Source organism: Epinephelus fuscoguttatus, linkage group LG6 (assembly GCF_011397635.1).
Source record: "Epinephelus fuscoguttatus linkage group LG6, E.fuscoguttatus.final_Chr_v1".
Classification (NCBI taxonomy): domain Eukaryota; kingdom Metazoa; phylum Chordata; class Actinopteri; order Perciformes; family Serranidae; genus Epinephelus; species Epinephelus fuscoguttatus.
In genome coordinates, this window is record NC_064757.1 from 29,234,088 (window position 1) to 29,497,305 (window position 263,218).

Consider the following 263,218-nt stretch of genomic DNA (forward strand, 5'->3'; position numbering starts at 1 on the left):
TGACTATAAGTTTATATGGCAGCTAGTTTAGGTGCATAACTAGTAACTGGTGTGCCTTAGGGCCTGTCATGATAGCGTTCACTGGGGCCCATTTGAACTACCGTTTGCCCCTGTGTGAAGGCATTAAAAATATATCCAGTACAGATGGTCATCTGCTCGTCAAGCTATATAAACTTTTATAAGAAGAGATTTTGTGCTGCAAGTCTGGAGATTGCTTTGATTTTTAATGGTCAGTTAATGCCTGTGTTTGAGTCTGCTGCTGTCTTTTGATACTCATATATGAACTGTATCACACTTTTTTATTTTTTGGGAAGCGAGGCCTTGCTTATTAACTCATTTAAGGCTTTTTAGAGTGGTCCAGTAATTGTGGATTTCTTTGCTACAGTTTGAGATATTAGTGCATCATTCATAGGTGTGCACCCTCTCAACCAGAAGTTAAATGACCCTGTTTTGAGGCGTTCAAGGGCAGCAGTAAACCACTTGCCTTTGAAAGTTTTTGCGAGAGTTCCCCACTCTCTCGTGGTAAACATTCATCTCGATCGCTGTGGAGCTGTTATGAGTGCAAAGCCATCCCGCAAGACCTTCAACACCAAAAATAGAGCCGATCTAATACAACAAACAAAACAGAACAAAACAATAGCACACGGCACAGCACCTCTGCCAGCGGGGTGACAGGGCACGGGCTCCGATGATTGATGATGAGAGAGAGGAGTATCCCCTCTCCACTGTGATAAGAGGCTATAAGAGCGAAGAGAGGTGAATATAAGGAATAAATGAAGCCATGAAGGTGCAGCAGCATAGCCACCATCTGAGATAGACAATGTTTTATTTACACCTTAGACACGACTCATTAAACATAAAGCACATCTCCTCCACCTCTGCTACAGCACGAGGGAGCGAAAGCATATGTTAGCATATTTGAATATGTCTGGGGTGCGCTGAGCACACAGAGATTGTATAACTATATATTTACATTACTGCAAAGTTCTTACACAGCATTATCTTTGAATTTTATTTGACACCTTTGTCAAGTAAAATTCAGTGAACTTGGTTTGAGAACTGAAACATTAATTAAAAGTGAGTACAAGGGATTGATAGTCAAGTCATCTCCTGTGATTTAAATAACAGGTGAAAAATGTTGACACGCAAAACTTTTATTGTGTAGGTTAAATATCATTTACAAAGAAAACAATGCAAACAGCAGAATTGTCATTGGTTAACAACCCAATTTCCAGTGTAAATGTTGGCAATGTACATTTCTGCAAACCACAGATATGTGACATTTGCACATTTCATATATTAGTAAGAGTCATATGTAGTAGAAGTTGTCCGATTCGCTTTGCCTGGTTAATCAGCACTAATAGGACTTTATATAAACTATCGCTAATGGTAGAATGAGACTCAAGCCCATTTTACACTGCCAGACTTTCTGCAAATGTTGGGCTGTTTTGCCGGCAAGCTGCGAGCGTTTATACACACAGAGGCGGATTGACGAGTTGATCCAAGGCGCTCAACTTTCCGCCTCGTAGGGTAGTCATATTGGCGTAATTCTTTTAGTTTAAACAGACCGAGGCGGCCTTCCGCAATGGGAGGGGCTGTTGAAGACATGTGGGAGGAGCTGTTGATGACGCCGCATGTGCGAACCACTGGCGGTGGATAAACAGGAAACAGCTGATAGCAGGAATTAGCGAGCAGCTAGTAGCAAGAGGGAAACGCAAACCTGACAGACGCTGTAAAGATGAGCAACTGGGGAGACAAGGAATTGTGCAGCCTGCTTGCCCTCACAAAGGGGACGGTGAAGAACGGGCCGATTTACGAGAGAATCGCCGCCTGACTAGCCGCGGCTTCCCTCCCATGTCACTGTTTACATCACACGCTGAGCTACACGTTTTGTTACTTGCTCACAACCCCCATTGCCCCGAAAAAGGTGCATTCTGTATAAACAAAAGTAGGTAGGTGGCATTTTGCCGCACTCCCCGATTTTGCTTTTATTCTGCCAATGCTGAAAAAAGACTGATTGAGCTTTCCTGCAAATTTGCACAACTCCTATCTACAAAGGGCTTCAGATAGTGGCTGACGGCTGTAACCTCCACTGGTCACGTAGGTGCGGCCATAAGGCTTTTGCACGGAGTACCTCACATGCAAAGTCAAGGTAATTATGTGCTTAAGATAATTTGTATGATTTAAATGAAAGTTAACTAATGTAGGACAGCTTTACTTCTTAATCAAAGGCATAATAAGGTGCTGGTTATAGAAAAGCATTATGTGCTTTCTCTGTTTTGCTAGCAGGCATGGTTGGTATAACGTCACTAGAATTAAGTAGCAAGCAAATGGTCTGATAATCTAAACGACTATTAACTCATTACATAAGCAATTACTTTGAGACCGGGAGGGGGTGGCACTCATTGTGCTCCAGCCATGAATGCACAACAAACTTTCAATCTAATTTTCCACCGTACATCAGGTATAATTTTCTCAGAAAGCAACATTTTTCTGGTGAAGATGTGACTTTGTCCTGGGAACAGCTGATTTTACCACGAGGCTGTTAAGAGGCTTTCTTGTCATAACAGACCTGTTATTAGTCAGTTTTCCCCACAGTAGTTGTCTCTTGAAGCTGTTCTGTGATTATCTGCTCGATTTTTACAATTTTAATGCTTACACTGTTCAAGTGCAGTCAGGGAATTAAGTCCCACATGAAAATGATTTTATCCTGTGTCCTGTTTATATGAGTAGGCCACATTTAAGCTCTTTCTCAGCCTACACAATTCAAGGATAAAAAATTTCAGTGTTATTCACCAATTTGGCATCAGCCTACTCTCTCTCAAATAATCCAGCCATGTAATTATCCACTGATTAAATTCAATCGCACATTTTGATCCTTCTAAAGCTCCTCCAAAAACCAGCTCAGTGCCAGAGGTGCCTGCTCCAATTGTTATTATATCGGCCATTAAAAATCCACTATTGGTCGACCTCTAAATATGTAGCGCACTTGTTGAAACTCCATTACTTGAGGCTACACTTCAGTTTTCAAGTTTTATGTTGTGAAAGTTCTGTGGTTAAACTGTGGTACCACTTTGTTAGAAGGTCATCTGTAGCCCCTTTTACGCTGCCAGACTTTCCGCGAATGTTGGGTCGTTTTGCCGGCAAGTTGCGAGTGTTTAGACACACAGAGCCGGATTGGCGAGTTGATCTGAGGTGCCCAATTTTCCGCCTCGTAGGGTAGTCATATTGGCGGAACCCTTTTAGTTTAAACAGACCGATGCGGCCTTCCGCAACGGGAGAGGCTGATGATGACTTGTGGGAAGAGCAGTTGATGACGCCGCACATGCGAGCCACTGGCAGTGGATAAACGTGGGAACAGCTGATAGCAGGAATTAGCGAGCAGCTAGTAGCAAGAGGGAAACGCAAACCTGACAGACCCTGTCAAGATGAGCAACTGGGGAGACAAGGAATTGTGCGCCCTCCTTGCCCTCGCAAACGAAGAGGCCATTAACCGTCAAGTGACAGGATCGGTGAGGAATGGGTCGACTTATGAGAGAATTGCCAAAGGACTGACTAGTCGCGGCTTCCCTCCCACGTCACTGTTTACGTCACACGCTGAGCTACACGTTTTGTTACTTGCTCACGCCCCCCATTGCCCCGAAAAAGCCACATTCTGTATAAACAAAAGTAGGCAGGCGGCATTTTGCTGCACTCCCCGATTTTGTTTTTAAACTGCCAATGCTGAAAGAAGACTGATTGGGCTTTCCTGCAAATTGTGTGGCTTGTGTTTTTTCTTTATATACCCGGTTTGGATGCTACAAACACTGTGGAAATGTGTCTAAAAGATACCCAGTTTTGTCTCAAGAAACATGACTGGAAATGTCCTGATGTGTTGTTAAAATATGTGTTGTTTTTTTGGTCTTGAACAGTGGTCTGCCACTGTCTGATGCTTGGCAGTTGTCTCACTGAAGTGCACTATCTACCATCTATCCATCATTCGCCCCTCCTCCTGATGAGAAACTCAGCTCATCTACATTTAATATGAGCTGCGTCAATTTAGATATGTTGCTACAATTCATGCCGCCACATTTAATCACTGTGCCTATACCCATACCAATATTAAAGCTGATGCCAGAGTATATGTGAGTATGTTTGTGTGCAAGAAATAGGCAAGAGAACGACCAGGCAGTGCCACAAGTTGATTAGTATTTCCCCTTACCTCCTGTCTCAGGAGTGTCCTGCTCTGCTTTTGCCCGTCTTTCACTATACGTGTGATAATTATCATAGACTCTGTGGATATTTCTTTCCATTATATTAAACCCCATCACTAAGCTTGGCCATTTTACTCTGTTTGTTACTGCTGTTTTGTCAAATTAGATTAATTTCCCCCCTCAGCGTTTACCACTAATTATAAACACCAGAACAGATGGGGAGTAATTCTTTCACGGAAATTTTGCAGCCTGGCCAAAGTGCTGTGGCCACGTCTTGTTCCATGGTTGATGTTCACAGCTCTGAGTCCACCGGTGAGGTAGAAGAAGTTTCATCACTGGCTCGGTCTGGTGGAATACAACTTTGTTTTAGTCAGATGTTAGAATGATAGTGTGCTGAAACACTGTCACATCATCGTGCAATTCTCAGATAGGTATGTTTTTTAAATTTCAGTAAAGCAACAACGTCCTTGTATCTCTGCTTCATGACATTGAACTGGAACGAGGAAGCTATGAGTGGGATTTTCCTCTTCCAAATCTCGATCCCAACAGTCTTTGAAGCAAAAATACGTTTTCTCCACAGTGATTTGACTCAATAAACAGACCCGTCAGTTATCTCACAAACAACACATGTTCATCGCAAACAACGGCTTGATTGAAGATTTGATTCCTCTCAATGATAAGACTCAGGCAAAGTTTAACACAGTGTATGTTTCTCTTGTTTTCCTCCCAGCTTTCAGATTTGTTCAAGATGCTTTTTCTCACTCCCCCCCCCCCGTGCACGATTGCCACGTCTTCCTCCCATGTTTTATGTTCATACACAGTGTTTGTGCATTTCATCAGTTATGGCACAAAAGCATATAGTATCAGTGTGATCAGCTTTTTGACAGATGGCATGTCCTCACTTCTAAACTGGCTGATATTGGCTGGTGGCTGCGGCTGGACAGTCATCGTAAACTCGCCATATGTTGCAATATGCCGCACAGATTGAGGCAGGGGGCAAGTGTTTTTAAGGGCATAGAGTGGCAAGATGAAACATTCATAAAGGGACTGAGCATATGTTCATATCATATCATCTTCAACCTAACCCCAACCTTTATTTCAGGAGCTCAGAAGAGCTTAGATGAAGCTGCCACAGACAAAACAGTTGTGTTCACGAGCAGCGTAAAAGTTAGTCATATGAGAGAGATTCAATATTTAGACACTTTCATCACTCACCACTTAATAGTAAAAACATAATTTGATAATAGCTTGTATTTACTTCTCAATGTGTAGGCTCCAGTCTGAGTCATAGCTGATTCCTAGTTTTGAAAGGCAATTGTTGACCATTTCTCACAAGGGCAAAGTGTAACCAGGACAGGATCTTCTCTCCAGACCTGCAAATGGTCTGCAAAATTCCTTTCCTCACTGTGAATGAATTTTTCTCTGTGGCTTGACAGGTGAGGCAGCAGAGGAGAGCAAGCGATAGAGAGACAGGGGGGGAACAGAGGAGGAGAGAGGGAGAGAGAGGGGGAAAGTGGCTGCAGGTGTCAAACCTCTTGAAATTGGTTACCTTCTCTCCTGAAGTGTGTGTGTGTGAGTGTGCGTGCCCATGGAGGCACACATTTGCCCGAGCTTTCGCACGGGTGCATGTGACTGACTAGGGGCAGTGGTGTAATGATTCGTCTTTGGCATCCCTTAAGTGAATACAGCCTCTCACCCACCTAACCACAGGAATAACACATTAAAGGAAATAGGTGAATGAGATTCGAATGGGAGATGGAGGGAGAATAGCCTTTGTGACACCACACTGTATGAAACTCTCAGCTGTAGCCTGGGGACAAAGCTAGTCCTGCAGTGACAAGTGCTCGCGGAAAGTTAAAGTGACATTTCAGTTTGGTGGTTTGACGTTGAACCCAGTGCCAGGGCAAGGATGGATCAGTGCCTCCCACCAGGGCAGATGGACAATCCTTCAAAGGAAGGTAGAAAATAGAGGAAAGGCTGGTTATTCCATCCACTACAAGACCTCCATGTGCAAAAAGTATAATAAATCAACTGCAGCTCCTGCAGTGAACTAATACTGTTAGTGTTTTATGCGAACAGGACACAGTTTTTGCCCAGACAGCCAGTCGAGAACAATAAATGTCATTCAGTCACTCTGTGTCTCTCCCTGAGTTGAAACGCCACTCAAGAATGAGTGCTAGGGGCAACACTGAGTGCCTATCACTCAAATTCTGTTTGACCAGTGATCCATAGCCTTGTTGCTGTTAGACAAGTGTAGCACTAAATTGTGACATATTGTATATCCTGAGTTATGTCACAAGACATTTGGAAGTAGGTCCCCAAATTCCTTTGGAGGAGCTCAGCTGTTAATTGTACTGACCAAGTAAATGTGATATGTCATCGTTATTGAGGCTGCAACAATTAGTTTACTAATAGATGACTAATCACCAACTATTTTGATATGTCCATTAATCGTTTCAGTCCAAATGTCAAACATTTGCTGGTTCCAGCTTCTTAAATGTGAGAATTTGCTGCTTTCTTTGTCATTAAAGACAGTACACAAAAATGGGTTTGGGTTGTGGACTGTTGATGGGACAAAAGAAGGAATTTGAAGAAGTCGCTGCGGGAACTTGGGATTGCGGGTTTGTATTTTTCACAATTTCTTTGACATTTTATAAACTAAACAATTAGTTGATTAACACCGAAGATGATGGACAGATGAATTCAATTTCAGTTTTATTTGTAAAGCCCAATATCACACATCACAGTTTGCCTTAGAGGGCTTTACAGCAAACAACATCTCTCTGTCCTTGGACCCTCACAGCGGATAAGGGAAAAACTCCCCCCAAAAAACCTTGCAATGGGAAGATCAGCTGAGGAGGGATCCCTCCTCCAGGACAGACAGATGTTGAAGATGTCGTACAGAACAGAACAACATAATACAGGGCAGACAGTAATGACAGAAGCTACAATAACACTGATTTTAATAATACTATCAAAATGATAATAAGAGTATTTTGGTAGCATGTATGTTATAAGTATATTGATATCAGTATATGTATGAGACAATAATAATCATATGTGTATAATAACAGTGGAAGCATGACTAATAAAAACAGCAGTAGTAGGAGGCATCATCACAACGCACTATCCAGGCGTAGCCACAGTGTGAGGGAGCCTGCGAGACACTGGAGCACAAAGGCTCCGGAGGACAAGCTGAGTTAGTGACATGCAGTACTAGGACGTCAGTGTTAGCAAATAAAGAAGAACTAACTGAGAAGGAGAGAAGGGGCCCAGTGTATCGTAGGAAGTCCCTTTGCACACTCGGTCTAACTAGAGCTGGTCCAAGGCAAGCCTGAACCAGCCCTCACTATAAACTTTATCAAAAATGAAAGTCTTAAGTCTAGTCTTAAATGTGGAGATGGTGTCTGCCTCCTGGAGTAATGAAATAATGGATAATGAAAATAAGAGTTCATTCAGCCCTGCTATTCATCATCCAAAATTTAGGTACAGCCAAAGCTAGACTATAACTATAGATCATGTACAATGACAAACTTCTGTTTTATTAGTGATTAATCTACTGATGTTTTCTCTGTTACTTGAATAATTAAACAGGCTAAAAGGCAAATAAATAAATAAATAAATCTTCATGATGGAAATTCCAGAAGAGTAAAATGTTTGGCATTTTTTTTATTGAAAAAGATATGTTAAAAAGGGATGCATCGATTTTTAAACTTGTTGCTGATATTCTTTGGTGATTAAGGAATCAGTTAATCTCTAATAATGCCAGCACTAAAAGATAGCAGGGCAGAAAGCATCAGCAGAAAAAGCTGGCAAACTATGAAAGAGTAAAAGTTTGCCCTGTTGGTTTTTACAAATCAAGGTTGGCAGGAAGAGGTCCAAACTTTAAATGTGTTGTAGCTGACTACCTGCTACACTTTGCATTGAACAGCTGTCCACCTCTTGCTCACAGACTGTGTACTTCCCTGTCTGAATACATGCTGTGTTGCAAAGGCAATCCAAGTCCCTCCAGTGTAAAGTAGGCTGAATGATATAGCCTCTTTGGTTGATAGCCAAAATCTGAGTAAATAAATGATGATGGTTTATCTTACTCAATCGCCCACAAAATCTGTTTGGGGCTATGAGAACAACTCATATGTAAATCTTTTCCCCCCCAGAGAAAAAGTTTGAAAACCACAGCAGCAAGTATTGCTTCTATTGACCCAGGCCGGCCCTCCGAGTTCCTGGCCACGTGCCACGCATTACTGCTTCTCCATCACCGAACAGAGCACTGCTGGGAGGTACTTGTTGTTCACCCACCCTGGCAACCAATTAAAAAACAGCTGGAGTTTTTCAGAGCCATTGAAGATAAGGGCCATTCTCCAGGGTGCAGCATTCGCACAACTGCACCGCATTATCCTCGAGGGATAATCAGCCAGCACAACAGCAATACCATGCAAATCAGAGTGAAAGGAAGAGCTCTCCTCAAACTGGTATATGCTTTCAAAGATCAAGCTGTGCTGCAGCCCGGCCTTTATTTTTGTCGTGGTAGACCCTATTAATAGGCACAGTGCTGCATCCTATTTGCATTGCATTACACTATCCCAAAATCACGAAAATATGTACACATCACATTTGATTCTGGTAAAACAAACAGGTTCAGTGCACTTTGATGATCTGAACAAAGCAAACTGCACCACCTACAGAGAAGGTAAGCCAGAGCCATAAAAATGTCCCAGTATACTTGTTCTGCGAGGACCCAACTTTAACAGGCTCACAATCCATTTGGGCCTTGACTGATGGTTAAAGAGACCCTGCTAGACAAGCCATCAGGAAAACTATCATACTGTACAACCGGCAGCTGGCTCAGCAGTATGCACTGGTGATTTAATTAGAACAACCACATTAATGATGATTGCGTCTCTCATGGGTCCGTGGTGTTTGCATTACATCTGTAGAGCTTTGTGTGCACAGCCACCTCATAGGTCTTATAACAAGACCATACATTGGAGGAAATAGGGTAGTTTTAATGTTTTATGTCTGCAGCTGTAATGGCATGCTTCAGTTCAGGCTAGTTAGGTTTAGCTCAGCTCACACATTTAGGGATTGCTGATTCTGTCAGGATTGTGTTATTTAAGGAAAACAGTGTTTAGTCTGTCTGTGTTTCAAGATTAATTGCTTGATTCTCTGATTTGATTTTTAAATGTTAGTTTCATCTTTCATGTGGCCTTACCCGCAGTGGTTTCCCTCATTTTTATAAAACACGAGCCTTTATGGAAGCAAACTTTTGCCTCATATACATAAATCATTTTTCTATATCTGTCTGACGTGTACAGAGACTGTTTACATATTAATCAAATGACTGATAATGTTTCCCCAATGTTCGGTGGGATTGGATTGATGCTAGGATGTTTACATGTTCATCTAATGACTATAATTTTTCCTCTCTATTTACTTGGATTTTGGATGCTAGAATAAATCTGAATTACGGGGCCAAAAGTTGATCTCACTTTTGTGTCCAGGAAAATGTCTGCTCACAAGGTCAGACGATCCAGTTTCATATGGCAGTACATTATCTATAGGGCTAACCTGTAGCATTCTGTTTCTCAGTGTACATAGGAAACAGGTGTATGAATTATGAAGTTGTTCGCTGGCTTTATCTCCTTTTTGACGTCTTTCCTCCAGCCAGAGACAGATTGGAATCATTTCAGGTCAGGCCGCCAGGAGTTCACAACGCAGAGAGGACCGCTGCTCAGACAGAATCTCTGATCCCCGATAACATCTCTCCACTCTCTGCTCTGGCGTTCCCTTCATCTTTCCCTTTCTGTTTTCCTTCTCTTCTTCTCCTCCGGCTCCACCCAAGCCTTTTGCAGCCTTACATTTCAGATAAATAAGAATTTCTGGGGCGCACAGGTGGCGAGGGGGCAAAACGGTCGCCGGCTACCGCAGAGAGATGGGTTCATTCCCAGGTAGTGGTGCTTCCAGCTTGGTTGTGCATTCCAGCAAAGCTGGTGGGAAGCCAGTGAGGGATCATGTCCTTGTTGCTGGACCAGTGATTCTCGTGATTGGTCAGGGTGGTTGCACAGGACCTCTGGGTAATGATCATAATTCTGAAGCTTGATTGATTTGGAATTGAGTATAATTTGCCACAGACATGAATATGCCTAAATACCAGTGTGTGTGTGTGTGTGTGTGTTTGTATGATTTTGTGAATGAATGTGTTTGTGTGTGTTTTTGTGAGGACACACTGTGCCTTTAGGCACGGGTTCATGCATTTTTGTGTGAGCGTGTGCGCGTGCAGCAGTCTAATAGTGTCTCCCTCTAATCCTGGGTTTATCTGCTGGTCACTGAGGTGGGAACGGCACCAAGATGTCAGTCATCTGGCTGGCCAACCAAAACCTCTTTATTTCCACTGTCACTGGAACCCATTTGGAGGGGTGGAGATTTATTTGGGCTCTCTTATCTCTGCAGTCCAGTCAGGAATCACATAGCTGAACTCGTGTATCTTTTCCGCCCTCTGGATAGAGTGAGGGTAAAAGAGCCCTAAAAGCTAAAAGTCCCTCATGAATATGTTCCGCGAATCTGCAGCTATGTCTGATAACATTAAGAGAATCCACTGCACTCCAGACCCAAAATGCATGCAATAAATAACACATTTCTGTCTGGCAAAATATGCTGCAGACTTCTCTAAATATACTGTATCAGCATACTGTATATATTTTCAATGTAGTGGTTGAAATCACAACTGCACAGCAGAGGCATTGATCATTTCATTAGCTCCTTCCTGATAGGGCTCTGATTATACCCAGAATAAATGCATTTGTTGAGGTATGATGTCTTTATCTGTGCTGACTTAGTAATTTCACATAGCTGCTTATTTCCCTTACCACCCTCTCCCATCGGTGCTCAACTGGACTGTGAGCTGGGGACTATATGGTGAACATCTGAATAAACTGAAATCATTATCATGCCCACAGACTTATTGTGCTGAAAAGGAGTATGTGCTGTGGATGAGAAGAGATCCTGTTGTTTTTCCCCGACCTCTGTTTAGGACGTGGCAGCTGACCGGACTTTATTTGTCTGTTGCAAATTTCTTTGTAAACACTAGACAATACACAGTCGTTGTGAAAATCCAAGGAGGGGGAAATTTCTTATGCATCAGCAGCCACACTGTGTTCAGCCATGTCTACGCCAGGGTTTTGTGAAACATTATTTCCTGACTGTACAGTATTTCTCATTTTGAACACTTTGCATAAACCCTGGTAAAATTCTGACCAACTACACCCAATCTGCACAATATGCTCAAAGAAAGAATTAAAGCTGTGACTTTTAAAATATAATCCTATTGAGGGAGAAGTCAGCACTTAGACATCAACTCCAAAAAGTTTAGTTTCTATAATATTATGTTTGCAACATGCACATTCAAATGTAAGTGTACAAATTTGTCAAAAGCAGATGTTGAAAAAATACATGCACAAATGATAACAAACATGGCCACTTGAAAGTTGAATTAATGCCTTAAATTTGACTCAATTGCCCCTATTTGGTCTAAAATTTCAGTGAGAAATGGTCCGGAGGGAAGGAACTGGAGAGAGGGGGGACCAGAGGAAAAAAGCAAAACGGTAAAACAGCATGTTTCCATTTTAGCCGGGCAGCTAGAGTGGGTTTGCCACAAGCATGCATCAGGCCAGTTAAGAGGTTAGGCCTGGCAAGTCATTACTGTCAGAGCTAATGTAGAGAGATGAGGAGAGGGACCAGGGAGGTAAGCGCTCACTAATGAATGAACACACTGCTAAGTTCAACAATTACACGGCCATGTAAATGTAAGGATAACACACCAACACAAGCAGACGGCTGCTGAACTCCCCAAACCTAGCTGAAGCCGAGAACAAAGGAAAAGCCTATCCGGACACTTCAGACTCGGACTATTTTTGCAGGCAATGAATGAAAGATTATGCTTCCAATTTCTAGGCTGAGAGAAGTATCAAGTGTCTTTCAAGGCAGAAATGAGGCTAGATTTTAGGGAAATGCCTCCTAACGTACATTTCCTTAAGTTTAACAACGTAGAGGTTGGAAAAATCAACCTTGGGCCTGTTAAGCCTTGCGCAGTTCAATAGACAATATGCTACATGGTTATATTTAGTTTTCCTTAGAATGAATGCACACTGCCGGGCTGTATACAGTGCACTGTCTCTTCCAGTAATAATTTGTTTGAACATAAGCAATGGCTTTGTTCAGTTCCATGCATCATCCCCGTATTAGGAATCTTGTTTTCTGTAAAAGATTCACCTTCATTTGTCGTCTTGACATGTGGGATCCATTATGTATTGTCTTCCACTTTCCTTTAAACAGAAAGGTGAACCATCCCATTAAATCAAATCAACAACAGCTGCTTAATATATTGTTTAACCTGAAAAACAGTGGCCGTAAAATCCACTTTTTTTATTTTATCGCACCCTTTTTCTCTTGACCTAACAGCCACATGTGGTAATACGTTACATAAGGGAATATTTTTGCCCATATGTGCTATTCTTGTACTATCACTGGCTAAGGAGCTGGCCCTGTTTCTCTGTTTTACATCCCTGCAAATGTAATATCTTTGGGTTTTGGACAGTTGGCTGGACTAAACAAGCAACTTCAAGGCATTTTCGTGGCCTCTGGTAATTGCAGTTGATATTTTTCAGCAATTTTCTAATATTTAAAAGGCTTAAAGATCATTCAGTGAATCAAAAAATAATTGACAGAGTAACAGAATATGAAATGAATTATACGTTGCAGCTCTTTGTGTTTCATTGTGAGCCAATGATTAATTTGGGCCTGTGTTGCTGCTTGGACTAGCCTAAAGATGGGGACTGCTCATTATTCTGACGGTCCATAATTCTGAAGCTCCAATAATACAAAAACTGTCCCATTGGACCGAGAGCACATTCGTACAAAAGCCTGTTATCCCGAAAACAAACTCATTGTTTTGAAGGGCCGTGTCTCAGAAAACCTCTTTCCCAAACTGAAGCACACGTCTTTGTATCATGCAGAGAGATGTTGTTGGACCTTCCGACTATGGCAAAGACATGACCCGCCCTACCTCTAATTGGCTAGTATTTGTTGCCTTTGTCAATGTTAGGATGAGAACATTAGGGTAAGCCAATAAGAGGCAAAGTAGGGCGGGTTATGCCTTCACCATAGTAGGATGGCCCTTTGGAACAATGGGCGTTTGTTATCGGGATAAAGGGCTGTCTGCGAATTGGCTTTCAGTCCAGTGGGACATTTTTTGGACTATTGAGGCTTTGGAATCATTGGCCGTTGCTGTCCACACTCACACAGCTCCTTTGATGGCTATATGTTTTAGATATATGTATGCAAAGCCATCCATTTAACAGTATACAGATACAGTAAATATGCATGTATGCTGTATACAAGTGTATGTACATGGTCTCGCAGTGCCTCATCCCTTTACCGCTCTGTACAGTATGTAACACCTCCCCTGGCTTTCTTCCAGCACACTAAGCTGCTGCAGGATAAGCTTGTGAAAATGACAACGCAATTATTCTTTACTGAATTGCAAAAGGCTGAAAGCCCGGCTTAAAGAATCCCTTCAAATGTGCTAATGTTGTGTGCTGACACACGCACAAACATGCGCGCACACACACATCACAAACCCAAATTGAAAAAAACATAAACCCAGCGACACACACCCCAATGTGTGGTTCATTTTGCAAACCAAACATCGCTTCGACCATATATTTATGATACATATCCGAGACAAGGTTGTCGTGTAAAAAGGATTTGGGATGTGAGTTGCCTCTGTTCAAACAAACACAACAAGCCCAAATGCTCTAATCAGTCCCAGCAGTCTAACACATGCTTGTTCAACCTCAGCAGAGAGTGAAACTGTGCTTATTCGTCTCAGTCGCTGTTGGGCAGGACTCTAGCGAGGGCCCGTGGACCACCAACACCGACACCCACTCTCTTGGCAGTCTCAGCTGTCCACCAATCAAGGGTGTTTACCGCCGCCTGCCTCATGATGTCATTCCCGCTCCCAATGCCAAACTAATAACCACCATACACCCTGGAATGTGCATTTGTGTCTATGTGGATGTGTGTGAAGAATTCCACATGTCAGGGTAAACGGTTGTTCCTAATGAGTCCTGAGTTGGAATGAGGGATAATAAAGCGTGCAGCTTGAGCAGCAAAAGGTCACAGCCGTAAACGACTCTGATGGGTTTCATTTTTTCCTTTATTCTGTGGTTTTTTTCTTCCTCTTTAAACTCAGCAGTCACTTATCAAAGCTTAGACAATAATCAGGTTGCTGGAGGAATGCAGGGAGGCGTGGAGGATCTGTCCATGAAGTCTGCGGAGAACGCCGGATTGACAGTGAGCAGGCAGACTGAGATAAAAGTAAAACAAAGGAGCAGTGTCACCAAAACTCTTTTTTCCTTATTACTGCATATCTCATCTTTCAAAGAAAATGTTCATGATTATATTTCTACTGGGACGTAATTTTTGAACCTGCTTGAAGAGATAAGCCTTCTTTAAATATGGCATGTTAATCGAATGCCAGCAGTACAGAAGTAATGTAGCTTTAGTTGCACGCGGTAAAGAATAAAGACCGCTTTGCAGCTGGAGTTCATATACAGAGTCTTTATAATAGGCCTCTGGGGGAAATTGCATTCATCATAACACCTTTTTAACTTACTTTGCTTTGCACTTCCTCTAGCAACATTATCATCTCTTCTTGATCATGCTGTAGGCTGTATTCTTTATATTTGCAAACACTCAGCTGTTCACTTGAATTTTCAAATGCACTGTATTAGATAACATCATCAACATACTGTATATACGCACTGTTTTAGATGTTTACTTCCTCTGTACATCTGTACGTGGATTGTTGTAGCTCTCTTTAGAAAGACCTCTCAGTCTGAGAATTTGAATTTTCTTTCATTAGTTACACAGTTATTGATCATTAATTATCAGTGACAGGATTTAAACTTCAGGACAGGTTCAAAGCGGAATTCAATAAGTTCATTGTGCAGCATGAGGTGCTGTGTGTAATGAAACAGAACGGAAGATCCCTCAGTAGAAAATGAGGAGGGCCCATTACTATTATTGGGCTCTATTTAAACGATCTATAGCTCATGGAATAAAGGGCATAGCACAAGTGCATTTAGGGCGACTCCACTTTTGTTAGTTTAACGTTAGGTGCATGGGGCTAAGGGGTTGTGTTAAGTTAATTCATTCCTTTTTCAACCGCTTTTCTGAAGCCGGGAGGCGGGGACAGCATGCTGAGCAAAGTATTCCAGACTTCCCTCTCCCCAGCTACGCTTTCCAGCTCCTCCTGGGGGACCCCAAGGTGTTCCCAGGCCAGACTAGATATGTAATCCCTCCAGCGTGTTCTGGGTCTGCCCCGGGGCCTCCTACCGGTGGGACGTGCCTGAAACACCTCTAACAGGAGGCGCCCAGAATCAAATGTGATCATCCTGGTCAGATGCCTGTACCACCTCAACTGGCCCCTTTCGACGCGAAGGAGCAGCGGCTCTACTCCGAGCTCCCTCCATATGTCCAAGCTCCTTACCCTATCTCTAAGGCTGAGCCCAGCCACCCTTCTGAGGAAACTCATTTCGGCTGCTTGTGCCCGCTGTGTTTAGTTTCAATTAATCATGGGTGTGTTTTGGGCACAACATGAATTCAAACAATTAGAACAGATGTGGCGCTCTGCTATAAATTGTGGTTTCGGCACATTGGAGAAGTGAGTCGTTTTCTGCTTAGGCAACGGGTCCTCTTGTGTGAAGTGGAAGCGCGTGAGCAGACCATCTACGGGAGCAGCAGAAATCCATTGGAGCTCCCAGAGGTGAAGCTGGCATGGAAGGAGGTAGCAGTGAGCGGGTCCTCATCTTCTGACATCACCAGAACAGTCTGACAATGCGAAAGTGATGTAATGATATCAAGAGACAGGAAAAACAAAAGCTTGCAGCTCACCAAAACATCAAGATGTGTACGCACATTGTGAACTCCACTCTATAGGCACATCTTACTATCTTAATAATGCGCTCTTAAAATAGCAGGAAAACACTCTGCAGTTGACTTTAGACCAGGTTTTTGTTAGTCAGTGGCACAATCACGTTTTGCTGCCTCAAAACAGCAATGTGCCAACAATAAGCCTGACCACACTTCATTTTAAGACCTATACAACCATTGTTGCACAGGTGGGTGCAATTACATTTGCTGCTTACACAACATAGGCGCTGGCTGTGAAGATGACAACTGGATCAGTCTGTAACGAGCAATGACAGTTGAGCTGTGTCTGGCTTTGTGCTGTGTATGATAGGGCCCTTTTTGTCAACTGATTTTTCGTCCATAGAAGCAACAGAAGGGGACAGCCAACTTAATTGGAGAGGAGGAGAGACAGATACAGAGTGCAGCTGAAAGAGAGAAACAAGATGGCAAACAATTGGTCAATAAAGATGCTTCAGTCTATAGAAGAGAGAGAGGGGGAGAGAGAAAATAGATACAATGCCAAAGTGGAAAGTTAAATGACAGTCAATAGGAGGAAATAGTCCAAATATAAATCATTTGCTCATATCTGGATGAAGCAGAGAGAGCGAGGAAAGAGAGGAGAGAGATAGCCCAGTTGGTGCTCCATCCATCATCTGTTTGGATCGGATGCCAGCTTGATACTGGGAACATTCGCTGATTAATATTCAGTACAGGGTGGAGGGTGCAGAGTGATGTTGGATGAATTAGCCAGCTTTCCTCTGAGATTCTCAGATTTACTACCCTCTCCAAACAGCCAAATGATTCCGGTGGAAGTGTTTTAAGAACCAAAACCTGGATGGTTCAGCAGAGGTTTATTTCAGAGCGTTGCTATAACAGCCTGGATGTGTTTTGTTCCAGCATGCTGGCTAAAACTTACATGATGAGGTTAATGACTCGTGCCTTGAGCGCTGGAGATGTGGGTCTTGAATTTTACACAGAAACCTGCAAAAACTGAGGTGTCAGCACAGTGTTGGTTAGATTGACCATCGGGGTCAGCATTTCTGTCACATGTGCGTCACCAGTGACTGCCATGGGTGACCACAGCTCAGCAGAAATGTCACACTGCCCCTGAAAATGGCACAGCAGACTGCCTCGCTTTCAACCCGCAATCTCTCGCACACATTTCTCATATTCTCTGTGTTTCTGTCTTTCTCCCTCCCTCTCACTCAAACATACGCTTGCACAAAAAACTACACAGACATTTGCACCGTGTCAGGCTTTGGGGTAAAATTCTTAGATGTACTGTAGAGCAGCAGCAGCAGCCGCAGCAACAGTGATGGAAGACCTTGGGTGTCAGCCTTGGCGTCGGCAGGCTAGATTTGTTTGCCTTGTGTTGTCATTATTTGGCTTTGCTGTTAGCCAGTAATGTCTGTGCAGTGAGGAACATGAACTCGCGATATTGTGTGTGACACTTGTGTGCTCACGGCAGGGCAAAATATGTCATGCATTTCACAACTAAGTAAACACACTTTTCCAGAAGATTTTTAGACACCTGTGCCGAGTTGTTCAGTAATCATTTTGAGTGGTTGACCTTTTGTGCTCAAATGGAGCGGAAAAATAAACCAAGAATATTTGAGACAAATGTATCGTGTGTGTGTGTGTGTGCGCAGAGAGTGAGCACGGATATGACATGGCTCTTGCAAATAATTATCACTTAAACATGTTTTCTGTTTTGTTTATCACTAATGAGCAATTATAAAACTGAGAGAGGCTGGAGGGTGTTGATGAAGATGAAGACAAGACCTTTCCTGCAAGACATTAGAGGATATTTAAAGGGTCAGTTCATCCAAATTACAAACATTCTCTCAGTTTAACCCACTGGTATCCAGCTAGGCTGGGACGGTATCTACCTTTTCATACTTTCTTACCTTCCTGAAATTTCACCAGGGTATACGGTAAATGATGGTATTTGTATGTGGTGCTAACATCCCCACCCCCCACAACTGATGACTTTGCCACATCCCGCAACCTCTCTTAGCTTTTTCAGTCTGATGAATAATAAACTGAACATTAAAAATGTTTAAACAAGTAATATTCTTAGACCTACTTATCTTATTAAACAGAGAAATACAACTGTACTGTTAATTTAAGTCAGTAAACTAGTTTGTTTGCCTTGTCAGCTTATTGTAAAACACGCTTCATTCAAACAAAATAATACTCCCCAAAACCATCTTGATTAGTCTTGATAGTTGTCTAGTTAGTTATTTACTCCACTGTTTCAATAATCACCAACTTTTGTTTGGCCAAAATGAACTCTTAACTCACAGATGTAAGTGGGAAAATGTGCTAATTTTGGCTGCTGTGTCTCTCTGCCGCTGCAGGCCGGCTCTTTACAGTCCTGTAACATTACTAGCATGATATCTGCACTGGCTCTGGTCATGTTTGCAAGCTCAGCTGCCAGACTGACCTCTGGTGGTGCGTGCTGTGCACTACATCCTTGTTACAGACTGCAGTATGAGCTTAATAGAGAGATGAGTGTCTGTATTTTTGACAGCACTGAAAATAATACTATCAGGATTTGTAAATACCCTGGTATACTGTGATACCATGATACCACTCAAGCCTATTTTTAGCTAGGGCCTGGACAATATATCACTAAGATATCGATATTGTGGTCTAAGAGTAGACATGGTCTTAAATTTTGTATATCGTACTAAAAAAAGTCTTGTCTGTCTCAGTTTTTAAAGGCTGTATTAAACTTAATTCTCTAAACTGTTCTAGACTGTTCTGGCTGTTCTGTTATTTGCTTTTACCCACTTAGTCACATATTACTGATGGTGTGAATATTTTGTGAAAGCACCAATATTCAGCCTTATAATATTGCCTCATTGTCGACATTGATTATTTGATATTCTCGCAGCCATGCAGTCACTGGTAGTTTTGGTTTAATTTGCCCTGGTTTTGAGATATATTTGTCTGAGATTTCTGCCTCCAAACACAACAATGGAAATGAAAGAACTATTGTTTATTGTGTCACAGAATTTAAAAAATGTAATTAAAAAAAAATTAAGAGCAGCGTGTCTCTGAACATGTTGTCATCCTTTTCACTGGGACTGTTTATTCACAGTAAAGTCTGTGGGAAGAGATGTTGCTCATTAATGTTTTAAATGTCATTTTCAATGCTGTAAGCACCGCTGAAGAAATTTCCTACACCTTTTGTTACATTGAAACCATGGCAAATACTTCAGAGACAGATATCTCAAACCTGGAGAAATTAAAACAATGTCTGCTTGTGATTCTGTTTTCTGTGTGACAGTCTGGTTGAGTCACTCTCACTTCATCCAACTTCACAGTCATGAGCGTGGCCATGTTTTATGCCCCGCAGTCACTAATCAAATGCAACAGGTAACGTCAACAAGGATCCAGGTGTTGTGCCAAAAAAAGTGAAAAAAAAAGTGAAGTGTATGTTTATTTGCATTAGAACTTTTTCCACCCCATCACAGATGAAAACCTTACAGCATGAGCATCAGGTAATGAATCAACCTGCTGACTGTGCCAGACATTCAGTGAGACAGGAGGCGCACTGTTTGACTCGGTATATGGTGGATAGAGGAGACAAATTGGCACGCTAACAGGGGCAAAGCTGGGGGAGTGGGGGGTACTGGCTCTGCCTTCCTCTGCCATACTTCTAAATGCATACAGCTGGCCTATCTCAGTTTTCAATTCCCATTCGAGGTAAATACAGAGCAAAGCAGATGGAGATATGACTGGCTAAATTGGACTAGGCTGTCCAAATATTACATGACCTCACACAAGCTTTTAGGGGTCATTCGAACTTACGCTAACTGTTGTTGTAAGCGACTTTGCACCCATTTCCCACATACAGCCAGACGCATGCATGCTACACACAAGGACACACGCCGGAAAACACACAGACATGTGCTCACACATTGTACTCACACTCCCATAAGCTCTCCCAATCTCTATTTTATCTCTGTGATACATGCAGTACTCTTTAGCTGCAGAGAAATAGTTTTCAGCTTCATATTTCTGTTCCTCTCTGATGTGTGGATAGTATATACTGCCTACTTTAAGCAAAGGTCAGGAGTGTTGGATATCATTGCACAGCATCTTGGGCCAACAAATTGCTGCTCACCAAAGTCTGGTTACATTGTGGAAGACATTCTACTGTACACAGATATAATATGTCCTACTTCTACACCTCATACTTTTTTATGTGTACAGACGGACATACAACCTGAAAACATGCTGTTTTCTTAATGCATTAAACCCCCCCGCATGTTTTCATGTTATGCGTCTGTCGATTACTTCCCATTCTTGTGAACACTGTATCTCAACAACACCTTGAAGGAATTTCTTCAAATCTGGCACAAAGGTCCACTTGACCTTTGAACACCAAAATGGTATCAGTTCAAGGTCACTATGACCTGTGTCCTTCTCATGATTGAGATATCTCAGGGGGGCCTTGAGGGAATTTCTTCAAATTTGGCAGCAGTGTTGGGCTCTTCACTCTAAAAATGTGGCATATTACTCATTACTAGTTACTCTTTTCAAAACTACTAATATCACTTTACTTATTACTCCCTGCAAACAGTAATTTGTTACACTGCTCGATATGTTGCTTTTCCGTTATACCCCATAAAATTGGTGGTTGTGTATCTCCCCAAAATTCTGAGGTGTGCCTCTGTGTGAATGTCAGGGTAATTGCCGTTATGTGTAGCTAAGGCTGGATAGCTTCTTTTTTATCTGGGGGTTTCCTGTTGCCTGTGACTGGTATTTTCCCAAGGCTCTGCCCGAAAGATGGAGAGTCACTCATGGAGTAATATTTCATCCACCACATATCCAGCCACAAGCTTCATCATGTCTTTGTAGCTGCAGCTGTCCATGATTAAAATACAGTTTTGGTTGTTTAGCCAGTGTAGAGCTACAGCCGACCTCCACTGCCGCGTACAGCTCACCTTTGGTGGGGTGTATTTCCTGGAGCTTTACGTTGTTATGTTGTCAGTCGTAGTAGCTGAGGTGTTTCAGACCGGAGGATTGAGGATGTGTTTTTGCAGTGGAAAGACTTGAAATCTTACTATCTGCAGCAACAGTGTTCTTGTCATCTTTCGTCCCGATAAAATCAAAGTGATGGGAATATTTCCAGTTGCTAAGGTCAGTGTTTCCAACTAGCCTGCTGCTTTGTGACTAACCTAAAATGAGTCAGCTGATACGATGTTGCATTTCAAGTCAGTAGTGACATAATAACCAAAGTAACATTGGCAAGGGCAAGGCAAGTTTATTTGTAGAGCACAATTCGTACACAAAGTAATTCAAAGTGCTTTACAGAACAAGAAAATGCATTAAAATCACAATACAAAATAAAAACATAAATAATCATTATAAAATGAACTTTAAAAGAGAAGAGTGCAGATAAGATAAGATCCTTTCAGTCATATGCACAGTGAAATAGAGCTGTTTTGAGCCTAGATTTGAACATTGTCAGAGTAGAGGCCTGTCTCACATCTTCAGAAAGACTGTTCCAGATTTTAGCTGCATGAAACTGGAATCCTGATTCCCCATGTTTAGTCCTGACTCTGGGCACCAGCAAGAGGCCGGTCCCTGAGGTCCTCAGAGTCCGAGATGGTTCATATGGCACTAATATGTCAGAGATGTAATTTGGTGCTAGGCCGTGGAGACACAAGCAGAGCTGCTTTAAAGTCTATTCTCTGAGCCACAGGAAGCCAGTGTAGAAACCTGAGCATAGGACTAATGTGCTCGTACTTCCTGGTTCTGGTCAGGACCCAAGCAGCAGCATTCTGGATGTACTGCAGCTGTCTTACGGCCCGTTTGGAGAAGCCAGTGAGCAGGCCGTTACAGTAGTCTAACCTACTAGAGACAAATGCATGGATAAGTCTCTCCAAGTCAGGTTTAGACACTATACCTTTGGTTTTGGCAATGTTTTTTAGATGGTAAAAAACTGCTGATGTTATTGATTTGATGTGGCTGTTAAAGTTCAAGTCTGAGTCCATTATTACCCCGAGATTTCTAACCTGATTTGTAGGTTTTAGAGAGAGAGACTGGAGGTGACTGCTGACACTTTCTCTTTGTTTCTGTGGACCAAATACAATGACTTCAGTCTTGTCTGAATTTAGCTGGAGAAAGTTGTTTTGCATCCACACACTGACCTGTTGGATGCAGTGACAGAGTGAATCCACTGGTCCATATTCACCTGCTGTCAGTGAGACATAGATCTGAGTGTCGTTGCAACAAGTTCTTTGATTTTGGAGTAACTGTAATATTATTACTGAAACTTTATTAGTAATTAGTTACACTACTCGTTCCTGGAAAAAGTATAATTATTACTGTAACTGCCCAACACTGTTTGGCACACACGTCCACTTGGACTCAACAGTGAACTGATTAGAATTTGGTGGACAAAGGTCAAGGTCACTGTGACATCAGAAAAACAGCAACATGTTTAAGGTCATACCTCATGATTTCATTCTCTAATTATGACAAAATTTCACACCAATGAAAGGATATAATAATGAAGTGATGAAAATTTATATAAAAACTGTCAAAGGTCAGCTTTATTGTGACATAATGTTCTGCAAAACACTACTATAGCCATTATTTGATGCCATAACTCAGGAACAGAAGGGGAGACACTGATCAGATATTGAAGTGGTGACACCAATTTTGGGTTTCCATCTTAAAACTGTGGTGATTGTATAGATGGTCTGTGCAGCCAGGGTTTAAGATGGATTTTAAGCATCCATGTTTAAGAATAGTCTTTCCAGAAACATCCATATTTGAGAAAATTGTCAGCAGTCTGGACAGACATGATGTAAACTGTAACTGCAACTTGACTGTTTGGCTGAGGCACACAGCCACGAGGTGGTAATTCTAGTTTTTTACCGAAAGTTGAGCTAGTGTTTTTTCAGAGGTCAGGGGTTGAAATTTTGGAACCACCAGGGAGAACTCTTTGATTGAGGAAAACGAGCACTGTCATTTTTTCTCCACAGCAGCCCCTGAGCAAGGCATTTAACCTTCCAACCGCAGTAGCGGAGAGATGTTCCGTTGCTGCTAGCTGTTAGGTTGTTAGTGTGCCAGGTAGTGCCCAGTGTGAAAGTGTGCAACTGCATGACTGTGTAGCACGGTGAGGCTTCAAAAGAACAAGCATGCTGAGCTGGCTTTCTTGGACAGATAAAAGCAGACCGTTTCAATAAAGGAAGATTTGAGCTGCACGGGATCAGCGAAAGGACCATCTTTGGAAAACAGGAAGACAGATGTTGATAAAGACGAGGCAATATATTTTTTCTTTAATAAAGCCAGAGAAAAACAGGCCATTATCACTGACTTATTACTACACGATGTAAGACCTTTATCATAAAGATGTGGAGGAGGGCGTCTCCCCCTATGGTTATTTGTTCCAGAAGCTTTAAATGCAGGGAGAAGGAATGGCAGCTCTCGCTGTTTGGGATGCGTCGAGGAAGTGAGCATATCTTATTATGAAGTCGGGACTGAAACATTGCTTCTCTCTCCATGTTTGTCTGTAACCCCCACAGCTGTTTGTCTTCCTTATTGTCTCTCCACCTGCTGGCGCTGTGCACATTCTGCCTGCCTGTTGCTTTCTTCCCATCTCTGACTTTTACCCCTTTTTTTCCTTGTTCGAAAAAATGGTGGACATGGCCATAAATAAAGTACAATTTAAGGGAGGGAAAATCAATAGCAGGACATTAGGCCTTTCATTTGGAGTCTTACAAGGCCATCCTCTCTGTAATGTGCTGAGAAATTAGACATACTGCTGATTCATGGAGTGCCATACTCTCTGTATGTGTGTGTGCGTGTCTCTGTGTTTGTGTGTAAATGCAGTGCTTAATAAGGTACAGTGTATGTCACACGTCAAAGCGTAAAGCAAGAAGAAACAGTCCAACTTGCGTCAGAGCATCATCAACCCTATTTGTGCATACACACACACACACACACACACACACACACACACACACACAAACAGAGTAGCAGCTTGTAAGGCTGAGGCAGAGTTATTATATCAAAGACATCCAATTTAAGTGCAGGCTTTGACCTGCATTCATTAAACCAATTTAATGGCTACAGAATGCGAGGACACAATGTTTCTGGTGAGACCATCTCATTTTCTTGCTTCCCTAATTTAGAGATTTTTTTTTTTTTTTTACGACTGCACAATGCATGCACATTCACGTGCACATGGATACACACATGCACATAAGCATACCCGCACCACCCAGACTTGGTCAAGCTCTTGGCAAGTGTTTCTCTCTGTGCTGTTGATAACACACAGCTGCAGGCCTCAGGCTGGAGAAATCTGCCAACACAGTTAAGCACTAGGTTGGCTTTATTTATAGATACTAAATTAGCCTTTAATTACCACAAATAAAATCACCTGGGTAGCGAGGGTTTCTCTCCCATTGGCTACTGGGAATGGCTAAAAAGTTGACCTCCGGGACAATTCAGAATAAATGGTTTTCCATGTGTAAGTCCACTTGGCTCATAAGCAGCCTGATTACCATTTTTATTCCTCATTGTTTGCAGTTTTAGTGAGCTTGTTGTGATTTGTCCTCAGTTAAATGTGATCCATTGTAAGGCTGTTATAAGGTCAAAACCACAAGCCGTCATCACTCCCTGATTCATTGGACCATCATCCAGTCATCCCATTTTTGATCCATAAATAATTTTGCCGGTATGATATCCAGTAATAGCCCCAAATCATTTGCAGACATTTTCTGTAATGCAAGAACGAGATTCGTTATTGTCTTCACGGGACAATCGACTTGCCTCGTAAGGGGGTAATTTATAAGCGCAGATTCAAAAGTCACACCCAAAAATGTCCGTCTTTAGACATGGAACATCGGTTGTGCTTTCCATTCTGTCAAGGGCATTACGGAAGGATGCAATCACACAGGCAGGAAATTCTGTTTGAAATGAGTTATAACCTGCAGAGCACTATAAATCATACCCTCTAAACTCCACACTCCCTCTGTTTCCCACACACACTGCCGCAGCCATAAGTGCACGAGCAGGCACACAGGGTGGGCATGTGCGTGCTCACACAAACACGGCCGCATTCAGACATGTACACACACTCGGCCCCGATTGCACGTTTAGTGTGCTAGAGCAAGGAAAGAGCGAAGACTACAGCCAAATCATCCTCAGAATAAAGTAATTACTAACATACAGTAACTGGTGTAATTGACTCGGTTTCCCGTTACCGTTTGCACACCATTTAAAACTGTGGAGAGAAAGTCAATTTCAGAGAAACCACTAAAAGACTGATCAGTGATTAGAGTCAATAACACATCTGCATGGCCACTCATTTGAAGTGCTTATTGAACGGCTTGTTGGGAAAAGTTGGCAAACAGTACTTTCATTTAAAAAAGTAGCTTGTGCCGTACCTCCTCTTGTCTCCAGCTCCCCTCCTCTCTGCTGACTGCCGGCTGTATGGTGAGTGTTTTGTGGTTTCTCTTTGTAATGATAGAGATTTTTGCAATTACTATTTATGGTAGCGGTGACTGTAATTGCTTTCCTCAGCTCATATCGTGATCATTATCATCACTCCTCTGTCATTCATACCAGCTATGAATATATATTAGACTCCTCTACTCTATGGGCCTAATTGGAAAAGCATCTATGTAGGCAGGACTGAAGAAACAAGGCAGACAGAGGGTGAATGTGGGGGGGAGTAATGGCAGTGGTTTTGCTCTGGTCCTCTATTTCTATTCAGTGTTTATTATTTTTCACGCAACAGTGAAATGCAAGCCCATTTAGGTAGTGCAATAAAAGCAAATTAGCAGAACATGTGGATATTTCATCATGTGGTAGGGGGCCATCGGGGCACAGGTGCCCTTTTTTTTAACATTCAGCCCCTCAACAAGCTGCAGACTGGCTGGATGTGTTTGAGCTAAGACAACACATACACCACATGTTGGTCTCATTTAATATATGCAGAATGTTCTGTGAGATAAATAATTTTTGGTTACTTTGTTCTCGTTCCCTTTTTTTTTTTTTTAAATCTAATTTGCTTGGATCAGTGAGAATGTAAATTTTTCCTCACCATAATACTATGTTTACTGTCACAATAATTACAATGAATATTCGGCTAATGCTGCAACGTAATCTGGTTAGATATGCTTTATAAGATAATTTCTTGCTCTCTCTAATTGTCTGTAATTAGCTCTAATGGATTCTTTTAAACTTGATGACAGAAGATTAATGAAGTGATTTGCTTCCATGAATACTATATGTGGTACAAATTTAAACCACTGTGTGATGCAGTTCTTAAAATGGTGTGTGAGGTGCACTTCTTGTAAAACGTTTAATGGGCTCAATCAGTGTTTTTAAATGTTGTGGCCCATTTACAGATTGCAAACATTACATCATTGCTGGTTTTCCAAACTGCACCATAGTGTGCTTGACCGTAAAATTTCACATTACAAACCCCCTTACCAAGGTAATACATCTCTATAAACATCATATTTATGTCTGTGATCTAAAACAGTAGGTATGCTTTGAACAGATGTTGGCAATAGTGTTTAAATATGAGTAATTTGCAGTGAATTGGCAAACACACACAAAACCATTAGTGTGCTCTTTAAATTTCACGAGATATTAGACTAGATATAGAAGTAATGCTGTAACATAGCTAGAATTTGAACAGAGTTTCCAACTCGACCCCCAAGACGCTCGTGTACTACAGCTTCAATTAGGCCTCCTGCTGGGGGCTTAATATGAAGCCGTAATTGAAACTGGATGTCGTCTGTCAGTGGTTAGACAGTGGCTTTTAAAACGTGCATTGTTGTTGAAGGTTGGTTCAATGAGGTCCTTTGCTTTGAAAGGGAAAAAAACTCTGAAAAAAATAGACTTAATAAATTTTACAAGTACATGCAAGGGCACACACACACACACACACACACACACACACACACACACACTGGTGTGTCTGTACAGATATATGTGCTCAAAGAGGGCACAACACGTTCACAGTGTGTTATCAGCAAAACACACAATGCACATAATCAGCAATAACAGCGTACCGCTTACATATAAATCCCTAATCACATGCAGTACTCTGTTTTATGAGTCATACCCAGATCCAGAGCACTGTGCAACGAGCACCTTTATTTTTCCAAGAACAAAATAATCTGGCTTTTATTTGGACTTTAACAAGGCACGACAACAAATTAGGTTTATTACAGAAACTGAGCCGAGACAACTTTGGAAAACTCAGCCTATAGGGAGCCCTTTGTTTTGCCAGCGGGCACTGGGCGCAGGATGGATCTGGTGATCACACATGCTGTTAAACCAAGAAAGCTAATTACTGATAGTCATGGTCCTCAACTCACTGGGCTTAACAGACTCAATGAAGAAGATGGGAGCTGTGACAGAAGCACTGAGGCTCCCTGGTGGACCTGCAGCATATGTGTAATTAATACATATGTATACTCCTTATTTTAAGTTATCTTTTAGAGTGTTAATTCCTTAAAAAGACTGAGATATGTTTGTCTTTAGCTGAAAACTGAATCATACTGTTGTCAATCAGTTTTGCCTTCATCTGCATATTTCATTTGTTAAATATCTGGTGAAATAAACAAGATTGTTGACCATTTCATTCGCAGAGAAATATTAATTTTGACATTACTGTGCTGCTGGCAGAGCTGTTGCACATGATGGCTGTGCTGATGAAAAGAGCATCGATTGTCATTATCCTGCCCGTGGGACTCTTCGATGGTACAGACGACCATTTCAGAGCAGCACTGAGGAGACCTAAGAGAAAAGGCTGCCACTAACATCCTGCTAATAGTCTTTTCTTTTTTTTTTTAACCAAAACCCTTGCTGTGAAAAACTGACATTGTTGAAAAGAGCAGATGTAAATCATCGGGGAGTCATCTTGGGAATGTAGGAAGGGCCTCCAACACAGGAAGGGCCTCGGCAGACCTAAGTAGGTAAAATTTATGTCTGATGTTTGCCCAACACTGACATAAAATTTGATGTTATCTTCTCCAATGTAATGGCCGCAATAAAAAAAATTATTCATTGTAATGTTTGGGGACATATATAAGATGAAGAGAAAAACACAAATACTACATTCTTCTATTTAAAGTCTCTGTCTCATAGCTCATACATCACCAAACCGTGACATGTCAGACATCAGAGGCTGTTTTTCCCCTGATGGAAACTTGTGGAGGAAGTGAGCAACTTTGGTGGCTTGGCAGTAACACACCAAGCAATAGAGTCTGGTCACGTCCTCATCCAAAAGTCCATGCAAAAGCCCTGATCTCTCTTCCAGATGTAGAGCCATAATGCAGGCCCAACACCAGATAAGGTTCAAAGGGGGGGCGGGGGGCGGGGGCTGTCATCGATCAATTTCAGACTAGAAGTGACTGCCGGGGTCAGGGGAGCATCTCGTTATCTGCAATGCAAAACAGCTGAAGACCCACCACCTCTTCACCTGCATGACCAACATGGCAGATGACTTCTTAACATAGTTAGCGGTAACAAGATGTTCAAGATGATGATAATATATAATCTACTTACATCTTTCTTTTATTCATTTGTAAAAAATAAAGCCTAAATATTTGAGATCTCTCTTCTTGATTATCTTCAGTGGTGTTGCAGTACTCAAGCTCTGAGACAATTTGACTTAAGATATACTTTTGATACTTTGTTAATTTTGTACTGCATAGTGCAAATTTCACACCATTAAATAATGTAACAAATATACTTTTAAGTAAACTTAACTAGGGCTGAAATTATTGTCAGTCTGCTTCAGTTTGAACCAGTGACGCCTCAAGAGGGGTGGCCAGATGGGGCCACTAACTGTACTAACCACTCCAGTTATCAGTGGTTAGTACAGTTAAAACAGTCCTGTTTTAATGTGTTATGTGTCAGTACATGTGTTAGGTGATTCATTGTCCTTCAAAAAGGCTGGTTGTTCTTTTCCATCAAAAGTGAAATACCCCAAAACTTCAATTGAAAGCCCAGTCCCTTTTACTAGCTCCAGGGGGGCAAGGAGAGGGCCAGCAATTGTATTAGGGGGGGCATGGCCCCCCTCTGGTTCCCCCTTGGAGGCACCACTGGTTTGAACAATCAATTAATTCTTTAAGTCTTTAATCAAGCAAAAATGAAATGTCAAAACAACAACAACAACAACAACAAAAAACTAAGATCACTTGCACCAGCTTTACTGCTTTTCAGAATAGAATAGAAATTAAAAACTTTATTGTCATTACGTATTAAATATAATGATATTACAGGTGCCACTCCATTAGTGCTTTTCAAAACAGATAAAACAAGACAATCAGCTAAACCATGACATGTACACAGTTATATAATGGCTATAATAGCAGATGATACAATAAATAAATTAACATTCACTTTATATAACTGTAAATTGCATGTCTATAGGTTTTTAATTTGAAGTGATAAATTGCTCCATCTGAAAAAAAATCTACAAATTAATTCATAATTAAAATAAACAATAATTGCAGTCCTTAGCTGAATCATTTAAACTGCAAATACTCTTTTTATGAAATTAAAAATAGCATTCACTTACACAAATGCACATTTAATTACATCCAAATTTGCACAATACGCACCAGGTTTTCAGTCTGGCTTACTGTTTTCAATCAGGCTCTTAAAAGTATTCTGTAGTGGTCAATCACAGCCATCTATTATTTCATTAAGGACCATTAACTATGGTGCACCGCGCAGAAAAGTTCAAAGCTTTTAGCATTCGGAGCGTTATTAAATGTGTTCTACATGCCAGTTTACCAGTAATCGTTATAATGCATCCTTGACATCCATCAGCAGAGTATAGAGTTACATTCCTTCGATATCAATCAGACCCTGCAGGATCCATTTGGGCGTTATTCCTTGTGGCTTATACAAACATATCGTGTCTGATGTCAAACCTGTAACCTGCTTTCTGAGGCGATCAAGTTAAGTAGTATCAAATTAATTTGGAAAGTTTTTCTTTTAGTGGGAGTCCCCTCAGTGGAATATCAGAGGTATGTGACCTTCCATCAGGAGCGGGGCGGCAGTGGGCTCTGCGTGTTTGTTCAACCCTCTCTTATCTTCTGTCCAAAATGAAAAATAAAAAAGAAGCAGTTCTAAGATCCAAAGTAATCTTGTGGCCTGTCCTCTCTGATACTTATCAGTGGTAGAAACATGTTTCCAGTTAATTCAGACCAGGAAAAGGTGGACACGAGGAAGGAGGGGGCACAGTTCCCACGCATAAATACCAAAGAGAAACATGATCTAAATGCTTATTAATTTCTGCGAGGGAATAACATGCGGGACCAAACATTCAGCCCTGTGTTCATTTAACCGTGAAAGTATAGGAAGAGGATACTCATCTCTTTGCAGCTTAATAAAAGCCATCTTACTGTAGCTTAAGAGATGTTATCCCCCATTCTCTTATTTTCAATTTATCATTGACTAAAAAGCTTAGGTCATGGGGAGTCATTGACTGTGGAGATATGTCTATTCAGAAATTTCATGGCATTACTGTAGCGTGAAAAAGCAGACAAGGCATAAATCATAACCATATGGATTGAATTTAAAAGAAACTATGACTGGTGCATATTTGGAAATCATCTGTGGGATGTGCTGTGAAATAAACATATATTGTACAATTAAATTAACCTTACAGCTCAGGCCTATAAAGCCAAATAGACCATGTTCTGAAAACCTCGTACAAGAAAGGATGTACTTCAAACACAGGAAAGGTCGTCAGCACCACATGTGGCGTCTGTTTTGGTTTCGAGATGTGGAATGAAACGGAGGGGAGCAGAGAAGAGGAAGACGCGCAGAGGGAGGTCCAGAGAGTGTAAACCAGAGCAGGTTATTCTCCTGCCTCTTGGGGGAGACAAAACGTGGTGTAACTTCATCACCTCCTCCCTTCCTTCAGTATGCAAGCAGCAGCAAAATTCAACTATAATTCACTTCCCCTGCACCCGCCCACCATCTTAGATAGATTCTGATGTCAGAAACAGGCGTGACTCCTAACTCAATCCGTCGTCCGCGGGAGAATGCGGGATCTGTGAGAGGTCAGTGCCACAGGCTGCCATCCTTGCACCTCAAATGACAATGGATGACGCTAATAGCGGGAGGAACCATAAAGCCTTATCAGATTAGAGGCACAATGAAACTATGACATATTACTGCTGGCTAAACACCAGAATGGGAAAAGTCAGTGATGGTGTTTTGCAAGAGTTTTACTGCTGTTTTATTCCTTGCTCTTGTTTATATTTCACAGGCTCTCTCTGGGCTTCAGCACAGCACTCCCTATGCTGTGTTTATCCCTTTCCTTCCCTGTAGGTTCCTTTTGTTTGTATGATTACTTCGAAAATGAACATGCTTACGTGCTCCTCTGTTGGTTTGCATTTTTCTGCCTGTGCGCGAGTTGCCATCCTGGGAAACATAAATGGCATCTCCCCCAACGTTCATGTGTGTTTGATAAAAATCTTCCTGGTCTCTCTCCATTTGTCGGCAGCCGCTAACCAGCTCCAGCTCTGCCTTCAGCTGCCTCCCATTTTATCATGCAGGCTCTAATCAAAGCCAGCTCTGCCATGGACACACACTCTCACATGCACTGTGCTGTATGTGCGCACATGCAGACATGCAAACGAGAGCGCACACGCTTGCATATCTCTCACGCCCTCTAATATGGTTTCAATTGTCTATTTGAGCCTCAGAAATGGTAACAGTATTCCATTGTGACCAATAAAATGTGTTGCCCACAGGGACATTTATTTATGTATGTGGAACTGGGTGAACAACATGATTTTATCCTTTACCAACCGAGCCAAAATGGTGATTGCAGCATTCTTTAACATTTCTGTAAAAGCTGCCCACAGGAAAACAGTTACAGTGAGCAGCTCGTCCCGTGTGCATTACAAGATTATTTACAACAAACCCGCCTGGGGTGTCTATGTAATTTTCAGGCCGTATAGTAGGTCATATATTACAATATAAATTCAAAATTACTGCTGTATGTGCAGGGGGGTCAAAAGTGTGTGTGTGTGTCGGGGGGGGGGGAGGGGGAATGTGTTTTCGATTTGCAGTAATTGATGTGAGGCATTTTACTACATTAACATCTAGCCGCTTGTGATTAGACATGAGCTAAATGAACATATCAAGCTTTGACTTGTCTCGTGTTTACAAAGGTTTATGATGTGTAAATTTAAATAAGAAAAACCCCAGCACTCTCTGCGCCACATGTGGCTTTCTGTCTCCATATGTCTCTCGCTCTGTGTAGGAAGTTGCAGCCATTAAACACGGGCCAGGACACAGGTTGCTGGGGTCAACCTCTCTCCTGTTGGCAGATTCGGAGGCCCGACTAGAGAACAGGCAGGCAACAGATTTTTATCTTTCCTTCTGGAGAGCACCTGGAGTATTCATATCCCTTCACACACACACACACACGAACACACACACCACTCTGCATTGGAGTGAATGACAAGCCAATTCAGACCTTTGACCCTCCCAAAGGAAGACTGAGTGGGAGAGCGTGTGTTGTTAGTGTGCGTGTGCATACTAGGCTGGGAGCGTATAATCGCGTGTAGGTGCACATGTGCATAGTTTGATATTAAAAAAAAAAAAAAGAGGGCGTGAGAAGGGGCATATAATTTCTCATCCTTCTTTGCTACGTTCCACTTAAATTGGCAACATTTAATTTGGCAACACCCTATTTTGCAGGTTTGCCAGTAAAGCATAATTGAATGAAACTGAATAGAGTGCGAGTGATTATAGAGAGAACAGTAAAAGTAGTTCTCACATTTACTGTGGACATAATTTCCCACAGACAGGTCATTTACAGCTCTCTATTCAGTTCAGCCCACGGGAGCTCGGCGGGCTCATTTAGACGCTGTTTTAAATTCTTGTCCATTTGATTCAAATTAAAGGAGAATACCATTAAATTTAAGAACGGTGTTACGGATTTAAGGCACGACACACTCCCGTCTCTTTTATATTGTTCGCTATCTGACGTGGTTGTGAATGTTTTTCTAATACAGCAACTACTTGAAAATCTTTCCGGGCACTAGAATCCCATGTTTCGATATTGAAATTCACAGATATTCCACCTTAAATATTTATGACTGCATAAACTCTTGTAGCCCGAGATGTTTTTTTTTTTTTTTTTTAATGGATTTTAGGGCTTGTGTTTATGTTCGGCAGCAACCTCTGGGGACACTCAGACATATTGTCCCTGAGTGTCCAAACATATTCAGACATATCAGAGTGAAGACTGTGTAGAAACAAAATATAAATCAGTAAATGTAAAAGCAAATATGTACATATATTAATAAATACTTAACCAGGACTATGCACTTAAATTTGACATGTTTGGAATCCCACAGAGATATGCAGAATCCACATGCTCTTAAACTTTTGTCCCAAACATAACCTTTAAATCATATTTTACCATTCTCTGTCACAATCTACAGTGTATACATATATTTTTCATTACTCGGCATTGTGTTTAAGACTTGCTGTATTACAGAACAAATTGAAGATGTGATAACAACATGGATTTGCAACACAACAAAAAATAATGAATGTATTTTGAGGAGTTTTTGAAGTAAATATAGCGCAGTTAATCACAAGATTTTATGACGCTTTTACTTTTTGCCCTGTAATTTACTTTCACTCATGGATTGTTTCATTTGTTCAGTGCCTATCAACTAATTCTGTGATAAAGAGCAAAGAAGAAAAATGCCTCTTGGCTGCAGGGAGGAAAGTGTTGTTTGAATAATAATAACAAGTATTTAAGAGGAGGAACTGGCACTGGGGATATCTCACTTTGAAAGCCATTAAAAAGACATTAATGTTTATTTATTGGGAGATGTAACTAGTGAATCTTTCATTAATGATACAGAGCCAGCTCTATGCTTTAATATACACATGTTTATGCGGTATAGTGCGACCGTAGAGCACATGTACATGCATATGTTTGTGTTTCTGTGCATGGGTGTATGTGTTTGAATAGTAACTCCACATAGACACTCCTGACCTCCCTGCACACACACACCACCACCACCACCACCACACACACTTACATTGTGAGACCATAGATCTGGGCCAGGGGTGAGAGAGCTTTAGCTGTTTGCTTAAGCCTTGACTTTATTGGGTGGCAGGAGTTGCCTCCCCTTTTCACACCATTAATCTTTTGGAAGGTTTCTTCCTTCTGAGATCCTGTTCTCACAATTCTGATCTAAATTTATTCTTAGGAACATTTTTTGTGGCCGTGATTTGGCAAACAGCAAGGTGTATTGGGAGCTTTCAGAGAAAAATGCTCTCACCTCTTTTTTCTAAACTAAGTAAACAAGGCGATGAACTATTATGCCCTATAATGAGTCATATCATATGCTTGAATAGTTTCCACAGGACCCAGGTCTCATATGCACAGGGATTTCAAGTAATAATTATGAAAAAAACTGTCTATTTTGCTACTCTAAATCAAGAATCCTCAGACACATGGGAAGTGATGCATTTTACATTACTGGCAAAGGAAGCGGTGATTTGGTTGGATAAACAGGAGAAGAACTGTATACTTACATATGCAGCGATTTACCAGGACTGACGATGACTGAACAGACAAAGACCCCCTCCTGTAGGAGACTTAAGTACATAAAAATCAGACACTTTAAAACGTTCTCACTCAGGTTGGATCAAGGTTAGAAGTTCATTGTGAGGTGCAGCAAAGGAAAGGAATTTTTAGTGTGGTCTAAAAGCTTATGAATGGACCATGGCCTATATAAAAGGAATGGACATAGCCACCATGCATGACGCCCATTCTTTCATTTTGAAGCCTCAGCTTTTGCATGTTGGTTGTCACCATTTTGGATATTGGGAACCAGAAGTGACCATATTTCTAAGAGGGTGCAGCTGTGGGTAGGGTAGGTGACACCTCACAGATGGCCATGGACAGTCAAAGCAGCCATGATCTTAATTAAATATAACTTTGAGTCTTAATAAAATGTATATGAAATTACGTAAGAGTTATATAAAATGTTACCCCTTCATACAGATTTCATGAAGGGGAAAATTAGCAAAAAAGACCAAAACTGTTTTTTGCACCACGCTGTAACCATATTTACTTCTGCTGTTAAGTTGCATGAGGTTCCATGGTGTTTTGGAGCCAGTCTCATGTGGCCATTCAATGAACTGCATTTCTTGGCACTTCTGTGATCCTCTTTTTTTTCAGCCCCAGAAGCTGCCACTTGGAATGGACCAACACGACTAAATTGCCAACCAAAATTGAAATTCTTTCTTGACTGTACCCCTAGGACAGGTACGTAACCCGAACAGACATGTGCTTAAATCCTAGATCTCACCATACAGAGTACACTTAAGGTAGGTAGGGTTGTTACTGGATAGCAATAGGCGTGTCAATGATCGTTATTTTCAGAACAAAAAAAGAACAGGCTGGAGTGTTAAGAGTCTCTGACACATCAGTGAGATTTATAAAAATTACAGGTTACTGCATTGAGTCCTTGTAGAGCAAGAGTGAAGACTCTTGATCAATCAATGGACTGCAGTGTATCTAGTGCCACCTTTAAGTATCAGATCATGCTAGTTACCTCAACAGAGGGGTAACGGAAAAATGGGACAGGGTGAACTTTTCTATTGATACCATCTACAACATTTGACAATGGAAATGCACAAATAAGCCTTCTATGTGTAACGAACTGAACTGAACTAAACCGGTCTGCTTGGTGGAAACGAGGCTTGAGAATCTACAGCCATGGTAGCGGCTTTGTGACGCTGTAGTAACATGCTCATTATCCAGTGTTAACATGCTAATATTCAGCATTTTTAGTGGTTATCATCCACGCCGTGATGGTGCCAGATAAAAAGTCAGAGGATCGCCAAAGTTATTACACTTCATCCTGAGGAGGACAAGAAAATGTGTACCAACTTAAACGGCAATCCATCCAAGAGTTTTCTCTAGAGAGACCAACCTTGGCTTCCTCAGAGCTTGGCTGCCGGCATGGTTACAAACTGTAAAAGTGTTACTATCCCAGAAAGATTCTAGTCAGCATGTTGGCTGTGAAGGCACAGTACATGTATTCAGTGCACAGTGGGTGCACTTGGGACCCTGAGAGCTACAGTATTGGTCAAAGTTTGAGTAAATGCTGGGAGCTGCAACATAAAAACATTATAGAACCTAAAGAAAAACACAACCCATTTAAATGACTGTGACAGATGTCCATTTATATGAGGTTAAACATGAAATCATGACTTTTTAATGGAAAAGCATCAAGTACTGCTCTTGAACCGTACTATACACTTATCAGTGAAAACATCAATGTGTATAAGCATGAGTTAAGTTTGACAGATGGGTTGCACTCGGCCAAATGTATGCCTCTTGTGCATCTCTTAGCATTCAGCATATTCATTACACGAGTGCCTCATCTGCAGCAAAAACAATGACCCCATTGTTTACCTTCACCTCCAATGCAAGTCGGGGAAGTTTCTGGCTGACCGGCTTGTGTGTGTACGTGTGTGAAAGTGTCCCTGCAGTATGTGTGTTTGTGTGTTGTACAATGCTATTAGCATATATTATAGCAATATTAGCATACAGAAGAACACTTTAAAAAATCCAGTATACATAAATTGAGGTCTGTTTTGAATAATTTTATTATTCTTGGCATACTGAGTTCCTTAACAGATGCACTCTTGTAAGTATGAAGTCATAAAAGATGATTTTTCTCAACTGTGATGGTGCTTATGAAAATTTAGGACGGCCGAAATGTATATTGACCACAAAAGTAGCAGAGTAGTGGCGCAGCGTGAGTGTGAGAGAGGATATGAACAGTCTGGCACTGACTGTGCTCGAGGCATCACGCCGAGCTGTCTGTTTGATAACAAATCAGATCTGGACCTGAAAAATAGAATTTGACAAAAAAAAAAAAAAGCTCAGCAAGCATTGCTGGCTATACAGCGCTGGGGAAAGAAATGTGTAAGGACAAAAGGAGGAGAAATCATACAAGTCGAAATGTGGAGCAATACTGATCTCAATCAGTGTTTTAGTCAATGAAATTCCCCTTTCATTACAAGCGTTATTTAAAAGAGGCCAGATGATGGCAGTTTGAAGCCAGCTGTTTATTATTGTGTTCTAGAGGACATAACAGATGAAGAGGGCCACAAAATATGCAGATATAACCTGTGGATCTGTGGTGCATATTACAGCTTATTGTCTGTTCTCTGTATTGCCATGTGTTTTATGATATGTCAACTTGTGTTTATTCCACTTCCTTGCTTTCTAAACATAAAATTTTATCAGCTGTAAACAGAATCACCCCTTGTTTGGGCTTCAAGAGAGCATGATGTTTGTATATGCAAAGGATTTTATTTAGTCTGGCTTGTGTTACAGGTAGTCTTGATTAAAACGCAATGGGATCATTATTATGACCTCATATTTTTTTGCTGATAAACTTATTTCACGGATTGAAATTTCCCTAACAACCTTGTCTTGGTTATTAACAATCTGTAGCCGCAGGATGAAAACGCAGGTGCATCAGTCCAAGTGCAGCATGGGAAAGCAAAGAATTGTGGCAGTCTCAACCCGAGCTAGAGAAGTCTTGTAAATTAAACACTGTCCGTCACATGCTTGATCTTCCCCAGTAGTAATTCCCCATGAAGGTGTTGATAGCTTTTAACTACTAGTTTAACATTATTATTCTTGGTGTACCATGAGTAATATCATCATCAGAGTGTAACAAATACAGACAGTACGTGCAGGGCTTTTTCCGTCCATGGGGCTCCTGAGAAACCAAGCTACAGAATCTGTTCGGAAAATATTATTGGAAACAGTTTTCCTCTCTGGAAATAAATTATACTTTATTGCACTTAGTAGAATTTTCAATGTACCCATGCCCCTAATTTCCAGTAATATTCCATCTGTGCTGTTGTTGCTTTTGGTCCTTGCCTCTCACAGGCTTGCACTTGAGTACACTGACGGCCACAGGCTGAAACATCTGTACCTGTCTAAGCTCCTCATTGAATTGATGAAATGTCTTTGGCAGAGATGGTCATTTTTGGAGTGCAAAGCTGACACTATTTATAGTTTAAGAGGCTGATCAAAGTGGGGGCAGCCTCTTAAATTGTGATTGCACCATCCACTTTGTGACCAGCTCACCTCATTCCTGCCCACACATCAGTGAAGGTGGGGTACAGTGTGAGCTTTGTAGACAACCATGGCCAACCATATTAATAGCTTCTCAGGATTATCAGTGCTGACCTTTTAACCTGTTGGTTTTGCCCCCCATGGTGAAAATAATTGGAGGCTGACATTACTGTTTTTAAGAGGCTGTGGTGCACTCGATTTTAAAGCTAGTGCAAAGGTAGTGGTGTCTTGTAAACTAGACAGTCCAAGGCATCTATAGGTACCAAGCACGTCAGCATAGCATGACAGGGAGGGGGCTCAATAACGCACCAAATTTAGGCTAAATTTAAGCAAGGCAGAAACTTGCATGGCCATTTTGAAAATGGTTCCTTGAACTCTCACCTTAAGATATGTGGGGCCGTATTCACAAAGCTTCCTAGTACAAAGAGTTGCTCCTAGTGACGAAATTCTAAGAAAAGTGACGTTTGCTTAGAACTTCCCCTTGGAGTTAAGACTAGGTTCTTGTAAAGATAACAGTTATTCACAGAGCATCTTAGACCCCAAAAGAGCTCCAAAGGTGAAAACTGTTAGGAGCAGGGAGGAGGACTTTAGGAAGCTTAAGAGTTTCTTAAGCAGAGGCGAAAATGGTGGAAACGCAAAGACGTTGAAAAAGTATTTGCCAAATGTTGGATGACAATGAGTAAATTAAATGCTACAGATTAGATCATGTAGGGATAATATGTGTGGTTGATGTCATTACTGATACGCACACATTTCCAACCTAACGCTATAACACCAGAAATAAAATGATCACAAAACTAAGATATTTGGAAAACTTGAAAAATACAACAGTGCTGCAGTGATGACTTGGGTCTATCTAAACGTTCCGTCAGCAGAGTGGTCACACTAACAATGACAACACTTTCACAGTCAGCAGTTTATTTAATTTCCACTGGGTGTCCACACCTTGCAGGGTCACTAAAGGGTGTGTTTGACAACCAATCACATCTCTTAAAAGAATGCATCATACCTAAACTTCACTTATGGCTTTTGGTTTGGGTTTGCCACCCCAAGATATTCAGTGGCCCCATGTAGCCTCCCTATAAAACATGTATGGGAGGGCCACTGGGCGTGGAACATGCAGGTCATTTAGCTGGTTGGCAGTTGTATATTAGGTGAGCTTTATGATCTGTGCAACATACGGTACCTTCTATCTTCAGACTCTCAAATTGGATAAGAAAGGTGCAAAAATTTTACAGAAGACATTACATACCAGCCACTCTTTGTCAGCGCTAGTTTTGAGGTTAGCTTGGTGCCCTGAGTTTGTGCAATTCTGATTAACTTTTGGCCACCACCCACACTGCTACATCTTCAGTTTGTCCCACTTTCAGAGTAAGTTTGTGACAGTGAATGAAGGTCATAATGCTACCATTGCATTCTCTGGCGCTGCAGTTTATACAGACACTATGGGTGGGTAGGGGAAGGCGAGACTTGTTGTCATATCCTAAGTAGAAGGCTGTATTTACTGGAAGCAGAACGCACCACTGCAGATGTACTGAGCTCAAAAAGTAATCAGTAGCAAAGCATTGTTGGTTCATTTTTGCCCAGCACAAGCCCTTTTGACTTAAAGTGCTGTCTTAGGCCCTCAGGCGGTGCTCTCTTGGCAGTCTTCAGTCTAGGTTAAAGACAAAAAATGATCAGGCTCTTACTGTCAGGCTGCCTTGTGCGAGGAGTTCAAACTGCCAAAATCAGCTTTGTCCTTCAAATCAAACAAAACCCACAGGAGTCTTTCCATAACTTGCCTCATAGTGTGTAGAGTAAGTAATTGTCTAAATGTAAATGTGTGTATGCCCCTTGCCCTTCCTCTTACTACACACACATGCACACAAACTTGCCTCATATAGCAAAACCCTCTGTGTAACTTAATGGTCTCTCCAGCTACAAGCAAAGACTTAAATTAATTACCCCTAATTACATTTAACTCCATCACATTAACTTATTTCATTAACACGTTTTATTACTTATTTTACAAATTCAGGAGCAGGATATTCCATTACATTCTGACACCATCCATCAGTTATTAAATTAACAGTAGCTGCAGCCCATTAATATTCTAAGTAGCAGTTTTATTAACAGTTATCTGATCACAGGTGGTATCTGCTTGTGACTGGTTCGTCGACTGTTTTATACTGTGACCTTTGAAGAATCAGGAGGCTCTTCTTCGTTTATGGAATCCATGAAATAAAATATATGCAGCCAGTCTGCCTTCATGATACCATACATGATTACAGTTTACTGTTCAACAGGATGTCTGGTAGAGTAGAGAACCAACCCAATTTGAATTGTACGTTTTTAAAAACCATGGATATATAAAATATGTGAATATGTAGTGGATATGTTGAAACTTTATGTTCTTTTAGGGTAAGGTACTGAACTTGGTGCTTCTAAGAGTACTAACTTTATTATGTTGGTAATGCCGAGTACTGATTCACATTGAATTCATCGGTGCCAAATTTCAATACCGTAGAGTACATCTGGTTGAGAACACCAGGTTCAGGCGAGAGGCAGAAGTGCCGTGCAGCACCCACAGCCTTGAAGCTGGCCTTGAAGCTGGCCAAGGAGCTCCACAGAGCGGCTGGGTTCAACTTTAGACAGGAGGAAGAAGCACCCTGAAACCAGGAAACTGGCCATGATGCTCCCCTGCCACTCCATCGACTTCCAATTGAGCCAGAACTATTGATGCAGCGCCGATCTGCCAAGAAGGTTTCAGCATCTGGTCAATTTTCTTCTCTATATTATTTTAGTAATAGCCTAGTATCACTGCTAGACGAGCAGACAAACACACACACACACACAAGGAGACAGAAGATGAGTTCTATGAGTGATTAGGAAAAAAGCAAAGGAGCATATGTGACCCCTGAAGCTTTTTTCAATAATGACATTTTTGTGACTACAGAGACAATAAAATACAGAAAAAAAGGTACAGTTGGGTACCTGTACGGAATTCAAGGTGCCAGAACTGGCACTGGTATTGGTTAAAGTGTGAAAGGTACCAATCCTGGTTTCTTTATATTTCAGCAACACTGTGGTTAACATGTGGTTATGTTTATCACAGCAAACATTTAGTCATGATCAGGAAAAGATCATGTTTTGACCTAAAATACCCACTGCCGATGTTGTGCCATAAAACACCTGGTTTTGGTGACCCAGCCACGGCTGGGAATCCTGCCACTGTCTCACTATGAAACAACTGGCTTTGTTGTTTCTTGGTCTTGAACAGTGGTCTGCAGCTTGGCAGCCGTCTCTGTGTCACGCCATCCACCATCCCTTCAACCTCACGATGATTAAGTCAGCTCATATACATGTAATCAAAGCTGCATCACTTTAGAAATATTAATATAATTCGTGTGAAACATACAAATGTAACGTATTCATGGTTTCCAGAAATGTACAATGCCAATATTTTCTTCTGCCCACTAGGCTGAGAGCACACCACCCCGCTGGTTTGTCCATGTGAGCTACACAATGGACCCCACGTCATTAACTTTGACCCACCAAATTTCCTAATGCAACTACCAGGGGATTCAAACCTTCTGGTCTCAAGATCACATCCTAATATAACCATAAGGCTCATGCTGTCTAGAGTCATTCCCCTGGCACACCCCTGATAGACACCATGCTTACGCAGTCTGTTGGGCAATTAGAAACACTTAATCTTAATGGGTTTGTTTAAAATCACCAAGAAAGTGTTAATTTCTTTAATCACGACAGAGTTACAGTCTTAATTCGAATGAACCACATGCTACGAGCTTTTTTCACAAACTGAGTTATGCACATATTTATAAACCGTTTTTGAGGCATATTTTTCAAATACCTATCTGTGCATATAGTTTTGCTGGATGCTTGAACTCCTTCATGCTTGCTCTGTCAGAGCTGTATTTTACCTTGATAGAAACCTGAAATTGAAAAATACTAAACTGCCAGACTGTTAAAACACAAGAATGTAAAGCCTCAAGGACATGCACTAGTCTTGTGCAAACACCAGCACACCTCTTTGGTATGGATCGAGCCTACGCTGAGGATCTCCAATCTGTGCACTGGTCTATTAGTATTGACCCTGAGAGTGGAAAACAAGACCCCTCATACAGAATATTGATGCCAGTGAGGCAGTGTACAGGATGATTTGTGCTACACATGCTTCCTCATTGATTGTTTATTACAGCTGCACACTATGAAAAAAGGCTTCATCCATCACCCACCAGTAATGAGTTTTTACATGCAGACTCAATTCGGGGTCTAGGCATCTCAAATGGGCTGTCTCTGAAAAAGACAAAGATTGAGCAGCAATCATAGCTTATTATGTGACTGCAGCTCAGGACTGGAGAGAAAGCGAGGTGGGATAGCAGATGGGAGAAGGAGGGAGGTGGGTGGAGGGGTGACCTGTAGTTGGTGCAGCTAAGGACCTTTGCTTCAAGCTACCGGTCCAGCCTTCCTCAACTTACGGGGCAAGTGCTGGATCAATGATAGGGCTTTATCACATGGAGGCGAAGACTAATGTGCTCCCGTTAAAATGCAGACAGCAATCCTGGTGTGAGCTATGCATGTGCACTAATGAGCTGTGCTGCCGCATGTTGTCGCGGTGATTACCATCTCTTCTGGACATTGATCCCAGCAGGGTTAAAACAGGAAGGAAAGAGGAGGGCGACCAACAACGGCAGCGGCAGAACAGCACGGCACTCTACCCTGGCATCACACCAGGAAGTTCAAGGTCTTTTCAGAGATGTTCTCTCAAGCCGCGGAGCCTCCTGTGGACCCTAATTTGAATTACATCAACATTTTTATTCCGTTGGATGAATGTAAATCCCAGCATGGAAATGGGAATTATTCACAGCTGTTTTTGCTCTGGAAGTTTTGGCTCCTGCCTCTTAGCGGGAAGCCAAAGATGGGCTGTGTCCTGACAGCTAATGATAACAAAGCAGAGTGCCCCTTGCCCCCTCAGGACCCACTCTACGGCCAGATGTGTTATGACTGAGCTAATGAAAATTTGTCAGGTAAATCTGATATGTTGGACTTGACGGCTAGACCAGTAGTAGTGCGGGTCTGAATCCATAGCGGCTCCATTAAAGTGGATACACTGCCTGCGCTGATCAATATGCTAACACAAATGAGAAACAGCATCATTTTTATTGATGAGGAGCTGCTTGGACTTTATAGGAAAGCTCTCAATAGACACTTGGAGGGAGGTTTGTCTTTATCACATTGTGTGTACTTGTGGTTTGATGTGCCATTGCTTAAATACACAAGCATGACTTCAAGGGATTAAAAGGTTCCCAAATGATATCTGATGCAATTATGGAGGAGCTTTCAAGATAAAATAGGAAAAGATAAAACTTTAATCATCTCTGTGGGGAGATGGTTGTTGGAGCAACAATGAGCACTAGGATACATTAGTGGAATAATAGTATATGAAGAGGAAAATAGAATATCACAGAAACAGAGTGAGTGTGGGGCTGTGCGAAAACACCATAGCCATGCTATAAATTTTCATTTACAGTGTATAAAAAAAGGTTTGCGCAAAATAGGTTTTTCTATAAAATAAATTGCCTTGCCTTCTATTAGCATAAGACATTTACATGCAGGAAGTTCCTGTTTGTCTGTATTATTTCCTTTCTGTCTCAGAATTTAAACTGTAAACCAAGACAGCAACAAAACTGGATTTTTTTCTTCTGGTGTGTATTGTGTACATTGACAGTAACATGGATAGTAGGAAGGCAGAGCCGCTGAATCAAATGAGCTTTGCATGTTTTGCTGCGGAGACACAACAGGCCTGTTGTACACAGTCTGTCATTTGCAATCTGGTCGATCTGCAATGAATAGCCTGTTCCGCAGGGCTGCCTCCAGAGAATGGAAGCTCATACAGCTCTGAAGCCTAAAACAACAGAGAAGAATCTCTCATATTGTATCTCTGGGTATAAATTTACATTTCTAATTTCTCTCTGGCGTTTAGCAGGCAGCCCCACAGGCCAATACAGATGTCTCTGGCAATGACCTAACTCTTCATTAATATGTATGCTGACAACCAACCAAAAAGAATAATAAAATTGCTCCTCTCTAGTTACAGTTTCTCTGGGCTCCCAGCGTACCAGCGAGAGCGAAGAGCTGTCCAAGTGCGCATCATGAATTCCCCGCTCCTCTCAACTCCTTTGCTTCTTCTCCCTGATCCATCTGGACCAAGTGGGGTGGTCGGCTCTTATTAAGAGACATTTAAAGAGGATCCTTTACCCGCTTCTCCTTTAATGTAATTGTTTAAGTATCAGAGCTCACATCATACCATGTCAGAGAGGGAAACCTCTTTTGTTGGAAAGGAGGAAACAGTGATGTGATTGTTCAGTGTTTTTCTTTTTTCTTCGGTCACATCTTAGACAAGTTAACCTCTTTAATTAAGAGTACTTAGCTGTGTGGGCCCGGATGGGGCAGGAAGCGATTGTTGAGACCCTGCCAAGCTGGATCGGGTTTCTCGGCGGCCCATGCCTCCAGCCAAGGCTGAATGGGAGGCTGGCTTGTCAGCAGATGCTGTGCTCAGGGATCAGTGTCTCTCTGTTGGGTTACAAGAGCCCTTTTCCTCAAGACAAGAGAGGGGGGAAAAAAAACAGAGGACGAGTAAAGGGTGTAGTGGCGAAACAAGGATGAGGGGAAACTTGTATTGTGAGATATGTGCTCTGATGTTAGAAACTGAATACTTGGCATAGTCTGTCAGTTTGTTTCTGGCCCAGTGAGCATGTCAGCACAGCATTGTCCTCTGTTGGGATACCATCAGTAGCAGTGCAGTATATCAAAATTGTCTTAAGAGCATGACACAAGCCAGTCACTTAGCATGAGAGCGGGAATTTGCTCTAAACGCTGCAGTGTTGCACAGCAGCAGCAGCAGAACACAGTTTAAACATGTACTATGGGATAAAATCAAAGAAAAACAAACTCTGGTTGAGAAATTAGATGTTTTGCTTTAACACTGCGGCGCACTGTGGTTAATGTGAGATGATCGCACTTACATGGCTGTCAAAAATAAATATGAATGCTCTGCATCCATAAAAGATGTGCGGAGCTGCTCTGAATTCTTCATCTCACATATAAGTCTCATATAATGATTCACGGTTCTAAGTCTTCAGTTCCGGCAATAATAAGATCCAGCCTGCTGTGTTCGCATGGTAGTTTCATCCAGCGTCTAACCCTAAATGAATACATACGTCATGTGGTTTATATACTGTATCTGTATTAGTTTCCTCGGAGCTCAGAGAAAGACGCCTCTAATTTCAGTTTTTGATATCCTAAGTATGCTTTATGCTTGTGGTGACATGGAATGTTCTAAGGGGACAACCCCATAATCTCCATGTTTATTGGTCTGTTTGCCAGACACAAGAGTGAGACGACTGCACTCAGAAACTTTCCAGTGTAGAGAGAGACACGGCATAACATGGGTACAACCAAAGAAGCCAGAAAACATATTTAATGTTGTGTAAAAGCATTATTTATTTAACTTTATCAGCTGGTGACTTCTCTGTAGTTCAACATATTTGAATGATTTGTTGTAAGGGAGTCAGGATACTTCATTTTTGTTAATAATTGTATAGTTTGTCTGGTTTATAATTTATACTAACATAGGTTATTGGTGATATAGATAAAATCGTCTATCACTCTGTGTGTGTGTGTGTGTGTGTGTGTGTGTGTGTGTGTGTGTGTATATATATATATATATATATATATATATATATATATATATATATATATATATATATATATATATATGTGTGTGTGTGTATATATGTGTGTGTATATATATATATATATATATATATATATATATATATAATATAAGAAGTAAGTAAGAAAAAGACATGCTGACATGAGACCTTGAACACCAACATTTATTTTTGTATTTTATAAAATGTATAACATATTTTATTTTTTTTAACTTTCATTTATTTATTTAAATATATAAAATATTTTATATTTATTATTTATTATTGGGCTATGTCTTTCTTTACATTTTGTAAATGATTGTATTGTTTATTTTATTTATAATATATACGAACAGTGATTTTTTTTTGTCATATCTATATAATATGTTTGGGGGGGTTTTCAATTGAAAAACTTTTAATTGGTAAAATTAATAAATGGGAATGTCTGGTTTTTATTTTTTTTTTTAAATTAAATACATCACAGATTAAGTTACCTTAACATCATGCCGGAGGACTACAGTTGAAAATTAGCCTTTGGCTAACACTGGCACATTTACAGCAATGTTAATTAAGGTGCATTGTCCTCTAAATAAATTTAAAAAAAAAAAAAAAAAAAATTACCATACGGAAAATTATATGAAAATGTTTATTTTAAAAAATCCAATCTTACCATTAAGTACTCCTGCCCATTGTCTTGCTGCATTTCTAAAAGTCTAATACACACAGAAATATTAAAAAGATTGCTACCTCTAAATAAACAGAATGTTATGTAATGACAAATTTGATATTATTCATGGTATGTATTTTCATATTTTCCAGCCTTATATTATTCACTCTTCTTAATCTGTATGTGTTTTAACATTTTTTGTGCCAGTAATGTGTTCATGGTAATTTATTTCTAAAATGTTTAACATTACTTGATTCACATGAATGCATGAGTGTGTATGTGCAGCATGTGTCTGTGTGGTGCTGCTGACTCCCAGGTGCCCTGGACTGACAATGTGCCCTGTCCATTATCTCCTTAATGGTGACTTCTTCTTTACCTAAGCACGCTGTGAACTGAACCTGGCCACCCTCTTAGTGTATCAGTGTACTGAAACACACCCATATAGAGTTTCCCTGTCATGAACTAACATATACACACTGGGGTCTACAAGAGTTCAAAGTTCTTGGGTGTCCTAGGGGACAAACCAGAGTGAAAGGATAGACTTATTTTGGTCTAAATTACTTCAAATGACTTTAAAATTACACCCTCCAAAGTCTAGACTCTTTGAAAACGCACTATATGGTAATAACTTCCATTAAAACGAGGCGTGCGGCTCCAGTGAAATCTCAGCTCGGGCCGTATCTTTACCTGTTTAAGGGAAAAAAAAGTGTGGAAGGTAACATTTAAAATTTGCACCTGCAGATGTCACCTAAGTGTTTCCTGTACAACATTTTTTAGTGATCTGAGGGAGATTACAAATGAAATGGATGACTGTGTCTAATTGGCTATTCCCTTTGATCTGCGATCAATCTTTACCATATGAGCTGTGGTTTTGGTTGAAGGGAAAATTGAGAGGGATGGCAACCTCATTTCCCAAGTTTACCACAAGGTTCAAGCGTCTATAGCCTGTGGTCAGTGCCTTCTTGTATGCTCTGGTTATGTCTGTCTGCTACCCTCTCTTCCTCCTCCTCCTCCTCCTCCTCCTCCTCCTCCGCTCGTTTCTCGGGGCTCTCTCAGGAATATAGTGACCCTGCAGGGCCATTGAAGTATTCACCTTTAAGACCTTTTGAAGCTAAAGGTGGCGGCCTCGCTCATATCTCACAGATTAACAACTAACCACATCCAACATGACGCACATGTCCGCACTCTGCAGTGGGCCCACTCCTGTATTCTGTGCCTGTGCTTGATTTGTATTCATTCAAAACAATGTGACCTCGGGGTAATGAGCATAGATAAAATAAAAAGCATGAGGCTTTTTCTCTTAAGTTCTCTGCACCTACAACAGACCCTCCATTGTTACAGCGTCCCGCTATCCAACATGCACAGAGATATTTTTGCATCTTGAGATGTTTAATGGCAATGTCAACAGCAGCAGCAGCAGCTCAATTGAAATGGAAAAGTACTCTGAAATCAGAAAGGGGCTCTAGCTTGCTGCCTGCGAAAGCACTCAGGCTCATCTGGAGCTGTGGGCCGCAGCGCAGGGGAATTCAAACCCCACCTGTAACTCATTATACCCGGGCCCAGCACTATGCACCATCCACATTTTGATCTTTCTCCATTTCATCTGAAATAAGTTCCATGAAAAAGAGCAGCGCATTCAGGGCGTCAGTGTGTTAGGCTCAGCGGCCGACACAGCTGCCTACACCGACTTCCTCTCCCCCTAGCTGGCCCCTGACTGTGGAAGATTAGAGACAGATTGCAGCTTGGGACTCTGGCCGTGCTGTGTTGAGAAAATGACAAGGAACATTCACCATCACTAGTCTGCAGATTTTGTACTGATTTAGTGTTTATTTTACAGTTAAAGCAAAGGATTGAAAGCATGAAACAGCAGCAGGTTGGTATTTGATGTTCTTTCTTTTTGCATTGTTCACAAGGATGGGAGAGTTGCACTTGGCTGCAGATGCTTGTAATGAAATTGTGACAGTTTAAAACAAACATCTCGTACCTCTGCGGTGCTGCTTTTGCAATGAAACTATGCAGACGTTTCTGTTTTGCATAGTGCACGCATAAAAGTGTAGCGCATTGTCTGGAATATATTAAGTTACATTCTAATGAGATCATTTAAACAGACGAATTATAAAAGCTTCTCATCAGTCACTGCTGTGTGTTAATAACAATGCAGTGTTTTAATTCAGTATTTGATTAAAGTAAGCAACTAAGAAGCAAACTCAAAGATCAAGTATCCTCTTTAATTATCATTTCATATTTTTTTCAACAGGCTCACTAAATGTCTGTGGAATGGTTGCATTTTACGAACGTATAGAACCCCCAGGGCAGGGGTTTCAGGTTTGGCTTTCCCTGTCTGACAGCTATAATGCTAAAAACTTGGCATCGCTGCTGTCTGGGCTGCATTCCAGAAAGCCCAAAAATGCTCCAAAATTTTCAATGTCGATCCCTCATTCTCTAGTTTAGACACAACATTAACAAGCGCGCTGCCTGCCGCAGAGTCAGATGGATTGAGTTAAATAAAATGAGCCGTACTAATATGATTATTATATAAAGCATTTAATGGGGGTTGCTGATAGTGTTCTGCTGAATATACACGCTATATGGGATTCTGGTCGACTCAGGTATGTTTAGCATTCAGCATATTCCTTACTGTAAGGCAAATTGCCTTTTGTGTCTTTTATGGAAAATATGTTCTCTGCAACAACTGGCTGACAAAGTAGCAATTTGCCAGTGAAATGCTGCTTGTTGGGTATTTTTGTTTCCCTCATCAGCACAATTAGGCCCATTTATTTCTTCCATCTTCTGCTAACCAGCCGTTTTCCTTTGGAGAGCCAATTCCATCTCGGTATGAGTATGCTGTTTAGTCAGGTTTAATAAATACGCAGAGCACAAACCAATTTGATAATAAATTTCTTTTGCTGGGAGGGTCACTACGAAACAACTGGGGAAACAGTGCTCTGCTATACTGGGGTACAAACATTTATATTTTGCATTAGTAAATGTATAACCACTGAAAACATAATGTATTTGATCAAAGCTATTGAGATTGTTTAATTAATTTTCCAAACAGCAGCAAGAAACAAACACACAGAGTCTATAAGCTTTATCACACTCCTCCAGAGAACTCCTTAAACACTCGAAATAATGGCAAAGCACTTTTCACAGTAGCTAACAGTTGCACTGTATGGACAGTGATGATGGCAGGTGTTTGGTTACTTACAGGAAGGTTTTCATGTGTCTTTCTGACCTTGGGCTCATTTCCCTGTTGGCACACCCCTGCAGCATACAGGAGCCCTCTGTGAGATGACTCATGCTTGACCCAAACACGTGCACGCATGGGTAGAGGAACATCCTTGCAGTCTGCATGCATTAATACAACATGTAATTGTCTGTGCATTTTTGTCTTGTTTGTAAAGTTTGTGGAGCAATTTAAGTGAAATCATCGGGGAGCTTTTAGAGGACTGTTTCTGATGTTCATTATCAAACTTATGCAAAAAAAAAAAAAAAAAAAAGACCGTGTGGGTTAGATTTATGCTTCTTTTGTGTTTTTATCAGCAACATATTTTATTTTTATGGATAACATTGCACTGCAGCTGATATAAAAACATCTATGAGAGGAGAACATTGAGCCAGTGTGTGTGCATCTTTCTGTCCATTTCATTATCTCCTCATTTGTATTAAGCACCTGGCCAGTACTTTGAATGTACCTGACACTCTCTCGCCGCTGAAAATCAAAATGAAACAAACATGCCAGTGTTCCCCCCCAGACACCTTGTGCGAGTGTCTTTCCGAGGCAGGACGGAGTCTGAATGAACTCCCTGTGGAGTTGCCAGAAGGAGAGTCCGGCTCAGCAAGGCCAGGTGATCTTACCTGCCGACAGATGATAGCTGCATTGTTCTCTCTGACTCCTCTGTTTGAAAAGTCCTCTGGATTCAATCGTGAATGCCCCCGCTGCTTTGATACAGTTGCCTGGATACCAAGTCCACCTGGACTAGCATATGGTCACAGCATGCCGCTCTTCATGTGAGACAACCGCTCAGCCAAAACAGTCTTTTCCTTCCTCCCTCGCTCCCTTCTTCCTTCCCTCTGCGTCTCTCTGCCTTTCTGTTGATATCTTACTTTTTTTTTGTCCCACTGAAAATTATTTTTTCATGTGATATAATGGTGTGAATAACTTATGCAAAAATAACAAGATTATACAGCAACAACATAGCTGCAACGGGAGAGGAAACAAATGGGAAAAAAATGAAACGCCCCCAGCTTGGAGCTGATACACCTCAAAGTGTCTCAGAGGTCTTAATTCTGTCACTGATGAGGTTGGCCTGCATGTCTCCAGCTCTAATCACTTCTGCAGATAGTCTGAGAATAGACATGCATGGGGCTCGCCCTTCTTCCGAACACAGCTTGCAAAAGTTACAGTGACAGGCAGAGAGGTAGCTGTACAGAGTAATTATACACCAGATGATGGATGGGTCATAGCCAGTGACTGACAGGAGGGATATGGGGTAAGGTTACACTGCGCAGCCCCTTAGAGACTGGCTTAAAGACGTAAAGAACCAGGCAACTGAGATGAAAATCATTAGATGTTGTACTGACTGTCGAGGATGATGCGGAGCAGACAGAGACTGCGTGGGCCCCGCGGGGAGTTTCATCGTAGAACAATAAGCAGCGAGTCACAGAAGAATGCATATCAATTCATCTGACTGACCCGCTGATGGAGATAACAGCTTGTGTCTGTATATGACTAAGTGCTTTGTGCAACTATAAAAAGGCTTTTTATGGACTCTGGACAAGTTGTATCATAATATATGTCTTTGCAGGGTTGAAAGTTACGATTTTTAGGCAGTTTAGATTTCAACATAAAAAGAGTGAATCAGACAATTAAAGGCTTTTATGTGTTGTCACCATCAGACTTAACTCTATGAGACAGTGTTAATCATGACCGTGCATAATCATCAAATATGAATGGAAACAAAAACCGTATTTAGACACCAGCATTTTATCAAAGCTCATGTATGCAAGTTCAAACACAGTGTAAATGAATGAACGGGTGCGTTTCCTACTGAACGACTCGCACAAGTGACTGTGATACAACATGTATGGCTATTGTGACTTCAAAGACATCTTCATACGCTGACATTTTTCTCTTTGAACTGTCTCATTGCATTTACTGTCGCAGTTTGTTGTTCGTTTTTGTATGTATAAGGCTGTTCCGTGTGTCTGCTTTGGTCAAAAGAAAATGTGACAAAATTATAATGAAGACACAGAAATGATTACCTCCGCCAAGGAGGTTATGTTTTCGGTGCAATTTGTTTGTCAGCAGGATTATGGAAAAAAACTGCAAGTCCAATTTTCATGACACTTGGTGGAAGGGTGTAATGCGCGCCAAAGAGGAAGCCATTAAATTTCGGAGCTGATGTGAATCATGGGGCAGATGCACAAAGTAGTTTTCATTTTTTTTTAACATTGCCAGATAGGGTATTTGGCCTTGGCGAAATAAATGCCACACATGTTGAAATCCAGTCGATGGTAGTGAAGTTCAATAGCAACAAAATGTAGCCAATTGTAGAAATACGACAACTCCATGTCACAAACCAAGTCCACAGGCACCAGTAATCTTCCGGGGTAGCCTACACATGTAACTGCTCAAACTTTAAACAGACAGCGGCCATTACGGAGCACTCGGTGACAGACCAGTACACCTGTAACACCACTATATTTTTTGTCAAAGTTAAGATACATTTGTATGGAGTCAAACAGCCAGTGGATGGCGAATCTGGTATCATTTCAGTGGACTAGAGCAGGACAGTAAAATTAAGTGAGGCTGGCAGAGAATACCAGCACGGTAGCAGATGTCTAGCTGTAGATGCACTGCCATCTAAAGTTAAAATATTTGAACTTGTTGCCACCTCTGCGACAGAATTTCCAACAAGATGTTACGTAGCACCTTCACACAGTAAGAAAACATGGACAGTTACTGCAAATAATGGACACAAGATTATTTTATTTTATAAATAAATCCATCTGCTGTCTGTCTGCCTAAATTCCATGTGAACGCAGCAAAAGGTGTGGCTATGAAAACTTAAATACACACATACAAAGCAACTAACTATAATCTTACTCGCATCTAAATGTGAATTGTCTGCAATAAACTCCACTCACATATATTAAAGAAATATATCAGACAAATTGGTTGGGCTTACAGATTAACATATCATAGAAGACTGGACTATTGGCCTCGCCGGATGTCTGCGCTCTCCGTTTGCCCTTCTTGTTTATAAAGAATTTGCCTTTTCTTTTGAACTCGCCTTTTATGAGATTTCTGCACATGAACACACGCATTCGCAAACTCAACACCCTAGTTTAGTGAGTGTTGCTGCGGGGAGTGATGAGAGATGAGATCAGAGGTCAGCAGTACATGTGGTGAACTCTGCGGATGGCGCAGGTTAGACAACAGATGCAAACACCTGCAGCTGCAACACACTCACCTCTGTCAGACTGATGTTGGCACAACCACTTACTGATTACATTAGCATCTGTGGGGAAAAAAACAATGTGAAGCTTTTAGACTGGAAGATTATTAAACATTGTGTGGCTTTATATGCAGGTATAAAGAAATACTGGCTGATGTTGTTGACAGCAGCAGTCAAAACTGTGAAGTGAATGAAACGTTTGTTGGACTGTCTTTTTTGGGGGGGATTTTTGAGCCATAAAGTTAGACTGGATCACCTTTGGTTTTGTACATTTTGTTTTATTCCCATATACTACAGTGTCCAGAGAGCCCCTCTGTGGATTTTGTGTCAGCTGAACTGTGTACTGTAAGACATGCCTGAAGCTGTATGCATTAGTTTACTTTAAAGGTAACTGATTGTATTTATGAGCACATTTAGTCCAGTTAATTCCACTTATACAATGGCCATTACCTCATTGTTGCATGGCTTAGATGATTTATAATGTATGAACGTTTACATGCTTCCTGTTTTAAGTTACACCTGGTGTACAGTATAACATGTAAACCCTCAGACTGTCTGACTCTGGTAGATGGTAGATTACTAAATAAATAAACAGTGAAAAATATTTCCTACACTTTGTAAATCATTATTAAAAAATGTTGAATTTCAAATATGCACTACAATTTACTGAACCCAATCTGAAATACCTTATCAGTCATCTATAATGGATTATGTTCTGAAGGTAATTTTCAATTGTGCATGCAAAGTCAGCATTCCTCTAAACATCTGTTAGGACCAAAAAAAATCTGTATTGGTAGCATACCTTTCTCTGGCTGTGCTCAAGTGTCTGCATAACAAGTGATGCTACTAGCATTTTTTTCTATCTTTTTAATATTTCCTTGTCGCTTGAATACACACACAGATTAGTCTAAGGGAAGGTTTTTCTGGGCTCACCTTTGTCAAAATGGACAATTATAGGGAGAAGTAGTCCAAAAACTGTTAAATAATTCAGTGGTGACAATGACAATCTATTCTAAATTCCTACTATTATTACTTTACTTTAAACTGTAGTTTTATCTCAGTGTTTCTATAAAAACCTCCCAACATTTGTCTTTGGGTGGTTGCAGCTCATGAAGCGGCCGGATGAATAAAACATGACTCGGGTGCATCGTTTAGCGGATTCTGCATCAAATCTGGTCTGTGCTCAGCTTGAATAATGTAGATGGGTCCCATCGAAAAGGTCATTGGATATTACCTTTCATTTTGAGCTTTAATGTATTTTCTCCAAACAGGTGGTATCTATTGCAAACAATGTAAAGTCAGCAGGCTTCTCCAGAGCCACCCAAGCAGATCTGAGTTGGTGGAATCTCAATGCACAGTGGCTGGTGCACTGTAAAATGTTTGACTGGAAGTTTGCAGGGAAAAAATACTGGCTACTAGTTGCTATTCTTTCACCGTGGTATTACTGTATTGAACTGTGATTTTACAGTACTGTACCCCTCAGATTACTGTAATGTCTAGGGCTGCCCCTGACAAAGAGTTTTCCTAGTCGACCAATAGTCGTCATTTAGGGCCATTAGTCGACTAGTCGCCCACATGTTTATGATATTAACTTAATTATTAAATGATATATTTTGGGCGGGGCAACACAATGGTTTGAGTTGAAGGAGTGAGAAAGAATAGCATCAGTAACATTGTTAACACTGTGCTACATTACAGAGAAATACAAAACCGTACTAATGAACCTTCATTAATATAGGCCTATATTTTATCTACAAGTGCACGTCACACACTGAGTGAGCCGTCTGTTAATGACGCTGTCGGCAAAGCAGTAATGATTGTGCTAAGTGGCTAATGGGCATGTAGCTACTTCCATGTGTCAGATGACACGTCATGTTTGTAGTCGACCAATGAAGATGAGTTTACATATCACCCTGGGTTCGTCCTTCACCTTCTCAAAATGATCCCACCCTTTGGATTTCCTGCCCGACATGTTATTAACTAGCCTGTGGAATAACCGCAGGTACCAGCCCTGGAAATTAGGGGTCATAGATATGCAACTTTAACAAGCATCATATAGACTATTTACCTGGAATAAGGCCTATCGTACGTGGGACAGATGTAAAGCTCTGGGTAGCCCTGCAGTAACATGATCAACTTTTCTGTATTTATCAGACTGAATATTTACAGAAGAAGGGAAATATATCTGTCGGCTGTGATTGGTTTGTAACATGACTCCTGTCTGACTGCTGAGCGTGGCCACTTCCTGTGTCTGTCCTTTCAAATTAAATCCCCACATGATCCAGTCATATAGGTTTTGATTTATTCTGACAAGGTGCAGCTCCGAACAGAAGTTCATGTTTTTGGTTTTTTGTTCTGCGACTAAGTGACCAATGAAATCTTGGCCGACTAATGACCTTTCGACTAAGTTTTGGTCTATTAGAGGGCAGCCCAAAGTATCACTGTATTTAATTGTGATTTTACATTACTATACCCCTCAGATTATGGTAAAGTCACAGTAAGCTGTTGTAGCACTACAATAAAAAAGTAATGCAACTCTGTAGCCATTAATTAACTGTAAATTTACACTTTAAACAATGGTGTAAAATAATGTAAACCCATCACAACTCTAAAACATTGATAAAAGAATCCTGTGTAATATTCACACCTGCACTGATTTTACAATAGAATTATGAATATGGTATTATATTGTGAAATGTCACAGTTAAAGCCTGTACATTTATTGTGAAATATCATACTGTGTGTTGTCTTTACGTGTAGCAGAAAAACATAGATGGGAAAGGGATATGATGTGAAAGCTAAATGTTCAAAGTTCAAACTCAGTGTTCTCTTACTAAAACTCTTTGTTTTAATAAATCATACTTTTCTGCTGAACTGCTCTGAGCAGCAGACCTCATCTGTGATAACAGCTGCTGATAGTGTCCTAAAAGGATTACATAACAGTTGTGTCTAAATAATTTTTGTCACTCTTACTTATGTCATATAATGGGTCCCCGCATGCCCCGTCATCTTCATGAACTTCTGCCACAGGTGCCAATGACACCACTCTCATCACACTAAATTAAACAATCATTTCTAAAATCATAACGGGCTGCAATTAGTTAATTACACAAGCAAGAGCAATTAGGAGGTGAGGCAAACAATGCGTCGTGACTGGTAACAGCCAAGGGAGTTCTCTACTTGTCAACACTGATTAATTCAACTGAACGCTAAACTTATTTGTCCCACAGAGAGCAGTGCCTATGACAGCTCACGTGTCACTTACAATTCGTGTCACATCCAATGAGAGATGATATGTTATGATATTGACAGATTCTCCGGGTGGTGAAAACAGGCAGGGGGTCATTAAGAAGCGATTTCTGGTCAAACGGAAATGCCCCTCCTCGTCTCCTTTACCAGCTGTTTTTTTCGGTAAGAGGAGACTCTCAACATCTTCACCAGCAGGTGTTTGACAGGTAATTTGCTGCTAATTTATTTGCAGCTTTAAATCATGTGACAGTTTTGGGCAAGCCCAGATCCCGGGTCATAGTTCAACCTGGACATCCTGTAAAAGTGTCACCGAAGCAGATTGGCTCGACGGTCTCCACTGAGAGGCTGAATAGCTGGAGGGGAATGAGACCGAGAGAGAGGGAGAGGAGCTGATGTAGTCAAAGGGACAGAAAGAGAGACAGATAAGAGCGCCAGAGCGAAGAGCGAAGAGATCGCCCATGGGCAAATTCACGCCACCCTGAGGCTTCCAGACAAAGCGTCAAAGCACGGTGGAAACGTATAAAAAAGTGCATTTGTAGCCATAGTTGGAGTGGACTGGAGTTTAACTGACAGCAGTTTCTCACAGCTATAGCAGACAACAGACACAGCACCTCGAAACAGCCACACAGCTGCCGCAGAAATACCTTAAATGAGGCATTTCTGGCAAGGAGGCGTGAGAGGGAACGAGACACGTCCAGGTTTAGTGCTGTTCAGTTAACATATGTCTAATTATGAGGATTGATATTGTACTAATATAAGCTTCACTTCTTTACACCCTCTTATTATTCTAGCCATTTTGTCTTGATGTACACACACACACTCACACACACAAAGTTTTAATTAGATTCTACATATTAATTTCTCGTTTTTTTCCAAAAGCCAATAGAAGTCCACACAGTATTAATTTGTTTCAGGTAATTGAAAAGGATGTGATTAAACCGGCGGAATATCAGAGTCTGGGCCTCGGAAAGGAAGTTTGCATCTCCAGCCACTTAACATTCTTTCTATTGATCGTTTTTTTGACTAATGCTGATCGATCTTACCTCTGGGTCCATACCACTCTCTCTGCTCAGATGGCTGGAGTCTTGTCAGTTGTCTGTTTCCCCTCCATTGGGTTGTCCTGTCAGCTTTTAGCCAACCTCCATCACCAGCATTATCTTTGCCTCTCCCCTTCAATATTCATCTCTTCCTTTCACACCCCGTAATACCGGACAGGATGGCCCCTCAGCCGAACGGCCAATACAGTGGCTGTCTCAACCAATTAGAGTTCAATAAAAGTCCTGTTAGAGCGAGGAGAGTAGTCCATTTGTCAAATTGTAGATATCGTTTGGAGCAGCGTATTGGTTCATAATGAGCAAGTGCCAGTGTAAATTTGGGCTATGCACCTGCAAGTAGCCTACAGTGTCTCTGAGACATATAACATTGTGCATATTTAAATTAAAATTACTTATAAATTGACACCTGGCTTGGAGGTTTACACAAGTTTTGAATATCACAAGTCTGTATAGGAGTTTGTAAAATATTGAGGATAGTTAAAAATACTTTTTTTTTTTTTTTTTTTTTTACAGTGATGTAGTATTATCCCGACCAAATCACCTTTCATTTCCTGGTAGACAACTGACAATTGATTTAAATTACAGCAAAGTTGTTTTTTTCTGTTGTCATTTTTAGCCATAATTGTAACGTTTAAGGATATTAAGTTAAACTTGGTGTTCTGACCTGTCTGATGTTTTATCTGTGCTTATTTTATACACTTTGTTGCTCTGTTAGTGCCTTTGATAAACCAAATCTCCAAACACAGAAGCTTGAACAATGCTTTGCCTTGCACACTAACAAACTCCCTTGTTCTTAAAGTCCTGTTTTGGTCAAGGGAATCTAGAGGCTTTGAGATAACAGCTTCAGTTCCCCATCAGAAAGGGCTCTCTAACAGCAAGGTAAAGCAGTAAAATATGCTAAATATAGTATACACTTGAAGTGATATTGATTTTTTTAGGTGGACCTTTTCTTGGGTGGCTAAAAAACGAATCAATGCAGGCAGCTTTAGCTCAGTGCCACATCATATTATATATGTGAGGCTCGGATTTCTACCCAGAAGTAAACAAACATTGTGATTTGCTCTATGTAATTTGTTAATTAAGTACAGAATAATGTATCTGCTGTACAGTTATGACATAAAGAAATGACACAAATCACTACCTTTAAGTTTATGTACTGCAGGGAGGTCCTTACCTCAGCATTGAGCATAAGATTGTGTGCAGCTATATGCTTGGATTGTTCTTACTTTGATATGGTAAATATAGGAGTCAAAGGACCTGTGTGAATTATACAGATTATCCCATTTTGCATTTCACCTCTGACAACCAATATGTAAGCTGTAAGGCTCAGGAGGAGACCCTCAGCATTAAAGGAAAGCTGTTCATCCGCTGTGAGATCCTTGAACTCTGAGTAGCTGCTCCATATAATAACTCTCTCATACACTCTCATACACACAAACACACGCACACAGATGTGTACTCAAACACTTGTGAGGACCATCACTGAAATACGGCATCTTCTAGCCTTTAACCCTAACCTTTGCCTTTACAAATATCTGTCTAACCGTAGTTATCGTAACCTCAACCTGTCCTCTCCAAGAAAAATGAAACATCAATCGTTGCAGTAAATACCTCAAAATGAGATTTGTTCACGCACCAGTGACAAAGCCCTCTACTAGCCATAGTAATTATGACTTTTGTTGGTCGGGAGCAAAGAAGGAAGTCGGGGTGGTGTTGTCATAGAGCCACAAAGTCTGCATAGGCAGAAAATCGGGTGGATGGGTGGGTCAACAAACGGCCACGGGAATTTCCTATTTTCCTTTTCCAACCGATTATTAACCAACCATTATATTCCCTAATCTCATCCAAATGGTTATTTTTGTTTGCATGACGATGAAGGGCCCGTAACCTTAACGAGGCAGTAATTTTAACCCAAACCACAGTGTTTCCCCAACCTTAACCAAGTCGTGTTTGTGCCGAAACCTAAACCTAAACGAACCTTAACCATAGACTCCTCAAAAGAGACTTATTTCTGCTACATAGATTTATAATATTTTTGGAAGGCACAGACAAATAATGTCATCTGTCTAAAAGAGGTGTCAGATCAGAAAAAGCTTATATTTGCTGTTCTGGTTGGCAGTTTGAAACAATGTCTTTTGTCATTTAATTTATTGGAATTCTGACTCCTGTGCACTGGGAGGAAAAAAAGGAAATAGTCTGACACTGTTACAGAACCACAGAGCCCACAAAGGGAGGAGGTCAAGGGGTTCATGGGTCAGCAGAACTTTGGACTTCTATTTCCTAACAACACTCATTATATTTCTCTAACACTACTTACATTTTTTGTGAGTCTACACCAAAACAAACCTTTATCTCATCAGCATCAGATTAGATTTTTGTAATTGTGATTTGTTACTGTTTTGGAAGGCACTAATTAATGAAAATAATGAGTGAAGTTGTTCTGCAAATATGGGCGTCCAATCATAAAATGTCCTGTAGTGTTATTTTATTTGGAGGACCATCTGCTTTCAGTTAGTTTTAGTTTTTTATTATATTTGTTTCACATGTGTAATCACAAAACAAAAAGAAACAGAAATATAAAAGAAGTGCATGTGAGGGTGCGGTAGAAACCTGTACAGGCTCATATGAAAACCATACCCAGAAGACAGAAGTGGTAAAATACATGTCAATACATTTTAAATACTAGAATTCAGAAAGTTTCACCATATAAATATACAGTTAAACTTTAAATATGAAGTAATTGCTATACTAACAGCATGAGCAACAGTTCCCAAGAGTGATCAGTGTTGTTGTAAATAAAATAAAATAAAGTGAGGACTGGTCAACATGTTCTTGCTTGACACAATGTCCTCACTCTTATGGTCCAAAAGTTCAAAAGATAAACGTACAAGAGACCACATACATACTGTACATTTTTATCTCCCTCGTCCCTATCTCTCTCATACATGTTTTAGACATTGTAAGGACTGCACTAGTCCTAACCTCGGTGCACTGAGAAGTAATCAGTTTTTTATTTGTGCCATGGCCAGTTTGGCCTTGTATACACGATACTGTTAATATGTTTTATTTCTTCTTATATATTTCTGCAATATCAATCACTTGTGCATAAGCATAGAAAAATATAAATAAACGCACATCCATGTTGACGCACAATGCCAAGCAAGCCCACACATTCAAATGTGAACAAATACGCCCATGCAGTCACGTGCACACTCACACAAATCTGGGAGGTGAATAACCATCTGGCTTCTGTTTCCCTGCACTGTGTGATTTACACACTGAGGCAGAAGTCTGAAACTTTAGCTTGACGTTGCACAGTGTGCTGCTCCAATCAGGGCCTCCATCTTCTGTTTATGGATCGCAGCTACCAGCTGTTAAGCACTTCCACTTGAACTACAGTCATTTCCTGGCAGAGACCGAAGGAGGCCAGCTAGTCAAGGGTTCACTCTAACCCAAGAGGAAGAAGGAATGCTTGATTCAAAGTTCATAGCTGAGAGAAGTTTCTTTTAGGTAGATTCAAGCAATGAAGTCAGGGGATTATAGTCCATCTATATGTATAATGAGGTTGGACCAGTGTATACATTTTCAAACTGGTTTGATATTAAGCCAGAGACTGGACTGGTATACCGAAATTTACCACTAGGCGTTGCACTTGACTTAGCAGCCGCTCCCAAGTGGAACATATTGATACAGAACCCATGAATGAGAGTGTAACAGCTCCAGTCCACTAGTTGGTGGTAATGCACCTGTAAGCTGGTTGGCCAACTGCTTATAAACACTAAAGATGAGACGAAGCAGAAAGTGAAGTAACCCTCAAATGAGACTAGAGGAGAAAATAGATCTGGCGCCAGAACTATTGCTGTGGAGCTCCGTGCTGCTGCGTGTCCCGTCTGAGCAGCACACTCAGTTAACACAGGTGCGGAAAAGAACCGGGCAGTGCTTCCCGGCGCTTCCACCTTCTGTCTACAGTACATCTGCCCTGTTCTGCCATGTCTTGTCTCGTCACCCTGAAAAACAAATGAACTTTCTAATGTACAAACACAATGTGCACTAAGCACATCTTAACCCCTCCCAACTCCACGAAAATTTGATCTTCATGTTGCTGTCTTGGGCTTGGTATTAAATTGTGCACAGCTTGTTTGACACCAGTTCTTTCCTTAGATCAAATCCGTTTATGAACAAAAAAAATACTGCGTTGATCAAAATCATGGTCGTGTATGTTTGCGCCTATGTGTATCAGTCAGTCCACAGCTCATCTCACATACTACTGGACCAATCAGCCTAATATTTTCTGTGCACATATGTGCCTATATGTTCAAGGACCTCTCATGGCTGTGGTGATTCACAATTGTTGAAAAACCTGTTGTATTGATTGTTTTATAGGGTCATTAAATGCTTACTCCTCACTCCTCTAAACCAGTGGTTCCCAACTAGTGGGTCGTGGTCCAAAAGTGGGTCGCACGTCCATTCTGAATGGACCACAAGTGATTGGAAATGTGAAAAGTTTGTGAAAACCATACTTTATTTTTGAAGTACAGTGAATTTCCAGCACATGCTTTTAATTTGAAGTGCCGTTTCCTGTTGAAGAGTGAAGGACTAAATGACAGCTACTTAACAGAGACAGCAAACTAGCTCGATGACATGGCCAAATGCATGTATGACACTAAATATATTAAACTTTGTGGACCTTGAACTAATGACTAAGGAGAAATCTGGACACCGTGGCTGGACCAGTTGGGAACCACTGCTCTTACCCAGCTGTTAAGGGCCACAAGTAATCAAAAAAATCACATAGCAAAAGCATAGAGCAAAGGTATTTCTTGCAATTGACTTGGCTATGAAAAACAGAACCTGCCTAGTCTGTTGCAGGCTGGTTTCATTTTGAACTGGAACATATGCAGATTAATTCCAAACCCAGAATGTTAGGATCCACCAAAGTTAGGCATGATACAACATGAAGCCCTGTTTTTTTCACCCTTGCCACCATTTTGACTGTAAGGGAGCCAGGAGGGACAATTCCATGGGTGCACATAGGCTGCTTGCATTGTCTAGAGTGACCATGATCAGCTCTGGGAGCAGCGTCATGGCCAGAACACAGCTGCATGGATCTGCTTTCCACTGAGTACACTTTCCTAGTTTTAACTTGTGATTATGCTTATGTAGTTTTGCTTCATATTTTAAAGTATTTTAAAAACACAGTAATTCAAACTTTGTTTTAAATGTACCAAATTGAAAAACAGAAATCTCATCTTTATGCTGTTTGCTCATCTCTGAAGTTACTCATCACATTTCCTCCCATTGAAACCTAATTAAAGCTCTTCAATGAAGATTAGCGTATTATTTTTGATTCTGGTTCAGCATTAATGTTGTTATTTTTTTGCAGTGTGAATGTTATTTTAATTAACTTGCAGAGGCATCATTTTAGAAATTACAATACCATGGTAAGCTCTCCCCTCGGTTTCCATCTATTTGCATATACATTAGAAGAGAGGGAAGGAATCTTCATCTGCATGAAGGCAATACAGCAAAAATGAATACATGACAATGATCCAACTCTGTCTCCCAGAATTATGTTTATATGGCACTAAATTGTTTCCCCAATAGTTGTGGTTAGAAAAGTAATGGCTGCCTAGATTATGTTTAGAGCCACACCGGATTCACAGGAAGGTGGGTGTGCAAAGTACAGGACTTTGACTCCAGAGACCGAGATTCACATCCTGATTCCTGTCTGTGGTTACGATTAGGCAACAAAAGCACTCAAGTTTTATGTTGGGGAAAGATCCTGAGTTGGGTTAAATGTTTCAAGCCTCTGCAGACTTTTTATTTATGGCGTCAACCATGATCTTTCCCTAACATTGTAAATTTTGATAATACTGCAGCCACTGAAAGTGAATTACTTATTTTTGCGTAAAACAAATTCAATATGTTGTCAGTTAAAATTTTATTATCATGTTCAGTTTTGCAACTTGCCATACATGTTAAATAACAACGTTTCCCTATTATGTTGATACAGCAGAAACTGAATCTGGTCTGCTTTACTTCAAACTAATCTGACATTGCAAAGTGGTTCATAAATGTAGTTTCATGGAGACAGAGCTTGATAATTATGCTGATAATCACATGAGAATAGGGCTTAGCATTGTTTAAACAATCAATACTAGCTCATACCTAAGTTTTAGGACTAATACCAAAATAATGCTTTCTTTGATACCTTACTTAAGAAATCTAAACATGCTTTTCCATGAAACCCTTTCTTCATTCAACAAAATTAAGCAAACGTCTCAAATGTTACATTTTGTCTAAACACAAGCAGCTGTGCGACGACTTTGCCAAAAATAAAGTGCAGTCTAAAGTTATGATTTAAAACAGTAAATATCCAATTAAAGAATAAGTAAACAAGATTACAAAGCTGGTCAAGTGTGCCAAAAAGATGAACATATGCAACTGCAAGCAATCTCACAATATGTCCTGTTTATCGACACACTCTTTCAGGAATAGTATGTGCATGTTTTATACAACTATACATTGTATAAAGGCACAGTTACAGTCTGAGAGGTTCAGCAAGACATGAATCTGGAATTGAGTTTTCTTCATCCTGTCATGTTATGGCAACCTGGAGCCACAAAATGATCTCCAAAAGTCATGTTGGTCATTGGTTGCTAAGTAACCGGTCACTGCGTTTGTGTTGTATCAGTTCTACTTGAGACCAGTTAGAGCTCTGGTTGGCTGCGTAAATAGCACTTCCACTTACATCCAGACAGAATGTGCATGATATTTCTGTTTCCCAAATAATTGCCTCTGAAAAGAAGCAGATACACGGAGGGAAAGTGAAAGCCAGTGAGTGACAGATCCACAAAAGAAATCGAAAAAAGAAACAGGATTATAAGAATCTGAGCTCACATCCACATGCAGTACATGAATGACGCAATGCGCTGTAATGAATATTTTGTTTAAAATTCTTACATGTGCAATTCCCCTGAATGATCCTGATTAGACGGATGTGAGATTAATAACATAAAGACACATCACGATTTGGAATGCATTGTGTAGTGTCTGGCTCCTGGTCAGGTTTATATGCCACAGGCGATCCTTAGGAGCTGAGCCAGTTTTCTCCCCTGGATAAACCTCCAGCATTATGATTCTGCACGCACTGTCAAATCAATGGCAACTCCTAACCTAACCCAGCCACTGATCTTAAATTACAATTTGCGCTATTCATTTATGAGAGTTCTGTGTGTTTGCTGTGACAGCAGGAGCGCTTGCAAGTGTTTCAGGGTTTATGCTGAGGTATTGTGTGCACAAGGTCAACAACATATTTATTTACACTGAATTCCTATCCAGAACTCAACACAAACTGAATGGTGGCTTTTTCTTCTCCACACAGAAGGACATAGTGCTTTAACCTGGGATGTGCACATACAAATCAGTTGCAGAACCATCATGCTTTTGATGCTGATTAGCATGTAAATGCCCTCAAGTGGTACCAGAGCAGCTAAACACTCTGAAATGAAAACCTTGTGTTATGCTGCAAGGATTGAAGTCTTGTGTTTCAAACAGCAATGCCATAATTGCTATAGTCTAGCATAACTACAGTCAAGCATGCAGCTGCGCACATTCTAAGCTCACACAGTCTTCTTGCATTAATTCAATTTAAGATGTGTATCCCTCTGGGAGTTAAAATAGGGATCCTGTCTGTGATGGATTTGTAAACTAATCAGATTGAAACATCAGAAAAACTCAAGGGGACTCATCAAGGTGTCCATGACATGCACATGGCAGGACTTCGGTTGGCTTTCACCGGCAAACATGAAATACAAAAACATGATGAATAAAAATGAGTGGAACAGGAAAACGAATGGGATGCATGAGGCGGTCAACATAACACAGAGGGAGGATGCAAGAGAGGGAAAGAGAAAGAGGCAGAGAATGAGAAAGCAATGACGGTGTAAATCTCCCTGTGAGCATGTAGTCTCCTCCATAATGGAAATGGGAAAATGCATTTTCATGATTCATGGTGGGCATTTCCACTTATGGTCTGCAAATCATTAGAGCAACAGACGTCATATTTCTGTGGCCTAAATGGCAGCTGAAATGCTCAGATGCTGGAGAAGAAAGAAGCACAGGGAGAGAAAGAGTCAGATAAAGGATGTAAGTGGAAATAGGTTGGGATGGATGGATGACGCAGTGCTGGCTTTGCCCACTGGCTCCTGTCTGGTAACTAGTAAATACAGCATTGTACCACATAACCACTGGCAACCACAAGCTTTAGTGGCTTCCAAACACACATATAGGTATATTTAAAGCTGAGGGTGTGTTTTGGTCCGGTTTAGTGTATCAGGAACAGGCTTTACAACAAGCACCCTGGTGAGAGCATGGATTTACTGTAGTGAGAGTAATATTCAACACCAACATCATTTCTGAGCTTCTTTTCATGTCGTAGACTGAACCTCTGCTGTGGTTACCTCCTGTGAGCCTGTCTCCCCAAGCTGCCACATCAGCACAGTATTTTATCCAAAATGCCTGGCAAAGTCTTAGTAACATTAGGAAACACACAAGTCATAACCACAAACATATGGATGCGCACTAAAACACAGACGATCACATATATACTTAATTCCAACAGATGGGCACACACACAGGAGAGGAAGGGAGGAGGAGAGAGAATCATAGTAAAAGGGAAAGTAACATTTCAGTTGGTATTACAGCGGGTAACATGAGGGATCCATGGATTTCAGTTCCAAGAGAAATTTAATCTGTCCAATCTGTTGCGAAATAGTAGTTTTAAGGAACGTTAGTTTGCAAGTAGGTGTAGAAAAATAAGCTTAAAGAAAATGAGTACAAGGAGAAAATGTGTTTTTTCTTTTAGTGAGATTTTCAAAATGTTATGTTTTATTTATTTAATTCTGATTATTAAAAATAGTGGTGGGACCAGGTTTTTCTTTTGCAAGTCAAAAGTAAGTCTCACTTTTTGCACTCAAGTCTTAGGTCAAGACTGACAAGTCTTAAGTCACATTGAGAGTCTCTAACTTTGAGTTTCGAGTCCTTAACAAGTCATGATGCACTCTTCACCTAATTTAATTCCATTTTAACAACAGAGTAATAATATACTTTTCTTAAAACATGTTTGACTGAGCTTAATCTGAAAAGACAGTAATGGTGACACATACTCTCAGGGCATAATAGCATCAATAACTGGTACCACAACAGAATGAATTCGTATGTTTCTGTCCTGTCATCTCGTTTTGGAAAACTGTCTAACGTTCTCCTCCCAAACTGGCTTGGTGGAAGGTATCAAGGATTTTCAAGTCAAACAGCTGAAGTCCAAGAGAAGTCACGAGTCATTGGTGTTAAAGTCCAAGGCTGTCGCTCAGACCAAAGTCCAAGGTAGAACGGGTCGTCTATCAATAGGAACATTGGCGGTTTGATCCCAGGCTCCTCCAGCCCGCCTGTCGAAGTATTCTTGGGAAAGAAACTGAACCCCAAATTGCTCCTGATGGCTGTTCCATTGGTGTGTGAGTGAGTGCGAATGGTTACTGAGTGGCAAGTGGCACCATGTATGGGAGCATTAGCCACCAGTGTGTGAATGGATGAATTTGCTTTGAGTTGTTGGAAGACTAGAAAAGCGCTATACAAGTGCAGGTCCATTAACCATTCCATTGCCAAGTCAAGGTGCAAGTCCTTTTTGATTTTGTCAAGTGAGTCTAAAGTCATCGAATTTGTGACTGGAGTCTGACTCGAGTCCAAGTCGTGTGGTATCAAGGTCCTAGGGTATACCGAGGTATTTAGAAATCCTGAAGGTGTGATTTTCAATATTGTCAAAAATGCAGATGCTCTTCTTTCTGTTAAACTGATATGGAGATGCTGTATTGAGGCAATGTAGTGCACAACATGCACCACCAGAGGTCGGTCTCTGCTGGTGTATGAGGCAGCTGAGCTGAAAAAGATGGCAACTGTGGTAACAGTGATAAAGGTGATTATAATGTTACGGGACACATTAAAAGAAAAATACCTCTGCCCCTGTTTGAGAGAATATAACTTTATCTTGAGATAACTTCTGCCAACTGCAGAAGCAGTTAATTAGCCACATCATATCTGTTCAGCCCGCTAATGTGTTGGTATCCACTGTAGCAACAGGTGTCATCGGCTTCTCCAGTGAAAAGGGCACTTATTTCCGTTCTGTTCCGTTCCTTCGTTGTTAAGTATTTGAATCTAGCAGGACTTGTGTAAGAAGGCTAAATGCATATTTGAAACACAGCATTGTAGAGAATGACATACACGCGACGATGACTTCTGTCACCAGTAGCTCGGCTTTTACATTTTTTGTTTTATATATGTATATTTTTAGCACATGTACTTTAATACATTGTATAGTCTGGTGAAATGTCAAGAGGGTGTGAAGGTATGAAAAAATACATACCGCCCAAGCTCTGCTAATTGAAACAATGGAAAGTTGTGCTTGCAGACGGAGAGCTATTCCTAAATGCCAGACCTTAGCTTATTTGAAAATAAAGGCTGTACCTATTCATCCGAACCTTATAGGAAAGTATATATTGTTCTACATGCATGAGAAGAACTCCTAATATTCATATATTGTTGAGTTCATTCATAAAATGGACCATTTGTTTGGATCCTAAGGTCCTACAGGCCTGAGCAACTGTGAAATTGTAGTGATCAAAAACATTCCACTATAATGGACCGTGGAAATTTAATCTTTCCGCAGGATTCACGTATGCACACATATTTTATTTCTTTTTGTTTAATCTTTTAAAATATTTTTGTTTAGTGTGGACAGCATATTCAATCATAGTGGGACTTTACTGACAGCCTTGTAAAAACAGCTCTTCATTTACAAGAGTTCTCTGACAGGAACAAGTCAATGATCCTTAAAGGTCTTAATACCTCTCTCTCACACACACACGCGCATACATGCACATACACACACACTTAGGGGAAATCTTACTTTGTTAGCCTCCAAACATTTTGACATATTAGGGTTAATTATAGTGCAACATCATCAGGTTTATAATAGGAATTTGCATATTTCATTAAAGCCATTTGGTTGTATACTGCAACTTACATGACACCTTCAAAACGCTGCCTATTAAACTGACAGCCTCCATTGGTCGCTGGCTATTTGGGACAATTTGTATCTGCATGGCTGGGGTTTAATTGAGCTGCGATTGCTCCCACAGAGTACAGAGGAAGGCAAGGTCAGAATGCTAATATGTACGCTCATTCTAGCACACAAAGGGGAACATAAATCATATTTTCTTAAGAAAAAAACGCTTGAACTTGCAGTTAAGATGTGAATAGAGCTGAGCAGACACTTTGAATTGATGCATCCGGCTCTAATTTTTTTTTTTTATAAATCGTAGCCTTTCTGTCTCCACTTTTGTGTCTTCCTTCTTTGAACTTGTCCGTCTCTAGAACTGAACGATGTCTTTCTCTCATTTGTCCATTCATCACCATTTACTGTATTTCCCCTAGTACTGACCCCATGCACTTTCTCAGCCCTGATTGGTGGAGAGCTCGGCGCGGTCTGACATCACACTCTGATCTCTAGCTGAAGACAGTTTCTACTCCCTCGTCTTGAGGATGACAATTAATTGCCCTGACATCTCTCGTGTAAAATCAAAGCCCAAGACAGAAGCAGAGAAGATAAAAGGAGCAAAGAATCGTGTTGCCACATAATTGACAGAGAAAAAAAAATACACATCAATATACTGAAATGTTATCAAAGACAGAAAGTGGGACACATTGTGCCTGTACAGTCTCATAATATTCCTTTGTCGGGCCTAAAGAAAAAAAAGTCTACACAAAAAACATCAGACAAAGAAAAAAATTCAAGAGGCCTTTATTATCTCATAGGCTTCTGGAGCATTTCCTTGCTTGCCTTTACTGGGTGTTAACTTCTTGGACCTGTACTGTTAAGCAATGTTTAAAATCCCACTTGTGCGACTGCCTCGTCTACGCTGTACAATCTCATATCCCCTCTCATCTTCCCGTCTAAACTGCTGTGTTAGAGCAGAGTCACAACCCCGGCGCTCCTCGCTCACTGTTGAGGTCTGGCTCACAGTTTGTCAGCCGCCACTCCTATATATAAAAACACAGGTCTACTCTTCTGCACCTCTTGTCTCGAGAGGCCCTTCTCTCTGCGTCTCCGCTGCTTGTTCTCTGTGATTGTGATCTTCGTGCCTTTGGTGGTGCCCTCCGCATCCCGTGCTCCCCTGTTTCGGAGGAAGCTTTATCACCCGCCGCACACCCTGCATCCCTGGACTAATATTCAGGTGGCTGTTACTGTTTCCCTCAGGGGGGGCGTCTATCAGATGGAGATAGACAACACAGAGAAACACACTTACAGGAGAAGACACACGCTCACATGTAGATGTGAATTTGTGTGTTCTCAAAATAAAGGCATTGTTGGTTGTTATCAGTCTGTCTCTGTCACATTGCAACCAGCTGAGACGCAGATAAATCTAAACAAGTCATTCATAGCTGAATAACCACAGAGAGGAGCTTGTTTAATTCCCTCTTTAATATCTGTCTCAGCTTTCATGAGCACATCTCAAAAACATCTACGGAGACACAGCTCCGCTGATCGCCGTATGAGAAGGCAGAGAATGGAAGTTACAGCATCCCAGAGCAGCATTATACAGCACTCCTGCTAGAGGCCTGCTCAGCATGGGGTGCAGAAATGACTGCAGCAGAAACAACATCATACTTGGAAAAGGAATCCCTGCAAAATGGAGGAAGTTAATTGCTCAGAGAGGAAGAGGAAGGCTTGCCAAAATTACAGACACTCTCTGAGAGGCCTTCACAAATTCTCCTCAGAGCAGGTTGGGTTTAGATGTAAGTTTGAGGTGGTTGCCTCTTGGTGGTGTTCTATTGTTAGGTACTGCAGGTCTGTTTGCTTTGTGACGGTGCAGTGTACAAAAAAAAAGTGGTGGGATTCACTCACACAGGTTGGCAGCGATGGTTAGCATCCTGCTAGGAGAACAGATCTAATATCCAACAGCCTGGGAAACACGCACATGAACACAAACAGAACCAGGCAGCTGTAGACTTACTAAGATCTATGCCAGCTTGTCCTCCAGAGACCAGCTAGGGATAGCTGTAACACAGCTAAATCTGCTCCTGCATTATGGCTTTATTCAGGCCCTGTTTACATGTGTACAGATATTTTTGATTTGGATATTTTTATCCTCTTTTTAAAAAATAATTCTTCCACACATCATTCATTTTACAAAAAAAAATTCATCCACACTGGAGCACAAAAATGACCCCAATCACTCGCCGGCATTTGCTGTCTTCAGCAGCCTCCCCTCCTCACAAAAATAGTGAAGTGTAGCTACAAGGTCACTCGATTCCCGTCCAATATGAGAAACATATGAGGAACAAACATGCTAGTGATGCTCTGGACATGGTAATGTTTTCCTTCCACTCCTCACTCACAACAATAGCACAATGGAAAGTGTCCCACCATCTGCTGATTCAACTGTTCTTGATATAAAGCCGTTGCTTCTGCTGGACTTTAAACCGCCAACGCTGAGGTGGGGCAAAAACTCTAGGTGCTGCAATTGCTTCCATTCGTCTGTGAAGTGGTGCAGAAAAGTGTAAAATAGTCATTAGTCCAAACAGGGCTAACAAAAAATCAGCAAGCTGGTAGTCTGCCATTGTTGTTGTTCTTTCAAGCAGATGCTCATTACACAAATCAACAATGTCCATTGCACAAGACATTGCTTATTGCAATTTAAGGTGTTCCACAGAGCCCACATGTCTAAGATTAAGCTGTCTAGCATCTACCCTGATACAACCGCTACCTGTGACGAATGCCAAAACAATGATGCCACCCTGATCCATATGTACCAGCTGTGCCCTCACTTTTGGCATTGCTGATGAAAACAACCCCAACCTGACATCTGCAGAGCACTGTATGGTGACTTTTGCCCTGCTCTTGGCCAGACGTGCCATCTTGCTCAAATGAAAGGAGGCTGCCCCGCCCACATGTGGCCAGTGGCTTCGAGACGTAATGTCCTGCCTAAAATTAGAGATGCTGCACTTTTCTGCCAGTGGCTCAGAGGAAAAAATTTATAAGACCTGGGGACCCTTTTTGTCTCAGTTTAGCCCCATTTCCACCGAGCAGTATGGTACAGTTCAGTTTGGTATACTTTTTTTCTGTTTCCCCTGTGAAAAGTTGTGGATGGTACCACACCGTTTCCATTTTTGTTCCCCCCTCTGCTGGGGTACCTAGCACACAGATCTGGTACTAAAAGGTGGAGCTGTGAACACTGCAGTTCATTGATTGGTCAGTAGCAGATGGTCACTCTGCTCAGGGCTGAGCTGTGGCTGGTTTTGAGGCTCATGTAACCACTGTTCATACCGTGGAGAGTTTTATTAGTGAACTGTAACTATAAAATGAAAGGATGTTTTGCTGTCTCTTGCAGCAGCTGGAGTCTGAGAAAAAATAACTTAATTCACTGGGCTGACTGTCTGCGACTTTTAAGGTGGAACTTAAATATTCCATATGACAGTTGTGACCATTACTTTAGATTTTGTATGACATACACTCAGGATTTCCTCTACATGTAATTGATCGTGGTGCACCGCCACGGCAAAATAAGTGTGTGTGTGTGTGTGTGTGTGTGTATGTATATGTATGTATGTGTGTGTGTGTGTGTGTGTGTGTGTGTATTTATATATATATATATATATATATATATATATATATAAAGTTTGATTCATCTTTTGTTCAAGCCTGTGAAAATGACCCTAATGTTAACGTTCCCGCTGTCTCTTCCTGTCACTTTAATCACGCTGTCATCATCTGAGCAAACGGCACTGAACTTTTCTGTGCTCTCATAGCTCCTTAGCTTTGTTTAAAACTCGGTGAAACTTAACTTCTCATCACTTTGTGTAATATGGATGGAAAATGGCTTAAATGAGTCCGGCAGGCCCGCCCCGTCCCTCTAACTGTAATTACGAGCCCGAGCCTGGTTTAAACCCAACATTTTTTTTTTTAAGGATACGAACGTGGACATTGAAGGCTGACTCTCGTCTTTCTTTGCATGGCAAGCCTTCGTCATGTGCCTCTGAAGTGTCGAGGTCCCCGTCTTTTTGCTGTCATATACCAGCATCGTGCTGCACTTGGTACACTCGACGAAGCCGATACACACGTTGTCACCATCAACAAAACACGTGTGCAGCCAGTGGCACTGTCAAGGGGGGGCCATTTATTAATTTGCGACACCGGCTACCTGTTTACCACGCCCCCCCTCCAGGCAACCTTGTCAGTGTAAGAGCACGTTCAAGATCAACAGTATTCAACACACTTTTAATTGTTTTTATGTGTAGGTGAGGAGAGACCTGAGGAACAGGCAGCATCAATGGGCCACCTCATACAGCAGAGCCTTTGAGCTCTTTTTCAAAAAATCAAGAAAAATAAAGTGCTCTCAACCAGGCTGCAAACTGTGCCATTAGATTAGGCTACAGTTGTGTATATAGCTGTGTAGTGAACAAATAGTGTATTTATAAAAACATTCAGTTTTAAGTTGTCATAATTTCACATCAATACCCCCCGTCCCCACCCGTCATTGCCGGAGCCCTCCCCCACAGTTTCAAAAAATCCTGGAGGAAACCCTGTACACTTTTAGTAATGAGCGGATCTTCAACCGTTAATATGTATTAATTGCGGCCAGGTTATGTGACAGAATATATTCTAATCCTCCCCTCCATACCCCTCCCTAAAGAGTGTGTGTCAGCATTATCTAAAGGTCTAAGTTATGCTCCAACACATGATACAAATGAATTTCAAACAAAAATAGACCTTTTCAAATTCTACAGAAGCTTGCATCTTAAAGTCTGGTATAATCAAAATTCTCAACAAAATCAAGGGGAGCACAGACAAATAACATCATTCAAACCAAAATCGACTTTTTTCCCCCACAGCAACAATGTCTGTCTTAATGCCTTCACTAAAACTGTGTCAAGAGAGACTTTTCCAGAATGATAAACAACTAACAAGATCAAATCTCACTAAAGGAGAGTCACAGGCCATTAATTGGCTAAGGAACAATCATGATGTCATCATAAAGAGTGCCGACAAAGGAGGGGGTGTGGTCATTTGGGGAAGAACTCAGTATGTCCAAGAAGCACACAGACAACTAAATGACACACAGTACTATTCCCCCAATGACACAAATCCTTTGGAGGATCTGCAACGCCAACTGATGGAAATGTTGAATAAGGCAAAAGCAGAACACTGGATCACAGAGAATGAACATGCTTTCCTACTAGAAAAAAATCCAAGACTGCCTTGTTTTTACATGTTGCCAAAGATTCATAAAAATTTACTAAATCCACCTGGCAGACCTATCATTAGCGGAAATGGCTCAATTTTGGAGCCAATTTCAAAATTTATTGATCACCACATCAAACCTTTTATTTTAACTTTACAGTCTTACATTCAGGACACTACTCAAGTGTTAAATAAAATTGATGAAACAAAAAACATTGGAGATGCATATATGATCACAATGGATGTGGAATCATTATACACGAATATTGATCATAAAGAAGGTTTAGAAGCCATTCAACACTTCCTACAAATGAGAGATGAGCCATTTCCTCCAACAGATTTTATTGTTGAACTCACAAGATGGACATTGGAGAATAATACATTTCTCTTTCAGGAACAGCTTTACAGACAGACACGGGGCACAGCAATGGGCGTAACCTATGCCCCATCGTATGCCAACCTGTTTCTAGGCGTGTGGGAAGATAAATTAATTTGGAGCTCTGTCAATCCCTATCTGGATAAAATAAAATGGTTTGGACGATACATAGATGATTTGATATTCTTTATGCAATGTGAAGAACACGAAGTACTTGATTTTCATAAATATTTGAACAATAACAACAAGAGTTTGAAACTATCTCTGGAATACAGCAAGAAGGACATCAATTTCCTAGATTTAAGAATCATGAAAACAGATGATGGTGATCTACACACAACCATTTACAGAAAAGTCACAGATCGGAATACGATCTTAAGGGCTAACAGTTTCCATCCCAAGACCCTTATAGATAACATTCCATTTGGTCAGTTCCAGCGACTAAGACGTATCTGTGACACAGAGGAAGAATTTGATGACAAGGCTATAGATATGGCAAACCGTTTCACTGAGCGAGGATACAAAAAGAATACAGTGGAAAAATCTCTTCAAAGAGCAAAGTCCTTAAATAGAAAACAGTTGCTCCAAACGAAAAAGAAAACACCTCAGTCATCGAAAATATATTTTGTTACACAATACAGTAAACAAGCATTTCAAATAAGGAATATCATTAAACGCAACTGGAATATTCTTCAGAGTGACACATCTCTCCAACCACTGTTCAAAGAACAACCAATGTTCTCATTCAGACGTGCACCAACTCTGAGAGACAGAGTAGTACGGAGCTACCTTCCTCCTCCCCCACGAACGACCTGGCTACAAAGGCCACGAGGAACTTTCCGATGTGGTAGTTGTAATCATTGTGAAAATGTGGTAAAAATCAATCATTTTCAAGATGACAGTACATATCGCATATACCATATGAGACATTTTGCAAACTGTAACACCACATATGTTATTTACAAACTGGAATGTCCATGTGGTTGTTTTTACATTGGACGAACAAAAAGAAGGTTGAAAGACAGAGTTGCAGAACATAAGAATGCCATTCGCACAAAGAATCTTGATTATGCCATGGCATTACATTATGTGGAAGCTGGACATGACAACCCAAATACACTGAAGGTCATAGTGTTGGAAGTGGTTGAAAAGGACATCAGAGGAGGTGATCGCTTAAAAAGGCTCCTTCAGCGTGAAACCTTTTGGATCGTGCAACTAAAAGCAATGAAATACCCTGGCCTCAATGATGACATTGATTTTTCTCCCTTTTTGTAAAAATGTTAATGAAATGAATTATGTACAAGTGTTGACATATGTAGAATGTGGAACTGTTGATAGCTATGGTTGATAGGTAATTAGCAGGAATTTACCATGTGTACAAAAAGAAGTGATCAGGTCCATCCTGAATTGATAGCCACATTACATTTATTCCCTTTTCTCACTTTTCTACTTCTTTTCATTCCCCTTCCTCCCTAGTTTTGTTTTCCTTCTCCTCTCTCTTTTTTTTTCTTTTTTTTATTTTTATTTTATTTATTTATTTTTTTTGCGTTTCTCTTCTTTTCTTCTTTGTGTTTTTTTTGTTCCCCACCCTCATTTTTTCACTTGGATACACTTGGTGTCTGGCCAGTGGGTGTGTGCCTTAACAGGGAACTTCCCGCCTACTCAACTCATTAGTGTAACGCCAGGGCCACACTGCCCGCGGAAGCGCAGCGCACCGAAATTCTCTCGCGCACCGGAGCACCTCCGTTCACATCAGACGCGCATTTCTCAACACCGTCGACAAGCGATTCTGCTCCCAGCTCTTGTTTTTCACTGCCTGGCTTGTCAGATTCGCTCGCGGCTCGCGCAGAAAATAGACCAGACGCCGAACTGATCGCTGCAAATCGTGAGCCTGCCGTGGAGCTTCCCGGCGCGGCGCGGCCAGTGTGGACGACACAGTCGGTTAACATAGGCGCCGAAAGGAAACTGCCTTCTCTGCTCTGCGCTTCGAGGCTATTCGCGGCGCTTCCGCGGGTGGTGTGGCCCTAGCGTAACACAGCATAGGTGTGCAAGTTACTCCTGTCTGACCCTGATGAAGACCTATGTTGGTCGATACGCGTTGGTCATTTTTTAACTCTTTTTGATTCATTTTGCCATGTAAAATAAAGGCATTTTAACTTTACAGACTTTATAGTGTGCCGTGGTGTGTTTTTGAAGGAGCCTTGCATTTTTTGATTTTTACTGAGACTGTTTGACCCATGCAATGAGCCCTTCACCTGAGGAATAATATTCTAATCCTCACTCAGAGAAAACAAAAAAGTGTTACGGAGCATCGTCTTTGTGGTTTTTGGCAATACTAAACCCCTGAGCTTGCCTTTGAAGGACTAAATGCACAAACCCACTATTTTTAAATATCCCATGGAGAGAGACTCTCACTGCAGCCTGTTTTATTTTGCTCTGAAAATGTCGGCGTGCAGCCTCGTTCTGTGGACGATAAACGAGGTGCAGACTTCGATTTCCTAAGGTACTATACGGAAAGTGTTTGGTGGAAACAGGGCTTTTCATAACACCCAAACAACATCAGCTCTCAATGCATTTCAGTGCAGCCCTTGACATTAAAATATAATAAAATAAAAAGTAAAACCCGACTTCATGGATGTTGGTACTCTGCATATTAAATTGTAGACATTGTGCCTTAGAAATAGGAAGGACAAAACTGAGCTGTAATCGCCTCAGGGTCATGTCTACTTTTGTTTGTTCTGCACATTGATGTATACTGTGTGGTGCTGTGGAGTGTGTGTGCCTAACCCTGGTGTTTTTGAAAACCTTAATAAAAATATTGTGAAATTTAAAAAAAAAAAAAATCAACAGTGGGCATGCGCAAATTGAGGAGATGATGTCATAATTTCCCAAGCAGTAACCATAGATCTGAAAAATCTGCACCTTTAAAAGGTGTTGAAAAAAATATCTCTTTCAGTGACCTAAAATTCTGTCTGCATGTGGACGAGATGCCAAAACATAGAGGAAGATATCCATTTTCAAAAATATCTCTGTGCCTCAGTGTGCACTGTTAGATGGCTTTCCTTTTCTTTTTGCAAGCAAACTGCAAATCAGTGGACAGTGGAGCAGAGTGGGACAGCATCAAATGACCAATGACCAGTGACTGGGATCATTCATCCAAACAGTGGTCATCTGTTCCATTTGTTTTAGTGGAACACCTACACTTAAATTCAAATATGTCCACTAATGCAGCACTATAACTACCAACAGGCCATTTCACTCATCCTGACAGCGGTGCGAGGGAGGGGATCAACAGTGACTCCCTCTGACTTCCACTGATAACATACAGCCATTGGTTTTATTGCAGTAAATACAGTGGAAGATAATGTGGGAGTCCGCCCACTAATGGATCTGTCCCAAAGTGTTACTGGATTTTCCAAAAAGATCCTTCTGGGAGTTTAGGAGCAGTGTAACAGAGAGTGATGTATGAGGTGGTACTTGTACGATAGCTGTGTGTCAGTGTTAACCACACCGCTGCTAGAGCACGGTGTTTGTGCAGCTGTGCAACGCTCGAAGCCTGCAGTTATCATGATATATCAACTGCCTGTTTCACAATCAGCAGTCGAAGCTGGTATAGCAAATCACTCACTTAGGCTCATCAGAAAATGTTATCATCTCATTTGTTGTGGTTTTTAGCCCAAATTAGTTAAGGGATTCTGGGATTAGATGAGAATGGGGATTATACCAGCTTCAACATGGGGATGCAGGAGTGTATGTATGTGTGTGTGTGTGTGTGTGTGTGTGTGTGTGTGTGTGTGTGTGCTGTGACTCAGAGAACGAGAGTGTTTTCATCTGCTTGTAAGCTTGTGTGTGTTTGTGACACAGAGAAAAAAAAGATGAGTGTCTGGGTATATGTTAGCGTTTGTGAGTTTGCATATATATTCAGGCGTGTGCGTGTGTTTGAGTGCGTGCGATTGATCCATAACCACACAGCACTCTCCATCACAGATGGTGCAAATACGGATGCCAGCGTGATGATTCTTCCAACCCCACTGGGGGCCAGAATGATTGTCTGAGATCTTGGAAGAGCCTGAAGACAGAATGAGGCACAAATTAGACTTGTTAACGAAGGACAATGAGTCTGACATGCAGCTGTCCAATCTCATATCTTTTGAAGCATGCAGAGAACATTCAGAGGAGAGCTGCCTCTCAGATAGAGGCCAATAACATGTTCTGTCTGTAGCAAAAGGCACTTGCTGAGCCATATTCCGTCTGAGGATCTGGCGTGACACGTCGGATATTACACAACGGGGAAAAGCACTTTATTCATTCACTCATTTCTCCGCGTTCAGATCATAAATCAGTCACTGTGTTACTGCGTCCGGTCTCAACGGTTTCACTGGTTTGACTGTGGTTGGAAGCACATTCAGATCCCACTAAGAAATCAGTGCTGATGCCTTGGAAATGTCGCTGGATTAAGAGACACCATATTTATTGCTGCTAGCAAGCAAGAGCAAAATGTGAGGTTACGGTGCTAAATCAGAGTGTCTGTGCTGGTAAAGAGCGTCTAACAACAGTGTTTGTGTGCGTTTTATCTGCTCCACTGACACACTCACATGTAGTTACTGCTGCTGCTGCTGCTGGATGACTTGGCCAATCTATGATAGCTGCCTGCCAAGAATTGGCCACCATCACTTAGCATTTATAGCTCGGATATAAACTCTGAAAGATATAACAATATCTCATACCAAACCAGAAATGAAGAAGAACAACCGGCAGTCATTTTCCATAAGTCTCTTTTTTGGGTCTCTTTTCTTTCCCTGTTGTATTCTCACACTTTCTATCACCCCTAAACTGGGTTCAGAGACATATGAAGTCATGTGAAGGGTCAGTTAATAATTATGGTGCAGCACTCATACATTAATGTGAAAATCATACATTGTATTTAGATAAAAACCAAAATGATCGCTGCTGATGTTACAAGATATTCGACACAAGATGTAACATTTATCATACACATCATATTAAAGCTATCTCATAAAGTTAGCGAATCCAGAATTGGAGTGTGGGATTTGGATTTCACCACACACTTCTTGGCCTCATATTTACTTTTTTTGGCATGAGAGGAAGCCGAACTTTGAACCCACTACAGTCTCCAGAGTTTTCAAAGCGTTCACAGACCAATCACAGGAGGCGTGGATGTGAGATGTTAGAATTTCAGCACAGCGCTCATAGCCAAAAGCACTTAATGTTATTTCTTCCCCTCTGTCAGGGATTACAAGGAGACAAGTTTAAGAGTTATAATGTTCTCTTACATGACCTTACAAGACCAAGCTGAATGATTTTAATGTGGCTGTTCATATGAGTTATGTTCTTCTTCTCCTCCCTTACACGGAGATTCATCCCCTCTGCCACTTCATAGCTGTTGTGGTTGAGGCCAGTGGTTAGACGGGCCTTGTCAACAACTATGGGACCATGACTTTAATATCTCTTCATCTGAAAATGGAGCAAAAATCACCACAAAGTATAAATTGTATGAACTGTAATAATGAATGGGGGGCATAATAAGACGCAACAAATTGCCTTTCATTGTGTTCTCCCCTGTGGATCATTAGGCGTAGTCCCACATGACACAGCAGATCAGGAAACTACATGTAACCGTTGGAATACCAGTCAAGCACATTTTAGGGCTCATTTGTGCAGCATGTGAGGAATGTGGCGCTAAGAGCTTGCAAGTCTGGTGATTAACGCCTGGCTCCATTTTATACTTCATGAAAATGGATTACTTCAAAATAATCCCATTTATGGGATCATAAATATCTTAACTCTGAATTCATTTGTCTTGGAGCCTTTGGATGTTTGTGGCAGGCAAATGTTGCTCTATTTCACATCTGGAATTACTTCTTCTTTTTTTTTCCGAAAAAGATGCACATGTAGGCATGTGTGCACATACACACACACATCATGTTGATATTGCTCAAACAATAGCCATTGTTTTAGCATTTGAATAAGAAACTGGGACATTGTCTCAACTAGCCAGGTCTTTTTAAAAATGTGCAAATGGAAGCGGCAGCAGTGTGAGCTTGGGTCCCAGGCTTTTCCTTTACACTGGGCTGGGTATCAGAGTTGACCCTACAGTCCCCAATCACATTTAATTACCACTATGACTCAGCGAGCGGGAGAGCCAGCCAGTCAGTTCGCCCGCCTGCCCAGTCCAACCCGGAGCCACAGCAGAACAGAGCAGACTAAGAGACCAAAGCTTTGACATTTTGAGAGATAGCAGCCGCACGGCAGTCTGGGGTTTGCACCAACTGTCTTTCTTGGCCCTGAGTAGTGGGGCCCGTAATATTCAGCACATTTCCTACACGGCTAATATCTTCTGGACAGTGTCGGAGCCAGTAAAAATACACTCATTTCCAGGCCTTGAAGCTGGTTTGCATCCAGGTCTCCTTGACAATTTATGGAAAAATATGAGAGGAGGAAGGGAGGAGGAGGGGGGGGGGAAGGCAAGTTTCGTTTCTTGCATATAGGGTGATGTTATTTGACTGCCACAAAGAAAAACAGTAGCATCCAGTATTTAGTATAATAAATCATGAGGTAAAGGAGAAGGAAGGGACCACTTTAAAATATGATCTTCTCACTGTGTATGCATAAAAATGGATGAGAGTCATGAAAAGAACAATTAAAGGTCCAGTGTGAAGGATTTAGTGGCATCTAGCGGTGAGGTTGCAGAACTCAGACTTCGCCTGTGTTGTAGGAGAACTACTGTGGCAGACGCAAAAAAACAAATGGCCCTCTCTAGAGCCAGATTTGTCCCTTCTGGGCAACTGTAGAACAACATGGGAGACTCCACTGAAGAGGATCCACTTCTTTTGTAGATATAAACAGCTCATTCTAAGGTAATAAAAACACAATGATTCTTATATACACAATGATTCTTATATTTGGGTGCTTATAAACTAATGAAAACATTGTGATGAATATTATTTATCATTTCTGCCAATAGATGACGCTAAATCCTACACACTGGACCTTCAACATAGCAAGAGAAAATATTTTCAAAAGAGATTATAACTATAAGAAAATTGCATTGCACTGTGTGATGTTAGAATTGTACTAGAGGGCCAAATACAGGTAGTATATCCTCCTGAGACCCCAAATTTTGTTTGGTATGCATTTTTAATTACTCTGAGCTATTTGGGATCAGTAGGACCCGATAAGTATAAAAACTTAATCATAAATAAACACGTTTCAACCTTAAAATTTGATCAGGCTTTGGACCTTTTCCTCTTTTTTGTCGGGATCGGCTGCAGATTGACTTGGTAGAGATGACTGCCATCTTGTTTTTATATGGCTTAGTGTATTGTGCTCTTACTACCACTAGGTGGCACAAAAAAGTGTCCACGAACAAGGACAACAGGTCTAAGATAAGTAGAATTAAGCATAAGGTCAAGTGAAGAGATGAGATGCTATGTGCTGTAAGTACGTATTTAAAAAAACTTAACATTGACTTTAACATAAACACTGACTGGGTCAAAGTCCTGTGTTTGTTTGACCCGTCATCCATCCCAACCACCTCCATGAACAGACTTTGTTGATCTTTATACTACATCAACTTCCTACTTTGCTCCCATCATATAAGGGAGGACAGGTTCCTGGTTTCTTGGATTTTATCAACATCTCATTGTATAAATATTTTGTGAGAACACCAACAGTCAATCCTACGACATCCTCACATTATTGATACCAAGACATTTGGTCAAAAACATTGATTTTCTCCACATCTCCCAGCCCTAAGAACAGCCTTTTAATGTCTGACTGTAGGCTCAGCCAGATTTGCAGATGTGCAGATCCACATTTATACACACACTCAAGCAGACACACAAAATCCAAGCAATATGTTGGAAATACAATTTCAGCGGTTCTCATTGAAAGATGTTTGCTGTTACTAATCTGCTGGATTGAACCAATGTGAACTCGTCCCAGCCTGTTTCCCAGCTTTCAGCCAAACTTGGCTCCAGCTCAAGCTGCTGTGGTTTGCATTCTTGTGGGACATATTGGACATGATGGTGGACAGTTAGAGTTGTACCAACATTCTCTGTATATTTCCCCAAATCTATTGGTCATCAGAAAACACTTAGGCTGAATCTGTTCAGTTGTTTTTGGACACACTCGGGCATCCCACATGAAACGGGCAAAGTTTCAATGATCAATATCTCCACGTCTGCCTGTCAGCATGCGATAATCAATTTTGTCTGCTGAAATATCAGTTTATGGATTCAAAGGCAGTCATTGGTGGTGTTCCTGTTACGCGCGTTATGATGTTTTGACATTAGAGCGCTGTTAAAGGAAACCAATCTCTTGCCTGCCTCAGGTCAAGATGGATGTGTTGAGAGCCACAGCCCAGACCAGATTCCCCATGGTCGTTGAGCAACTGGCCCATTTTGGGCTCCCCTCTTCCTGCCTTTTCCTTCCCCTCATCTATCCCCTCCGCTTCGCTTCCCAGGGACTATTCCACCTCGAGCAGCTGGAAATCCCCCTGTCTGTTGAAAGGCATCCTTCAGTGGCACTCAGCAGCCATTTCAGACAGACATGTGATTTGGCCCAGAATGAATACAACAAGCATCTCAATCTTTCAGACGCTGCGAAATGACTACTGACTGGTTTAGGGGAAGGAAATACTTTGACAGGAAAAATGTTTATGCCCTGACGACTCAAGACATGTAAGCGTGGATTAGGGGCAATATTTCAGGGGTCGAGCAGTCAAAGTGAACAGGATCATGTTTGTCTATCTTGACAAACTGGACAAGGGTTAAACAGCATGTTTTCTATCCAAATAACTATCATGTTTAGCCACTGAGCAACTATATTGTTTTAGGGACAAAGAACAATGTACTGTAGTGCTGCAGTAAAGTAAATGGTACAACAGCCAAGGACCAATTACGCTCTGGGAAATCCGCTGCCAAATAAGTGGCAATGAGTGTTTTGCACATTTTTACTATATAATAAACTGAGCTAATGGTGGTGCAGGGTACATTTGGAATAATTAAGACAGCTTTGCCTTGGAAATACACCAAATAGTGCTAAGGCATTTAATTTGTTGTAAAAGAAGTTGGTTTTCTGTGTACTTGATTCTAAAGTGGAACTGGCTTGAGGTCTGAAAATATGACTATATTATATAATGTTATTTAAAATCCAGCCTCCCTCTGTTTTACTAGGTCCAGTGTTATATGGCTCGAGATGCCTGTCTCCAGACTCAGGTTTATGATTCTAGCTGTTGTACCCCAGAGGTATGTTTTGTCTCAGCATCTATCCCCATTTCACTTTTTAACACTCCTTGTCAGAAAGGGGATATGTCATTTCCCTCTGTAAATCTGAGTGGAACGTTAGCTTCCCCTGGAAACACATCTTTTACCTTTACAGACCTGATGAAGGTTATAGCCTCTCAGTCATCGTAATATCACACTCTGACACACGAGAATGCAATTTCACATGCACAAGCTCTCACACAGAGACGCACGCTCACACGTTTACACACACTCACAAGACGCACAACAAGCCTTCTGCTCGGCAAGAGTGATATCATGTGACAGTGCTACAGGCCTTCGATGGCGCCCCATAGTGAAACTGTGAAATGTTATTATTTAGTTCCTTGCCAGTGGTCTGTGACGCTATGAAGGACGGCAGGGCATACAGAGGAGGGGCTCTGGGTTAAACACATGGTGCTAAGCACTGCAAAGCTCCAGCTTCACACACACACACACACACACACACACACACACACACACACACACACACACACACAGTCCAACTTATTTCAACTACTACACTGCATTTCAACTATGAACCATAGCTACATGTTTTTATTCCTCTGCTTGAAACTGCAATAAATTACATTACACACTCAGTCAGGTCTGATATACATCTGATGAGTTTCTTTTTAGCTGCGAAATAATGAAATTAACAAGTTTTTGTTTTTTTTCCCAACTCACTTTCCCATTATCATTTTCACAGTGACCTCTGTGGTAATTGCTCGAATAATTTCCCATTAGCCACAAGTGTTTGCTTGAGTTCAATGGCCTTGACTAACTGTATCTCAAGGTGGAATTTGAGTTTGAGGACAGACTTTGGATGGATAATGTCTGTGGGAGAGTACGCTGACACAATTACTTTAACCATTAAGGTTGGTATAGGCTTACACTAGACCAGTGATTAAATTAATGCTTAGAAGAGGAGGGGCGGATGGCCTAACAGCCAATTACACCAACCCTGAACCACTGGACCGCATTATCTAATGAGCACTTACTCACACGTAGCACAACAAAGGAGGAGGTGACAGGAAGGCGTGTACTGTAAGAAACTTTAACCCCCTGCTGTTACAATTTGTGTGAAAGTGGGAGATTTTCTGCAACTTTGAATGGATTTCACATCCTGGCCACCACTCACAAGCATGATTGCTTCCTGTGGCGTATGAGGCAACTTCCCCCCCTACCTTTCTACTTCTTAAACACACACACACATAGGGGGATGTCTAATTGATAAAATATGGCATTCATTAAACCTAATGGGCCCTCTTTTCAACTGCACACATGATATGGAGAGGCAAAATGGCTTCACCTGTGCCCCGCTCCACACAGGCACACATCTCAGGGTTCACCATAATGGAAGCAGGGCGCTAGTTACAGGAGACATTTTAAGTGCACAATTTCAAGGTCTGTAACCGGATACAGTTCAAGGAAACACTCAGCGCTCTTCCAAAGAGCACAGGGAACTGCAGTTTTGAGAAACTTTTTACATAAGCAAATCAACAAAACCCCCTGTTTCCTCTGTAAATCCATTTGGATAGATTTGTGTGAGGGAGATTAGATTGTCTACATGAGCATTCTCGCAAAATTCAATTCAGAAATCACTGCATGGAAGCACTGAAGATTTTGTTTTATTCTAATTATATTTTCTGTATTTTATACTAGTATGTGTCTGTTTATCTATGAATCAGTTTCTCTGTCTCTGTGTGTGAATATATTTTAAACTTAAAGGCACACATGCATTATAACTATAAACATATTATCCAAGGAAGAGATGAAATAAAAAATAAAAACATTTTAACCCTCTTAGATCACATTTTGAACACCTATTTAATATATACAGAAAAAAAATCTATTTCTTTGTATTCTTATATAAAAGTTTTCTTCCTGTAAAATAAAATATGACGTGTGCTTCTGTAGGCTAGTATGTAGTATGTAGCCATGACATCTACCTATCTATTAATCCGCAACTTGTAGCTACATAGAGCTAATAAGCTAGCCAGCAAATGCATGCTAAATCACCATGTCTTTGTTTCCCCAAAATATAGTGCATATGGGCCATGGACTAGAATTTATTTACTTGAGTAAAGTGGTATGGGTGACAGCTCCAGATCATGCGCAAGGCATTTCACTAACGTCACAGGGAGCCTACCAAGTGGCTCATCTTCTCTCCCTGATGGATTTTACTAATGTACTACCGTCACCGTTACACTGTCAGGGCCTTGCTGTTATGACGTGCCCACTTCTCTATGATCAAACCTTTGTTTTCATTCCCAAAACAATATAGCTGAAGTCTAAGTAGCCTGCTGTGGCTCAGCTAAACTCCAAACACCTTGCATGCGATCTGGAGCTGTAACTCCTTCATATCTACACACGCTCCCGTACTCTTAGATCATCTTCTGCAGTCCAACTCACATCACCATCTGCCTGCTTGACTACCATGGGTTCTAGAGCCTTCAGCCATTCTGCCCTCGCCTCTGGAACTGTCTCCCCCACGACATTCGCAATATTGACTTCCTTTGCACTTTCAAATCCTGTCTGAAAACACACCTTTTCAAGCTGGAATATTTGTACTGATTTAATAGTGACATACAGTACAGGCCAAAAGTTTGGACACACCTTCTCATTCAATGCGTTTTCTTTATTTTCATGACTATTTACATTGTAGATTCTCACTGAAGGCATCAAAACTATGAATGAACACATGTGGAGTTATGTACTTAACAAAAAAAGGTGAAATAACTGAAAACATGTTTTATATTCTAGTTTTTTCAAAATAGCCACCCTTTGCTCTGATTACTGCTTTGCACACTCTTGGCATTCTCTCCATGAGCTTCAAGAGGTAGTCACCTGAAATGGTTTCCACTTCACAGGTGTGCCTTATCAGGGTTAATTAGTGGAATTTCTTGCTTTATCAATGGGGTTGGGACCATCAGTTGTGTTGTGCAGAAGTCAGGTTAATACACAGCCGACAGCCCTATTGGACAACTGTTAAAATTCATATTATGGCAAGAACCAATCAGCTAACTAAAGAAAAACGAGTGGCCATCATTACTTTAAGAAATGAAGGTCAGTCAGTCCAGAAAATTGCAAAAACTTTAAATGTGTCCCCAAGTGGAGTCGCAAAAACCATCAAGCGCTACAACGAAACTGGCACACATGAGGACCGACCCAGGAAAGGAAGACCAAGAGTCACCTCTGCTTCTGAGGATAAGTTCATCCGAGTCACCAGCCTCAGAAATCGCAAGTTAAGAGCAGCTCAGATCAGAGACCAGATGAATGCCACACAGAGTTCTAGCAGCAGACCCATCTCTAGAACAACTGTTAAGAGGAGACTGCGCGAATCAGGCCTTCATGGTCAAATAGCTGCTAGGAAACCACTGCTAAGGAGAGGCAACAAGCAGAAGAGATTTGTTTGGGCCAAGAAACACAAGGAATGGACATTAGACCAGTGGAAATCTGTGCTTTGGTCTGATGAGTCCAAATTTGAGATCTTTGGTTCCAACCGCGCCGTGTCTTTGTGAGGCAGAAAAGGTGAACGGATGGATTCCACATGCCTGGTTCCCACTGTGAAGCATGGAGGAGGAGGTGTGATGGTGTGGGGGTGTTTTGCTGGTGACACTGTTGGAGATTTATTCAAAATTGAAGGCACACTGAACCAGCATGGCTACCACAGCATCCTGCAGCGACATGCCATCCCATCCGGTTTGCGTTTAGTTGGACGATCATTTATTTTTCAACAGGACAATGACCCCAAACACACCTCCAGGCTGTGTAAGGGCTATTTGACCAAGAAGAAGAGTGATGGAGTGCTGCGGCAGATGACCTGGCCTCCACAGTCACCGGACCTGAACCCAATGGAGATGGTTTGGGGTGAGCTGGACCGCAGAGTGAAGGCAAAGGGGCCAACAAGTGCTAAACACCTCTGGGAACTCCTTCAAGACTGTTGGAAAACCATTTCAGGTGACTACCTCTTGAAGCTCATGGAGAGAATGCCAAGAGTGTGCAAAGCAGTAATCAGAGCAAAGGGTGGCTATTTTGAAGAAACTAGAATATAAAACATGTTTTCAGTTATTTCACCTTTTTTTGTGAAGTACATAACTCCACATGTGTTCATTCATAGTTTTGATGCCTTCAGTGAGAATCTACAATGTAAATAGTCATGAAAATAAAGAAAACGCATTGAATGAGAAGGTGTGTCCAAACTTTTGGCCTGTACTGTACATATTGAGACCTGCACCAATAGTAATTTTATAATGATGATTTTACACCTAATATTTATATTATGATTTTTTTGTCTGGTCATTTTATTAACTTTTTATTGTGATTTTATGATCTATGGATAAAGAATTCGATTTAAATCCCCCTTGTAACTGTACACCAATCAAATATTCCATTTTACTGGAAAATGCATCACAGTATACAGAAGCTAAAGAAACTCTAACGTCTGTTTCACCGGAACTTTAACAATGAATGAATATAAACATCCTCAGTTTGACTTTTCCTCTTCTAGGTTGAAGCTGAACAGAGTTAGCAGAGCACCGCGTCTCTTGTTATAGTTGGCAGGACAGACAATAAGTGATCATTGAGGTAATGATGTGCAAACCAGCTCCTCTCCCTGTTAGTCTGCTAGCCTGACCTGGCTCAGGGCACTGCAGCTGTGGTAAGAAACTGTGCCAGAAACACCAATGCTAAGGTTGGTGGGGGGAAAAAAGAGGGTTGTGGGGACATAAAATGATACAGAATTAATGCTATGTCCTAATATGTGACAGTAGTGCTTTTTTCTTGTAGTCTTTTGTAATAATCCTTCTGTGGCTATGTGATTATCACACAGGGATGTGCAATTTTCAAGTTTTATATTACAAAATGATTTCTGAAATACACTTCTCAGCCTCAATTTAACAGTAAATGCAGCAACACCTTTGATGAATGATCTTATTTAGACATACAAGCAGTAGTAAAGTAAGTTTGTGTACAGCTTACTGGGTGTGTATATTGTTATGTATGCAACCCAAGTAAGAACAGTGCAACTCTACCACACCAAGGCTAATACACCACATACAGCGACTGATTTGTTTCACGCAGCGCCTCATAGATGTATGATGAATGGAGTTAATTTATTTCTAATCTGTTACAGATCTAGCTGGAGAGGAATAATGAAAAGTGATCATGCAAACTAATCCAGCCAACCACATCAGTTAACACCGAGGTCGGCAGCCTTTGTATCGCCGACAAGAACGTATAATACCTCGTTGGGTTTGCGGTTCACAATGCTATTGCACGGGCAAACGGAGAAATACGCTTGCACATGATCAATTTTAAGATTTGGAGAAGTCTGTCAAAGGAAGACTGATAAGGAAAAGGGAAAAAAAAAATCTGTGATCAATCATGTGCAACTGCAGTGATGATAACTTCTCTGTGTCATTTGGAGCATTAGAAATCAGGATGTGAAACACCAATTTTACCATGATTGAAGTGTGTATGTGAGGGCGAATGTGTTAGTGCTCAGAGTAATGTGTGTGCTGTTATCTATTACCCTACAGCACAATTAATGATTTTCCAACCACAAGACAGGGATTATACATCAGTGAGCAGACACACCACGATACCCACCTTATCTTGCACGGACCATACAGTAAATGTACTGTCAATAAATTATATTGGCATATTTTCATTGATCAGGTGAAGACCCGCTATCCCAATAACAAAAAGAAAAAAGTCTGAGGGGGTGAGAAAAATCTATACATGATGGCGCTGTACCTCTACACAAATTACAGAGTCAAGATGAGAAAAAAACAAGAAGTTGCAACTCATAAATTAGGACATCTACTGTGAGGAAAAAAGGATCAAGAAGAAACTCTTTTCCCCTGCTTGGTAGTGCTCTCATTTTGTGGTGATGTATTCAGCACAGTGATGTGATTGCAAAATCCCATCTCGTTCCTCCAGACCCTATAAAAAGCGAGTATGACGGCGGCAATACTGATGTGTGACTGTATGGCCCTGAGCACACCACCAGGTGAATGTCCCAGAAAAGCCAGAAAACACAATTTTGCTCTGAACTGGGGATTCTGTGGCCTCTTTCCGAGAAAGGAAGAGAAAACCTACAATTTCATTCATGTCTGTGGAATTCCAGACATATTTTCTTTTGGTTTTAAAGAAAGAGGGATGAATCAGTTGGCATTGTGCGTTGCAAATTAAGGGTAATGTGTGATATTGACCTATCTAGGTATTTTTTTGTGAAATGAAAGCTTCCTTTCCCTGCGTTTTTTTACTGTGTCTTAGTATGGAATACACTGGATTTGTTTTTAAAGGAGAGGCGAGGTGAAGGGAAAGAGGCAGCATGACAATACTGGGAGTGAATCCACAACTAAAGCAACACTCTGTGACCTTGAGATGAGCTGCTGGCACTGTGCATAGCAGGGCCACAGGAGAATGAGGGCAAGATCATAACAATAAAAGAAAATAAAGCCATGAAATGTCCAGGAGAGAGCGAGAGCGGGGGTTCAAATGTGGATGCATTCGTGTTTGTGTGCCTGTGTGGAGTAGGGGCTGTAAGAGAGTTGAGGGTCTTGAGTGGTCCCCCCTTATGAAGAAAAAAAATCTACACACCTCAATTAGTGGTGCTTAACAGGGCTCTAAGAGAACCAGCCTGAAAGCAGTTGAAGTGGTTCAAGCGAGGAGGAACTGGAGGAAATCAAAGACATTTCTAAGCAGAAGGAGGCCGTATGCTTTTATAGCCAGGCCTAGGTTTTTTAGTTAGTGGGAGGGCTGTGTGATGCTTGGAGTAAAGCTTGATACAGGCTCTGAAAGCTTTTTACGATGATACGGAAAGTAGATTCTAGCATCCGAGTGTGTTCTAATAGGACCCACATTACTGCCATGGCAACAGAGACACCAAATATAAAGTCACAAAACAATACGAGAGGAATATAATTGAGATCAGGAGAAGGAAAAAAGCGTTCCCTGGATGAAGTGTATCATCTGAAGTAAAAGACTAGTTTGTGGTCTACAGTGGGAGAGAGTTCTCCCCCAAAGGAGCTTATTATCCACATATAGACACATCACTTTCCTTCTGAATGACATAGAAGATTGGGGCTAGCTACAGTAGATCTCACACAGATGCATGCATGGACACACACACACACACACACACACACACACACACACACACACACACACACGCTGAGCCTGGTTTTAAAACAGACATACTACTGAGAGAGTTTCCACCATGTTTGACCACCCTGCTAATCTAAGATGATGAAGTGTCGGTTGCTCTCTGCTGTGGGAAACACATGTGCCGGAGTATATGTGTATATTTCTGGGTGTGTTTATACGGCGACATATGCGTGTGTGTGAGCGTCTTAATCTATTTGAATCGTGCTTGTTTCCTCACTGTAAATAATTGCTTGCCAAGAGAGGTTGGTTTTGGGGTGTTTTCCTTCTCTTTCTTTTTTGTAGATTTAGTGACAGGGTTTAAATGGGCCTCAAAAAGCTTCCGCTGGAATGTTGGATCTAGAGTTTTATTGCATCTACGGGAAACGCTGTTTGGATGAATGACCTCAAATATAACCTCTTGTGCTGGGGATCAACAGGTACTTTCCCAGTGTGTCACCGGCCAAAGGAGATTTGTGTGCAGGGAAAGATCTGTGCTTGACCCAACAATCCAAGTAGGGTGGTTTGAAGTTGATTCAGTTCACACAGGTCAGCTAGATGCCATGGCTTAGTCGAAGACTGACTGGGTTACTGTTGCATGGAAAAATCAGTTCAATTTTGGTTTTGTACGTGGTGCAAACTCAAATTCACACGGGGTTATTGAAACATTTTGATTTCAACAAAAACAAAGCCATGATGGATGAGATTATGTGGATCAATACTGAGATTATTATTCTTTCCTCGTTTATGTAAGTAGCAGTACTTAGGTTTTAGCAACAAAATTACGTGGTTAGGGTTAGGAACCAATGACTCACGTGACAAAATAACTTAACGCTGACTTTTAGTGTAACACAGGAAAGGAATACCAGTCTCCAGGGTTAAAGTCCCGTGTTTGATTGACCCATCAACCTCCTGTCCAGCCACCCTAAGCAGACTTTTATACTCCTTATACTACGTCTGTTGCAATGAGCGTCTAATAATGACATGCATTGGGTGACAATGGAGCTGGTTGGAAGCCTGGTGCATCTTTTACAGACACTAAAGGGTGCTCAAGAGGAGTGTGGGAAAAATTGATACAGCGTAGTATCGCAATATTTTTGTGTGGCAATATCGTATCATCACACAGTGCCAACTCAAGTATAGAATTTTTTAATTATAAATCATTAATATTACAAATACAACTTAAACTTTAGATAGTCCACTAGAATAATGTAATCAATTACTTTCCCAGTCCACTAGATACGGCACTAGGGGAGGCAGTAGCTCAGTCCATAGGGACTTGGGTTGGGAACTGGAGGGTCGCGTGTTCGAGTCCCCATCTGGACCAAAATATGGAGCGTGGACTGGTGGCTGGAGAGGTGCCAGTTCACCTCCTGGGCACTGCCGAGGTGCCCTTGAGCAAGGCACCGAACCCCCCAACCACTCGGGGCGCCTGACCAAAAGGCAGCCCCCTCACTCTGAGATCTCTCCACTTTGTGCATGTATAGGTCCTGTTTGTGCATGTGTTTGTCTTTCGGACCTGTGTGTAATTGACAAGCAAGAGTGAAAACATTGAATTTCCCCTCAGGGGGATTAATAAAGTGAATAAACTTAACTTAAACTTAATAAAAAGTGGCTGAAGTAAGACGAACAGACTTATCTTAAATATTAAAACAGATGTTGACAGTTTTCCTCTGGGGGCATAATTTACACTTGAAAAAAGCTCATATATTTTATTCCAATACTCAGCATATGACATCATATTTAAAGTCGCAATAACAGTGTATCCTGACAATATCGCAATACTGCTCAAGCTGTGTATCTTGTCGCTGTAGCAGAGAGACAAGGCTGATGATTAATTCTGTGGACAGGAATATTCTTTTTAATGGTTTACTCATGGCAACTGGGATAACATTAGAGATTGGCAGGTTATTAAAAGCTGTGTATGAGATTTAATTCAGACTACACCTTAACTAGATTATAACTAATTGCTGAGTTACTCTGTACGTGTAAGCATAACCATGAAGTCAGTCACAACCTCCTGAACTGAAACCTCCCTGCAGTGGAGCAAGCATGCTTCTTAGGAAATTAAATCTGAAGGGAGGAATATCATTATTTTCATTAAATCAAAAGGCTTATCAAAGCAACATGCTGTAAACGTAGCTTTCACATCGCCATTTAATCATCTAAAGCGAAGGAAATCTGATTTGTGTTTCAAATCTGATATTTCAAGCTTATTTTCCACACTTTTGTTCAAGTGAGCAAAATTACTGTGACACAGTGGAGCAGTTCTTTCTGGCTGCATCTACATTGGTTATTATAGGCATTTTACAGGCATGCATCCTTCGACGGAAGAGATTTTAATCTCACTCTCTGAGTCAGCGGCCTTGTTTTGGATTTGTTGGACCTTGAGTTTAGCAATTTGTTATTTCCACGCAGTTTTGTGTGCAGTGTTTTGGCCAGAAGGTGTTGGAGGAGGTTGATTCTCACCTGCATTGTTTGGTGCACGATGGTTAAACTATGTTGCCATATTTAGTTGTTTTCCCCTCACAGTTTATGACTAAGCATCACTAAAAATATTTTGGAGACTTCTATTACATCTGCAGCCACATTTAAAAATGGGTCATACAGTTTGAAATGACTGGATTTCTGATGTGACATAACTGTAGGTAAAGAGTCTCCCATGGAATTTAAATATGTTACTTTGGGGCAGCAAGGTGGCTAAATGGTTAACACTGTCGCCTCACAGCAAGAATGTCCCATGTCCAAATCTCAGAGTGCAATTTCCATGTTCTCCCCGTCTTCACATGGATTTCTTCCAGTTGCTGGACTGACAATCTGTTCATGATATTTCCCAGCCTTTAGCCTAGTGCATGCTGGATCTGCTCCATGCCACCTGTGAACCTCAGTAAGTGGGTGTAGAAAATGCATGAATGAACAGTTAATTTCTGTGCACACCACCTGATTAACCGCCTCCTTTGGTGAATACAGTTTGAAAATGGATGATTTCTTAGTATTCTTAAAAGACAATTCACTGCATCCCCTTTTGTCTTTAGATGTCTCTCATCTGCTCACTTTAGTTGGGCCATCAATCTCCATCAGGAGACTCTCCACTTGTTTCATTGGAAATGCTGCATAGTTAATGGACATTATTTGAAGACTAAAGGGTTACATTGCTCTAAGTGGGCAAGATAGAAATAAATGAAGTGAAAACACCATTATCTGGAGGAAGAGATTAAAATGCTTATAGGCTGTTAGGCCCAAAATAAAGCAGGAAAAAAAAAACACTTTATGTGACTATTTCTTTCTGTATGCATTTAGTAATGGTGCACATAAACTGATTATTTCTCTAATCCTTTCAGGATTAGGGCTCTTTTAAGACTTGACTGTTTGTGATTATACCCCACGCAGTCAGCTCTGCCTGGCTCAGCCCAGAACATGTGTTTAAACACTTCATTGAGAGTTTCCATGGTCGCTCCGGCTTCCAAGATGAACTGCGATTCTGGCTTTTTTAAATGTCCTCCAATAAAAATTCACAGTAGTCCATTTATCTCAAATGCTGGTGTGTGTGTGATGTGTGCCACAACGCTGTGGTGAGTTCCAGGGAGGTTTTTTTTGTCATCACAATGATTTCAATCCTTCCCACGTGCCCTACAACTTAACATTTCGCCTCATGCACACCAAGAGAAGGCACCGTTATGTTTGCGGCCACACACACAGTTCTCTCCATTTAATTTTTTACTGTCTTCTTCTGCCCACGTTCCTCTCATCAACATATTCATGCTCATCGATTTGCTAATATTAACATGATGTCTGTAATAGAAAAAAAAATCAAAGCTATATAATAAAACTGGTGCAGTGATGTAAGTCTGATCAATACTGTCGAGACAGTGGGATCACAGACAGCCCTAAAACTAAACAGCTTTAATGGTGTTTTGGGAGAAATAACATCTAAGGGCACTTTGCCTTCGACATATGGGTATTATTCATAGTTATTACGCTGTGTCATCACAGACATCGCAAATCATTTTTATCCACTGAATAAACTTTTAGACACACAACACATTACAAATGAGCACATGGAGCCTTTTCTGTTATGCATCAGTACATCACAAATGTGTATATAGCTTCTCCTCTGTTACAGGCAAAGTTACCAAGAAGCTAGCACTTTGTTATGCAATTAAAGCAACACCAAATATATATATGTGTTTTATCGCATCTGAGATAAATAATAGGGTAAATGAGCATTCCAGTGCAGGGGGTGAAATAGGGAAAAATCAATAGCCCTATTATAATTCAGGGAATGAGCATTATTAAGAGGAAGAAATGGATATAAGTCATCTACCCTCGGGGACCAATGCCAGATGATATCATTGAGAGCCTGTTGACGTCAAGCATCAGCCACAGTAATATAAAAGCAGAGTAAGTAGCGTGAACTGCCAGAGTTCATTTGTATAGTGTATTTCTGTTTACATTATGCAAATAAGGGAGTGGACCTGACGGCAAGGAATTTAGTGTTCCCCTTTGCTACAAATCATTGCTTTGTTTTATACATTTTGACATGTAACTATTATTATTATTATTACTGTCATGACACCTATTCACTGCTGAATACATTTCATTACTGAGTTTTTGCCTTCAGAGGCACTGAGATCACCTCAGCATGGAGCCAGGTCAAGTTGACGGCAGCCAAGCAATGATGTTTAGTCTTTCACATAATCCACATTACGCAGCTCTCGTACAATGACAATAAGCTTGTTCAGTTTTACCGAACATGGAGGGTCAAACTGACTCAATTTAACAACAGTGCTGCCATCTGAGGGGGCAGAAATGCATCAGAGTGGTTATTGAATTGTTTGGTATCTGGTTTCAGCGATAGACGTGAGTGATAAATTATTGTGTGAAACGGGCCTTGACATTGGTGCCATGATTTTGATGAATAGTCTTTTCATATATTACTCCTATGTGATTCGATGTAGGCCAGAAAGTGATGTAAAAAACAGCTACTTCTGTTACGGTATGATTTAAAAAACTCATGACGCACAGTTGCCCTGCACAGCTGTAAAGCAGTGATATGAATTCTGTAATAAATGCTGTAGGGCAGAGAGGACAGAGGGGAAACCTGTGAGTACACTCGGAGCATAAGCTCTATTTCTGGAGGTAATTTACTCCCTCGTCCTTCATTCATGCACAGTATTATAGAAACCACCGCCTGACTTTTAACTCATCTTACCGCTTTGTAGCACTTAATTTAACTGGTCTGTCACTGCCTAAGAATTTCCCTGAAAAGCATAATTTAATTTGGTACTAATTGTGTGTAAAAATGGAGACAGTGTTTAATTGGTACACTTTCAATTAATTAATTCCAGTTAATTACTAAAGTAACCTATAAAGTCTTGTAGTCAGCGCACAGCAGGTCAGCTGAATATGAATATATGTAAAAATGTTAAATTTGTCTACAGGAAAGCATATACCACTAACAAACCAGTGATGAATGGGCTTGAATAAAGTAGTTATTCCTCTGGAAATGAACATCTGCTCAGCAAGTAAATTCTAACTGTATCAAAAGTTTCTCTATTTCTCCTACATTAAGTAACAAATTGCATAGTTCTTCTTAGAAAATGTGAGTCAGTCCAAGACAGATATTAAAATTACAGGTACAGTTGTGCATGCTGTTGATGCCTATTGGTCCATCATTTTTAGGTTCATAACATTCGTTTATGGATTTTTTTTTTTCGTAACCACTTACCTGTTAGGGGTCACAGGGGGTGCTGCAGCCTATCCCAGCTGACATTGGGCGAAAGGTAGGGTACACCCTGGACAGGTCACCAGACTATCACAGGGCTGACACATAGAGACAGACAACCATTCACACTCACATTCACAGCTACAGCCAATTTAGAGACACTTCTAGAGATTGTATATCATAAGGCATATTTCTAAAAACAATGCACATCACATGTCAGTCTGTCTCTCTGACTTTTTATTTATAAGTAGCATCATATGGTGAATAGAAAATTTGTAAATAAAATGTACATGGACCATAAAATAAATTAAAAAAATAGATAGTTTTCCAAGGAAGCTTACATTGCTTCATTTAGCTATCAAGCTAGTGCAGTGCTTCCCATACATTAATGAATGTGTAGCAGCTGCCATGGTATCAACACTGACTGCCACATATTGATTTTTCTTTTCATTTTTCTTTTTTTTTCTAGTTAAAATAGGTAAAATATCACTCTATGTAGCTGCATGCAGCACATCTATTTGTTTAGCCTGTCCTTGTCTCGCTCTTGTGCTCTCCTTTTAGACACATTACTCACCACAAATGACATAAGTGTTGACTAGCTAGTACCCCTGCGGTCCCTCCCCCTCTATCCCTGCCACTAGGAGACTACTTTGGTGGAAGAGGAGTAGTCCATGGCTCACTTAGGCTGTGGCAACTTAAATTTAGCCAGTGCTGGGGGTGGGGGGGTGGGGTGTCATAGTGACCTGGGTCTAACCTGTGTAATGGCAGCAACAGAAAGTTTGCTGATCAGGCGGGAAATCAGTGCGGTATGAGATTTGATCCTGGTGCTGAGGTTTGGGCTGGCTGAATTTAAGTTGCCACAGCCACTAACTAAAGACTCATGTCTTCGGATCATCCACCAAGTCCTGTTGTCTTGCTTCGGCTTTGTTTTTCTTGAAATAGATATGATGTCACATTAAAAAAAATTAAAAAAATTGCAGTCCATAATTAAATAATTTTCTTTTCAGAATTCAGAGAAAAAATACTACTGAAATGTTCTTGTCTGTCAAGTCTTAAGTTTCTGTCCAGAGTCTTTGGGGATTTATCCTCGATATATCATGTCTCTGATCTTCGCATACTGTACTACACCCTCAGATCTTGGCATGGGTTTGTGGTTTTAGCCTCACATTACCACAGTTCACTGTGCTTTTATCTGGAATTAGTAGCTAAGCCTACCTAAGAGGTGCCCACCTGCCTGCTTAAAGCATATTACACTGCACACCTTTGCTCTGTCATCATCCACCTACCCCAACAAACCCACAACCATCCCAACACATACTCAACCACTCACTCAAAAGCTTAAACATACACAGGCTTCAAGTGCACAAAATCTAATACACACACAAGCATGCACACACACTTCACTCAACAGCTACATTCCAGGTGGGTTACCTAATTTAATTTTCTGCATCTAGTGGCTTGGGTCTCCTTTGTCCTTGACCCCGTTGCCGCTGGTCACCACCCCCCTGCCAAGGGGCCTGCCTGACTGGCATATTTATAACTAGGCAGGACAGAGACAACAACACTCACACCAAGTGCTAAAAAAACACAGACCTCAAACCTGGGCATCTGCCAGTCATTGTTCCATTTTCAATAATTACACAAAATCGACACATACAGGCAAAGATAGCCACTCTGTTGACAGGCTAATAGAGGAGGAGTGCTGCAGGTTAAACAGAATAAAATGCAGCTCCAGCTGGAAGGAGAGTTTTGTGATGTTGTTGACACATCTAAACATATCAACTCTCCATGAGTTTAGTCACATGAGTCACGTCCGTACATGAAAAGCTGAAAGCGTGAGTGTTATTACATAGAGCCCCTCATACACAGAGAATGTGTTTCTAAATGTAAAAATATAACAGAGAATACAACACGTCCTCTCACTGAGTTTTTATTGTTTTTACTCTGAAAACCAGGTCAGTCCAAGTTGTTCAGTATTCCGCGCCCTTGTCGTTGTGATCATATTACATCAACAATGTGAAACACCGACATGACTAATCCTCCTACACCCCATCCCAAACTTTTGTATCTGACCATAAGGTTATAGTCATGACAGGTACTGAAGTGCACAGCATTAGCTCTCACAGTGTATGCAAAATCCCTGTCATAGCGGCTGCCCACACACCAAGCGGGGCCTACTGCACCTGTCAGATAACATCTGTTCATCTGTCCTCTGTCTTTCTGTGCGCACTCTCTCTCCCTTGCACTCTCACTTACTCTCATAAGTATTTCTGGGTTTGATTTTTATCTCTGCAACTGAAAAACTCTCTAACTTCCGCACTGCTTTTTATACAATCATAAAAAAATGTGATGCAGGCAATTAAAATATTTGTGACACACCCCCTGTTTGCTTTTCCCCGCACACACGCTACTCGACATGAGTAGGTCTTCCAGTAAACTAAATAATGCAGTGTGATATAATATGATAATTGCTCTGTTTCAACAACCTGCGTGGAGGCTTGCGAGAGTGTCCATACGTAAAATGCTGATAATTAAGTCCCTGCAACAGCAGGACAGGACCCGGTGAAAACAACATTTGCCTCACAAGAGTCTTCACTGCAATTGCTCCCTTAGTTATTTCATGCCGCGTGCAGAGCTACATTATTTTTCCTCATTAGGTGCATTGCATATTTTAGTTATAAGTGTTCCTCCAAAGCACCTTTTTAGAAATACGTTAAGGCTTTCAACTATGTGAAGTCTCTGTTCTGTGGTACCCGAAGGATGTTAATACTGTAGCCTTGCCATTGGTTTCATCAGCCTTACCTTCCCAGTGTAGAAAGAGATTTTCTACACTTCATGAGAAATGGGCAGCAGTACATTTAGATGGCTTAAAATATTGCGCTAGCCCATGTGTCCTTGATCTATCTTGCACAACACTCTGGGAGATAATACACATCCAGCATTCAGTAATAAAAAAATATATATGTATGTATTCAGGTTTTATACTACATGTATCGGCTGCATTGAAAGGGACTCACTCACTAATATAAAAGCATATCAATGTCTATAACTCGATCAATGGAAAAGTTTGCATATTTACTGTTCCCTATTATGTTCATACTTAGTATCTTGACTGCTGCTGAGTGAGTTTAATAATTCAGTAGACATTCCTTTAGTATACTGATAAGAGATCACACATAAATACCATATATCTGTATCTGTGTATACTGTATGTCTACACCCCATGCATGGTAATATCACCTGGCACCACATCAGCTTTAGGCTACATAGGTGGACGCTTAGGGCACCATCTAGGTGGGTTTTTCATTAAAGTAAGAGAAATGGAAAGGCAAAAACCATCCAGGGTGCAGCACCAAAGAAAAATCAAATATGCACACACTGTATTCTTTTATTGTTTCATAATAAATACAATACAATGAATATAAATGATAAGGTTGGAGTTGGGGTTGGGGGTGGGGGAGCTTGGCTGTCAACTGGGACAACTCATGTAGGTCTATTTTCCTTTGGCAGTTAATGTACATGCAAGCACTGACGGCCATATTTAAATGCTGACCTTTTGGCCCCTGACATTTAGGATTGACCCCTCAGGGGTAACACTGGAGCGCTCTGCAACCAGACTTAAAAGTCAGGGGTCAGGGAAGGCGGCAGACATGTACAGATGTGACTTCAATGAAGACTTGCAGTCGTGGGTGCCGACAAAGCTGAAGAAGGCAGTTTAATATATATTATATTATATATTATACTACGACCGTAGGATATGATGTTGTGTCATGCTGATTAATAACACAAACAACCCTCTTAACCTGCATATTTGTTAATTTGCGTGTGTATATTTCATGTGATATCATGTAAGTATGATGTGAAATGGAAGTTCTTGCCAACCGCTCTGATAAAAAAATCATTAAATACAAGTGAGAGGCTAATATAAGAGAATTTATCTCAATCTAATGTGTGTGTGTGTGTACTATATATATATGTGTGTGTGTGTGTGTGTGTGTGTGTGCGTGCGTATGTGTGTAAAAAAGCAGGAGCGAGGACAGCAGGGAGACACACAGTGAGAGGCAGAAGTTAGAAAGGTCGTTTGCATGATCTTTGGAAATACTGCCATCGCCTCAGGCTTTCACTAAGAATACTGAGCTTACAGAAAACTGAGTTATTTTCCATACTGTGTGTCCACTCTGACAGTTCGAGATTAATAAATGCACTGCCATGGTGCATTAAAGCAACCATATAAGGCAGAACTTTCACGATTAGCTCTGCCTTTTCCCCTTAATTAATGTTATTCAGTAACTCTTCAGGATAATGACATTTAATAAGATCCACTAAGAATATGATTCCAGATGCATAATTTGGATGGTATTACCATAACAGATTCATTTGAATTCTTTATTACAGACCTGCATTACCTTCTTTGGGACTTATTTAATTCTCAGTGTTGCAAATGGTGTATAAATTACAAGACAATTATATAAAAAGTAATATTTAGTATGAAATATTGTTTGTCTGAATCCACCATAGAAAAGTTTAAATAGGCTATTAATTAAAGGCAGTAATGTATATTTTATCTTAAGAATATAAGAAGGGATAAAACTGCAGTGACAGTCTGAATGGCATCATGCGTAGTGTAAGAAACTGTGTGTTTGTACAACAGCAGAAGCAAAAATATACAAATAATTTTGTCAAATGATATCTAAGACCAGATGGTTGATGCAAATCAAAGAATACAGCAGGGCCAGTTCATCCATGACATGTAAAAATGTAAGTAAGGCTGGTAAATATTCTTTATTCTAATTTACCAATTACCAGTTATTCAAGTTTTATGAGTTAAAGCTACTTTTATGAAAATTATTTTTGTCATATTTGCTCAAACTGTCACTATATTCTGAGGCAGATGATCCGTCTCTCCTCCTCTTTCTACTGCTTCTAATAACATCTCCCTAGAATCTACTGTGGCACACTGAAAACAACCAATCAGAGCAGAGGAGTCTCTAACGCAGCTGCCAATCATGTCAATCCCTTGTCAAACTGTCAAACTAGGCAGCGCTGATTAAATATAAATCGAGATTCTGTTAATGCATGGCCTGTTTCTCTCCTCACATGTTTCCAGAAACATGATTTTAGTGTACTGTTTAGCTGTAAAATTAGATTTTTCAGCTGTGTTTTCTTTGGGCTCTAACTGTTTTCAACATGGCGACCAGGTCACAAACTGTGTTCCTGAAAGCATTTGAGGCAAAAATAGGCAACGCAGCAACAGAAACTTGATTTATATTTAATCAGCGCTGCCTAGTTTGACAGTTTGACTGCAGTTTATTGAGTGATTGACATGATTGACAGCTGCGTGAGAGACTTCTCGGCTCTGATTGGTTGTTTTTGTTCATGTACGGCAATGCCATTACAGTAGAAGCTCTACAAGACGTAGAGTAGGCAGAGGAAGATTATTTTTGTCACTGATTATCTGTCACATGTACTACAGTGTGAATGTAGAGACAGTTTCAGAAAGTATGACAAAAGTTATTTTTTATAAAAGTTTCCAATGACGGCTTTAAAGGAGTGAAAGAGCTTCATCCTAAAATGGCTGAAGGTCATCCGTTAGTTATAAAACTTAATGAGTTTGTAGGTTTTTATGCCATAAAATGTAGGAATATTGCTTCAGCTGCAGACCAAAATATTCTGTATTTCCAAACAGGCAATTATAATGTGTTAGTGTCAGCTTTCTTTTTGTTGTCTTGATGTCTTGTTACAGACTGAACCTTCAATATTTATTTCTGGATTAATGAAAAGACTGAACACTAACTTGAGCTCTCTGCTAATCTAATCCCGCCATTCTGCATTCTTATTTGAAATACAATACGATGCCATCAAGCACAGGAGTGATTATCCACCTGAAGACACATTCGCAGCAGCGACGGCTTCCGAGAAATTGCGAAAGAGTGACGTGAAATATTGTCAGAGGAGGAAAGTCTTGAATTAAGAATCAGATTAAAGTTATGGCGAGCCTCATGAATAATGCAGCCGACGTTTATTTCCCAGGAAGTCAACTGTAAGACACAGTCCTCTGGCCAAGTCCCCCTGCTCTCAGTGCTCTCTCTACATTTCATCCACACCAGTAATGATGGATGACATTTTAAAGTAAACTAATTAAGCCAGAAAAAGAAAATGAATTGTGACGATATTTCATCGCATCAACATCATAATGGCGGGAGTGTCAGACTATTTCTTGCCATCAAAAAATTAAAAGCATAAATCAAAGGTTATGGAGGCAAAAAAAAAAATAAGACTGGGTTTGAAAGTTATTGTTTAAACAGGATGACAAAATCATTAGAATGTAATTTATGACCCCAGGGCAAAGACTTTCCCATGATCTACTGTTGGCATGTCAGTGTAATATCCCTGTCATCGCTTTTGCCTCATTCATTCAATGGGCACTGGCAGGAAATACTTTCATTTCAATGGCACACTTACTCTGAGTGGAACGAGCTGCTCAGAAGATGACCAAGGCTCTCTCCCCCCTGGCAAAGCTGGCAAACTGGTGTGCTCAAACTCCACAGCAGAGCGCCACAAATATAACTCATCCACTCTGTGAGGGAGGAAGCAGATAGATGTGCAGGATACAGTTCTGACTCTGGTATCAGATTTTGGCGTTGCAAAATCATCCGCGATAATTAGATTCTGTTACTGTAAAAAATGAACTGGACTCAGTGCCGTTTTTATGAGTCCACACCCTTGAAGTTTATTTAACAATGCTTTGAAACGCCAGAACTAACTGATTACCAGCTTCATCAGCGGAAAAAGCAACTCTCTGATCAACACTTTAAAGAAATGTTATTGAAAATCAACCCTTTCTGACAGTGGAAAATACGCTGTGTAAATTTCATTGCAACCTTGTGACACTTGACAGACTAATTTTATTGCATCCAGTTTTGTGTGTTGGCTTGTTACAAAGCAAACAAGCCACCCACTGTTCGTGCTCCAACCAGAGTTCTGTTGGTTTCGCGGTGAAACTTTTGGGTCACATCTTCCTGTGAAATTAGCTGTCACTTCAAATGAGGAAATCTTCGTATCTGCATGTGTGAATACTTACTGTAACACATCAGACGTGGTGTGAAACACTGTGTGAAAACCTGCTGTTTTCATAGCTCCTCATAGCATCTGACTGCCTACGCACAGCACTGAAAACAATCCATTCTACTGTAGCTCTCATCTCACTGGGATGTTTTTTTTTTTTTTTCGCTTTTAGTGAAAATCTGAAAATGAGACTACTGTACACTATCAGACACATAAGCTCGAGTCATAAAGCATACAGACACGGGATCCTCGGTCTCAGGCGTCACCTTCCACCATCACCTCGTTCAATCTCTGTCTCATTTCCCTTGAAGTTGATATTTTGTAGTGGCGTCACATCTTCCCGTAATCCTCCTCTGGATTGGCTGCAGTCCCTCATCTCTCAGGCCTGAAGGTCAACATGTGAGAGGCATCAGTAAAAGAAAATGACCTGCGTAAAACACGTTGCAGTAACCTCCACCCGAGCTGAGGGTAACCTACCCTGGATTTATAGAAAGACAGGCGGAGAGAGGAGCCTCTGTCATTTAAGGCTGATCATTGATTAAAAAACGCTTGTACAAATAAAAAGCTTTGAAACCTACAGTAGAACATTTTCCTTCAAGGTCCAGTGTGTAGGATTCAGTGGGATATATTAGCAGAAACCGAATATAGTATAGTGCGTCCTTGTCCAGGAACATCACCGTGTTGCACTGCCATGTTTCTACTGTAGCTCAGAATGGACAAACCAGTCACTGACTCTAGATAGGGCTGATTACACTTTCGCATCGGCCATCGTAGTTTAACATCCCCTCTGCGATGTGAGCGTTCAAAAAACAGATTTTTTTTTGCGTGCATCTACTTTATTCAGTGTTTTTACAGCAGAGTATCTGCGTATAATTCAGCTCCTGTTTATAACATCCTAAACATCTGGATTTGAAGTTATCAGAGGAAAAAAGTAAGCACACATTAGCGTGTGCTAGGCTAGCGGCCCATCTCTGACGAATTGAACAGCGTAGGAGACATACTGATTTGATATATCAAACTGCTTTGTTCTGTGTTTTTATGGGTTTTAATCGCGGATCCGTTTGTTTTGTGGAGTAGGAGACCTCTGGTGATAATTTTACTCCTGGTAAGAACCTCCCAAACGTCTTGTTCAGAAAAAAAGGTGGGCACATATAAAGATATCAGGGGAAAAAAGGTGGCCGCACATTAGCAAGTGCTGGGCTAGCGGCCCGTCTCTAATGAGCCAATCAGCGTCAGAGAAGAAACTGATTTGACACGTGAAGCTGCGTTATTCAGCGTTTTTACTGGTTTAAATTAGAGATGCACCGATTTATGGCTCAACATCAGTATTGGCCGATATTCACCTTGTTGACTGCCATCAGCCTATCAGCAAGTAAGATGCTATTCACCACAAGTAGTACCTGATGTTTTCTGTTGGGTCACGTCAGTTTTGTGCATGCTTCAAAGTAGGGCTTGAGACAAAGGCCACAGATGTCCATTAATGAGCAAGTACAAGAAGAATACAGTGACTGTTTGGCAAATGGGCTCTTTGATCTCATTGTTTGTGACAAGACGGCTAGTAGCAATCGGCACCCTGTCGTCTGAGTGACAATAGAAAACGCATTTGGGATGGACAGAGATCTCCTCTGGGACACTTTCAGGATAAACTCACTAGTGTCACGTCAGAGAACACACTGTTGTTTCCCTGATAATGCTACATTGTGAACAACTAATGTGTATTAAAATCGGAAGGAGAGCTAGTTAACGTTAGCTCTAAGCAGCCATAACTTTCATTATGATGTGTTCAAACTCTGTTCAGCTAAAATGAGTACTGGACGAAGGTGAATTAGAACATTTTCATGATGTGTTTAAGGTATTCTTGTAAAATGCAGTTTAAATACAGTTGTTTGAAGGAGAAATTTGTTGAGGCTTTCACAGTGATTTTAGAGAGGGATAATAAATAATAAATGACAACAAAAGCAAAAAAAAAAAGAGTATCGGCCCAGAATTTCAAAATCAGTGCATCCTTAGTTTTAATCACTTGGTCTGTTTGTTTTGGAGAAGAAGAGACCTCTGCAGATAATTCAGCTCCCTGTTGCAATGCTGCTGAAGGAATTCTAACCGGGACAAGTTTAAGCTGGTTGCATTCTGCTTTATCACCACTAGATGCCTCTAAGTCGCCCTAAATCTTACACACTGGACCTTTAATGTCTTTGCAACAAATATGTTTCACCTTCGTGTTTCCAGGTTGTTGTGTTCTAGTATCTAGAGCCAGAGACCTTTCGAGGGTTGAGACAGTTTATTATTTGGTGGTAATCCTGCAGCTCATCTATACATTTTGCGAGATCTGTGATTTCCTTTCCTTCCTCCGTTTTCTCTGAGGTTCTGATTCTGCAAGTACAATGAAAGTCACTAAAACATTCAGTTTTGATGGGTATTGATCAGACACAGCGGAAGTGGAAAGATACATCGCGCTTGCCTCAACAGAGACAACATGTTTCAAATAAATATATTCTGTGCTGATAAATCTGCAGTAAAGCAATGTGCTGATGGCTTTGTTCAAAAATCTCTTTTTTCCTCCTCCAGCCAGCATTTTCTATTTTATTTTTACTTCCCCTCTCTCTATAATTATTTCAATTTTTCTTTCTGAACTTGTTCTTGAAACATGTCAGAGCTGTCATAAATCATAAATCCTGACCTTGAATTCGGTTCCAACTTTCTAACCCAGTAACACTGTGACATTCCACAGTGTGACTGAGACTCTGAAAATGTATTCAGCTTATCAGTTATTTCTGGCACAAGCAGCCGCCCCCCAACTCCCTCTCAATAAATATGGGGTTGACTAAGTTGATATGCCTCGGAGGCATTTTAAATATTCCCCCAAAAATATCTATTCATAAAGCGGGGCAACATAATTGGGTGATTTATGACCTTTTCACACCACTGGAGCGATTAACTGAAGACATCATTCAGAGCTGTCAATCAAACTGATTGTTCACATGGAAACGAAACACCAATAAGGCAGCCAGCTGACTTGAGAATGATGCCTTCAAAAGGCTTTCACTGAAGTGGCCTCTTCAAGTCTGTCAGTAACGCTGTTATTGTGTTGGGAAAAAACTTCTTCTGTCGGAGGGCTACACCAGCAGAAAGAAAACTGGAATCAAAAGCGCAGGTAAATGTGTGTGCATTCATGTCGCCATCTCAAAGGTGACAGGGTTTCAGCTGAGCAGCATCTCATCCCGGTGCCCTCCTCTCACTCACTCCTGGTCACAGACCTTGACTATGTTCATAGCTTAATAGTTCATCTGGGACACATCTTCACATAAAGCTATCATTACCTCAGATTTAATGATCAGGCACAGTGATTTGTCTTTATTGGTCTTCATAGACACACACACCTGCATCTCCAGAGCCTTCCTTTGGTAATAACACCAGGAAGAACAACTTGACACTAATTGGCTCATCATGTCAAGTGTGTTCATGCATAAAGAAATTCTTCTTCAGATGCTTCAGAAAAAGGACCAGCTTTGGAAAATGCTGAGATTGGAGAGGATTGCATCCTGGATCAGATTCCATGACTTTTGCTGCAACATGAAGCGATTTCTATCTAATCTTCGCTGTAACCCAGTGCTGCTGAAAAAGCCTTTCATAGCAAAGACATACTGGCACGATAATTTTCCTTTATGAATCCAACTTTTCTTTATTTTATTTATCAAATTCTCTCTCTACCTCCCATGACGAGTAGTGTTTGTATTCTGTAAAATCAAATTCCGCTGATCTTCATAACATCCCTACAATTGGCTTATCAGGAGCCCCCCCCCTTTGGTCCTCAGGGCTTGCTGGCTCTCAGTCTAATTACCAGAGATAATGGAGGGTGAAGCTAAATGGCGCTGATGGGGTCCAGCAGAAGGTTATTAGGTGTCCTCATTAGTGCCCGACTGAAGTGAAAGGAGGTTTAAGGTCTTATTCTGATCCTGATGGATGGTGTTCCTCTCAGTCTGTCTTTAGAGGGTGTGATTCCACAGCGTGGACAGCCAGGCAGGGGCACGGATCGGGAGATACATAAAGAGGGGAAAATGTGTGTGTGTGTGTGTGTGTGTAGTGATGGTGCATTCAATTTGGCACATGATGAGACATGATTCTGCCTGAGTGAGAAGTGTATTTTATTTTAGGTACAGTGGCAATGTTTAATGCAGCATCCATACCTAATGTGCTGACAAATTCAACAGCACTAACACCATGATCACAGTACATGGCATGTACATGTTGTCCTTTCATTCCTCTGGAAATGGTTTAACCTCTTCTACTCCACCCCTTCCTACCATAGACCCATGTTTGTCTTTTTCTGGGAGGGGGGACAGGGGATCTTTAGAAGGAGATAGCAGGTCAACAGTATATGCTACATAGAAGTGGTATACCTCATCTGAAAGCTGGAAACCCAAGGGCTAATTTGAGATGCAGCTCAGCATTCTGTGTCAATATCTGCTAGTTATAAATCTGTCATAATCATTATGTTTTGGTTAGGTGCCTATTCAGACTTGTTTAGAGTGTATAGGTGCTTAGAACATTACGAAGGAAGTAGTCAATGACCGCTCCCATGCCCAGTGTCTCACAAGCTGCCGCAGCATTTTTGGTTTGACACCATTTGTTGCACAGATTTGGTCTCATATCTAAGCTTTTTTACCACTTAAAAACTGATAATAATGGTGGAAAATCTCTCCAAAATACCACATTGAGACATCAAGACCTTGAGGAACACCATAGAAAATTTTATGCTGTCGTTCAGTATGAAAAACTTGTGACATTTGGAGATTTATGCGATGATATATTTGTTTGGAGATTTCATTAAATCCACAAGGGTCTTAGCTTTCCTGTCATATCCAATTTATGCAATTCCAAGACTGTTTAGGGACCCCAGTAGGCAGAAATATTCAAATACAATAACACCTTTGTACTTGGGAAAAGCTGCATGGGTTTTGCCCAAAACTGCATGGGATTAACATGAAGTGAGCATGTCTGCAAAGAGGAGACCCATTTTTAATCAGATATCGTGAGGTAAGAGATCAAGGGACCCCAGTGAAAACGTCCTTGCCTAACTTTGGAGCATTATTTACCCCGTTCCTGACAGGTTAGCATGACATGTTTGTTACCAGTGGATCCTTGGGGCTTCTAATTTCATACAATACCAGTATTTTCTAGTTTTAAAGCAGTACAGTCTGTGAAAGACAGTAATGTTGGCTGGCGTCCTTGTGGAGTGGAAGAGGTTACAGAGGAGAAAAGAGTAGCACAATGATCCAAAGCAATGTATTTCCATTTTATTGTATTACTCATAGTTGCTCAGACACGTGTATATACAAATACAGATAATTTTTTGTCAAATTTTTTTGTTGTTGTTTATATACTGTAAAAGAGCAGGTTGGAAATATTCCCCACTGATGGCAAAGTGGGAGCAGGGGTTCAAAGGTGAGGGAAGAAGGACAGCAGGTGGTGTGGTGGAGGTTATACAAGCACAAGAAGAATGGGACGGGACAGGTGCACAAAATGAACAAGTGGCCCATCAGCAAGAGATGAGCCGGAGAAAAGAGAGGCTTTGCCCTGTACGCACAGAACCTGGATCGATGATAGGCTTTACCCCGCGAACAATCCAGTTCAGGATTTCGGTGGAAGGGGGTGCACTAATCCTTGAACTGTGCCCAGGACCAACGTCTACCGTAGGGAGAAGTGATTCAGGGTTGTTAAAAAGGGAGAGAAAGTGAAGGGCCCTGTTGTAGTCTCTTCGACGCCAGCAGCCGTTCCGTGTAAAAGCACAATGGCAGAAAGCTTCTTGTACACAGACAGGGCTGCCAGGGCAGAGGCTGAAGGGCTAAGGCATGGGAAACACTCTTCGTTGCCAAAGAGGGTTGCCGCTTCCCATTCACTGCGGCAACAGCAAATGAGACACACACACACACAAACTCAAAGGTCTCACACATTTTTTTTTCCACACTGAAAAACGTCCACACACTGATGTATACACTCCCAAAAACGCCTCCTCTTGGGAGAGCAGAAAGAGGATGAATAGTCAGAAGAGACAGACTGCAACTACATGGGATGAATTCAGTAGATGGGTACAGAAAGAGTCATTCTTAGGAGGAAAAAAAAAAAGTTGCTTTTGAACTACAAAATGACCGACCCCCACTGTAACTTCACAACAATGGTTTGTGTTATGTACATTTGTCATCTGTCACTACACAGCTTTAATGACATCACTCGAATGGGGATGCAAAAAACACACAACATGAAAGTGATCTGAAAATCTAACACGTCTTAAAGGAAAAGAAAATAAGAGCAAAAGAAAAACTTTCTTTTTAAAACTTTTTTCGATATTTTTTTTTCGTTTGTTTTTACATGTCATCAAGTTCATGCGCATGCCACACAATGAAACTGGCAAGATCCTTCCATTAAAAAGCAAACAGTCCACTCATGGCAGATCTTTGAGCTGACCAACATGCTTTCAAACACTGAAGGCAAAAAAGTACAAATAAGCCGTCCGTTAAGTCCCAAGTGTTTCTTTCCAAGGCAGGATCCTTATGAAGAGATGTGAAGGTTGGTGACTGGTTGAAACATGTAACAGGTGAGCCACTCGTTTGGCTAATGTTCAGCCTTCTGTACACTGGTGTACAGCTCCCACAGGTTTCCCCTTCATATTAGCTCAAAGTTTCATTAGGCATTGAGGATCAAAGCACACAATGCATTGTTTGAGGACAGTACACACTCCGCAAAACCCAGAGATAATACCGTATTCATTTTTTAGAAAAGACATAAGAACCAAATTAATACTTTAATATCAAACACTATTTACATCAAGAAGTTTTCCTAATAATAATAGTCATAATCATCATCATCATAACAATAATAATAATTATACAGTTTTAACAATGATCTAATTTTTTTCTTTTGTCCTCCAGAAAGGTACAAAACAGATACTAACCTAACACTACTTGTTTTATGGTTGACTACCTCAGGATACACAGTATCCAGTTTATAAGTTGATCCTCATTTCCCAGGTTAAGGTGTGTACAGAATAAACCATGGTAATAATAGCAATAATGACAAATAGTAGTATTGGTAATTATAAGAGAGTACAATTGAAGCTGGTTTCTGATAAAAGTCTAGTGTTAATCTGCTGACAGGCGTCCATTTTGAATCTTATGCGGTGCTCATTCCCTGTGGTGTTCTCCTGAAAATTAGTACCTCATTAAATGGCCTCATCTCCTATTACCCCCCATAGCTGAGCTGCTATTCCGCTGTAATAGCATTGTTACCGTAGCGCAAAAGAACAAATGGCAAAAGGCAAAGGCAGTCTTTCTGGGGAAAAGAAAAAACACAGGAAAAAAGGCAGCCATAAAAACAAAAAAAAAAAGAAAGCAAAAACAAAACAGTGCACGCCTTTTTGAGACAGAATGATACTGAACAATAGGTTTGTCATTGAATCAGGTGTTGCTTTCAGTAGTGTTGCATGGATTGTTAGTTGCTTGTCTTGTTTTGTTTAGTTAGGCACTCTAGTCACACTACCTTCGGTTACCTCCCATGTCTTTCTATCTCTCGCTGTGTGTGCGTCCTCTCCCTTTAATTCTCTGCGTCTCCTTCACTAACCAATTCACTCAAACTGCAAGGTCATTGGTGCTTTAAACTCCCCCACGGTGGAAATCTACACCCCCCTCCCGAGACCCCCCAAGCCTTCCACCATCTATTTTTAATACCAGGAATAACTCCCCTTGCCACAACATGGGGTCCACATGCCTGTCATTTTGAACCTCATTAAAGAGTCACTTAAACCTGTAACACTAGGAGCTGAAGGTGGACACGCAATTACTCCTGTGCTCCTTTTCTTGCTCTATTTCTCTCTTTGTAGATGTCTCTCCAAAAACCAATTGGCATCCGATTTCTCATACAAAGACTCAGCTCCTAAAAGGAAGGAGTTAATTTCTCTATCTGTCCATATTTCTTTGAAAGCAAAAGAAACAAGTCCCCTCCATTTGAAGAAAAGGACATAATAGCTTCCATTATGCTAACTCACCATGTGCATCTGTGGGAGCTGAAGGACGCTGAATATCATTATAACACAGTGGATTCCTTTTCATTTAAGTGCTAACATAAACCTGGCAAGACTAAATAGAGCTGTGCATTGCCTTGAATCAAATGGATGGTTTCTTTATTCACACTATGTGTTCTCGACTAATTGGAGCGATGCATCAGTCCTGTAAACGCCGCACTAACTGCAGCAGTAAACTGAGTGTGATAACCAGCTAACTAATATTTGATGAGTGAAAGCTGCAGTTTAAGTGACATCAAGAAAAGGAACGGTATTGCAAATTGAAGTGTCTGTTCAAACACTTTCCCGTGACATCTGTTATTGTTCTATCTAAGTGGATTTCAGATGGCACAAAAATACCAAGTCTACAGTGTCTGTACTGTTGAAGACAATGTTTGGAGACGCCATTTGCAAAGTAAAAAATTATAGTCTCCAATGTAACTGTGAGTCATTTTTTAAACAATCACTTTAACAGTCGATATCAGAGGGAAAAAAAAAGCTGTGGATGCAAATGTTTATAAGCGTGTTAATATTGACTAATACTCAAATGGAACAGGGAGAACAATCGTAGCCCTGCTCAGTAAACATTGCATAAAATGACTGTGACTGTTGCCGTGAAATTGTGTGATCAACTCTCAAAAGATATTGATCCTTGATCTTAATAGCAGTCTACAAAGTGTCTGGTGAGAAAGTTTCAATTTAGCCGTTCTGAGAGTCACACTGAACCAAATGTGTTGTTTTATTGAGCAGAGCTGGCAATGCTCTACACAGAGGAGGGCAAAAGAAAGTCTCCTCGTGGTTTCCACAGGTTTCACTAGCTCTACCTCTAAGCTGCTTATTCAGCTATGCACACACTTTGTATTCAAGAGAAAATTGGGCGCTATCTATGACAGTCTGAAGGTCAGCGGGCTAAGGTGCATGCCATGTACAGATATCTCAGTGCTGTGGTTTTCCAGTCTGACCTCTTTTCCTGCATCTTTCAGCTTTGTACTTCAATGGAGGTGCAAAATCTGCTTCTTGCTGTATGACCCTGCAGAACTTCAAAGTATTTCCTGAAAGGCTTTTTTGAGAGGTCTCGGGAGAACTATGTATTTGTGTATGTACAGTTTTTTCTAAGGCCTAGAATCTTCACTTTCCTACTGTGTACTGCCGCTACTGTATACAACTCTAAAACCCTATTACTATCGACTGTTAGTGTAGTGTATTGCATTTGACTCTCTAAGCATGTATGTGTGTATGTGCTGCGTATGCATGTATGTATATATATGTGTGTGTGTGTGTGTGTGTGTGTGTGTGTGTGTGTGTGTAAACATCAGTGCTGCAATGACATAAACATGATGTAAAGGGATGTCAAAAGTCACCGGAAAATAAGAATCACTAAGTGTCAAAAAACGGGATTTGGCATCTTAGTTGAAGGTTTGAGAGGGGGAACTGTCTCTCCCACTTCCAACATCAACTTTTTTCACTCACAGACGGAGAAAGACCACTTAAATATATTTCTGAAAAAAATAGAGGGTTCCTTGAGAAGCCTGCGCTGATGCCCAATTCAAGCAAACACGCTCCACCCAAATCCCACCCCTTTCCCTGCAGCCTCGGGCAGATTCAGGCCACGCTAGGTGTAAAATGCCCTCCGGGACAGAGGGAGGCGCTATAAAGTGATGAGTGCTGATAGGCAAACCAGCAACAAAGCCAGGAGTGGACATGTTTTCTGCAGGTGCGGCGCAGCATTCGTTTCGTCACTTCGGGAAGGCTCAGCCGGTTCGTGGCTGGTATCGTCTGAGGGATAAGAAATAGAAAAAAGGTGAATTGTTATTTGTGGTACGAACTGCTCTTTTGCAACAGTCCATCAAATACAAAACGACAACATTGTGAAATTAATGGATTGTTATTTGTTAAAGTTATATTGTGGTGTACAAAGCTATATATATATCACTAACAGTGCATTACTGAGATGTTTGGGCTCATGTGCATTAAGCTCATGAAGTTGTAAAAGCGAAGTTGCCATATGAACTTGGGTTGCTGTGTCGCACTTTTTGTCAGAGTCATTTTAATTCAACTCTCATGTGAGCTGCCTGTCGTGTCTGGCAGTGGCATCAGTATCTGTGAGCAGCCATGTGCCCTCTGCACCATGGAGAAAGTAGCTGAACCATGCACAGCAAAGGACAGATAGACAGAACAGAGGACCGGGCAGTTACATAACTGTTCAAGTGTGTGTGTGTGTGTGTGTGTGTGTGTGTGTGTGAGAGAGAGAGCGAGAGCGAGAGATAGGGGATGGAGGGACATGGCAACAGTAGATGAGGGATGAATGTTTTAATATCTGTCCTTTGGAGAGAGATGGGTGCAGGGATGATGTTTTTTAAAGGCCAACCGGGAAGTTCACATTGCCCTGGTTCCCTTGTCTAAATCTCAGTGGGATTTTTACATTGGATTTTGGATTACTGCAGAAAATAAGCTCTGTGGCACACAATAATTCATGATACTTATACTTGGGATATCCTGATACGATCTCAAATATCAGTATCGGGGCCAATTGTGGCATTTTTAACTAATCGGTATTTGGCTATATCAAGGTATATTAAGCCCGATCCTATCCTTTGTTTTGCATCAGCTGTCAAGCAAGTGCTTTTACTGGCAGAGGTTTCATGCACAACAATGTAGACTGCAGCCTGTCCAACTCTCTGTCTTTGTTAAACTTCACGCACCACCAATCATGAGACACCACATGCCATAGACGACAACAAAATGCAGTATAAGACCGTTCATTTATATTATTTACCCGAGTTATAAGCACTTCATGTTTGGTCAGTGGGAGAGTCTCTGTGTTTTACTGTCGTGTCTGGTGCGTGGTGTTTTACTGCACTGCCCTGAGGAAAGACAGGCAGCAATCTGTCACACGCACCACACTACTGCAAGTGCAACAAAAGCTCCACAAGCAAAAAAAAAAAAAAAAAAAGACAAAAATAAACACTAAATAAAATACAGTTAGTTCAGGTAACACATGCTGCACTGAAGCAACACATGAGAATACTCTTTAAAAGCGACAGAAAAATTCCTTCAAAATGGCGACAAGGCAAAAAAAAAAAATTAAAGAGAGGGCTTGTAATTTTATACCTTATTCTATACAAATTAATAATAATAATAAAAAGTACAATAAGGAACAGTTTGGAGTTTTTTTTTCCCTTAATATTTTGCAAAGCTTTTCAATTATCATGTATATACATTGGATTGATTTTAATCACTTTAAGTGAGCACTGTGCAGCTAGGAAAATAAAGGTTTTGGATCGGGATTTGGTATTGGCAGATACTCAGGATTATATGACTCGGATCAGGATCGGTGGCAAAGAAACTTGATAGGAACATCCCTACTACTACATGTTTTGTTTGTTTTGAAGTGTAAATTAAGTTGCCAGAAAGTTAAAAGCTAATGTTACGTAATGTAATGTATGTTAACTACAACTTGGTCACATGACGTAAGCATCACCACGACAACAAGGCTGTAAAGCCGTGTTTGGCGTGATCGTGTTCTGGAGGCTCATTTAGCCACTTGTTAGCTACTGCCTTTTTTCAAAATTCCCAAGTGGGATGTGTACTGATGTTTTTTATGTTGTAGAACAAAACGTGAAAATCTCTTTAAGCTTGTGTTAACCACAGACCTTAGTTCAAGCAAACAAAAAACCCATTGACTTCGGAACAAGGGAACAGGAAGTGTAAAAATGCTAACTGATTTCCGGGTTATGAGCATGCACGGTGAGAGGCAGCCATTAAAGATGCAGGCAGTTTAGCAAGACAGGCAAATCGGCGGATAGAAAATCGAGTAGCAGGAGAGGCAGATGGGCATCACAAATGTGCTGGGATCTGGCCTTATGTGTGTGTGTGTGTGTATCCCATTTAGATGGCACTCTGTGATAAATTCAGATCTTCACAGTGGATAAAATAGATTTCATTTTCACATTAATAACATCCGTAAACATCTGTTTTAAATGTTCTACATTTGACAGGTTGCTATATTTATAGTCCCAGTGGGGTGGTCTTTGTGTTGTTTCAGATCTGAGGGTGAGCTGTTGCTGGGAATGAGACATCAGCATGTGGGTGATGTGGAGTGTTTCAGTTCAGTGACTGGGTTAGACTCATGTATGAAGACATAAAAAAAATGCTGTGCATTGTGAGCACAGAAAATAATCAATGCTGCAGAGCTACAGAGCCAAACAGCAAGTCAGTGAGGAGTGAAAGAGAAAATTAAAAATTGCCAAATGTATCGCTGCTTCGTAAATGCATGTGTGTATGTATACTTATTGTTTTACTCACACTGGTCAGATTAATTAGAGCACTCGAGTGACTGGTGCAGAGTCTAATGATTTGGAGCACAGCATGCATTTGAGAGTGCTTGCTGAATTAGTGAAAAGGTTTGAAAACAGTGTGAGAATGTGAAACATGCACATCTATGATCACACGCACTGACACATAAATGTGATATATGTAATTGATTATATACACTATGCAGCATATATACAAGCATACAACAGCATAGCCCATCAGTATAACATGCAAGCAACAGTAGCATGACGAACATCTGGACAGGAATCAGGGTAAGAGGTGCATCAGGCGGGGATGTAGAAGAACAAATTTGCTTCCAGTCAAACAGCATTAGGGAAGGAAACACGCACAGAACAGGAGACACATGTACAGATGTATGGAGGTCATACTGAAGAGAATCAAAAAAGCAGGAAGCCATACTAACCTCGTGGTTCTAATGTATTGTCTACTTTGTCGTTTACATCAAAAACGCGGTCATGTACGCCTATAGTTTTCACACAGCTGTCTATAACAGAAAATAGGGAGAATGACAGATCATTAGACGTTTATGCCAAATAGGTTAGTGACACCTGAACCCACCCCACCCCCTCACAGCCCTGAAATTAAACATCCCAAGCAACAAAGCTCATGGCAACATTCAGATGAGGTATGAAGTGACCTGGATTTCATTTGATGTGATTATCTATCATCCTTTTCATGTTATGTTCTCAAAAAAAAAACTTTCTTAGCAAGTTTTGTGATAAATGAAAGGGGTATGTCGGACAGTGAGCAACAAGGTAATTGAGGAGGAAGTGAGGTAACCAGAGAAGCAGACATAAACTGTTTTGATTTTCAATCCAAATGTGTACTTCAACAAGCTCTATTACAAAGCCTTGTGCTGCATGCAAACACTTACTTGATGGTCGGACGAAAACTTTGAGCTTCAGGCATGTTTTCCTGCCGTTCTCAGCGATGGTGGAGGCTGCAAAGATACAAAAGACAGGTGAGAAGGTGTTAATATAACACTGCATGTAGTGTTACATGTGCACTTGACAAGTTTCAGACTGCCTTTTCTCTTAATACAACACATCTGCATGAATAGATTTTTAATAATGAATACATTTCCCACCCTGCAGATAACAGTTAAAACTGAGGTAGTTTATTGAGAAAAAAACACAGTTAATGTCGACTCTTAAGTGGATTTTGTAGGGTTAGTCATGGTTCTTGTGAAATTATAGCCAGAAAGTATTTACAGATGTGCTAGGGAAATGTCTCAGGGGAAAGTGGAGTGCTTTGCTCACAGTTTAATTGTAGCATTTTTCGATTTTACAACTGGCAGCAGCTTAGTAAGGATCAAGGAATTTGCATCCCTTAAAAAAAAACACTCAAAATTGGAAGATATCGTGTTGTGCAAATACTTCATATGTAGACATTTATGTATTTTCCCTCTCTAAAAACCTCAACGCTCGTCGAGAGACACGCAGTTCACACACTGAGGATGTATGTGCTGCATGTGCGGATGGTTTGCGGTTGCTGTCAGGAAATGGATCCCTTCCTGTCAAGCCCATGGGGTGTGAATCTCTGAGCGTTAGCTACCATAGCGGTTGTATCACATCCCCTAAAAATATCTCATGTGGAGAGCGTGTGCGAGCGTGTGCGAGAGAGTGTGCGTGCATGTGTGTATGTGTGTGTGGTTGACCACTAATGGTGTTGCGGTGAGGCACCAGGTGCTGTCTCCTGTAGACGAGGATAGGGGTCAAACACATGTCACTTGGAGCATGGTGGGTGCGTAATGCCTGCATCCATCATGGCAGGAGAAAGTACAGTAGTTAAAAAATATGTGGCATTGTCTTGTGTTAGGACCTCACAGTAAATGGAGAGTATTTTATGCTTTTCTCACTATTATGATATATCATTGCTATTTACTGTAGACTAGTTTTCATTTCTACCATCCCCTTCAGCTCCATAGAGACCATATTGTGTGCGCAGATGTCTTCCGGGCATCATCTTATGTCTTCTGTGGATCATTCCACAACTGATGCAATGAAGCCAAGCATTTCCAAAGGCTACCATTTGAGATCTGTCAACTCCTCTCTAGTGAACCTTTACCTAACCCCTCCCATCCCTTCCGTCTCTCCCAGCTGTGTCACCCTCTCTTCTGGTCTGTCAGCGTGCCTGTATCCATTCATCAAAGCTCAACTGACCCGCCTTCACCGTATTTTACAGCACATACACCAACGAATGTGTGCACATACACAAGATACACATTTCAAATATCTGTCTGGAAGTGTTACTCCATGTCCTCTTAAATAACAGTATTTACAATTCTCTGATCTCTCCCCGTCTGCGGAATGTTTTACATTCAAAAATGTCTCTGTACACAACGCTGCAATCGATGTCCCAGCGTCTATTTCATGTTGAGGCAGTGGAAAAAGCAATGAGCTGTCTCTGTAGCCAGGGGATATGTTCATTAAGAATATTATTGACTAATAACTATGGAAAAGGGTCAGAAGAGATGGAAATCTATTCCTTTCTCGCACACTCTCTCTGCCCGATTTACCCTGAGATCAAGATGCCAGCTTTTCATCAAATGCATACCGCATACTCTTTCAATCACTTTCATTTTGCGAAGCCTTCTCTGCAGCTCATCAAGCTCTCTCTCCATCCCCCTCGTCTCTCGACCTCGCTGGTACCATTTTAATGTTGTCGCTTCATCAGCTGTTATCTGTTTCTTAGTCATGTGTCAGTGTGCAAGAGAGGTGACTTGAGATCTTGAGACTGCCTTTTTTCACAGCTCAGTTCATATTTAGCAGATGCAGAGGTGGAAGAGAGGGAGAAGGCCTTATTATTTCGGTGTGGAGGCAGCCGATGACACGCTAATGAACCTTGACCATGGTCGCTCACCCACTCAGTCATGTATACACACCAGTACCCACACAATTTATGTCACTCTTCTTATTTCTCCACTTTTCTTTTCCATCACTACTTAATGCGCCCATATTCAATGTATATGGCCAAGCGCGCACACACACACACACACACACACACACACACACAAACGCACATCTCCAGATGCCTTATCTTCATCATCGTTGTGGGCAGAGCTGAGTCACAGCCATCGACACCATCCACTTAGCAAAGGCAGCTGATCATGAGAGAAGTATGGCCCCGATGAAAACGGCGAAAAGCATGTGGGCGTCTCTGTCATGATGACAGTTAGTGAAGCTGTTGTGATGTTTATAGATTTGGGCCATAACAAGCTATCCACCTCCCACGCAAGGAGAGTCATGGACATAAGGTGCAAGAGTTAACAGTTATCACGATTACATAGTTACAATGGAATTCATTATTTCTGTGTTTCCTTTAGCAGTTTGCAGCAAGTCTAACGCTGAAAAACTCTTATATCTATGCTTTTTTTTTTTTTTTTATAAATACAATATATGAAAACAGGCGCGTTTACATGTACACTAATATTCCACTAATAATCAGAATAATAACCCAATCAGAATAAATTTATCTCATGTAACCACCTAAGTTTGAAAGACTGGACCGATCAAGCCTGATTGATAATCATGTAAACCATGTAAACGCTTAATTCAATCATTCTCTTGGATTTGTGGGAATAACATTAGGTAACTTACTTGGTGCACACGCCACACATGACATGCCACAACAGCTGTTTCTATGCATCTCGCTCTGCTGATTTTAAGAGAGAATCCTTCATAAATTCAAAAAATATTTAGCACTCTGCTAGTGCTACGTTCTCATGTGAGTACTCTGATTAAAGATACAGTTGGTGACTTTATTTATTTGCTGAAACTGTCAATACATCCTGAAAGAAGTACACGAGACAGATAGTCTGTGAGCAAATCATGTCCCTCCTCCCCTCCTACTGTCTCTATTGAAATTCACTCAAATCAGACTGCGGCGCGATCAACAACAACCAATCAGAGCAGAGGAACCTCTAGCGCAGCTGTCAGTCATGTCAGTCACAGCGTTAACAGTCAAACTATGCAGCTCTGATCAAATATGAATCAAGATTCTGTTACTGCATTGCCTATTTCTTGCCTCAAATGTTTTCAGGAACATAATTTAGTGTACTGTTTAGCTGTAAAATGAGAAATTTGGTCCAGCAGGTGGCAGTGTTTGGTACTCAGTTTAATTGAATCCAACATGGCAGCTGGTTCACAAACCTTCTCATTTTACAGCAAAACAGTACACTAAAATGTATTTCTGAAACCATTTGAGGTGAGAAATAGGCAATGCATTAACAGAATCTTGAATCATCCTTGGTCAGCTCTGCCTAGTTGGACAGTTTGATCACATTAGAAGTGACTGACATGACTGAGAGCTGCTTTAGAGATTTCTCGGCTCTGATAGTCGACGTTTATCAGAATATTGTAATGTCTACTGACGGCCTGCATGTAAGGTTTTCAGGGGACATCTGTAATTTGTAGCTACAGAAAAAAACTTGGGTTACACTTTCGTTACTTAATACTAACTTGCATGAACAGGCAAAACCATAGCTGTGTTCGAAATCGCTCCCTATCACGGATATAGTGCACTATATAGTCTGTTCGCCATTTTGTAGTGTTGTTCGAATTCTCCGCGGTTAATTTCATTCACTATATAGTCGACTATAAAATACCCACAATGCACAGCAAATGTGAGTGAACAAACGATACATTTTACTCCCGTATACCACAATGCAATGCGGTCGTCTTTTGCCAGAGGAGAAGAAGAAGAAAAAATTTCAGTTAGTGTCCGAAATCTCGTTCAGTCGTTCCCCATGTAGTGCACTATATAGTAAACACGAAATAGGGAATAGTGAGTGAGTGAGTGAGTGAGTGAGTGAGTGAGTGAGTGAGTGAGTGAGTGAGTGAGTGGACGGTTTCGAACATAGCTCATGTCTCCTTCTTCCATACTTTATGTATTGCATGAATTTAATTTTCTTGCTTTACAGCGTGCAGAACAACTTCACTTAAGTCAAAGTTTGCACATCTTGTCAGATCTCTTTATTTAGCATCCAGGTAAACAGTTCAGTTGGAAACTCAGATAGATGAAATATAGTCCACAACTAATGATGCCAGAGTGAGAAAAGTCAACTAAATGAGTTCAACTGAGCTTAGATGTGGCCATTGTGTTGGCATGCTCCAGATGACTGAGGTGTGTTGCTGAACATTCTTGACTACAAAGGAAAGATTAGGCTTTGGCTCTACATTCCTTCCTTGGTAGCAGCTCTTCATACTCTTGTGTTTGATGAGGATCCCTCCACCCGGGGCCCAAATTGTCCACGCCAGTGCCTGTTTATTTTGGATTAACATGCTGCTGAGGGCCAGCTTATTGTTCTTGTAGGCCGTAACATCAACACCTGCTATTCTGGTTCCCATCAGGCCAGCAGCCTCAACCATCAATCCATCCAGCCAGAGCAAGTGGCTGCTTTGAAGGACAGAGGCCCTGAAAAGATGTCCCAGCGACGGGGGGAGGGGAGGTGGTGGTGGTGGTGGTGGGGTGGGGCAGGGCGGCGAGGCGAGGTCGGGTTACTCCTCCAAGCCTTGTCCCCTGGCTAGTAATGGCTGGTCCCCTCAGTACACTGCATTATGCATCAGCATTAAGGCAAATGGAATGAAGCAGAATCCAATTACGGAAGAACAAACAGGTGGGCTCAGTGCGGCTTAGGCACAGTATTGTTTCAATCACAGCCCAAGCCAAGCTTTATTGCAACTGTAATGTTATCTGGAAAACACATTTCCGTTGCCTTTCAATGAAAGATTCAGCAGCCCATTCCAGACATGAGGACATAAAACCATGTGTCTTTGCTGATGGGAAGCTAAAAGCAAAGTTTAAGCTGGCTAAATACAGTAGATAATATCATGGTAGGATATTGATTTCTTATCCATCATTTAGGCGGCGTAATGGCTCAGCTGTAAAAGAACACTCCAGGGTGAGTCAATCAGACTGCGAGAAGAGGCTTTGTTTGTTATTTTCTTTAAACATTAAATCATGTGTTGTCTCGGGTCTTGTCATAGTCGGTGAATCATTACCATGATGTGGACATTTGGCAGTATCACCACAACCACAAGGCTTAATGCAATAACGCAGAGTAGCAAGCAATGCGGCACGAATGGTTTAAAATCATTTGTTGAGTGAAAGTTTCAGGTTTCCTCTTTTGACAACTATGTTTAAGTTACTTGTCGTCTACCACAACATCAGCAAACAATCTATTGAGACTACTTGTCCCGAATGTCTAAAAATCCAAACACACTTTGACAACAAATTGTAACATTTTATATAAAACAGCATTTCTTTTAGCGAAGAATTAAAGTTTGGAAAGCCAAGCTTTGCATAGACATGTATGCCATGATGTGAACATGTCACATTAATAGCACCATGTTAGCATGCCTCCAGTTGGCGTCAGGTCTCCAGCTGGCTTTAATAATGGCGCTCTAATCCTTTGATCCCTGCTTATTTGTTAGGATGGGGCGGGTTAAACAGAATGCCCTGTAATGTTGTGTCCAGCGCTGAGCATTCCTAGCGAGCTAATTCTGCCAGCTCTCTGTAAAAAAGCCTGCTGGCCTTGTCTTTGATTCACTGAGATTACTCATGTGGCTAACACCGCGCACCCATCGGAGTTTAGGTCCAGGAGTCCAGGAGTCTGGGTTTACATAAACTGGTGTCCAAGAGGAAGGACACACGTTGACAAAAACACACATGCGGTGTTACTTTCTCGAACATTTGTGCCATCTTCTACCCCACGTCTCCATCTAGCTAATTAGACAGTTTGCAGCCAGAATACATTTCCTCTATTCCATGTACAGAAATCACTGCTGGGATTCATTAACGTTTGTCCTTCAGTTTCAGGGTGAGGAGTCAGTCAAAGAGGACAATGCTGAACAAAACACATGGAAGACAACCTTGAATTCAAGAAACTAGAGGCAGGCTCAGACAGAGAAGGATAGAGTGGATATTTATATGACCCTTTCAATAGGTAATATCGACCACTACACCATCCTAAATAATCTCTTTAATGCCTACAATAGCACACACATACAGTACAGTGCGAACCCCTGTGCAATAAAAGTTGTACAGACACTCGAAATTACTAAATGTCCTTCACAATCTGTCCTTCCCACATTCAACCAGTTACAAAGAAGCATGCTTTTCTACCAAGGAATCTTAGACAGAGGGAATAAAATAATGAAAGAATCAAGAAGCACGTACAAACTATCTGTATATGTATTCGTATGCCCACACAAAATGTGCCTGTGTAAGAAGATGGAAGAGACTATCCACTGAAGAGGCCCATTAACCAGATGCTACTACAGCGAACACACAATAGGAGGGAATGAGGGAGCTGGGGGGGAGCAGTGAAAGAGGAGGACTTGGATTCAGGCAGCAGAGGGAACATAAACTCTCTCCCCCGGAGATAGCTGGCCTTTTGCTCTTCCCTTGCATCTTTCAACCTCCGCCAAAAGTGAACCAAAGTCATTCCTCATGCAGCGTGCTCCGAGGTGACGAGGTCACAAGCAATGAGGAAAAGAGTGAGAGAAACAAGGGAAGGGGGGGGGGGGGGGGGGCCGCAGTAAGTTGAGAGGGAGAAGTGAGTTAAAATCGATAATGCCTAATTAAACATTGCACCAGTTTCCTCACACTATTGTATATCAATGCAAGTGTGGCAATACAATTATTCCCCTGTGCTATTATGTCAGTCTACATCAAGCATCATAATTTCATGAAAGATCGCATAATGATAATCTGACAAATTGCTCTATCTTCTTGAAAATGAAAAGCGACTGAATGTCTGAAAACCCTTGAAATTCATCAGTGCCTTCATGTCTTCACACTCAAATTACAATAAACTTGGTGATTTATTAATCAAAGGGGGAGTTCAGCTTTTTAACATAGCCACGGAATAATAATCACTGTATGTAATAATGTCTCATTACTGCATTTAGTGTATCCTGTAGAATCAAAATATTATTGTTATGGCCTGAGTATGCACCCAATGAATAAATGAGAGAAACTGTGCATGTGCACTTAAATGTGTGTAATAGAGGAAGAATAAAAAAGAATGAATAAATGAACAATAACCAATTAAACATAATGACCAATTCACTGGGTTAATAATATATGTATTAATGCTTTAATGGCTAAGGATGAAATGCCCTTGTCTTTGTGATATTGAAGCATAATCAGCTCCTGGAGACGACTGTTAGAAGCGTGAATCATATTAAGCTGGGAGGAACCTTGTGCCCTCTCTGACTCACAGCCCTCGCCTGCCCTACTTTTCCTCTGATCTCTTGGCTCTTCACAGCCTTTCTGTTTCGCTGCAGACAACGTGATGACTACTTTATTGGCGGTCGAACTCAAAGTAACTTGATTAGAGACTTTTCGCTCTCGCCTTGCTTTCTCTGGGCTGTCAACAAGTGCGCCGTGACTTAGCTCATGGTCTATTATTAGCCAAGTGTGGCCAATGGGCTAGCTCACTGGTCGACTGTTTTCAGTTTATTTTTGAAAGGGGACTCTTGAAACTTCGAGTTTGTCATTGCCAGGCCCTTTAACTTTATTTTTGTGTTATTGGAGCCAGAAGACAGAACTGGTGGATTCGTTATGTGCATATTCAGACTGGTGATAAATTTAAGACATTTTGAAATGAAGTGTTCTGGTAAGGTGTCGGGCCACCACATGCTCCCAGAAGAACTTCAGCGCAGCTTAACTTGATTCTACAAGTTTTGTGAGCCCTGCTAGAGGGCTGGAGAAACATTCTTCCAAATTAGGGCTCCAGACTGTGACCAAAATTATTGCCTTCACATTTTTTGTGAGTGGGTGAGGTAAATTTTTACGTGGTCACATTACCCCCACCTGCTCTTAGTGCACAATGCACGGTGTGTATTGCGTGTGTACATCATGAAGCTCAATGTTGCTCCACAGTGAAGTGTATGAACTCTGAATGACAGTGACGTAAGGTTCAGCGTGGATTAAATGGACCTGCACTTGTATAGCGCCTTTCTTGTCTTCTGACCACTCAAAGCACTTTTTATACTGCAAGTTACATTCACCCACTCACGCATTCATAGAGTTGTGGCCGAGGCTACCATACAAGGTGCCACCTGCTACTCAGTTTTTAACTCAAGCTCAAGGATACTTCATGCGGACTGGAGGAGCTGGGGATCGCACCACCGATCTTCCGATTGGTGGACGACCTGCTCTACCTCTTGAGCCACAGCCGTTAGATGCTGGTTGAATGTGCGTCAGTTATACGTCTGGTGAATGATATATCTGTATTGTCAGTGTGTTTTTATAAATTATGTCCAGGCGCTGTCGCACTCCCTCTTCTTCTCCTTGCAGTTCTCATACTCATAGAACTGAAGTTTCTTCTGGTAACTACAATTACTAACGCCAGAGGAAATACCAGTTGTTTTCGCAACTTTAGTGTAGAAAATTGTGATGTTTATTACAACTTCAGTAATATCTGCAGCAGCTCCTGTCTCTTGGCTCATCTGTGGCACAGCAACCTTCAGTGCTGATGGGTATTTAACCAATAAGTTAGAGCTGTGGGTGGGACATTGAGTGAAACTACGGTGGTATGATAACACAGAAAGAGCAAATGTGCCACATTTTTCAATTAATTTGTATCATCAGAAAAATCAATGAATAAATAAATGAATAACAAAAAAAAGTTGCAACCAAATCATGTGCTGGTGCAGCCAAATGAGAAAGTGGGTAGCACCAGTGCTACCAGTGGAGAAAGTCAGTCTGGAGACTTGCAAATGATATTCCATCATTAGCTGATTTTATGAAGGTTGTTAGGAGTGCTGTGTCTCCAGGAGCTTCAGTCCAAAATATCTCATAAGTGTTCAATTTGGCTGAAACCCTGTGACTCTTAACGCCATTTCATATGATTTTTATACACCAACAAACCATGCAGTGACCCTCTTATGTCCTGTATGAATGTTTACGCTTTATTCAGTCTTATCCTTTAATTCGTCACCAGTCTGTGCATGTTGGGGACGCACATGTCTGTGCTATCTGGAGGGCAAGCTGAAAGTTATCTGGTGCAAAAGAGACACTGGTAGGGTGAGTTTGGTAGCATTGAGAGATGGGATAAAATGGGCAGACAAGAGAGGATGTAGTAACCAGGGGAGGCGGAGGTGGTGGAATGTCTATCCATCTATCAGGATTATCATAATGCATTCCAGACAGCGTGCATCTGCGTGGCTCTTATGTATGTCAGTTCATGCATGTGTATGCATATTGTACATGACTGCATGTGTATCCATGCAAGTGTGTGCGTGGCTTTCTGTCACATTACTCCATGTTGTTGGATCATTTCTGAATCCCGATGACAGGGTTGATTTTTCATGTGAATGAATGAGAGGGCTGAGTTATGATGGTGTCCATATGCATGTTCCCTCCCTGTACCGCAAATGGAACAGCACCGGCTCTTTATCATTATTAGCAGACCTCCCCAAGCTCTAACAAAATACAGACTGCATGCACCGTCCCCTGTCTCTATTTCATTTGTCCATTAATGCCATTTTCCTTCTGCCGCCTGCCCTACCTTCTCCACTCCTCTCCCCTCTTGAGAGCGGCTTGAAGGCGCATGGTGCATCATAGGATTTATGATCAATGAGGCGACAGCTAGAGTCCGTGACTTGGAGAATCTGTTTTGAGCTTTGAGTGTGCATGTAGAAGTCTGGTAAAGTAAAAGATACCTTATGAGATGTTGTTAAAAAAAAAACCTTATGAATATCAAAAGGTTTTCTTGTGTGATCAGTCTCAGTCTTGTGCTGCATTTTGCATACTGGCCTATGGGCATCAACAGACTGATTGAAGCCTCACCAAATGTTTTTCATTTTGTAATCTAACATTGATAAAATCATCACCCACCCTCTGTGTTTTGTTGGCCATTTAGCAAGTGTTCATTTGATATCAGAAACAGACTCTCCCAGGGTCTCTGTGTTACTGTAATATCCGTCTCTCTCGCAGTGTCAGACCCAGAAATATCTATAAAATAACTCCATCCACAAGTGCGACGCAAAGGTGTTATTGATTGTGTTTTTCCTGAGAAGCAGCACCAGCTGCAGCAGGTGAACAAGTCAGACGGCAAGAAAACGACATCTGTTCTGCCGACAATCCGCCACTGCATGATCACACCAAGTGGTTTCCTATTTGCCACACATCTTACACGCCTAAAAACACCATAACTCGGCTCACTCATCTCTTGCACTGAGCTGCCACCAATATTGGATTTCTGCCCTTTTCAGATTAAAATCACTCAAATACCAGATTGTGGATTGTGCCCATATTAGACAAACGTGCTTGCATCAGCATTCTGCGAGATGGGTTTCACTTAAACCACCAATGCACTGTGAACTCTGACCTGAGGAGTGCTCCAACTGTCCGCTTATCCCCCGTCTGTCCGTCACAGAGGCAGACACTTCTGAGCTGTAACTCACTCACTGCGAATGCAGCATTTTTTTGCTGAATTGCTTGCATATGTGTCTCCCTGAGTCTGGTAAATTTCACATCTTTAATGTATTCCTCTGTTAATTATTCCTCCCTGTGTCCTGTCTTGTGTTGGACAGTAGAGAAAACACAGCTGGGTGTTGTCTCCACAAAAATCAGGCTCCTGACTGACTCCAGCTTTCCTCTTGTGCTCAGTTACCTACCTCAGACAGACAGAAGAGGCTGACGCTAACAAAAATGAAGAATTATGACCTCCATTTGAGTAAATTCCCTCCGTCCTGCTCGCGTTGATTAAGCTGTTTCTGTTGTTGAAGCAGATGACAGCAGAACCCTGTCTCCTCTCTCTAATTTTATCACAGATGCAACAAATCAACCCTCGACCCGCATCGAACTCGTAGGGCGAAAGCACCATTAACGGGCATTTTCTCCGCAGGAATATGATTTGACAGCTTAATTTTCATCTACAAACAAGAAAGCTAATCAATCACGTCACTGAGGGCAGATTTTTCATCCCCCATTCCCTCAGGTCATTTGGCTACAGAAAGTTATTAGAGATGAGGAAAAGATTAATATTCTGCTACTGTATATATGAGCACTGTTTATACATAGGTCTCTGCTGTTCGGTGTGTAGTTAAACATTGGTCAGTCTGAATGAAATCAGTGAAATATTGATTGTGAATAGATGTTCTATCTTCATTAAAACTACAGATATTAGGCATTTCATGAATCCCCCCGGATGGTATGTCTCAAGTGCATGAGCCCATTTGCAATTAGCTATTGCTAACCTCTGCCTCCTGTGCTCGTGGGTAGTGGCCTTTGCCTTGGGACACATTGACATTTCTGTTTAGCACAGGTGTGCACTATAGCCAGCTTCAGCTGGTAATGATGCATAAGATTTTCTCTGTTAGCCATGCTACACTACTCATCCACACAATATAGGCAAATGGGCTACAAGGGCAAAGCCTGACCACTGTGTGTTGTGCTGAACTGCAGATACCATCGAACCTTATACAGCAGCAATGTCTTTGCTATGTTGAAGCTAGTTGTGGCCACTGATTGAGTTTAAAATTTGACCTATTACAGGTTTTATATCAATAAGAAATTGCCATGTTACAAGTTATTAAATCTTTTAAAGTTAAAGTAATCAGTCACTAATTACGATATTGGAATCATTTACATATTTGGCAGTGGGTACTTAAACATTTCTAATTAATGATCCTTGTGAAAAAGAATGGGTACGTTCAGGTTGTGCACCAGACCATGAAGGACGTTTGACTCTCCCGCTTTGTAAGCCCTAAAGAGTATTAAATTGAATATCTCAATTCAATTAATTAATAAAGTGATATCTTCACTTCTACAAGCCTCACCGCACAAGTGCAAGGCTTAGCTCAGGTGATGACATGACAATTTTAAGTAAGAGACATGAGCATTACGATGACTCTGTTGTTCACGTTACATCCCAGACACCAGGCTTTGCATCCTTGCCACTGAAATAACATGCATATGATCCTGTCAGGCCTATTGTTAACTGTTTCCTATCTTGGATTTGTCTGAATATTGTAAGCGCCAACTATGGCAACCCAATATCTGTAACACTGAAAACTGACTCAAGTGGGTTGTTATTCCGTTTCTGTACTGGATTATGTAAGTGATGTCACTAAATGTTTTGTTAAAAGGTTAGTCAAGAGAAATGAAATGAATACTTCATCCACAAAACTCACCACCTGTTATGTTGGATTTTTGAAGAAAACTTTTTCTTGCATGCCTCCGGTGAACAAAGAACCCAAAACCAGAACATTCGTGATGAATTCAAGTGAAGGGGGCCACATTTAACAACAGCAAAACTATATCAAAACATTAGTTTACAGAGTCTCACACAACTCCTGCAGTATAATTCAACTCTCATTTGTCCAGGTGTATGCTCAGTACTTCCTACACGTTTTTGCAAAAAACCTTACTATTTAATGTGTGTAGTGCGCCTCTGGGCAAGCTTGTGGATTTGAACTCCACTCGTGCACTCCACTGAGCAGAGCCAAACGCACGTGCTTGCCCAGGTGTGCTACTACAGTGTGTAGGATTTGGATGGATACATTAAAAGACATGGAATAATCATAACTATGTTTTTTTATATTAGTTTATTATCACCTAAACTAAGAACCGTGTTTTCCTTACCTTGTTACCTAGTTGCTAAATTGTTTCTACAGTTGCCCAGAATGGACAAACCAAACACAGACTCCAGATAGGACCATGTGCATTTTTGCTTCAGCCATTGTGGTTCTCATATGACTTGACACAGGAGAAGTTTCAGTTGGCTCCAATCTGCAACCTCACTGCTAGATATCACTGAATCCTAAACACTTTTAAATAGCCAGGTTTAAATGAAAATGCAGCTGTATTGAGCATACAGCTGGATAAATGAGACTAGGATCATGCTGCACAAGTTTTACGAGAATTTGTGAATGAGTGTTTCGGTATAGGGCGGCACAGTAGTACAGTGGTTGGCAATGTTAGCAATGTCGCCGTACAGCAAGAGAGCCCCCAGGTTCAAATCCAGGGTAGGGGGTTTCAACCTGGGGTGACTGCTCTGACTCAACAAGGGAGGCTGAACTTCCCCTAAAATTTCCTATAAGAAATGGTCAAATATGCACTATTGAATTTACATTAAAATAAGAATTTACATTGCATTTAACGTGCGCTAGGATTTGTTTGAACGTCCGCTGTTTATCCCCAGTTTTCAAACACGACCTCCCTGTCATACATTCTTGTGTCAGCACGGTGGACGCGGAGCCTCCAAGCATTCCTATGAGACAGCGCTGAGCAGGTTTTTTCATGCAGCAAAGCGAGACGGTCATTGGATAAATGCGACAAAATCATCACTTACAGGGAGGCTCAGCTTCCCTGGGACCCAATGGAGCAGTAGGCGGGAGAGGACGCTCGGTGTATGCATGATGATTGGAGGAATTGTCTATAAGGCTGAACCCCTTTGTGATTGACAGCGCTTTGGAAATGCACACCGGCATCGGCGAGTGGAGTCTTCTGACAGAGTACCGTCAGGAGTTCCTTATTTCCATAAACAATATAGCTCATTTTCACTGTTTGTACACAATTCAGGTGTTTAAACCCATCTGAAAATCTTTGAGGTGTGTTTTGCTGTAGTTTTATGGCATGAGTGTGGTTGAAAAATGGCTTCAATTAAATGTTCCTTTTATAAGTTACTGCCTCGCTACAATATGACAAATTTTATGATGTAAACTTAAAGTGAGCTTCCCCTGTTTGAAAGACCAGCAGCCACCACTGGTTCGAACCCCGGTGTGGGGTAGCCCCTCGGTGCAGAGTTAGCATGTCTCCCCGTGTCAGTGTGGGTTTTCTCTGGGTTCTCTGGCTTCCTCCCACAGTCCAAAGACATGCAGACATGACTCTAAATTGCCCGTAGGTGTGAATGTGAATGGTTGTCTGTCTCTATGTGTCAGCCCTGCGATAGTCTGGTGACCCGTCCAGTGTATACCCCATCTATTGCCCAATGTCAGGTGAGATGGGCTCCAGCACCCCTTCGACCCCCAACAGGATAAGCGGTTAGTGAAAATGATGTTTTCTAGTTTTGCTGTTGTTAAACATGGCCCCCTTTTCTCCCACTTAATCAAAAACTTTCTTCGCTTTTGGATTCTTCGTTCACTGCGGAGGCATGCGAGAAAATCAAGGTCTTCCTCACACATTCAACTCAAAATTGGATAAATGACTGAAATACAAATTATTTTTCTGTGTGTGAAGTACACCTTTAACAAGCAAACGTCAAGCGAGGAACAAAGAGCTTCACTTCTTCACTCAGTCCGGTCACTTTGTGAAATGGTAGAGACAGAAGATCACAAAGGAATTCTTTAAACCATCTAATTATGTGAAGTTACTGTGAGCATGGAGAAAACCCCATAAAACAAACCTGACAAGCGGTTGGACCTAGTTTGGTGTTAATGAACTGTGTATGTAAGCATGCAGCACACACAGGAAATTGAACTTGATAAATCTGCCTCAAACATTTACTCCAACTCAAATGACCAGAAGCTGCAGTTGATGCTTTGCAGCCCTGCTGGTGTGCCGTGGTGCTCGGTTTACTCTTTTAAGAAAAGATTAGAGATAAAAGATTGGAGATATTAAAGTCTAAGCCAGTGTTTTTAATTTATTTTTGACATCTTAACTCTTGAATATTTATAATAATAGTATGTTAAGCCAAAACGTAATCCCCGAGAAAATCACAGTAATTAGGTTACTCTTTTGAAAAATTCCCTGTTGTGATCGAATTTTCCAGCATGTTTACTTATCCCTCAGTCAGAAAGTTGTATTTATCGCTGAATTCTTATGATTAAAGGAGAATAAAAATGATGTAACCCAATGCAACCTGAAAGGTCGTGTGTTTCCACTGCTAGGGCATGAGGAAGATTCCCTCCTGGTGATGGTGATGATGATGGTAGTGCTAGAAACAGATGTTAGAGATAAATTGGCAGGTGTAGTAATGTAACTACCTCTCTCCCTCCCTCAATCCTCCTCCGTCAGATCTACATTCTGTCCTCTACAGACACTGTCCAATCCATCAGCAGCCATCTCCCCCTGCTACTTACGGACATTCAGGCCGGACACAATGGCAGTGGGAAATCACATGTCAGACGACTTCATGGTAGATGACTTTAATATCCGCCACAGTAGCCAGAGAGGCTATACGCTAGAATCATTCAATAGCCAATGAAGCCGCGGGCCACTAAACCAATATGGCGTGCAACAGCAGAATGGATGTGTTCCATGGAAGCCCTGTCGGTCGCAGTGTAATTTAATCCAGCCCTTAGGACAAGCATCTCTCAACAGAAATGGAAAAAAATATATATGTTAGAAATAGGGACTTGAGGGAGTGGATGAATTGTATAACCCCTCGCTAACCCCCATCTACGCTCACAACTTCTGAGACTTCCATTTTTCCCCTTGCTCATTTAGTATGACTGTCAATGCAAATTGGCTATAAAAGCAAAGGAAAATCTGGTTACTTTTTAACAGACGAATGGCCAAACACCTGGTTGTTGAAAGGCCTCTGGAAAGCATCTTTGCCTATTTGTTTTGAGGACAAGCTTGAGAGAAAAAAACACCTACTCACCACGGAAACAACGGCAAACATCAGGGAGGTGCTCTTTGTTTTGTTTTTTTTTACACTCCGGTCTCTTAACTCTTAGATGTAACAGAGCAAAGAGGCAGAGCGAAACACATGAAATGAATAAAGGACAGAAGTCTTGGCTGGCTGTCAGGTTAACTGCTTCATAAAAAGGTGCCAATTTAGAAAACAGATCTCAGCGTGTAGGGCTCGGCTCAGCTACGCTTCCGACTCTTTCAACGCTGTCTCGGAGAAGAAGGAGAAACACAAAGACACGGGGGTTTGACAGCCACCTAGAGCTGCATTAACACCACAGGCCAAATTTTACAGATAAACAGATACAAGTATAGTATAACCAGCCGCGTTTAGCAGGAGGGTGTTAACTGTCAAAACTGACACCCCCTGGCTGAGAAGGAATTTATACAGTTTTTCTCATACGTTGTCCCACAAAGTGCAAAGTGCCTTTAAACTTTTCCTCCAACAGCTGAAGCAATAATGCATTACACTGCGTGATATTGCACTAATGCCACCGATATGAGAACATAACCATGCTTCCTATTTTGTAATATCAGCGTATCCCTGTGACAAATGTGTTTTGTGTGGCGACTGTGCCTACTGACAGTGACTCCTCCGTGTAGTCAGTGGTGGGAGGACAAACTCAACTCAATTCCACTCTATCACCTTGCTTTGATAAAACCTAATTTCCCAGGGGCTTCAACTTCAGATGAACTCAGTTAGGCTCAGTTTCTACGCCAAGAAGCAGACAACTTAACGTCTAACGCGAGCTGAATAAGAGCATAACATAACGCAGAGAGGAGGGCACTCCTTTTTGAGGGATACAGTATATTGTGCAGCAGGGGAAGTGAGGTATTACTTTCAAACTGTCTCAATTTAACTCCCCCGTGAATTCCATTGCCATTTTTGGGAAGAGTTCTCCACGAGCGATGAGAGCGGCGTGAAAAGCTTGGCTGAAAACACAGCATGAAAGCGTCTACGAGGATCACTGTAATGCCACTCTCAAAGCTCTGTGGTGAAGTTGTGAAAACATGGGTTAGGAGTAGTGTGTGTGTGTCTCTATCTCGCTCGGGCTGTTGTATAGAAAAAAACATTAGGTCAGGAAAGGGCCATCGAGGTTTGTAATTCATGTCAAGTTAAGGTATTTTTCTGTGAATGCATGTGGGGTTTTTGTTCAGCTTTTGAAATCACACCACACAACATCGTAGTGCTTCTGTTATTGATATGGAAATAACATAGAGATTAGCTTTGACAGCAAAACTGCAGCTTCATGATATGAAACTACTGTTACTGCTCTGTGCTGTGTGTGCAGATGGATGATAAATTAAAGGAAAAGCCTAACACCTTACTAAAGCTGTGTTGCCATATGAACTCCAGACACAGTCTGAGGTGCCCTTTCACACATGTAGCACCCAACACAGCCTCGTCTATGTCAGACGCTTTCTCACCTACTAGAAATACTGCATTTTGTTTAGGTGAGGGATGCAGTAGACAGGACATGACGCAAAAAGTATGTGTTATGTTGATGTAGCCGGTTCGTAATTTGATCATAAACAACCGAGTTTCTTGACATTCCTTGAATTTATCTCATGATTTTCACTGGAGATGTTTTAAAACCTGGCGCCCCGGTGGCACAATGTTAAGCACTGTTGCCTCACAGCAACAGGTTCGACAGGTTCCTGGTTCGACTTGGGGAGTTTGAACCAGGAACCCTCTTGCTGTGACTTTCCCTGGAGTGGGGGAGCCCCTCTGTGCGGATTTTGCATGTTCTCCCTGTGTCAGCGTGGGTTTTCTCCTCCCACAGTCCAAAGACATGCAGATTAATTGGTGACTCTAAATTGCCCATAGGTAAAGTAAAAAGTAAGGTCAAAAGTTTCTGAACAAGAACCGGAACTAATTCAGTACACACTATACTAAAAAGGACACAGCGCCGCCTATCAAGACGGAGTCAGACGTACTTGGTCAGAAATTCGATTTTCTCTTCTGCGTGTATACAAGACAAGAAGTTAGACTTGACTGATTACTGACTACTGCGTGCATGTAAACGTACTGTATGTGTCAGCCCTGTGATATTCTGCCGACCTGTACAGGGTGTACCCCATGTTTCGCCCAACATCAGCTGGGATAGGCTCCAGCCCCAATGACACTCAGGATAAGCCGTTAGGGAAAATAAATGAATGAGTAAAAGAAAAACAGCTGTATACTACTAACCCTGTATTGGTGTAAAATGATTGCTATCATTGTGTGGCAGGACTCAGATTTGTAAAACAAGAACAGTATACAGAGAATGAATGCCACAGATATTTCTTTTAATTTGACCGGAATAAAAACCAATAACATGAATAATTAATAACAGTTTCTTTAAATTTTAAATGAAAATACTTGTGCCACCCTGGCTGGACTTTCCAGTGTGAAATATTGCCAAATTGCTGACATTTTGCGAGAGGTTAATATTACACTGTTTACCAGAAATCAATTCTTCTTTGCTGCTCTAAAACAGTAGCTCTCAGTGGCTGCACAACACAACTTGGTGTGTAGTCTACTGTTTTAGAGTGATGAAGAAGAATTGATTTTCAGGGAAAACTGCTGTGAAACTGCTTTAAAGGTTATTAATAAATTACATGATATTGGAGTGGTGCATAGACTCGCATATTCCCAGATAACCAATCCAGTATTTTAGGCAGTATCGGAGACATTTCCAATACTTGCATGGGTTTTGGATCAACTCTAATTCAACGATGGCCCTTACCGACAGAAGTTACTGAATCTTGTCATATCACCAGCTAGACATTTTGTTGGTGTCGTTGTGTAAATGACTCCTCCTCTTCATCCTAAGTCTGTTAAACATTCGATCCAACTGATTTGGACATTTGCGTTCCTACATTTAGCTTCTCCTGGTAATGTCTAGATGCGTTCAGGGATGAGATGCATGTGTGAAAGGGGCTTAAGACACTTCCCCGTTAATTTGTCCCCCATCTGTATGTATGCATGTATGTTGAGTAGAAAGCACTCATGATGGAGACTCACAGATGTAGTAGTATTCTCTGCCCGGTCTGAACTCAAAGCCCAAGGAGAAGGGAGTGAAGAGCTGGAACTTCTCTGAAAACTTGAGCGGTCCATTCGGGGAGTGCGGCCTGTTGCACTCCCAGCGTTTGAAGCCCTTGGCAGTGTGGTCGCACGTGCTGTAGCCGTCGTAGTTAACCATGTAGAGGACATAGCGCTCCGTCCGCTCCTCAGGCACTGTGTCTTCATAGTGAGGACAGTAGACATCCAGGTAGTCGTTTATGCACACGTCGATGTGGTAGTCTCCACGATGGAACCTGGTTGTACAACAGAAGAGAGAGGAGAGACAGGAAAGGGTTAACTTTTAAATATTTCTACAGGTATGTTACTTAGACAAATCTGTGTGTTGACACGTCAACGTTGCTTCACTTATCACGAATAAAAGGCTGTTTGAGTTGAACACATATGCGGGGAATGCAGGTTTGATCTCTTGGCACTCTTTCAATGTTCTGTGGAAATTTACAAGCACCAGCGCTCTCATCTTCTGGCTTCAATAAATTTGGGTGGGTTGGTTTATCTATAAATCTATCATTGCAGCAGATATTTACTCACACATACACACATCTGCCTTCCCAATGACAGCAAACTTGAGACTCCCAAGTCTGAGAAAATATGCTCACAAGAAAACAGTTTTGGGTCTCTTAAGGAGAAAAAGACACATTTTCTTGAGGATTTTTTCCCGTTAAAAACAAAAACATACACACAGACAAGCAAAATGATCGCGGGGATGCAGGACGGTCCAGACAGTAAATGTCATGAATGGAAAAATACCGAGCCTGGCTGTCTCTGAGGGCTGTGCGGTGAGGCATCTTTACAACTGCAATGATCTAGAACAGGCCACACAGGGTCAGAGGGCTTCAATACATACAGGCAGATTCATCAAAAGGCCACACACTGTCACAAGCCCCCGTCTACACACACACACACACACACACACACACACACACTTTCCTCTCTGCTGTCCATAAAATAGCTCTCTCACCTGTGGATTTCTCACAGCTACCAAAATTAGACAGCAATTGCGTTGTGAGTTTCTGGCCGGGTCTTGGATGCTACGACCTTAACCTCAGGGATCACAGGGGGTCTCATTGAGAAAACACTGAGCACCTGTAAACTTGCTAGGGATGCCCTCAATTTAGCACACACACTTGAAACGCTCTCCCGGCGGCGATGCAAGCCACAGAGTTGCACACACAGCTGGTGTCACCGACTCATTTCACCCAGAAGCCAGGTGGTGCGAGTTTATAATTGAGACCCAGTCTTTAGTGGTGTAAGTGCACAACCTGACGAGAGTTCTGACAGAACTTTTAATTGAAAACCGCCACTGCTGTCTATAAGAGGGGCTCCTCATGCTCCAGAATGCACAAGGGGCAGAGCGTATAACAGGCTAAAATAATTTTTATCCCAAGGTCTCTGGGGCCTCAGGATTAGCATAGTGAATCAGTATACACACAGCATGGTGACCTCTTTCTGTCGCCACTTAGTTTTGTGAGTTAGTGTACTAATCTGTCCTTTTTCCACTTCCCTGAGATGGAGAGGAGGTCGTGTAGCTCAGGTCCTATCTGTTTGGTGACGTTGGGAAATTGCTTGACAGATACTGTATTATGACTGTGTTCGTTACATGACATCTCTTGTCATGTGTGCATGTCTGTTCGTCCAGGGAAAGGGATCCGTCCTCTGTTGCCCTTCCTACAGTGTCCTCATACAACATACAGACACAGATGAAGCCTTCTGTCCGTACACTGTGTTAATTTTATTTGTATTTGTGCACGTTTCGTGAAAGCTTGCGGATACGCACAAAATGCAGCAGTAGCACTGGTGATCTTCTGGACAGGGAATTGTAGAATAAGCGAGATTCAAGCATAGGGCATGAGGAAAATGTTTTAAAAATTGCGGAACAGAACGGATAGTGAGGAAAGAGAATTATCCGTCCACATGTTGTGATGTATTTAATGGCCTCGAAGACCACCGCTGCCTCTGTTAAAAGGCACATTATTACGACCTTCTTCACCATCAGCATGTTTGTTGTTGTCAGAAAGGTATGACTCTGTAATCTTGTGCCATCTATTGGCTGTATCTATGCCAACATAAAGGAGACATAAAAGTATGTGGGCAGCGCTGAAAGGAACATTTCTATCTTTGTATAAAGGGAGTGTAAATGAGCCTTATGAATGAGGGGGTGAAATGCTGTATGGTCAGATTTCCGATTATAGATATTGGGCTATATAGATAAAACTGACTTGACTTTTCTGAAGCCCTCATGCACAAAATGCCCGTTATGTCTTAAAGGTTTTGTACAGGAAGCAACAATTCAGCAAGTGAGCTTCAATAGAGAGACAATTCTTGTATTCTTGCACTTGGTCTAAAAATACCAGAGGAATCTTCAGATGCTGATGAAAATACTATGCTGCACAATAGCATAAAAACGTCTGTACTTTTCTTTATCCTCCTGTTCCCCGTCAATGTCTTCCCACCCACTTATTTGCTTTATCTATTCAAAACTACAGCGCTGCTTGTTATCTCAATGTGAATTTTGATTCTAAAGAATGGATTTTCTGAGATCAAATCGTTTTACATGCGACGAAAACGCTTATCCTGCTTGGCTGCGTTTGCCTCAATCTGCGGTGCATCTAGACAAACTACACTGAATTACAATCACAATGCAAACCAGACCACTTGTTTTGAAGATCAAATAGCAATTTGAGCAAAATCTGCTTTCGGGCGCCTTCTCTTGTCACTTAATTCGTGTTGCTATTTCGAATGATTAATGTAACAATCAAGCGACAAATCGAACCACAGCCATTTCTCATTAATGTGATCATGTGTGTCTGCGGTTTCTGCTCTGTCTATTTATGTATGTGCGAGTGTGTATGTGAGAATGCGCTAGCATGAAATGTTGCTTGTCTGTGTTTACCCGTGTAGGGTAAATACCACTGTGAGGGTGTTTACAACCAAAGCATGGAGTAGCTCATCTGTAACATCTCATTTAAAACATGTCTGTGGAGGTCCAGGAAGAGCCATGCATCTCCCTCACTGCTTTAAAATGTCACTGACTTAATGGTCACATCCTCCCATCCGCTCGCCCCAGCGTGTGTATGTGTGTGTGTTAAAGTGTACTGTGTGTGAGAGAGAAAAGAATGAGTGTGTGTGTATGTATGTGCATGTCTCTGTATGTGTGTGTGTATGTGTGTGTGATGTTTCAGCTGCCCTTCTCTCCCTGCCTCAGCAGTCAGAATAGTGGCTCATGGCCCTGACTGCAAATGAAGCAGAGGATGTTTGGGTGAGTGAGCACATAAAAGGGACAGAACAGGCATTTGTAACATGTAACACACTCACTCACACACATATATGCAACAAACACACGCCCAGTACACACCTCCATGCGCACACATACACGCCCACGCAGATACATTAGGTTTGTGTTATCAGCTCAGTGAGCTCCCTGGCACATTGGCAAAGGAACAGCAGTGAGACAGCCAGAAGCTGCTAATGGCACTGAGTGAGAAAGAGAGCGATGGTGAGAAACAGACAGGGCGGGAGAGAGAAAGGGACCTGGTTCCAAAAGAAGGTGAGGGAATACAAAAAAACAGGCAGCAAGACTGAATAATGCAGATAGTATTGCAAGGCTCCCAGTGAATCAAAGTCTTTGCGGGAGTTATTCAACCATGCATTTATCATTAAAGCAGATTCTACTAAAACTGTATGTGTATGACATGACTGTGTTCGCAGCCAGAGCTGTAAATTTTTCTCCGAGTCTATTCGGTGCGGGATCACCGCTAAGATGTCTCCCGGAAAACTTCTTGTATTTTGTAGAAAGCTATGTTTATTGTCCTTATAAAAACCCCGTTATCAAGGGACTAATGTGGGAGTTTTAGATGCGGCTGGCGTCTTGTTTATAGCGATGGTAGCTTTAATCGGCTGCTGCTGTTCTATAAACAGTCCCCACTCTTCAGCAGTGAGAGGAAACGGTTCTTCACCGTGAAACGGACGTGTGTTGTTCAAACATACATCAGTCTCTGTATAGGAAACAGGAGGACCAAGAGGTTTCACCAATGGAATGTAAATCAAGGCTGCGCTCTGTGAGAATCCCAAAGAGTGAAATATTAGCAGGAGAGATGGTACAGTAACACTCGGGTCAATAGGAGAGAGTAATTGCAAAGATACTGCCGGATCAACTAATTCAGTGGGCACAAAAGAAAATGTAAATTAAAGCTGCATCAAAACTGGCTGTTTTGTGCGTTTGTGTCAGCGATATATTGTGTCTGAAGTGCGTGTCCAGAATAATTATACATTTACTCAGTGTTTAAAGGCATGCTGTTTAGTCATTGTCAGTTACAGTACTGTACAGCCCAAGAATGTCCCAAACATAGTAAAAGAAGTAATACAGTTGAAGCACACTTCTAGTGGGTCATACATGATGACAGAGAGGGATTACGTTTGTATGAGTCTATACATTGTTTTTCCAGGAAGATCCTGCATAGTAATCTAATGACAATCAATTAATAAATTAAGTATCATTAAAAGTTCAGTGTGCTGGGGAATATATTGGCAGAGGCAGAATATAATATCCATAGCTATGTTTTCTTTTAGCTGCATAATCCCCTGAAAATAAGAATTATTGCATTTTCGTTAACTTAGAGTGAGCAGTTGATGTCTACATACGGAGCGAGACCTCTTCCACAGGGTTGGCCATGAGGATTATGGTAGCCCAGAATGGAAAAAACCACATGCTGGCTCTAGACAGTACCATTTTCATATTGGCCATATAATTGTAAGTACTGTATCGTAGGCAACTGGACTTGCTTGCGTTTCTTGAAGACGTTTCGCCTCTCATCCAAGAAGCTTCTTCAGTTCTAAATGACTGGTACAGAGTTGCAGGCTATAAACCCTATGTGGGTGTGAACGTCTTCAAGAAACGCAAGCCAAGTCCAGTTGCCTACGATATAGCACTTACGATTACAGTGACCTGGATGACTGAGAATCTCCACCGACATACTGGCCATATAGCTCACCTATATTTTGTCACAGGGGAAGAGTTATAGTTGGTGGCAATCTGCAGACCTCACTGCTAGATGCCACTAGACCAGTGGTTCCCAACTGGTGGGTCATGGTCCAGAAGTGGGTCAGTGACTTGCAAATGTGTCAAGTTTGTAAAAAAAACACTCTATTTTTAAGTACAGTGAAGTTCCAGCACATAGCTTTTATTTTGAAATGCCATTTCCTGCTGTACTAACAAACAGCTACTTGACAGAGACAACAAACTAGCTCGATGACGTGGCCAAACACTAGTATGACACTGAATGTATTAAACTGTGTGGACCTTGAACCAATGATGGAGAAATCTGGACCCCGTGGCTGGACCAGTTGGGAACCACTAAACCGGAACTTTAAATTGGCCAATTCAAAATTTTATTTCCTTCTATTATGTCTTCAAATGTCAAATAAATATTGAACTTTTGCTGTTTGTTGTTGAGCTCTAACACAACCACTCCCCCACCTGATACTGTGTACGAAAGAGGGTAATGTGCAACACACAACAAGTGGCCAATCAGATTGCTGCTCCATTGGACCCCATTTAATTTATAGGTAACACACTGCTTATGGCTTTAAGCTAAAGAGAATGGAATCTAAATTGAAGTAATTAGAAAACTTTAAACTTTAAAACACATTAGCAAATAAAATAGGTGTTAATTTAATTGATAAATATACAATGTTTTTTTAAAAAAATGTATCACTTTAGTAGGTGTTTTATTATTATATGTTAGAGCAAGTTCGGTTGCACACTGCAGAATCCATAAAGTTCTAGCTTACGTGTTTATTCCCATTATGTTCCTACAGCGCGAGCCAAAAGCTGGTACAAATCACATAAGAAATAGTCCAGATGGAGTTGGCACTGAGTTGCCCTCACTCCTCCGGCAATGCCACACACTTGAACACGCTCCACCCAACCACCACAATCACTCCCTATTTTACGACATACTAATGGCAACATCATGAGCGACAATCTTTTCCATTCTTGTGAGTAAAGACTAGCAGCTGAGAGTGGCAGCGGAGGCCTTCTCGCAGTAAAATAGGTAATTAAGGAGCAAAGTTGGATGGAAGGCTAATTGTCAAATGGTGATAATTACATGTCTTTGTTATGCCACAGCTGTCCCAGCGAGCTGTGGGTCACAACACAAAGCCAGGGAAATCAGCTGGACACAGAGTGTGGGTGCATATGTGTGTGTGCGTGCGTGTGTGTGTGTGCGTGTGTGTGTGTGTGAGTCAGTGAGTAAGTGAGTGAGTGAGAAAGAGAGGGAGATAATCTTTATTACCAACTGATTACATTTTCACACCACCTCCTCAGGCCCTCAGGGCAGAAACTGAAGGGCCAAGTATTGTCAGCACAAACACACCCAAACACACTCACTCACACAGATACATAGAGACACTCGCACACGCAAACACAGAGTCACAAACAGAGAGAGTGAGTTTGGGAGAGCTGGAACAGTGAAGTGAATGCAGGGTAAGGTGGCACACCACTGCAGTCGCTGATTGGCTCATTTCCATTTCAATTACACAGCCCAGTGACATTGCTGTGTGCACACACACACTCACAGAGAGACAAACGCACACGCACAACCACACTGACACGCACGGGCTCAGCGCACACGCACACACTGTACCCAGTGAACTCCCATCAGCCACCTCTCTGAGCTGTGCACTGGTGGCTGCAGACAGAAAGCAAGGAGGACAGGGAGAGATAGCTAACCTGAGTGAAAGAGAAAGACAGAGAAAAGGAGGAGAGCAAGAGCTCACTGGCAGGTATGGAGGCAGAGAGCAATCCAAGTCATCTAACCAGTTGAATAAGTGAAATTCAATAGAAAGAGGAACTTTTCAATGTGCCGCCAAAGCAGCGCCCTCCTCTAAATACCACTGCTCAAAGGTGTGACCCGGGAGAGCCAGGGAGTGATTACTCACACACAGATTTATAAAGATCCTGTATGAAATGTTTTTCTTATTTAGTATTGGAAAGATGCTACAAAATGCTCACTCTTCAGTGCTTGCCTTCTGTCTTCTGTGTTGTTAAGACACAAAGGGCAACACAGTGTGAAATGATAGCAGCACCATGCAAGCCAATATGCAGTTCTCAAGGCTAAACCTTAGGGCACCTGTGGATAAAGCAGCACACACCGTGAGAGAGATCGTCATTGTTGTCACTGCAGAACTGTAAAGACAACATTTTGACTTTAAGGATGGACAACTGATGAATGCACAGACTGAAGCTTTTATGTAAAAAAGAAATGCCTGAAACAAAAGCCGAAGACTTTGACAGGAACTGTCAAGACCGTGGCGCTTACACACCGCTGACAGCTGCGTGCATTACAAAGTCAAAGCCCCCTCTACCTGAGTAGAAAAGATCATCTTTGTTTGTTTCTACCTCTTTTCCACTCTGTTCCCTCTGTCTTTCCTCGCTCCCACCCCTTCTCTTTCCTGATTCTCTCCGCCTGCCTGAGGTTCTCGCTCGGCCCAGTCGCGCTCATGACCCCAAATCAGATCTATTTACATTATTTCACCTCTCCCTGTTGAAATTCATACATCTGATATATTTTCAATTCAGTATCCTCAGGCAATGTTCCGTTGCTTGATAAATCAAATCACAGTAACCTAGAAACTAGAAATGCACTGGGACCTTAAAAGGCAAACTTGTGATATCCTGTTGAGTGTGTGTATGCTTATGCGGAGGTGTGTGTATATGTGTATGTGTGCATGTTCCTAGAGTGAAAGATCATTTGTTGATTTTGGTCCGAAGGGAAAATATGTTTGGCCAGGAGGAGGTGAACTCTGACTGAACCGCAACTAAAGTACACATGTTAAGGCCTATTCAGGACCTTTCAACACACAGGCCACAAACGCACATCGCAAACACTTCTCGATTTAGTTTGTGCAGTTGTCTAATTGCAGATGATTGGTTTGGGGTCAGAGGATGAAAGAGAGAATTGAAAGACAGAGGGAGGCAGAGGGGGAGAAGGCAGAGACTGATCGTGCCAGTTCTTAACAGCGGTCAGAATAGGACTGTGCCCTCTGTCCAGAGAGGTTATCACCTCTTATTACTGATGGCAAAGGAGTGTAATGGAAGAGCTAGGAGAGGCAAGAGGCACAGATAACTGCATCCAATACTTCCACTCCGCAATCATCTTGACTGTAAAATTAAATTCCTCACCAGACCACTATTTCAGCAGCTCTCTTTTCTTGGGACCTGGAGATGGAAAACATTTTTCTCTTTGTCTGAGGAACTGGAAAGAAATGACAATACCACCCTCTGAGACACTCATATTACAGCTCATAATACACAACAGACTATTTCTCTACCAGTCTAACAATCACGCGAACCAGGCGGCAACAGCCTCAGCTGTAACTGGGCTCCAACGCTGCTCAGAAAGATACAGTGTCACAAAAGGGGCGAGGTGTCTTTAAAGGATCATTTTGGCTTATAATGATATACAAATAACAAAGGAACAATGGGAAATGGAATGTACAACAAAATCTGATGGGATCAAGAAACACGAGTGTTCAGACGGGTTGTAAACAAGCCAAAGGTTTAGGAAGATTATCTAAACTGTCTGAAAAGTTGGAAACAAATCCCTCATTGGACAGTAAAACAATGTGTGTATGCACACAGGGTATGTTCTAGTTGAACAGGAAGTAGGTCTGTACTAGGGTTGGGTACTGTTCACATTTGAACTGGTACCAGTACCTGAAATGGTCCTGGTACCATATGGTTTACTCAGCACTTTAATTTCTCCACAATAACAAACATTTAGTTATTTAACAAGATGCAGGGGTGACGTAGTAGATTAAAAAGCAATTCTGGCCCTTTGCTCTTTTCTAATCGCGCATATGGCTAATGTTCTGTCTCTGTCTGTCTCCTCCTCTGTGTGTGTGTGTGTGTGTGTGTGTGTGTGTGTGTGTGTCTGCTCGTCGAACAGTGATACTAGGCTGTTGCTAAAATAATATAGAGCAGGAAAAAGACCAGACGGCGAAACTATCGCGGCAGATCAGCACTGCAGAGATAGTTTTGGCTCGTTGTAAAGCTGATGGCGCGGCTGAGGAGCTTCATGGCTGGCTTCCAGGCTTTGGGATGGTTTGTGGCAATTCTACCTCTTGTCTTAACCCGGCGTTCTCAGCCTGATGTGCTCTCAGGTACCAGCATTTGGCACCTATGGATTTAACATGAATTGGTACTCTTAATACTGACTTAACTCGGTTGGTACCCTTAAAAGTACAGAGTTTGGTACCCAACCTTTGTTGTCTGGGCTTGTTTTCTCCAAAAAAGCTGAACAAGGAGTTCTTGCTTGTGTCTCTTGCCCTGTCTGACATGGTTGTAGTAAAGTTGCCATGTTCCTAGATCCAATTAACTTGGTGAGTCCAATACACAGTTCGTGGCTCACAGATAGGAATGAACTTCAAAACTGTAAATGAACCAGGGTTATCCATTAAAACCTAAGATCTTGTTTGAAGTTCTTGCTCTACTCTGATTTGGTCGCATCATCTTTTGAGATAGAACATAGTAATGCTGTGAGGGGAAGAAATGCAACTCCCAAAATGCTCGTAATGAGGTAGAGAGACGGCTAAGGAGAGAGCAATAAAGTCAGAGGAAGAACATGTGAGAGTGGCGATGTTATACGAGTTGACAGCCACATTCCTTGCTGGCTAACTGGCCGATAGGCTTACAGCACTGGGAGGGGATGGGGAGAAGACACGGAGACATCAGACCTATAGAGTATCACATATTACTGGGTTTGCCTCCGGGACATGAAGGAGAGCAGGGCTGTGTGTGAATGTAGGCATATTTTAATATATTTATACAGGATATGTGCTGTAATGGACAGCACACACACACACACACACTCATACACACACACACAAATGCATAGCTGCTGGTCATGGTGCATTTTACTGTGTCCATCTGCTGTGGCTTTATGGAGGGTGTACTGCAGGCTCAGAGCAGGTGGTCAGCCCAGTATAATATACTGACTGTCAGCAGTGAGGGACACAGGGACGTACCCATGCATTCCTTCATCTCCCGTTCTCATATGTAGATTCATTCAACCTCCCATCTCGACCGTTTGTCCCACACTTTGTGTCCCTCTTCTTCATCTCTCCATCCCTCGCCCCCCTCTGATTCCAACTCTTCTCACCCATCTTTCTCCCACCGCCACCCTTGACTGTGATCTTACGATATTCATTTCTGCCATTTATGTCTGTCAGCGCTCATTTTGCCCCAGGGAGACAATGAATTAAGAGCAGTGACAGACAAGTTCTTGTTCTGCTCTTGGTGCTGAGTGAAACAGCGAGATGTAGGGCTCCACTGAGTGTTTGATGTAGTCTGCATTAGCATGCTGCAGCTCAAGTCCAAAACAGAGAAGAAGAAAAAAAAGACAGACAGATACTTCCTCTGAGCTCATCTACTCACTACTCTGCCAAATAACCATTTTTATGGGTGTATAACACTGATGTGTGTAGGCTATATATGTGAGTGAATGGCTGAGTGTGTGTATGTGGGTCTGTGTATATCTCTCTGTGTGTAAAAGGATTTCTTTATGTCTCTGCTCGTCACCAAGGGAGTCAGGGAAAAATGACACATCCCCCAACATCCTGTCAGACCCTGGGGCCATTCTCCTGAATCATTGCTGCCCCAAACCCACTTCAATCCCTTTGTAAATACTGTACGCTCTGACATGTTTACCAGGACCGGAGTGGGTGTGTGCATGCCCGTAGATGCATTTGAGTTTATGCACGGTCACACATGGGCAGTTAGTGTCAATTAATAGCTATACATCATTGAGTGGGAGACGTGTTTGCCATTAATCATAAGTCATTGTTTTATAGTGACAGGGTATTTGGCAGCTGAGACAGAACAGCAGCAATGAAACGTCTCTGAGCCGTGTAACATGTCTTCCTAATGTGAGAGAGAGAAGGACATCCTATACAGATGGGGACGGAGCTGAAGCCTCGGTCTGTTGTCTACTCCATTACCTGCACTCAGTTCTGAAAAGCCAGCTAGCTGTGACTATGTTCCAGGAAACTCAAATAACCCACACGGACGCGAAAAGTTGCCATGTGTCTGCAGCAGTTAACACTTACATAGGTATTAGTGACACAATATAACACTTTGAAAGGTGAGGTAACATGACGTGCAAACACAGATACAAGCACACATTGCATGTTTGAAACAGTAGGTTTCATTAGCCCCTTTTATCCACCTTATTTCAGGCTTCCATGATATCTTGCGTGAACTGTGGGTGTGACTTCTGGCATATCCTGTTACTGAGCTAGAACCGCTGTTTTCAAAAGGTAATGGCAAACTAATCCTCTGTCCTAGAACCACTGGGAAACAAAGCACGCAGAACACACCACCTGTTACATCTCAAACCGAATAACGCAATCGTACCTCTGCCATCTCTGCACAGTTAACATTAGTGTAAATTCACAGTTAATTCACAGGCCCAAAATATCGCATTACTTTCACAGTAAAAATGTAAAAGTACAGGCCATTGTTGTAATGCATGAACAACTAGATGCTGTAATTCCACAATTACATACTGTAATATCACTGGAATTCCTTGGTCATTGCAGCTGTGAAGGTACAGTATACGGTTGTAAGTTTACAAAAAATTACTGTAATACCACAGCTGTGAAGTTACAATAAGTTACTGTGAAGATATTTAGCAGTAAATTACTGTGAAGCTTACTGTGAAAGTCATGCAATATCTGGCCAGTAATTTACTGTGATTTCACATTGAATATTTTTACAGTGTGACAGCCATCTCATAGCAATGTTTGTTTTTGTTTCTAACCAGTTGTATTAGGTGTAAGCTTACCTTTCTCTGTTATTTTAACAATGCTGAGCTGGCGTACGGTAAACTACTACTACTCCTTCTGAAAGATGATTTATGATTTCTTACGACTTATAAACAGAGACTCATTCTGCGAACATTTAACATAATTTGATATTAATTGAAGCTCCATGTACTGTAAAGTGAGTAAACGTTGTGTTTCCCAGATAAAGCTCTGCTTGTCTGCCTTAACAAAACAGTTTAGACATTCTATAACTGCTGATTTAATAAATTAGATTAGTTTTACTGTGTGAAACATGATGCTGAATTTAGCATAAGACCTCAGTATCATAAAGTAGTTGTAAATTAAATAATTTTAAGCTCCACAAGGAATTTTTAAAAAAGCTGATTTAATTTTGGCGGACGTAACAGGATTGAAATCTGTGCAAAATGACACTAGACACTGACGCTGTTGTGTTACACCTCACTCCTCTTTGGCTTTCAGAACACCAGCATGTTATCTAGAATCACAGACTGGGGCGGCATTGTGCCGGTGCTTTTTTGGCTCAGTGTTAAAAAAAAAAAAAAAAAAAAATTAAAAAAAGCAAAGCCAGCATAATGGTGGATCTTCTTTGCAACATTATTGTAGAATCTCTGCTTAAATGGGTAACTGATGCAAACCTTAAATAAACCTAAAAGGGTCTCAGCAGCCAAGCCAGTCACAAAATTGGGGAAAAAATGTTGCAATTAAAATGCACAGCATTTTCCATCACTTTAATTTCTTCTCATAATATTCACAAGATCATTGTACGTACAGTACAATGCTTAGGTCCGTTACATAATGTCCCGGGTGTAGACCTTAAATGGAACTAAAAGATTCGCTTCAAAAGGGGGTGAAGCCATGGCTGGATTAAGAAAAAGCTTTCCTAAATTAAAATAAAACTTTCTCTCATACTTTTGAGATACTTTTAAGAAGATCACTGCGCTCAGGAAACAATGCTTGTCTGCAAGAAGGCCAAAAACTCCACTTTGGAGAATAGAAGCCTCTGCACACTTCCAATCCAAGAATTTAATTAAAATGGGACCATCATCTGGGCAAACGTGCAGAACGGCTCAATAAATGGGTTTTAAACAATATACTCCTTAAATCATCTGTAGATAATCATAGTAGCACATTTTGGAAACACTCTAATCAAGCAAGATGACCTCCTCACAGACTGACACTAACAGTGGATCTGAATAGGTCTTTTAATGTTGCTTTGTGACGTTGCTTCCGGATCTGGTTTGAACACAGACTGGACGCCACTCTGATTTGCTTAGCAACGTGGCATTTCTATTCATGAACAAATTTTTATTCTGTATCATCCTCTAACCTAGCTACTGATTTGTCTAACAAAGACAGCATGTGTTCAGTCGACGTACGTCATTATCTCCTGTGTGAAATGACCATTATGCACATTCCTCTCTCCCTTCTTTTTACTTCATCCGCCTCCTGTTGCCCACCTGTATGTGGCACCTCACAGAAGAATGTCAGCCCACTTTTTCTCTGTTGTTGCTATGTGAGCCCCTCTCACTCCCTGTCTCCTTCTGTCTCTTAGGACAAATGATCAGCAGATGGATGGAGGAGTGAAATGAGTAGGAAAACTGGCAAAAAGGGCAGATAGACTTAAAAAAAAAAAGGGAGGCATACCATGTGGGAGAGGCAGAGGAGATCCAGTGTGGGAGGAGGTATAAAGAAGAAACTGGCGTGTATGAAGGTTTGAAAGCTGGTGGGGAACATTAAGGGAAAAGGTAAACATGTGGGTAGAAGAAAACATAGCTGCGAGGATGAAAAGAAGACACACAAACGTGTGTGTGTCTTGTTTGTTTCATGTCAGCGAACCTGTGTTTTCCCCCCATTGCACTGGTCATTAAGTCTGGCATCACAGCCATGAACACACACATGCGCATACTGACCCAAGCTGACACCTCCATATATATATCCTTACAGTAAATGCACACGGGCAAACACGCACTGACCTTCAAGGTAGGTTGCCATGGAGCTGTGTCAGGATGTTATAATGTCACCACTTTCATAAAACCCTCGCCCCTTTCACAGTTCACAAACCACTGACTGTATACTGCTGCACTGTATCTGTTACTGAGTGCATGCATGCATGCAGTGTGCATGTGTCAGGCTTTCTGTGATTGCAGCAGAGTTTGTGAGGAGTTAGGTTTAACATTTGGTGTAACATTTACAGAGGGAACCATGGGAAGCCAAATGGTAACTGTGATGCATTTCTCTGTGGGATGTAATTGCTTTACTGACAGACTGTAGCTATAGTTGTGCCTGTGTATACATCACTGTTGTCATGTGTAGATTCCCTCCCTCCTTGAGGGATCCTTCCTTCCTCGAGGGAAACCTCAACAGCTAATACAAGCCTTGCTAATTTCCCTGTTGTGGGATGAATAAAGGATTATCTTGTTTTAGGATTATCTTATCTTATCCAGTTCCCTCAGATAGCATTAAAAAGGCATTGTAATCAATCTACCGAAAAGGCTGATTTATATCATCTTTGCTCAGAGATAGACTCAGATTTTACTAAACTGAGACTGAAGCCCTGTCCACACGAGTACAGATATTTTTGAGATTGGTGTAGGCCTCTCGTCAACACGCACACACAGTTTTAGGTCACCAAAACAAAGATTTTTTTTCAGAACCCCTTCCAAGGAAGAGATTTTTTTTTTTTTTTTTTTTGAAACTCCGGTTAATTTGTATCTGTTTGGACATATAAATGGAACGATGGGAAACGATGATGTCATCTTGTAACTTCTTGCACTTCTGATCAACCCGCTCTCACTCTGAAGTCATCCAAATCCAGCACTTAGGCAATGTCCAACAAACACCGACTTCCACCCGGGAGTATGGTGTTCGCATTCCATAAGATCATAACGCCAAACCCTGTTCTTTTGTCCGAAACCTAACCACGTGTGTTTGTTGTTAAAGGAAAAAAAACATCAATTCGCGGTGTTGTGCCAATGTAGTGCGTTTATTTTGAAAGACACTATGTATGTATACGATAAATTTCCTGTGAAAACGGATGTGTATTTTGAAAAAGGACAACGCATGTAAAAGGCGGAACTTGGGACTGCATCGTAGAACATCAGCATCCAACACACCCAAGGTACCTTTCATGTATCTGGATGTGGAAAGACCATAACCAAACGTTGCTATATGACGAGGTCGGAGTGAGAATGTTTTCGCCTGATTGTTGCTTTGTGTAATGAACATGAGTCAAAAACAATACGGTGGACTACTGGTTTGTTTAGGTTTTGTTAGCACTTCTTGGTCTAATGACTACGTTGCACCTAAAGTTAGCATTAGTGCACCACTTTATAGATGAACGAAGCCTTCTGCTGAGGCTAGTGTTGTTTGGTCCACCTCAGTGTCCCTGGTTTAAAGTCCATTAAAAACGATAGTCTTGGATCAGGACAGATTGAATTAGCAATTGTCAATCAGGAGTATAAGGAAAGCTTTTAAATTAGAGTTCCTTCGCCCTCATCAACAGTGATGAGATCTCCTGTCTGTGTTTTGAAAAAAGGTAACGTTAGCTTGTACACTCAACTACCTTTGCGATGAGGGGAAACTGCAAAAGACAGCGAGCCTTTGGAGCCTTTTTTTCATTGTAGTACAGACAAAGATATTCTGTAAAATGAAGGTTGTGTGGACAGAATTTTTTTTTCAAAGATGGAGGTGGAAAATACCGATTTTAAAAATATCTGTATGCATATAGAAAGGGCCTAAATGTGTTTGCTATCCTTTTGAGAAGTGATTCATCGGATTCTTTTGCATATACGTATATTTTAGGTTTTGTGTGCAAAGCTGGAAGCTCCACTACAGTACAAATGTACTGTAATTTGATGTTACATTATTACAAATATTACAATACACCTCATTTGGAGTTGTATATGTACGTGGGCTCATCCTTGCATGCAGCCATTTAATGAAAATTATCGATCTACTGTACATTAAACTGTATAGCAGCTTATTAAGAGATGAGCAAGTGCAGCTGGGAGTCTTGCGGATGTCAACAGTCTTGTTAAAGGTCTCTCCATTGGTTTATACTCTGTCTGCCTCGCTCGGCTTAACTCTCATATTTCCAGGGTCACTCCGAGATTTCATTTTTGATTGCTCCTGGATAATTTCATATTGCATGAGACCGATTTTATCTAAACCAGACGTTTGGAAATGTTTTGTTAGGCATCAAGCTCCCATCCCACTGAGTTAAAACTTTATGACAAAGCTTGTTGGGATTCTCATCACAAATGTTTGCTCTAAGTTGATTTTCTCAAGGTTTCCCATCTAATTTATATCTTTCCTCCTCTAGTTCTCCCACGCTCGCACCCCTCGTAAAAGTTACAAAGTATTTAATTTAATGGATTTAGCTTGTTCACATAACGAGATGATGCGTCAACCATTCATTTTTACACTAATTACTGTCCTAAGGCAATACAAGTGGGCTGTGAAGTGAAATGTAGTACAACACTGGCATCTTACATTAGAGGAAACCAGCCCATGCTCTAAACTCACCCCAGCTAATGTCTGAATAGTGTGATTCACTCGCTCCGTGTTGCTCAACAGACAGAGGAACGCTTGAACTCTGCCAGCGCTTTTAGTTTATTGTATTCCCATGGACACTCATAATAAAAGTGTTGTTTCAGTGTAGTGAAGGATTAATTGAATAGATACTTGGGCCAACAGTTATGTGATGACATGTTTTATCACATCATGTCATGTTTTGCGTCCTCTATTATCTGAATCAGTCTAGACAGTGTACACCTGTCTTAGTCATAGTGTAGTCTACACAATACTGCCCTAAGAGACAGTGTTGACACATCCATAAGATAACAGAAAAACAGCAATATTCCCTGATAGCTATCATCCTGGGAGCTATCCAAATCAAGTTTTTAGGTTTTGGAACTAGGGTTTACAAAGGGCTAATACATGCTTTCATCTTAACCGTGAAAATCTATCACAGTGATAACAATCAGATTACAGGGGCTGCCTGGCCCTGCCTTCCCTCCAGTCAGATGACAACTTTTAAGTTCAATCATAACTTTTAAGAACAGTCGAAATTCACCAACGTCCTCAGTGTTATGACTCTGTTATTGAACTGCAGATCTGGCAGACAAGCGATGTGGTTGATGTGGCAGTGGAGGGGAAGAGGAGGTAATTTCCAGAGCATCTGCTGATTGTAAAAGGCAGAGTGTTTTAAGAGCAGATGGTTATGGAGAGATGATGGAATTCCTTCATAACAAACCGAGGCACAAGGCAACAGCAGAAATGTTTTTCCAACAAGGGAGTGCTGTTTCCAGACACGAGAAAGATGTTTTTTAATCATTTGTGCAGCTGTAAAACAAGCATGTATGAATGCACGCGCAGATAGTCAAGCATGGTCTTCATGTTTGTAGGCTGCAAATGCCTTGAGCTTTCAACTGTTTTCATCATCTGTTAATGTTTTTTAACAAATTAGTTAATCATTTAGTCAACTAAATGTGGTGGGGAAAGTGAAAAATGCACACCACATTTTTCTGGAGCCTAAGGTGATGTCTCCACAGTGCTTGTTTTGTTTAGAAAAACACTCCAAAACTTTAAAATATTCAATTTGCATTAATAAAAAAGCAGAAATGCAACAAATATTTATACTTAAGACACTGGAATGAGTGATATTTTTGGAATTATTGCTTGATAAAAGTAATGCAGTTTTACATATTTGTGTTTTCAATGTGAGTGTGTGTCAGAGGGAGATATATAGAAGCGGTCAAGAGGACAGAGCAGTGGCTGTAACTCCAGAGGGATCAACAGTGTTTCTGTCAGTGGGGGGCTGACACATGGGCCTCTCTGCTAATTCTTCAAGCTTGTTTAAAAGCTATATGGTCCTATAGCTCCTACTCTGTATGTGCATGTGTGTGCATGCATGTGCAGAGTGTAAGTCAGTATTAATGCATCGGGTTTGTGTGTGTGTGTGTGTGTGTGTGTGTGTGTGTGTTTGGTATGAACAAAGCATTTTCCAGGACCTTCAGGGTCAGCCTCCTATGGAGAAGCTGTCAAGGTCCCAGGCAGGGGGTTAAGCGGTGTGTCGGGTACTGGTGCTGTGTGTCTGATGTGGGCAATGTCTGCGTTATAGAGGGCAGCAAAGGTCAATATGTAATACAGACGTAAGCACCCACACACACACACAGATCTGAATGCATACATGCACACGTCATGCATCTGCACACATAAATCCCTAGAAGTTAAACGGTATAGTTCAGGGCCACTTTGCAGTTATCCTTGTGTTGCTCTCATTATAAATGGCTTACATTACTGAGGCCTTGGTCTGGCTACATTTTTTTGTATTTATTGCAGGCAGACCTTGTTTGGTGTTAATATACAGAGAGCCTGTATATTTTGTGTATCTGGCAGAAAACTCAGTTCAATAGAAAATGATTTAAAAGAAAAATCAAAGAGGTTTACAAGAACAGAAACAAGTGCTCTATTAAGAACCTTGCGTGGTTAATTAGGGTTGCTGTAATGATCAAAGTGTGTTGCAGTCTCATTGTATGTTTGAATTCCTATTCAAGTCCTGTTTTATATATTCTTGTAGCAGCTTCATGTATCATATTTTAAAACATCTTAATCACTGCATCGCAGCATTATGAAAACCCCACCAGCGTGAGTGACCTCCAAGTGAAAACGTTAACAATTGACAAGGTTTCTTTCCTCGTCGGTTGTGAGGGCACATGTTTATGAATACTTTGCACGAATGGCGGAACTTTCTTTCCCTTTTCAGTTTCCCTCTGAAGAGACTAAGTGTGTTTCTCTTTGCAAAGAGCAGCAAACAGGATCAAACTGTGCAAAGTGGGAGCAGTCAGTGCTGTCCTTGCCTTTGATCCCAACTCAGCCCTGTTTAAAAGGCCCGGTTTGACGGAGCAGGAACTCTGTCAGTTTAACGGAGCTTTGTGTCACGTCGAACAAGCTAAAAGATGCTCGGCAGGCCTTTGTTCTGCTGTCCTGGAGAGCGGGCTGCGGGCGATTAATGGTACAAACATGCCGTGTGTGTGAGAGGTGACCTTACTGTATATGCATAATGTGTGTGTGCATTTGTGTGGATATCTTTGAGTGGCTTTACTTCCTTCACAACAGGGAAAAATCCTTTTAAACTGCATTTTAAAGGCAGGAATTTCGTGCCATGATTCCACTTTGCTGTTGTGTATAAAAAGGTTAGATGGTGGAATAGGGGGACTGAGTTGTCTCACCTTGTAGACAGCAGTGGAGGTAGTATTAGTGCCAAACTGACGTCTGTGTAAAAAAGGACTACCATCACGACCGGATGATGGATAGGACAGGACCAGTGTGACATTTTGACGGCATTTTATGTGTGTGACCAACTGCTGTGAGCTTTATAAAGCAGCTAGCAGCATTAAGAAGCCAACTCTAAATAGAACAGCAGCCGAAAATGTCCACAAATTAGGGAAACATTGACATCTGGGAGCTGCTCACCCTCTGATATAACATGATTGTTATTGCCATAATATGTCATTGTTGCTGCTTGTAAAGCCCTGCCAATGTGTATGTTAAATATCACACCAGAGGCCAACGCTGTGGTGTTACATGTCACACCCGTCACGCCACTATGCTATCTGAAAATCACACACTCAGGTGGCATAATGCCCGGGTTGCTTGGTTCTGTATGAAACAGCATAAAGCAGCATACTGAAGGAACTTAGTAGCAGCCCTGCTGCAGAATCTGTGTGAAAAGGTCTAAAGTTGAACATCCTGTGTTACCTCCGTGTGCACTCAGCCCGAATCCTCATCTTTTCACTTATCCAAATATATGCACACACCCACACACACAAATCCCTTCCCCAATCACATCCCTCTGATAATAGAAATCTGATTGATTCTTGCTGAACCAAAACTAGTTCTGCATTGAAACTAATTGGCCTAGTTGAGTTTCCCCGTGTGTAGAGACACAGAGGCTTTTTGGCACTGAAACAAGGTCTGTAGGTCATGTCTTGGTGGGCACAAGCTACATTCTGTTCACACTTCCAACTGTGAGTGTGTGAACTTTTGAACTCGCAAAGCAGAGCAGGAAATTGAAACAATAAGCTTCTGGAAAGAAAATGAAATTTCAACACAGAGACAGGATTTGTTATACTAGCAAATGATTTGGCCCCTTTGTGCTGTTTATTTATGCACTCTCGTCGGTTTGGGCAAACAGAGAAATGCGCCCCAATTGACGCGCACACACATTCACACTTACAAAGAGGGTTTTATGGAAGCAAGTGGTGACACGCTGTGGACAGGTTTCGGGAGGTTTACCGACATGTGTGGTCTAAAGTTAGAGTTGGAGAATGCCTTCCGTCCCTGCGTCCATCCATCCCTGAACATACACTCCTCCCCAGCTGTCTCCTTCATCTCATCCTCTGACCTGAGCGAGCTGTCAGGGCCTCTTGCTTCAACACAGCACCACATACCACGGCTGGGTACTGCAAGACCTCATAAAATGAAATTACTATCAATCAGAATTATAAAAGAGGGTCAAATTATTACTTAACGACTAAAACTGGGACCATATGTTGTACAGCATATGGTAAATATGGCGTGTTATTACAATAATCTTTAACAGTTTGGAGTTGCATCGATTTCAAATGTATTTTTCAACCTTTTCACGAGTTTACTGCAGCAGAGTTGCTCATATTATATTTACAACAAAATAATCAGTCTGTCGCACATTATCCCTTCTGCCTGTCCTCCATTTTGTGCCTGTCTCACTCCACCTGCTGCTCCCTCTCCACACTCTGATGCTAGTGTGTCGAAAGCCTAAACCGCCTGGTATTGATGTCCCCATCAGGGCACAGCAGGGGCCCCTTCATCACGGACACACACGCAGACACACAGATGCCTGGGTGAGATGTCCCAGTTGAGGCATTAGTCAAGTGTGTGTGTGTATATGTGCAAGGAGATGATCCATATCAAGTCAGCAGCATAGGCTTAGTAGGGTTGGCTGAAACCACCCACAGGTGCTAAGGATCAATTCAAACACAAATCATTTTGCACACTAATCCCCACTCGCGCCCTCACCTGCCTGTTTTACAGTTACTGACATTACACAGCTGTTAACAGATATCTCCTCCTTGTTGTCAACTGAGAAAGTCAAGCAATGAGATAAAAAAAAAAAATCATGAATTCCCATAAATACTGCTGACCTTTTGTTTCTGTTACAGGAAAAAGAAAACATCAGGCAGATATTTGGGGAGTGAGCAAAAGACAGATCAAGATAAGGAAAAGAAGAACAAGATGACATGATCCAAGACAAACTTTAAAGACTATTTCTGTCATGAACAAAAAACTTAGTATTTCAAAGAATATCAAGGGTGTGAGCAGAAGAAATGTGATTATGAAAGAATGTCATAAGGTAACCGACAAAAGAAATAAAGGGGAAGGAGATTATCAAAGTGGGGGAATGAAAATCATATGTTGCTATCTAAATGACCATCTCTCAAGTTCAGAACATCAGCATGGAGTATGAGGAATATGCAAAGGTTGCGTTAATATTAGACTCTGGTTTCATGCTGTTTGAATAAAATAGGTTTGTGAAAGAGAGACGGAGGGAATTAGGATTTGTTTTTTTTTTTGTTTTGGATTATTCCGATATCAAAATTCTAGCTGATAAATGGGGACAAAAATACTAAGCCAAACTGCTTCCATCGTCTTAAGCACAGCATCAACACACTCTGATACGGTAGGTGGCAATAAAGTTGGTTTGTGATCCACCAATAAACCAAGAGAAGAAGTGGAAAGACCAAGTGCAGCATGCTGGCTAGAGAGCCAAACATGTTGTTGCCGGCGTGGACGTTTTCATAGTTCCAGAGTAAGACAACATGTTTGTAATAGGGCTGCAACTAATGATTATTTTCACTGTCGACTAATCTGTCGATTATTTCTTCGATTAGTCGACTAATCATTTTATCAAAAAATGGGTTAAAATGTTAAAAAATGTCAGTCTGTCTCTCCCAAACCCCAAAACTATGTCATCTAATGTCTTGTTTCGTACTCACGCCAAAGGGTTTTAGTTCACCATCATGGGAGAGTGTGTAAAGCTGCCAATATCTGAACGTAAGAAGCTGCAGTAAGATTATTTTGGGGTACTTTTATAGTGCTTTTCTATGAAAAATGACTCAAACCGATTAGTCGACTACTACAATAGTCACATATGATTTTAATAGTCAATTAGTCATCGATTAGTCATCGATTAGTCGACTAATCGTTGCAGCCCTAGTTTGTAATTTGCAATACATGTTCTGCAAGAATTCTGAGAGGAGGGAAAAAGTCCACAACTTTTAACACAACAAAAGTTTCCATCACAACAACGATGTATTAAAGGTATACACAGTTGCAGCAGCTAGCATTGGCACAAAGTTAAAATGGGATAACAATGGTATATAAAGAAAAGTCTTAAGTATGGGTTTATCCACATAAGGAAGCCGTCTGTTTCATTTTGCTCAATGACTTATGGAGAAAGGGTGAGATTTAGTAAGTTTATACTTCCTCCCACTCCTTTTCGAATGTGTAAATCGAAGTAACTATACACAGATTGCTTTTCCTAATGCTTTTCATTATTAGCAAATACTACTGTCTTTCTGTCGGCCTGCTTGTTTGTAAGTTCATGTCTTCTTTCTTCAAAAGTGAGTGTAGTAGTGCCTCTTCAGCAGCATTTGAAAACTGCAGGAAGTTTACAAGGGACAGACCAAAGGCTAAAGCAACTAATGACAAAAACTTTGTATCTATGGCACTTGATGGTCAGCCTTTATTGTGAGAGAAGACCAAGGATTTCCCCAGCTGATGGCACATTTGGAAACCAGTGCACTCTCCCAAGCTGCCACTACTTTGCAGACTCATCCCTCACTACCTGCCCTGTATGATGTGGTCGCCGCACACATTCACAGTCTGATCAATACCAATGTAAGTAAATGCTCCATAAAAGCAAAAGAATGTTTGTGAAGTTTTATGGTGTACTAGAAAAAATAAATGACGTCTTGTAGAGCCATAACTCTTCTTTGTTTTTGTTTTGTTAACAACAGTGATGTCAGTTAGATTTGGAATATCAAATCATCCATCTTAGCCTTTCTTACCCCAAGGTGTGCATAAACTACAGGTTCTGAGCTGCTTTTTAAAATACAAAAATGTGAAAATATCTGTTATGTTATTATATCGGCCGTTAGAAGCAGGAAATTATCGGTTATCGGCTAAAAAAATATCCATATCATGCACCCCTAGCAGAGAAGGAGGATGTGTTAAACTGCAGAAAGTACTTGCACGTCTCATTTAAGAAAGTTTGACAGATGACAATGGATCAAAGTAACAAAAGAAAAAATCGGTGTTTCACAAAATACTCCCAAAGTCAAGGCTGCCGTTAAACTCACTGGCTGATGTTACAAATGGGCTTTGAGACACACGTACACACACGCACTTACACACACAGGCGTAACGTCACAGACACTTTCATTATTCATCAGCCTCAGCTCAATATATTTCCCGATGAATGGTGAAATATTTGAAGTGGATGCATCATGAATAAACAGCGGAGGAAATGATTGGCTGGAAAAGCTTATTTATCGGGAGGATGCGACAGGGGTGGTGAGGAGATGGTGGCGGGTGGGGGGCAGTGGAAGGAGGGAAACTTGGGATTTACTGAAAGGGATTGTGGGTAATATTTCCACGGTCACAGTTGGTTGGCCTTAAATTAAACCCCGGCACACAGGAGGGCACGGCGACACATTGGAGCATGCATGCATGTACACAAACACACACAAGAACCAAAATAACATGCATACACTGTACAAACAAGACTTTTAAAACATGTGCAGCCCAGCGATGGACTGAGTGAATCAACAGAATATGTGTTTATACACCTACATCCGACTGAGCCACTCAGATTTCCATCATCAGTGTCTACACTAAATAAATACTCTCTCACATTAAAAACAAACTGATGGCCAACCACCGACGGGCATTGTGAGGTAAACACGCTGAAATGCATACACTTAGGGAACGCTGTAATATAGCAGACGTACGCGTCTGAAGCTGAGCGTGCTCTTGCATAAAACATCAGGCGTTGAGCATTTTAAGTGCTTCTATTGTAATCAGGCCAAAGCCATAACAGCTCCCATAAAGGCCTGGTGAGAGTGGCTGAAGGTCCATTTAGGCGTCCAGAACAAAGAGCATCACTTGATCAATAGACATCCTCGTTAGGGCAATATGCTGTGGCGGGCACATTCTGAGGCACAAGGGGATGCTGGGAGGTGGGCGTGACAGGGGAGGGGGTCGATGGAAGACGGTCTCTGTGGTGTTCCTCAGTGCACATGGGTTTGAGCAGAAAAGGAACAGCATGCAAAATTAATACACAGACGTGAACCAACATGAATGAAAGTGTCCAACAATCACTAACCAAGTGCTTTGTGCTCCTGAAAAACTCTAATGAGGCCCGCGTGTGTGTTTGTGTGTACGCATGTGTGTGTGTGTGTGTGATCGAAAGCCACTAAAAGCTCTTTAGGGGCACCTTAGGGAGCTATACTTCATGACTTATCAACTAGGCAGACAGGCAAAAGTGTGCATACACATACACACACACACACACTTACATGCACTTATACACACAAAGTGGATCCTTAATGAACCCTTGTCAGTTTGAAGGGAACAAAGGTTAGAGAGGAAGAAAGGAGGGAAGAGGAGCAGAGGAGTGGAGAGTGGAAAACAGAAGAATAGAGTGGGGGTGAGGGGGGGGAGGGAGGGGGCTCCTCCCTGGGCTGTTTGGCCTTGAGATCGATCGCTTATCACTGTCACCTAATCTGTCCATCTCCCCCTCTCTCTCTGTTTCTTTCTCCCTCCCTTCCTCCACCTCGCTCCGGTGCAGAAAGGTGTAGAGAAAATGAAGGGCAGACAGAGATATAGGGAGACAGAATGATGGAGTGTGCACCTCTCATGAATAGAATTAGAGAGGAGAAAGAGAGAGAGGAAGTCAGTGCGGAGATGGAGTAAAAAACAAAGGCAAATAAAGACCAACAGAAAGCGAAGTAGAATGACAGTAAGCGCAAAGTGACAGAGAAACACAGAGAGAGGAGAGGGGGATGCTGTGTGCAGCCTACCAATAAATCTACAGTAAATCTTCTCAGAAGCACAGCGGCACACTACAGTTATATGAACAAAACAAAGAGACTCAAACCAAAACGCTAAAGGCACAGCCAGGTATTTGGTTGGAACTACCGCACAAATCCATCCATGTCTGATCATACAAGTATGGGTAGGAATAATCCATATAATAAACCATTTTTATATAAATCACTTTTCCGTGAGTTTTATGAATCTCTAAACAAAAAAAAGCATTAATAGGAGAAAACAGAGACTAAAACTTTAGAATGGATCAAACAAGAACACAAGAACGCAATATGTCACTGGAGTGTTGTCAAAAATATCTGTTTATCATTGCATATCAAATTCTGAGTATTTGAAATGGTTTTATTTCCTGCAGCATCGATACACCGCTACCAGCTGCACTTTTTTAACCCTGTCTTATTGTTAATGTTTACCACAGTCATTCTGCTGTTCTCTGCTACTAACCAAGAAAAGAAGAAGAAGAAGAAGGTGTTGTCATGCTATAGCCTTATGGTATTTATCCTTTAATAAAAATGTTTTTAAAAAGATGTCCTCAGTGTCAGTTTTTCCTCTTGGTATCGAAAATGGTATCAAACATCAATATCTGTCAAGGTACTGTATCAAAGCTAGAAATTCTACATAGGTGTTGGTTCCCAATGAGCAGCATGACCAAGACAACTACGTACCACCAACAACAAGACCTGACCAAATCAAATAATAACGGGGTAAAACATGGCTAGAGATCCTACGACCAACCAAACAACTAAAATACCACTAGAAAAAACTTTAAGAGTAATGAAACTCTTCCTTTCTGAGTGAAAATGATATATTTTACCTCACGACCATAAATTCATAACTCATATAAGATTCTCCAAAAACCAAAAGTCAAGTTTTCAGTCTGCCGTCCTGACAACATTTACATGGTTGCATTAATATAAGTTTGTATATCACATGTATGGATGTGTTAATAGCAAGCGGTAACCTCCAGGGTTGAAACATAAAGCCGATGCCAAAGTGCCAAAAAATGCAGTTCCTCTAATGGTCACTTGAGGCTGGCTCCAAAAGCGTGTCAGTCCTTATAGACGTCCGTGTTAAAGAAGTGTATATAAACATGTTTAAAGCCTGGCACAAAAAATGGTTTTGGTCTTTATATCTAATTCAGCATACATGTCAACTGGGGGGGGATTTTTATATAACTTACCCGTTAACATTGTATTGAAGCGTAAAGTTACGCATAATTTAACGCAAGGCTGCTTTGAGGGATGGGCTGTCTGCCAGGCATCACCGCAGTCTATGAGTCAGAGATGGTGTCCAAGGTGGTGATGGCCAAAACTGTAAACTTGAGGCTTCAAAACGGGAGTCCACAAACCAATAGGTGATGTCACCGTGGCTACGGCCATTATTTTTAAACAGTCTATGGTTAACAGTACAATTACACTATGGTTAACATTACAATTACCAAAAGGGTTGCTCTGTAAAACTGCATCAGACCATATCAACCCAAAGCTGAAAAAAAAACAAAATCAGATATTTATTATAAATGGTGTTATTTTTTTCCCCACCATAATTCAAAATTTAGGAACATCTAAAGCTACACCTGCAGCTCCCTGAATGGGCACAGCACAGCAGGTGAAAACCATTGCTCTGTACTTTTCTCAACTCCCCTCTATTGCACAATTATTACACACTGCTTCCCCTTTCCTCCCTCTATCTCCCTCTCCATCCTTCCTTCCTTCCTTTCCTCCCTGTTATTACCCCGCTCCTATTCCCTGCCTCCTGGCTGTCTTTTGGCAGCACAGGAGGGATGACAGATGAGAGGGAAGAAACAAGAGACGGAGACATCAAGGAGAGAAAGAATGGGCTGTTGTACAGTGTTGCACCTCAGACGTCTTACAGCAAACTATGAAGATTTTACTCCTGCGCTCACATTCAAAGTCCTGTAAACAAGAGTAATGAAACAGCCCTGTATGCAGTTTTGATATATTCCCCAAATTTTCACCGGCCTCAGAAAACTGATATATATATCACAGCAAATGTGCCAATAACCTTGTGCAAGAGACAGAGAGAGGCAGTGAGACAGGAGTCGACAGAGATGTGAAGTGGCCCACTGTATTTCCCACAGGGTTGCTTTGAAACAATAGAGGACAGATGACGGTGTGAGAGACAGAATAAAGGACATTAAGGATGGTGTGAAAATTCCCTCGTTAGCTGCAGTGGGGGCTCCACTTAGGGCTGCAATTAACCTGAACACTTAACCCCCATCAGGGAGAGACAGACAGAGACGGAGGCAGAGAGAGAGGAAGACAGTCAAAAAACTGAGAAAAAGCAAAAAGTTCCCACTTTCCTCAGACAGCACAGAATAAATGGAAACTTACCACACGTGAGCCCGTTAAAGAAAGAAGAGCAGACACTGACCATCGAATGAAAAGACGATATCTGAGGAATTGAACAGCAAAATTGCACCAACTACATCCACAGCGAGCGAGCACTTTTGTCTTGTCTCTTGAGTGTGTTTCTCAACATGCTGTATTAAAAGCACACTACGCCAAACTGCCAAGCCCACAGCACGTCTCCACTTCAGACAAAACCGATTTCTACTCTGTGGTTGAATGTGTTATGACTCTGACGTGGTTTGTTAGACGTCTTCCTTTTACTTTCCTCTTTCAGTGAGAGGATTTGTTACTTTTTTTTTATGAGATTTTCTTTCTTTTTTTTTAAAATCCTCACATCGATCCAAGCCAAAAATCTGAGAATAAATTCCTCTGGCAGGGTGATAAGCAGCTGAAGTATCGCCCTGACAGCAGGAAAGGAAGCAGAGTTTTAGTCTTTCCTTTTGTTTTCTTGCACTCACTTCTGTCCCATCGAGTGAAGCCTTCGTGGCATGACCATTACGGGTGTAACGGCACACAAAAGTCATAGTTTGGGAGCCATGGTTTGGTGTGAGTTCAGAAAAATAACCCAAAAAATAAGGATAGGTTTCATTTTGAACAGACAGTGTTGCACATGTCAAAAAAAGATGACATCTTCTTGCTGGAGAGAAGAAACATATCAAAAATGTCTGTATTACACTGCACTGAAAAATATCTTTCCCAGAAGGCAACAGGTCACAATAGGCTACAAAACTGGAAAGCATCTCCTGTGCTATAAAACTGAAAACACCAAAATATATAGCATGACAATAAAATAAAACTCGTGCATAAGGATAAGTGTTTCAATTAGTTCCACCTTGGCTATGCATGGTAAAGCATGTTAGCTGTGTTTCAATCAGTCACGGGGTCCAGATTTCTCCTTAAAGTTTCTTTATGTTTCTGCGTACACTCAACGCAACGTGCACGCAGTTGCTCCACAGTTGTTGTGTGCCTATCATAATTCTGCGTCCTGCTGGTCTATGTCGCTATGCAATTCCCCGCCAAAGCGCTTGGGGGCGTGGTGTGCTTTTATACACCTACCTAGACTCTCTGACGTCTATGGTCGTTGCTCGTTCATTGTTTTTTTATCTTCCGGCTTTGCTCTAGTCGCAGTGAAGATGGCGACAAAGAGAGAAAGACTGTTGCTGGAGCTCGAAAGGATCAACACTGAACAACAAATGCTCTTATTACAAATGTTACGATGACAACGAAGAGAGTGGTCTGTGCGCCCGTTGAATGGCTCGAGGCGGTGTTGTGGTACTGCAGCAGGAAGTGAAACCTTGTGAAATGCCGGAAATGATGTATTTTGAAGGACCAATCATAGCTCTTGCGGTCTGCATTGGGTCTGCGTTGCCTCGATGCGTGGTTACAATTTTTTGGAGGTGCACATCGCATCTCCACGTCGGTCGCAGAGGGACGCAACACCTCCGCAAAGCCCTCTGTGTCGTAGGTGCGCAGAAGCATAAACCTTGCTTTAGTCATTAGTTTGAGGTCGCACAGTTTAGTAGAATCAGCATCATACTTGCTGTTGGCTATGTTGTTGAGCTAGTTCGCTGTCTCCGTCAAATAGCTGTCCGTTAGTCACTCACTTTACAGCAGAAAATGGCACTTCAAAATAAAAGCTCTGTGCTGAAAATGTACTGTACTTCAAATTAATGTGCGTTTTTTTTTTTTTACAAACTTGACACATTTGCGAGTCACTTGCAGTCCATTCAGAAAGGGCCCGTGACCCACTTTTGGACCGTGACCCACCAGTTGGGAACCACTGCCCGACAACATTGGAGCAATGCTGACACACTGTCCTCATCTTAAACAGAACTGTCTCCCCAGTGCTGTTGTAGCACATCGGGAACCTGCAGGTGGGTCTTCCAGCTCCGACATTTCCGGCTTGTCGTGCTAACCTCAGCACATGTTGCTAACAGCATACAGTCAAAAGTGTCTCAAGCAGGACTTGCACTTGTGAACTTTGGTTCTACATTATATTCATCAATCTACATACTGTGTATTTGTGTGCGGCTGTGTGCACCTGACCATGACGGTTCAGTACAAATACACAAACCGTAACAGCCCAAATGACCACTGATTAAAAGTATAGCCAAAAAGCATCCCATAGCAGAGTGTAGACAGGATAAAGCTGTACACAAGAAAAAGAAACAATAAACAGACTGTGAGTGTAAGGTGTGAAGTCAGGATGTTTGAAAAAGAGACAACAAAATAAAGACAGACACTGTAACACAGTGTACCAGTGTTTGTGACAAGCACACACACACCCAAGGATACACTCACACACATATTCTTCCTGCTCTGTTCTTCTCTCCTCCTCACAAACTGTCTTCCTCGCCGGCCTTGAAACAACTCTCGGCACATCTGTCCATCCATTCCCTCTGCCTGCACAAATCGGTCTGAATGTGTATCTCCACTTAGCGCTCCACCTTGCCACTTTATCGCACTTTCCTCCTGTCATTATATCACACTTATCCATCCTCCTACAACTCTCATAATGCAAATGCAAATGTGTATGCATACAGACACTCAGACACACACGCAGTGGGAAGCCCTCTTAGCTGCGGTTTCTGAGATACTTGAGGGAGAAAGTGGGCAATACTGCAACAGAGGGCAATATCGGAAGAAACTATGTTAAGTATTATTACTCATAATTGTAGCTCAAAAGCACTGAGAATGTTTATTTAGTCTCAGTGTCCACTAAGTTTCTGTCCTCTTGTTTAAGAGCCTGCTAGACACAGCTGTGATTGGACAGACGTGCTCCTGTTTTAATGCCTTCTCCTGCTGCTGACCTCGTCTGGGACATCCGAGTCATTAACAAACATGTCTGACATTTTCATCAGTGGTCTTGTATTTCCAGTGGTAGAGTGAGCTGCATTACCTCACAGCCAGTATCAAGACGGAAATTATTCTGGGTGATGTGATGTCAGATGTCCCCGAATGAAACAATACAGTGAATGCCTGGATTAAGACATTGGCACACCTTATGTCACTTCACCACCTTCAGAGGCCAGAGCCATTTTAACCTGAAGTGTACGTTAATTACATGTAACTACAGCTAATCTCATTAGGTTATTAGGTATCATTGTCATTAGGTATTTTGTATACTTGCTTCAAGAGGACAAATCGCTGTGCTATATCACCCACATAATGATTATTTCATAACTTGTAAAACAAAGTTTTCATCATGAATTTTAATCCCAGTTTAGGCCAAAAATTTGCAATGAGATGAGTTGAAACATGCAATGTGCTGTTCTGTAATTGCCGGTTCACACCAATGCAACTAGATGAGACGGTATATCATCTCTGTGCAACAACTCTCTGTACTTCCTTTCTGATGTCCAGCTTTTCAGGCGTATTTTGTGGCTGAATATAATTTGTAGATTCTTAAAATATGAATGAGAATAGTGATAGTGAGATACTGGCTACAGTTGCATTGGTAGTAGCAATGAAATGGTGAAAAACAAGGACAAAAAAGCATCAGATGGACTGTATTCATAATAAATACGCCAGAATAATATAAAACACAGCACCATTAGTTAGTCAATGAGAATGTGTGTGTGTCAGAGGGCATAAGCACACACAGCGAGCAGCAGCGACCCACCGTCACCATGAGGACGGAAACAGAGGGCTTGTTGGAGACGGACACCTGCAGCTGCAAGTGAACACGCAGTCTGCGGTCATTTTGACTTGGTCGGCGGACTTCACTACAAGCCAATTGGCTGTAGAAACAGGTGACACAGGTGTCGTCAGTGATTTGACCAGCGGAGTTGCAGGTAACAGCATCAGCAAGCCTGAGTTGAGCTCAGCAACCAGTTCACTGCAACCTTTCACTGCATCGTTCTAAAACAGTTTTGTCTCATCAGAAATCATTGGTCTGAACCAGGCTTAAGGTAACACATTATGAGTAATTGTTAAAGAAATGGTCATTTTGCAGGTGAAGTATTCCTTTAAAATTCTCTATGACTTCATCTAAAAATGATCAAAACCATGAACTATAAATTATCTAAGACAAATCTTTAAACTATGATTGGAGAAACTGCAAAATCACATTCAAGAAGGGGAAAGCAAAGTGTGAACTGAAGAGAAATCTGAAGATTACTTCCAAGGTAATCCAACTGAAAGCAAGCTGGAGCATTTTGTAATCTGGGATGGATTCATCATGTAATGGGTAAAGAGTAATCTGAGAGAGCTCATCACTGTGATATATTACCAAATACCATCTGGCAGGGAGGACCACAGTTAAATGTTGACAGTAATGACAATTTAGTTCACCGGCCTTATTAAATAAAGAGCTCATTTGTGCAGACATATGGCCAATCAACTCATTGCCTGGCACTTCATCATGCACGCACACACACACACACACACACACACACACACACACACACACACACACACGAGCGTGCATGCACACACAATGAAAAATACAAATAAATACACTAAATGCATGCACACACACACATAAACATGCAGATGAAGAGTTATCAAGATATGCCTTTGGCTGAACACCTACTGTGACATGTTTCGTTTTGAAGCCAAGTCCCGTTTGCTTACACTTTGACACCAGAACCGTAGGCGTACTAGAAGATTAGTTAAAGACACATGCTGGCAAATAAAAACATGTAGTTTGTCAGTTCACATGCTCGTTGATTTTTTTGGTTGAGGCTCCTTCCCTCACCAAGCACATAAATCAAGCCTTTGCCCATTCGAAGTTTAAGCTACGGATGGGAATATTTTTTTCAAAAAACAGAACCAAATCCTCAAGGAATATCGTCACGTGAGTCTTAAAGCACATGGAAAAAAAAAATTTATAACACACAGACACACACATCACTCATGCGAGCATTTTACCACAGATTTCAAGACTCTGTGGAAGCAAAAAAAAAAGTTGTGTGATTATTGGTGTGGGGACTTGGAGAAAGGACAGACAGACAGCTGGAACTCTCTTTATTGGATTCCACATAAACACTCCAAAGTGTTTGTGAGAGTGGGTGTCTGTCTGTCTGTCTGTCTTCCACATGCCTGGTTTGTGGGGTGTGTGCAGGTGTTGATCTGTGTAAAATGCCCATGACGCAGCTCCTGTTTTCCACACTTGCAACTGGCATTCAGCTCTAAATGAGTGAACACACACACGCACACACACAGGGATGAGTGGAAGAACATGAGAGCGACAGAAGGAAGACTGAGGGAGGGAGACAAATATCCTTTGTGTTCTTCCAACACAACCAACTGCATCATCCATCTAATCTTTTGCCTTTTCTGCCGTTCTATCCATCCTCTGCTCCTCTTTAGCTTTCAGCAGCCTCCAGGAACACAATGTGATAATCTATTAGCTTGTTGTGTCTGTGACAGGATGGAGCAGGTTAGCACATTGAACGCAAAATACAATACAAGCCGAAACTCCAGTAAAGCTCTACATACTCATTTAGATCAGGCTGAAAACATCAATAATGTTGTCGCAGCTTTCCACACTGTACCCTCTGTTTAAGCCAACACGACTGCTTTTGCATTTGACTGAAGCCTTATCACAGCAGCTGAGAAAATCCCACATCATAGCATCTCTCAAACAAAAGGAAATGTTGCACTTAACTGGTTCAAGAAATTGGCAAGAAATCCAGCAATGTTTTCCCAGCCTTCTTTGCTCATCTCGTTCTAAATAGTGACTCACATTTTTGTATTCTGTTGATTCACAAGAGTAAAACCTGTTCTGTTCTGTGTTACCATTCTTATGCTTGGCAGCAGTGCTGGCAAGCATTTCTAGGTGCCAGTTTTGGGCAAGTAAGAGCAAGAACTCTGTCTGATTTGACTGTAGAGCAGTGGAAATTTATAAGGATGGTGGTGTTGTCGATGAAATACATTTTTGTGTTGGACAAAAATCAATGCGATGATGAATATTTCATGAATTAGAGAAATATTTAAGATTTGAAATGAAGTCATTCTCAACTGTACATTGCCAAAACGTATTTAACTGTCCAAAACCAGCTCAAGATATATCACACAGGTGTACTGGGATAATTTTTGCCACACTGGTTGGATGACAATGGATTTCTATCAGTACATGCTAATTAAAATTTGTGACAGTGAAGGCTCAGACACACCAAACTCACAAAGAAGAAAGAACTAACAAAGAACTAGTGGTGGCAAAGGCCAACTGTTGCGCAGCCTCACATCTCCTGTGTCTCGGGCAAAAAGTTGCATTTGAAAATACTGCAAAAACTGCAGCCAACGGCCAACTAGCATATGTTCTACACCTAAATGAGAGGAAGAACTCTATACCAAGCAGCGTTAGTCTGTATTCCTGATCAAAGAAGGATAACTGGAAGACAGACAGTATAGATTCTAGACACTTATTAGCTAGTTAGCACATTAACACAACCCATTGTTGCGCTAGCCGACACAAACAATTGCAAACTCTTCTGCCGAAGAGGTCAGTGGCTAATAATATAATCTTATTTCATATAACAAGTTTCTCTCAATCTCACACCATCTTGACTTTAACAATGTGTTTGCTTTCCTCACTTCTGTTTCGCATCTCATGCACGCAGTTGAACTGTCAGTCAGAGTGATTTCATTCACCTAAGGGCTCCACCAGCTCCGACGCCAATTCAACATGTTGAATCGGCAACAAGAGAAAAAAAAAGCCTACGAGGGCTGACAAGGGCCAACTAGTGCCAGCGTTGCACATGGTGTAAAAACTAAGGTGATAGACGATCATCCACAGCCCAAAATTGACCAACAACCAACCGTGGGCTTGGCGTGTCAGGGCCCTGAGAGCCAGCTCCTATGGCATGCCCTTTGACTGACTACTTGAACAATTAACATATGAGTTAGATACTGCATTGCTCTTTCTATAGAAGATGTACAGTCTTCTTTAATATAGAGAAGTTTCTCATATTTGCATGATTTACATGACAAAATTGCAGACAAGTAGTTTTTGGAATTGTGTTCCCATTGGTAGCCATAGCATTTTGCATATATTGTGGCATATACTGTAATGTTGTAAACTGACTGAGATTGGTCAGAGCAGTTGCAGTACATGAAGCTCAGCATACATTCAATCAGGAAGACTTCTTTATGCTTGTGTTAAGTGTTAAATGTGAGTTGTTTTTGTGCACTGTCACAAATGTGAAGTTGTTGAGGAGCTCAGGAAGAAAAGCTGCTGCAATGCAGTAGCTAATAGGGATCCTAACAAACTAAACTAGACTTTATGCTAAATCCATTCACAATTCTCTCTCTATCCCACTTCCACCAATCAGCTGACTATGGGTGTTTCCTCTCCTGTTTAGCCAATCAAACTTTGCCACGATCTCCTTCAGCCTTTCATGTTGCTGCTGCCAAACTTTAAATCTGTTCTCCTCTCTGCTCCTGTCAGCTGCAGAGCCCAGGACAAGCTCATCAAAAGCCCATTCCACTTCACATCCAGATCCTCAGCTCCCTCTTCAGCTCATCACCACCGTTGCCACTACCAGCGCCTAAACTCCATGGGGGGGTTCCCTAATCTACTACGTCTTTACCACCCTCCTGGGATAGATGACATCACGATGGGGTCTTAACGCCAAAGACTTTTCACATTTCTCATACTTCTGTGCACATGTAAATAAATATGATCTAGTCAGAATTTCCCTTTGAAACTGTGTCAGAAAACATCTTGGTGCTACATTAATCACAGATTCTCATACCTGATAACATTCAGTGTAACATTTACTAAGCTTTCAATTGTTCTCCCAACACCACCCTCTCTTCTTTTATCTCTTCCTCATCTTCACACCTCTTGTATCTCCTATCCTTGCCTATCAGCATGTCATTCTCTGCTCTACCCTCCAACTTTTCTGTACACATTCTTCATCTATCCATTTTCCGTTTTGCATTACTCCCCTTTCTCTCTCTGTTCGCGCCTCGCTCTCCCCTGTCCTCACCTCCCTTTCTTCTCCACTCTCCTTTGCTCTCAGGTGTAGTTTAGATAAGGCTAGAGGAGGGGATTAGTGAGAGCTCTCTGCCATGTTTGCCTTTGGCACAGAGGACAAAAGGACTGGGACGTTTTCACTGCTCCGCCATCTCCATTCACCTGCCTGTGTGTGTGTGTGTGTGTGTGCAAAACAGCCATGCAAGGACACACACACACACTCACACTCACCTGTGTAATGACTGTGTCACCGTGCCCCAGTTATGAACTGAATCAGCATAATCCCTTCACACTCCATTAATCAAGAAAAGGCAGGGTGTAGTCACACAAAAATGCACAAACACACACACACACACACACAGAAAATACAGTGCTGACACATATCCTCACCCTGTGTGGTCTGCCAATTTTGGCTGGTCCCATGGGCTGATGTTACTGCTCTACTGAACCACGTCAGACACAATAGCATGCACAGTCTACAGGTGTGTACATGGGTAAGTGTGTGTGTGTGTGTGTGTGTGTGTGTAGGCCCATATATTTTTAAAAGTGTATGATTCAAGCTACTGAAGACAACATACCGTGCATGGATATTACAATATGATTGGCCTTGTCTCCACCGCAGGGCCTTAGCAGGTGGTTCTCATTATTGTAATATTTGATATCTCTCAGCATTTCTGTGATTCCCTTTTCATCTCGTTTCCTGCTGAGATGATTAGTCAGCTCGCACTTCAGCCTTTAATAAAGAAATTTGACTTTTGATCATGTGCTATAAACATCCGATAAACATAGCGCCGGCCATATGACTGCTGCAGAGGGGACCAGTCGTGTTCGCAGTGACAGTTCCCTCATAGTACCTGTCATCCATATCACTCCTCACTCAGCCTTTTACAGCTCAAATACTGCAATTGCTCAAGCATGTGCGTGTGCCAGCTGCTGTCTAGAGAGATGATGGATTTCAAAAATGTGGACTTTTCAGCAACAGAGAAGAGAGAAGTGGTCATGATTTTACCTCTGTGGTAATGCTCTCCGACGAGTCCAATGGGCTCTGAAAGACTTTCATTAGCCTTAAGTATAAGACGAACCACAAAGCTAATTTTGGAGGTATGAATTGGGGTGAAAACACTTACGGCACTTATGTCAAGGCTTTATGACAGAATTTCATGAACACACAGAGGGGGAAAAGACAGTAATCTAGATGAAAACGACAGAAAGGACTGGACTGTGTGGTAAGTTTTGAGATCAACTAACGACGGTCAACTATTGTGTCACCTTTTGTAGCCGGTGTCTCGGCCAAAAGTTGCACTTGAACACACCGCAAAGACTACAACCAATGGCCAACTAGCCTTATGTTCTGTGCCTGCGTAAGAGGAAACAACTCACCACACCAGCAGCCGTTGGTAGGCCGTATTTATCATTCAAAAGGGAAACCGGAGAACTGAAAGGATGGATTCAAGATCTGTTTAGCAATACCTAATAACCTAAGGTTGAAAGACCAAAGGACACAACAAAAAACTGTTTCTGCTAAAAAGAAAATCCTTTGTATAATATCTTCTTTCAAACTCACACCCTTTTGACTTAAGTCATCTTTGCTTTTTTCATTTCCATTTCTCTCCTTGTGGACTGAGCTGAACTGCCAATCAGAGTGATTTAATTCACCAATGGGCTCCACCGTCTCTGATGCCGATTCACCATGCTGAATCAGCTTTAAAAAAGCAGACAAGGGTCGACTAGTGCCAACAGGGCTGGGTGACAGACGCTCACCGATGGCACGACGGCCAACCATTGGCTTGGTCTGCGCTTACTGTACATTGCTTATTTGCTACAGCGGTCAAAATTCACATGAACAAAGCAAGCTGTGGTGCTGGCTTTCCATTAGCAGAAATGTTCTTATGTTAATAAAGCCCAATCAATGTGGTTTTTCAGGTAGGAAAAAAACTGCTATATATCTGCTATGATCACTGATTTTTCATCGTTTGCAGAATGCTCAGTTTCCATTTGTCCTCCTACATGCCTTTGAAAAAACAACAAAACCAGTGCAACATGATTCTGTAGCACGGACCGATGATGACTAATCCTTTACCAATCACTACTGGGACACCATCTCTCTTAGAAGGTCAAGTGAACAAGGCTAAACATCCATATCATAGTGCCAATTTCTACTGGAGTATTTTTCAAGCCAATTATGCCACCCACATCCTTAACTATCTTCTGCCTGTCCATCTATCCATCAGTCTGTCAGTCCCAGCTGAAAAGAGCCTCGGGGCTGAATTGGTCGGTGGTCCAGGGCAGACTGTAATCTGTAGCTCCTATCATCGGGGATCCGCTCGTCTGCCTGTGTGATCAGGCAGACAGAGCGCTGAGCATTTGATCAGCCTGATAGCGAGCCCAGTGGGCAATGAGCCACCGCGGAGAGACACGACAATCAGTGAAATATATACACAACAAGACCAGGGCGCATAAGTACGGATTTGCGCACATACACACACACACACACACACACACACACACACAAGCCACAAGAAATGGTATACATGAAAATAGACTGATCCAGTGAGTGGGCCGAAACAATATTGAGTTTGTGAGAGAAAAACAAAGACAGAGAAAAAAGAAAATAAGCAAGGGAGGAGGAGGGATATGTGAGTCTCTGTGTTTGTGTGCGAGAGAGACAACTCTTGTATTTCTGTTTGCTATCGGGCGAGAGTGTGTGTTGTTTTTCTAGCACCCACCTATCAGTCAGGGCCTGCAGGCAGGGAGCAGAGCAGTGTGGGTAGGAGAGGTGTCAGCTAATCTGCGGTGATTGATGTGCAAGTCCCAAACTGATGAAACTTTACTGTACATTGCAAAGGTCTACGTACCATCACACACAGACACATACATCTGCTGGTATACATATATATGGTATACATATATATATATATATATATATAAAACGCAAACAGCGGGGGGCGCACAGAATCATACATACATTATAATGGCATGTGCACTTTGATCTACCGCCTCTGTGTGCATCCTCTAAAGCTGGAGATTTCCTGCCATAACTGAGGTTTCAGTGAGACATGCTCTCTATTTCACCTAATTGGGCATGAAAAATGGATGACAAACATAAACAGCGGCTGTCATTATGTGTGTACGTGTGACTGGAGTGACGAGACGGAGGGTTTGTGCACGTGTGCGCGTTGGTATTTATGTATGGAAACTGGCAGGCGTAAACTGAAGGTATTCTATTTGTTTTTAAGCCTAATTGCCAAAATAACAGTGTACTTTCAAACAGCGCCCAGATGTGGTGAGAACACCCACACAGAACTGAGAGAGAAAAGGGGAGAGAGACAGAGAGAGAAATAAACAGGGGAGGAAAGAGAGAGAATTTTCTTCTTCTCTGTCAGAAGCTGGTTCTCAGAAAGTAATCACTGAAAATGAATACAGAGAGACGGAGAAGAAAAGATACAGCTACATCTACCTCGTCTCTCTCGTCTTGCAATAAAATCTTATTCTCCATTAAACAAGCTACAACTTCGCATGTACCTCACACACACCTTTTACATGCATAAAATACAACCTCCTGGGTGCTGATGTCATCTGTGTGAGAAGCGAGCAACAAGCACTGCAGAAAAAGTTTCAGGTTTTTCTTTGTTGGCAATGATTCATCTGGATAGTTCTCAATCACTGTTTATGAAGAAAAAAAACATCACTACGCTAAAGGCTTCTGCTTTGAAGCAGATTGAACAAGTGAGCAAATATCTTTAAATATAAGCCTTTAACTATTTACATAATGACTCATTCCTTGTTTTCTAAAGAGCACTTTTTAAAAATCACCACTGCGGTCTTCTGCAACACTCTTGTACTTCTTGTTAATTCTTCTCTCTTCCCTGGAGGCTTTGAATCATAACCAGACTCTGTGCTGGATTGTGGTCAGCCGCTGCACTGCACAGATACAGCCTTCTCTATCCAAAGCCGCGCAGCAACAGTTTATACAGTGGTGTGCAGGGTGTAGGTGTTGCTATCTGGACACAATCTGTGCAGGTCAGCGACAGATTCTGTACAGTGCAAACGCAGTATCACACGTACGCTGACACTAGCTGAAGATGTGAGGGGAGTACGGTGCAAGGTGTCATTTCTTACAGTGTGAAATGAAAGAATGGTGCCGATATCAAAGATAAAAGGCCTTCTAAAAAGACCTAAATGATCAGAAATCATCTATGGCCATACTAGCAAAATACTGCAGAGGAAGAACAGCAATGGCAGAAAGTAAGACCAGGGATCCCTTTGCTTGGACTGACAAGGTGAGGTCTTAATAGCAAGAAGATGCTTATTATTTCAATGGATTAAGACCAGACCTCCAACTGTTAACCAGAGGTGTGGAGAAAATGTTAAAGTTTTGCCAATGTAGCACTGAGGCTCAGTCTTAAAGGGGAATAAGAGAGTTTTAAATAAGTGTGGACACCCTTTCTAAACCATCTTCCAAACTGTACAGCAGACCTAGTATGCGGGGGCACTGTATTGGTATCTTTCCAGTGTCCTCGTGAATGTCTAAAGCTCTCTCCTAGTTTTCAAACTAACCAGGGTGAGCAGCATTATCAAAATTCTATGTTTAAAGGGTTAAAAATGCCGGAGGCGTGTGGATGCTAGGCATAAACATAGCAGGAGTCATGTGTTTTCAGTCAAAAATGTATTAGTGTGGATAATGCCTGAGTATTTGTGACAATCTAACATTCTTCACTACTCCACCCATGTCCCTATAACTTTTTAGGGAGCTGTAACAGTATCACACCACATATGTCATTGCTTCTGGGAGTGAACCGTCATTGTTCTAAAAATATGCTCTAAGTTGCATGTTGTCTAAACTCAAAAGGCAACAGCCCTGCGAGGACAGGCCTTGAACCCTAAAACTTTCTCCCACCTCCTGCCCCCATTTGCTGCCTGAAGTGTGTGTGCATGTGTGTAAGCGGGTGCGTTGAGTGGTGATGCTCAGAACTGAACATTATGCAGGAATGTTTTTGTTCTCATTTTAACCAAATCCAAATTCCCACCGGCACTTACAAACACTGTCTCACACACACACACACACACACACACACACGTTTGAACACATGGGACGCACGTAAATGCACACATTTGAAACAGCACAGGTTCTCTCTCTTTCTTTCCCCGTTGCAATTAAAACTTAGAACACCAGGCAGGCACAAAACAAGGAGCCAAATGCAAAGGTCCTGCAAATTTCAAAAGCCTCCCAAACAAATCTTTAGTAGGTCCCCAGAGAGAGGGGGCCTGGGTTAGGATTAGAATCAGAATCAGTAGTAAAGGACATTGACATTCTACACGAGGTCTGGTGATGGGAAACTTTGGCAGGCTTGTTCAGTCGTGCCAGGCTGGAATTCCTGATGAGTCGATGTTTATCTTATCTGGGAGAGATCGTCATTTCTGAAGTGTTTTACATCAATTCAACTAATTCAAATGGGGTTTGGACAAACAGCAGTGCCGCATCCAATCAAACAGGGAATGCTGCCACACATAAAAACCCCCGAGCAGCATCGCAAACGCACTCACACGCACACAAACACATGCCCTTAACGGCCAAAGCCTCGTAAACCGCGTTCCCGCTCCGGGTGGGATGCAGAGTGAGAGCGGTAACAGCGGCCCTGCTGCAGGACAGGAATGAGAAGAAAGTGTCCTCCTTCAGCAGTGAGTCTCTCGAGGGCCAATTAGTCAGAGGAGCCATGGTTAAAGTTACACAACCCTCTTCTCTGCTTTATTTCCTTTGATGGCTCCTTTACCCACTATTAAAACATGGTACAACAAAGCAGAGCAAATTGGTGAAGACAGTCATTCAGAAATCTAAGCATTTCACACACGGTGAAACGTGCAGCAATTCTTAACACTGGGATTCAGATATTGTTTTGTGGATGTCATGCAAATGTGCATTGTCTCTCTGAATAAAGATACTTAAACTGCTTAATATGTATTCTAAAGGTATTGATGTCTGCCTTCCAAAATGTGCATATTGACACGTCTGATGAAGCTTTAATCAGAGGTCTGACACCTGATTGGTTCTCGCTGGCTTCCTTCCTGCACTCTACCGGCATTCTTTCCTGGTGCAACAAAAGTAATTACCAGAGACCTCTACCTCGCCCTAGGGACAGAGAGGAGAGCATATGCTATCAAACACACACACACCCACATCCCCCTACACACACTCCCGAGTAATACTGTCCAATACGTGTTCACCAACTCTAGCTCCCCGGCCACTGAATGACAGCCTAGCTAATTAGAATCTGATTTACCCATTTAATGAAAAAAGGAATAATTAGATAGCAGCCAGGAGACATTTATTCTGTATGCGTTTGGAGTCACAGAGTCACTCTGTATGTGTGTGTGTGTGTGTGTGTGTGTGTGTGTGTGTAGGTGTAGGTGTGTGTGTGTGAGTGACCTGGGGGGAATAGAGTTTTGAAATGGGATGCCTGATTGCACCGCCCATCTAACTGCTTGCTAAATGAAATTACTGTTCATTAGATACACATATGTAAATGCTCACGCCCATAAGCATTCTCTCTCTCAGTTGCACGCACACACACACATGCACACAGTATATCCAGAGATGACAGTGGCAGAGGGCCGTGTAAACATGTAACTGTTTCCCATGACAAAGCGGTTACACTTCTGTCTCTGCCATGTAACAGTGACAAGATGTCTCCTCTGTCAATGTCCATTTCCTTTTTCCATATGGTTTTCTCTTTAAATTGTCGTGTATTTCCGTATCAGATTGTGATTGGACACAGGCTAATTTGATTTAGACATTGGGAATCCATTTTTCCACAACTCCTAGAAGTGCCTCAAAAGAGGCTGCATGCAGTTCGCTGCTTCAGGAATTCAGAGTTGTCTCGCCGCCACGATACCTACTGTGTGTGAGGTTTTTGTCGTCACTTGCGGGGCTTGCCTAAATCCATCTCTAAAGGGAATGACACATCTTTTTGAGGAAAAGAAGATGAGCATTATTGTCTTAAATTCGGGAGAGGATGATGGATGGGATGAAGGTGGTGTGGATAATATAGTGCAGGAAGCGACATACGAAACATAGCTGTCACAGTTGATAGTTAAATTGTTAATCCTGACTGGATTTGAAATGATGTGTGTAGTCTTAAAGGATTATACTAAACTCTACGCCTGTGTTTAAAGCAGCGGCGGTGATAGTCAGCTCCTTTTCGAGGGGAGGATGAAATTTAACAAAATCTTCAAAAGGCACAAACTTTGTGTTGAAGCATCCAAGTTTTTTTAATCAAATTATAGCTCATAAAATAAGCAATGCACATTGGTTATTGGATGAATTTGGTGCGTTCCCTCGCTTGAAGCAAGCTTCAGCATCCAAGATTCAAGAGTCAGCTGCCAAAAAGCATTACCTTTACAAGCTACGCTGTCAGAAAATCAATTCTGGATTTAAGAAAAAAACATACATGGATGATGTTAAAAGGATAATGAGAATTTAGTCGTTTCTCGCGGAGGAAAGACTGCTGTTTAGTGGTAGAATATTAAGTTTTGATGCCAGCTGCCAACTGAGAAAGCTGTCAAAACAGTCCCTGCTTCTAACTGCCCCATCCAGATATTTCGCACGCTATAAATCTGTCTTAAAACACATAGTATGCGTCTAAAAATCTTTGGCGGTGACGTGAACTCTGCATGATTTCTGTAATTGTCTATAACATGCAAAATAACAGGTACAACCATTTAAAGTCACGGACATTTTAGGATATTTAAGTAAATAAACAAATGAATGCAAATTATTTAACTACGGAAACCTGCACACAGATGGACTGAGAGGCGCTTGCCCCGTGTCCTTGAACAGGATGCTTAGGTAAATACCCATAATGGGAAGCTTCCAGGTGTGAGTATATATGTATGTGTCCGATCCTTTCTCCCTTTGCAGCTCTCCCCTGGCACTTGCCGTACATACTAATGTGAACCGGTGAACCTACCAGCACTAATAAGAGGTAAGATTTGAAATTAAATTTCAATAGAAGGTCAAAAGTATTTGAGTCAAAGCCTTCTTTTACCCTTCTGGCTCCGAACTCTCCATATGGTGTAAACAAACACAAAGAAGGACATTTGGTAATGAGATGGCATTGTTACAGTTTCCTCAAGTTGTGGGCATGAGTGGACTCTCTTTCTTTCAGGGCCACACACATCCTAACACAAGAGAATATAACTAATGTGTGAACGTGTCGGGGTGAGAGACAAATTGTCACCGAGGCAGCCTCAAAGAAAACATGCACACAGAAGTTTGCAGTGCTGCCCGCCACAGTGTAGCTCTGGTTCGTGTCCGCTGCCAGATTAATTACCTGTTATGTTGGAATTGTGTCAAATACAATCAATGTGGCACACTGTGGCTTCTGCTTTTTATTTGTTTGGGGTTTTTTTCTTACTTAATCTTGGCTCTGCACTGTGGAGAGAGCACTGGACAGCGGGTAAAAAGCAACACAAGCCCACTGGCCTGAAGTGAAATGCCAAAAAAAAGCTTTGTTCCCATCCAAAACCTTCCAAAGGACCACTTTCTATGCTGGAAGTTTGAGTAAGCTGCTCTTGAGGCAGAAATGCCCGCCCATCCTCAGAGAGTTGATGGAGCATTCACCTTATGCCTCATTGAGCTGACTCACTGTAGCATTGCAGAGGATACAGCATATGGGAGGAAATAAATAAACAAATGCCCCAAGTGTCCTCTCTCCATCTTGGCTCTGTGTCGACTCGCAGCCGGAGGGCTGTTTCCCCTCCCTTCACTCAGCTCTAGTGAGAGCAGCCCCAAGCGGCTACTGGGCCCTGTGTTGATCCATCATGGTTCATCATCATGCTGGATCAACCACTATCCTGATGCCTGAAGAGAAGAGCCGCGTGCCTCACAGAGAAATCTGTCACACTCCTGTCTTACTCTCACTCTCGTCCTGTCTCACTGCTTTTCTCCTTCCCGCACACCTCTACACACACCTGGTCAAACAATGTATCCCCTCTTTGCCATGCCCTCCAGCTTGTTCCGTTTGCCTGTCAGGAAACTGTCTCACACTTCCAAGACAAGCACACCAACACCTTAAATATATCCAAATACACACAATGTAACTGGTAGGCTGGCTGGAAGACAGGTTGATACTTTGGTACATGGCAGGACAGGTAGACGGTTATGTCCCCGGGGCCGATGATTAGGTGACTTACTGCTGGCAAGGATTTCGGCATGTATGATGTATCAGTATCATGTAACTTCCAATCACAAGCCCTCCCTTGTTCCTGTTAAAGCTTAAAAAACATCCCATGGTGACGCAAATACAAGAAATTGGACATTTGCCTGGGAGGAAGAAAAATGTCTACGTGGGTTTGCGTGTACACTTTGTGTTGTTTGTGAAAATGCAACTGAAACCCGCCTGCGCGAGTGTACAAACACTCCTGCATGTGAGTGCAGGCTTCGACGCAAAGTCTGAAACTTGCCCAGGGCAACGTGCTGGCTTGGAGTCACACCACTGAGAGGGAAAGAGAGATAGAGTGATTGGCATCAGGGTGTTTACAGTAAACAAGAACCAGGACTGGCAGGCTGGCTGGCTATTACGCAGGAATGCACCCTGCTCTCATCTTCATTCTTTGTTTTTACATTTTTCTTCATCTTTGGCTGCCTCCAGCCACATCTGAAACACCAACACAGTAGGATATTGTCGCTCTGACATATGTGTGAATTATCTATGTAGTGCCTACACATGACAAGGTTGACCACAACAGTGTGTGTGTGGCAGCATGTTGAGTATACAGTGTGCATTTAATTAGGAGACGAGAGGAGAGTTGGCAGAATAACTATCTGTCTTTGGCTATCTATGATAAAAATGTTTGAGTACAGTGGCTACATTTAAATGCACAAATTTAGCCCTTGTTCCAAAAAAGACAATATTCCATCTAGGCTGTTTACATGGCTAATAAAAATACATTTTCCATTAACATTCTCGTTTCTATGCAGCCGTGCATACTCCGATTAACATGCCTTAACATGTCATTTATCATGTCAAAATGAAAACAGTGAAAGTGAAAAAGTAGAACAGGTGGAGCAGCCTCTCTAGTCTCTCTTTTCATTAAACACCATCTTGGAAAGGCTGACGTTTTGTGCATATCCAAAAATATGTTGATATCCAAGTCTTTCGTAATGTTTTAAAGTAGGTTTCGTTTGTCTTCTGACCAGAAATGTGGGCTTTCCTTTGGACCTGCATCTCCACCCCTGCCTTGCAAACTGTCGGCTAGTTAGTTTGCAAATAACCAAGTGATAGCCTGGGGCCCAAAAACACGTTTTCCCTTTGACTTACATGGCGAAAGAGACGTCTGTAAAATAGTGGATACATTTTTGAGCATCATATTCCCTGACAAATAACTAGTATCACTATCAGAGTTTGATCCATTCAGTGTGGTAACATTTGAAAAGTCTAGAAGAGCCACACGATCTGAGCATTTTATCCCTATTCAAGTTAGCAGCACGCTAAGCCCAAAGTAGCCGGCTCGGTCCGCGGAAGTCTCTAGTGTGCCTGCTCTATGAGGCAGTGCCAATCATCCAGGTACTGAATGCGAACGTGAATGTGTTGCAAAATGTGGCTAAAACCCCCAAAAGCAACATATTTTCTGAATGTGCTGCATAAATGTCCATAAAACCGAAACGTTATCCACATATCCAACGTGTTTGGATCAGAATATTACTTGAAATATCAGTGTGCATGTAAACAGAGAATTTCCCTGCATGTGTGTTCTCGCAAGGTATCTATATTTTCATAAAAAATATACCAGGCATGATGTGTGTGACTGTTATTAATAAATATTCTACTGACACATCTTGTCTTTTCCTACAGCTGACAAACAGGTGGTGCCGCTGTCATTTGTAATCATTATCTCTTCTTCTTTGACGAGTGGCTCTCAATCAAACAAACTCACGAACACACACATATATATATAAATATATATATATAGGTGTATGTTCCCATGCGCGCACACACACACACACACACACACACACACACACACACACACACACACACACACGCTGTCTTTCATTTGGCTCCCTCACATCCATCTGCCAATTTTTTCCTCTCTATCTGTTTGTAGGTAGGGATGTTAATTATCTTAAGTCAGGGGTGGCACCACCAAGACGATTTTGAGATATGATCTAATCTCTTCTCCTTTGATCCCTTTCCGTCTCTTCCTGTCTACCTCTGCTCAAAGCCAAGCGCGCTCACCAACTTCATAAACACATGACATACTGTTGTTAAGCAATGACTCGGGGCGTCATTGATATAAAGTGTTATTTATAGTGGGCTGTGTTTGCCGTGCAATTTTTGACTCACTGTAATTCTTCCGAAAACCACCCTCTGTATTTAATAACTGCTGTTTACTGTATATTTCTGATCCTATTATCTATTGTTCTTTCAGGAAACAGTCCTCCACTTATCTGCGCTATTCCCTCATGCTAGATGAGATGAATACTTAAACACACAAAGTGATTACACGTAAGCTTACTCATATATACAGATGGTTTTCCTCTGATCTCTGAGCTCGTGGTGTCCCAGATGAGTTCCCTCACTCACAGTGTGTATTACGAAAACTGCTATTGTAACAAAAGCCAAAACCGAACACGTCTGCATGTACATATTGCATATAGTGCAAACAATGCAGCTAAACTGCGAACATATGCACATGCACGCACAGCCATTTATCCTCATTTTCCTTGCTGGACACAGTGGTTTTGTCAACATGGCAAATCAATAGGAAGACAAACAAAACTTTTTTTTCCTGATTGATCATGGTTGTTTTGGAGCAGTGGTGTGGTGCATATGAGAAAGGGCACAGACAGGAAGCTGGTGCAAGTCAGGGGAATACTAGAGAGATCAGGGCAGTCGTGCGTTCTTCTATCATTTCTGAATTTGGTCCCTGTTCTTGCCTCCTTTCCTCGTATACCCTCCCTTTCCTACCTGCCTTCCTCTCATCCCTCACCCTGTCTAACCTCCATCCTCCCTGCCGTCATTTCCCACTCTACCTCTTTGCAACTTCATTCCAATCCGACCCCTTCACCTCTTCGCCCCTCGTCGGCGTCCTCCGCTACCCGTGGCCTGACATCGCCTTGGGAGCCTCAAGCTCAATTGGATCGCACAAAGATCATCAGCTGACATTTCTCGCTCTCATTCCACCCTCACCTCCACCCTTTTCTCATCGCCACTTTGTTCCAAAATGTCTGTTCTGGTTTACCGTCTGGCCTACATTCCTTTGCTCTGCCTCAGCCCTCACATCATCCCAAGACAGAGTCCAACTCCTCTCTCATAACAGGGTGTGTCCTCGTGTCCTGGTTTCGGGCCAACCCTTTTCATCACTTTCCCTTTTTTTTCTCCCTATTAGTCTCCTCTCTGTATACTATCCACTTCCAGTCCTCTTCATCTCTTCCCCTCATCCCATCTCCCCTATAGCCCGGCCTTCTAAGGAATGTACTAAATCCCTGTTGTTGTCCCTTTGCTGGTCCATAGAGAACCAAACCACAGTACCCTTTTCCTAATCAAAGTGTATTTTCCCCTTTCAGTCTTTTAAAGGAAATCAAACAAAGAGAGAAGAAATGCATAGCTGGTCCCGGTTGCTAGGAGACCCTGTGTCCACGCTTCAAGCAGCTATTCACAAGCTTTTATTTACTCCTCTCTCTCTCTCTCTCCCTCTCTTCTCTCCCTCCATCCCTCCCTCTATTTCTGCCTCTTTCTGTTTCACTCTGATTCACTGTATCTGTTTATTGTCCTATTACTTCATCTCTCGCTATCTGGCAAACTAAGAGAAGGAGAGAGGACAGAGGGGCAGATAAACTCAGATGGAACAAGCGCCGGTAAGAGGGAGAGATGGCTGTGAGAGGGCTTCTCCCTGTATGTTTCAGAAAAAATGAAGGGAAACTTAAAGAGGAGGGATAGAAAGTCAGACTATTGATTTTTCTCCCTTCTCCTCCCATCTCCTGCTTTGTGTCACACAAGGGGGCAGTTGTGAAATCAAACGGCCCTGTACAATTTCTCCTTTTTCTTGCTTATTCCCTACCCTTCCACCCTTTTTTCTTGTTCTTCCTACCTGTTTTTTCCTTTCTCTCCACTTCCCAATTTCAGTATCCCTTTTCTCTGCCAGATTTCTACCCTCATCTATCTCCACTCCCCTCCCCTCCAGTCACACACCGCCCCTCCTCCCTGTATATTTTTCTGTCTGACAGCAGCGCCGGGGGCCTGGGGCAGTAGGAGGGAGGTGTGGTAGCCATTAGCCAAGCACCTTTAGTCTGCTGTGGGGTGGGAGGATGAAGGAGGTAAAAAAGGAAGAGGAGGAGGATGTGGTGTGGCTGATCCAAGATGATCTGCATCATCTCATCAGTTGCATGGTTCCTCCTCTGCTCTGTTCCATTTCGTTTTGTCCTTCCCCTGCATGCTCCTAATGGCTTCCTAATGACAGCTTGCAGGCACAACACACCCAGCCATTTATAACCATCTAGACAGAGAGACTGGGTGTGTGTGTGGAGTGTTTAGAAGACAGGGGGACATTAAAAAGCAGATGCACCTCATCCGCAACACACACATGCTGTTAGCCATTAGCCGACGCTGTTCCTGTTTAAACAACACTAGCCCGGGGCGGCTTTACATGAACCTGGAGGTGACACAAAGAGTTTAAGCATCTTACCAGGATTCCTTCTATAGTCACATGTTATGTGAAAACCATCATTAGCAAAGGCTAGTTTGTTTAAATACCTGCGGGCTATTTTTTCTTGCAATTCACAATCTGGCTCTAGCTCTCATTCTTTCTCCACACGCAGCTCACACAGAGGTGCAAACAAACCAACAACTTGGCACCAAACTGTCAGATTTTTCGCTACTGGTTGTGAAAGTAATTGTTGACCTGTGACTAATAAAGCAAGAGGTGTGAAACAGCTCCCACTTATGCTCTCTCTGTATTCCAGTTGCCATTCAAATCCACTGTTTAGGCAAGAAGACCGTTTATATGGCTGCACTTGCCGACACAGGCTCTGCTGTCTGGAGCGCAGGCTGCATTAATCCAGCAGCATGCTAAAGATTTAACTCAACCCCCCCCAGGGGTAAGAGAAGACAACACAGCAAACACTTATTATTGACATATGGATTATATAACTTCCAGAGACAAGCCCTGCCACGACAAGTATAGTGTTTCATTAGGAAATGGACTGGAGGAAGCTCGGGTGGCGGAGGTGGTACTCGGCATATCAGCAACAACAGCAGTGTATGTCAAGTAAGAACCACAGGGATGAATGAAGAGCTGCGAGATCCAGTGGGACGCCTGAGTTAAAGTGCCGTGCGTGGTTGCTTTTTTTTTTGTCAGCTGATGAGTCTGCATGACTTGAGTGTCTAAATGTAAACAATGTTTCTTTGGCTGAAGGTGAACTCGCTGTTGGAGTTCATTTCAGGAGAAGATGTTTGTGGAAGAAACGAGACACCGTTGGGGCTTTGGACCCCCTCCAATATACAGTGACCTCAGCTTTGTGAATGTCTGTGATTTGTTTACATATTATGTTGGCACTAAATACGTGCAACAATTTTCACCATTTGTTAATTTCAAATTTAAAAACTTTTAGTCATTTTAAACAAAAAAAGTGCCATGCACACAAATACAAACACAGAGAAAAGGAGCTCTGTATTAACATCCTACCTGCATGGTGTATGTGGGGCAAGCAAGATCCTATCTGTGTCTGAAAATCATTAACTACATTCCTCCTGGACTGGAAGGGAAATCCCTCAGCAGATAGAGAGTGTGTATGTCTGTGTGTGAGTTTGTGTGTATTAGGGGTGTGGGATCAAATCAACACCTTCTCACAGGCTCTCTCTCTGATGTCTCAGCATGTGTTGAAAAGGTGCCACCCCAGTCAGACAACCTGTGACCACACACAAAACCAGACGCACCAGTTATCTGAGAGCAGGGTAAAAGATGTGTCTTCCTGAGATCTGTTTATTTTTTTAAGACCTCAAATTTTTAGTCTGTTTATATTCTAATGTTCATATTCCCGATACAGAACAGCTCATATCAGTTTGTCCTTCTTTCCAGAAAATTAATCCCTCAATGTTCTCCTGAGCCTTTGATTCTCCTGAGATTACAAAACACAGAGTTGCCATTGAAAGCGCATCCTCAGCTGTTAGCAGAGCCGGTAGCGGCCATATGATCACAGTGTTGACAGCTCTCCATGACCTCATCCATTTAAGTCCATTTTCGGCTCAGAAAAGGGGGAAAAGGGAAGAAAGAAGGGAGTGAATAGAAGAAAAATGAAGAAAAGGGCAGGAAGACAAATAGGGAGCCAGAGAAAAGGTAAGGAGAGTCACAGAGATCTACATGGGGAAAGATTTCGAGAAAAAAAATGCAAAAGGGAACAAAGGAGAAGGAGAATGAAGAGGAGTAAGAGCACCTGGCAGCCAGTCACAATGCAAATACACTTCAAAGCACCGCTGCAAAAGGTGGGATCAGATAGTGACTGCTACAGAGAGAATGGGGTTCTTGGAGGTGACTTGGAAACTTAACCTGCATCTTGAAAACACATGCAAACGCTCCTGTGCACCTGCGCAAGCGTACGCAGAATAAAAGGAAGGCAGTTCTAGGAAGAAACTCCAGGAGGAGAGCAAGTAAAAGTGTGAGCATACTGTTGTGTATGATGAAGTCGTGAAGGTTCAAGTGAGGTAATCGAATCTGACGCGAAGATCGAGGGCATTATTGTTATTATTTTGTGGACGTTTGATAAACACCACCTTAATGCTCTCTTTAAAGTTGTGTCAGCTTCTCACACCGGCTGTCTAATCAGCCTCTTCTCTTTCAGTTCTAATTCACTTAACATGGCTGAGATGAGAAAAAAGAGCTGATGGGCGAGATAATGGAGCTGACTTGCAACCTGTCTATAGACCAGTGTGTACATGAGGCCCTCACACACACACACACACACACACACACACACACTGGCATGCACATTCGTTGGAGGATGCACACTCACTCATGCATATACCTGCAAGCGCCCAGACAGATGCACACGGCCACAAGACGGCGATCAGGATGGAGTGGATAATGAAACTGCTTCTGACCCTGTCCACTTATGATCTTCTGTCCATTACCCAAATGGACACCACTCTCTCTTATTGATCACGGCCCCTTCTCTTTCACTTCTCCGTTGCTCTTGTCGTTTTTCATCTCGTTACCTCTCCGCTCATCTGCATCGCTCCGCTGATGGTTTCCGTGGCCGTTGATGGGACAATAAATCAGGGGCCGCGCCTAGCGATTATCACCACGGAGACCAACTGAGCACACACTCCTCGACCCTGAAAACCCAGAATGTCCTCACTGGGAATGATACACACCTCCTCAGACATGCACAATGGTTGTCCAGTGGGCGGGTGTCCTCTAGCTCAAGTCTACCTTTTGGGAATAAGTGGTAGACAATGTGTGTGTGTGTGTGTGTGTGTGTGTGTGTGTGTGTGTGTGTGTGTGACAGAGAGTTATGAGTTACGAGAGCAGTAATGGAATCCCTGCCTTGATGCGAGGTGCTCGGCCCATTCGAAGTCCCGTCAACCGTGAAAATGTCAGCTATGATCTAGAGGGGCTGGAGCAGGTTTATGACATCATCAGTGTGCTGCCATAGCAGAGATATGGCACCGGAGCCCCTGACAGTCTGATCTATCCACAAGGTCTCAAGTCGTGCAAACAGTCACAAAATGTTGGAACACAACTTGTTCCTTAAGTGCTTCACTCTTTCCCAAACAGAACAAGACGCTTCGGATAGCGAGGCAGCATGGAGAGCGGTTTGAACTCAATCAAAAAGGTACACAGTGAAAGCCAAACAGGAAACCTACGAGTGTGTTGTGGGTGAGACAGAGGGACACTGGATATAGGCATTTTAGCCTGGTATTTAGTCTGTGGCAGGAGTTTCGCTACTTGTCTGGTGTCTGCCTGTGCCACTTCTGGTGCCAATTCAAGCAAACCAGCAAGGCTGTAATCAGAACAGGACAATCACAGGGGATTAATACGAGCATACACCCATCACCACATACGCACATTAAGACACTTAAAAATATGCATGTGCATACACAAGCGTGCACACTTGGGCGTACACGCAGAGGAGCCCACAGATGTACACAGTGGGCACTCTAACACTCCTGATTTCTAAACATATGGTTGTATCCACTTTGCCTGTGGAAATGCGAGAGGCTGAGCTTATGGAAATGATGTTTCACTCACTGTCAGGAGACTAATGTAAATAAATGTTCTCACAACAAGGCCTCACACCCACAGGGAGTTTGAATTTAACATGTGGGGAAAGCATCCCTTCTCCATGTATCCTGGACAGACAAATGATGCTGGTTGCTATTCAAGGTCTCCGCCCCGACCGCTGTTTACCATTTTCCTTAGTAACACCGACTCCACGCTGTCATTAGTGCCAAAGGTCAAGGTCATACATCTTTTCAACGCAGTAAAATAAACACCAGCGTGTCTTTTTAGGTATACTTTCTTCAGATGTGTGGATGTGTTACCTTTCCCGAGAAGAAAAACACCGTAGCCTACTTGGAAATGAAATTTTTATCACACCCGGGACCCTTACAAGGATGCAACATAACACTGGAGACACTGGGAGAACCACAGGTGGAGAAACAGAGAGGCATAATTGAGAAAAAATGAGTAAGAAAGCAGAGACCGGCTGGGGAAAAAAAGGGAGGAAAGAGAGCGCACGAATGAGCAGGACAGAGTAGGAGTAAAAAGAGCGCTATGTGGATAGTGGTAAATGATAGGGTACAACTAAATGAGGGTATGTAATTTGGGGTGTTTAGTAATTACACTGGTTTGACAGAGCCATGTCAAACCATCCCTTTGTTGATCTCCCACCGCTCGACTGCCTGCTTTTCTGCCAGCATCCTCATGTTTTCCACATTTAGCTCTTCTCACTCTCTCTTTCCCGTTCTCCCTCCCACTTGCTGTAGCTTTAAATGCTCCACTCCAGTCTGCAAGCATCGGTCAAAAAGTTTTACCAGCTGTACGTCCCGCCTACCCCCCCCTCCCCTCATTTGACAAGCTTGAAATATAGAGGAAAATGTTAATATATGTTTTTTAGTTGCTGGCCAGGTCTATGAAATTCATTTATATTGGTGGATGCTGTGCCAAGGAGTTGACGGCGGGTTCGTGTGATCTTGTGGTGATTTATTTTATCCCAAACGCATATTATTCTGAAGTGTGAATGTGGTGAGTGTGTGTGTGTGTGTGTGTGTGTGTGTGTGTGTGTCTGAAAGAGAGAGCAAGAGAACCAGTGTTTGTGTGTTTATATTGTACCGGACTTAAGTGTGTCCAAGAACATATTCCTGAATCTCGAGCACCGACTGTGTCATGGAGGGTTTGGTTGGAAATTTTCAAAAAGGGGAAATGTTACTTTTTCGCTCAAACATCAATATCCACATGCTGAGTTGATAAAATCCACATTAGTGAGGCAGGAAACCAGCAATAAAACCCAACACATGGAAACAGTCAGGCTCCTGTGATTTCACAGTAGTATATGGGCTCTCCAATGAATATAAACTATGATATACCAATGATGAAAGACTAAACGGAGAATAGAGTGGGGTATGGAGGGGATAAAGACATAAAGACGGAGACATGTTGTGTGAATGTGCATGTGTCTGATTATCTTGGACACAGTAACAGTTGATGTCACTAAACACCGGGGTCAAGAAAATACAGAGCTCCGTCCGGCTCTATTCAGGACTTCAATTCTACGTTTTTCTTCCTCATGAATGATAAACACATTGAAGCTAGTTTGGCTGTTTCCATACACTGATACCGGACAAATGATAATGAGTCCCTGCAGCGATGTGGAACCCAAGTAACCACGCAAACACACACACATATACACACAGGTAGACAAGAACTGAAAGGGTGTTGAAACGAACATAAAGCCGGCATTAGTTTAACCACCCTAAAGCCCTGGGAGAGCCGTTCTTTTAAACCCACCCCCTTATTACATTACATGACCACAGATTTTTAACAACTGCTCACACCAGCATATAAACACATATCCAGGCTCACACACACACACACACACACACACACAAACATATGCACTATGCTGCTTCCCAGTTCTATTTGACTGCCCCGGGCCCCTTACAGTGTTTGAACCCTGACCTTGTCACATTCGAGTGGGTCCAAAGGGGAAAGGGGGGGGGGGGGGGGGGTTCTAAGGGTTCGATTTTACATGGAGGAGGTCGCGGAGAGCCCGATCCCCACACAAAAGCCCCGGTTGTGGCGGGCGTCTGCGGGTCAGGGTGGGTCACAGGTCAGCCCCACACCCTAACCCTCTTTCTGTCTCCTGCCTTCTTCCCTTCCTCTCTTCCATCCATCTCTCTTTTCAATGCAGAGGACGATCCGGGTGGAACAATGGCCTTCTTCTGCCCCCACTATCATCCCAACAGTGGGGATGCATACTGAACAGGGGCCACAGCGAGCCAAGGGGTTCCTCTTGCTGCTTAGCCCATTCTCTCCTCTTCTCCATGCTCTTGCCTCCCCTTGCCCATTAAACCCTCCACCCTCCACCCTCCATCTCCGCCACCCGTCCCTCCTCCTTCCCACGATACCCTCATTCTGCCTCCGCCTGTTACAATCTGCAGCAAACTAACCAATGTTGTTTTTCTTATCTGAAAGCATCGCCTGCGTTTTTATGTGTTATGTGATGAAATAAAAATTGCACGATCAGATAGTAAACCTATGTCGCCTCCGCATCATTTCCTGCAACCCACTCCACTCCAATCCACCACCACCGCCCCCACCTTTCATTCATTCTTTCTCGCCTTCTTTTTTTTTTTTTTTTCCCAAGTCTGCCTATCCAGTGGGCCTCACAGGCCTCTCTCCAGCTGGCACTACAAGCTGACCTTTGCCACAACAAAACAGCTAGAACGCTCTCCGTCTCTGCCTCCACGCACGCAAACACACACTCACGCAAACACACAAAGACACGTGGACCTACTACTACAAATGCAGCAGGAATGCCAGCAGGGGCACGAAAGAGGCCATGGTAGAATACAAAATGACAGCCTTGTTCCTCTTTGAGCTGAGGGTTAAACTAAAGAGTTCCCCCTGTTCTTCCCTCAGCCCTCCATTTTGTGCTTGTCTGACCCCTCTAGTCCTTCCAGTTGCACCTTAGCAAGGGGGCTCACTGTGAAAAGTGGCAGCCAATCTAGGTCCAAATGTGATTAATTTGCTGCATTCACCAGGGTTGTTCTCCACACACAATAGAAATGGACTGTCTAGGAGTCCATTAAAAAGCCTCACAAGCCAGAGGGCCCCCATCCCAGGCACTTGGCAACGACCAGGAGGTCACACACTGCAGTCAAGAAGTTTTAAAGGTGCATATGTATGTGAGAGAGAGGCTGTGCACGGTAGGGCGTGCATGTGTGTGTACTTTAAAGTGTCTTTCACTGGAGAAATAATATTTAGATAGCCTGGCACGTCACAATATCTGACAATAATTTAGCGGAACAAGAGGTGCTTCGACTGCGTGATGGAAGCTCATTAACAGAAATTCCTGAGGTAATCAATCATGAAAGGCGATTAATGCGGAGGAAAATCATAGAAAGCCCTTGTTAAGCTACATTTTAAATATGTGAGCTGTGCATTCTGTTTGCTTGCACGTTACTGGACCTCCTGCTCAGTCAGAGATCATCATCTCTGCTCTTGTAAGCAGTGCATTTAATGCTAAATTCATCCTAGAGAGAACGCGCTAGGAAATAAATTCACATTAAAACAGAAGGTTCAGTTTAAATAACAGTGGAGAGATCATAATACAGGAATTCCCCGAGGCTTGAAGAACTACACAGAGCATAGATATACATTTTTTTTATTTATTTTTTTTTACACGCTGCACATCTTCACTTGCATTTGCATTCGTGTTCTACTCTGCTTATAAAGCATCTCTGTTTCTTTGTTTCTCTCCCTCGCTCACCCACTCGGTCTTATTTGCTGAAACAACACTGAGTGCCGGAACAATGTCATAATTAGTCCTGATTGATGTAGCATATTAAGCAGCAAACAATTAGCATACACTATATTGCTACTCTGGCCATCTGAGAATGACTGATGTGACTGACCCACACTAAGCACAAGCTCAATAACACAGTGTGAGAGAGGCACACAAACACTGAGAGGAGAGAGGAAGAGAGCGTCACTTCATGCTTCAGATTACAGCACATTATGTTGGAAACTTTTTTGCCTTCTGTTATTTCTCTCTCAAACAAATCAATTTAATTTGTGAGGTGAAGGGTTGAAAGCGCTCATGAGTGATTTTAACACCGTTTTGTTTTCTAAATAAGACTGTTTTTTGCCTCAGTGTGTCAGAACGGTAATATCTGTTCTTCCGCCCTCCTCCGTTTAGGTTGACTAGAGTGAAAAATCTTCCACAGTTCATTATGCACTTGCTGTATATTGTACATACAGAGACAGAATCAGCTAAAGGACTTATGAGACAAAGATGAAAAGATTAAGAACGAGGCATATTTCAACCCTGTTTCTTATTGTTCTCTCACAGTTAAGTGCAGTCTGTCATTAAGCACTAAGAATGCTCCATTCACACACGAAAGCCTGCCTATTGTAAAGTTGTCTATCAAAGCTGAAAGTTTACACCTAGGCTGCATAACAAAGCAGAAAAGATTACAGGGTGTATATGTTTGGCTACTGAAAGGCACTCAGCAGATCAGTAAAAACGCACCATGAAGGCAAAAGAGACAGACATGACACACAGCTTACATTCACTCATACACTGTTTCAGTTCAATCAAAGTGAAACCAGCGTGGAACCAGTGTGAGACATTTTGTTTGCATTTCTGCCTGTTTGAATGCCTGTGTGTGTGAGCGCGATTATGCTTGTCGGTGCATTCATGTGGACACATATGTGTGCACAGGAAGCCGCCAGTGTCCAACAGGCCACATGAGCCGCGCAAGCAAAACTGAAGGGGGTCAATTATCCAGCTTTGTTCTTAGCATGGGACATCATCTTATCCCTGTACAAAGCAGAGGCCGAGACGGGGCCTCCGAAACTACTGCGACCAATTGTTCTCTCTCTGTCAGACAAATGGGAGGCAGGGGTTCATATGTGGGAGGGGTTCGTGGCATACATGCCGGCGGCCTTTACATTTCCATTCCAGCAGTGTAGATTTACAACCGAACACAAATGTTTATAATCCCAAATGTGCAGAAAACCACTTACTCCCTGATTTTCTGTTCTGACTCCTCTCCCCTCTGTCTCTCTTGCACTCTATTTCTGCCCACTCGCCTTCTGCCTTTCCCTCTGGTGCAACACAAGACCTTGTGCAGCTACTACCAGGTCTCTAGAGCTTGCAAATCCCTGTGAGGGCTCCCACGGCAGCTACAAGCCCAGCCTAGGGCTCCCTACCTGGGGCTCTGTGCTTTGGATGTTTCCTTTGGGAGCCAGAGACATGGGGGAGGCAGGCTGGAGGGATAAACACAAATTTAATACTACTGGGAGGATTTAAGAGGTGAGAGTAAGGGGGAGAGCGCGGGAGGTTATGAAAGCAGATGAAGTCAGAGAATAACTGAGTCAGAATAGTGGAGAAAGGCGAGGATGAGAAAAGGATAAGTGAAGCCGTTGCTAGCAAACCAGTCTTGTTTGTGATCAAAGTACGCCACTGTTTCCCCCTGGGCATGGGTAGGTATGACTGGGCAGGTTTCCCAAATGCAAATTAAACAACAGACGAGAGCGAGTGAATGAGGTGTCTTTCTTTGAAAGAACAATGGTTTGCTTCGAACATCCAACAAGTTTCTGCATTTTATAGAGCCGCCCAGCCTGTTTCTAGTTTCAGCTACAGCAGAAGACATTTCATTATCAGATATTTTAACTAAACAAATCAGCCTTTTTATCTATTTGTAGCATAAATGGATTAAAACAGGCGCAGGGCTGACACCTCTGAGTGTTGTCCGTTAAAATATGTGTGTGGGTGGATTACTGATTCTGCCATTTATCTGGCATTTGAGAGAACGCTGAGTATGCCTTGAGTACATGCACGTATATGTGTGTATTTGTGTGTGTGAGCGTGTCTGTGAAGCACCATGGTGTTGAAAGTATGCTAGCATAAAGCCACAAGGGATGCAGGGCACTCCTCATCTCCCGCCAACAGAAAAGGTCAAGCTCCTCAATATTAACTCTGGCTCAGGTCACCACACTGATTAACGCTACAATAACCATTTTACACACTGCATCTATGGATCCCCAACACCCCCACTCATACACACTTTCTACTCCACCCGTCCTCACACGTCCATTTGGAATTAAAACCCACCCCGAGAGAGAGGGCCCTTGTGGCGCCCCATGCAGACATACATAAACACATTCTCACACAATCGTCCGCAATCACGATCCTTTATAATGGTCCCAGCATAAACCCCGCGCCCTCAGGGACCCCTTGCTCCCCATGCTACGCCACACGGTGGAAATATAAGTTGATATCGTAGAAGTGTGAAAATGCAGACTGACACACATGCACACGCACAGAGTGCAGACAGCACGAATGCAACACACCATTAGAGCTGGAAGAATGTTGTAGGTTTACACGGGGGACTTGACATAACCTCCAGCCATCGCCCCGATCTCAGCATTTCTTCACACGACGCCAGATTGGAGGTAGATTAGGCTAAGACCTAAACCCCTTCACCCCTCTCAGTGCTCCCATCCCGCCACTCCCCCAATCCCCTGACAACAACTTTTCCCCCACCAAACTCCAACAGAGAGGAGTGCAGAGTGAGGAAAAATGCCATCATGAATTATGGCACGCTGCAACATTTTGAAGAGAGATGACGCAAAACTGTTTTGATTCATGATTCTGACCAGTTAGGAAATGTGGTCACCGTTTCACTGCATGCGCATGTAAACTACCCGACATGAAGTAAACTGTCTAGATGATAGTAAATCATGGTTTCTTGGCAAACCTGTTGACAGAGCAAGCTTCTGCAGGCTTCAAAGAAACCAGTAATGGGCATGTGTGAGTGTTTCAAACACACACCCCACCCTCCCCTCATGTCAATAATTACAGAGATGAAATAGACTAATTTTCTTGCAAATTAGTGGTATTCTGATTGCTGCCACATTGAAAAAAAAGACTGGAATTAAATAAATCCATTAAAACTGCAAGGAATGCAAAAAAAAAATAAGGGAGAGACAGGGGAACAAATGCAACGAGGGTAAATATATAAATAAAGAGAATGAAAAGAGCAGAAGTCATCATGAGTGAATTAATTTCAGCTCAGCAGTGGAGCTGTATTAAATGACACCTAGTGAAACGTGTGGCTAAAGCTGTCATCTGCGGCGCCTCCTTTCTACACTGAATCATCCTAATCCTGTCTAATACTGTACTGCTAAATGTCTGTCTTTGCTGCCTACAATGTCTTATATTAGCCTAGTGTTGTGTTAAATTATGTGGCTGAGCTTTTCCTCCTATTATGGTCGGAGAGAAAAGGAATGCAGCGGTGCGGATACAAATAGAACATGATTATATTTAATGCTATTATACCATCATGGTCATAAGGTGTCCTGGTGAGCAACAGTGGCAAGTTGGTATTTGAATTTTTCCATTTTTCGTGAGTATTTTAGTCAAAACAACCTCATTCTAAAAACGCTCTATGAATTCTTCATGTGACGATTTCATATTACATATTTCAATTTTTTTATATGAGAATTTTGGACAAAAGCGAATCAGAACTGACTTCATGTCTTTCTTTTCTGCACACACAAATAAGCAGAAATGGACCTCTCGATCGATTCTAACACTAAAACCTCCACCCGCGTTTGGCCAGAAGCGTCTCCGTCATCATCACTGCTGATTCAGAGTTGAGCTAGCAGATAAATCAGTGTTAATTGTGAGTCTGGCCGCTCCCATAGCCACGTTGGCCACTAGCAAGCAACAGCTTAGTGGATAAATCACATTTACCACTAAGAGATGCCACACACTTGCCTATCCAGGAGCTGAAAAATGACTTCCAGGTAGAAAGGGGAGTCGTGACGGATCTCCTCCCTGGTCTCATATCTGCTCCTACTGTGATCTGGGCCATCCGTGGGTGAGGGATGAGACTCCGGGAGCACGGTAGAAACACTTTGTCATCTCTGACGATGAGAAGGGGGAACTGTCAGGTATAATCAGCAGGGTGACAGGGGTGGAAGCAGAGAGGGGCACAGTTTGAGGATGGATGAAAAGGAGGCTGGCATCCCTCTTGTTAACACAAATTATTAATCCCGCTCTGTTGGCTGCAGAGTTTAGAGTAAAACAAGAGGGAAAGCCATAATTTACCTGTCACAATCCCCTTTGAGATTTTTTTTTTGTTTTTTAACAAATTGCCCACTGGGTGCAATCACAATGTATGTTCTGGCACAGTTTCTCCACACTGCTGGGATTGATATTGTGACCGTGACCTCTACATGATCACATTAAGCAAAAACACAGTCAGGTCTTAATGGCAATCAGTTGCATAAAGGACACATTATACAAAACAGCAGACGAAACTCTGCACATGAAGAATTGTCCTCTGCGTGTTTGGCTAACCATCTTCTTTTCCTTTCAAATGAACTGCTGTGCAAACCATCGTTAAAGTTAGCAGGATGGAAGCAGAGCAACCTAGATTGAACTTGTTTGTTTATGGGAACAATAAAGAAACTCACTGTTTCTGCCTCTGCACACACCCCACTGTGCCTCTGTGTATTTTCAAAACTGCAGTGACATGTAAAACAGCACATTGTCTTGACTTATTTGATACAATTTTGCCTATTTGATGGCAAAACAGAGCCTGTGATATTGCCTTAAATTAATTATCTAGCCATTTTCCCCATGAGGAATATAGATAAATAATCTCTGCCAATAAACAAGCTTTAGTTACAGAGCACAGACGGCGTAAGCAGTGAACAAAAGGGGAAAAGGATCATTTTAAGCAATCAATTACCTCATTTGATTCCCTGGCTGTAACAGAGACAGTGTGAGCCAGGAGGCCCCTGGGCAGACCACAATATGATTCATAACAGTACAAAATATAACCACAACACAGTATTACCACGACTGAGCTGCTACTGAAGAATTGTGCGAAACAAAATGCAATGGAAAGGGCAATATAGACCTTCCTGTGTCTTGGATTCATTACAATCACGCACCAATGTGAATAAATTAAACGTATACAAGACTGTGCAGAAACTAGATTTCACCATATTGAATCTTCATATTCAGATTCATCAAGCTTCACATGCCTCCATTTCAGTTTTATATACATAATATTCAAATACAGTCTCAATTATACTGCCTTCCCTATTTAATTCCCACAGCCTCTTGCTCTCTCAGTCTCTCAAGTGTGCGCCCACACACACACACACACACACACACACACACACACACACACACACACACACACACACTATACTCACAAAAACAGAAACCTGATGTTCTGACCACAAGGGAAAGAATACTTTATCACACAAGATAAGGAGTGAATAAAATACCTTTATTAGCTTATAAACTGCTGTAGTGCTGCAATTACTTTATAACCAAACCCTGAAACAAAAAGACACACACATATACACTCATGCATGTGCACACACACACACACACACGTTCCCATGCCCACGTGCTCTCGTCTCCAACCTGCACGCCTCATTGTGTTAAAGAATGTGTGTGCATTTGCAGAGCAAGATCTGTTGACCCTTTCATTAAAAGAAGAGCTCACCATTCAACTAACTGAATTTGCAAAGCAATCGCAGGCTGGAGCTTATTTTGCTGCAGCAAAGCACATTTCTTAATTTCTATTGATTGAGGAAGATTGACGAGAAGAGCAGAACTGCAGAACAAAGTTTCTACCTTTCTGTCAGGCTGGAGGCCTTAAAGAGAGTGCAGTGTGTAATATGTGAATGTAGAGAGAGAGATGTCTTTTTATCTCCTTTCCACTCGCTGACCTCCAGATGGAATCAGGGAGCTGTCGTGAAGCACAGTGCCCAAAGAGGGCAGAGGTTCCTGGGCTACCTTTTCACCACGTGGACCCTACGACCACAGTCCCCTCGCGGGAATGAAAGAGGAGAGACAGATGAAAGCAGCAAAGAGGGGATGACTCCCCCGATCCCCTCCTGTCTTCTCCGTCACCCACCCGGAGGAAAATTTAATAAAGTCCACATACCAAGAGCCACACAAGAGAGAGATGAGAATACATGAAAGGAGAGATGGAGAGATGGAGAGAGGAGGAGATGGAGGGGTGGCAGTGATGACTGACCCCTCTCCCATGGTGTCATCTCTGACCTTCAGAATAGCCAGAGAGCATTGAACCCCAGGGGGCAGGATGAAACACAGAGATGCCACAAACATACCTACAAACACACACACACACACACACACACACGGGTAAAACACAAACAATGCTGACACAAAAATAGAGCTTGTGCAACAACTCCAAACACACACATACCGCTGACACAAGTACACTCCCTCACACACAAGTATGCACGCATTTATTTAAGTTCAGCATCAGTTCCTGTGAAATTGCCCCGCGGATTATATGCCAATTTCAAAAACAGGATTTGAAAAATATGCCTGTGATTCAGCAGAGAATGAGCCCTATTCATAAAGGTACAAGAAAGCAAGAGTCATTGGATCAGCAAGAGACTGAGATCTACACACACACACACACACACACACACACACACACACACACATATAGCGTCTAGTCCGAGTGACTGTGACCTTGAGGAGGGATTTGGTGAGTGTGTGAGGAGGGGGTGCTAGGGGGGAAACAAAGTGGGCCATGTTGGCATCATGGGCCACTCAGACGGCGACACACACACACACACACACGTGCACAGAGCGAACAGTGTTAGCTTTGGTAACATTAATGTGTCCTCTTTCATAGATGATTACTCCCAGCAGGAGAGGGGGCATCTCTTTAATGACAGTCTTTCACACCCAAACACTCCCACCAGACAGGAGGGAGGGAACGAGGGAGATATTTAAGGAGGGAGGAAAGCAAGAGTTGAGGATAAAGGACACATAGAGAGAGGGAGGACATGATGAAGTGGGGGAGCACAAAGAGAGGGGAGGGCAAATGAGAGTACAGTATGGGAAAAGCAGGAGAGGGACGGCAGAAACAAACGGAGGGAGGAAGAAAAACAAGATTAAGTGAAAGACTCGAAACAAAGTCATGAAAGACGAAACAACAAAAAAAAAACACAAAGGTGAAGGTGGGAGAAAGAAAATGAGTAAATAACGTGGAAAAAGGTGAACAGTGCAATAGATGTGTCAGATGTGTGCAAGGCTGTCCAAGTGTTTGTGTGTGTGGGCAGAAGAAGGGAATGCGTTTGTCAAGTGCCAGCCAACAGATGGTGTCTAATCTATGGAGGGCACCCCCCCTCAGGGCACAGCGGGAGCTAAGGACCCCAAGTGGTGCTCACACAGTCATCAACCACCATTAGACTTGCTCTCTAAAAAGAGCAACACAAACACACAAGCATGCAAACGTGGTAACAGATTCGTATGCACTCGATACTTAAAGGTCCAGTGTGTAGGTCATATATTGTCAGAAATGGTATGTGATATAATAAGTATGTTTTCTTTAGTTTATAATCACCTGAAAATAAGAATAGTTTTGTTTTCAATACCTTAGAATGTGCTCTTTATGTATACATAGGTCGCGCGTCCTTGTCCAAGGAGATGGCCATGTTGCACCGCCATGTTTCAATGATAGCCCAGAACAAACAAACCAAAAAGTGGCTCTAGATGGGGCCATTTGCGTTTTTGCAACATCCACCGTAGTTCACAGCCCCTGCGAGACGAGAATGTCAGAAAAACACTGACCTTTTTTTACATGAAACTACTTTAATTGGTGTTTTTTACTGGTTTAAAGAGGAAGAGACCTCTGCAGATAATTTGGCTCATGGTAAAAACCTCTAATGCACACTGAAGGAATTCACCTAGTTGCAGTTTGCAATCCTCACAGCTAGAGGCCGCTAAATCCCCCTCAGTCTTACACGCTCAACCTTTAAACACTCATCAATACACAGTATGACTGTGTCGACACACCAATCAAGGGGTCAGTTCACTCAAAAACTCATTTAGCTCTATTGGTATGTAGTCATGCACATACCTTTCGTATTTTTATTCATTTATTTATTTATTTTTTCTGCCTCAACGTAAAAAACTCAACATTACTCCACAGATTCAATTAAATTTTGTCATTGGGAATACTTTCAACAACTACTTTTTTTTACTAAATAATGTATATGGAAACTGTTTTAGGGTTTATAGATTATTCCAGAGCAACAGTGATGCTGAATAGGTGGGAGGCAGTGGAAGAAGGTGAAGGCAGAACTCTCAGGAAAGGGTATCTCAAAACAACTAAAATGAAAACTTTCTGCATGTGTGACTAGATACTGTACAACTAGATGCAAGTGAGGTTTTATTTCCTGTAATTTGGGTGAACTGACCCTTTTTAGTTTGAGGTTAATTCATTTTCCCACGGAGTTAATTCCGGAGGTGAATTTCCTTCAGAATCAAATCACTAAAAAACATTCTGTCATCAAATGGCTGTCACATCCAATCTGTCACACAATTAGGCGGTTCAGACGACACTTTTATCTGGGCCGAATTACGATGAATGAGCAGGTGAGGGTATACGGCATCAAGAGCACTCAGCGCTAAACACTGGCTGTCAAACCTGTGACTTCTCGTTTATGGCACTGTCTGTCTAAGCGCAAGGCCACCCTGTCTGCCCTTGTGAAATAATACAGAAAATACAGCATGCATTTTAGTTGAATACAGGAAAAAGTGAATTAACCTCGACCACTGATGCATGCTCAGACACATATGCGCACAGCCCCCCCCCACACACACACACACACACGCACACACACGCACACACAGCATAATGTGTCTACGTGGCTTTGCATGGTGTCTGCCTGGCGTAGCCCCCACTGCTGATGCTGCTGTGACAGCTGTCTGAATCAGCAAGATCCAGCATTGACTGACTGACTGGGGAAGGTACAGCCAAGCAGGAGCCCAGGGTGAAGGTGTGGGCTCGTGTACTCATGTAAATGTGTCTTTGTCTGTGTTTGCATGTACGCGACTGCTCTGTCTGTCTGTGTGTGTGTGTGTGCGCAGGTATAATCTGTGACGTGTGTGTGTGTATGAATGTGAAAATGAATGAAAGAAGGGAGGAAAATGAGAGAGAGGGAACCATGTGGGATGAATTAAGGCATTTCTGTTTAAAAAATGGAGGTCTTGAAGGCCTGATGAAAACCTTGGTGTGAACAAAGAGGAACTGTTAGTCACACCGGCCCCCCTTGGGCTGCCCCGTCCTGTGACAAGCAGTGAATCAGAGGCCATTTACTCGGTAATACACAGAAATAATAGCGTCTCCAATCAGCTGCTATTCTAATAGGCCTAAATTACTCAGCAATACCACCCTGTCAATTTTGAAGTTATTTTTCCTTGAGCCAAACGTCTAACCAGAGCCTTTTGTATTCCTTGTCTAGCCAAAGGAGTCTGTAGGAACTGCAGAAATGCTCTAAATCTACTAGGATTTTTCTCTAAGCGCTGTGCTGTGATGAGCTTCAATGTGTCCAATGGGTGTGTCTATTTCATTTATTTGAGCTGTACATAGAGACAGGGTGTATCTTGCTGTGACAAATATTTGCAGAGCTAAATGCCTGTTCACCTGACATTACTGCTGATGTTTTAGCTACATGGTTCACAGTACAAATACACACATCGCATATTGTAATACAAAGTAAAGGTGACTCCAACAGAAAGGTGAATGAGGTTCTCGTTGCTTCAGAAGGGTTCATTTCTCGCAGATATGGGTCATTCAACCTCTCCGTGTCTCGTTTTTTTTCTTCCCCCTCTTTCTTTACCACCTTCTACCGGTGCCTTTTTTAAATTCAGTCCATATAACCGGGCACTTTACACTATTAAACCCTCCCTCACCCCGCCCCCACAGCAGCTCCCAATGTCTGATCTAGAGACACAGGTCATTTGTCATCAGAGAGGGGAGCTCGAGGAAACAGCAAGCCCAGCATGGGAGCTCCACACTGGGCCTGACAGCTCTCAATGCTGCTCCACAGAATCGCTGAATACAGTCAAGTAGTCAAGGAGCAGTCAGAGAGAAAGAGAGACAGGGATGGAGAAGTGGTGTCAGTGTGTTTCCGACTGTGTGTCAGTCCTCCATGACTGCTTTGCTGTGAAGGGTCTGTGTGTGTGTGTGTGTGTGTGTGTGTGTGTGTGTGTGTGTGTGTGTGTGTGTGTGTGTGTGTGTCTTTGGGCCTACATGTGCTCCCCTGTTTGTGTTTTCTCTCCAGATGTAGCTTTACTGGGGACAAAGGGAAGGTTAACGCGGAGAGGACTGCAGATAGAGTCAGCTCTGCATATATAGTGTAACCTACACACACACTAAAATGCACATGCACTCATGCACAATATCCACGCAGGGTATGGGGTTATAATGGTGAGTGTCTTGCTCTGTTGTGCATTCTCGCTCTCACTGACCCCATAAGAACCGATATCACTCTCATTACTTGCACACACAACACACCCACATGCACGCATTCAGACTGTCATTACAAGCCATCCCAGGGAGGAGGAGGTGGAGGAGGAGAGGGGCACTGTAAATGCATTTTCTGTCTCTTAACTTTCTCACCTTTCTGCATTACATCTTAGCCTCAATGAGAGGGAGGGAGCGAGGAAGGAGAGGAGGCACGTAAACCAAATGAAATAATCAAGACGGTGGGTGTAGAGAGTGGAGGAAGAGGAGGCTGAGGAAAGAGACCGGGACAAACACAGCTCACAACAGGCAGAGAAAACAGGTAAAAAAGGATGAAGAATGAGAGGAGGCTGGCTTAAGAATAGCCGACCCCCCGCTGTGACACTGTTATAGTGTGTGCTTGTATTTTATCCAAGTGTACATGCAGATACTGTATTGATCTGGGCTGTGAGGGGTAGGCAATGGCAGAGGGGTATTAAATAAAAGAAAGGGGGGGAAAGAAAGGATGAGAAAATCAATTCTCCCTGCTTTAATGGCAGACGGAAAAAGAGGAGAGAAAAAGGAGGTGAAGGAAGGGAAGAAATAAAATAGAGGAGTGTTGGTCAGCAAGCCACGCCAGTTCATTTGAGCCAGGCTGTTTATGGTGTATCTACTTTCTGTGCACCCCTCGCCTCAGCCCACACTCCTCGCTCCTTTTGTTGCTGGATGCCCTGGTCAGCACATTCTGCCTCTTTGTCTGCAGAACCTTCAACTTTCCTTCTGTTGTCAATAACTGTATTGCAACCAAGGGTGGGTGGAAAGGCACCGAGCCACACTTGGATGCACATGCATACACGCACACACACAGGTGGAGAACACACACCAATAGACATGGATACAGACAGGCGCACAAAATGCACACAGCTCACAGATGCCCGCCTCATTTAGGTCAGAAGCCGGTTGAACGCTGGTTTTCTGTGTCACCAAATGTCAAAAGTGTGTGTATGTGTCTATGAATGTACAGTAGGGGCCCGTCTACAAGGTGTGTGTGTGTGTACAGTTGAAAACATTGCGTGCCAAGAATCACCCAGGGAGATGTTTATGTGGGCCCACCACGTGACCCAGCCTACATCGACAGCGTAAGCCAGACATCGACCACTTATCTACTGGCCGCCACCTCCTCCTCCTCCCTCTCCCCACGCCCTCCACCCTCCACCCAAACCCCATCAACGACACAGGACCAGGCAAGCGTGAGAGAAGGGCTGGTGATAGACACGAAATGTGGCACGAAATGCAGAAACGGAGCCCCTCAGACACACATAGAGTCGAGCACACAGACGTCTCAGCCTTCCAGCCAAGCCTACAGTGTGGTTAACTTCTGGCATGCCATGCAGGACCAGAGGCAGCTGTTCTTAACAGAGACGCCATGGCTGGATGGAAAAAATCTTCCTGGTGTCAAAGAAACCCAGAGGACTATTCTACTCGAGTCTAAAATTTTCAAAATAGCACAGTATGTACCTATCAAGCTGAAATACCCTTTGTGCAGTGTAATCTTCTGTGATACAGATCATGTAATGAAATGAGCATATTTGCGTCTCTTATCTTTTTTGAAAAGACAAATATTTTACATGCTGTAATCTAAATGACGCTTTAAAGCAAGTTTCAGCCCGATTTTTAAATTCAATTTTTAAATCAGTTCGTCATGCAATATTCTCCATCCAGATGGCTAATATAATAACAGGAAAATTACATCTTTATGTCTGCGGGTGGGTTTGGATAACCTTTAAATCTGCAGTATGCGGGTGATCTCCTGCTACTCTGAAACACGTCCCCCTGACCTTCCAATTAGAGCTCACTACCCAACAGCGGCAACACACTAAATCTCCCCCAGGCTGCAGGTTTGGACACCGGTATAAAACAGCCTGCTATAAAATCATTACTAGGCTGTAAAACACTGGAAAAATTCACAATTAAAAGACCAGTGGAGACACACAAAAAGAAACAAAGCCAGGAGGTGAGGAATTATTCCGTGTCCAGATATGTGGAAGTAAAACATTTGCACAACAGACACAATAACGTACAACTCCACCGGGGAGGTCAGCGTGTGCAGAAGTAATGTTTTCTCTGCGGGTTTCAAGGGCAGGGATGGAAAGAATTAAATTACGGCTAAGATATAAGCAGCTCATATTCTAATAATGGAAGTGTTTATGCATAAATCCATATGATAAGCAATGACAAGCAAATAATACCACATCAATCATGGATCTATTGCCTTTCTTCTCAAACTCATACATCTCAATATGCTCTGTGAGCAAATAAACATATGGCTAATCTGAGCTTCGCCGTGACATTTAATTAATTGGCTGTTTACGTAAGAAATTGCACATAAATAACACATGTTCAGACAAATGTATCAAAAGAGACAATGGCTCATCCTCCAATCAGCCATGTGGGTATTTCAACTAAATGCCATCCGTGGGCATTAGCAGTGGCATTTCCTGATGAGACTTTTTCTTGATAATACGCTAATTAGGTCGAGAAAATTGTCCACAGTATTGCAAAGAGAGAAATAAATTTCTATTGCATTGCTGGTGCATGTAAATACATGAAGCCATGTAGAATAAGTGCACAGCTACATGTAAATATGCAAACTATTAGTGGAGCAATTCATGGCAGAATAGGATGATGACACATCTAACTGCTGTACAATCTAATTAGTGACACCGTAATAAGCCATTATATCATATTAATAGCATTACATTAATGGCGACTGGGGGGCTGGGGGGTTTGATGAGGAGGGCTCGTTTCAGACGGAGCGTGTAAAAGGTCACAGAGAAATGATTTATCGGATGCAGTCTCATCAGATTGGCGTCAGAAATAGTCAAGCGAAATTAAAAGCGATACTGTAGTGCTTTGTAAGCTGAGTCTGCAGGCAGATCTGAGACATTCCCAGTCCACTGTGGGAGGAGGATTCCCTCAATTAACTTCACAGTGAGACAGAAACGGGTCTAATCCATACCTGCTAGTGCCAATGGCGTTCCAGCGCTGGCACACTGAGCCAAGCAGTAAATAAATAAGAATATAAGCTCAACTAGGCGTGCTGGCCTATTCACATGTCCTACTGCTGGACGACCGAGAATGTATTTCACAGGGGAGCGCCGCTATTGTTTCCACGCACCAGAGCAGCAGCGTTGTTTACTTAATACTGAAGTGTTGATTATTGTTTCCTTTAATTAAAATTCGTTTCTCATTTGGGATATCTAAAAACGAATTAGTGGCATATAAAAAGAATAATTGCAATAAAAAGCATTCTGGTCCGTGCAATTTCTCTTTTAATAAGATAAAGGCGAGTCTCTTAAGAATTTAAACACTACAAAAGATAAAAACATTCATTCCAGACGACTACTGCAAAAACAGCTCAATGCAGCATTTAGCCTGTAGGAAGAAAACAATAAAACAAATCGATAGTAAGCTTGTAAATGCTGCAATTTTAGTTTGAAAAGGAGAGCCTCGATTGGAAATAACTGGGGAAGTCCACGATTAACAAGCCCTCTATCACTTATCGATCCACATTTATTACTTTTAAATGTGGGTAATTGGGAGAGTTTGGTGCAATCTCTGTCTGCATCTTTATAGAATGGCTCCAGTAGGTGTATGGGCCTTAAGTGCACTCGTAAATTGGTTTTATGAGTTTCTGAGACATATCGCTGCTAATGTTTCCACTCGACGGTTTTATGGCCACACTGTAGCGACTCTGGTGAAAGATACTTTCTAATATATTGCAAAAGTGATGTTGACAAAAAAAATATATAGCTCGGATGTGGGGCTCTCGTTTAAATGATAACAGCATGTTTGGCACTGAATAAAAGAAAATGGTGAAGAGCGGGGAAGAAGTGTCTCTTTCAAATTTAGTGAGAATTAATAGGCCTGTATGTATTCATTTATCTGAGACCGGGCGAGGTCAGTATATTTGCATACATGTAGAAACTGAAGTAATTGAGCCAATAATTTACTTTTGTTGTGATTAGTGGGGAAATTGCTGAATTAATCAGCAAAATCAAGACATGATCATAAAAAGAACAGCATGCGTGATACTATCAGAGTCTACGTGTGAGTGTGTGTGTGTGTGTGTGTGTGAGCATTAGCGCACACTGCGCACAACTCTCTGCCTTATTCCCCAGATGTTCTCTTTCACAGCTCCGTAAAAAGACTACCGGCATTCAGCCGCCTTTCTATTTTTCCGTCATCCCCATTCCTCCTACTCACACCATCCGATCCCTCCATCAAAGCGGGCCACTTTGCCAAACATGATCCCTGCCTGTTGTGTGTTGGTTTGGTTTCGAGAAGCGGATTAAACAGTTCCCACCAACTCTCTGATGTGGACCTTATCTCAGGTTTCTCTTGACACTGGCAGTGCTGTGGTGTTATTAGAAGCTAAAGGGCTTTGTTATGGAACACAAAAGGCAGAGCTAGGCAGCAGTTAGTAAGGCTTTGTTAAGGGTCAGAGAGGTGTTAAATAGACTACACCTGGGGCTGTGTTAACACCTTCACCTGAGACATTCAAACTTACATGGCAGGGTGTTCCGTTCAGTTGAGGGAGCTCGCAGAAATAACTGGATGGTGGTGTGAGGAGGTGGAAAAAAATAATTTCTGACAGAAATATCAAGCCGTATAAATATCTAACTGTGGAAAATAAAGCAGGAATAAATCCTTTGAGGAGTTGGGAAGAGATGAAGATATGAAATGGCAGGTTACTTTAAATAAAATATAGAACAGACTGCATTTTTTCCTGTTTCCAAGTGTGGAGTATTGTCTTGAAACATTTTCAAAAGGTTGTCTCACTCAATTTCCCAATAGATGGCCTCTCTTTACGACTGGAACTGAGCCAATCGCTGCTCTTCTCTGGAGGTTGCTGTTTATTGATCATTGTATCGTATGGTTGTAATGTGATGTCAATGCCTCTCTTACCTGCCTGAGCAAGCAGGTAATGAAAAAAACTTGCTGGATTGGGTCCAAATGAAAACCAAACCTGGGAGTACAAATCTACTGTGCAGATAACACAGCAGTCCTCCTCGATAATTTAAAAGACAGAAACAAACGCTCTCATTCCAAAATCAAGTTCAATTCGATTTCAGACATATATTTGCACATAGCAGAGCCTCAGAGTAACTTTGGGGGAGAAACAGACCACATTCTGGGCCAGCTCAGCGTCAGGCCTTGTTACTCTGTATCCCCATCTCCTCTCCCTCCCACCTCCTTTCATCCCCCTCTTATCCCCCTCTTATCCCCCTCTCCGCTCCCCCCTAGACGAGTCTGGCTGGCCTACACACGCGATCCTCACGCTAGCTGGACCTAAGCCCCGTAAAGGCTAACACAAGCTCAGTGTAAAAACTCCTATAGGGGCCCACCTCCGTCCCGCTAACCCCCTCACTACCCCACCAATCCCCCTCTTCCCTTCTTGTGCTGCCTGACTACACTTTCGCTTTGCATTACTTCTGCTATTCTAACTTTTCCACTTCTGAGCACTATCAATTATGCACTAGAATAACAGTGGGGCCAGGCTTGGCAGCAGGACATAAAGGCCGATTATGAGTGTGAATAATTCAGCCATCTTCGTGCCATGTTCCTCTTACCAGTGATACAGGCAGGAAGGCTTTGCTGCTAATGTACGATGGCAGACGCAATCTGACCTGGTCTTAATGTAAGGACAGCTCTCTACACTCCCAGAGAAAGGAGAGGATGGAGAGCCAGAGAGGACATAAAAAGTGTGGCTGCGCCTGCATTATTAAAGCAGCCGTGAGCCTGATGTCACTCAGGTTGACAAGTCTGACACTGTCACAGACCTGGCGACTGACACCCGTCAATCTGTTAACAAGAAGAGTGGGAATCCAAGGCAAATCCTTGAGCAAATTTAGCATTATATTTATGTTATAAAGTTTAATTAATAAATACATAAATCCTGAGAACAGACAAAGAACAAACTCCTATAAAGGAAATGTGCACAGGCGAAGCAGCCCTGACGAATGCTTTGAGTTCAGGTCATATCAATCAGACAGCCAGACAACCTTCCATCACATTCATGCTCACAACATGTCTACCTTGACTTCATTTTTCATGAATTGCGTGCAAAGGTTTGCAAGTGCTACTCTTCTTAGACATTACAAACAGTAATGAATATTTCATCACTCCACCCAAAGCCAAGCGCGCACTCTAATCCAATGCGAGAAATATGATGCATCTCTTTTCCCACAGGCTAATAATCTACTTCAACTCTGTACCTTGTGAAAAAAAATACCACTGAAACATCTGCAAATTGTCAGGCTTTTCCAGAAAAGGTGTAACGAACAGAAGGCAAATTAGCATTTTATAAAACTGAGCCAAAATTAAAAATGTAGAAACTTTCAAATCCATCAGAACAGACGGGGTAAAATAATTATTTACAATTATCTGTCTAATAATAAAATAAAAAATGTAAAAAAGAGCAAAAATTAGAGAGCAAGTTTTCAATGTGAAAATAAATATGGCCCAAAAAAAAAAAAACAACGATAAGGTAAAATGTAAAAATGTATTTAATTCATGAGAGTGCTTTTGTATAGGATTGCATTTTTGTGTACGATGTTATTTTATTAACCAGAAAATTGTCAGAATATAAAATTGAAAATTTAAATATTGTGCGTGAACGAAAAAAAAGGAACACAATTTCGAGAATTTTCAATTTTCAATTATACTTATAATTATTCTATAAAAGCAGTTCCTATTTCTTGAATAAATGTGTCATTTTTAATTTTCAAAATCTTTATTTAACTTTTTTTATTGTAGATTAATGTTACGATTTTTTTTTTTAATCTTAAATGTGTTTACCAATTAACTTTAAAAATTGTATATTCGATGGAAAAATTCTTGGAAAAACCACAAATTCTGAGATTGAATTTCACATGAAATTGTACTGCATGTAAAAATGTCAAAAGTAATATTAACCCTAAAACAGCCAGGCCAAACAGTGTGTCTTTTATAAAGAAAAGAAAAAAAAAAAAAAAACGCCCCTTGACTGCCTCTTATTTGTGCTTCCGTTTGCCATGCACGCTCTAATCCTGGCTGGAATGTCTCCGGTCGTGGAGTCCTGCGGCCCTGAGGAACAGAACAGCAGGTGAAACTGAACTCTCCGAGGACTTGTCCCGCCTCACAGCTACTCAAGTAGTTCCACTGATATAGTTAAACCAGAGCCCCTGTTGCACAAGAGCCCAAATGTGCGGGAAAGTTTTCTCTAATGCAATAATGCAAAATCAAACTATTTCAAAAAATCTAAACAATTACATCAACTTTAATTTTTAAACAAATTTGTATTCCTAATTGTCTGTCTTCATTCCTTGTCTCCTAACTGACCCCTGACTTCTGCACCTTTTGAATAATGGGCAGATTATTACAGATTATAGATGATTTAATTTGCCTATGAAGGTTATCCTCGCTAAGTAGCTTTAATCACTGTTGCCTAATTAATCCAATTTTCAAACGTGGAACAGTTCAAATCAAAAACTGAGTCAAACATTGCCGCCATATTTACCTCTTTGTGTGAGACTGGTGCCACAGTTTTAGTCTTCTCGGTTTGGCCGCCATGTTTCATGAGACACACACACACTCACACACACTGTAGCTCTTGTCTCTCTGTCTTTTTAGATCTTGAGTTGAAATTAGGAGGGAAGTGGGCTGTGCATGTTTTTAAAAAAAGGATTAAAGCAGACAGAAGACAGGGGTAATGAGAAAGAGTGTCAGCTAAGTGCTGCAGCCACAACACTGACCCTAATGCTGACAGTGGGCATGCTGGGTCACCTCAGCAGGACCCCCAGAGCCAAAGACATGGTCAGTACAGTTAGAGATCTGGTAATCCCAGAGACAGGAGAGAGGAAGGGAGGGAGGACGGCAAAAAAAAGGAGAGGACAATATGGCACAAAGAGCAAAAGAGCGGGAGGACGCCGCCTGGCCTATATTCCAGGGTTACTTGGTGGGGTGAAGAACAGAGGGCATGAGCTGACTGGGTGGGGGGATTAGGACAAAGGAGGGTGTTACAGTGGAAAAGGCCTGATGCTGGTCAAATTCACAGACACACAACCCCTGAGCCAAACCAAAAGCATGAAACCTTGACATTTATGAGGCCAGGTGATGATCGTCTCTTCATTAAGTCTATTTTAGTGATGTTTTGGTTTCAAAGCTCAACAGTGAGATTAGGGATATTAAAAACTTTTGTATGCATGACTATGCGGGAAAAAAAACACCACTGAGGATGTGGCCATAGGCAGCGCTCATCACCTCTGTTTATCCGGAGGGCTTAGGCCACTTTGGGGACTCCCCTTAAGTCTCACTTATCTCATTAGACCCTTAAAACTGATTAATATGAATGCCAGCAGAGGCCAGCTCAAGGCATTCTTAAGAAAGGAGGGAAGGAGGAAAAGAGAAGAGAAGGATGGGGGGGATTTTAGAGGAAGGGGGTTTTTGTGTCTCCGGACAATGAGCTGATGGCTTTTTAAGCCTCTCAGTGGCTCTGGGTTAATACCCAGGGCTGCAGTCATGGGATAGGCTGCGGTTCAAAGGCTGCTGCACTCCGAGGCCCGCTGCTCGCTGATTTAGAAGAAGAAAATAAACAAGCAGAATAAATACCACATCTCCTGCAACTTGAACCTCACTAAAGAAATAATGAACTACCCTTCTAAACCAGAAAGTGAGTGTGTGTGTATGTGTGTGTTTGTGTGCATAAGTGTGTCCGTCCGTCTATGTACTTTAGGGTGTCATATTTGGTTATGTGGGATAATGTTTGGAGTAAGCCAGACCAGTCAGAGCTGGGCTCAGATGAGAGGAGAGGGTGAAGATGGGATTTATCACACATTCCGGGGATCAATCGTTTTCCCTTCAGGGGAAAAAAATACACAGCACAGTTTCACACAGGAATACCAACCACTACACGTAAACAAAGACCGACGTGCACACGCACACACACACACACAATGCAACTTCACAAAATGGGAAAACTATCAAGCAGCTCTCAGAGGAGCAGGCTCAGAGAATTGGGTCAAGAATAGTGCTGCGCTCTGCTATAGTAACGGGTGTGTGTTTCTGCTGCTTCATTAAAGCGGGCCTCCATGCAGAGGTCAGCTCAGGATAACCACGCATGCACGCACGCACACACGTACGCATGCGCACGAGTGACTACACACGTGTGCATGCGCACCAGTTGCAGGCAAACGCGCGGACACGCAGGCACACAAACACAGAAACCCACAAACACAAAACACTCGTTTTTAACATCAAACCCAGATTCATCTTAAGACGTCAGATTCAGCTCTGTGTTATACATTTTTAAACATGATTCATTATCTGCTTGATTCCAGACTCTTCTTAGAGCTCAGATCAGACGAGCATCTGTTGCCTAATAAAAGACTTGGATCGAGGAAAGTAGATCTGAAAAAGAGCTTTTCATGCCAAAGGAGAAGTCATTGAAGTTCAGTTTAGCTGATTGTACATTTTGACAGGAGTTTTTTTTTTACATATACAGTGTAGCAGATCTAAAAATATTAATTTTGCATTTTTTTTTGGTCAAAATCACTTAGCCCTAATAAACTCCAGGCTTTCAAACTGATGCAGTGAGAGAGACGAGCTGAGTCCAATACAAATACGAAGAGATTTGTTACAAAATGAGATATCCACCATTTGAATTACAATCATGCATAATTATACACATTATTCATCACAATGGAAGGAACGCATCATTTTATGACCTTCACTTGCAAAGTAGATCTACTGCTGAGGACAAAAACAGCTCATTCTTATTGCACCAATTTGTCTCCGCAGTAGATATATAGCATTTTGGAATGAAACCCTCCATTAAGCCGCTACATTGCACACACCCTGGCGTTCCGACTGTGATACATGCATTTCAGTGGAAAACGCACTTTCAAGGGCACAGTGTGCAATGTGTCACAGTAGTTAAGACCGAGATGCAACTTAGTGCCACAGCACCAGCCCCCAAGTAAACACAGCCCTGTGTGTGGGAGTCTTCAGTGTCAGAGGAAACAAAGCAGGGGTCTAAACCTGAGCGGCTTTAATCCTGTCTCTGTAGAAAATAGCCCCAGTGTCACCAAACCCGGACCGCAAAGACAACACCTCCTTGGGGTGACGACCCAGTGTCTGTCCCCTGGAGAACCACCACCGGCTAACCAACCACGGTCACCACCAGGGAGACAGACAGAGAGCCAGCAAGCCGCATGCATCTTTAAACCCTGGCAAGGATAGACAAGGCGGGGAGGTGGGGCTGGGGAGCTGGATGGTGTGGAGGGAGGCAGATGACAGAGGATGGATAAAGCTAGTTGGAAATGAGGGAAACTGCCACCTCTTCTTTTCCCACACTCGCTGTCACTCCTGGCTACTACATGCCTCTCCCCTCGTGTCTGGCGCTCGTATTATACTCCTCCTCTCCTCCCTTTTTCTGTCCGAAAGCGTACTACAACTTCAGCTGTGCACTCCCCGAGCCATTCACACCATTCTCCCTCACTCCTCTCCTTTGCCCTCCCTTTTTTTTTTTTCCTCCCCGCTCCGTTTAAAGCGCATGCATTACTTTCAGCCCTGGCTATGTGGAGTGGACAGAGGGAGCAGAACAATGGCCGCCTTTCAGTCTCACGGCCCAGCGTTGGGGGGGGGGGCATTGGCTGCTAGTGTTTTTCTCTACTGTCAATTCAAACAGGCTAATGCAGATAGCTTATTATTGGCACGCCCCGCCACAACGGTAGACTGAACAAAGTGAAAGCAACATTGTTTGTTTATTTACATTTATGTCAGTGGAAAATTGCAGCAGCAGTGAGAACTTTACAAAGAGGTGTTCATTTTGAAAACAAGGCCAGGGAATCAATTAGTCCTTTCACCTTTCCATGATTTTGCCAACACAAACAAAGAAACGCCAAACAAAAACAAGTGAAGCTGTATAAGCGATCCATGGATGCTCACTTTATATGGGTGAGGAGGTGATAACACCAACTCTGGCTAAAATGCAACACTTCATAACTTGTAAAAATTCTATTTGTGGATGTAAAAGTTCGGAAATAAACCAAATAGATCTCAATTCTAAAGGGAAAGCAGAGCATACAATCGTACAGTCCCCCTGTGTGTTTCTCAGTCTGTCTGTGAAGACGAATTACCTCATGAGTCATTTACAACTGGCTACAACCCGTCAATTAGGTCTTTATTCACAAGCTGGAGATGTGTTCTCTTCTGGGATCTATTCTCCACACTGCTGCCCAGCTAGAAAAACATCCAGTCACTCCCCCACAGCCCCCCAAGTTAAATAAGGAAAACGGCAGTGTAAGGTCCGAAGCCAGCCTACCATGAAAGGAATTATCTGTGGAAAATGTGTCTGGCAAAAAGCGAACAGTCTCAATCGTTCCCGTCACATTTTCCAGTTGAATAGTGAACGGTGACAGTAGGAGAAAAAAAAATTGTTTTTGAAACCCATCAGTCGTTTTGGCCTTTACATGCTGGTGTAGTTCCTGTAAATATAATATGACTTTGACAGTAAATGAGTTTAACGAGGTCAAATCAAGCAAAGCAGAAAGAGCTGGTTTAAATCAAGCAAATGTATGTAGCTTTCACTCCAACTGTACTCATGATATGCTTTGGGCTGTGAGCAGAGGGCACAAGAGGGTATCAGACCTCTCTCAGTAGCGCCCCTTTCTGGTCAGGGATGATAGATCAGCCAAGCGTTACTACAGTAACAGCTGCTTCTGAGCCTCCATCTTACAGAGGAGAGCAGAGGAGGTGAAGGATATGGTAGCGCCATTTTCAGCCACGAACGAGGACTTGTAATACACGATAGCGAGATACCAGGAGTGGCGCTGCGACGCTTATTGGACCTGCAGCGGTCCTGTATTCCTGTTAATCACGCTTTCCTGCTCTTAAAATGAAACATAATATTTTCTGATATGGGAGCCAATAAAACCAGTCAGCCAAATAGATTTTTTTGTCTGTCTTTCAACTACATATCTACTCAGGTGTTCACAGTAAAATACAACTTTGGACTGCCTGATCTGTTCCCACAGCTGCACAGAGTAACTAAAGGAGAAATAAATAAACAGTTGGAGAAAAAAACTTTCCACAACTTCGAAATTTCAAGGGAAACTGATACAGTGGGAGCAGGGATAGAGAAAGAAAATTAGCCGCTGAATAAACAAGCACATGCATCTAGTAGCAACCAACGAGCAAAACATGGAAGCAGTATTCTTATCATTGGCAGAATATAAGTTTTGCATTTTGCTTTGCACATGTGGGCGTTGCATAAGCTGGTTAATACTTTATTGTTTCCAAGTAGAGCTTTATGGAGCGTTCCCCTGAAAGCCACGGGTTGTATGAGAGCTAAAAGACAGATCGCCCAGCTGATAGCAGCGTTTCAGCACTCCATCTGACCTTGGAGTGATTACTCTGAAAACAAAAACCTGGACATTAAAAATCTGGTTCCCCAGGCAAGGGAGGGAAACATGTGCAACTGAAGTAAAGCTGCCATTCAATATTGTCCATTTCTGTCACAGATCCTGTCTGCTCTTTGCTGGATAACCAAACATTTAACTTGACGGTGGTATTTTTAAGGCTCTTAGTATCAATTCAGCACTATCAGCCTTGGTAGGAGTATGAGTAATATTTATTTTATCATGAGCAAACACAGGTTTTCTGGCGCTGTGTTTGGAGTGATAAATCACCAAAATGAAGGTCAGAAAAGAGTGTAAATTGTTTAAAAGTAAGCGCAAGACGTAGTTTAAAAACATAAAATGTTTTACTGTCAAACTAACAACACACCACTTCTAAAGAACAAAATTATTTTTATATCAATAATTCGTATAAATAGAATTAAATCAACAGTAATCCAATGTAAAATATCTTTTTAAATACACAATAAAAATACTAAATGTTGGGAATGTCTTTCTGTTCAGTTGCAGGCTGCCTTTGCTTCACTAGGATTAGCATATCCAAGACTACAGCCTGACCACCAGGCACCCCCGGCGACAGGGCTGCTTCTGTCCGCCGCATAGCACCTCCACAAGGGTCACGGCCAAGAGTCCTCCCCCTCTTCCACCGCGCGCTGAAGAACAGCTGCTCTGCCAAGCACATTGACTAAGCATTGACTACTGCCTGCTGGGCTCATTTTCTAGTTAATAGAAAAAAATCTAATTTAAATGGAAAGTGCATTTACAGGTCTGGTGAGAAAACACAGAGTGCCATTTAGACCTAATAGAAGTATAACATCGCACAACGCCATCATTTCACTTTGCTAGTTTTCCGTCAGGTCCTGTGTTTATTTTTCTTCATCCTCGTCCTCGCTCTCTTTGTGTCCCCTACACTCGCTTGTCCCCGAAGCTCGGCCGGTGCCTGAGCTTGCCAATGCCACAGGCATAAAAGAATGACAGAGCAAGGGGTCATTAACGAGAACTAATCAGCCCTCAGACAGAAAGACGGAGGGAGAGAACGAGAGCCAGAGCACAGGAGAGGAGAGAGTGAAACACAGCTCAAAGCGAGTAAGTGTAACAATGATAAGGGGGCCAGAAAAGACTAGCATGGGGTCAAAAACGACCCACTTGAGCAATCAAAGGAAATATCAAGTTGATTTTAAAAATCACAGGTTTGCAGATTTTTTATTATAAAAAAAGTTAACATCGCAATGTATCACTTTCACATCTGTGAGACACAGATGGGTGTATGGGTTAACTTTCAGCCTCCATGTGTGCTCGCCTTTGTTAGTGTACAGTCAGCGTTTGCACACACGCACACACACATACAAGCACAGATTGACAAGACGCTTATTCATGTCCCACTGGTCTGTGACAGGTAATGAGAAGTCCAAGGGAGAGAGATGTAATTATTCTGGTATCTATGAGTCTGAGGGAGAGGAAACAAGCCCTATATGACCTCGTGGCTCATTTGCTACGTTGCAAGCACACTAGAACACAAAAACATGCACACGCACAGACAAAGACGAGCCAGGCACGACTGCAACAAAGGAAAGTTGTCTTTGTAACCAGCGGCACAGCTACTGTACGCACGGCCTCCAGTTACAGCACGTTACAAAACTGCTTTCCAGGCTGTTTGTTGAGCTACAAATTATGCAGCAAAATACAAATCACCTTGAGCAATTTGCATGACCACAACCGCATCAAACTGTTCATGTTAATAACGCCGCACACTTCAAGGAGAGTTCTGGTTACTAGTTTGTCATTCACAGGCCAACTTTCTGCTTCGTTATTCCTCGCCGTATGTGTGTGACCTCTCCCTGAGCTCCTCTCAGAGTGTGCCTGACCTCTGCGCGTCTTTCTTCACCATCAACCGTGGAGGGACTCCCGAAATATCTAATTGTATTCATTCATTTTCTGTGCCCGGCAAGGAGAGACAGACAGAGGGAGAGAGAGGGAGAGGAAGGGAGGGAGGCAGAGAGAAAGAGACGAGGAGAGGCAGAGCGCTGAGAGGCAACACGGGAGAAAGGCGAGGAGGGATATGGGGAAGAAGAAAGGGCAGAGGGGGAGAAAGGAAGGGAAGGGCCGTCTCTTCGGCATTACAGCTGAGACATCATTAGAGCCACTGGCTGTCCCCTCATTAGAATAAATACTCACAAGCAAAGACAGTCAGCAAGAAAGCAGAGGGCAGAATCCAGAGAGTGAAATATCCCTATATTTTAACTTACTTTAAGCTGGAGGAACTCTCCGAGGACTGAGAGAACTTCAACACTTCACTACTCAGTCTCTCAAAATAACTTTTCGACGGGCAAAATGCTGGAAAAAAATCACCACTAAAAAGGAAACATGGTTGTGTGACAGCAAGAGATAGGTGAACAAATAGGAGATGAAGAAATATTTAACAGCTAGCAAGTTTCTGGTCTCATGCTGGAGCTGTGAAACACAACGGTGGACTGACGCCAACAGCACACCATGGAAATCCCCTCAGCCCCGAACCCCAAACACCAACAACACAAACACCCAGCAGAAGAAACCGTGGCACCACTAACGAAAATTACAATACACTAAACCAACATAAAATTCCACACTAATCTACCAATTGCTTATAATTCTCGCTGGAAAATCAAACAGCGAATACCTTCCTTTTTTTGACAAAATGTCCCATTTCAAACACTAAAATTCCTAATTTGAGATTCCCCGTTAAAAACTCCTGACATGTGAAGCTGTAAACATGTCTACACGTCTGTGTTTTGTCTACCACTGACTCAGTCAACAGCAGAAGTGACTATTTGAGTCTTTAACCCCTTTGCTTATTTTCTGTCTGCATCTACCCTTTGTCCAATCACTGTGCAGTACAAGCCACACGTAATGAGACAGTTTAATATTCTACTCTGTTCTGGTCACTTTTTAAATACAAATTTTTAGTTTTAAGCGTCAAATTTATTGTAGGAAAGAAGTGTAACAAATTTTGTAAGTAAAACCGTTTTTTTTTAAATAGTTGGCATTTCCATTTCAGGTGATTAAGTAAGCAGAGCAGAACATAACGCACACGCTGATGTGGAACACTCAACATGAGCACAATGATTTCAAGGCAAAACAGATTTAGTGACAAAACCAAACTCAAACTACAGCTTTAGTGTGATGGATTATCTGGCTGTGGAAGCTGCAGCAGTTTCGCACGGTGCAAAAATGAATGGCAACAAATGGCTTTTTCTGAGAGTAGTAAAACGAGCCCTGGAAGACTGTGATCAGGCAACAACGAGGAAGAATACAAAGAAAGTCAAACTTGAAGAAATTTAAGTCAGCTGCTAATACTATTTATGACAAATTACAGTGTTAATTTGAATTGATTGCGATCATAAAGTAACATATGTGCCTGTTTGAGTGCGTGGGGCGTTCACAGTAAATCCTTGGGGCAGCATAAGTTTCAGTATGACTGTGAAGCCTCAGAACAAAGGCAGACGTGTTACAAGTTACATTGTAGTGCCACACCAGCTTTGTACAGTAATGCATAAAGAAAGGGACTCAATATTTATTAACTGAGTCATCAATAAGACGAGTTTTCTATCTCTCCCTCTCTCCGTCTCCTCCTTGCTGTTGCGTTACCTTTCTGGCTTCCTGCCTCAGGCCTGCAGGAGTGAGAGTCAAACAAACTCTATTTAGAGTAAGTAGAACGGAGTGACTGGTGTTAGCAGCATTACAGCCTCTGTGAAAACCTGTTTCCTTTCCTCGGGCGAGTCAAGGCCTCAGAAACGGATCAGGCTCAGGAAGCTATCTGTTTCTCTGATTTGACTTTGGATGCAAAGAGAGTAGAAGACACAACATGCATGCAGCCAAGGGGATCACAGAGTTCTTGTTTTCTCCCCCTCTCTGTTCCAGCGTTAGTGTGTCAGATCTCAGATTAACAGATTTACTTAAATTTCCCTTCTTTTTTTTTCAAACAACACTTTTTTCCTTCACTGAAAGTGAGAAAACTTGTCAGCACATCTGGAAGATATCAAGTTAACTGAGCGGCCAGTCATCAAAACTTTTTTTTGTTGAAAAAAAAAAATTGCACTTTCTAATGAAAGTACGTCTATCAACAGCAGAAATCTAGCTTCGACTCAAAATTGTGTTTGCCTCTGTTGAGGAAAGCGCTCCATAAATAAACAGCCTGGGCAAGTCGGAGTAAAGACCTTAGACCACAACAGTCATGGTCTACGGTATATCAGGCCGAGAATCTACGCACCCCGCTAGACTTGCCCCGACTTCAGGAGAGGGCTTACAGTCAGCCCTCCGTTTGTACCCCTGACCACTAATTGCTTCAAGCAATAAATCATGTTTTCCGAAACTTCAAACTGAATATAAATAGTTGTGCAACAAATTCAGCATGTGCTATTAATGGCTTTGTGTGCACTTGGAGGCTAAGCTGAGGATTTTATTCAACAAATACTAAGTGCTCTTGGCAGTTGAGTGAAAGATCTCTGTAAACTCCACCAGCAGTGTTTAGACTTAATAAGCCGGGGACAAGGCTGTACAGTCTGACTCCATGAGGGACTTTTAGTGGGAAACGCTGTCTCGACAAACATGTACACTGAACACTGAAGTTGACTGGAGCCTGTCCGAGTGGAGAGCCGTTTGACTCCAGGATTGAAGCACATCTGAGGAACTTTTATTTTAACTTTGCTGATGTTCTCTCCTGTGGCCCATCTTAGCACAGAAAATCCTCACTTCACTATGAACAGAGCTGAGTCTAATGTTGAACGCACACTTGTCCTTTTATTGATATAAATGGAAAGTGAAAGGCGTACACGTTTCATTCCTAAACCGTTTGTCGATATTTAAATTAACTGTTTAAGTATTTTTACTTTGAGACACATCAGGATATGACGTGTGCCTCTGGACTTATGAATGAGTACCCATTCATGTTCATCAAGACGCAAAAACTAGAAAAAAATCAATGTATTTTTTTTAGTTGTGTCTATTTTAGAAGCGTAGGCAGCACACTGTTGCACAGAGTTGAAGTTTTCAAGTTTTGAATGGGACAGTTCCTGGTTATCACAATTACGCTTCACTGGGTTTTAGGATCCTGAATTTATTCTCATTATTTAGGGTTTAATTTTAGCAAATCTATTATTTGATCCCTAAAAATCTTCAAAAAATCGTCCTCACCAACTTTCCTTGGATTTTTTTTTTTTTTTTTTTTAACAGTAGTGTGCTCCAAATTTCAATGATCCAACATTGTAATGCAGCACAAAACCATATTGTTGCTTCTGAATTGAACTAAAATTAATACTATTTTGCTCAAGGGAACGTTTCTTCAAAGAAAAAAGTTATTCGAGAACTATTTTAAAGATGAATAGAAGAAAAATGGCACAATATTCCACTGGGGCTCCAGCCGACTGGGTGTCTTTGCTACTTTAAGACGAGTTTGTGAGACATTTGTCTGCCACGGTGCCTTTATAATATTCCTGGAGCGCTGCTTTATGTACTTTCAGCTGTGCTTAGACGCTTGTATGCCCATAAATTACATTATGGTAACTGCACTGAATTTTGTAAAAAAGAGCTGTTAATACAGGCTGATACTTTATGTTCTCACTGCCTACATTTAGTGTCGGCAGTTAATGAAGAAGCCACACAGTAAATGCCTTTAACATAGAACCATATAGAAAAGCTGCCTTTAATTCTCACTACACAGGTCCGAGACGTCTGGCCTACAACTTTCTGAAACAGGGAAGCGAACCTACGCAGTGTGAAGTGAGTAAATGAAGAGCAACATTTAATGGACTTTGGGGATTTGTGCTGGTTGTTAGGTGTTCAGCCTGGTTGAGACTAGATAGATACTGGTGTTAATGGGTCCACTGGGGTCCAGCCGGACAGGGAAACAACACAAGATAATGCTCCAGGTTTTACAGCCTGTTCCAGCTCTGAACCTGTGCCTACAGCTACAATAACTCACAATGAAACGGTGAATTTCCTTATCTGGACAATATTGACAGCGGGTGCAACAGCAGACGATGAATGCAACGCTCGGGCCTTATTACGCACGCTTTTAATCTATAGTTTCCTAGAGAGACGCGCTGACAATGAGTAGTCACGTATTGAAAATAAGACACAGTAGGCTTTTTTTACACTCCTGTTCCCATGCTCAGCTATAGCCTGTACCTACAGCTACTGGCTCACTGCCCTCACTGCGGAGAATAAACACCGATGTGGTCCAGCAAACCTGCGAACCCCGTGGTTCATGCAGATGCGAGGAGACGGAACATCGCCGACTCTCCGCGGCAAAAACTGCCCGGTGCGAGGCCACTTACTTGGCGTTGGTCCGGTTCCAGAAGACGGCGTAGCGGTCGGCCACCACTTTGGAACTGGGCTCCTGGCTAAATACACACATCAACAGCACCAGGCAGACGAAGAGGACCATTTCCATTTGCAGCATCACTACAGCGAAACTTCGGCACGTATTCCTCTTCAGTGTCGGTCAGTCAGTCGAGTTGTAACGGGCGCTTCAACCGGGACAGGTGATGAGTCTCATTCACATGTGGCCGCGTGTTGCTGGCGCAGTTTGTGAATGCCAAACAAACAGAAATGCGCACAACATAGAAAACGCGTAGGGGAGCAGCGAGAATGTGACCATTCGTGGGGGACACTTGAGATGACACTTGTTCAGGTTGACGGGAATTTGAAGTTACAAAACCGACGCGTCACTGTGTTGCCTCTCTGCTGCAGGTCGAGGGTCCGGATGAATCACAGGCTTTATGTTATGCAGGATGTCAGCTCTGACAAATCCGTGGTGGGCTGACAAAATATTTCTCCCACTAATGCACAAACAGTGAGATCAGCAGCAGCAGCAGCAGCAGCAGCACAAATGCGCAGCACAACAGGCAGTGTCTTCTACGGTGTGGTAACGTCCCCCTGTATGCAGGGAGCTACTGGATGTAGCCTGTGTCAGGGCAAATGACAACTGCTGAACACTTCTTCTTACTCCAAACCCAAAGCGCAGGGGATTAGTCAGTCCAAGATGTGATGGGGGGGGAAAGAGAGAGAGGCTCAATGTGTCCAATGACGCCGTGTGGCGCACGTCAGATGTCCATGTTCTCCAGGCAACTTTTTAAAGCCATACAGCCAGGCAGTCACTGGCAGATGAATGGTAATGTTAGACTCGGTCTTTTGTCTCCGGCGTAAAGAAAAAAGACTGTTATCCTTTCTCGGGCGATTTACCGGAGGTGTCACAGCCGAGGTGGGGAGGAGTCCTTCTCGGTGTCGGAGAGAGGACGGACAGCGTTGTGTTTTCTCATGCGCTTCTCTCCGTGGAGACGCGTGTTTATGTCCGCATGCCAAAGTGTCCTCCTCATATATGAGCCATCGTGCGACGTGCAGGTTGAGAAAAAATCTTGCGTTCTCCCATGTGCGCGCCGTGCAGGCTTCCTCTTGCTTGTGTTTGGGTTTTAAGACGCCGGGACACGCAGGGAGGTGAGGGCAAAGGCAGGCAGCTCCAGACGCCGACTGAGAGAGTGGGTTTGGTTACGGCGGAGCGGGGGATAGTCCCATTGGTTTGAAATTATTTGAATGGGCGTCGCTCGAACAAAGCCAAGCCCCTCCCCCGCCTAAAACCGAGCTAATTCAATTACCGAGAGGTAGAGCTGGAAGGGGACTGGGGGAAGAGGTGCGCAGGACAGGGACCGCTTTTAGAAACTCTACTGTCAGATCCGACCGATAAGTGCGCGCGGTGCTATTTAATTACATGCGAACGGACGCAGCGGAGCAAAGAGGACCATGGACTCCAGTTACTCTCTCAGTTCAACTCAACTCAAATGTGCTTTTTTAAATTAATAACTGGAAGTAGGCCTGAGTTTAGGTAACATAACCTGGACGTTAAAATAGCCTAATTAATTATACATAAATTATATTAGCCTATATTATATGGAAACACTGAAAATGTTGCAATTGGGCCGCTCCACTCACTCAGCCATACTGTGCATCAATTTCCCCCCATTATTTCTAATTCAAAACGATTTTTTTCGTTCATATTTAATCTGTAATTCCAAAAAAAAAGGTCACATATATCCCATAGCTTTACACACACAGACAGGCGGAGGTTGCTCCTTGTGATGGCGTAATGCTGAGAGATGATGGCCATGCAGGGCTCCGGGGTAGATGTGACAGGGCAGCCTGTTGCGGGGAGCAGACTGGAGAGGGGTTCAGGGCGCCGATCCAGCGCCCAGACGCCCCGCAGTGGCGAGCAGACGGGATAGCTGACTCAGCCGGGGGACAAATCCAAGTTCGAGTGCGCCAGGGGAACCGCGTCTGTCGTCGCCTTAAATCAGACCAGTGCTCACGAGGAGGATTTATGAAACTTTAGAAAATGAGCAGCAGGCCTAAATTCAGGTGGGAAATCCCAAACGAAAATAACTGTAACATGAATTCATACGGATACAATGTGCAGGCGAATTTATAGTGATCTGGCCTTGTGGCATGTATAAAAAAAATATTTCTGTAGACTTTTTTTTTTAGTTGTGTGTGTATGAGAAATACAATTTTGAAAAGACACGTGAACGTAATTATGAATTTCCCCTTCTGTCCATATGTCATGTAGAGCAACATACAGTTTGAGTAGAAGTAGAGGGAAAAAGTTTGAGGGTGCTGCGGCAAAGTGCACGAGCATGCAAGCACAAAGCAGTGGGAGATGAAACGTAAATCAAAAATTAAATGTAATATAAAGTTATGAAGGCATTAAAAATTATAAGCATAAGAATCTCAAAAGTGATGATTAACAAGAGGTAAGTGAATTATTTTTTTTGGTACGTTCCTCTTACATCTGTATGTGTCTGTTAGCGCATAGCCTAAGTAAAATATAAAAGATAAAAAATGGAACGGTAAGAAAGTCCTCGAATGTTACGTCGATATTTTATCCTTGTAAAGACAAGAAAATCTGATGCAGTTAGTCCTACATGCATACTGCATGTGTGTGTGAGTGTGTGTGTGCAACAGGTGCTGTTTGCCATCAATGATAGAGGAAGAGAGAAAAAGCAGAAGGAGGACAGAAGGAGGGAAACATAGGGCAGCTAATATTTTAAGATAATCCTCTCGACCTGTTCCCTGACTTTTGTAAACTCAGACCGCTATACAAACTCTGGCAAGTATTGTCACGTATTCACGGATTTTCTCAAGCATTACTTTGCACACACACACACACACACACACACAGACCACTATCAACCTCCAGGGGAGGAGGGGTGGGGAGGTCAGCTCGGAGGTCAGTGAACATGGCTGTTTTCACACCCACTTTACAGCCATGACTGCATTCCTCTCCTGCTGCGTCCCGTCTCTCTCCCTCTCTCCCTCACACACACACACACACACACTCACATACAAAAACACACTTGATAACAAGCATATATGACTGACTCAAGCTCACAGCGCATACCCCCAGCTGCTTTCATTTTCTCTGGCAAAGAAACAGAGCTTTCCCTCCCCATCCCCTTCTCTTAACCCGCTGTCACTATCATAGTGGGCTGCGTTGATTACTTCTCATGTGGACCTATTTTCTCCCCTCGCCCCCGTCCACATGTTCCAGCAGAGCGGTGCAAAGATGACTCGAACTCTATTTCCAAAAAGCTGGGTGTATTTTTCCATTTTATTGATTAGTGAGGAGAAAAACAACACTAACATGGGCTATCAGCGATGAGGTGATGTGCATGGGTTTTTTTTTTTTAAAGGGATGAAAATTTGACATGCACACATACTTATTTCTCCTCTCGTTTTCTCGTACATCTCTTTCCACTCCCTTTTGTTAGTCTCTTTCATAAATTGTACACACATCTTGTGCACACAAAGTGCCTTTTAATTTTACCGCAGAGCCTCGTCTTTCCATCCAAAAAACTATTTAACTTTGAGGTTTTTATTGTCCAATTCAATTTTAGTCGTGATTCCGGTAATGCCGTTTTGATACAGGATAACTGGTTTCATCAAGAGCTTCAATTTGATATATAGAAGTCATTCTGGCCAAAATGACAAGTGTCTGGCTTCAAGCCCGAGATTTTCCTCCTCCTGCACACAGTAATCTGTACGCTCACACAGCCAGGGTCACAGCAGGGTGAGGTGGGAGGGCTGACTGGCTGACTGGCTGGGTGGTTCGTACCTTCTTTTTTTATTTTTTTTTAATGTTATTGTTCTTTTGCCAGCAGCAGAATTAGAGACCGCATCATAACACAGGCTCATTAAAAAGATGTGAAAAATGCGGCTCGATATGTCTGGTGTCAACACGGCAGGTCAGGCATGCCAACAGGCAATTACGGACATGAAAAGCAAAAAGGATCCTTTGAACGAGTTCTCTTGAAAATATCTGTCAATTAGGGGTGTGTGACAGCGGCAAAAACATGTCATCCCATTTGGCAAAGCATTAATTAAAACTAATCTAATCACCTTTTTCCGAATTGAGATTTATTGAATTCATTAGATGTGGGTTTCGCTAATCAGTCAACGAGATGCCTTCACATCAAAAGAGATATAAAACTAAATGACTGTGTGGATACAGACAAAGTGGCACCTTACAGGTATAATGGCTTGCTTTTAATACCTTAAACCATAAAAAGGAAACATTAGATCTGCTCTCAAGACACCTTTAAAATCATCCTCCCTCATCATCAAATTTCTATAAAGTATCCCTACGGTTTTACAGTACATTACTACTGTATGCATTGTGTGGTATAGCATTTCCCTAATGTTATGTCTGTTTACCGAGACACAAGGCAGCGTTGGGATACAGCCAATCGAGCAGCGTGCTTGAGATCTATGTAATGATCTATTCAGACAGTGTAGCGCTGAATCTCATTGATACACAGCTCACACATCCATAAATATGATGCTCTCTCACAAGCCCAGGCAATGGGATAGTTGTCAGTTAGAATTACTGAGAGCACTGTGCATGCATTGTGCCCTGTAACCCCATTCACACTATCACATGCTTCAAACTGCGAGTGCAGATTAGGCTGGGTTACGTATGAGGAGAAAATAGGATTTCGCCTCTTCAGAGCACAGATGTGATATTTTCATGGCCATTTGAGAGGATAATAATCATATTCCTCCTTTATGCAAGAAGAGATGGGCTCCACAAGGAGTTAAAAATAAGCACTTGGTACCAGCGTATGTTCATAATCTGAAGAGAAGTTTGACAATCCATTTAATTCCATATCGTACACCTGAAATTACATATGCATCAGTCAGGATCAAAAAGCGAGCGTACCATTCTGTAGTGTCTGTATCCTGTATATATTCATAAACTTGACACAAACGTTTCTCATTACATCTGAGCTCATCGAGAACATTACCTCCCCGTCTCTGTCTCGCTCCCTCACTCGCTCTTAATTCTCCACCGCCTCCCTCTTTAGGATGCATATTAGATTAAAGATTTTATTGTCACACTCAATGCACTTAGAGCGTTGGCAAACTAAATCACAGGGAGACAGCATGTCATAGAAGAGACACCTTGGGTTGACTAAGTCATGACGAGCCAGCACAAATCGATGAGAGGGACTAATCGGATGTATCTGCTGGGACGGGCCCTGCCCTGAATCCAAATGATGGACACCAGATGGGGACTGATGTTGCCATTAGTACACCATCAGTGCAGTAGACAGAGCGATGTAAGGACAAGGGCTTCCTATTCAATGAGGAATCAGGTTTTCAATAGGGACAGCCAAGGTCCTTTTATTCATACAGGGAAAGCAGGAGCCTACAGTGGTGATGGCTTGCCTGTGTTTGTACAGGCGCAGGAGAAAAAGAGAAAGTAAGCGATGAAGACAGAGTTTGTGTGTGTGCATTTGTTCTCCTGTGGTTATACTTGTGAGGACCCCGTGTCCTCGCAAGGATAGAAAGATGAAGACGATATCAGCAATCCTAAAAAGACTATAAAAGGATTTAGACTAAACAAAAAAACAGATCCAAACCCATGCGACTGGAAAGACAATGATTCACTTGAGCGTTTTCCGATCCACCCTCTCTTGGATTAAGTTTTGGTTACATTTAGGCAACAACAACCACTTGGATAAAGCATGGGAAAGACTGCGGTCATGTTTTAAAGAAATTAACACTGACTCGTAGGAGACAGGATGCAAACTGTGGTCGCAAGTGTCAAAGTCAGACAGACAACAAACAATCAACGCTGCCCTTTTCCTGGTTAGGATAATCTCAGTATGGACAAAGTATGAATTCTTCTTACTGTCAGAGTTAGGTATGCAGGGGTGAGGATTACAATAAGGGCCTAAACGTTAAAGGAAAAGTTTGAAATTTAGAAGATATGCTTGTTCCCATTCTTGCCAAGAGTTAGATGAGAAGATCAATCAGTAGATATGAGGTTATTGCCAGCAGCTGGTTCGCTCAACATAGCACAAAGACTGTAAACCCTTTGCTTCCTACAAAAGCCAGAGTGTAAAAGCAACGCATTGTGATTTTGCAGAGGATTATTTGATGCCCTATTTCTTGACTGGAAGGGCTGTGACAGAGCCAGGCTAGCTCTTTCTACCTGTGTCCAGTCTTGTGCTACGCTAAGCTAACCAGCTGCTGGGATATTTACAGTACAGACAGTTGTATTGATCTTATCATCTAAAGCTGGAGATGTACTTGCTTTTTAACTACATGTTCATGTAGACAACCAGCAGCATCTTGAAGGGAATCGCTCACATTAGCCCCGTTTCCAACAAACACTTAAGTAACCCTTCAGACATGGTACCTAGACCCCAGGTCCACTCAGGGTTTCCACTACAAACAGTACTCTCTCATGTGGGCGGGGTTGTTGTCACTCACTGTATTTCCTCCTTTATCAGTCTGCACCTCATTGATCGTCCACAGAACGAGGCTGCACGCCGACATTTTCAGAACAAAATAAAACAGGCTGCAGTGAGAGTCTCTCCATGGGATATTTAGAAATAGTGGGTTTGTGCATTTGGTCCTTCTAAGGCAAGCCCAGGGGTTTAGTGTTGCTGGAGCCCACAGGAACGACGCTCTGCAATGCTTTTTTTTTCTCCAAGTGAGTACTGGGATATATGCAGTTCACATAATCTGGTCAAAATTAATATGTATTTTTAAACGCTTGAAGATCCACTCATTACTAAAAGTGTATGTCATCCAAGAGAGACAATTAAAAAAAATAAAGTAATGGTCAAAGTTGTCACATTGAAATTTAAGGTGTGCTGATGGAATCATGTCGTCAGCTCATGCATTGAATAACATTACAAGTAAAGGTTCCACCTTAAAAGTTGCTGGCAGTCGGCCCAGTGAATTAAGTTATTTTTTTCTCAGACTCCAGCTGCTGCGAAAGGCAGCAAAACATCCTTTCACAGTGGTTACATAAGCCTCAAAGCCAATAAACAGTGAACAATAAACAGGCAACAATGGTGACTCTCAAGGAGGTTGTTAACTCTGAGATGACGGCAGAAAAAGTGACAGCGGCGCCATCGTACATGGTCACCTGCAATTTTGACAAGCGTATTTGTCACTTTGCAGCAGCAGTGACGCACGCACAGATATAGGAAGCTGCAGACTTGGTTTGTTAGCTTGTCTGCAAAACTTTTGGTGTTGCTGCTTACTGACCCCTGACCCTGTCACATCATCACACTGCCTGTACATTCCTGCGTCTTGCAGAAGCATAGTGTTGATTTCTGAGGACGTGCACTATCAGTGCTCCAAACAGACACAGGATATGAGGCAGCCATCATGTGCATGCAAACATGTAGTTAAAAGCAAGTATATATCTGGCTAACTCTCTGCAGAAATGTAAGAATAGTATTTCCCAAAATGCCTAACTATTCCTGTGATGAATTCCCTCCCTCAGTCTCCTAAATTGTACAGAATTTTTTTTGCCCTCACTAAAGGAAGGTCACTCACAGGTCCTCACAATTATAGGGAACAAGAGTGCATGTGTGTGATGTATGTGGGAGCCTCTACGTACGTACATACCACATATCTGTGTAGTTAAGATCAATCATATGTGTCTCAGAGAGAGTTTTGCTTTTAAAGTCTTGAGCCTTATCTCACATCACAAAGCAAATATTCCGAAAAGCAGTTTTACTTTCTTGGATGAATGAGAATGTCCACACAGGCTTGTTTCTCCAGGGGTTCGGGACATACCATCAGCCGATAAAGAATTAATAAGAACATTCTTCATCCTTCAGCTGGACGTTATCAGCCGACGCTGGTGTGAAAACAGTTGTTTTATGTCCTGACCCACACCCAGTTTTTCAGCAGCTTCACAGTAAGGCTGTCTGCTTTTTCTCCTCCCATTTCGTCCACGGCTAAATGAACGAAGGCTCACTCTCCCACACACACACACACACACACACACACACACACGGACACAAACCACACACAGCCCTATGCCCCAGTAGTATAAATGTTTATTTGGCCTGCAACAAAGCGTTTGTTTCTTAATGTCTATGTTTGATGCATTGTGTTGTGTGATATTTTATCACACCGCGTACTAACGACATCAGCTCCAGCTGTGTGCTGTGTGTGTTCCCAACCTCAATGAGAAGCAAACTATATCACTCTGTGCGTGTGCACACGCGTGGAGGACACACACTATGTGTCTGCGTGTGTGCTTAAAATTTAAGGGTTATATTAGCTACGACTGTATTGAGTTACCTTTTTTTCCTGTTGTTGTTTTAAAGCAAACACTTTCCATTTATTACCCTTAAGTGTATTACTTCCAGTGGGTAAATGCAGGGTTAATGATAAAGAGTACAGTGCATGGTGGCATTTTATCCTTAGATCTAATTCAGAGAAGTCTAACTTATCCTCATTATAGGGACCTGTAGAGGAGCAAATGACAAATCACAGTATGCGATAATAAAGGTGACACTGTGAAAATCCCTTGGCTGGGATCCATCTCATCATTATGAGAGCATTATGAATGGATGTAATAAAAGTGAATTAAGACAGGACACCGCTGATATAGATATTATGAGCACATTGTCCCTTCCCTAATGTGAACGGTGCTTCAGCAGGCTTCTGCAATAAGGGTCTCAATTTGGAGAGGCTATCCTCAACTCTGAGTAATACTTACATACAATCACGACCAAAAAGCTGGGAGGAGAGAGGGTGGGCAACTATCGAGTCCTCTTTTGTACTCTCGCTGCTCTTTCATTATAGCAATGAATGTAAAAAAGCCTTTGATATCCCTGGCTACAGTGTGCAACGCAGCAGTCATTCGGTTCTACGGGGCCTCACGTCTCTCTTTGAAGTCCCAGGAAGAAATTGATGTTCCACTGTCCCTTTATGACTCTTCTGTCGAAAGGAAATATAGATTCATAGGCCCAGGACAAAGCTAATAGCCAGACTTGTTCAAAGCAAAGGAGCAGAATAATAGTGCAGTGTGTCAGTTCAAGCCAAAGAACATTAATCTCTTATTAATACCAGTTGATTCTCTTTTCAAACTGTACTTTCTCTGCTTCTGTCTTTGCTTCGCTCTCATCCTCTGGCGGGTGTTGCTCTGTGGAAAAGGCCACCATTGACGAGCTCAGCTATACATCATTGATGAGGGTACAATAGCATTAGTGTATGCTTAGCCTGCTAATTCTCGCTGCCATTATGGAAAGTTTTCTAATCGGGCCATTTGTAATTCCGCACATAAAAGGATAAGCTGAGATCGGAGCTTGCAAGAGGGCTTATGACGCTGATCAAATTAAGATCATTTTCTCCCAACAGGAATACCTGATAATGAGAAATACAATTGCCACAGAGAGTATCGCTGACAGGCTATTGACAAAGAGATTTGCCCTGCGGTATTTATGAGTAGGTATTTGTTATGCACATTGCATATGCAGGACTGTTTCCAGCAGCGGGGCCATCCATTTTCATATACAGTTCCTTTTTCTTTCCAGAGGTGTTATTACAAACATCAAACTTCAACAAAATAACGTCATTTTATGTGTATTTATTAATGAATCTTGGCCTCATTGTGTCAGTCATGCATTCCTGACTGTATGAATGTGAGAATGCTTCATATCCCCCCGACGCCACAGTAATCCTCCCTCTCCAGATATCACTCAGTCACTGAGATAGACCATTTCCCTCTCGTGTTCTTAATTTGTCTTTTTTAGTGGAGGGAATGAAGGACACGCGAGAGCTCGGGGTAAACTCGAATCTGATTTCCACACAAGCACACGCAAAGTCATTACGACGACATGCAGCGCAGATTCATGTTTGACTGCTTGTGCACACCGAAACACGTGTAGAAGAAGAAGAGGGGCTCACATTCTCACATGCATAATCATAGACACAGAGACATGAAAATACAGCCTCTGGAAATTATGGGGTGGAAACCTTCAGGATGTGTTTTCCCTCAGAGAAAATGTTTAGTGTAATCACAACTGAAAGGAAAGTGAGAAACCACATTATTTGGTGTTGGCAAAAGGTTCAGAATAATGAAGATACAGCGTTATGAGCAAATATGACTCAATTCAGCTCCATACTTTATACTATATACACAAAGCGTTGCTGTGACTTATGACTTTCTGTTTCAGGAGCGATGCCCATTGCACCTGTGTTGTAATGTCATCCATTTTCTTTCTCAGCTCTTTATGAAATATGATGTCATCATTCAGCGCCCCGTCCGATGATAGGATCCAGGGAAATGTGAGGTCACTCCACTTTCCCCAAATGTAACATCAATCACAACGACTTCTAGAAAAATCAGAGTGCAGTCCAAGGCAGGGCTGCGTTCAGAGTGGATCAGCACCTCCTAAACACATGGATCAGGAAAATAATGTCTCTGCTGTTTTGATTTAATATGGCGTTGGCCTTAAACTGCCGCAGTTTGACATTTTAATTACTATGATTAGTACCAGGGCAACGTACGCACAGTATTTGTTGTGCTTGAACAGAGCATCTCACACATTCACTGAAAACATCTGTTCAAAATGTGACACTCTTCAGGGTCATCAACCAGACTGCAAAAAAAACGTGTTTCACTTAGCTCCAGCTTTTGTTATACAATACAAATAAAATAGAAATGAATGGATTCTTTTTTTGTGTGTGTCTATAGTACTGAAAAAATGAGTCCTTTGAAAACACTTTTTTGTCGAGGAAACAGTGCCTATAGAAAAGTGTCAGTGAACTCTGCGGATTACAGCATCAAGGACATTGTCTCTGCAGAGATGCTGCTGTTGAATTTTTTAAATGTTATCACCACAAACAAATTTGTATTCACCTCCGCTGTATTTGGTTGGCAGCAGAACTCTCAGTGCCATATACTGTATCAGCCTTGTCTCCTAGAAAGTGCTTTTAAATGCGAATTATTTGAAACAGCAATTACATTTTGAGGAAAGCGTAATGCTAAGCAAATTGTGTTTTCTGTTAAGATAATGAGGAAATACTGCTAATTAACATACCTGGCAAGTCGCAAAAAAGTTGCCAATAAAGGCAATCTTCCAATATATATCCCCCATAGTGACTACAGATTTTTTTATTACCTTAATATTAACATTTAACCGAAATCCCCAGACGTTATCTGTATGTGGGGCCCATGTGGGTATTAAATGGGTTGAAAAATGGACCCTATATTGGATTGTCACTGGGCTCCATATTAGCCCCATTTTAATTGCCCACATTGATGGCTGTACCCAAGTGGGCCCCACACGGTTGTGCTAGGGCTGCCTGGGTACCAAGTGGGTATGGGCCCAAAATGGGCATCTCACCTGGGGCCCACCTAGGTAAACTCACACGTGGGATGTTGGAATGGGGCCAAAATGGAACCCATGAAAAATCCCATATAGGGCCCATTTTTTTCAGCTTGTTTACTACCCATATGGGCCCCACATACAATTTTTGGCTGGCTCACGATCTCTCCCCAACCTTAACCAATTTGCTTTCATTGCATAACCTTAAACTGAAGGTCCGGTGTCAAGGTTCTGCACTTTGTACAGCCACCATCCTCTGCAGCCACCTCCTTCTGAAGCCTAGGCAGTACATGAATATAGTGTTTCTATTCCTTGAAGAAACATTGTCTCTAAACATAATCCAGGCAGTGATTACATTGCCACAGCAACTTAATTACAAGAGCAGTTTAGTAACATACAAACATAATTTCTGGGAGACAGGTTTGACTGTATATGACATAAAACCTGGGGAAATAAAACCATAAGTGTCTGCATGGTTAGATACTAGAGGTAAGTCAGATAATATGTTTTTTGGCGAGGGTTTTAGGAGTACTCTTGATTTGGGATCGCTGACAGATTCAGAATTTTGGACAAGATTCTCTCCCAAAGGGGAGTAAAGCACATAAATCAGTGTTCACATTACAAAACCCAGCCATCCCTGTGTGATAAGTATCAGTATTACACATCCACCCACCCGACTCTCACACCTGCTGGCCAGCGGGCCAGTGGAACACAGAGCCGCCCTCTGAACCGACATGTTTGACTAATACCAACTTGTCAGCACTATGTATCCCTGCAGCTCAGGATATTGGAGCAATTACCTTCATGCAGCACCCCCTAGGAGCACAAGGGTCGTTGGAGCCCAATTCATCTGTAGGACCCAGTCAAACAGACCTAACAGCGCCAACACTGACTTGTTAGGGAACAAGGAGCCTGTCATAATTAGCAGTGACATTTGCTGACAGAGAGGCCAAGCAGGCCTGGCCTCCACTGAGATGTTTTAGCATAGAGAAAGAGAGAGAGAGATCTATCAGATAGAGAGAGGTCTTTCACCCGCCTCTCAAATGGATGCTGTTGCCTAAGGGGCCATTGTGCCAATCAGCAACTTTCCAACCAAATCATTTGCATCATAAACAGTCTCTCATGATGTGCTGTGAATTAATTTGTTGTTCAGTTAAACACGGGAATGAAAAAAAGTTTAAAGAGTTTGTAACAAAAATGATTCAAATCAGACATTCATGTTATGATTACAGGGTCCAAAAGCCTACTTAAAAGCCCCTGAAAGTTCTGCCTCCCAAAGTTTTATTTAAAAATAACTGCTGATTGTCTAATTCATTTAAATCCATTAAAAACAATACGAGTCCTTTTCCTCCTTTTTGCCCTTCTGACTCCTTTAACAGTACATGAAAGAGTTTATTCAAGTGCTGCTGCAGCTGGCAACTCCAGCGACAGTTATCAACAGTTGCGGTGTGTGCTTATTATCAACCCCCAGGGGAACAGCGATAATAATGCCCTTCTCTGTTATGAATCTTTACCTTTCTCCCCTGCCTCGTCAAACAGTACCATCTCCATGGGTGGACCAGTATGAGAGCAGTGTGTAAGAGGAAGCTCAGTGGTGTCTGACTGATAATGCACTGATGAGCGTGTTGGTATTGTTAGCCCTGTGTTTCTCTGCATGGGACCCATTCACACCACCAGAAACACCAGGGAGGGAGGGATGTGGACGTGTCCATGTGCTGTACGGTACAGTTTGCACTGCTGAATACTGCATGCATATGACGGCTAACATGCGTCCATAAAATCACATCTGGTGTCCATCAGAAACTTTTTCTGAGGTCAGGGGGCCACGGGATATTTAAAATTTCCATCAAAGAATCCAGATGACAAGGTAATGTCTTGGACAGGGACATACGCTCATTAAATTACTTGTATTACTCTTGTCTCTTGTGATCCAGAAGAAAAATGACAGTAATCATTTTTAATACCATGAAACATAACATTGTCACAGTCCAGATGATTCATTTCCTCACCCAAGTTTCTCATGTAGTTTACAAGTTCATGCACGACCAAATAGTGAACATTTTTGTATCCCGTTGTGTTTGCCTCGAGGCAGAACTGTAACATGCATTACACTAAATATATGTTAAGTAAAGGAGCCTCACATCAGCCGTTTGTCTGGCATGTGTCATGACAGTAAAATAAAACAGATCCCCCCTCACGTCAATCATTCTCACATCTGAAGGAGATGTGGTGATGAAAGGGGCCGGATGAGGCATTTTTCAAAGATAAAATGAGCGCGAGCGTGTCTTGATTTGCTCGCTGTCCGCCACCCATGAAGTATGTTCACTTTCTCACCTGTAGCAATGTCTCACTGGCCTTTCTTTCTTTCTTTCTCCCTCTGTCTCTCACTTCCTTGCCCTCAGGCAGGACATGGGACCACCTGCCAGTGGTGAGGCAGGAACACAAGGCAGCAATGACAGCTCTCCTATGGATTTGTACACTACTGCGGGCCTCGAGGCCCTGTGGTGAAGGGGAGAGGGAGAGAGAGGGAGCGGCAGAGCAAGAGAAAAGAGGTTAGAGAAGCTGTTCCACTGCGAACCCTGGGAACGAGCCAATTAATTATCCAAATCACACGGTGACTTTTTAGCATATGGCAGGGGTACATGCTGCTCAGTAATTGATAATTTAGAGCAACATATATGATAAAGTAATGGGGTTGTAATTGACTTCAGCTGGGTCACATACCCATGGACATCAACTGCTGCTATTACAAAGATAAATTTTTTTGTCATTTACAGTGTTGCTGCATTGATGCTTTTGTATTAAAGAGAGCATCCCCTCCAGAGAAATGAAAAGGCTTCCGCTTTGAGGCTTTTATTGTGAAGCCTTAGTGGAACTTTGTTAAACGCCAATAAAACCTTTACTTACACAACAAGGAGTGGACATATTTGGAGCTATCTGGTCATCGGACTAAAAGAGAATGTCTTTTACATTTCTGTGCTGCCCTGTGGAGAAACGTTTGCAGCATGCCAGCATAGCTTGAGTGGTTGCAGTTGCTTGCGGCTCAGCTCTGCACAATTATCCCCACCCCAATCAAAAAACAGCATTTGTCACCATACCCAAGCCAAACACTAAAGGAGCACTATGTAGGATTCATGGCATCTAATGGTGAGGATTGCAGATTGCAATCACTTGAAACATCTCCAATGTGCCAAGCCTCAACTCCCAGTTAGAATTCCTTCAGTGTTCAGTCTTCCTTCAGGAGGTTTTTACCAGGAGCCAAATTATCCACAGAGGTCTCCTCCTCTCCAACACAAACGAAGCAGCTTATTTAAACCGGTAAACAAAAAACACTGCTCAGCCAAGTATGGACAGGCTGCTAGCCCAGCATCTGCTTATGTGTGCTCACCTTTTTTCTCTGCTAATGTAAGATCCAGATGTTCAGGAGGTTTTCAGTGGGAGCCGAATCATCCACAGAGGTCTCCTCCTCTCCAGAACAAATGGACCTGGTGATTAAAATGAATAAAAACACTCAATAAAGAAGTTACACATTAAAAATCAGTGTTTTTCCGATGCTGTTCAGTCTTATTGTGAAAGGGCCGCTAACTACGGTGGCCGACATAAAGGCAAATGGCCCTATTTAGAGCCAGTGTTTGGTTTGTCCATTCTGGGCTACTGTAGAAACATGGCAGTGCCACATGGCAAACTCCATGGATGAGGACCAGCTCCAGATGTAGATATAAACGGCTTATTCTAAGGTAAACGAAAACACAACGATTCTTATTTTCAGGTTATCATACACTTCAGAAACACACTTATTATTTTATATTTATGCCAATATACCCCCCTAAATCCTACACACTAAACTTTTAACCACAGAGATCAATCAAAAGTCATATGAATAATTTCTTGCATTTTGTCCTGTAGATAGAAAACATGCACAAGTCATGTAGGAAGGCAAAGAGAAACAACCTGTTTTATCATTTAATTTAAAGGCTTGTTTTACACACAAATAACTTTTTGAACTCGTTTTTTCTCAGAGTTACGATATAGCTGCCATGACGCACTTCATTAAAAGACATACATTTTCATTATTGCTTAGCACTAAGTCCCAGCCCCGGTATTACCACTATCTATTACGATCAGTTATTGGTTGTTTTACACATTGTCAGCCGTTCTCTTGCTATTCCCTGGCCCATTTAGACCAATCGCAGACTGACAAACCTGAGAGAGATTTATCGCCTGTTCCATTACAGACTTGACACAGGATATATTTCAGATAGGCTCTCTGTGCCTGTGAAACAATAGCACATCAGACACGCCACGTCTAATGTTTTTTCTGGTATTAACTGGAATCAGCTGGGGATTTTCCTCCTGGTGCTCCGAGGGTCCTGCAATCCTTGTGTGACTGTTCTGTTCACAAGTGCTTGCTGTACAGGAATGTGTGTGTGTGTGTGTGTGTGTGTGTGTGTGTGTGTGTGTTAGCATGCGTGTGGGTATACTCTCTTCGAGGGTCTGCCCATGTAGGCATGACAGCACTAGTAAGATAAAGGGGATAAGAAAATGGAGAGAGACAGAGAATGAGGCAATATATATGGAAGATATGGACAAAGCTTGATTCTGAGACAAGAGATCCCCTTTGAAAGTCTCTGATCATAAATTAAACATATGCATCTTAATAACGCTGCATGGGAAAATGAACACCACCCTGACTGGGATCTCCGGTGCTTTCTGTAGTCGTGGTGAATCAGATGCCTGTCTCCTACAAGGGCAGAATGCATGAACACCCAAACAAGGGCTGCATCTGCATCTCAGGGCTATGCATGAATAGGAGAGGACAGATTGAGGAGAGTTTGATGGCGATAGGGGGGTGGGAGGGTAGACAAGTCATTGTTTTGGCTGGCAAAGAAATGATGGCAAAAAGTTAGACAATGAAGTTGGGTCATTAAACGGGAAAAACAGTAAGTCTTGAGGAAGGATGTGATCTAATTGCTTAAAAATGCCATTAAATTCAGATTTTTTTGCAGTGCCACCAAGTTGCTCCTTAGCTTACTGAGGTTTACTGAGGTTTCTGCAACCACAGGAGACAGGAAAACAAACCATTTGATTCAAACAAACTGCTAACCCCCCCTTATCTTCCATACATTAAAAAATGTTGAGGTTTAGGGTGCAGTCAAGTGTCCTTATTTTTACAGATTTCTTTTCTGTTATGCCCATGCAATCCAAAGTGAGAGGTACACTGCTGTTGTTGTTTGTTCTCTTCTTGTCTTCCTACACAAGTATCTGCGCACCTGTTGGGGTATGTGTTCACGTCAGAGGAATATATTGTTTGTGTGTACACAGCGCAGCTAGAGCGAAAGCTGCAGGAGCAGACAGATCGGAGCTCTCTGCACAGTGGTGCCAGAGGCAAACCATTAATTAAGCAAAGAGATAGAAATTGACCCAGCTGGCGGTACAACATATACACATGACATACTCAGAGTGCACGCCCACATACAATCTGCACACACACGCACATGCATGTATTTACATACACTTACCCCCGCAAAAAAGCATAAAAATGTGAACATGAGCAAACAGCAAACGCACATACACACTTCTACATGCACGTACACACTTCAATCTACACTGATGAGTCTGCAGCCGAGAGACAATTAGCCAGTGAGCAAGAAACGCTGTCACGTAACGATTTCCTCTTCATCGTCCAACTGCGTCTAGTTTTTGTGTGTGTGAATGTTTAGCTGCATGTAGCCGACTTTATGACAGCTCCTCCTCTGTTCCACAATCGAACGTGCTGTTAAAAGATACGTGCGTGTTACTGGCTGCATAGACAGGCCCGCATGTATGGAGCTAACGATTGGTTGTGAAAAGAGAGGAGACTTTTATGGCTTGGCTGTGGGGCTCCCAGGGAGCCACTGGGGGTTTGGTTTATCTCTGACTTTACATCTTTGTCCCATTCATCATGTCAAAGACTGATAGTGAAAAGCTTTACTCACATACACATAGGCCGCTCTGCCACATTGTCTACATAGACCTACCTACATCTACCTCTCTGTGTCTTTCTCTGGCACACACACACACAGTCAAACTGAGGAAAAGAAGTTAAATCAGGTTGTTTAGATTGGCTGTCTCAGAGTAAATCCTCAGTCCTGGACCCTATGGAGTGAGGTCATGGAAGAGCAGTCAATATGGATTAAGGCAAATTGCTGGGTTGTCTATGGGAGGAGAGGAGAGGAGAGGAGAGGAGAGGAGAGGAGAGGAGAGGAGAGGAGAGGTATGTAGTATTCAGAGCTTTGATTTTGAATTTGATACCTTAAAGCTGACCTGGAGCCAAACACACACCCATACTAATAAAATTAATTACAGCAACAAGCACACACACATACACACTTAAAGATATACTATGCAGGAAAAAACAATGTATAGACTCATACAGAAGGAATCCCTCTCAGTCATTACTTATGACCCATTAGACATGTTTGGTGGTGTATTTTTCTGCAATGTTTGGAACATTTATGGGCGTGTACCCCCACAGTGCTCAGGTGAAGTCAGAGCTTTAAAAAAATTGTAGCAACCAGGTGCCAGACCGTAAACAGCAGGCATCCAGGAGACATAGCGCTGGAAGAATGCAAATATAGCGAGGCAAAACGTCACTTTCGCTGACGAGCGTGTTCACAAACAGTATCTGACAATCCTGCATAGTATACCTTTAATGTGTCACTTAAAACACAATAGCTGCACACATAACCCTTTACAGTAACACCTGCACACCCTCATGCACAGCGCACACAGCTGCACCCACACAGACGCTACAAACAAACCTACACACACATGCACAATTAAAAAAAAATATGCCCATTATAAACAAGTCTCCACACAGTCACTAGCGCTCTCACACACACTCAGGAAAAGACAGAAACAAGCACGCATTCCTTCTGTTTCTTATTATCTGGGCATCATGAGATATTTTGTGGGTGACATTTCCAAAGATCTGTCACTCTTAACTCTTTCAACTGCCCCTCTGGAATGTGGAGCATTATGTAAAAAAAAAAAAAAAAAAAACGGTGCCCCTGCTGTCTTTGCTTCACACGTCCACAAAGTTCCATAATGGTAATTACTCCTCACATCATGATTAGAACATATGCAGCCAGTGAATGGCCAACAGATGTGGCCTGATAATCCTGTGATTTTGGGATGAAGATAATTCTAACCTAGCCTTGAATACACAATCACCCGCCTTTGGAGAATTTCTGTGGCTCTGTTTTCACCGTCCCGTTGTGGCATTTGCAGAAGTGATGTATGGGTTCGGTTACCTCTTTAACTGAGGAAAGATGCGCCCAAGAGTTTATTTGCACTTTCGATTAAGGGGACTCGAGCAGTCTGATGCCATTTAGACTTTTAAAAATAAGATACTGATACAAATTTTCTCACACAAACATAAGTACAGTTTGAAGAGGCAGTGAAAATGTAATCTGCCTGACCTTATCTTGTCCACATCTGTCTGCTCATTTCGCCCATTTATCCAAGTATCTCGGAGTGCTGATCTAGCTTGTTTGTCTTGGCCGCTGCTGCCATGTACAGTTATTTCCTTATGTTGCCTGTTACTGCTGTACTTTTCCCATCTCTCTTACCCAAATTTAACCCGAAGAACATTCAGATTGTATTCACTCAGGGCTGCAGAATCAGAGGTTTACCCAGTGTGACCCACATGTTTTCCACATTTAGAGATCAACAGTTGGATAGGTAGGTGAATACACCAAATGATGAATTACATGTTTGGTACACAAAAACATTTTATGTTTATAGTCACAGGTTGTCCGGTGCAGGTGGGCAGGTTTCTCCCTTCAGTCACAGAAGAAGGATCAAATTACTCTCAGTGAATCCTAACCTGGACAATTAAAGGATCACACGCTAAACTGGTCGTCTATCAGCATGTGACTGACACCGTGCCATAGTCCTCAGGAAGGGCCTTGGGCTCCATGGAGTAATATCCATTACCCATCAAGCACCATGGCAGCCCTGGGCTGCCCATCACAAATGAAACCATCTGCCTCCTCCATCTGCACTCATTTTGTTCATTATTCTTGGGCCAAAAACAATCCTTCCCTCCGTCCTCTCCCTCATGCTCCACAACTCTTTACACACCACCTTTTGCAATTACTCTCAGTGCTTATTTAAAGACACGTTTGCATATTTATGCACAATCGTTTTGTCCTTGTGTGTTATTATGTTGTCACAGCCCTTAAAGGAATACATCACCCACAAAATGACCATTTGTTTGTCAGTTAGTCATGCCGTGTTACCTTGAATACCTGAAGACAACTTTGTTTTCTCACATACCTCCACAAGAAACAGTGAACATGTTGATTTGATTGATCGGTGACCACGTTTTTAGCAACAACAAACTCTCACACAACTTGTGCAGTATAACCCAAGTCTCATTTTATCCAGCTGTGTGCTCAGTACTTCCCAAACACATGCATTTTTGCTAAAACAGGGACTAATTTTGTTACAAAGTTGTATAATTGCGTAGAATTGGTTCAGGTCCTCACGGCAGCATTTACAAGTGGACCAGATAAAATGCCTTGTGTGAGAAAGCTGCTCTTGATTGGTCAGAATTTCCATGTGGGAAAAATCCAGGAAGTAAACAAAACGTTGAAGAAGAGTACACTTGCAAAACAAATGTGACACTTTCTAATGTCACAATGGAGGGACAACTACGCAGGTTGGTTTTAGCACTGCTCATCGTGGACTATATTGCTGTCATTGTTCATTTTAGTCATTGGATGTGCTGAATGTGCATATTAAGGCAGTACAGGAGGAGGTGCACATTAATAATCCTCCAGGACTGTAACATGCTCACGCTTGTTTAACCCAAAGAATTTGTAATGTGACCACCACCTCTTCAGGAAGGTCTCGGTTGTTTTGGTGCACACCCGAATGTAATTGCTGTGTTCACACCTGCCCAAACGAACTGCACTTAGGGGGCAAACAAACTTGAGTTTGACTGACTGAACCGAATCAAACAGGATAGGTGTGAAAGCACCCTTAGTAAAAATTCATGTTTGGGAAGTACTGAGCATACAACTGGTTAAATGAAACTGCACGATATGCTGCACGAGTTGTGTGAGAGTTTGTAAATGGATGTTTGGATATAGTTTTGCTGCTGTTTAACACGGCCCATGGAGCCATGTGAATTCTTCTCAAATTCACTGTAACACGGCACGACTAATTGATTTACAACTTGTCACTTTGTGGGTGAAATTTTCCTTTAAATCCTGTCGCTCTTCCTCATTCTGGCATTTGTGTGTGGCCATTCATAAAGCAAATTCCCCCTGTGTCAGGCCCTACTGTACGTGTGACTGAGAGAGAGTGTGTGTGTGTGGCTTAAAGTCAATGTGTCTTTCAACATCTTAATAAAGATGGAGATTGCATCACATCCCAACTTATTAATCAGCCGTCCCCGCTGCATCACTCAGCACGTCTGCATGTGAACTTGTGTGTCTCCATATATTAAACTTCATAAAGCTCTTATCTGATTAAGTGATTAACATCTGTTTAAGCAGTAAGTAGCCGTAGGTGGTTCACATTCATTAATACGGGCATGTTGAGAATACTGCGATGTTGTTCCTTGCCTCAAATCATCCCCCCGTTTTTTTATGTTAATTATTTATTTAGCGATATTTTATTAAAATCCAACAAATAATTAATTTAGCCACATATCAATTAGACACTATTTCAAACATCAGACTTGACACCTCACCAGTGTGTTGGTTTATATCTACTTAACTCATCAGTTGCTGGGATGTGAAGACTGCAGTCCCGAGCAGCCACCAGTGTCTGCGTCCTTGATTAGCCGGATGATTCACATGTCCACACCAGTGGTGTTTGTGGTGGCAGTGTGATTGAGATTTACCAACACAGCGCCCTCCTGACTCTCACAAGATTAATCTCTTAAATTTCATTTGATTAACTCGGAGGAAAATATATTTTTTCAGTTTCAATCAAGCGGCGTCGGAGGAGGAGGAGGAGGAGGTGCGTGGACGTGTTGATGATATACTTCAACATCTGGGAGAGGGGCGGTGATGCTGTCATATATCCTAATTAATCAGCTGGCCTGTAACATGACAGAAGATATTGGCTTCTAGGACGTTAATGGGAGTGTTTGAGGAGTTTCAGGGTTGAAAATGCTCATGTGCAGATTGTCAAGATGTTAAATGAATCATTTGGGGAGGCTGGATGAGTATTGACCCTTCTTGAGATCCACGAGAGGACTCTCCTTTGGAGTAAATTATGAAGCAAATTCAGGTCTAATCCCCACCCTCATTTCTCTCTCTACCTCCTTCCTTCCCTAGCACCTCATATCCTTCTTTACCATCTCCTTTCCTTCTCGACCTCCACTTTTCTTTTCATATCTCTTCAGTTCCTTTCTTTCCTTCCTCATTTCATTGTCTACCTCCTTCTTTGTGATGAGCAAAAATGGACAAACAGGAAAGGATGGCAGAGGAGATACCTGCACACCAATACAACTCGACTGGACAGCCACGGAAAAGGTTCACAGGCTGAGATCGATGCAAAAACAAACATTTTTTAAAAATTTATTTAGAACAGTAGACAGGTCATTATGATTTGTTAGTCAGGCCTCTGCTCCTCAGAGTTGTTCTCATCTAATTAGTGGCACCAGCTGACTGATTCATCACACCTGGTAGTAATCTGTCTGTGTAGCTCATGTCAGGAGCACTGATGATTGTCAAGGTCTGAAACGTTTGCTTTGCTTTTTTTTTTTTGCACTTTGAGCACCCTTCTTTTTGTGCACGGATGTTGTTAATAGATTAAAAAAAAATGATTTTGCATTGATCTCAGCCTATGACCCTTTGTTGTTGTATTGGTGTGCGTGAATCTCCTCTGCAGTCCTTTCCCGGTTGTCCATTTTACCGACACACCCAAGATAAACTTTTTTGTCGCCCCAAGTGGGTACAGTTTCACAGCAGCCCTAACACTGTGCAAAAATGGACGAACAAATCTTTTTGAACAACTCTTTTTAGTGGCTGGTATGCACCGGATCAGCCTGTCAAACATCTGAATACTCTAAAATTCTCAACTTTTCCCACCTGACTACTCACTCTTATCGTAGGCCTCTGCTCATGCTACGCTGAGTGAACGAGAAGTGATTAATTCAGACTCAATTCAAGTCCTCCACCAGCCGAGGCAAATAGTGCATTCATTTGCTCCTCAGATGGCCTTTCGTCCAACTTTGGTGCATTCATGCTTTAAGTTGTAACGTGGAAACTGTCTGGATCCTACAAAGAAGACGTTGCTCAGAGTGTTTAAACAACATGTTGAAACTGAGGAGAAAAGGAAATGGTTAAAGTGAGCCATAAAATATTAACAGGATCTCATTTTTCAGATTATCCTGACACCATATGAATGCAACACAAAGCTGCAACTGTTACTTTCCCCTCAAAGAACAGCAGATCATTGGTCAGAGACATTTTTGTAGCATTGTATTAAACTTACATAGCCTACCTATATACAAGTGGATGCTGAATCAATGCATTAAAATGAATATTTCATCTTAAACGTGTACATGATGACTGGTAATGCATTGAAGAGAAGTTATGTGGAGAGGGCAGCACTAGCTGTCGAACGTGCATCTGCAGAGAAACTGATACCATGTTTTGCAAAAAAGTATCAAATTCAAAAGGTTTGAATAAAATTTTGATATTTTTATATGTACCAACCCCAAAGAACCAATACTTTGAAAAGAATCAGTTTGCCCATCACAACTTCTTTCTTTTCCTTATCTGTCTCCTCATTTCCTGTCCCAGCTCCTCAGCCTCAATTTAGGCAAAGATTATAAGATTATATAAATGGGCTTGTTTATTTTTTCACAAACTCATACTCAAACACAAATCCAAATGAATGTTGCAACCATGATGCAACATGGTACAATATATCACTATCTTGAAATGACATAAACCTGCACATGAATCACGCTTGGACCAAATTTTGGAAATAACTGAGTAAGAGTATAAATTATCAGGGTGTGTGTCTGTCTGTGTGTGAGTGTGTGTGTTTAGAGGGAAAGTTTGGAGATATACAGCTGGAGTGGAGCTGGAGAGTGTAAGATGCAGGAGTTTTACAGCCCAGGGCATTGACTGGGGGAGTGTTTTATTAAAGTTAACGAGAGAAGGCCGCGCCCCTTCCACTGCCCATGCCCGGGCTTAAGTGCTTGTTACCCCGTTACTCTGCTGATGTGTAAATCTCCCTCCCTCTTTTTCTCACTCTCTGTCTCTCCTTCAGATGAGAACGTGCAAACAGGACAGAGGAGTGTCCAATAAAATCTCTGTCTGCGCTGAGAGGGGGTGTTTTGGGATTCACGGGGCATTTTGTGTCTTTTGATATGTTTATGACAGCAGCATGTCCAGCTGTAAACACCTCAGGCTTCACATTTACACACGCGCACACGCCAAATTGCTGTGATTGACTCCCGTGACCTCTTTACGTCAAGCTCGACATGTAAAAGTTGCAATCCAATTTGCGAGCGTGTGAGGAGACGAAATAAAGAAAAGGAGTAAAAGGGCAAAGATTGTATAAACTGGTTGTAAAAATGACCCTATATATGTCAGAGTGAGATGTGTTTTCAGCCTTCTTATCTGGGTTTACAAGTTGTCTAAGTCGTCTGTGCCTCTGTGGGGTATTAGGAGGAGGAGGAAGACGGTGTGAGAGACTGTAAGAGAGGGAGCGAGCGAGATGAGAAATCAATAAGGCAGAAAATGAGATCATAAAAAATGATAAAGGACAAAGAGTAATGTGTCTCTTGCCATTGGTGCATATTGCTCTTTCACACTAATACCGCCATATTAACTTGTTGATGAATAATGAGTCAGCAATGGGACTGGAGGAGATTTTTGATGTAAGACAATTGAGGCTACTCAACTGCCAGGTTATCCAAATTTTAGACTGAGGAGACTATGCCAGTGAACCACAGCTTAGAGGTATTTTAAATCTAATGTGCACATGTACGTGGAGCAGCTGTACTGTGCCACAGTCTTTGTTAGCCCTGGCAGCTGAGCCGGCACATCAGTTTTAACACCAGCACCGCTCCTGCAGCACTTTGGTGTTTAGTCACTTTAAAAGCCGATAATGAAGCACATAACAGAAGGAATTAGTTAAACTAGTAAAACTTGTTTCTTTATTAACAGAGTACAGTGGCAAAGGCTATAAAACAAATGGTGTTGCATTTATTGCAATCATGAAAGTGCCTCGAGCCATATTGAACTCCAGGTGGGTCTTTACTCATGTGGCGTGTAAAGAGCAGCGCAGGATCTGGAGCTTTCGTCTTCTGTCGAGATTCATAAAATGAAAATATATATAATAATAAAACTGTGGTCTAGCAGAAACAAAATGCAACTGATATACAAAACCACAAGAAGAAAAAGGAGGAACATAACCAGAAGTAGTCGATGTCTCAAAGTCAGAAGAGAGTGGGAAAAAGACCAGACAGACTAGCTTGACTTATTGTTGTGGATTTGAGATGAAAAGCTGTCTGGGTTGTCAATCTTTAGGATGGAAAGTTCACAACCCACCATTGTTTTTTTTTGTAGTTATGTTTAAATCTCTGAGGATCCAAAGAAAGCTTTTAGGGAGCCTACACAGTCTTTGGGGGAAAATACAGTCCCACAGGCATTAGCATCTCCAAAAAAGAAGTTAGATTTTCGAGATTTAGAGCTCTTAAACAGTAACCCTGTTTAGAAAATGGATTTCTTTTAATTTTTTCCTTGGCATTTTTATGTTTTTATTAGATACTTTGAGCAGAGAGCTCACAGAAAATGAGGAGAATAGAGAAAGAGGGACTGACATGCAACAAAGGTCCCTCGCCAGACTTGAATCGGGGACATTTTGGTCCATCGCTAGAGCCTTAACCCTGAAACTACTGTGGCACTTTGAGAGCTGATTATTCTTACACCTGGAGCCAGCAATATTTCTTCCAATTCAACCTTCTTTTGTGAAAAATTTGATTACTATTTGGCAAGCTCAAGGTTTACAGCAAAATATTTCAGGGATTTTTTGAATTTGTGTCACGACAGTTCATTTCCAAAATAAAAAAAAATGTCAAAATACCATACCATGTATTTATAAAGAGACAAATGAATACACTTAGACAATATAGTAAATATGATATTGGCCTCTGAAGGTATTAATGTGTCATCCATCATGGTTTTTTTTGTCACTGATTTGAAGGTACACCTGAGCTAAGCCTTGGGAACGTGGCTGTGCCTCAGCACGTCCGCAGAGAAGCACTGATTTACACTCGCTGCTTGTCTGCTGGAATTGGTCCAGAGGGGAGCAACACCGAGCATGGTGTGAACTGAGAAACACTAAAGAGGGCAGAGTACCGTAGCATGTTGATGGTGACACCTGCACGCCTGCAAAGAAGACACACAGACCACTTTATTGTGTTGGTTACTGACCTGTTATGGCGTCTTTTACATTGATATTTACTGCTGCAATCGGCTCTCTGTTTCTACTCCCTCATTCCTAAAAGTTTGGGGATCCTCTGCAGTCAAGTTATTGGCACAGACTAGTCTGAGAAGAGACCTCTTTTCACCTTCCCAGTCAGTATCTATTCACTCCAGCTGGGGCTGCTTGCATGCTCTGTAGGAGCTCTCTTTCACACTTTTCTTTCTTTTTGCTTGTGTGTTTGTGTAACTGTTTGTGCGTTAATCACTGCTTCTGTGTCACATGCATGCATGTGTATGTCTATATGTGCATAGATGACTTGTTGGGCATTGGCAAACAGCCACATATGAGGAAATAAAATCAAGCATAGAGTGGGAGGCAGGACGGGGTCAGGTGGAAAAGAAGTCTCGTGTTTAGCGAGAAACCTACCAGACAGAGGAAAGGAAAGAGGTCAGACATTTTAGCTCTCTGCTCTTTGCTTCTCCTATAACTTTGAGAAAGGGCAAAAAAAAATGAGGAACAAGGAGGAGATGGAATGAAAAACAAGAACGAGAGCCCCTGGAAGAACGTGATGGAAAAAGAGGAGATTGGGGAAGCCGAAAGCACCCTGATGGAATAATAAAAAAAACAGATTGTGAAATACAATATAAGAAAGAGGGTTAGGTTTTTTTGAGGCCAGATAAGATCAGAAATGTGTATAAAGGAGATGGGTGAGGAGAAAACTGATGAAGAAATGGAAAGAAAAAAGGGATGAAGAAGGGTGGGAAGTGCAGAAGTCAGTAGGGTGGAGTATAAATACAGCGGGGATTATAAAGTCACCCTGTTCTGCTTTCTGCTCACCATCTCTTGTGACAGAACACAGAAAGAGGCTTACTACTGAGTTATGCATTGCAAACAGAGTGTGTGTGTGTGTGTGTGTGTGTGTGTGTGTGTGTGTGTGTGTGTGTGTGCCCATGGCCATTAATAACATCTTTAAGGGATCCAGTCAGGCACCGCCTTGTCCTCTGCGCCCTGTCCCAGGCTGCATACCACTGACTTCATAGGCTCCCAGTCTATTTATCCAGCCATGCAGAAAGATAACAAATGGACATTAATGCCATCTTTTTTCTCTCTGTTTCACACTCATATACACACACATAGCCACACAAGCGGGCGCACACACTCACATTGGCCTACTCCACTGTAGCTCAGTGGGTAATGGCAGCCTGGCCAGCGTCCAAAATTTGATTTCACTTATCAAAATAAATGATAAAACACCAGAACAGTCGATAACAAGCTATTGAGACGCTATTTCATATCAGCAAGTTGGTGGCTGTCTAAAATGTCTGGATGAATGACTCTCCATCAGACCTTTTAAACACTCCCAGGCCCAAGTGAACGACATCGTAACAAACAGCCGCCTGAGCTGAGACGCCACTCAGGTTTATTTAGAAGATATTGATTTTACGCCACGGCGGAAGACATATCGCAGCCTTACAGTAAATATCATAAGCATGTATTTAGATGTGAACTAAACAACAATAAATATTTTTAAAATTCAGCTAAGCTGATGTAGCAATCTGGCTGCTGAGTGCAATGAGCCCAGCCAAGTTGTTTTCTATTGGTTTAAAAGCACGTTGTTAAATGCCAGTGAAAAACACAGAGCGGCCACATGCTTACATCAGTGGGGGTCGATGGGGGCTTCCACATGAACTGAGAGGTACAGTATGGCAAGATGAGAGCTTATGCATTAAGCTTGTCAAGCTGTAAGAGAAGCCAGTGAAATTAGTAGCCTATGGTGACTAATTATTTCAGCCAAACCTGATTAGGGGCACATTTAAGTCTTAAACCTGACTTAATTTCCTAATTTCCTCCAGCATTAAGGCATCCATTAAAGCAAATACAATGTAACTTAATGATTGGAAACATCGACCTTGATGTGGTTAACAGTGGACTGCCAGGCTGTATTTCTGGCTTCACAGAGTGTGTTCACAGGGACATGAGTAACCTGTTTATGAGGCTTATTCCGGTTCTGATCATATTCGGGACATGGTGTTTACATGAACACAGAGAAATCAGGTTATTCATGTTTCCCGTATAAAAAATACTGATGACCCAGTAAATGAAAGTCTGAAAGTCAAAGACTTAAATCATGAGGCAGAGACCCCTTAGTCAAACAAGATTCTTTAAGTCAAGCAGTCTTTTTCCTGTCAGTCAGTGTGCAGTGTACTCCTGGGACCATTTCCCAGATTTAGCTTTAGAGTGACCACTCCTTGCTGTGTAACTGCTCTCCGGCACAGGCAGCTGCAGACCCAGACCCAGAGTGAGTCTGAGTGAGATGGAGGCAGCTGCCCAAAGAAAGAGAAGCTTTGCCCGATCAGGCTCTGAGATAAGGTTATGTTCTGCCTTCTGCTTAGAAGTGGTGAATTTACAGCTCACAGTATGTTAATGTTTGCTTGACATCAAGTGTTGGGTTAGGGAAATGAGTTATTGTTGTTTGTTTGATCTATTTAGGGTTTTGGTGCACTGGCCTGGGGATAGGGTTAGGGTTAGGGTTAGGGTTGTGCTCAGATATAAAGCTTTGATTTAGTTCATGCAGGACATGGAAGTCATACGCCCCAACTGTAATCAGCTGACAGCCAGTTGATTGGACCATTGTCTCCTATCAGTAACACACCAATCACAACCCATTCCCACACAAGACGGTTCATTTAAATATGGCCTCCTACTCACTGCCACACACCACTGCTACTGCTGCTGGCAAAGACTAACATGGCTCCAAGGTTAAATGTTATTCAGTGTCTTGCTTGTATACTCTGTGCACTCTTGAGCACATCAAGAGTGGAGCCCTCAGCGCCAAACACAACTGTATTTCCATTTGTTGCAATAAATGGTTAAATCGATGAAGAGAGTGTTCCTGACTGAATTGTTGTTAGCATAGTTAGCATTCATTAGCTCACTGGCTTACTCGGCTTGTTTACTATAAGACGTGACTGTCACTGTCACCCTGAACAACCCACACCCATTCAAACTCTCAAACTCTAAGTGGAATAATTGGAATGAATACTCGAATTTTGTATTGAACAGCCAAATCCGACTCAATGACATAATTCTGAGTCGGGTACAGCCTCAGTCTATTGCGCAGGCGCCTGCGATGTTTAAAAAAACAAAACAGCAATGGGAAATGATGGTGACAAGAAATTTTAAACACTACACTGTACATTTAGTACTTCACAACTTAACTGTGGATTACTTCTCCGCTCCAGTCGCCAACAGCTGACCAACCACCACCTCTCTTACTTTCTCAGCCACACAAACACTACGTACTCACCAAAGGAGCTATACACTAGCTATAACACTGTCCTCTACAACGGTGCCAGCCTGTCACTGTCACTACCGCCACGCAGGACAGGGGAGGCATAGATGAAGATACTCAGTTTCTTCATTGCTCCAGAAATGAGATGCTTTCGCTGCCACTATTGTGTGTGTTCCTGTTACTTGGCTGATGCCACACCTGCACAGGTCGTCGTTGGCTCTCAGTAACCAGGATAAGTATCCCAGTTTCTTTTGGAGTGCTCCAGCTTGCATATTCAGGTTTCTCATAAACTAGATAAGGGCTTATCCAGATTTCTAAAAAAAACAGATATGGTGCATGCTTAATTACATGAACAGGAAACTCTGAAAACCTGATCATCATGCCCATGTAAACACGCTAACTGATTAACATTCTAGGTCATTAAATGCTCGCCATCCTCATAAAGCTGCATTATCAGCTCTTGTTCTGTGGACTTCCTTTCTGTCATTGATGCTTTTCAGTTGTGCATTCCTGCGTTTGTCATCTGACTGCACAGACCAGAAAAATCATAAGTTATTTCAGTGAAACTAATGTTATCCGGAATACAACGTCATACTTAATGAAGCAAGACTTTTATTGATACGTCTCACATTTTCCTCCTTTATGAAGTAGAATGCAGAGACGAACTCTTTGCTCATTGAAGATCGGATTGCTGTTTTCCTCAGTTTTTCAAAGATATAAAGGATTGTCTGCTACAATTGTATTCTGATGTAAAACAAATACAGATGTCTACTTTTTTTCTAACATGTGAGCATCATCACACAAAATTACAAGTTGTCTTTTGTGCAAAACCTTGCAGAATACATACAGTGCATGAAAGTGGAGTTCTTCTGTCCCCGAGCAAAAACAAGTTTGAGCTCTCTGCGTTGCGTTCGACCACAGAGTAAAACTGTTGCCATAATTTGTTATTTAAGAGAAAAGAGCAACAGTTTAAATGAGTATCTTGGAGTCCTACAAATTCTTTAACTGCAAAAAAAAAGCCTCTTGTCAAAAAGCAGCAGGTACTAAATGGTTCTATAATATTTCAAGCTGTCAGGGTGATCAGTGGTAGAGTGGCATTACTGCACTTGCACAGAAAAACCTCCATCTTTGTGGTTATTATACAGGCTAAAATAGAAAATACAAGTCAGGCCACAAGCTTTTTACCCCCTAAGAGTTTAAAGTTAACTGTCCCTGCCTTATGTTAAGTAGCATTTGTGAAGGATTTTATCATTCTATTGTTAACAGCCACCCAATGCCCAGGAGACAAGGATCAATGCTCCAGAGACACCTCTGCGTATTTATGGCCCTTATGACGAGCACTCTGATGCTCTCAGTCAATAGCCCATACTATCAATTATAAGGTTAGCTAATCAGAGAGAGTGCATTGACAAGGCTATTCTCTCAGGTCAATAAAAATATCATTGATTGGCATAAGTAGCATTACTTCCTGTCCTGTCCTGTTAGTCATCGACACATGCTGTGTAAATCCATACTGCAGTTAGACCCGTAACACAGCCTGGACTCACACCAGGGTTGTCGGGTTTTGCTGTTTTCCACTCCACTTACTTCTTTCACCATGTTATATTGTATCAAAATCTGAATGGCCTTCCCACTTGTGAGCACAATTCAGTGAATGGATGAATGTCTGTGAGCTGAAGCACAAAAATAATGATTGTAACCTACTGACCTCTTAAACTTAACCTCCTCTGTGACCTCTGACCCTGATTTGAGATCAAACAGAGAGTGTATTTACTCATTAGCATTCATGACACTGACATACCCTGTCTGCCATAACCTTTTAGCTACTGACCTCAAGAGAACTCGGGGTCCTCAAAGCATGACTAGGGGGCCACAAGAGGTTTAAAGGAACAGTTCACCCCAAAATCAATACAACATGTTTTTCCTCTTACTTGTGTCAGTCTACATTGTTTTGGTGTGGGTTGCTAAGTGTTGGAGATATCGGCTGTAGAGATGTCTGCCTTTTCTCAAACATAACAGAACTTGATGGTGCTTAGCTTGTGGTGCTCAAGGTACCCCAAAATACACCTTAAAAAAACTCAACAGCAATGGCTCTTTCCGGAAATCATGATCTGGTTATTCAAGATAATCCACAGACCTTGTTTTGAGCAGTTTCATGTAGGAGCTATTTTCTCTTTACTGAACTACACCTGTCAACCATATCACTGTGCAGAAGTAAGCATGCATCTACTGCTAGCTCACCTAGCACCACTGGGCTTGCTAACATTACAGCAACAGAGGAGGACGCCATTAATGTTTACAGCTTACACTGTCATGAGCACAAGCCGCTCATCCATGAGTAGATGCACACTTCCTTCTGTGCAGGGATAGATTGTTCTCATTAACCATTTATACATCTTCTTACAAAAAGTAATGCACCAAAATTTGTACCTATCCCACATAATGATGAGCATGCATAACCAACATATTTTGGAAGGCTGGGATCATGTGACCAATGCACTGACAGGGTAAAGATGGAAGCAGCCCCAGCAGCCCCGTTAGCAGTTAGGTTGGGGCGGTGGATGGGTCACAAAACACAGGACTTTCTCGCTGGGACTTTTCCTCATAGACCAGGATTCGGGACCATGTGAACTTTGAGTGAAATTTTAGTCATTTTAAGGTACGACCTCACCATTTGTCTTTTCCTAAACCTAACCACAGTAAGTCTACTAACCTAAACCTAACCTACGTAATTTTAAGTTAATCATTTAACTCTACCTAAAGCACATAACATTACTTATCGGGGAGTCGGTGGCTTAGTGGGTAGAGCAGGTGTCCCTTGTACAAGGCTCTTGCTGCAGCGGCCCAGGTTCAAGTCCAGCCTGTGGCCCTGTACTGCATGTCATTCCCCCTCTCTCTCCCCCATTCAAACTTACCTGCCCTGTCCATTAAAGGCTAAATGCCCTAAAAAATATCTTTTAAACAAAATAACATTATTTGTCAACATATTCTCACTCCAACCTCGTCATGTATCAAAGTTTGGTCATGGACCTTCCATGTCCAGATACAATGTGCAAGGTACCCTGGGTGTGTTGGTTGTTGACGTTCTGGGACACCGTGTCAAGTTATGCCTTTTACGTGCATTGTCTTCTTTCACGATACACTTCTGTTTCTTTCCCCTTCAACAAATGCACATGATTGGGTTTAGGAAAAAAGAACAGGGTTTGGCTTTAGAATCTTACGGGATGCGAACACCACTCCCCAGGGTGAAAGACAGTGTTTGTTGGGGAGGTAATTTGTTGGATTTCTTACAAACTGCTGTATGAGGATACATTATACAGTTGGGGGGGTGTAGTTCAGTAGAAAGAAAATAGTTCCTACATCAAACTGCTCACAACAAGCTCTGTGGATTATCTTTAGTAACCAGGTCATGATTTCTGGAAAGAGACATTGCTGTTGAGTTTTCTCAAATGTAATTTTTAGCACTTTGAGCACCACAAGCCAAGCATCATCTAGTTCCATTATGTTTGAGAGAAGGCAGACATCTCTAGAGGCGATATCCACAACACTTGGCAACTCACACTAAAATAATGCAGATGCAAGTATTGTGTATTTCTGATTTGGGGGTGCACTGTCCCTTTAAAAGAACAGTTCAACACAAAATGAAATTTCAGTAATTGCAGCTTCCTTGTTGGAGTGGTGTACACTTCTCTTTCCCAAACCTACCATCAGAGTCCATATGGTCTGTATTCTAAATACAGTTCATTTAGCTAAGTGTATACATTTGAGAAATTTAGACTATTTGGATCATACAGACTCTAACAACTTTGAACTCTCTAAACTCTTTAAAATTAAAATGAATAATCCCAACAGCTCATGCAGCGTAATCAAATTGCTCAGCACAGAAACCCTGCAGTTAATGTCTTGACAGTGCACTAAGTATATATTTTGGGAAACAGTGTTCCAACTTAACATTGTAGGAAGCAGCTTCTTGTACATAAAAATGAAACTGAAATACAGCACTGTTTGCCCTCTGTTTAGTTTTTGGGTGACCTTATTGGAAATTTAGTCTGACATTGGGAGTGAGTAATCAACAATTAAGTTTTCGTTTGGGGGTGAACCATTTTATCAAAGAGCTATGAGACTGAAATCAATGGGATGTGTACACGAAAGGCCCCATAAAAAAGTTAGCCAACCATTTGGGACCTAAATTCATCTCTGTCACCGCCATCCTCTCACAGACTGAGACAGGTTCAAAAAAGTATGACACGTCAGTAATAGAACTGTCTCCGAATCAACTGTAAGAAACCCACTTAGGTACCTTGGCAGTTGTTCCACCCTCACAATCCCAAACTAACCCTGAGGGATAACACTTGCCAATCAGAAACACTAGATTGGTCACGGTCCTTCAGAAATGTTTCTTTACCTCCTTCCCTCCTCTTCCTCTCCTCCCCGTGGGTGGACGACAATACATTATAAGTGTAAGATTTTACTTTACACGAGTCTTTTCAAGTGATAGCTGTTAGCGCTCTTCTTCAATGATGGTCTCCTTTAGAACAGAGTGTCACATTGAAATATTGTCATTTTGACGTCCTGGAATGAACTGTTTCATCTCCTTGTCAATCACATCCATTGTCTTTTCCCAATACACAGTCTTTTATTTAATATAATGCATCCTAAAGTATTCTTTCCTTCAAAGGAAATATATTTCCCCTCATTTTCTCTTGGTAATTATCATTCACGGCATTTTATTCATCACTCCTTCTGTTCAGTTTTTTCTCTGTTTGTGAGCCGTGATGTTTATTCATCCGTCTGTCTTTCCTTCATGCACGCAAAATCATCACAGGACATGTATTAAATATGTCAATCAGATCATGACTCAGACAGTAAAAGCATGTGCAAACACACACACTCACACACACAAAGACCACACCACATCACACCTTCTACTCACATTGCACATCTTAGGGGATTGCGGTAGCACCAGGCATCATGTGCATATCCAATATTCCTGCCTCAACACTGATGTTTGTTCCTCCTTTTTTTTTTATCTGGTGCCTCAGTGAAGAAGGAGAATGAGTGTGAGGGGAATTTGGCAGTGATAGTGTATCGAGGTGGGGGCAGGACAACACTCACCTCCAGTCACCTCATATGCACTGTGTATTCTGGTCAGGACTCAATGCTGATGGGAAGTGGAAGTCAACTTTACATTTCAAGGTGTGCGAGAAAATTCAGCCTACTGAGATGCAAAAATACCATCGCTCCTTTCGATATTCCATCTCTGACTGTCTCTGAGCGTCCCAAGTGTGCGCACTCATCTATTTATGTGCAGAATATATGCATGCGTGTGCCTGTCTGATCATTTGTTTGTGTTTTGTAGTGTGGTTGCTTGCAGGACTGGAAGTGCAGGCTCACTGTCTGTGTGTGTGTATTCATGTGTGTTCAGGTGTCCGGCATCCCTGGCCTGCCTCCATAGGGAAATCTCTCCTACCCCTCACTGTCTGCTTGGACACGGTGTATCTGTGTTCGGACTGTCGCTCCCGGTCGGGGCTCTGTGCCCCGATGTACTCGTCATGCAGCTTTAGTTTACCTCTCGTCCCCTACCGCTCTCTCTCTTCCTTTCTTTCTCTTTTTCTCCCTCTGTCTCTCCCCTCCACTGTCTGTTCCTCTCTGAGTCCCACAGCAGCCAGACACACAAACACTCAGAGCACACAGAGGTATACAAGCACCAGAGCATTCATGCGGATATTCACATTCAAGTACACGTACATGCATTACTCATTCAGTTGCACTCAGGGATATATGACTGACAACATCTCAGACAACTGGTAGCCTACCTGCCAGAGGTGGAGCAAAGTCATAAGTCAGCTTCAACTCAAGTCCCACATCAAGCTTATCATAATAAAGTTTAGGTTTCAAGTACAAAAGGAGTCACAATGCATTCTTCACCACACTTTTTACAAAAGTGATGCATTATAAATGGCACCTGTGCCACACTAGATTCAACTGAGGCGCATTTAATGAAGAGGATAATTGAAATTTTGACAGGCATTGCTTTCATTTCTGACACCTACACATGTAAATGTCTGTCTTTAAAGATGAGATGCAGTTACCTTGGGCTCAATAGCACAACTGTCAAATACACTCAGGGAGGGATCGGCATTTCCTGCAATTGTATAGATCTGTTTTCAGCAATACCACAGGGATCAAATCAAACAAAAGCAAAAATGTGAGTTAAGACGAATATAATGAACACAGTGTGCTGATAAGGTTTCTAGAGACTGCACGCACTGAAGTTTCCTGACAGTTGCTTTCAGAGTGCTCGCACTGGCGTAGGTAATATTGTGATCAAATTAAGACATCGGGATTCTCCCTTTGGATGTTGGCAAGCTCGGTGAACTATACTCAGGTGTATCTGACAATTGTGTTATTTAGCCTGGGACTGGGGTGTTTTTCTAGGCAGATGTTTCTCAGAGATACCTATCAACATGGTAATATCCTCTGAGGCATAAATGCATGAACAGATGTCTAGTATAGTGTATCAAGTAGGCATACTGTGCTCTAGCATAACATTGAGAATCCTAAGTCATATACAGCTTGTCGCATAAATAAAACTCTTTACTGTCTCTGCCTGTTTTTGTCCAAGGATCCGTCTGTAAACTTGAACTGAACTGGCTGACTGGGCCTACAGGCTCAGGGGCCCAAAGTGTCAAGGGCGCTCCTGGCCTTCACCTGCAGAATGCCCATCAAATTAACATGTACTGACAAGGAGAAACACAAAATGACAAGGAGACACAAAATGACCTCAAAAAGATACCAAAATCGCCTTCAACTGACACAAACATACTTCAAAGAGGCACAAAATTACCCCAAAATGACACAAAATGACTAACAAGAAACACAAAACAACCAATGACACACAAAATGACCTCAAAGAGATTTGAAACAACCAAATGGAGACACATAATGACTAAAGAGAAATACAAAACAACCAAAAAAGACACACAATTACCTCAGAGATACACAAAGTGACAACAAAGATACACAAAATAACTACAAAGAGACACAAAACAACCAAAGAGGGCACAAAATACCCCAAGTAGACACAGAATGACCTCAAAGAGGTATAAAACAACCATAAGGAGACACATAATGACTAAAGAGAAACACAAAACAACCAAGAAAGACACAAAATGATGAATAAGAGACACTAAATTACCACAGAGAAACAAAAAAAAACAACAAAAAGCACACACAGACACATAAAGGCTACAAAGAGACAGAAAACCACCACAAAGTTTGAGTGTTTTGCTCCTGTGTAGGAGAGGTGGTGGGGCCTTTTGCATATCTGTGCCCGGGGGCCCCATTGTCTCATAATCCGCCCATGTGAGGACCTATATGTGACATCAGTATATATAGAGGTCAAGCTACTTTTAGTGTGCATAGCCAGAGCTTTCTAGCACTCCTATAAGAGTAATCTTTTTAACATGCCCTAGTATTTCATTAAAAATATCACATCGTGTGCCACTTCTCAACACATTTCTGAAAATGTGAACATGTCTTTAATCATTTCTTTCCCGCTGAAAATGGTGCAAATGGAAAATGGAGGAAATGCTGCTAAAAAACAGCAGGTTATATAAAAGTCCAGCTTGTAAAAGAGATGATGGTGTAGCGCTAGAAGGCCCTCAGAAAATCCAGCTTTCTTGCATCACATTTTATCAGTTTGAGCATCATGGGGAAATAAATTATTGCTGCTGTGCAATGATGTGACCAAAAAAGGCAAACTGGTGAGAGTAGCCTGTATAAGTTATTATACTAAAGTATTTTAATTTAAGGTAATAAAAAGGGAAGTGATTAATGGTACATATTCACCGTCCACATACTCACCATTGGGATTTATTTTGACATGAGGCTGACTTTTCGAAAGGCTGTGGCAGTTTTCATATCTGGAAATGCCATTTGGATGGGATCTCTTTTCAATATCACTATCAAGATTTATAAGCAGCACTGGTGATGTGGATTTAAACCTACGCAAACTTCAGAAACCAGAGTATCACGAGATCTGTCTAGACATTAGACACCAGGTGTGTCCCCACGATCCATTTCTTAAATCCATCCTGCCACAACCTTGTTCCCCGACAAAGAGTCAGAAATACGAGCGGGACAGATTGAGAAGTTGCACTCCAGCTCTCGCTCTCTTTCCTCATTTGCAGCCTTGAAAAACAGCGGTTAACACGGAAATGGAACCAAAGCAGCGTTTCATTCCACCCGTTCCTATCCTTTAGGCAGTGATTGAATTTTCCCGTTGCCTGCACAAAGCCAGTCCCCCACAGGAGCATTGGCATAAATGCTGTTGGAAGCCTGCCTGTTAATCCGCTAAGGAGAAGCATGTGATGAGATGTATCATGTTCGTCATGCCCGTCGCATCAGACACACACAGACACTCACACGTCTGTCCGTTGGGTGGTGGAGGGCTGGGTATGGATAATGCCCATGATAGTGGAGAGAACGCATCGGCTGACCTGTGGGAAATAAAGAGCGCTCTCTGGTTAGTCAGACCTGCATCTAACACCAATCTCTGTCTGTTTGCAGCAGTAGCTTAAATGGCTTCTCTCTCAGTATGGTTTCTATCTACTGTATGTAGGCAAGCGAGAGAGATGAGAGATAGAGGACGCCAAGATAGAGAAAGGGCGACGAGGGTGTGTGGTGCTGCAGGGGAGAAAGACAGCATGACTTTGACCTCCAGATAGAGACAGATGGTGACAGTTAAATACTATAAAGTAATGCCTCTGCTACTTACTGACTGCATACACTGTCACTGCATTTAGTGTCGTCGTAGAGAGCGCCCGTAGAGCCGAGAGATGCTGCTGACAAGCACAGCGTCTCTATTAGATATTTCACATTCCTCTGAAAAGGGGGAGATAAGTTACTCTCAAGATCAGGACGCTGATCAAACTATAAAGGTTTACCAGGCTGCGCGGCGGTGCACCTCTGTGTGTATGTATGTGTGCATCATGTGTGCCATTCCTCGCGTTACACAGCAGGTCTTTGATGTGATTGATGCGATTGGACTTGATCCACTCTTTCATCAACATCAAATAAATAGGCAAAGAATAAATTCAGCCCTCTCGGAGCAATGGCACAAAGGGACTTAGATAGGTGGTGTTTACTGAGGGTGTTTCTGTGTGCAAGTGTGCTCACAGTCGGTATTTATCACTACACTGTGTAAGCACACAGCCTGGTGCTCTGCTATGCTAATGCTGCCTGAGCTATACAGTAAAAGGGTATGGAAACACAGCATTATGCAACCTTGTTCCCTTTAAAATATGCTCATGTGCATTTGTAGTTTTGTGGGAAATGAAAAGCCACTAGCGTTAGGTTTTTTAAATATGAGGAAAAGTTTACAGATGTGTCAAATGAAACTGCTCATACTGAACGTACAATATCTGCCTGTAGTGTGGTGCTGTTTAAGCAACTCAAAGGACTTATGGGAAGAGGGCGGCTTAGGTTAAATGCTGAGAAAATAAATGCTGCCTTCAAGCACAAGACAAAATGTGTTGCCTTGCTAGTTATTTAACCAAAACCCACAATCTAAACAAGCCTAAACCCATAACAAAGTCCTGCGCTTTGTACGCCAAAACCTCTTCCCTATACAATATAAGGATGCCACGCTGCTTGGGCTGTAAAAAAAAAACATTGCAGAATATGATCCAAGCTGCAATTACATGTCTTTCAAACACATTTGGCAAATCAAAGAAGTCGTATTTGCAGGAGATATGGTTGCACTAAAGCCGCAGATGCACACCGAGAAAATATTAAAGAAAACACAGCAGCCCGAGATTTACACAGGCCATAGAAAAAAATCCCACCGGCTTTCACACATTTCCTCAATTTCCAGTATGTTTTCCATGCTCCCACTTGATCCCAGGATCATCGAGTATGTCTCAGCTCCAGGCAATCTTGGTGTAGTGACTGTCTCATTGTTCTGCACAAATAAGTCTTTTAAAAAATGCTGACCGCTGACCCCTGAGAGGATTAACATAGCTACATTGCATGACACAGTCACACCCGGCTGTTTACCGAATGTCTCGGGTCTGACATAGTCTCTCATTCCTGCAGTTTAACACTGAAACTGCCGTCTTAATGGGGAGGATATGTGCATGTGGACTGTTTTCACGCCGTTTGAATCTCTATTTCCATACAAGGTCTCATATCTCGTGCGGTGCAAGATGCACTCACCTCTGTGTGAACATAAGCCTGTTCACATAAATTTCACTGAGGGCCCATACAGTAGCTTTCAGGTCCTCTTGTATATGTGTTGGAGAAAATATCCTCTGCCGGTGTTATTAGGCGGCCTGTGTGTTTGCTCCTAGTAGAATAAACACTATGGCTGCTTTGATAAACCATGAAGCCTTCATTTCACTTTGTATATCTGGGCTCCAGCCGAAACTCATCCGCAAGAAATTTGCTGTGCCGTTCTCAGGGAGATTGGTTTGGCCGTGCTGCTTTTTGAAAGGACTAGGGCTAAACACTGGGTCTGCATGTTAAATGCCAGCGCTCTTTCCTCCAGGGAGGTCTCTTAGCTCTTAATCGGCATTTTGTTTCGAATTTCAATTTACTGGGAAAAAAGCTTTATTCTTTTGAATAATATGAACAGAGACAGAGCAAGGTCCCTCCTGGCCCCCAGCCACACTCGCAGTGCACCACTGGCCCCGGGGTCAAAACACGTGCCGAGTTTGTGCTACACGTGGCTATACGGGTGTACACGAACATGTCCGTGAGCTCTCCGAGGGTTTGAGTATACGTTCTCAGCATTGAAACAAAAAGGAGAAGCACTTAACTTGGGCTTCTTTTCAGCTGAGCTCAGACGAACCCTCTGTGGCTTAATGACTCACATTAAGTGTTGCACTTGGAACTATTCAGTGCTTCTATTAATGCATTTCAACGGCAAACAAAAGTGAAATAACGGCGTATGAATGCATCTGTCTGGCGTCTGGTGAGTGTTTTAACATATCTGTGTGTGTATGAATGCGTGAACGTATGTACATGTGTGTTTATTAACCTTTTGCCCCTGTCTCTGTCTTATGTCTGTCAGGTCCCAGGAGCCCGAAACGGGGCCACTTCACACATGCACGCACTGACATCACAGGACATGACGCCCAGTGCACACAAAAACACACACTTGCATGCAAAAACAAAAAACAGCGTGGGGAAAGTGAACCGTTAAAAAGAGAAAGAGAAACAGATTAAAGGAGCCAGGTTAAAATCGTTAAATGTTGTTTGAAGATTACGCAACAATTGAGTCATAATAAACAAAAAAATAATAATTAAGCTGCATTGTTAAACATTCGGCCCCCAGGCAACCCATGTAATTACTGTGTTAAGAAAATGTTCCATCATCCACAATTTTTTTTTGGAGAGGAGACAAAGACTCTTTTGAGCAATAACAATCACTGGCCTTTCATAAGTTTTCTATTTGTTCCCTGTTTCCCATATACACATCTGTGCACATACTGTACTCACTAGGATGTGTCACTCAGTTCTCCTTGTGCGTGTGTGTGTGTGTGCGCGCACATGTTTCCTCGCAGGTATGCATGCGTGGGTGTGTGTTCCAAAATAAAACAGTCCCAGAATACAAGTTTGCTGGAAGCAGAGCAATCAAGGAGAGGAACAATACAAACAGATGGAGCCATCTCTCCCAACAACACACACTCACACACACACAAACACAGGCACCGCACCACACACAGATGTCCGTAGTTTCAAAGGTTGCTATCAAAGCATCTACTGGCACCACACTCCCCCATTAACAAGGCAGATGGTCTTAAACGGTTTTGTTTGTTAGACTGACAAACACCCACAGACAAACTGTAACACATCTGAACACCCACACACATTTGCAGCAGGTATTGTAGCTTAGTATCCATATGCCGTACTTCCTCTCCAGTGAAAGAGAGCAGTGTCACCTCTCTGGAAGAGACTGTTTTTCTAATTAAAGGGAGAGCCTGTTTCCATCTAACTGCAACAGAAAACCTGATGAGAACTATCTGCTACACACAGCCAACTTCTAGGAACAACTACAGACCAAGTTTAGGATGTATGCCTGCAACATGAATCTTTTGTGCGATTCAAAATGATGCACACATCTACTTCTTTAGCTATAAATGCAACCATAACGGACAAAGTCTTTGTGAAAAGCAATTGGCAGTGGTTTAATCTTTTTTCTTTCTTTCCTGCCAAACACAACAAAGACCGGCTAAAACAGTGTTTAGTCAGAATGTTGTGTAAACCTTTTTTTGGACTTTTTTTTTTTAACTACAACATAATTAAAACAGCATTTTTGCAAGGATGCTTTTGTGACCTCTAGTATCTAAAACTTACTTACAAGGAAAAATGTTTATGAAGTTTAAGAAAAACATCATCACAGTCACCACAGGAAGGCAAAGCTGAGAGGATGAGCATGTTAATGAGAGAAACCAAGCAAGTGCCAAAAGGACAGACTTATTTAAACAGATTTTTGCCGTGACTCATGAGAGGGATTGATCTAATATTTCCAAGAAACACTGTCAGTCTCTTAATTTTCATCAATCTCAGAGTCCTGCTACTCTACCCTTGGGTGACAAGTCCCAACAGTGTGTCTCGTTTCGGGTCTGGTTCTGGATGTTTTTGTCAGTTTTGGGTCACTGCCAGTTCATTAGAATACATTTTTAGAAGAAGAAATTGGTCTGTGTGCATGGTGGCATGCTGCGAGTTATATTGGGACACAAACATCAGTTATTGTGTCTTCTTCAATTCTGCAGTTGTATATCATTATAGGAATTATATCACAATAATAATTTTATCATTCATTATATTTTTTTAATTATTTATTTTCACTTTTTTAGAGCATTATGATCTTTCAAAGTAAATAACCACGATGCTAACACTTCAATTCACGTCAGTTATGTTAATAATGAACCATGCCATCCATAATTAATGACTGATCACACTATTTATAGACCCAATGTAGGCCTGTTTCTGCACCCTAGGTCTACTCACACAATGGCGTATTTACTGCTGCTGCGAGATGTTGAGATCGTGCCCTGAGGAGGAAACACATCTTCCAAGACCAGATCTATTTGCAGAGAGTAACCAGGGTGAGCCTGTCCTCCTCCAG

General features: G+C 42.0%; 1 protein-coding gene across 2 annotated transcripts; it reads right to left on the reverse strand.

Annotated features, from left to right (window-relative positions):
* Positions 1 to 110,145: 110,145 nt before the first annotated feature.
* On the reverse strand, positions 110,146 to 222,195 carry efna5b (ephrin-A5b). Of its 2 annotated transcripts, XM_049578181.1 has the most exons (5): positions 220,986 to 222,195; positions 135,345 to 135,637; positions 116,622 to 116,687; positions 116,151 to 116,231; positions 110,146 to 113,188 (listed from the first exon to the last, which is right to left on the reverse strand). In XM_049578181.1, exons 1-5 carry the CDS (start codon positions 221,108 to 221,110, stop codon positions 113,061 to 113,063), a joined length of 693 nt encoding a protein of 230 aa, XP_049434138.1. In that variant the 5' UTR covers positions 221,111 to 222,195; the 3' UTR covers positions 110,146 to 113,060. The 2 variants fall into 2 exon arrangements, with proteins under 2 accessions (XP_049434138.1, XP_049434139.1); XM_049578182.1 differs by lacking the exon at positions 116,151 to 116,231.
* Between the last annotated feature and the right edge of the window lie 41,023 nt (positions 222,196 to 263,218).

What these genes read in the sequence shown, in the direction of transcription:
- efna5b (XM_049578181.1), bottom strand. Translation starts at nt 221,110, where the DNA reads ATGCTGCAAATGGAAATGGTCCTCTTCGTCTGCCTGGTGCTGTTGATG. An exon ending in TGGAACCGGACCAACGCCAA is followed by an intron (nt 135,638 to 220,985) that starts GTAAGTGGCCTC and finishes TTGTACAACCAG; the next exon opens with GTTCCATCGTGGAGACTACC. An exon ending in CAGAGAATACTACTACATCT is followed by an intron (nt 116,688 to 135,344) that starts GTGAGTCTCCAT and finishes GTATCTTTGCAG; the next exon opens with CCTCCACCATCGCTGAGAAC.